The 222,656-nt window shown below is 43.1% G+C and overlaps 4 protein-coding genes, 2 non-coding genes and 2 pseudogenes across 9 annotated transcripts; 4 read left to right on the top strand and 4 right to left on the bottom strand.

The window, feature by feature from the left end:
- The first annotated feature begins 570 nt into the window (after window positions 1-570).
- On the top strand, window positions 571-27,829 carry MPP1 (MAGUK p55 scaffold protein 1). The gene is made up of 12 exons (XM_019716089.3): window positions 571-812; window positions 14,662-14,805; window positions 15,065-15,143; window positions 16,054-16,139; window positions 18,590-18,658; window positions 20,064-20,260; window positions 21,648-21,754; window positions 22,323-22,403; window positions 23,373-23,453; window positions 24,909-25,111; window positions 25,358-25,432; window positions 27,166-27,829. The coding sequence occupies exons 1-12, from the start codon at window positions 711-713 to the stop codon at window positions 27,340-27,342; spliced, it is 1,401 nt and encodes a 466-aa protein (XP_019571648.1). The 5' UTR covers window positions 571-710; the 3' UTR covers window positions 27,343-27,829.
- A 1,085-nt stretch (window positions 27,830-28,914) lies between these two features.
- On the bottom strand, window positions 28,915-41,044 carry DKC1 (dyskerin pseudouridine synthase 1). Its single transcript, XM_019716088.2, has 15 exons — window positions 40,822-41,044; window positions 39,964-40,031; window positions 39,444-39,530; window positions 37,123-37,214; window positions 36,724-36,908; window positions 36,089-36,153; window positions 35,590-35,716; window positions 35,233-35,363; window positions 34,658-34,801; window positions 33,045-33,165; window positions 32,471-32,589; window positions 31,705-31,808; window positions 31,128-31,173; window positions 30,136-30,264; window positions 28,915-29,731 (listed from the first exon to the last, which is right to left on the bottom strand). Exons 1-15 carry the CDS (start codon window positions 40,835-40,837, stop codon window positions 29,666-29,668), a joined length of 1,500 nt encoding a protein of 499 aa, XP_019571647.1. The 5' UTR covers window positions 40,838-41,044; the 3' UTR covers window positions 28,915-29,665.
- On the bottom strand, window positions 31,250-31,378 carry LOC141569788 (small nucleolar RNA SNORA56). Its single transcript, XR_012493583.1, has one exon. It is a non-coding gene; the product is annotated as a small nucleolar RNA SNORA56 (small nucleolar RNA).
- On the bottom strand, window positions 35,002-35,134 carry LOC141569784 (small nucleolar RNA SNORA36 family). Its single transcript, XR_012493580.1, has one exon. It is a non-coding gene; the product is annotated as a small nucleolar RNA SNORA36 family (small nucleolar RNA).
- LOC141569552 (small ribosomal subunit protein eS27-like pseudogene) lies at window positions 37,480-37,785 on the top strand (annotated as a pseudogene).
- A 7,256-nt stretch (window positions 41,045-48,300) lies between the features above and the next one.
- Window positions 48,301-48,535, bottom strand: LOC109437110 (translation machinery-associated protein 7 pseudogene; annotated as a pseudogene).
- Window positions 48,536-54,391: 5,856 nt separating this feature from the next.
- Window positions 54,392-126,939, top strand: GAB3 (GRB2 associated binding protein 3). 4 transcript variants are annotated; one of them, XM_074323754.2, is made up of 11 exons: window positions 54,392-54,715; window positions 99,497-99,800; window positions 102,274-102,493; window positions 103,076-103,554; window positions 107,152-107,207; window positions 107,683-107,902; window positions 110,387-110,468; window positions 111,637-111,739; window positions 120,819-120,935; window positions 122,520-122,632; window positions 123,529-126,938. In XM_074323754.2, exons 1-11 carry the CDS (start codon window positions 54,644-54,646, stop codon window positions 123,653-123,655), a joined length of 1,893 nt encoding a protein of 630 aa, XP_074179855.1. In that variant the 5' UTR covers window positions 54,392-54,643; the 3' UTR covers window positions 123,656-126,938. The 4 variants fall into 4 exon arrangements, with proteins under 4 accessions (XP_074179855.1, XP_074179859.1, XP_074179857.1 ...); XM_074323758.2 differs by having other exon boundaries at window positions 54,393-54,715; window positions 122,726-126,939; XM_074323756.2 differs by having other exon boundaries at window positions 54,394-54,715; window positions 102,277-102,493.
- An 8,453-nt stretch (window positions 126,940-135,392) lies between these two features.
- LOC148754699 (uncharacterized) lies at window positions 135,393-137,122 on the top strand. Its single transcript, XM_088794806.1, has 3 exons — window positions 135,393-135,840; window positions 136,247-136,375; window positions 136,563-137,122. The coding sequence occupies exons 1-3, from the start codon at window positions 135,488-135,490 to the stop codon at window positions 136,687-136,689; spliced, it is 609 nt and encodes a 202-aa protein (XP_088650932.1). The 5' UTR covers window positions 135,393-135,487; the 3' UTR covers window positions 136,690-137,122.
- Window positions 137,123-222,656: the final 85,534 nt, after the last annotated feature.

The following is a 222,656-nucleotide window of genomic DNA, read 5'->3' as shown; positions in this document are numbered from 1 at the left end:
TGCTGTTTTAACGCCACCAAGGTGTTAGGATGGTAAGGAATCCTGCTCTGGGATTCCTAAGGAATCTCGGCTCCCTTTTCTCCCACTGATCCCTCAAAAATGTTGTGGCATTAACAGCAGGAGGTGTGGACTAAGACAAGGAGAAACAGTTTGCTGTTGGAGGCAGTCAGGTCTTCCATCACTGAACAGCAATATAAATGACGAGAGTACCAACAGCACAGGAGCCTTAAAGGCATTTTCGCAATGTCCTGTACCCGCATGCATTTACAGGTAGAGCCTGGAGTTGAAAGGGCGGCCTTCGCAGCCCCTGGAGACTTCCCTGCCATCCCCAGGAATTCGGCTAGGGTGTGGGCCGTGCACTCAACCGGCCGGAGGCTGGGGGCTGCTCCGCTGTTTTGGCGCGGTTTTCTTTATTCCTCGGAGCCCCTCTGGGATTCAGCCGCAGGGGCCGAGACAAGAGCTGCGCCTCCTAGTGGTCCTCAGGAGCCGGGCGCCGGGAGACTCGGGGGTCGGGCGTTGGCGGGTCCAGGGGCGGGGCGAGGGCGGCAGTGGGCGGGGCGAGGGCGGCAGTGGGCGGGGCGCCTGCGGGGTGGAGACGGGCCCTGCCGCACCGCCTCCGCCGCCCCGCAGGCCCCGAGCCCTTGCACTCCAGCCACTGTCCGACCCCTAGTCTCTGCGTCCCGGCGTCTCTGCGTCCCGGCACCGACAAGATGACGCTCAAGGCGAGCGAGAGCGAGAGTGGGGGCAGTATGCGTACGGCGCTCTCCGACCTCTACCTGGAGCACTTGCTGCAGAAGCGCAGCCGGCCGGAGGTGAGCGGGCCCCGTGGGTCCCCAGATCGCGGGGTGCGTGGCCAGGACTCGGGTCCAGGTGGCGCCGCCCGCTGCAGGACCTCCCCTGGCTGCGGCCTTGTCTCCGGGGGTCCTGTCCCCTGGAGTCCTTTCCCCGGGGTGAAGGCCGAGGCGGCCAGCAGGGTGTGTGGACTTTGAGGGGCGGTGGGTGGTTGCCCCCAGCAGCCCTTTTAGGTGGGAATCCGGAGAGGCCGAGGCCTGGTCAGAGTGCTTATTAAGGTTAAGGAAACTTCTTCGTGGACGGAAATCAGGGTAGCAGAAAGACTTGAAGGAGCAGATCCAAGAGTAGGTCTGCTTCGTGGGTGTAGAAATGCTTGTGTTTGGTCAGCAGAAAAGGTTGTAAAAGCCAACTGTCCCTCTGAAGTGCTCACTCACTGTCCCTCTGCATATAGGTAGGCAGAACCCCTTGTGCTAGTGTGCAAATGCAGTAGCCCTTGTGTATTTGTGGGTAGACAAGGAATGCAGGGATTTCAGAGGTAATTCTGCCCTCCTGATTCCTGTGATGGGCTGGAAAGACCTGTTAACCTCTGTCCTCAAAGATGCCACAGAGAAGGTTGGGTGTTTTCTTCTTATCTCTCATAGTTCTGGGTGTGGGTTGGACCCAGCAAGGTAAGGCTGTTGCTCAGGGTCTCAGGCAGGGGCACAGCCACCAGAAGGCTCACTTAGTACCTCACTGTCTGGAGGCTGAGACTGGCTCTGAGTTGGAGCTGTCAGCCACAGACCAGCAGCCCCTCCATGTGGCCTAGCCTTCCTCACAGCATGGTGGCCAGGTACCAATGACTGTCCACAGAGAGAAGGATGTGGGGAGAGAGAGCTAGGCAGATGACCCAGCCTCAGAAGTCACAGCGTCACTCTCTTTCCTAGACTGCAAGATCTTCCAGGGCACGCCTATTTCACATTCACTGTTTTTATTTTAAATGCCTTATGAATGACTCCTCAGAAAGGTTTGCTGAATTAATAAATGACTGAGAGGAGGACATTAAAGATTTAGCATAACCTTCTGCCTTCACAGGTGAGGAAACTTAAGATCCCCGAGGCAAAGCAAACTGTAGAGCTGCAGACTCTGGGCTGGGTGGCATTATCTCAAGGAAAACACATAAACATGAGAACTGAGGCTGGATTTTGTATCTGCAGACTCCAAACTCAGTGTACTCTCTGCTTTGCCACATCACCACTCCTTTACACCGCCCTCAGTGCCGTGTTCACACCTGTCTATCGTTTCAAATCGGGATTGCAATAGTCTAGGATTAAACGATCTGTGGCATGAACAGGTGGGGAATTTTTTTCTGCCCTATGACCAGCTCACTTGGCTGAGCCTTAGTTTTTTTCAAAATAATCTCTATTAAATTTACTTTTGGCAGATTTATTGAGGTATCATTAACATACATGTAATTCACGAATTAAATTGTGCAGTTCGATGAGATTTGACAAATGCATCCAGTCATGATATAGAATATTTACATCACTCCAGAAAGTTCCCTCTTGGTACTTTACAGTCAGTCCCCCAGCCCTGGAAATCTGGAAACCACACTGCAAATGGATCTTCTTTCTGATACTATCCTTTTGCCTTTTCGAGACTGTCTTGTAAATGGAATCCTATTATGTGCCGTGTTTTTTCTAGCTGGCTTCTTCCAGTTGGCATAGGCTCAGTCCCACCTATAACTCCATGACCAGACCTTGTGTAAACCTTACGGGCAGGTTAAGACATTGTCTGCCTTTTTGAAAGAGGCCCTATCACTCCAGGAGTTAGGTTGTGGGTGCACCGTCTAAATAAATAGCAGTTTCTGTGAGGCTGTGAGTTTATCCTAAAATACTGGGTGCAGTGTACGGGTTAGCCCGTTTGTTTTGGTGTTATTAAAGGACTTGAAGAAGCTGAAATAAGAAAACTTACTAAATTCCTGAATGAAATAGTATCCAGACCAGCCAAGGTGTGGACATCGGAGGGAGAATCTCCACCTGGTGACTGGTGTCTTGACCCCACGAACCTGCTGATTTTTATTTCCTCAGATTCACCTTCCCTTTGGGGCTCTTACCGTCTTTGCTGCCAACACTAGGCTCTGCCTCTCACTCGCTGTGTGGCCTTGGGCAAGTTGCTGAAGCTCTCTGTGCCTTAGGTGTCTCTTTGTAAAATGGACCTGCTAGGAGGGTTGTGGTGATGTTTACCCAAAGTAACGCTTGTCAAGCACCTCAGATCTCACTGGGACATTGAACCACATGGGGACATCCAACATCTCTCTAAGAGCTGCCTGTCCAGTAACAGTCAACATGTCTCCCTATCCTGGCAAGAAGCAAGAAAACCTGTGAGGAAGTTGTTGGCTGTAATGGAATTCATAAAATTATGTTGCTGCAGGCTTCATTTAAAGGGATTGCTTTCTGTAAAAGTTCTAAAGACTCAAAACCCAAAGTTTCTCTTTTGACTGTACTCCACATGTGATATTAAAATAGTATGTCAGTCAATCATTTTGCAATAGGTTTGAGCTGTAGCCTGTTTCCTGTGTTTAAGTACAGTTCCTTCCTTGGAGAAACTGATTTCCTAAGCTCTCTCTGGCCTTATTCTGTACAGTAGTAGCCATTAGTGCACATAAAATTGGTTCTAAAATTCTTAATGCTACTTTTCAGTCTTATTTTGAAGCAGTACTTTTCCACAACCTGAAGCAGCAGGTCGAGAATCCCTGAAAATTCACTCGGCCCTATCTCACATCAAAAAATGACCTAACAAATAAGTCAGGCCCCAGGCGAGTTTCCACTAAGACCGGTCTGTTGATTCCTAGGCCCTGGGATGCAGCATTACTCCACACTGGTCATCATTCGTTCTGGGCTACTGTGCACAGGTCTGGTGCCGAGGCTAAGACATAACTAAGTGAGGACTCAGGCCAGCGTAGGGTACTGGGAAGCTGTTGGAACCTGTGTCTTTTCACAAAAAGGATAATGGAAAATAAAGTGTGATTTTTCAAATTATTTAGTCCTCCCCCCACTTTCCCAGTACAGGGTATGGTCTCGGCCAGTGTGGCTCGATCAGTGCTCTTCCCTTCCAGGAACTTTGTGACCCCCTTTTTAAATTAAAGGACTTGGTATACCTTGCAGATAAGAATCTGGTGTCTTTGTGACCACTTGTAGGCTAAGTAGATTAGAATTTTATCATGTAAATACTAGTCAATATTTTCAATTAGAGAAGATAACCTTTTCTAACGCATTTGTTCTCTAACACTGAATTAGCTATTCCAGGTCCAGATCAATTCCCCTTAAATCAGGGTTTTTCTGACCTTGGCAGTTTGAATCTGGTAATTCCTGGTTGGGAAAAGTAATACCCACAGCCATCCCCAGTTGTGACCATCAAAAATGTCTTGAGACATTGCTAAATGTACCCTGGGGCAAGGGAGACAAGTCAGTTGACATTTCATTGATTCAGAGATTGTCCCCAGGCAGTGAATGGCTCAAACCTTTCAATGTTGCTTTAAAAAAGGAGGACTCTAAGTGTGGAGTGTAGAAAAGCAAGAGCTGGGGGCGTGGGGAAGTGACTGAGGGGTGGGGAACAGGAAGGTAAGCTGGGAGTTAGGGAACCAGAATACAACTTTCGCAGTGTGGAATTTTCTTTTCCATTCTTCACTTTTTTTCTTTTTTCTTCATATAAAGATATACGTGAGCAAACTACATATATATGTTTTTGCTCAAAAGCCACCTTTCCTTTCCTGCGAGGCCTTTTCTGGACACTGTTTAAAATTGCAGCCTCCCCCCCCACCCCATGTCTGCCTCATTTTCCTCCATAGCACACATCATCATCTCTGAATATTCCGTCTATAACACACGGATTGAGTGCTCACTGGGACGCCCACTTAGGGAGGACAGTGTGTGTCTCTTAGTCGCTGCTGTACCCCCAAGCACCTGCATACATCTTCCTGAGATGAGGACCAGTCCTCTCAGGGGTTCCAGCTCCTGTGGGGCTCAACTTGCCCAAGCCATGTGGAGGAACAACCCTCCTGACACTTGGCCTCCAGTGACAGATGATGGTAGCAGAGAGTGCCCTGCGATTCCTGTAGGGATGAACTTCCATTAATACCCTGTGTGCTGTGCCTGCGTTCTCTCCTTGAACCCTCACAAACTCTGAAATCCATGCCCTTGATTTAAGTCCTGGAGTTGGAGACTTGCTAGCTTTTTAACTTTGGACAACTTGCTAAACCGCTTCACACAAAATGGAAATGAGGATTTCACGAATGGTGTTCTGTACACAGTCCGGGTGCTGGTTTAATGGCGGTCTCTGGCTTTGCAGGCCTGTGCTTCTTTTTGTGTGGAGCTACTTGGGTTTCCTGTTTTCCTTCAGTGGAAGGAGAAGCCTTTGCCTGTGTACATAGTACACTGTCTAGATAACGTGCATTGGAAAAGGATCTTTAGAGACCTGGCCTTTGGATCGATGTATGTTCTCCAACGGATTTACTGCCTGCGAAACAATGCGCCTAGTTAATGTATAATTTTAAGACAGAACTTGCCAGAAAGTCCTGGCTCTCAGGCCTTCCTCTCCCCTCAACTCTTTTCCCCAGCTCTTGTCGTTTGGGGTTAAATGGCGCTCATCCCTTTCATCTCTTTCTAAGACTGCCTTGGAGGACTCTTGGTTTTCTCATAGTGTCTCTTGTTTTTTCCCCCCAAAAGTGGAACAAAATCCAGGGGGGCAAAGAGTGGGGTATTTGCATGCTCCTCGGCCCGGGCTGTAGCAGGCTGGCAGCAGTTGCAGGGCAGTTCCTGGGCTCTGCTATCTTTGGTGATCACTCACTTTCTTGGTGTGGGCCTTCTCCTACGTCTCTTTGCCACCGTGCAGCTGGCAAAGAGCCTAACAGTAGGCTGAGCTATGTTTCTTCTTTCCTATGTTCTGTCACTCATTTGTAATCCGATTGTTTGGATGAGAAAACCAGCTTTAACTGCCCCTGCTTTATTCACCCCCACCCCCACCCCCACCCCTCAAGCTTGTTTTTCATCTCTTTTTTAATCCCAACTTCCTCTGAGCAACTACCTCTGCCCTTTGAACCCCTTGCAGATGTTTCCTCCAGAGGGGGTTTCAGAGTCTCAGGCTTGCCACTCCAGCAGTTTGTAGGAATAAAAGCCTAGAAGTTGCAGAGCAAAGGCCTGCCCTGGACTTGTGGGTGGGTGTTTCCTCCCCAGTGTCTCCTGAATCTGGGCAGTCACCTTTAGTCAGAGCCACCCCCGCTTGCCTTGTCACTGGTGGGGGGTAGGCCTACCATAGCCCTGGGGCTTCCCATGTCCACTGGAGATGAGGATAGGGGTTTTAAAGTTGTGAAGTGAACACTGCAAAATGGAACCTAGTACCTTTGACCTTTAGTGTTTGTTCAACATTGCTCATGTCACTTCCCAGTCACATGACTGAAGAATGAGCAGCATATGCATCGGTAGTCATCCATGTCATCAGTGAACGCTGAGCGAGCTCCTGGTAGAGTCAGGCACTGTTCTAGGTCCCTGGGTCCGTGAGTGAAGACAGCAGACGAAGAGCTCCACCTGTGTGGGACTGACATTCCAGAATAAGAAAATAAACAAGTAACACATGCAGAGCACATTGGGACACATTACCAGCTATGTACAGACGACACATTAGAGGAGATCAGGGAGTCAGGACAGGGGCTTGGTATGTAGCCCCAGGAATGGTTGAACAGGTGGGACAGACTGCGGTTGAAATTGTCAACCTGGACTAGTTAGTTATCCTGAGTCAAAGGTAAATCCCTTTCTCCCCAGCTCAGCCTGTGCCAGTTGCACAGCGGGCCCACTAGGGTGCGAGTTCATCCGGCAGAACTTGTGTCTGAATCCCGATTCTTCTGTCTGTGTCTGCACCTCCCCCTGAAGGAAGAGCAGACGTCCCTTTGGTCTGTCCCCAGGACTTCCTGTCTTCTTCTCGTCATTCCCCTGCAGTTGCCGTCCTCCTCACCATTCAGAAAGCTTCTGTGACGCTCCATTTGCTAGTTCTGAAGAAAACTGACCACCTTGGTCTGTGTCCCTTGAGCACTTACAGTCTAAGGCAGTCTTAAACTTGATGGAGTATATCTTTCCTATTTATCATTTCTGTTGGATACATGAATGAATGAAGGATTTCTCCTCATAGTAATGAGCCGCTGAAGGGCAGAGACCGTGACTGAACTATGTCAAGCTCTCTTGCACTTAATGTACTCTCGGACCCACAGATTGAGTTAAATGATCGCCTTTCCTCTGTGTGTGTGGGGACATATATACACACAGACATCAAGTGTAGACGTACGTCTGCGTAGCTCTGCTCCTAAATTTCTGTAGTGAGGAGATACAAGGGGCCAGCTGAAGGAGCATGCTGTAAGGTGAGGTCAAGGAGAAGCTGGCCCTTCCTTGCCGAGGGAAGTGTCACTGAAGACAACCCGGGGGTGAGGGCTAAGTAAGCTGGGTAGAGGATGTCTCAGGCAGACAGGGTGGCTCCGGGACAAATTCACGATGGAGAAGATTGTGTTTTGCTTTTGGAAGCCTTACTTTTGTGAGTTGGTTCTTTAGTGTCCACACTGGAGGCTTCCGTTTACCTTAGTCATCACTTGTAACTTCTGGGTGAGGATGATAGTGAGTCTTAGTCATTGCAGGGGCAAGGACTTGATGAATAAGCACTTTTGAAAAACCAACCTTTGGGATAGCAACTCTTGAACTTTTCTGACTGGAATGTGTTCTGCCTTGGGTAAGCTTTGCTGAGTCCTTACTTTAAAGGCTGATGTGTTAAAATCAATCTTTGTGATAAAGCTGAATCAGAAGTTTATCTGCCTCTTCCAGGTACACTATCATGTAGGCTTCTCCCCCTTTCAAAGGTCATTTTGTATTCTGTGGACTAAGACTTTCTAATCTGTCATTATTTACAACATTATACGGGGATCCATCAAGTCTGAAAACACATGCCAATCATCGCAAATGGCTTACTGGTGGTGGTACATTACAGCACACGATAAAGTAATATGATCCATTTTCCAGACCTTATGGGCCACCTGTATACTGCTATAGTTACCAACACACACCTTGGTCTATGTCCCTTGAGCACTTACAATCTGATAACAGACTGTAATACAGACTGTATACAGCAGTTGCTGATAAACCCAGAAAATGAATTTCCGAGTTTGGTTTTCAGCTTTCTCAGCCCTGCAGTTACTGTTGATAAGAGATTCATAAGCCAGGGTCAAGGAAAGTCCTGAGTTTTATTGCATGCTTTGCATTAGAAATGTGAGATTTGAGCTCATCATATTTTTGCAGCAATTATTCAATCAGTGCTCCTTGAATTCCTCATTCTGTATACTTGATCTGTCATATATGTACATGGCAAAAACATGCAAACAGTACCAATGATTAATTTAAGAAAAGGAATTCTAAAAAAAAAAGAAAAGAAAAAAAGAAAAGGAATTCTTCCTTCCCACTCGATGCTGCTTTTACTCTGTTTTTAATTGATGATAAAATATATTATATTATTATATTATTAGTTTCAGGTACCTCTGTTGTTGTTGTTTTTTATTGCACTTAGAGAGATATTTGGTCCCCTGCCCTTTAGATGAATCTGTGGCTGTAGCAACCTAGCTTTGAAGAGTTTTAACCCCATGGTCCCAGGTCACCATGGGCAGTGCTTTGAGGATCTGTTTGGTCACTGTGTATCATGGCTTCTTACTTCTCCATTCCAGAATAGGAATGGGAAACTCAATGGATCATATTATTTCAATCTCATAGTCTGAAAACTGATCCTGTATACTGCATATTTCTCAAGTATCTGCTGCCTGTACTCATTCTTTGACACCAAGCTCTTTTAGTTATAGTTCTATGGTTGCAAACAAGTGTTTGCCAGCCATTCTTCTAGTTATTTCATGCAATAAGTTCAACTCTGTCTACTAGGAGCTCAGTAGCAGTACAGTCTCAAATCATGGAACTGACATTTATATGCTGTGTCAGTGTATTTCTATGTCATTTTATCATATGTAGATATACGTAACCACCACCACAATCAAAGAACTATTTCATTACCACAAAGACCTCCCTGGTGCTACCCCTCTATTGTCACATCTCTCCTCATTCCCACCATCCCTAACCCTTGGCAACCACTAACCTGTTCTCCATCTCTATAATTTTGTCATCACAAGAATGTTATAGAAATGGAATGATATATAGTATGCAACCTTTTGAGATTGGCTTTTGTCACTCATCAGAATGCCTTTTAGATCCATCCCAGCTTGTTGTGTGTATTAATAGTTTGTTCCATTTTATCGCTGAGAAGTGTTCCAGGGTATGGATGGACCATAGTCTGTTGAACTGCTCACCTATGTTGTAGGTCATTCTGGTTGTTTCCAGGCTTTGGTATTATGAATAAAGCTGTTATGAACTTTCATGTACAGGTTTTGTGTGAACATTTCTTAAGAGTGCCCAGCTCCCTTCCCAAATGGCTGGACCATTTTACATTCCCACCAGCACTGGATGAGATTCAGTTTCTTTGCATCCTTACCAGCATTTAGTGTTGTCACTGTTTTTTAACCTTAGCCATTCTGATAGGTGTATCATGGTATCTCATTATGGCTTTAATTTGCATTTCTCTCTGATGGGTAATGATATTGGACATCTTTTCATATCCTCATTTGCCATCTTTCCTTGCATATCCCTTTAGTGAAATATCTGTTCATGTCTTTTGCTCATTTTCTGATTAGATTGTTTTTATTATTGACTATTCAACATTCTTTATATATTCTAGATACTAGTCTTTTGTTGGATGTGGATTTGTTCATGTTTTTTGTTGGTCCATAGCTTGTCTCTTGATAACCTTCATACATGCTTTCACAGAGCAAACGTTTTTAGTTTTTAAGAGTTCTAAGTTATCAATTTTTCCCTTTATGGATCCTGCTTTTGGTGTTAGGCATAAGAATCCTTTGTCTAGCCCTAAATCTTGACAGTTGTCTCCTTTTTTTTTTCTTTTTTTTTTTCCTTTTTTTTTTGGTAAAAAGTTTTAAAGTTTTCCATTTTACGTTTAAGCCCATGATCCATTTTATAAAGTGTGCGGTTTAGGTTAGTGTTTCTCTTTTTGCCTGTGGATTTCTGATTGCTCCAGCACCATTTGTTGCAAAGCCTACCCTTCCTCCATTGAATTGCTTCTTCTCCACCTTTGTCAAAATCAACTGGGCATGTCTGTGTGGCTCTATTTCTGGGTTCTTCATTGTGTTCCACTAATCTGTGTGTCTATGCCATGCAGTCTTGATTACTTGTAACTTTTTAAATCTTGAAACTGTGTACACTGAATCCTTCTATTGTTTTAGCTATTCAAGAGCCTGTGCCTTTCCAACCCATACATGATTTTTTAGGTCATTCAGAGGTGCTTTTAGTGTAACCTATATGGATCAGGTGAGGGAAGCTGCTTGTGTATGAGGAAAAGAACATCTCAGGTGTGATACAATCAGGAGTCAACACTTGGCTCCTGCACCAGGAAGCACTAGGGGATGACCTGGACAATGGCGCGCCCTTCTGCAGCGGCAGCCATTCCTCAACCCCACCCAGCAGCTTTTTCCTACTTGTTGCTTAGCCCAGTTCTCCCGGATCTTGTTTGGGATGGCAAGATACCCAACTCAGTTCTTTTGTCAGCCCCTTTTGCAGCCTGGGAGCATCACGTTCTGCAGTTCTGTCCGATAGGACATGAACAGGTGTCCACTGGAGAAGTTCTGGGACAGATGCCACTGTCCTGGCCCCTTTTCCTTCTTCCTGCCCGGAAAGTGGAGCTGAAGGCTGGGTCGGCAGCTTTTCAGGAGATGTTCTCATCCCAAGCCCCATTTCTTTCTTTGTCTGTACGGGGACTTCGGAGCCCCAGACTATTGAGAACTGTGACACAGTTCTCCCCGCCCGTTCCTCCTCTGTGCACATTCCAGGCTCTGCTCCCTGAACTCTGCTTGATCGATGACCATTCCCCCATCTGCTTTCCATCTTTGAGAAAGTTACTGAAATCTCTCATCCCTGATGACTTCCTCATGTGTTCTTTTTGTGTGTGTTTCTATAATATTTCCTTCTCCCCTTTGCTCTCATTTAAACAGGGTCTGGGGTGCACACAGGCACTTCGGCTGCCAACTTGAACCCGAATCACAATCACTTACGAACAGTTTATCTTTCCAGACTAGAGAACATTGTACTTTGTAGAGCTTTTAGGAATAATAGATTTTCATTCGCCTGTATCGAAATTAGTTGAAACCGAAAGGATGCATGAAATTTTGAATGCTGAACTTTTTCTTTAGCAGTGTTTTTCCAAATTCTCAATGTATGTCAGTACCCCCCTACAGATAGATTTGTAAGTGAAGTACCGAGAGGTGAAGGAGTTTGCCCAGAGTTACCCAGCTGTTAGTTTAAACAGTCAGGACTCAAACCTGAACAGATTGTATGTATTGCTGCTAAAAGGTATGCCTACGATTTATAACCTGTGCTGTCTTTTTTCATTGACTGATTTCTTTTATTAAAGCAATACATGCACACAGTAAATAATTTGAAAGATTTAAGTGGCTACACGGTGAGTACAACTCCCTTCTCACCCCATCCGATAGTCACCCAATTCTCCTTCCTAGAAGCAACCACTGTTGTCTGTCTCCTTCCAGAGATAGCTTATGCATTTACAAGCAAATATGAATATATTCATTTCTCACTGTTTATGCTGATGATAGCATACCTTTCCTCACTGTGGTTTTTTTTCCTCTTAACAATATATTTTCTTGGTTAACCTCAGAACCTCCTTTTCATTGCTACATAGTGTCTGTGTGTCGGGACCCATAAGATGCAGTATGAAATATATTATTGGGTCATCCCCTGCGGAGAACCTTGAAGTTATGTGGAGTTGTGTGTTTCCAGGTATCACAAGTCAGATTGCTAAACACAACCCTATGTTAGACATTTCTGTTTTAATAGCAATGCCATATGACTCGGTGTCATGTGAGTCTAGTTGCTACACAAAGCAGTTTCTCTTTCCTGGTACTTCCCCCATTTGAGGCCACTCAATAGCTAACACGACTTCAGATGTCACCATCTTATCAGAGTTTCTGCTGACCTCTTAGAAAGGATGAAGCAAATTAAAATATCTTAAGAGACATATGTCTTTCCACAAGCCTCTACCGTCCTTGTCTCTGATCTTCCAGTTCCTTTTCTAGGCCCTAGGGTAGGTCATTGGGCACTTTTCAGGAATGAATGAATGAGTAGATCTAGATAGATAGATGATACATAGAGAGATAGATAGATAGACAGACAGATAAATACCCATTTCTCCTTCCCCACAAAGTGGATGCCAAGGTGCACCACCCACAGCCCCACCATCTTTGAGAGACACCCCTGGGTATGGCTGGCATGCAGCTGCCATCCATGTTCAGCTTGTACTCCAATACCGAATTGACCCTTCCATCAACCAAGTTCCTCCTCCTCCATATTGTTTTTTATTTTATATTTTATCTGGGGTGGGGGACACTTTTAGAGGTTTCCACTTGGCCTTCCCACTGTGATAGCGCTTACCCTAAGACCTGGGCTACTTCAACATTGACAGATTAGAAAGACAAGGAAGAACCAGCTAAGGAGACTGAGAAGGAGCATTTCAAGGAGAAAAGAGTGACCACCTGCGAGATGCATAACCTCAGTCCAATCATGAGAAAACACTGGACAAACACAAATTGAGAGACAGTCTACAAAACAGTATCCCTGTCCTCTTCAAAAATGTCAGGGTCATGAAAGACTGAGGAACTTTTCCAAATTCAGGGAGACCAAAGAGATGTACAAACTGAGTGCAGTGCGTGATCCTGGATTGGATCCTGGTGTGAGAAAAGAAAATATGAGGGTAAGGGGGGTGGGGGGTGAGAGATGAGGGTAAGAGGGATCAAATATATGGTGATGGAAATAGAACTGACTCTGGGTGGTGAACAAACAATGGGATTTATAGATGATGTAATACAGAATTGTACACCTGAAATCTGTGTAATTTTACTAACAATTGTCACCCCAATAAATTTAAAAAATAAAATAAATAAATAAAGGGAAAACAAAGTGTGGAGATTTTTTAAAAAATAAAAAAGTATAAACATTTAAAAGAGAGAGAGAAAAAAAAGAAATTGCCAAACTCTTTTCCACAGTGGCTGCACCATTTAGCATTCCCACTGGTAGTGTATGAGAGATCCAACACTTGGTATCACCTATCTTTTTCATTTTAGCCTTCCTAGTGAGGGTGTAGTGGTCTCCTGTTGTGGTTTTAATTTGTATTTCCCTGATTACAGCGATATTGAGACTTTTTACAAGTGCCTATCTGCTATTCAAGTGTCGTCTTTGGTGAAGAGTCTGTTCACATCTTTTGCCCATCTTTTCATTGTTTGTCATCTTGTTACCGAGTTTGTAAGAGTTCCTTTTATGTTCTGGACACAAGTCTTTTGTCAGATGGGAATACTCCAAGTTTGTACTGTCAGCCTCTGCCACGCCTTTCTCATTTCTTAAGTGTCTTTTGGTGAGACATTTTTAGTTTTGCTGAAGTCAATTGTTTGTTTTTATGATTATTGTTCTCTGTATCTACTAAACCTTTGCCTACCTCAGTGAAGTTTTTAAATGAACAGATATTCTTAATTTTAAAATATTTGTCTCTTTAGTTTTCATTTTATAGTTAGGCTCTTGTTGTATGTAAGACGTGTTTTCCCACTCCAATGTTATGAAGGTATGCTGTTTTCTTCTCAAAGCTTGGTTGTTTTACCTTTCACGTTTGGAGCTATAATCCCTCTGGAATTGGGACTTGTATATAAAATGACGTGGGATTCACACTTATTTTTCCCACATGCTTATCTGATTGATCCAGCACCATTCATTACAAAGACTACGCTTTCGCCGCTGCACTGCAGTGTCACCTTTTTCATCAGCCAGCTGACCACGTATGTGTGCGTCTGCTTTTGCACTTTGTAGTCTGCTACACTGGCCTTTTAAGAAAGAGGTCTTGCTATCTAGTAGTGTAAGTTGTCCAGCTTTGCTGTCATCAAGATTGGGGGGAAGGGATCACAGTGGAGACGTCCTCTTGCATTGGTGGGAGGGGTGTGATGATCTCACCTAGATGTAGCCATTTGGTTTGGGTTGGTATTATGGTTATCACAGGCCAAGGGCTGGCCTGACGTGCCTAATCCTCCAGATAGAACTCCTTTATGGTCTAAGAGCTGATTTGTGAGAGTCTGATGCTAACCTGAATCACATTTACTGCTGTGTGACCCGGAGCATCCAGAAAGAAAGAGGGAAGAGAGCCACTGAGTCGCATGCTCCCCAGTGCTCCTGTCCCTGCACAAGCACTCATTGTTTGGAATGGGAAAGGCCGTTGTCATCTGCACTCACTTTTCCCCTTTATTGATGCATTCCTAGTGCAGTTGTCCCCTCTGCCTCCTCCCATTATGAATGACTTCCACTCTGGATCTTTGCTGTGGAGTGTGTGCATGTGTGTGTGTGTGGGCACCATATACGTACCCAGCCCCTTACCAGAAACCCCTGGGGCCCAATGTGCATTAGAAATCAGACTTTTTTGAATTGTATTATATTTTCTGTGATTCCCCCAGCAGGGTCCAGGCCAGCACCCTGTAAACCAAACACATTAATATTTCTGCAGCAAACTGTATAAACATGTCTAATAAGTTGGCTAAATAAAGCTTCCAAACAGCTTCACATCAATTCAAATGAGATTGGATGCCAAACCTATGAAAAAAACTTGTGTTTCAAAACCTTTGGATTTTACCATTGTAGTTACAGACTGTGATGGTGGGACTTTGCTGTTCATTTCATACATTGCTCTTTTGTTTTGACCTGATAGGCCATGTCGCACCAGTTGAATGCCATGACCGAGGACATGTATACCAATGGGTCTGCTGCCCCAGGTAGCCCTACCCAGGCTAAGGGGCAGGAGGTGCGGAAGGTGCGACTCATACAGTTCGAGAAGGTCACAGAGGAGCCCATGGTAATTCTTTGTCATATTTTCACCCACTGCCTACTCTCAACCCCATAAGTCACTGGGCTACAAGAGGAAACTCAGAAGGCAACTTTCCTATGGTCTCTCTGTCTCCATCTCTAGCTCCTCCTTCATGCCCATTCTAGTTGAGGACCACCCCAGGTATAGATGGAAAATATTTCACCTGAGAAACTGCCTTCAATTGTCTTAAAGATAACCTCAGAAAGAACCTAAAATAAAGCTGACTGAACCATTGTCTTCATTTCAGGGAATCACTCTGAAGCTGAATGAGAAGCAGTCCTGTACGGTGGCAAGAATTCTTCATGGTGGCATGATTCATAGACAAGGTACTCTGTGGGGCCCTAGTTTGTGTTTCATTCACCTCAGTGGTGTGGGACGTGAAGCTTATAATCTTCAAAACTAGCAGCATTTGGGCGTGTGTGCCGAGAGATTGTTTGTGGCTTAATAACTGTGTCTTTAGAATAATCATGTGATAAGATCTTCATAGGAATTGCCCAGGGTCACCATCTCTCCCTCTGAGCATTTCTTATACACCTGTTTATATATACTGGTATTTTTCCAGTTAGTTAATATTTGAGCAATTACTGTATGCAACCCATTGCATTAGAGTTTGAATACATATTGGTGAAGAAAACAGACTGTCTCTACCTCCTGGAGCTAACAGTTAATTTGAGAAATTAGACATTAAACATTTCCTACCCCATTCGTTCTTACCGTTTTATGTTGAGTTTTGTATTTAGGGTGGCACAAATATTGGTGAGCACTCTTCACATAGAATCTAAATGTTGATTAACTTTACTATTAGGTTAGCATTTTGGGGTCTTAGCTAAACAACAAAGAAACATCAAACTTGCTGGTGAATGAGGAGTACTGCGTTCTTTGCATTGCTCTGTTATTCTTTTTAGTATGTTCAGGTGTATCATAGCCTCCTGGGATCTGTAGCTACTCCAATTCCAGGGAACTTTGAGGACGAGGTGCTTTTATTCTGCTATTGGAATACTGAGGTCAGGAAGGATGAGATAGTCTTAAAGTGTCAAGCGCTTACCTCGATACATCCCTCAAAGAAATCAAAAGAACATGCATGGTTGAATGTATTCAGTCCTGAGCATTTTACACGCAGTCATTTGTATAATATTCTCTAGATCGTGGTTTCTTTTCTGTGGTATCTTGAGTTACATTGGCAGCTCTTGTTTGAATGTTTATTCTTCTGTGGACTGATTTTTCATCTCATGGTAGGCTCCCTTCACGTCGGGGATGAGATCCTAGAAATCAATGGCACAAACGTGACTAACCACTCAGTAGATCAGCTGCAGAAGGCGATGGTGGGTATTTGCTATGCCACTGTCTTCCTGAAGTGTGGATCCACATTGGCGTCAGCGTACCTCATTTTTCTGTCAAAGTATTTGTATCTCGTGGGGGAGACTATCACCATTACTATTCTTTATTCTGTGCAAGAAATGAGTGTTCTCTGCTTTTGTTCAGTAAACTTCTAAAACAAGGCAAATAACCCACAGCATCTGTCTAGAAGGAACATTGGACTGGGCGTCAGAAGGCCTTGGTTTTTAATGGCAGCTCTGAATCCCCGCCTTACTTTATTCTAGCCCTGGGATTTTGAGCAAGACAATGAACTTCTCTAAGTCATCCGTGAAGTGAAGATAACAATCCCTATCCTATGTCACAGATTTGTCATCAAGAGCACATAAGATATTAGAATGAGAAGTTGAGTGTGCTGTTTAGATTCAATTGGTATTTGTTGAGCACCTACTATGTGCCAGGCATTGTGCTTGGTGTTTGTGTTGGCTCTCATATTTGCCCCTCCAGATTCTTCACCATCCTTCTCCACCCCTACACACACTAGAGCTTGTTCCTGTAACCAAAGCATTAAAAACCCCATCTGGTGGTTAGGTGTCATTGGCCACCGCCAGCAGGAGCCACACATTAGGCACTGGGGAGTGAGGTGCTAGGGTACCTGCCAGGGAATGAACCAGATAACAGCAACTTGCGGGGGGAAGTGTCATTTGAACCAAAGTGTCGTTTTTCACTTGAGACAGAGATGAGGAAACTGAACCTTGGATAGTTTTGAAACTTGCTCATGGTCACATGACTGGAATTAGCTTTAATCAAAACTCCTTGCTTACACTTCTGCTTGTGACCAAGTTGAAGAAAGGGGACCATATTTCCCCTGTCTCTTGAAATGACAGAAATCCTAAATGTCCATTCACCTAACGACAGTTTCAAAAATAATAATTCAAGCAAAAACTGGTAGAACTACAAGAAGAAAACTACAAATCCATGATTATAGTCCAATATTTCAATAACTTTCTTTTAATAGTCGACCGACCAAAGAGCCAGCAAATTAGTGAGAATACAGAAGATGCAAACAACACTGTAAACCTACTTGACCTAATATACAGAGCACTCAGAACACACATTGTTCTCAAGTGCACAAGGAGCATTCTCCAGGATTGATCATAAAACACACCTCAGCAGATTTAAAGGATTCAAATCGTACAAAGTGTGTTGTCCAACCACAATGAAATTAAATTAGAAATCCAAAACAGAAAGATATTTGGAAATCCCTAAATATTGTAAATTAAATAACACACGTCTAAAGCCCACAGGCCACAGAAGAGAAATCACAAGGGAAATTAGAAAATACCTTGAAGTGAATAAAGATGAGAACACAGTGTATCAGAGTTTGTGGAATGCCACTAAAGCAGTGCCGAAGTTGAAGTTTAGAGCACAAAATGCCTATATTAGAAAACAAGAAAGGTCTCAATTGATGGCCTCAGCTTCCACCTTAAGAAACTAGAAAAAGGGCACATTAACACAATAAGGGATAAAAACTATATGCTCATCTCAATAGATGCAGAAAAGGCATTTGACAAAATTCAACATCCTTTTATGATAAAAACTCAACACAATAGGTATAGAAGGAACATATCTAAACATAATAAAGGCCACATATGAGAAACACACAGCTACTCAATGGTGAAAAGCTGGAAGCTAAGATCAGGAACAAGACAGTAGAATTGCTATCTTTTGGAAAAGTGATTTGAGGCTAGCTATTAAAATGTGCTTACCCTTTGATTCTGCATTTCCACCATGGTATTCTATAAAAACCAAAATGCAAATATGTAAGCACATATGTTCAAGCATGTCTATTGCAGCAGATTGTAGTGAGAAAAAAAATAACTGGCACCAATCATAATGCCCAGTGATCAGGAAGATGGCTGAATAAAGTCTGATACAGCCATAGTGTGGAATGCTGCATAGCCATTAAAAAGAATGAATGACATCTTCATGCATGGATCCAGAAGCACATCCATGAAGTAAAGCAAGTTATAGTGTAATATATATGTAAAATCCCATTTTTGTTTAAAACAACAAAAATGCATACATATGAATATGTATATATGTGTAAATGTTTTATTGGTGTAGAGAAAGATGTGGATATATGTGGGCTAGGGTTCATTTTAGGTACTTCTAGGTAGTTTTCGTGGTCGAGTGTGGGGAGGAGGGGAAATCCTTAGATTTTTCTTCATTATTCTTTGTAAGACCTCCGTGTTGTTACACTGGTTTATGGGTCACATGACACTTGTATTGATGGAGGGAATTGTCCTACAGATTTTCAAAGTGTACAGTAAAGATGGCTCCTGGGGAAGAAAAACACATGGGACTTTTGAGGGGGGAAAATTCGTTTATGAAATTCCAAATCATCCAAGTTATTTTTCCTTAAAATTTTATTTCCCCTGTGTTTTTTTTTCAACAGAAAGAAACCAAAGGAATTATCTCATTAAAAGTAATTCCCAACCAGCAAAATCGCCTCCCTGCACTACAGGTAGGTAGCGCCATTTTCTCTGCGGTGATAATAGCAGAATTCAGGCCCAGTGTTGAGATTTGATTGAAGTGATGTGATTCAGACTTTTAAGTTCTAAATATCTCACAGATGTAACCGCTGGCTGCTCTCTAAACTAAGCTAACATCCATTACAAACAGGCAGGCCTTCTTTCTGACGACTAGCATGGTTGGCACCTTGCTGACTATTTGTAATGCATGTGAAAGGAAAAGGTAATCTCCTTATTCTGTAATGCCAGAGGAAAATGGGCAAAGAGAACAAGAGAGCATTCACAGGAGGAAAAAAGCAAATGGCTTTGAACATGTGAAAAAACATCCAATTTTACCAGTCATCAAAGAGAGAAATAGCTTGGATAGGGCCTTCGCAGATGAATGTAGAAGGAGTTGTTTTTGTTTTTAAATAACTGAAGCTTCTATTGCAGATTACTAAAATAACAAGTTCAGGGTCTTTAATAGATATATGAGTGTTCATATTTTCAATTTCTTGTTCTGTCACTTTTGGTACATTGTGTTTTTCAAGGGATTTGTCAAATGATGTGAAATTATTCATGACATCTTCTTATAACCTTTTAAACATCTCTTGGATCTCTGATCTCTACTGGGAAATTGTATCTTTTCTATTTTCTTAATCAGCCTTGCTAGGGTGTTCTTAATATCATGAATCTTCAAAGAAGCAATTTTGCCTTTGTGGATCCTGTCAATTCTATTTTCTGTTTCACTTGTTTCTGCTCTTTGTTCTTTCTTTCTTTGGGTTGGATTTGCACCCCTAATCTTCCTACCTGAGGTAACCAGTATGGAATTCTGATAGTTTCTTCTAGTGTTTTTTCTATGTATAGGTAAATAGTTTTTTTAAATGTCAAGTATACTAAATACTGTTTTTTTGTTTAATTATATTCTCATTTAATGTTATATCAGCAGCATTTTGCAAGAGCATTAAATATTATTCTACAAACTGATTTTTATGGGTACATTGTCATGTATTCAATAGATGACCATAACTTAACTAAATTCCCCATTCTTGGAAAATTAGGTCATTTCCATAGTTCACTCTTAAATAACGCTGTGGTGAACATACTTATCCATACATTGTAACTGACAACTTTGCATAGAAGTGGACTGTGGGATCAAGGGGTATCAGCTCAGACCAGTAAACAAACATGTTGACCCAGAAAGGCATTTCATACCTTGTTGGAGGGTTCAGCTCTGACCCCTCCACAGACACAACAGTAACTAGTTCCTGTCACTCCAGCTCCCCCTCCATTCTTGCCTCCGTGTCATTCATTCAATCCTGACCCTACTTATTTACAGCAGAACTTTCTACTTCAGTGTGTCGATGCTGGTGTTTCTCTTGAAGCTGCCACTGCAGGTCCCCTTGCCTTCTTTTCCAGATGTTCATGAGAGCACAATTTGACTATGATCCCAAAAAGGACAATCTGATTCCCTGCAAGGAGGCGGGACTGAAGTTTGTCACTGGGGATGTTATCCAGATCATCAACAAGGATGACAGTAACTGGTGGCAAGGGCGGGTGGAAGGCTCCTCCAAGGAGTCAGCAGGACTGATCCCTTCTCCTGAGCTGCAGGAATGGTGAGCCAATTTTGTACAGGTGGGGTTTGCAGATGGAATGCACCTATGCCGCCACAAATAATGCTTTAACTTCAAAACTCTGTCATCTTGTGTGTGGTGTCTGTTTCTTGACCAGGCCAGCTTCCTTGGCATAATGGATGTGGTGAGGGGGTCGGGGGTGGACAACAGTGAGTTGATAAGCCTCGCTGGCAGGCCTTTACAGGAAAGGAGACCTGAATAGCTCTTCATTCATCTGTGAGCCTCTGTTTCCTCAAATGCTTTCCCTATGGTTACTTGTTTTGAGTGGCAGTGCTGAGAAGGTATCTTCTGAGTCCCGCAGAAAATAGTCAGATTTTTAATATGTGTCCTTTATGCAAATTCCCAGTAGATATAAAATGAGGTGAGAATCCACATTTATTGTTCCCATCTGCTTATCTGATTGATCCAGCACCATTTATTATGAAGACCATGCTTTTCCCATTGCACTGCAGCATCACCTTTTTCATAAACAAGCTCAGACAGGTGGGTGCCAGGCCCAAAGCCCTCTGCCAGCTGCCATCCAGACTAATGCAGGGATGGCTTCCCAGGGCTCACCCACCTCCCTCATGTTCTTATGTGGGTGTTCAAACACCTGGCAGTGGAAATGTGTCCAGGAAGCGAACCCCACTGCATCCTCCCATAGAAGCAGCCTGACCATTCCAGCTGGGCTTTTTCTACCTCTCTCTTTGCAGAGCCCTCAGCTCTAGGCACCCCAAATCCAAGCGCAATACCAAGAATACTATGTACACATTGGCTCACATGATTTGTCTTCCATTCTGGTCTATAAACCCTGCTCATCACAGACCCAGAGCTGTCTACACACGAGAGAAGCTGAGAGAAGGGGAGTGGGAGATGGAGGAGTGCAGGGTAAAGACAGAGAAGAAGAGAGAGAGAGACAGAGAGACAGAGAGGTTGAATGGGTGCTGACACAAACAGAGAGTGAGAGGCTTAGAAAGAGCGGGGTGTGAGAGAGATTGAAGAGGAGCAAGGATAGGTTATGAGAAAGAGACACACACAGGGCGAGTAAGGGGGAGGGAGACAGAGACACATACAGACACTGAAAAGAAAGAGAGGCTGAGAGACACACAGAAAGTGAGGGGCTGAAGGAGAGTGGGGGAGAAGATAAGAGTGAATGGGGACAGTGTTAGAGACACACAGAATGAGTGGCTGGCAGAGGGTGAGAGAGAGGAGAGGCGTGAAGGACAACACGAGGATTTTTGGTAATTACAAAGGGACGGAGGCAGAGCAGTCTGGAAGTTTAGTGTAGAAGGGAAAGAGGGTCACCGAGCCCTGTCACAGCACAGATGAACGTCCCTGGAGTTTTTACACCGAGGGTCCGCTGACATTCTTGGTCGTCTTTTCTTACCAGGCGAGTGGCAAGTGTGGCTCAGTCTGCTCCGAGCGCAGCCCCGAGCTGCAGTCCCTTCGGAAAGAAGAAGAAATACAAAGACAAGTACCTTGCCAAGCACAGCGCAAGTAAGCTTCCTGGGCCTCCTGTCTGCGGGCTCCTGGCAGCGAAGGGGAGATGGCGTGGGGCACAGTGGGACGTACGTTATGCAGAAAGCATGCTGTTCAGGTTTTCTTTTATTGCATCCATCCTCCCAAGCTCACTGCGATGAGTGAGACAATGCCAGTACATGGAAAGGAAGGCTAGTGGTCTGCTCACACCTGCTCATCATCCTCACCCCTCGGGTAACCAACTGAACAGCCTTCCAGAACTTTCAGTGTATCACTGCCAACGGCATTACCAGCTGGAAGGTCTGAGCAACCCCAGAGAGTGGCATGTTTTCCTGAGAACTAATTCCAGCTTTGTTTTTTACCTACTGTAGTTGCAAATACAAGACACTAAAATTATGAACGGGTTTTCAAGCATGTTGTGGATAACAAGTGAATAATAATCTACCATTTATTAAATGCCTCTGTCCTGCTAGGAGCATTCTAGATAAAGATAGGAGCAGGAGAAAATCACAGAACCCGAAATCACCCCCGCGTGATTTCTCCCCAGCTCTGGAAATGAACATTGCTTGCTTTTCTGTGTCTCTAGTTTTTGACCAACTGGATGTCGTTTCCTATGAGGAAGTTGTTCGGCTCCCTGCGTTCAAGAGGAAGACCCTGGTGCTGATCGGTATCTTCTCATTGCCCCGTGTTGCTTTGCTAGTTCGAGTACATTGGTGTCCTTATTCTCCTGCCTGTTGTATATCGCTGTTCTTCCAAAAAAGAAAAGACTGGCAAACAAGAAGTAAAGTCTCAGATACTCCATGTAGAGCAGATATGAGGAATTTTCTGAGTTCTCACAAACACACCATCTGGGTTCACCTTAAAAGGGAAACTGAACCTAGCCAGTTTTTCAGCAACTAGTTCTTTTAGGTTGGGTTTGGTGTTGGCCCGTCCTCAAGTGGGTTTGGTTCTTTGTTCATCTGGTTGGCAGGAAGTGCGTTCCAGTCCTATGCTTGTTTTGTTTGTTTGTTTCTTTGTTTGTTTAAGTGCCTGTGTTAGAGTGCTTTGTTAGCAACCTGCGGGGCCCTGAGAAGTCTTCTGTGCCCATTAGTCATGCACACGAGCCCTGGCCTTGAAATGAAATAAGTCCTTGGCTCCGGTGGGTGGCTCACATCCCTGTCTTTAAAGTCAAAATATTAATTGATTAGAAGGTCTGTATTAGGGTTCTGGTCAAATTTCCAGTTAAAACACTGGCTTGAGTTCAGTTCTATTCATTTTGGAGAGCTCAGTCAAGCAAATATCCTTAGAACATGGGCAAAACCCCTTGTGTGCTAGCTGGCTCCTCTGTGGCATTAACACTTATGTTCTGAGTCCTGACCTTTTGCCCTTAGAAAGAGCCTCCTCCCCCAATGGGACGCAGGCCCGAAGCCCCAAATCCTCCTGCGTTTAAAGGAATGCTTGCACCTGTCCCCAGTCCAGAAGCTGTGCCAACTCACTTTGACCTGTTGGTGATTTGGGGCTCTGAGAGATGAAAACCCATATCCTATCCCTACTCCCATCCCTTTGTCTTTGAGGAAAGAAATGGAAGCCTTCATTAAAATCATAGCAACATGGATTCTCTCTTCTCTAACTAAGCCTTTCTTCTCTCCTTCTGCAGGAGCCAGTGGGGTGGGTCGCAGCCACATTAAAAATACCCTGCTCAGCCAGGATCCGGAGAAGTTCGCGTACCCTGCCCCGTGTGAGTAGCTCTGGGGGCCTGGGAGGGCAGGTGGGACCACCAGTCTCCATCCGAGATACCATAGTGGCCTTTTAGGGGTGGTTATTTGATTTTAAATGTTTGATTATAAAAACAAAACACAATTTAGAAAAGATACACATTTGTACCCATAATCGCTCCAGCTAACAATGTAATTGTGTTGTTTTCCTATTCTTTTCTGTGCTGTTTATGTACATAACAGAGGCAGTAGTAAACATTTTTATCCTGCTTTCAAAATTAGTGAGTAATATGTTATTAAAAACATTACTTTTTAAACTTTATATTATAAATATTTGCTCAGGTGCCTCAATCACTCTGAGAACTCTTCTAGTCCACTGAGTGGCTACGCTGTAATTTCCTCAGTTATCCACTATTGTTCGACGTCTAGGCTACCTCTGATTTCTCATGAAATGTGTTCTCATGAAAATGTGTTCATGAAATCAGAGCAGCACTCAGGAGAGGCACAAACAATCTCAGCAGCAGTCCCAGGTAGGGGGAGAATCGGGTCAGTGGTCAGGTGGGGCATTTCCATTCCCATATCACTTCTGGCGTCTATTCCCAGGAAGAGATTCTACAAATCAAAGCAGGAAAGCAGATTCAAAACCTGATATTAGTATTTTTTTATTCCTTCTCCATTTTGCCTTTAGGGACATTGTGACACACTGAGGACAGAAAGCAAATGACCCTGGGTTGAGGAGTGAATGGGGAAATCTAGAAGTAGAAATACCAGTACAGACTTGTCATTCAATAAGTTTGAACGAGAAGGGAGTTAGAGAAAGGGTGGCGGGTGACAATAACATCACAACGAGGAGATGTTTTATAAGATGGAAAGTGAGATGCACGTGTGGCTGTGGATTGACAATGCGGATGGATATTGGGCGGTCCACTGCGGACGGGCGGGGAGGATTGGGTTTCAAGCTACAATATCTGGGGCATATTTTACTTAGAGGCCAGTTTATATGAGTAATAGTAAGTGTTGTGACGTAAGGACATTCCAACATTTAACAATATGAGTTTAAATGAAACCAAAGTACTCTTCTTTCCAAACTATAAAAAGAAAACCTTAGCTATACTTCCAAGAAATCCTGACCACTGCCTATAGATGTGTTTTAAAAGTATGTCCAGCTGTCATTTCTCCATTTTTCAGCTTCAGTATTCCTGGGGTTGGTGGTTTTTCCTAACATGTGACTTCATGTTAGGGAAGATGATGATAGGACTTTTCTGTGTTGGGCTTTGCCTCTTGAAGGGTAAACATGTTCTGGGAGGATGGGGAGTTTCCTGATGGGCATCGTCGCCTATCATCAGCCCTTAGGGATCCCGTGGGAGAAAACCCTCTGTCAAATTCTCAGTGCCAAAGACAGGTCGGGTTTCAGTTCAGACACCACAGTCCATGGCGAGGACCCTGACTTGGTCAGCAGTTTGGGTTCTTGTGCACAGATACAACACGGCAGCCCAAGAAGAATGAGGAAGACGGGAAGGAGTACCACTTCATCTCCACGGAGGAGATGACCAGGGGCATCTCTGCCAACGAGTTCCTGGAGTTTGGCAGCTACCAGGGCAACATGTTTGGCACCAAATTTGAAACAGTGCACCAGATTCATCAGCAGGACAAGATTGCCATCCTTGACATCGAGCCCCAGGTGGGTGGGCACAGAAAGGCGGGAGTGGATGGGGAAGGGGGAGCTGAAGAGTGAAGCTCATAGGAATCTTTGCAGAGCTCAAATTTGCTTCATATACTTTCAATGGGGTCTTCTGCAAGAACAGTAGTACTGGAAGCCACGGAAATAGTACTGGGCTCGGTGAAGCCCAGAGATGCTTATAGAGGAATGCATCATGACAGCTGTTTTTTAATCTTTTCTTCCTCCCTCCCCTTCCTCTTTTCCTAGACCCTGAAGATTGTTCGGACAGCAGAACTTTCACCTTTCATTGTGTTCATCGCACCTACTGACCAGGGCACTCAGGTGGGAAGGAGGCAGATGTGCAGGGTGGGGGGCGTTCTCTCTCTGGGCTTGCCCAGCGTGGGACATCAGTCCAGATCACTAGCCAGAGTGTTTCAGCTTGGGACCAAATCACCCGTGATTCTCCTAGCTACAACTTTCCTTCCTGCAAGGCCAAGAAGCCAAAGGGCATATGCACGTTCTATTCACTCAGCAGTTATTAAACCACTAGCTAGGCCAATAACCATGCTAGGCAATGGGGACGCAGCCATTGTTCCAGAAGTGCTCAGGGTCCAGTGGCAGAGATGGACACTTGGGTAAATCTTGACAATGGTGCAACATGGGCTCAAGTGGGGCAAGCAGGGACAACTGTGAAGGAGATGGCACTAAAACCATCCTGGGGTGTGGTGTGGCTGTGGGGAGATAGGGAGAGGAGAGGAAGGAGGCCAGAAATATACTGAAAAGCCTCTCCTGCTGCCCACTCCCCAGTTTCTACCCTGCACACACTTTGCTGCACCCTCCTTTTTTACTGAACACAATAGAGATCTTTCCGTATCCGTATTGAGCTTCTTCTTTTTCAGTAGCTGCGTGCTCTCCCATTGCGTGCACCATGTTTCCCCAAAAATAAGACCTAGCTGGACAATTAGCTATGATGCATCTTTTGAAGCAAAAAATAATATAAGACCCGGTCTTATTTTACTATAGTATTTTTTTAAAAAATATATATATATAATTTTTTGCTCCAAAAAGATGCATTAGAGCTAATTGTCCAGCTAGGTCATACTTTTGGGGAAACATGGTATGTAGCTTCATTATTTAGTATCACTATTCCCTTCTTTATGGCTATTTGGGTAGTTTTAAACCTTGAACTATTATAAATAATACTGCAACCAATGCCCCTGTACATATGGCATTTCACATGTGCAAATATGTCAGAAAAACTGCAGGCAGGATGGCCAGGTCCAAGTATGCATGCTTTGGGAATTGGGAATTGTGACAGAGATTACCTGGGAGAGTGCTTGCTTCCCTGTGCCAGCATGTTATCCAAACTTCCATTTCTGGCCAATGGAATAGAGGGGAAAATGAAATCTCATTGTACTTTCATCTTACACTATAAGTGGTTGAGTATCTTGTTAGACTCTTAAGGGCCACTTGTATCGCCTTTTCTGTTAACACCTGGTCATATCCTTAGCTTATTGTTTTATTGGGTTATTGGCATTTTTCTTGTTGATTTCTAGGAACTCTTGTTAGGGTAATTAGCCCTTTATGATATCAGTTCCAAATATTTGTTTTCCAGTTTGGCATATCTTTTGGTGTTTATTGCTACGGAAACATTTTGACTTGTATGGAGTAAAATAATCAGTCTTTTCATGGCCACTTGGTTTGGGTCCTAGAAAGAGGCCTGGGGTTGTACATTGCCGTTATCGTTGTCCTGGGATTGCAGCTCTGATAGTTGCTGAAATTGCTTTCCATGTTCAAAGGCAAGAACTGGGAGATGCTGGTGAAGTCCATGCCATCTCAACATAGCTACTGGTCTTCCAGAGAGCTCTGATTATTTATAATCAAGGTTAGTTTGAGATCCTCTGGGAATTGGTGTTCTTCCATGTCCGACTCTTAACATTTTCCAGCAAGGTCTTCAGGGTATGAGTGTTTAAGCAGGTGACTGGGAGCCAGGCAATGGTCACAATAGTCAACACCCACTTAAAAGCTGTCACTGGCCTCTCCAGCTTCATCAGTGGCTATTTCTCTCTTTGCAGACGGAAGCCCTTCAGCAGCTGCAGAAGGACTCAGAGGCCATCCGCAGCCAGTATGCACATTACTTCGACCTCTCACTGGTCAATAATGGCGTTGATGAAACCCTTCAGAAATTGCAAGACGCCTTTGACCAAGCATGCAGTTCTCCACAGTGGGTGCCTGTCTCCTGGGTTTACTAAGCTTGCAGAATACGGGGAACTACTGTACGCCCCTCTTGTGTCTGGAACTCCATTCCCCTTGCTTTGAGACAAACAGGGTCACTCCAGCTAGTTTTGTCAGCTTTCAGCTCTATGCAACTATCCTAATTAGGCCAGTGGGTGTCAGTCTTGTTCAAGTTTCTGAAGGGCTGGTCTCTGGTTTTCCTGATACCCAGGGCCTCGCTGATAAGGATTTCAAAAGGATATGTGGAAATTGAGGGCCAGAAGTACTATCCAAATACTAATAATCAACGATGGCACACATGGGGAGGAAAAGCAATGGACCCTGTCCTTCGAAAGCCTCAGCTCCTTCTTTAATCACACTGGGCATTTCATTTATCTTTACTTTGAAAAAAGCACTTTGAACTGGAACTTTCTAAAATGCCAAAATGAAACAGCTGTGCTATAGGATGTGCTCTAGGAAAACGTTCAAAAGCAATAAACAATGTTGCTGTTAAAATGCCAATAACCTTGTAAATCTCTGGATTTCCACCTGTTCCACAAGCCTCTGGAAAGGGAAATATCACCCGCTTTATTTCAGCTCCTGGAGGACGGCATCCACACCAGATGGTTCCCTCAAACCAGTGACAATCTTAAGGGTCTAGAATAACCCAACCTCTCTTGTACGGGGCGGGGGGGGGATCCGTGTGCTAGGTGGGGCACAATTTGGTGTCAGTCACTTCTTTTAGCTTTCTTTATTCTCAAGACAGTTTTCAGAGCACCCATGACTGGCTGTTCAGGCTGTTCAGATTAAACGAGTCTTTCACATTAGCCCCCAAGAGCTAAAATGCAGCTGCTAGGATTACAAACACCTGTACCCTCAGGGGGAAAAAACCCAACCCACCCCCCAACCCCAGGTCCCAAGCCTGGTGTCTACATACAATTCTTATCCTGGACAGGAACCATTAGGCAGGCATCTAGGTTCCTGCTAAATCTTGCCGGAGGCTTACATTCTGGCCACATTTAGGGTGTAGGGGAATCCCAGCCTCTGGGCCAAGAGGGTCCTGGGGTACAATCTGCACACCTGCAAAGGCCTCTCCTCACGGCACCCAGACTCCCCAAGCTGCTGCTCATATTCTTGGTTTTGGGTAATCCTAGACCTTACCACAGCCTTTGGATTCCCAGACGTCCACCACCACCCTGTTTCTGGCCACTCACCTGGCCATCAACAGGGCTTCAGTGGGCCCCCGCCACTGAGCGTGAGCCCAGATGTGTCTACAGACACTTGAAGCCCGTCAAGATCTAGCTCTCACATGCTTCCCCCTTCCTGACAGTGTCACCTCCTGCCAGGCCGGCTACATAAGTTACACCTTTCTCCTGTCACTCAATTTGTGATGAATACTCGTTACCTAGTCAGCATCTTCAATGAAGATTCCAGAGTCTTTGATCCCATGTCAGATGACATGCCCTAAGGTGTATGTTACAAGACACAGAACCAGAAAGGAAACCAAACATAAACCATCAAATTTCATGACATAAAGGTCCCTAGATTGCTAATCAAATTATTTTTTTTTCTACTAGTTTGAGATCAACAATTAGAAGACCCAACAGGAATACTTTAAAAACATAAGTAAACTTTAATAAAGTAAAAATTACAACCACTTCTTCCTAGCAATGAGTGATCGTATCCTTTGAAAGTAAATGAGGGTTGAAACAAGAGAACACAAGCTTGTCACAAGTAGCCAGATGGATTTAGGTGCGGAGGCTATACCCAAGCTCTGAGTAAGTGCACCAGCGACTGCTAGGTCAAAGGGCCTGGAAATGGCCGAGACGGAAGACCTTGAGTCCTTGGCAGGCCTTTACCTGGAAGGGAGATGGACACCAGAATAGACCACTGCCCTCAGAACTGCAGATTTATCCACCCAGTGAACAATATGGTTCAGTTATATTCTTTTACTCTACACCATTTCACTATGCAAGTTTTGCAAACTTTTAAATGGGGGGGAAGGGGTGGCAGAAGCAAATGAGTAAAGGACGATGATGTTAAAACAGCCATCAGGAAACAGCTGCACATGGTTACTGGGCGGTGCTGCGTCTGAAGGCAGGGCTTCCGGACTCCCAAGCAGGAAAGTGGGCGTTGTCAAATGTGCCTCCTGCACCCATATCCTTAAAACAGGACAGGATGGGATGAGCACAGCAGTTAACATCACTGAGGTCTCGGCTAGCAGCTGTGCCACAGTGTGCCATAACTCTCCACCCTTTCTGGCCCTCTGTTCCATTCCCTCAACAACAAAAGAAACTATGTTTTTTCAACAAGGCCGTCATTTCTCCTCCCAGCTGCACACAGTGCTTAAAGTGCTCTCCACTACCCAGAAAGCACTTCCACTTTTATTTTCTTCTTCTTCTTTTTCTTCTTGGTGGTGTCACTGTCCTGGGAGAAAGAGAACGAAAGCTCACAGAGTATGTTAACAGAACCACCACCACTCTCCCAAAAGGAAATCAGGGAAGTTCTGCACGGCCAAGTAAGCCTTTTCAGGACCCGTAAGGCTATTCTGGCCTAAATCAGTTTTGCACATAACGAAGTGCTGAGCTTGCCCGTGGTCCCCCAGGGGTCCGCTTTCACAAACAGGAGCATCCGGAGTCCCAAGCTACATGTCGTCCCCACCCACCATCATCAGAGTCCTATGAGCTGTTACCATCAAAGCCCCGGGCCTGCCTCTGTCCATCCCGCAGGGGCAGTGGGGCAAAGGCACTCCAGGAAGCCAGTGCCATCTGGGCAATCCCTGCCCCTCCGAGGACTAGGTGGGCCCAAGGACTCTGAATGCATCTACATACCCCGTCTCCTGGCTCGTCTGCACTCTCCTCAGCAGCTTTGGCCTTCTTGTCCTTCTTCTTCTTCTTTCCCTTCTTGATCAACTGTGGAGACGCTGGAGAGGTCTCGTCACTTTCACTCTGTCGCCGCCGCTAAGGTGGAGACAAGTGATCAATGTTAGATCTTGAGCAAGAACGGAGGAGAAAGGTTCAGTAAGTCAAAAGGTGGGGTGTGGTGGGTACCAGAGAAGATGCTGAGTCCAGCAGGAAGGTTTCTAATTATGAACCCCGCAGGTCCTAAGATTCACCAAGGATTTGAAGGCAGTCTTGTCCACAAAGACCAGGAAGCCATGGGCATGGCAGGAGCACCGAAGCTGCAGCGTGGAACTCGGGGACAGAATGGCCCCAGGCAAGCTATTTCTGTGGAGGCCAACCTCACTAGTGTACAAAGTTGGATGCCATGCTCCCCCTCGGGGCACTGCCACAAGTTCTCAGAGGTGGCGGGGAAAGCAGGGAAAGCTCTTCCCAGACAGCTCAATGTAGGTCGCTCAGTGCCGCACACGTCATTCTCAGACTTTGGAAACACTGACCTCGTGCAACCTAGAGGCGGCTGCCGGCCTCTGGGGATTTTGCTCTCTGCTGAGTCTCATACAGCTCCAAGTGTCACAGCCTCCAATTTCAATACACCTGTGCCACCACTTGGGGGCCAGCTAACACGCACCCCCACTGTTTCAGTGGTGTTGCCTCAGCTGAGGTGGAACATGAGGCCAGTTTGATTCCAGAGCCCACCCCATCCCTGCAGCAGACCCAATAGGGCACGTGACCTGGTACCTGTGGAACCCCAATGAGCAGCCTGGGAACACAGCTCCGTGGGCACCGTGCGCCCACGGGGACGGGAAGCTCTGGCGGACTGAGCCAAGATCCATGGCCAGACCGCCGTCACCAAGTCAGCAAGAGAAGCCAAACAGAAGCATCTCCCGACACACATTCCAAACGGATCCCAGCATGCCACTCACCTTTTCGGCTTTTACAGTTTCGGGCAGCACCTCTTTCTTCACATCACTGAAAGGAGAAGAAGCCATTGGTCAGATTCACTGAGCAGCTTTTCCTGGAGAACTGCTGCACTGCCATCAACCAGTGATATCTGGCAAGTCTGAAGCCACCATCAAAATAGTGACGCTGGACAGAAGAACTCACCACTTACTGTAGCAGACTGACTCCCTCTAGAGTCCCACAAGCCAGACTAGAAAGGGATAACTGTCTGCTGGGCAGGCCCACGCCCCTACCTGACCAGGGCAGTCAAGGTAAAGCAACCTGCTGCTACCCTACAGCCCTCTGGCCTCACGGAGTGCCACATGGGTTCCCTTGGACCCCATTTGGCCAGTTCCCCCAAACTAATGCTGCCCCCCCACAACCTCCTATCCTCGTTTGTATTTGATGGACTTGTCCAGGTGGCCAGCGTGCTCCATCTACCCGTGAGCTCCACACCCTCCTATCCGCACTGCAGCCGGCATCCTCACCTGTAGTGACTGCCTCCAAAGGCAAGTGTGCTGCCTCTGCCTGCCCTGGGTCACTAAAACACCCTGCCCTCACCTGTAGTCGACATACTCCTGCGTCCAGGTGGCAGGTGTACTGTCCGTGGGCTTGCCGTGCTTATCCAGAAGGCCCTGCTTGATCATCAACCTCTTCTGACTTGCCTGGTGGACCATCAGGGTTTCAACATCAGGACGGTGTTAACACATAAAGCAGGCGTTATGACTGCATGCAGCTGGCTCCAATGATGTTCCTCCCGTGTGTATTGTTAGCTGGGCCTCACTCCTCTACAGAGCAGTCCAAACTCACCCACTCTCTCCAATAGGAGCAAACATGGACTTGTTCAAGTTCAAGGTCACGAAGCTTACGTCCTAGTGAAAGCCTGTGCAGTGCCACGTGTGGCACAGGGCCTTTGCACATGCTAGTCCACTGCCCTGGGCCTCCCCTCCCCTCTTCACCTCATCAGTATCTAATGTTACGTCCTTCACACTGGCATGGCTCAAGTGAAAGCCCCTTACCCAGAACCCCCAACCAGGAAGAACCCCTCACTGCGGGCTCTCAATGTGCCAGGGACCTCTGCACTCCTTCATAAGCCCTCAACTGAGTTAAAAGCCACCAGCCTGTTGTCAATGTGTGATGCCTGTCAGCTTCCTCCCAAGAGAATGACACCTCGAGAGTCTGACACAGGCACGCTTCTACTTACCGTCCCCTCCCCCAGAGCCCAGCACAAGGCAAGGCTGTGGCGGTGGGGACACACCAAGTGCTGCCCAAGTATTTGAAAACACTAAACAGAACAACCTGACAGCACAGCCCCAGTCCCGCTTACCTTGGGACCTAAGCCCCACTTCCGAGGGTAAGTGTCTCTCTCCATGATCACTCTCTTAATCTTGGCTACTATGCCATGGTCGCAGGTAGAGATCACTGCTGTGGTCATTAATGCAATTGCTGCAGGTGTTGGAGAGATAAAATAATGATTTTAGGGGAAAGACTTGATAACCGGTAAGCCCAAATTCTACCATTTCTGCAACTTCTTCAAATCCACAGGTCTGCCACCTCAACTGAGGTGCCCTCTTCTGAGGGTGTGCATGTGGCTATACAGACGGGGTGGGCTAAGGCCCTTCATCGATTACCAGACATACATTCCCACGCATTGATTCCCTCTCTTCACTGGACAGCCAAGCTGCTGAGACATGGCCTCTAACAGCAGCCTGTGGCACAAGGGGAAGCCCCACTTACTGCTGCCTCGCCTGGCCCTTCTGACATGGCCCTTCACTGTGACCACCCCTTCAGGTGCTTGGCAATAGAGCGAGATGAGAGCGAGGGGGCAGGACACAGGGACCTGCTCTTCATGAGCCTAGCTCTGAGGGTACAGAAGGGCCAGGGGCGCCTTCCCCTCTTACCTATGCAGATTGCTTCCCCTTTGGTGGTGATGACCACAATCTCCTGATTAACTTCAATGCCGTCCTCGTATCGAAGAACACCCGGAAGCATGATCTTCGCCCCATAGCAGATTGCATTCACCTACAGGGATGGCACCACCCATGAGAGCCCGAAGCACTGCCCTCCACCCCACACCCACATCAGAGCAAAGGCGGACAAGGAGGAAGGGACCTGCGAGCACATCCCCACCTGTGAAATGGTGCCAACAGCACTGACAGCCATTGGCTGCAATCGGCACATGAAGGGACTTCGAGTGACAGCAGCCATGCACCGTGCACTAGGCACTTTACACACACTGGCGTAGAAATGTTAGAGGCCTTAACATAGCTACTCCTTGTACATCTGTGTGACTGAAAGGTGGTTTTATCTTCAACCCAAACCCAGACTTAGTTTTCCTTAACTGTTCTTCTCTATGCCTTATGTTAGGGAAAAACTTGGACAGAACTAGAGACCGATTAGATTTATTGGGAGATCTGGGTAATAGCAGGTTCCCAAAGTAACTCACAAGCCAGATTACAAGGCCTGCTGAGCCAATGCAAATACGTTTTGGCATAACCTATAGGCCACCAGGTACGAGTGAAGGCCACCTCTCCCAGAGTTCAATGACACTCAATGCATCCACCTGCCTTGTCCCATCTTGTCTTCACTCACCTAGATTTCTTCTGCTGACAGTATTCCAACCCCCCCCCCCCTTAAATTCACCCATAAGTTCCAACATATGGTGATAGAAAGAGAACTGACTCTGGGTGGTGAACACACAATGTGATATATAAATGATGTAATACAGAACTGTACACTTGAAATCTGTGTAACTTTACTAACAATTGTCACCCCAATAAACTTTAATAAAAAATAATTTTAAATTAAAAAAAAATCACCCAGAAGCTACCACTTTGACCCCAGCATAAGGAAGGTATGTGACAATTATGTTTCTGTTTTATGTGGCTATTGTCATAGTGGCATGCTTCAGTATACCTCTTTATTCTTTGTCTTTTATTATGAACTATGTATAACATATAAAAGACACATCAAACATATAAAAACGTACAAACATAAAAGAGGCTATTTACAAAATTCTGTACTACTTGGAAAGAAACTCATCCTTAAATCACTACTGAAGAGGAAACCCAAATTGACATAATTAATTGCATATTTACTTGCATCATTAAGAGGACTACTCCCAATGTTATTTAGTAAATATGCTAATAAAAAAGGTTTGAAAGGCCCAGTGATGTTTAGGTTTTATAGACTCTAGGAAAATATTTAACTAATTTGCCTTATTTTGAAATGCAATTAGACCTAGCATTAAACTTTTACTTGCATTTAGTGTTTGGTATTGATTTAATTTAAAAAGTTAATCATAAATGCTTTCACTATTAACAAAAAAATAAGGAAAAACGAGTCCAGAATCCAATCTACGAAACCAAAAAAGAAAGGAAAAGAAACCCTAAGGAAAATAAGTTCACAAAATCATGTTTCATCTCCTCGAGTAGAAAAGTTTTCAGAATATGGATCACATGTCATCTTTGGAGTCACATTTTGTCCAAACATGGACTTAAAGCCCAGAACTTACTGCACTGTCTTTCATAACCAGCCGTTTATGAGATGTCAACAGCTTTTCCAAAGGGTACACAACTCGCCGCAGGTAACTCTCGTCCTTGTGGTTGTCATACAGCCACTGGGCATCAAGCACGTCATGCATTGTCACCATGTGGTCCTGAAGAGCAGCGATGTATGAACACAGTGCCATTGTTCAAATAGCCCAATGGACCCCAAATTCCGAACACTGAATGAATTTAGTCTTGTCTGCCAAGTCTAAGCTCATTGGTCTTCAGTCACTTTAGAATCCCTCCTCTCTGGACGTCTTTAACTGCTGATTATCATGAACTGATCATATATTTAAATCTGAGCAAGCATTTCTGTAGGCTGGGAAGTAAATGAATAGAGTAAGGCTTTCTATCCAATCATCTTCCCTAGCCTGTTTCAATGTCCCAAAGTTTAATTAACAGAACAGGGGGAGCTGCCCTGAACTGAACTCAACACTTTGGAAACTGCCTTTCCTAGGACGTGAAGCAGACGGAGTTACACCCAGGGATAGACTATATTAAGTACCAGCTCTAAAACTTCTTGTCCCACCATGGTGTGTACCTTTTCGCTCATGACTCCAGAACGAATTCTCCGAAGTTCCTGCATCTGACCGCCAACTCCCAATAATAAACCAAGGTGCACACACAGCGTCCGAATGTAGGTGCCGGCCTCACAACTCACCCAAAAGATTCCTAAGACACACATACACACAAAAGTAGTAAACATTTTCCAAAGTAAACACATCACCAATTGAGAAACCCAGACCTGAGCCAGTGAGACTAGAGACGACAGACACAGGCCAGGACTGCACCATATACTAAGGGCATTGACTTTTACCAACAGAGCAGTTTTCAAGGAAGCATTCCTACCCCCCTGTGGTCTATGTTAATTCAATTCCTCATAGGCCTAATGACCCACCTAATCTTCTTTCAGGATCATACTCAATCATTTTGCTCTCGTAGATGGTCCGCACTCGGAGTTGCCTCTTTACTGCAGCAATAAGTGGGGGTCGTTGGAATAAGGCACCTGTCAGAGTTTCTAGGGCCTGAGAAGAAGCACAAACCAAAATAAAGACTCTCATTGCATGGACTCTCAAATAAGATCAAAGGGCACATTTTGGGAGTTTAAAGACACAACTGAAATGCACAGGTTTCTTTCAATCATTTAAGATCTAAAATGCTTTTTGCTTTTCTTCAACCACACAAGGATGGCTCAGTGCTGATCAGAACCCTCTCCTCAGAAGGGACATGGCTGGAAGTGCCCCTGCCATTTGTAGTCACCTGTCCAGGCTGGCTAAGGCAGCCCACTGAAGGGAGCACAAGAGACGCCAGCCAGGAAAGCTGACCAGTCTCCAGATGTCTAGGGGCTCAGAGATCCACGTTGCCAAAGGATGCCCTCCCTACAATTACAGACTTACCCTAAAAAGTTGAGTCCCCCCTTCAATAGCATTGTGTAGCCGGACAATTCCCACATACTCTTTGCCTGAAAAAATGACAAAAGAGTAGTCAGGTGCGGCCACTGAGTTTTCTGTATTTTTATATACTCGTATCACTCCCATTTTGTGCAGCAGGAAAAGCAGGCAATTTGACCTCCTTAAGATTGCATGGTACAGACATGGGAAAGGAATAAAGACACTTTCTCTCATCAGGGTTCAAGTTTCAATGTGTTCACAGGGACAGTTGGAGTACCCAGTGTAGAGCCTGCCTGGAAAAAACTTCGCAAGGTCAAGTAGGAGAATGTTCCCTGATGAAAATGAGGGAAAGGCACTTCAAGCCAAAGCAGCAGCACAGAGTTCAGGAGCCTGGAGTGATAAACTAAGAGCTGGTCGGATGCAGGTCTGCCTCAGTGTGCACACAGCACACAGTACCTGGAACTCCAAGAAAGGCAAACCAGGGTCCGGCAGAGGACAGAAGGTGCATAGAAAGCAAAAGTAGCCCTGCTTAGGGTCTTTTTACTATGGAAGAAATAATTTCCAAGAGCCAACACGTAAGTAGAAGGGAAAGGAAATGCACAAAGCCTTCCAGTCTCAAGTTAGCCACCTCTTCCACGTACCTGCACTTTGCTGTGATTTTACCAAGCGAGTGGCTCGTTCTATGCACACGATTAAACAGCCAGTCACCTTGGGGTCTAGAGTACCACTGTGTCCTGTCTTCTCCACCCGAAGTATCCGTCGGATCCAGGCTACCACCTCATGGGAAGAGGGGTTGGAGGGCTTGTCAAGATTAATGAAACCTGTCCTAGAATGGAAAAGAAATTACTGGGCCATCAGTTCCGATCCTCTAATAAAAACTAAATTTGAAGAGTAAAAATGAAGAGTTGACCATGGGTACAGGTTCTATGAGGTTTAGGGCAATGCAATTCTACGATACCACTACCTCCTTGAATAACTCATGTGAACGGGTTATTGTGAACAGAACTCAAGTTTGAACAGTGCTTGCTCCCAACACTTACCTGATATAATCTCCAATCTCCCTCTTCAGAGGACTTGAACCACAAGGAAGAGGTGTATAGTGTGTCGTCCTTACATTTAGCTTATCAAAGTTCTAGAAAGCAATGATACAACACAAAATAAACTTAATAAGCCATTAATATATGTAAAACCAGAGTTAGCACTACCACCAACCGTGCCATGGTTACTGTTACTGTACACAAACTTGGATGTTGCTCCTATATGTTCATTATCTGCTGTGACAGACTAAACCTGCTTACATACTGGAAAATTCACCCGAGTAAGAAAAAGACAAATTTCTTCCTGACCACCTCCCCATGAGAACATCCCTCTCCAGAAGAGAAGAGGATCGCAAGAAAAAGCGCCCGGGACAGAACCCCAACTCCCCTTCATGGCTGTGAAATGCCCAGGAGGCTATAAAATCACTGTCCTTAGCCATGCATAAACGCTAGTCTTGTGTGCTGGCTGCTCCACTGTCTTCTGTGAGCCTACAGGAGGAAAAGCAAGGCTTACAGAAGGATGCTGCTTCAGAAGGCAGCAGCACTAAAAGCACCCTGAATCAGGATGAGGAACCATCCCAATAAACACATTCTGGATGGATGGATGGATAAATAAATAAGGCAAATCTGATCACTCTTCTATTAGGCTGGTACAGAAGTAACTGCAGTTTAAAAGGTTAAAAACTGCAAAAACCGCAATTACTTTTGCACCAACCTAATAGAGACTTCTTGGGGTACCACAGAGCAGACTGGGCTTCACTGTGAAGTTTTATGAATAAAATATGGACTGGCTTTGATTTTCTCAGGGACAAAAGATAGCCTAATTGAGGACTGGCAACAATGTCTCTCAAACATAATTAGCTTGTTCCTGTTCCAGAAGCTCCTAGCTCTGCTTTTCTCATGCCTGCTCCTTTTCACTCTCCTCCTTTCTGAGGCTTAACCACTGGTCTGAAGGAGCTCCCCTCAACTGAAGCTCATTTTTCATATCACCCAGTTTCATTTTGTCATGGTACTTACCACAAATAGCAATCATTTTTTACACAAAGAGCAGTTATTTTTTAAACTACTTCCTACCCACCCCTACATTCTAAGTTCCATGACAATAGGGACTTTGCCTACCAGGTTCATTGACATATTCCCAGGGTGTCGTGCGGGGAGTCCAGCGGAAAGACCCCGCTCGCTGCGCCATGTGTCATGCAGGGCGGCAGGCGGGGTCTCTGCTCCCGCTCCCCACATAAGAACGCAGGATATGGTGAGGCCAAAAAGGAACACCCACGGAGCCATAAGTAGGGGAGTCATATCACTATATTCTCACTGGCGGCATCCGTCTCTCTGCAATCCGCTCTTGTTAGCTCAGCCACCATCTTCTTGCTAGCCCCCATTTTCTGCTAGCCTAGCCACAGCAGTTATATTAGTGACCAATGGCTCACTGGTTACAGCTGACGGCCAACTAGCCACAGCTGATGGCCATGCAATCACAGTTGATGGCCATTTACTACCTGAGCCAGCAGCTTTCTATGTGAGGCCGAGAGCCTGGAAACTGCTTTCTGGGTCTCTGTCCCCACACAGGGCCTACAACAGAAAAGATGCTATCTAAATGGAAGATACATCTGGTCAAGCAGAAACTCAACTGTGCTCAATTATATAAGCAAATCTTATTCTTTTGCCATTACATACACATTTTATCAAAATACTTGATCAAAGGGTGTTCTCAGTAACTTTTTCTCCCTTAACCTTTTCTCCTAATCTCAGAGCTGGTGCCCATTACATTATTTGTGAAGCCTGTAATTCAAATCATTACTACTCTATTTACACCCCAACACAACAGTCAATAATTTCTAGAGGACATGTTACACACCAGACACTGGCTAAACACATTTCATGAATTACCTCCCACAGCCCTCAGCTTGTCTTACTAAGAGAGAATATTATGAACAAACAGCCTCAAAGAGGTTAAATGATTGGCCCAAGTTCACACACTGCCTGACCCAAATTGGTCTGGCTTCAAAGCCCATATGCTTCTCAAGCACTAAAGCAGTTCTACTTCAAGTGTGGCCCACAAATTGGCACAAGTCTGTAAGGTGGCGTTAAGTACAGGAACTGAAGAAGTAATTGTTTATAAACTCTGAGAGCAGTTCGATGTCGTTTCAACATTTTAAATGTATTCGGTGACAGTGTTGGGTGCATTGGAAATAAAAATACTCACTTGGTCCTTCATCTCGGACACCTTGAGGAACACTGCTTTAGACCGTATCCCCGGGCATTTCCTTAGCAAAGAATGCCAGTATTAAGCACTCATGTGATGTACAATCTTAACCACATACCTTTAGCAACAGAGGCCACTGAGATGTGTCCAACTGAGCCACTTTGGATTCAGGTTTGATGAGAAATTCTTCAACGTGTTGTATTTCCTTCCATGGGACAGAAACATACCCTATTAGACTTCCCACCTGATTTTGAACAATTCCATTACTACCACAGAAGCCTATGCCCTTTCAATAGAAAACAAGGTAGTCTACGCTCTTCACTGAGACCTCCCGGGAAAGAGCAGAAATGAGCCAGGATGTCAGAAGGTTAAATTAAGTGCCCCCAAGATGGATACAGCTATTTAAAGAAAAAGAGGGACAGCGGGTCTGCAGGTGGGATAAGAGAGAAAATTGCAGGGAAAGGGGTTGGTGAGGCCAAGACCACTTAGGAAACTACCCGACAGGAGACGCTTAGGTTGGCTGGGGTTGTGAAACCACCAACCACCAAATTTCTTCAAAACCTTTAAAAAGTTTTCTGTAATTGGTTATCTAAGCGGTCTTTTTTAGTCAAAACAAAGTAAAACATATTCCTACTCACTGCTACATCTTCTTCTGGTAATGACTTCAGCCCTTTTTTCTTCTTATGCTTCTTCGGCAAAATAAGTACTAAAAACAAACAAACAAATCCCAATTTGGGAGTTATCCCCGCAAATAAATGCAACAAAGTTTAAAATAGAGACTGAAACCAGGGCAGGTATTAAATGGATGTTTGGCCCAGAATTACTGGGGAAAACAAACTGTGTAAGGCCAAATACGTGGGTTGCACGGCTCAGTAACTGACTGCAAGCAGTCGCACATGTCAGCTTCCGATCGGTTCACCACGTGGCCGTGGCGGGGCTTAAACACGCCGCAGAAGCGCTCGGCCCGCGAGGCCGGAAAGTTCCATAAGTGATCGCTTGACTGTCCACGCGAGTTTGTGACCTCCTGAACTTTCTTGCCTGTTGGACCTATGCCCACGCTGGAGCCCCTCGGCCCCTTTTCTTCCACGCCCGTTCCAACCACCCTTTCCTCTCCTCATCGTGTGGCGCAGACCGTGGCATCTGAGCTGCCGGCGGCACAGGTACTGCTAGGTCTCCTGCCATCGCAGGGTCACCCGCACGGCCAACGCCTTTCCATGGCGACCCGGGCCCTAAAGGGGCTGTGCCGTCAGCAGAAAGCCCGGGCCTCGCGGCGCCACCTCATCACGAGAGCCTCCCGCTTTTTTGCCCTCACCCGCAGAGCCAAAGCCAAGGAGCAAGGCCGGCAGGAAGCCCGGCGGCGACCGGGCCAATCCAGCGGCTGGAACCAGCAGAGCTCGGGCCCCGACGCCGTCCACCTCCCCCGGCCCTCCGAGCAAGCAGAGCTGGCCCCGGCCGGAGATACCCAGCCCTACCAAACGCGAGGGAACGTCCCCTACCTTCCATGTCCGCCATGTTGCCCCACACAGCGTGCGAGCCGCGTGGGCCACCGCCAAGAGAGGGATTATAGACTCCCGCCGCCTTCAGGCCGCGCCGCTAGAACCCGCCCACCTCTGCACCGCCCCGTGCGTGCCGCGACGTGCGGCGGGGTCAGGAGAAAGGGGCCGGACCTGAGGCGCGCGCGGGACGCCGCCACAGTCTGCCGGGCTCGGCCCCAGTGATGACGCGCCTGCGCATGCGCGTGCGGTAGTGCTTGGGCCTGGATCCCTCCCTTAGCAGCCCCGGCTGGGATCCCAAGCTTAGCCCGCCCTGGCGGCACATGCCTCTGTTCACTTACGTTTACTGGGTTTAACCCGGTTGTGGGCACCTGGCTGAGTACGCTGTTACTGTAGCTCGTTGCTTCCTCTCACCATCCCTTTAAGGTTGTTGTCTGATCAGGCCCGATTGAAATATAAAGACGTTAAGCCACTGTGAGGTTGAAAGCCCTTTGCTGCTTGCAATTGCCATCCAGCTAGAGCAGCGCTGGCCAATAGGAATAGAGTGCGAGCCACTCGTGAACTTTTAAATTTTCCAGCAGCCGCACGGGGAAAAGAAATTTATTTTAATAACAAATTTTATTTAACCCTGTGATCCGAAATATCATTTCAACATTACGAATGGGATATTTTACTTTTTCGTTTTGTACCAAGTCTTTCAGGTGTGTTTTACATTTACAGCACATTTCTGTTTGAACTCCACGAACGGGTGTCCCTGTCAAGTGCTCTATAGTCACAGGCCACTAATGTCTGCGGAATTGGACAGCCAGGAAGCAGCAGCTTCTGGTTCAAGCCCTCTTCCCTTCTGTCTTTGCTCTTCTCTCTTCTTGCTCTTCTGTCTCAAGTGGGGGGTTCTTAACCTAGCCTCTGTGGACTTGATTGATCCCTAGTTATTCGATTCTTTATTGCGATTGTAAATGGAATCTTTTGTCAATATGTTTTCTAGTGAGTTGCTGCTAAACAAAGAGGACAGGTATTGCTTTTCTTCCATTCCTCCACCATCCAAAGAATAGAAATTTTTCACTTTCATTTTACTGTGGCAAAAAAAAAAAAAAAAAAAAAAGATTGATGACTAGTTTTTCTTCATGTAACTTTTCATCTATCGGGAATTTATTTTGGTGTATGCCAAGGTAATAATAATAATGATATAAATTGACTTTTTATAGATAACCAAAGTCCCCAGTATCAACCAACCCATGAGTAGTTCATTACTTGCCCCATTATTTTATAATACTTCACTGATACATGTTTGGCTGAATAAGTTTGAGGTATTCACTGATGGTTCTATGGGCTTCACCTTTTTCCAACACTCAACGGATCTGTTAGCTAAGCCTGTCAGCTTTGCTTTCAAAAGAGATGCAGAACCTGATTTTTTTTCACCACCCTCACTGCTGTCAACTGTAGTCCATGCCATCATTCTGGTTCTCCTAGATTTTTTTCAGTGGCTTCCTGCAGTTCCCGCTGCTTCTACTCTTTCCAACTATAGTGTCTTCTCAACACAGCAGCTGGAAAGAGCCATTAAACTGTAAGTCAGGCCATGTCTCTCCTCTGGTCAAAGCCCTTCAGGCCATGTCTCTCCTCTGCTTCCCTTGTTTAGTGGGGTGAAAAATGGTCCCCCCAAAAGATATGTCCTAACTCCTGGACCCTATGAATGTGACCTTATTTAGAGAAAGGGTTTTTGTAGATGTAATTAAGTATCTCAAGATGAAATTGTCCTGGATTACCCAGGTGGACCTCAAATCCAATGACAAGTGTTCTTAGAAAAGAAGGAAAAGAACACACAGAAGAGACAAAGAGCATGTGAAGATGGAGGAAGAGATTGGAGTGGTTTCAGACTTCCAGCCTTCAGAATTGTGAGAAAACAAATTTCTGTTGTTTAAAGCCACCCAGTTTGGGGTAATTTGTTATGGTAGCCCTAGGAAACTAATACACCACACTGCCTCTTGGCTATTCAGGACTACTCCAGGCACATTCTTCTCTCTTCCTTAAGTGTACCTGGCTTATTATTTATCTCTTCACTAGAATATTAGCCTTCTGAAGCCAGGAAAGTTTTGTCTATTCTGTTCACCACTATAGATCCAGCTCCTAGAAAATGCTCAGTAAGAATTTGTTGAATGAATCTATGTCTTCTGAACCCAGAAACCCCATGGACCTTCCCTTACCAGCAGAAGCAGCTCCTCCCCCACTGTCTGATGAGGCTGATCCTGCCTTTCTTGGAGATCTTGTAATGAAATCAGCTGGTCAGTTACTGAGCAATGGAATGCCAATTCTCCTTGTGCCCCACACCTTCCATCCCTCGTTGTCTCCAATCTCAATTCTCAGGGAGGTTGGAATGTTGGAATGGAATTGTTATGTGCATCCCACTGGCACACCCCTTAATTACATCCCCTGAGAGCGCTCAAGGGACATTCCTTTCACCAAAACACTTGGACAAAATTTGGTAAAGGTTCTTCAAAACTAGTCGGGGAAAGGAGGCGGGAAGCACTGCCATGGAAACAGGCTTGAGCTCTCAGTGGGAATGATTTGGATCATGGAGTAGTAGAGGCCAAGTGGTGGCACTAATTCTCGGTAATAGGATGGGAATCATGATAGGCAGCAGGACTGGCAACTGGAACCAGAATGGTTACTTCCCTTTTGGAGTGGTTAACTGATCATGGTGTCCTGTTAGTAGGCTACCTATAGTAGCCCATGATCTGTATAACCCATACAACCAACAACAGAATCTCTAGGTCTGGTGAATGGCAGCCTGCCTTGAATCACCACAATGGAAGATCATGGCCCCTCATCTAATTCCGAGACCCAATCAGTCCACAGGCTCAGAGCCTTCAAGTAAAGAGGAAGCCAGATCCCCGTAACACTACAAGTGTATACTGTATTTTAAACCTTCCTCCCACTTTCTCCTGGGGACATAGAATGCCACTGTAGTCCACTAGTCAGAAATGAAGTCTTAATCTATGTCTGTGTTGCTGTGGGCACCCCTGTGGCTCTTTCCCCAGTTCCTGATTGCAGAATTGGAATAAACACAATAGGCAGATAGAAGAATTCCCACAGGGGCTTCCTGACTCAAGGACTGAAGACAAGTATACAAAGAAAGGTCAAAAGGAGGCCCTCCCCAGCACTGTCCCTTCAATTCTCTGGTACATTATCATAATTAAGTCCCCAGGGACTGACTTTATCATCTCACTGTGTCCCAAGACATTATGCTGGTCTGCTTCATTAATGACTTGTTGATTGGGCCTGATGCTAAGAAGCAGCAAATATTTCACCACAGGATGAGAGATAGGTCCCAGGAAAATTTAAGAACCCAACACATCTAGGTATCCAGTAGGCTGAGGCACATTGAGATGGTCCCTCTGAAGAAGAAGCAGTTTGCTGTACCTCAAACCTACTGTCACTAAAAAAGAAACACAATGCTTGGTGGGCCTCTTTCTGGACGTGGCATTCCCTGTTAGGATGCTACACAGAGCCTTTCCCATGACTTGATTAGAAAATCACAGCTCGGGCCTCTGGAATTGGGATAAAAATAAAGCTAAGACCTACACACACACACACACACACACACACACACACACACCAATTTGCTGGGAAGAAAAGTTCCTGACTTCTTTAGTTCCTGATTGACCATGTAATACAAGTGGTCTTATGACCTGAGCTGCACATCATAAATGGCATTGTTTGACCAACCAAGTCTTAAAGTCAGGCATGAGTAGCAGCATCCCACCATCAGCAGCGCAGCTGCTGGGGAAAACAGTCTGGCAGTTCCTCAGAATGTTAAACAGAGTTTCCATATGGCTCAGCGATTCCACTCCTAGGTGTATATACCCCAAAAGATTTGAAAACAGGGACTCAAATATGATGTCGGGGATTTGTACAGGAATGTTCCTAGCAGCATGAGTCACAGTAATCAAAAGGTAGAAACAACCCAAATCTTCATCTACAGTTGAATGGAGAAACAAAATGTGGTCTATCAATGCAGTGGAATATTACTCAGCCATAAAAAGGAAAAAAGTATTGATACATGCTACAGCATGGAGGAACCTCGAAAACATCATGCTAAATTAAATAAGCCAGAAACACAGGGACAAATATTGTATGATTCCACTCATATGAAATTGCCAGAATAGGCATCCTAGCACAGGCAACAAGCATGTGAGTGAGGAAGCTTCCAGACTATTATAGCCTCCAGCCCTCCAGTCACCCTCAGCCCTTGAGTCATCTCAGCCGAGCCATCAGACATTATGGAACAGAGAGAAGACATTCCCACTGTATCCTCTTTGAATTCCTCAGCATCATCTATCAATGGAATAACAAACCATCCCAAAACTTGGTATCATTAAACAAATATTTTGTTATGCTGACAGATTGCAGTTGTGCTGAGAATTCAGCAGGCAGACCAGGTTTCACTGGATTGGGGCACCTTCTACACGTGGCCTCTCCATGTGGCTTGGACTTTCTTACAGCCCGGCAGCCTCAGAGTTGTCAGACTCTGTACTCGGTGTCTCAGGGTTCCAAAAGCAAGTGTTAGGGCAGAGAAAGCATAAAACTGCATAACCTTTTGTGACTTGGCCTTGGAAGTCTCATAGCATCATTTCTGCTGTATTGTATGGTTGAAGCAGTCACAAGCCTACCCAGGTTCAAGTGGAAGGGGCATCAATCTCACCTCTCCACGAGGAGTGTCAAAGACCTTTGGAGCCCTGGTTCAAAACTGCCACATTCACCAAGACCTAACTAACTGCTGTGCAGGCCAAACTGGTGAATTAAATGGGGATGTGATAGGAATTTCCTTCCCTGCATTTTTCAAGTCTTTGATAATGAAACTAATTTTTGACATTCTCCCCTAAGTATGTGATATTTCTTTTGACTTACACTTTGGTAGGAAGGTGGAGCTCCAAGGGTTTCCACTTGGACCTTTCTGCCATGATTCCTTCCTTCCATGGGGCATGAAATCGATGTGAGGATTCTGCTTTTTTTGTTTTTAATTTTAGCCATTCTGATAAGTATGTACTGGTATCTCATTGTGGTTTTAATATACATTGTCCTAATGGCTAATGATATTGAACATTTTTCCATATGCTTATTTGCTGTCTCTATATCCTCTTCAGCAAAATGACTCCCCATATAGTTTATCTATTTTCTAATTAGATTAATAGTGTTTGGTTTTTTACTAATGAGTTTTGAGAGTTCTTTATATATTTTTGATATGAGTCCTTTGGCAGATATGTGGCTTGCAAACATTTTCTCCCAGCCTGTAGCTTGTCTTTCTATACTTCTAACAAAATATTTTGTAGAGCAAAAGTTTTAATTTTGATGAAGTCCAATTTATCAATTTTTTTCTTTTATGGCTTGTGCTTTTGGTGTCATGTCTAAGAACTCATCACCAGGTCCTAGGTATCAAATATTTTCTCCTATGTTGTCTTCTAAAATTTTTAGAGTTTTACATTTTACACATATATATGATCTATTGAGAATTAATTTTTGTAAAAGATGTGAGGTTTTGGTTAAACGTTTTTTGTTTTTTGTTTTGCCTATGAAAGTCCAATTGCTCTAACACCGTTTATTGAAAAGACTGTCCTTCCTACACTGAAGTGCTTTTGTATCTTTTTCAAAAACCAATTTGGCAAATTTATGTGAGTCTATTTCTGCGTTCTCTGTTCCATTTCATTCATCTATGTTCCTATTCCTCTACCAATACCACACAGTCTTGATTACTGTAGCTATATAATAAGTCTTGAAATTGTGTAGAGATTTGTATGTTGATCTTATATCCTGCAGCTTTGTAAAAATCATTTATTAGTTATGGGATTTTTTTTTCTGTAGATTCCTTGGGATTTTCTATGAAGGCAATTATATCATCTGCAAATTGAGACAGTTTTATTTCTTCCTCCCCAATCTGTGTGACTTTTGTTTCTTTTCTTTCCTTTTTTTTTTTTTAATAGTGCACTGGCTAGAAATTCCAATACTATGTTGAATAACAGTAGAAACAGTGGATATCCTTTCCTTGTTCCCAATCTTAGGGGGAAAGTGTCCAGTTTTTCACCATTAAGTATGATGTTAGTCATATGTCTTCTATAGATGTTCCCCCTCTATTCCTAGTTTTTTGAGAGTTTTTGTCATGAATTGGTGTTGGGTTTTGTCAAATGCTTGTTCTGCATCAATTGATATAATTATATGACTTTTCTTCTTTTGCTTGTTAATGTGGTGGATTGCATTGATCGATTTTCATACATTGAATGAGCTTTGGCGCTCTGGGATAAACCTCAACTGGTCATGGTGTATAATTTTTTTTAATGTATCTATGAATTCTACTCACTAGTATTTTGCTGAGGATTTTTATGTCTGCATTCATGAGGCATATTGGTCTGTAGTTTTCCTTCTTTCTTTTTACTGTCTTTTTCTGATTTTGGTATCAGAGTAATATTGTCCTCATAGAATGAGTTGAGAAGTGTTTGATTTGGACTTGTGAAAACATTTCATGCTATTTTTTCTCATTAAATTTTCTTTCAATGGGTCTCAAAATGCTGTGACAGATTTTTGGTCAAGTTGTTTCCATTAAAAACTAATAACTTAAAAACTGAAGCACAAAAAGAAAAAAACCCAAATGGTCTACAAAACATTCTCCTTTCCTTCTGAAGGTTTTACAATGTATTGTAATCATTAACTTGTTTTTTACCATTAAATCTAAGTGGCCAATTGAGACAAACTGTTCTGAGACCATTCTTCCACTACCAATTAAGACTGGAGTGGCAGGTATTAGGGATAAAAGCTACTCATTTAGCCTTCTGAGCTTTCTGGGCAGACTTGGTGACCTTGCCAGCTCCAGCTGCTTTGATGACACCCACAGCAACTGTCTGTCTCATGCCACAAACAGCAAAACGGCCCAGAGGAGGACGGTCAGAGAAGCTCTCAACACACACGGGCTTGCCAGAAATCATATCAACGATGGAAGAATCACCAGATTTCAAAAACTTCGGGCCATCTTCCAGCTTTTTCCCAGAACGGCAATCAATCTTTTCCTTCAGCTCAGCAAGTTTGCAAGCAATGTGAGCTGTGTGACAATCAAGCACAGGTGCGTATCCAGCACTGATTTGGTCTGGATGCTTCAGGATAATCACCTGAGCTGTGAATCCAGCTGCTGCCATTGGTGAGTCATTTTTTTTTTCCAAATGACTTGGTTTAATTCCAGGAAGTACAGAATTTGGGATAGAACAAAGACTGAAGAAAACACTTAGGATTCTGGGTTGGGTTTCCTCTGACCTCACAGCTAAGGTTGAAACAGCTGAGTGAGAAGAACTAAAGAGTTGAGCCAATGCATGATTATTATTCCTTTTTTTTTTTTTTTTTACAAAAGTTTATTCTTAAATGTACAACAGGCTCCAAGACAACACTGCATTCTAGCTACAAGTGGCAACAGGTGTTATGGCAGGGAATCCAGATGTTAAAACAGGAATGGAATTAAGGATCACCATTGCCCCAGGCACAAGGAACAGCTCACTTTTTGCCAGATTTCTTAATTCCACCTGTGGCCGGGGGGCCCTTCCCTGTGGCCTGCTTTTAGCTCCTCGAGTTTCTTCTCCTCTTTCTGCTTCTGCTTGAATGCCTTATCTTCGTAGTCCATCTCCTTGGCCTGCTTCTTGGGCTGCTTCAGGAGCTTCTTCTTGCCACGTTTGTGGCCGGACATGGTACGTGCTGCCCCTTGCCCTAGTGGGTAATTTTTGCTGTCACCAGCCACATTGCCACAACGAACACCTTTGACAGACACATTCTTGACATTGAAGCCCACATTGTCCCCAGAAAGAGCTTCACTCATAGCTTCATGGTGCATTTCAACAGACTTTACTTCAGTTGTAACACTGACTGGAGCAAATGTGACCACCATGCCGGGTCTGAGAACACCAGTCTCCACTGGGTCCACAGGGATAGGACCAGTACCACCAATTTTGTGTACATCCTGGAGGGGCAGGTGCAAAGGCTTGTTAGCTGGATAAGTTGGTGACAAGATGCAATCCAGAGCTTCAAGCAGCGTGGCTCCACTGGCATTGCCATCTTTATCGGTGACTTCCCACCCCTTGAACCAAGGCATGTAAGCACTTGGCTCCAGCACGTTGTCACCATTCCAACCAGAAATTGGCACAAATGCTGCTGTGTCAGGACTGTAGCCAATTTACTTAATGTAGGTGCTGACTGCCTTAATGATTTCCTCGCATCTCTTCTGGCTGAAAGGCGGCTCAGTGGAATCCATTTTGTTAACACCAACAGTTAGTTGTTTCACACCCAGTGTGTAAGCCAGAGGGCATGCTCACAGGTCTCCCCATTCTGGGAGATTCCTGCTTCACATTCACCAACACCAGCAGCAACAGTTGGGACAGCACAGTCAGCCTGAGATGTGACTGTAATTGTCTTTTGAAAAAGTCTCTGTGTCCTGGGGCATCCATGATGGTCACATAATACTTGCTGTTCTCGAATTTCCACAGAGATATCAGTAGTGATGCCATCTGTGGGGGCAGAGCCCCAGAAAGTAGTTTCCAGGCTCTCAGCCTCACATAGACAGGTGCTGGCTCAGGTAGTAAATGGCCAACTGTGATTGCATGGCCATCAGCTGTGGCTAGTTGGCCGTCAGCTGTAACCAGTGAGCCATTGGCCACTAATATAACTGCTGTGGCTACGCTAGCAGAGAGAGAGAAAGAATGGGAACTAGCAAGAAGATGGCGGCTAGGCTGGCAAGCGTGGATGGCGGTTTGCGGACAGTGTGGATCCAGCCTCCAGTGAGAGTATAGTGCTGCCAGAGAGAATATAGTAGTATGACTCCCCTACCTATGGCTCCGTGGGTGTTCCTTTTTGACCTCACCATATCCTGCGTTCTTATGTGGGGAGCGGGAGCAGAGACCCCACAGGCCGCCCCGCACGACAAATGGCGCAGCGAGCAGGGTCCCCCGCACGACACCATCCATGCTCGTGTCCAGCTTTTGGTTGATCCAAGGCCCAGGCACACTTAGAGACCCTTTCCCATCTCAGCAGCCTCCTTCTCCAATTTTCCATGGTTCTTTCGTCAACCCCACCACACTTGTAGATCAGATGGCCAGAAGTGGTGGATTTGCCCAAACCTACATGTCCAATGACGACAAAGTTGATTCGAGTCTTTTCTTTCCCATTTTGGCTTGGATTTAGTGGTGGTTTTCACGACACCTGTGTTCTGGTGGCAAATCCACCCTGAAAAAGCCATAGTTTTAAATATAATAATAATGGATATGACGTCAGAATTTTTCGTAAGACACGTAGAAGACTATTGATAACACACTCAAATTGGCAATAAGAAAGTCAAATTTCATATTTCAGGTGGAAATTAGGTTGCTTTCATTCTCAGAGAAGTACTTTATAGATGTCCATATAGGAAAAAAAGAGTTTCTTTATCCGAAATTGTACTGTGGCAGTTGAGGCTTTTAATTAATGTGCTTCATAGATTATTAGAACAAGAGACACGTGGGAGGTGGGGAATATAGGAAGACACAGCCCTCTTCCCTCATTATTGGCCTTTCACATACATGTATAGTTATCTCCCCATGTCTGTCCCTTATTCAGAAATTGAGAGGCATTTTCTTTTCAAATTGTCTCTCTTTTCACAGAGAATAATTTAGATGTACGGCCACTTTGCCCATCATAACATAACTAAAATAGAGTCTCATCTATAATAGTGGACATTTACTTTCACAAATCCTCCTAGTTAAAAGATTTTCAGTACTTAATGAACTGCCAAACCAAATCTATTTTAAATAAAGAATAAATGGCGAAGCCACAAAAGGAATCCAGGTGCTGAAAAACCACTTGCTATTTCATGTATCTCCTCTCTCCAGGCTGGAGTGCAAAGAAGCTGGGAAGGGGCTGGATGAAAGGAAAATGAACATTGTAATATAAAGAGGTCATCTCTCCCTAGAAACTTAGAAGGAATGACCATGCAGAAGCAATTTGGGTTCGTCTGGAAGGGAGAAGAGTACACTCCAAAGGATGCAGGAGTGATTACTCATATCACATCCATATTTAACTACCTGGTTGGCCTGGAGATGAATAATGAGTAAATGTAAAATTAATCAGATTGTGACTCAAATTGAAGCCGCCATTCTGGATAATGTTTTCCTAGAGCAAATCAACACAGTGCCTGGCACCTGGTAAGTGGCAATTTGTATGACAGATGCTCTTTTCTCTATCCCAATCAGCAGAGACTATCAGAAGCAGTTTGCTTTCATCTGGCAGGAACAGAAGCTTGACTTTAGTGCCTTATCTCAGGGCTATGTCTATCCTCTGGCTTGTTGTCATAATCTGGGGGTGAATGGAACTTGATTATTGTGACAATCAGGGTGCACATCATGCTGGTCCACTACAATGAAGACATTATGCTTACTGGAGCTGGTGATCAAGAGGTAGCATAGATGCCTTATTAAGACACATGTATGACAGAGGGTTGGAGATAAAACCCACAAAAAGTCAAGAGCCTGACCCTCAATGATGTTTTCAGATGGTCTGGATCATATCGGGTATTGAACAAGTTGCTGCACCTCATACCACTCAGAAAGAGGCACAGCACTTGGTGGGGCTCCTCAGATTCTGTAGGCAATATATATTACATGTAATTGTGTCACAGCAATGAATTCAGCAAGTAATCTGTAAAGTTGCATGTTTTCAGTGGGACCCAGGGCAAGGAAAGGTTCTGCGGCAGGTCCAGGACACTTGACCTTCATCACACAGATCCAACATGCATATAGCCTTTGCCACACCGGGAGGCTACATGGCATCTCTGGCAAGTCTCAATAGGACAAACATACAGTGGACCCCTAGAGTTTTGGAGCAAATCATGCCTTGTACCACAAAAGAAGTATTTTCCTTTGGATCAACATTTCTGGCTTGCTCCTGGGTTGTGGTAAGGTCTGAATGTCTGACCATGGGGCACCAAGGAACCATGTAACTTCAGCTGTCCCTGATAAATTGGGTGCTAACTAGTCATCCTCTGCCAGTGGAATATTTGAGACCAGACTCAAGCAGGTCTGGAAGGTACAGCAAAGTTGCTCAAGCAGGTAGCTCACATTGTCGTGGCGCACACTGCTGCAGGACACCATGTCCTTGAACTCACACCTGGAAGCTCATAGAGAGTTCTCCATGGCTACGCATATTGGTCAAGGTCTCAGAATGAAGCCAACAGTAGACTCAATGGGTTGAACTGAGGTGAGTATAATGAAGGGATTTTTTTTTTTTTTTTACAGTGTGAGAGCAAGATTAAGGGAATTAATCATGAGTGGTGAAGCTCCCAGAGACTGGCATCAGTTGATATGGTCACAGCCACTGCCACTGCCACTGCTATGTACTCAACCTGCCCAAAGCAGAGACCAACACTGAGCCCCCAATGAGGTAGCATTCCCTAGGGGGACCAACCAGCCACCTGGTGGCAGATTGATAGAATCAGAGCACATTTATCTGGAAGGGGCAGCAATTTGTCCTTGTTGAATAGACACTTATTGTAAGCCACGTTTCTGCCAGCATTCCCACCCACAGAACTACTGCCCCTGCTTCACTTTCACAGTATCTCACAGAGCACTGCTTCCAACCAAGGAAATCGATATAAAACAAAAGACAAGCCCCAGTGTGCTCCTGCTGAGAGACTGCACTAGTCTTACCACATTTCTCATTGCCCTGAAGCACCTGGCCTGATAGGATGGTGGTATTACTGTAGGGAGAAAGAACAGGGTCCCGGGGAGATAGGGGGGAGGAAAGGAAGGAAGATGTCAGGGGAAACAAAGAAAAGAGGCGATGAGATCATTCCTAAGGAAAGGTGCAGCTACAGCTAATTGTAATGGATTACAACACTATTAGCATTGCAGGCAGGGAAAAATCTCCACCCCCTGTGTCGCCAGGACAATCCCTACCTGGGAATCCCACCTCCTGATGGGAAGGAGCGATCATCGACTGCAAGAAACTGCCCTGGGAATTTCTGCAAAGCCACCCGAGTATTTCACACCCTCATTCAAATATAATCCTAAATTTCTTTGTTCTTTGGGGAAGTTGCCCTTTTTTTCATGGGGCCTCCCACTCTTGCACTGTCTTGAGAGAGTACTGGGCTATTTCCTTTCTTTAATAAATCTTTGGCTTGCTTGGTTTTGTTTGCGTGTATTAATATTTTGGTATGTCCTGGAATTTCTTCCCGTGATGTTTACCAAGGTCCCTCTCGTTCTATGGTAACAGTGGAATGGCCAGTCTAATGAGGTGTCAGTTACTGCATTAGTCAGGTGACAATACACTGAAAGGTGGAGGTTCTGTCTTGCAGGATGAGGTAAATACTTTGAACTGGTGACCATTGTATAGTGCTGTTTCTCCATAGCCAGAATTCATGGGTCCGGGAATTAAAAGGTGGAAGCAGAAGTGACTTTTCTCACTATCACACCTAATAATCCACTCTCAAGGTGTTTCGTCCCATCCCCACAGCTCTGAACTCTGCTGGTTCCCAAGGTAGGACTGCTTCCACCAGAGCCACAACATTGGTCCCGTCACATTGCAAGTTGAAATTGCCATCTGGCCACTTAGGGCTCTTTATGCCATTGAAACAACAGACATACCACGGGTCTACTGAGCTGGCTTGGATGGTTGATGTTAACTATCGAATGGAAATGGGGTTGCTGTTAAGCAACAGGATTGGAAGGAACATGTCTTGAATCCAAAGGATCTTCTGGGGCACGTCCTACTGTTATGCCCAGGCAGGACCACTGAGGATTCAGACTCGGTGGGAATCAAGCTTTGGGTCCTTCACCAGGTGGAGAATTCTGACCAGCTGAGGTCCTAGCTGGAGAGCAAAGGGAGGACAGGGAGGGTAGTAGAAGGAAGTTGTAAAGACCAATTATGTTTTCCAGACCTGTTATTGAAACTGTAGTGTCTCTCTCTGTCTCTCTCTGTCTCTGTCTCTGTCTCTCTCTCTCTCTCCCCATATAAACTTTCCCAATCTTCCTACTCTATCTTATACATGTCAAATAAAGGCGATAGAGGTTATAGGATATTGAGGGAGATAGTGTCTGAAGTAGAAGAGGAACAACTATTCCCTGGAGATGAATATAAAGATTGACCACACTTTTCGCTTCGGGTTTTAATGAATACTTTTTAAAGTAGGTTTTTCCATCTGAATCCCTTAGGCAGGAAAGGGGGGGGTGTCAAAAGGTTCTTTCTGAGTCCCTTGTTTCTCAGTAATCAGCTTAAAATCACCATCCCAAAAGGCCTATTTTGAGGTTGCAAATTTTTCGGAGGCCTGAGAACCATTACTCTGCAAACAATCAAGTGGAACAGGGAAGTCAAGGAGGAGTCAATGGTTTTCTTCCTGCCTAACTATATACAGGGCAGGTTGGAGTAATAGGTTTCAGCTCGGGGGTGCCCTGAGGCTCTGGGACCAGCCCTTTTGACGTGACCAGTCACGGATGGGGGTGAGGGCAAAGGAGGACAAGTCCCTACTGCGCTCTCCTTAGAGCTCGGGGCTCTTTCCGTGCGCTCTCTCGTGGCCCGGGCTACTGGCCACTCGGCTCTGCGCTTGCTCGAAGGGGCTTCCCCGGACTTTGCTGCCTGCTTCCCCCAGTGTCTCGCGCCGCGGGAGGTGGCGCCCGACCCCTCCCGGGGGGCCGCGGCGGCCGGAGGCGGGGGTCGCGGCGGCCGCTCGGGGCGTCGCTGGGCGGGCGAGCGCTAGGCCCGCCCCGTCGATATCCCTGGCCAGACTTCCTCCTGCCGCGGGCTGTCGACCCAGCTGGAGGAAGCGGCAGCGGCCACGATGAGCGCGGGCGACGCTGTGTGCACCGGCTGGCTCGTCAAGTCGCCCCCAGAGAGGAAACTGCAGCGCTACGTGAGTAGGGGCGCCGCCCGCCCGCCCTCTGGTCCTCGGGTCCCTGCCCACGGGGTGGCCGCAGGGAGCCCAGGGGCTCTGGGCGCTCCAAACGCAGCCGCTCCCAGCGCTCAGGGCTGCAGGCAAGGCCGATCGAACGAAAGCGAAATCGCACGTCGAGCCAGTGTCTCTAAGGAGCCCAGCTCCAGGCAGGGGCCGGGTGGCTCCGGACCGCCGCTGACCCTAGAGGAGGAAGGCAGTTTGGGGCTAAGCCCCAGGCTCCAGTCTCGGTGCAGGAGCGGTCAGGGAGATAGCTCGAAAGAGTGCCCTGTCTCTGGCCAGGAGTGGCTCTGAGTCCCATTGCCCAGCGAGGAAGAGTGGGCAAGGGGGTAGGGAGAAGTACAGCGGGACGGGGCCTGCATTCCCTTTGGACTGTAAGGAGTGTTCTCTCCTGTAGCTGTCGTCGGACACTTATCTGGAACCTTCCACAGAGTGTAACTCGTTTCTCTTGCTGTCCTTTTCAGTTTTTTCTTTTGCTGACACCTCACTTTTTTTCCTACTACCAGCAGGAACCACGGGCTTTTGCTGGTATGAAATGAGGGACACTCGGAAGAGCACATCTTCCTACACATTCCATTACCATTTTAAATGCACTGCCCACAGCTCAAACGTTCATTATCTCCATCAGCGCCTCAGTGTAAGGTCTTAAAAACATTCCGCTTCAAGACTTGATTGCTGCTGAGTGTTCTTCATCCATTACAAAGAACCACTTCAGCCCTCAGGGAGTTGCATATAAATAGATATTAGGGCTTCTGGCTTTTTTTAGGCTGGGAGCAGCTTGATGGATCCATCTTGTTCATAATTCCCAATTTCTCTGCAGCTCCAGCGCAGAGTGCTAGCAGTAAACACTCCTGTCTGCTCTGCTCCACAGCAGCCCACCCACAAACCTCTTCTGTATGGCATGCTCCCAAACTGATGTCCGCGTTGCAGCCAAATTTCACCACTGTTTTTGTTCCCATATTTATGAGGCACATACTGTGTGGAAGTGGAAGAGGTGGGATTAGAAGAAAACTTGAAGCATGTATGTATACTTGCAGAGCGTGCGACAGCAGCCTTTCCTGAACATATAGGTGCTCAGGGGCCCTTTCCCCAGGCTCACTCTCTTAAGAGTCTTTGGGAAGTTTTCTGTTGTTTGTTTTGCTGAGCAACATTTTACAGGAATGTTGTTCTACTTAGCATGTAAATACATAGGGAGATTTTTTTTTAGGTTAACTACCACTGTGTCCCTTCATCATTCTTTTTGAGTCCCCAAGTCCATAACCACAAGGTCCGATATATCTCAGCCTCTGAATCACGCAGCTGCTTCCCTAACAAACACTGAAGCTGCTTTGAAGACTCATTAGTACTCAAAGGAGGCAAGAGAAGAAAACCTGCTCCCGGTGACCGTCGTGGGCAGGTGAGGGTTTGTCACAGTGGTACTTAAAAGGCCAGCTCAAGGTGGGTTTCCTTGTTGCCCTTTGGAATGTGAGACATTTTAAAAGTTCACGAGATGTTTTCAGAGTGGCACTCACTTCCCAGTAGATGATTCAAAAAGATGGGCAACCTGGAGAGCAAAGTTGATGGAAGATTTTTTTCCCCCCAGTCCTGTGTTGTATTGTCCCGACCAGGCTGGCTTAGGAAAGTTTATTAGTATTTCATCAGCTTTGGGAAGGCATAAGTGTGTATCTCTGTTATGTGTGCTTCATTCTTTTTGGGTGCAATGGGTGTGTGGCACGTGTGGACTTTGCACAGCTTATAGGTGTTTGGAGCATTGTGATGGTGGAGTGGTTTGGTGATGGAGGAGACTTAAGACACTAGAGTACCTAGATGTCACCTTATTAACACTCCAAGCCATAAACTCTGACCTTTTAGCCCACGATTGGGAACTTTTTCTCATTAGGGTCATAGTCTTTGTCAATGTTGTTTGTTGAAAGGTGGGTCCTTGGAAGCCTCAAAAAGTCGGGTTTCTCTTCTCCAACTTCTGCAGAATCCCTTGTTGCCACTAGATGGCGATCCTGTGCCGGTTCAACGGGACATGGACCTCACTATTATTCACAGCCACCTTTAATTCAGAGCTTGTTTTGTTGTCCCTTTAATTGAGCGCCAACTCTGAACCAGGCCCTGTGTCACGGACTAGACAGACAGAAAAAAAGACTTGATCCCTGTCCTCAAGAACCCCACAGTCTAAAATTCGTAACAATATAACAAAGCTAGTTTGTCGCACAACCAGGGCAATAACTGAGTTCTTTGCGCTGCCAGGCCAACAAGCAGGAGGACTCTGTTAATGTTTGTTAAATTACAAATGGGAGCGGAGTCTCTTTTTAGGTAAATCTTTCAGTCCAAAGTAAGCTTGTGCTTCATCCTCTTGACTCCATGAGCCAAGGCAATCACAAAGTTATTTTTATCATGCTCTTTTAAAAGATAGTTGATTCTTTTCCTTTATATTTTTTGTTTCACAAATAATGTAGGAATATATTCTTGTAAAAATTCAAGCAATCTAGGAATAGAATAAAAATGGTAAGATCCTCTTTAATTTCCCCCCATGTCCTACCCTTCCTGTATACCCCTCCTTAATCCCCTCCCCTCCCTAGGGATAACTGTTAGCAGTTTGGTGAGTATCATCCTAGAAAAATTTCTACAAAAAATATAATTTTATTTTTGCACAAGTGAGATCATACTATACAAATTGTCTGGCAATTTTCTTTTTCACAACAATCCTGGACATCTTTCCAGGTTAGTGCATGTAGGTATACTTCCTTCTTTTAAACCATTGGCTAATATTACTTGCAATAGATGTAACATAATTTAACAATTTATCTATTGGTGAACATATGTCTTGTTTTATTTTCTCAATTTTAAAGAATGATGTAACAACAATGATACTAAAATTATAATCAAAATTTATTGAATGGTTGTATGTGCCAAGCACCATGCTACAGACTTTATTATCCTATTTAGTCTTCAAAGCAAGACTGAGAGCCAGGTACTGTTTTTATCTTTGCATACAAGTTCTTTGTTAGATATATAATTTGCAAATATTTTCTATTAGTCTATAGTTTGCTTTTTCATTCCCTTTACAGTATCTTTTGTAGAACAAATATTTAATTTTTTGATTAAGTCATATTTATCAAATTTTCTTTTATGGATCATGCTTTTAGTGTCAAATCTAAGAACTCTTAAGCTTAGTCCTAGATCCTGAAGATTTTTTTCCTATGTTATTTTCCCTAAAAGTTATAATTTTACATTTTATATTTAGGTCAATGATCATTTGAGTTAAATTTTGTAAAAGGTGTGACGTTTATGTTGTGGTTGATTTTCTTGCAAACCGATTCCATTTGTTCTAGTACCATTTATTGAATAGACTGTTTACTCCATTGAGTTACTTTTGCAACTTTGTTTAAAAAATCAGTTGATCATAGTAATAATGTAGGTCTATGTCTGTGTTCTCTAGTCTGTTCCATCCATCTCTTCATTCATCTTTAGGCAAACACCACGCTGTCTGATGACAATAGCTTTATAACAAATCTTGAAATCAGGCAGTTTTAGCCCTCCAACTTTGTTTTACTTTACAGTTTTGACTATTCTAAGTCATTTGCCTTTTCATATCAGTTTTAGAATTAGTTTCTCAATTGAGTTTTGTATATTTACCTTGTATTCTGCAACCTTGCTAAGCTCATTCATTAATTCTGGTAGCCTTGTGTATAGTTAAAACCAGTGGTACTGTCTATGTTACATACAAATGATGAGAGCAGACATCCTTGACTTTATCCCGATTTTAGGGGGAAAGCTTCCAGTCGTTTCACCTTTTAAATATGTTTGCTGTAGGATTTTTGTAGTTGCCTTTTATCAAGTTGACCAAGTTCCCTTGTATTGCTAGTTTGCTGAGATTTTTAATCATGGATTGAATTTTGTTAAATATCTTTCCTACACCTATAAAAATAATAATATGGTTATTCTTTTTTTTTGTCTGTTACTATGGTGAATTATTCTGATTGATTTTTGCATGTTGAATTAGCCTTGAACTGCTAGGATAATCTTCACTTGGTTGTGATATATTATCCTTTGCATATATTGCTGGATTTAATTTGCAAATATTTAGCTGAGGATATTTGTATCTTTGTTCATGAAGTATATTGGTCTGTAGTCCTTTTTTGTGTTTTGTCTGGTTTTGATATTAGCATAATGCTGGCCTCATAAAATTAATAAGGAAGTGTTCCCATCTCTTCTATTTTCTGAAAGATATTGTGCAGAATTGGTATTTCTTCTTCCTTAAATGTTTGGTAAAATTCACCACTGAAATCATCTGGACCTGGACGTTTCTCTGTGGGACAGTTATCAACTACAAATTCTATTTCTTTAACAGACAGAAGGCTGTTCAGGTTATTCATAGCTTTTTTTTCTTTTCTTTTTTTAAAAATTTATTTTTTAAATTTATTGGGGTGACAATTTTTAGTAAAATTACATAGATTTCAGATGTACAATTCTGTATTACATCATCTATAAATCCCATTGTGTGTTCACCACCCAGAGTCAGTTCTCCTTCCATCACCATATATTTGATCCTATTCATAGCTTTTTGAATGAGCTTTGGTAGTTTATGTTTTTCAAGGATTTTCTCTATTTTATCTAAGTTCTTGAATTTATTGGCATACAATTTTTTACCGTGTTTCCCTGAAAAGATGACCAGGACTTCTATTAATTTTTGCTCCGAAAGACACATTAGGGCTTATGTTCAGGGGATGTCATCCTGAAAAATCATGCTAGGGCTTATTTTCCGGTTACGTCTTATTTTCGGGGAAACATGGTATTATATTCCCTTATTATCCTTTTAATGTCTGTAGTATCTGTAGTGATGCCTCTTCTTTCATTTATTATATCGTAGTTTATTTCTTCTCTATTTTTTTCCTGATTAATGTGGCTAGAGTTTTATCAATTTTACAGATATTTTCTAAGAACCAGACTTTGTTTTCAATGATCTTCTCTTTTTCTGCTTTCAATTTTATTTATGTATCCTCTTATCTTTACTATTTACTTTCTTCTGATGGCTTTGGGATACATTTTATCTATTCAATTCTGTTTCTTAAAGTAGAAGCTTAAATTACTGATTTGAGATCTTTCTTATTTTCCCACGTAAGCATTTAATACTACAAACTTCCCTCTAAGAACTGCTTTGGGTGTTCCCACAAAATTTGATATATTGTGTTTTCATTTTCATTCATTTCAAAACATTTTTCATAATGCCATCTTCTTTTATTTATTTACTTTTGGGAAAGAAAAATATTTTTTAGTTATTTTTTATTAGTTTCAGGTGTACAAAACAACATAGTGATTAGACATTTACACCTTTCACAAAGCGATAACCCTAACAAGTCTACTACCCATCTGACTCCATACATAGCTATTCCAATACCATTGACTATATTCCATATGCTGTACTTTACAACCCGTGAATGAATATATATATATAAATGTAATGTATGTGTGTGTACATATATGTATGTGTATATATACATATATAATAGTTGACATTCAATATTATTGTGTATTAGTTTCAGGTGTACAGCTTAGCAGTTAGGCATTTAAATAATTTATGAAGTGATGCCTTCAGTAAGTCTAGTACCCATCTGACACCATACATAGTTTTTACAACATTATTGACTATATTCTCCATTCTGTATTTCATATCCCCATGACCATTTTGTACTTTCTAATCCCTTCACCTTTCTAACCCATTCCCCCAACCCCCAGCACCCATCCCATCTAGCAACCATCAATTCGTTCTCTGTATCTATGAGTATATTTCTGTTTTGTTTGTTTATCTATTTTGTTCTTTAGAGTCCACATATAAGTGAGATCATGTGGTATTTGTCCTTCTCAGTCTGACTTATTTCACTTAGCATAATGTCCTCTAGGTCCATCCATGTTGTTGCAAATGGTAAGATTTCATTTTTTATGGCAGAGTAGTACTCCATTGTATAAATTTACCACAATTTCTTTATCCAGTTGTCTATTGATGGGTATTTTGGTTGTTTCCGTATCTTGGTTATTATGAAAAGCACTGCAGTAAACATAGGAGTGTGTGTGTGTGTATATATATATATATATATATATATATATTTTTTTTTTTTTTTTTTTTGAATTAGTGTTTTGCATTTCTCTGGATAAATACCCAGGGGAGGAATTACTGGGTCATAAGGTAGTTCTATTTTTAATTTTTTGAAGAATCTCCAAACTGTTTTCCAAGAGGCTGGACCAATTTGCAATCCCACTAGCAGTGCACAAGGGTTCCCTTTTCTCCACATCCTCACCAACACTTGTTTGTTCATTGATTGATGATAGCCATTCTGACAGGAGTGAGGTGGTATCTCGTTGTGGCTTTTATTTGTATTTCTTTGATGATTAGTGACATTGAGCATCTTTTCATGTCTATAGGCCATCTGTATGTCCTCTTTGGAGAAATGTCTGTTCAGATCCTCTGCCCATTTTTAAATTGGATTGTTTGTTTTTTGATGTTGAATTGTATGAGATTTTTAAAATAGATTTTGGATATTAAGCCCTTATCAGATGTATCATTGACAAATATCTTCTCTTATTCAGTAGGATGTCTTTTTGTTTAGTTGATGGTTTCCATTGCTTTGCAGAAACTTTTTAGTTTGATGTAGTCCCATTTGTTTATTTTTTTCTTTTGCTTCCCTTGCCTGAGGAGACATCCAAAAAAATATTACTAAGAGCGTTGTCAAAGAATTTATTGCTCATGTTTCCTTCTAGGAGTTTTATGGTTTCGGGTCTTACATCTAAGTCTTTAATCCATTTTGAGTTTATTCTTGTATGTGACATAAGAAGGTGGTTCAGTTTCATTTTTTGCATGTATCTGTCCAGTTTTCCCAGCACCATTTGTTGAAAGACGGTCTTTACCCCAATTGGGTAAATTCTTGCTTCCTTTATCATAGATTAAATGATCATATAGGCATGGATTTATTACTGGGCTCTCTATTCTGTTCCATTGATCTATGTGTCTGTTTTTATGCCAATACCACACTGTTTTGATTACTATGGCTTTGTAGTATAGTTTGATATTAGCTAGCGTGATACCTCCAGCTTTGTTCTTTCTCAGGACGCCATGGCTATTCAGGGTCTTTTATGGTTCCATATAAATTTAAGATTATTTCTTCTAGTTCTGTGAAAAATGCCATTGATAATTTGATAGGGATTGCATTGAATCTATAGATTGCTTTGAATAGTGTAGACATTTTAACTATATTAATTCTTCTTATTCATGAGCACGGTATTTGTTTCCATTTATTTGTATCTTTAATATCTCTCTTCTATGTCATAATTTTCTGAGTACAGCTCTTTTACTTCCTTGGTTAAATGTATTCCTAAATATTTTAAATATTTTTTCTGATGCAATTGTAAGTGGGATTGTTTTCTTAAATTCTCTTTCTGGTAGTTCATTTTTGGTGTATAAAAATGCACAAAAATGCACTGCTACTTTATTAAATTCATTTATCAGTTCTAATAATTTTTTTGTGGAATCTTTCATGTTCTCTAAGTATAGTATCATGTCTTCTGCAAATAATGGCAGTTTTACTTCTTTTCCATTTGGATGTCTCTTATTTATTTTTCTTGTCTAATTGCTGTGCCCTCAGCCCTGCAATGCCCCATGAGCTGCCTAAGAGAGGCCGCATGCGGTGCAGGTCAAAATATTCTTTAATGTCTCTCTGAGATTTCCTTTTTAATTCAAGGGTTGTTTAGAAGTTTTTTTGTTTGATTTCCAAATATTGCGGGATTTTCTAGATATCTTTATGTGAGTAATTTCTAGTTAAATTCTATTATGGTCTAAGAACAAATTCTGTATGAGTTCTGTTCTTTAAAATTTGTTTACTTTATATTATGGCCCACAGTGTAGTTTCATTTGGCCAATATTACATGTGCTCTTGAAAGAAAATGTGTATTGTCTTGTTGGGTGGAGTGTTCTATAAATGCTAATTACATCAGGTGTGTTGATAGTGTTAATTCAGTTCTATATCCTTACTGTTTTTCTGCTTCTTTTTACTATTAATTACTGAGAGGAGTATGAAAGATTCCATCTATAGCTATGGGTTTGTCCATTTCTCCTTTCAGTTCTATTTGTTTTTGCTCCATGTAGTTTGATGCTCTGTTGTTAGTTGAACACGTTTATAATTATTATGTTTTCTTGGAGAATGGACCCCTTTTTCATTATTGAATGCTTGTATTTAACTGATGCTGTTCCTTGTTCTGAAGTCTATTTTTTCTTATATAAATGTAACTTCCCCAGCTTTCTTTTGATGTGTGTTTGTATAGTATATCTTTTTCCATTCTTTTACTCCTAACCTATCTATGTCTTTATATTTAATGTGAGATTCTTATACATAGCATATAGTTGGGTCTTGCTTTTTGATGCATTCCTACCGTCTTTGTTTTAATTGGTGTATTTATTTAGTTCATTCACATACAATATGGTTACTGAAATGTTTGCACTAAAATCTACCATCTTGCTAGCTGTTTTCCATTTCTTCTATCTGTTCATTGTTTCTTTTGTTCTGTTTCTGCTTTCTCAGGTTAATTGAGCCTTTTTTATTCCATTTTATCTCCACTGTTAACAATGATAATTTTTTAAAATTTTTAGCAGTTGCCCTGTAGTGTAAAATATACATCTTTAGTTAATTTGAGTCTTCCTTTAAATAATATTATACCACTTCATGAGTAACATGAGGACCTTGTAATGCTATATTCCCAATTGTGTTCTTATATTTTTTGTGCTATTGTTGTCATGTATTTTACTTTTACATATGCTACATTGCTACTAATTTTGCTTTAGATAATCAGTTATCTTTACAAGCAATTAAAAATAGGGAGAAAAAAATCAAATTTGTTACCTTTTATTCTATTTCTAGCATTCTTTATTTCTTTGTGTAGGTTCAAGTTTCTGTCTGGTGTCAAATTCCCTCTGCCTAAAGAACTGCCTTTAACATTGTAAGTGGTTTATATCTGCTGGCAATGAATTCTCTTAGTTGTTTGAGAATATCTATTATCCTTCATTTTAATTTTTTTCCCTCCACTGGGCATGGAATTCTGGGTTGACTTTTTTTTTCAGTCAGCATCTTGAAGATGTTGCTCTTTTGTCTTTTGTTTTCTATTTGGGATGGGGCCTGCTTACCAGAGCTTCTTTCGCAATGTCTGAATGACCTTCAACTTTAGGTCTTCTTTTTGCATTTTCAGTATACTGTCTTGCTGGTTGTCTCACTTATTATTTCTTTCATATTTCCTCTTTTTTTTTTTTTTTAAGGAGGGCGCAGCTCACAGTGGCCCATGCGGGGATCGAACCAGCAACCTTGGTGTTATTAGCACCACGCTCTAACTAACTGAACTAACTGATCACCCCTTATATTTCCTCTTTTATGGTTTGTTTTAGTTTAATTTTTATGATTTCATTTTATCTTCTTTATTGACTATAGCTTTTTGTGTTCTTTTATAGTGGTTGCTTTAGAGGTTTAGTGTATATCTTTAACTGATTATAGTCTACCTTAAAGTAATATATCACTTCACATGTAGTGTAAGACTTACATGAGTATGCTTCCATTTACCCTTGCTCAGATTTTGTGCTACTGTTTCATACATTTTACTTCTACATGTTATAAACCTTACACTGCCGTGTTATTTTTTGCTTTAAGCACTCAATTATCTTTTAAAAAGACTTTAGAAGTAGGAAAAATGTGTTTTATATTTATCCATGTATTGACCATATCTACTACTCATTTCTTTTTTTTAAATTAAATTAAAATTTTTTACATTAGTTTCAGGTGTACAAAACAACATAATGATTGGACATTTACACCCCTCACAAAGTGGTCACTCCCCCAGTCTACTACCCCTCTGACATCATACATAGCTGTTATAATACCATTGACTATATTATATTCCCTATGCTGTACTTTACATCCCGTGAATATACACACACACACACACACACACACACACACACACACACACACACACGAGGCCTGATGATTAAGTTTGCGAACTTGTTGCAATGATGTTGCTAGCCTTTTTTGATATCAGAGGGATTATTCATTATGAATTTGTACCAACTGGATAGTTAACCAAGTTTACTATTTGGAAGTGCTGAAAAGGCTGCATGAAAAAGTTAGATAATCTGAACCTTTCACCAATAGCCCATGAATCTTTTTTTTTTTTTTTTTAATTATTTTCAGTGATGATTTTTTTTTGGGGGGGGAAGGGTAACAGGACTTTTTTTTTAAATTGGGGAATAGTGTGTACTTCCAGGACTTTTTTCCAAGTCAAGTTGTCCTTTCAGTCTTAGTTGTGGAGGGCACAGCTCAGCTCCAGGTCCAGTTGCCATTGCTAGTTGCAGGGGGCACAGCCCACCATCCCTTGCGGGAGTCGAACTGGCAACCTTGTGGTTGACAGCCCCCACTCCAACTAACTGAGCCATCCGGGAGCTCAGCGGCAGCTCAGCTCAAGGTGCCGTGTTCAATCTTAGTTGCAGGGGGCGCTGCCCACCATCCTTTGTGGGACTCGAGGAATTGAACTGGCAACCTTGTGGTTGAGAGCACACTGGCCCATGTGGGAATCAAACCAGCAGCCTTTGGAGTCAGGAGCACAGAGCTCTAACCGCCTGAGCCACCAGGCCGGCCCCAGCCCATGACTCTTGCATCACGACAATGTACCAGCTCACATGGCACTGTCTGTGAGGGAGGTTTTAGCCAGGAAACAAATAACTGTATTGGAACACCCTCCCCACTCACCTGATATGGCCCCCAATGATGTCTTTCTTTACCTGAAGATAAAGGAAATATCGAAAGGAAGACATTTTGATGACATTCAGGACATCAAGGGTAATATGAAGACAGCTCTGATGGCCATTCCAGAAAAAGAGTTCCAAAATTGGTTTGAAGGGTGGACTAGGCACTGGCGTCGGTGCATAGCTTCCCAAGGGGAGTACTTTGAACGTGACCGAGGTGATATTCAGCAATGAGGTATGTAGCACTTTTTCTAGGATGAGATTGTGAACTTAATTGTCAGACCTCTGTGTGTGTGTGTGTGTGTGTGTGTGTGTGTGTGTGTGTGTGTGTGGTGTGTCTGTGCAATTATAGTTGACATTCAATATTATTCTACATCAGCTTCAGGTGTACAGTGCAGTGGTCAGGCATCTACACAATCTATGAAGTGATCACTCCAGTAAGTCCAGTGCCCATCTGGCACCCTACATAATTTTTACAATATTATTGATTATACTCCCTATACTGTATTTCACATTCCTGTGACTATTTTGTGACTACTAGTTTGTAGTACTGTTGATTTCTTTCTGTGTATCCATGCTCCCATCTGGAATCATTTTCCTGTTTTGTAGGTTTGCTGGTGATGAATTCTTTCAGCTTTTTTTATGTCTGGAAAAAAATATTTTCCTGCCTTTTTTTTTTTTTTAGTTTTTATTGGGGAACAGTGTGTTTCTCCAGGGCCCATCAGCTCTAAGTTGTCCTTCAATCTAGTTGTGGAGGGCGCAGCTCACTCGCCCATGTGGAAATCGAACTGGCAACCCTGTTCAGAGCTTGCGCTCTAACTAACTGAGCCATCCAGCCACCTTTGCCTCCATTTTTGAAAGATGTTTTCACTGGGTAAAGAATTTTTGCTTGATTTTTTTTTTTTTTTTTTTTGGTCCTTTAAGCATTTTAAAGATGTTGCTTCACTGTTTTCTCACGTGCATCGTTCCTTTATACATACTGTTTTTTTCTAGCTGCTGTTATTATTGGTTTTAAGTAATTTGATTATGATGCGCCTTGGTGTCATTTTCTTCATGTTTCTTGTACTTGAGGTTCATTGAACTTCTTGGATCTGTGGGTCTGTAGTTATTTCTTGGTTATAGTTATATCTTAATATTTTTCTCTTCCCTATCCCTCACTTTAATTTGGAGGCACCAATTACACCTATAATTACACTATTTCCCCAAAAATAAGACCTAGCCAGACAATCAGCTCTAATGCATCTTTTGGAGCAAAAATTAATATAAGACCCGGTATTATATTATATCATATTGTATTATATTATACCCGGTATTATATTATAGTAAAATAAGACGGGGTCTTATATTGATTTTTGCTCCAAAAGACGCATTAGAGCTCATTGTCCACCTGGGTCTTGTTCTCGGGGAAACACGGTAGGTTGCTTAAAGTTGTTCCACAGCTCACTGATGCTGTGCTCTTTTTTTTTTCGGTATTTTTTTCTCAGAGTATCATTGTGGATGCTCTATTGCTTGGTTTTTCAAGTTCACTGGTATTTTTTCTGCAGTGTCTAATCTGTTGTTAATTCCATGTGGTGTATTTTTTTTTTTATCTCAGACCTTATAATTTTCATTACTAGAAGTTCAGTTTGTGTCTTTTTATCTTTCATGTCTCTCCTTATTATGCCCATGCTTTCCTCTACCTTCTTGAACATGTGGGACACAGTTATAGTAACTGTCTTAATGACCTTGTCTACTAATGAAAAGTACAGCAACTTCTGTTCTACATTGGAGGGGAAAGCATGCTCCAAATCACTGTGGCCCTAGAAACTTCACTTAGGGACCGGGTCCCTGAGACTTAAAGAGTTAACTTCATATTTGCTCAAATGCATTGCCTCACTAAGCAAACTTTATGCTCAACAGGTCTAATAAGCATTATGTAGTAGACCAGTATGATGTTCCATGAGTTGACAAGGCAATCACTGTCTCTGCAGACTAGATTATGGCAGAGAGCAGCAGACTTTTCATAGTCCTGAGGCAAGATCATAAAAATGTACTATTGGGACTGCCAGTTGAAAGTAAACTGTTTCTGCTGATTCTTACAAGTTGCTGTAGACATAAAAGCATTTGCCAAATCAATAGCTGCATACTAGATGCCAGGGCTATGTTGATTTGATCTCGTGAAGGGACTGTGTCTAGAAGAGCAACTGCAGTTAGCATCAACACTGGATTAAATTTATGATAATGTATTCTCCAAGATCCATCCAGCTTCTTCACAGGCCAAACAGGCATGTCCAATGGGGATGTGATAGGAATCACGTTCAAGTCTTTGATGGTGGCTAATCTCTGCAATTCCCCCAAGCGTGCTTTTGAATTACTCTTCTGGTAGTGAGTGTGGGGAGTTCCAGTGACTTTTGCCCTTCCTACTGTCACAGCTATCACTCCACAGGCCAGAAGGCTGATGTGGGGATTTGATCAGTTGCCAGGGATGTCTGTTCTAGTTACACATTTAAGAACCAAAGAAATGGCCATAGACCCTTGGGGCCCTCTCTGAGATGGAATTAGCCTAAAACTTCATTTATCACCTGACCTCCCTAAAATACTCTTTCAGGAGATATAGTGGTATAGTGGAGATGGGTAAGTCAAGGGGTCACACATGGGAAATCTGCTACATCTTTCTATCTCCCTATGCCGTTGTATTTCTCCTTTTCTTTTCTTTCTTTTTTTTTTTTTTTTTTAAAGATTTTATTGGGGAAGGGGAACAGGACTTTATTGGGGAACAGTGTGTATTTCCAGGACTTTTTTTCCAAGTCAAGTTGTTGTCCTTTCAATCTTAGTTGTGGAGGATGCCGTTCAGCTTCAAGTTGTTGTCCTTTCAGTCTTAGTTGTGGAGGGCGCAGCTCAGCTCAAGGTGCCGTGTTCAACCTTAGTTGTAGGGGGCGGAGCCCACCATCCCTTGCGGGACTCGAGGAGTTGAACTGGTAACCTTGTGTTGAGAGCCCACTGGCCCATGTGGGAATCGAACCGGCAGCCTTCGGAGTTAGGAGCATGGAGCTCTAACTGCCTGAGCCACCAGGCCGGCCCTATTTCTCCTTTTCCATAATGACCAGGGAGTTCTGGTATCTCAACCTCATTGAAAATACAGCCATGACTTTGTCTATGTTTCAGTCAGGCAAACTGTAAGAACACTAAGTGCTTCAGCTAACACATTAAATCTAGAATCTCTGGTAAGCTCACCCTTGTCAATATGTTTAGCTTGATCCAATGTTATATTCTGTCTTTCTTGGCCAAACATTCTTAGAATGCATTCCCACATATTCCAGTGTTTTTTAAAGACAACTTTATTGAGGTATATATTTGTATGTATATAATAGAATTCATCAATTGTAAGTGTACAGTTCAGTGATTTTTTAGTAAAGCTGCAGCTGTGCAACCATTACTACAGTCCGTTTTTAGACCATTTCTATTCCCTCAAAAAAATTCCCTTGGTTTGTTTGCAGTCAATCCCCACTCCCTTCTCTAGACTCAGGAAAGAACTTATCTGTTTTCTACCTCTAAAGATTTGTCTTTTCTGATAATTTCATATAAGTCAAATAATAGAATACGTGGTCTTTTGTGTCTTTTTTCCCTTAGCATTGACCACACAGCAGCCAGTGCTGTTTCTGAAATTCACTTAAGGTACAATCTGAGGCCATTGATTTGAGAACTTTCTTATTGTCTGATTTAGACATTAGTGCTATAAATTTCTCCTTTAGCACTGCTTTAGTGGCATCCCACAAATTATGGTATGTTGTGTTTTCATTTCTATTCACTTCAAGATATTTTCTAATTTCCCTTATTTCTTCTGTGACCTATGTGTTATATTTGTTTTTTTTATTTCTAATTTCATTTTATTGTGGTTAGAGAACATGCTTTGTTTGATTTGAATCTTTGTAAATTTGTTGAGACTTGACCTAGTATATGGTTTATCTTGATAAATGTTCTGTGTGCACTTGTAAAGAATGTGCACTTTGTTGTTGGGTGGAGTGTTCTATAAATATCAATTAGGTCAAGTTGGTTAATAGTGTTGTTCAGTTCTCTATCCTTGTTGATTTTTTTTATCTTCTTGGTTTACCAGTTACTGAGAGGGGTATTGAAACCTCAGATTATAATTGTGGGTTTGTCTATTTCTCCTTGAAGTTTTACCAGTTTTTGCTTCATATGTTTTGATGCTCTGTTATGAGTTGCATACACATTTAGGATTGTTATTTTATCTTGATGAATTAACCATTCTATCATTATGAAATTACCTTATTTATTTCTGGTACTATTCTTTGTTCTGAATTCTACTTTGTTATTCAAGGCCATTGTAAAGTTTTATTTCTTAGGACTACTTTTGTCATTAAACGTTGTATCAGTCAGGCTCCAGACAGGAAAACAGAAGCCACACTAGGTATTCGACAGAGATAATTCAATATAGGGTGTGGTTTACACAAGTGTTAGAAGGCAGAAAGAGCTAAATTGGGGCATCCAGTTATTAGTAACTACAGAAAGCAGCTACTATTGCAATAAGTCAGGCATAAAGGTGAAGGTTAGCATGAACAGAACCTAGAAGCTTGGAGGAGGGGTATTTGTAGCCATGCATCTATTGCTCTGACCTCTGATGAGGAGGGTGCTATGCAGTTAGTGCTGGTGCCTCAGAGGGGCCCTGATGAAGCTGGCAGGTGGAGCTGGTGCTCTCTTTTGCCACTGGAGGGATGCTGATGGATGCTGAGAGTCCCTTCTTTTTTCCTGCCTTGCAGTCTTCTGCTAGTGTTTCCCCTTAGCAGAACCCAGCAGGAAGCCAGCCAGCAAGGGAGGCCGAGAAATGTGGTTGGTAGAATCCGAGTCCCAGAATTAGAGGAGACTAAAGGGTTGAGAAACAATAGATAAACAACTGGCATAGTCTGGATGCACTCTCCAGATGTGTCCCAACTTTTCTATCATACTTATTATCATTGTGTCCTTTTGTGCAATGTTCTGATAGAATTTCTCAGGTCAAGCTTTTAGCTCACTGATTTACTCTTAAGTTGTAAACATTCTGCTGTTCAGTCCGTTGATTGGTAATCATGGCATGTTTTTAATTTCTAAGAATGGTTCCCTTTTCACATCAGCCTGCCCATGTTTTCTGGATATCTCACCATCTTGTGAGAATATCCCCCAGAATATTTATTATATCCTGGCTTCCTCCCTCAGATTCATACAGATATTTAGGAGAACAGGTTTCTAGAAAGAGGGAACAGAAAGTATAAAGGCCCTGAGGCAGAAGGAATATATTTGCCATATTTGAGGAAGAGCTTTTCGGTTGTTTTTTTTTTTTTTTTTTTTTTTTGAGGAAGAGCTTTTTGAATTTGGTTTCATATTCTTCAAATGCTTGATGATTCTTGGTTGTCTGCTCATGTTCATGTTTGAGGGTCTTGATCAGTAGTTTTCAATAGGCTGAGAATTTGCCCTTCTGGTAGGGCTGCGAAATTTATCCAAAAAAAGGAGTTAAATTTCCACTTCAGATAAGAAAAAACAATTTTTTAGTATACATATATCAAACTTATCCCTGGGAGACATTTGGCAATGTCTGGAGACATATTTTTTTATTGTTATAACAGTGGGGAGGATGCTCCTGGCATCTAGTGAGTACAGTACCCGGGATGCTGCTAAACATCCTGCAATGTACAGGACGGCCCCACCCACAAAGAATTTTCCCGGAAATGTCAATAGTGCCAAGAGTGAGAAATTCTGTCCTATATTGAACAGTGAATTTCTTCAGCTGAAATGAGAATCCTGTTGACAAATGTCTGTTTTAATTATAGGAGCCTGTTTCTTGTTTTGGTGAAGAGGAAGGCCAGAGACCTGGGTTGGCTAGTTTGTCTTCTGGGGAGTGGGCTCTGATAGTAACTGGAAGTCTCTATACTTAAGATCACCACCAATGAGGCTTGCCACTATGAGTCCTATCTACCCTGGTCCCTTGTGACCTCAGCTTTCTGATGGGATCAAGAAAATGAAGATTCTGTGTTTTGTCCAGCTTTTCTTGCCAGGGTGCAAAGGATATTTTTTGCAAATTTCTACATCCTAGGCAGATATGGAAACTCCTATTTTTTTAGTTTAATAAACTCTTATTTTATTATTTTATATCTTCTTGGTATTTATTTATTTCTGTTCTTGGTTTTGACATCTGGATGATCTCAGCCTCTGAGTTATATTTAGAGGATATGTTGGGAGTTTCAGATTTATACAGTCACCATTACCTCAGCTGTTTTTTGAAAAAAATTTTATTTCTCTAGTTCAATTGGTATTTATGAGTGTAAGGTGGGGGTATAACTTTATTTTATAAATAATTAATCAACTTATCCAACATTATTTGTTGAGTAGTCCTTCCTCCATACATATTTCTTTTATGTTGCCAGAGATAGTGTGCTTTTGAGGAATATATACACATAATTCAAAATCAAAGCATATTAAAGTGTATACAGTGAAAAGTAAGTTTCCCTCTTTCCCTTTTCTCCCAACCACTCAGTTTCTCTCTCCATCTGTAGGCACTGGGACCAGCTTTTTCATTTTCATGTTTATTGCAACATTCTTCACAGTAGCCAAGATAGGGAAACAACCTAAGTGCTCATCAATGGATGAGTGGTATATGGCATAATGGAATATTACTCAGCCCTAAAAAGAGTGAAATCCTACCATTTGCGACAACGTGGATGGACCTTGAGGGTATTATACTAAGTGACATAAGTCAGAGAAAGACAAATACCATATGATCTCACTTACCTGTGGAATCTAAACTAAGAAACAAAGAAACAAACAAATCACACTCCTAGATACAGAGAACAGATTGGTGGTTGCCAGAGGCAGGGAATGTGGAGGTAGGGTAAGAAATGAGTGAAGGGGTCAAAAGCTACAAACTTCCATTTATTTAAAAATAAATAGGATTTAATATACAACATAGTGACTATGGTTAATAACATTGTATTGTGTATTTGAAAGTTGCTGAGAGAGTAGCTCTTAAAAGTTCTCAAAAAATTTATTTTAGAATTCTCTCCATGTCAGTGACCAGAGATCTTCATCGTTTTCCACAACTCATATTATTCTGTTGTGTGGCCATACCACATTTATTCAACCAGTTCCCTATTTTTGACACCTGGGTTGTTTCCACTCTTTGGATATTTGCAGCTATTGTCACAGCTAATAACATTGTATGTGACATTTTGCACTTGTGCAGGTATATCTGTATGATTTCAAGAGCTGGGATTGCTGGGTCCGAGAATGTATGAATTTAGTAGATTTTACAAAATGTCCCATTTGCATTCCTACCAGCAACCTGAATAGTGCCTTGCCCACAGAATGTGCTGTCATACTTTGGGGTTTTGGCCATCCAATTGTGAGAAACGATATTTCTGTGTAGTTTTCATTTGCAGTTCTTTTAGTCAGAAGGAGGTTGATTTCTTGATATGTTTGTTTACTTTTCTGTGACTTCTGTGCTCTTCCTCCACTGTTGGTCTTTTTAGTCTCAATTTCTGGGAGGTGATTAGACCTTTATGAGAAGAGTTGTGCATAATTTTTCCCAGTTTGTCATTTGTATTTTGACCTTGCTTATGTTAAATGTGTGTGTGTATGCAAAAAAATTGTATCTAGTAAAATGTGTCAATATTTTCTTTTACAGCTTCTGGATTCTCAGTCACATTAAGAAGGCCTTTTCAATCCCTGGTTTGTTTGTTTGTTTGTTTTTAAACTTTTATTTACTTAAGTGTGTTTTTCCGGGACCCATCAGCTCCAAGGCAAGTAGTTGTTTCAATCTAGTTGTGGAGGGCGCAGCTCACAGTGGTCCATGCGGGGACTGAACCGGCACCCTTGTTAAGAGTACCGCGCTCTAACCAACTGAGCTAACCGGCTGCCCCCTTCAATCCTGGTTTTAAAGGAATTCACATATGCTTTCTTCTTGTGCTTGTATGTTTTATTTTTTACATTTAGATTTGTGATCCATTTGGAGTTTATCCTGGTGCAGATGTTATTGTAAATGCAGCTTTCTCTCCATTATATCTACTAACCAGTTGTTGTTAGTATACATAAAGCTATTGATTTTTGTCTTTGCTTGAGTTCCTGAGAAAACAGAACTCAAGCCAAAATTTATTTGCCATTGCTTTGTTGGGATTGTAATCTCAGTGCAGTGAGAGTGATAGAAAAATGGAAAGAAGGAAAGAAAATACAAAGTGGTGTGTTACTGAGTTGGCCACAGCTTCATGAGAAAACATAGCCAGTTATTGGGTCATTTGGATGTATTTGGAAAGGATCTATAGAGAACTACTGCACCTTGAAACAGTCTTTTGTGGTAAGGAATGGAGATAAATTTATCTGCTAGTTCCCTTGTGGTTCCTGTCTCTCACTGTCCTTCTGGGCAGCCACTGGGAAAGCCAGATCCCATATTCTGTGGCTTGGCAGTCTCGTGTATCCAGAAGTGGTGGAAGGAACTAAGGTGTTTAAGGGTTCATTTGGATTGGGCCTGGGCGTAGGAGCTGCAGTGGCTTCTGCTATGGCAGCTGTGATAGAAGCTATGGCAGGGCCCAGCTTTTTATTTTTTATTTTTTTAAGTTTCATATGTACAAAACACTGTAATAGACATTTATCATTTATATCCCTCACAAAGTGATAACCCCCCTCCTCCAATCTATTATCCCTCTGACATCGCATACAGCTGTTACATTTCCACTGTCTCTGCTCCTAATGCTGTACTCCGCTTCTTGTAAGTATATACATACATATATATATATATATATATATATATATATATATATATATATATATATATAAAATTATAGTTGGCATTCATTATTATCCAGCTTCAGGTGTATAGTGCAGTGATCAGGCATCTACACCATCCCTGAAGTGGTCTCCCTAATAAGACAGGTGTCCATCGGATACCCTACAAATATTTACAACATTATTGATTACATTCCCCAAATTGACTTTCATATCCCCGTGGCAATCTTGTGTACACCGATTGTGCTTTCTAATCCCCTTACGTTCCCCTTTATCCCCACCCCCCTCCCATCTATCAACCCTCAGTGTTTCCTCTGTCTCTGAGACTGTTTCTGATTAGTTCGTTCATTTATTCTACTCTTTAGATTTCACATATAAGTGAGAGCATATGGTATTTGTCTTTCTCCATCTGAGTTCTGTCACTTAGCATAATGTTCTCTAGGTCCATCCATATTGTTGCAAATGGTAAGATTTCGTTCTTCTTTATGGCTGCATAATACTCCGTTGTATAAATGTGCCACAGTTTCTTAATCCAGTCATTACCGATGGGCATTTGGGTTGTTTCCATGTCTTGGCTATTGTGAATAGAGCTGCAATAAACATAGGGGTGCATAGATTTTTTTCAAATTAGCATTTTGGAATTTTCTGGATAGATACCTAAGAATGGAATTGCTGGGTCATAAGGTAGTTCCATTTTCAATTCTTTGAGATACCTCCATACTGTTTTCCATAGTGGCTGCACCAATCTACAGTCCCACCAGAGCCCAGCTTTTATCCAGGGAGGCCAAAGTAGGAAGTATAGCAGGGACTCTTAGGAGAGGCCATGGCTCTCTACTGAGTGAGCAACCAAGGCCTAGAAGACAGGCAGGGCCAAACTCATCTGGGGATACACAAAATTGGGTCCAGTATAATTTCTACATATTAACATTCTATCCTCTTACCTTTGAATTCTCTTCACTTTTTTCCAGTTGATTTTTGGGTATCCGGGTTATATAATCATGTCACCTGAAATAGAAAGAGTTTTACCACTTTCCCCCCCAATTCTTATATATGATTTTTTTCTCTTGTCCAAATGTGTTGGTTAACACCCCAATGTGAAACAGTAGTATTGATAATGGGCATATTGTGATCTTGACTTTTATAGGTATACCTTCAATGTTTTCTTAGATATTAGAAGTTTATACCAATTGAATAGCACCTCCCCATTTCCTCCCCCTCCCCGTTCCCTGGCAACCACCATTCTGTTTTCTGCTTCTATGAGTTTGACTATTTTAGATACCTGATATAAGTGGAATCATGCAGTATTTATTTGTCCTTCTCTGTCCTTATTTCACTTAAGATAATGTCCTCCAGGTTTATTGATGCTATCACAACTGGCAAGATTTCCTTCTTTTTTTTCTAAGGCTGAATAATATCCCAGTGTATGGATATATCACATTTTCTTCATTCATTCATCCATTGATGAACACTTAGATTGTTTCCATGTCTTGGCTACTGTGAAGAATGCTGCAATGAATGTGGCAGTGTAGCTGTCTCTTTGAGATACCGATTTCATTTCTTTTGAGTATATACCCAGAAGTGGGATTGCTTGGTCATATTGGTATAAAGTTTCAGTTATAAAAGATAAAGTAGTTCTAGAGATGTGCTGTACAATATATAGTGCCTGTAGTTAAGAATGCTGTATTAGGCACTTAAAATTTTGTTAGGAGGGTAAATCTCCTGTAGATCTACCACCGGAACACAAGGGAATTTTTGGAGGTGATGGATATGTCTGTTACGCTAAATGTGGCGATGGTTTCACAAGTGTTTGCATATGTCCAAATTCATCAAATTGTACACATAATGTGTAGTTCTTTGTATGTCAGTAAAGCTGTTCTTTAAAAAAGAAACAGATTGGCTTTGGGGCTAGGAGAATATATATTTTTTCATGTTAGTGAAATATTCCACTGAATACTGTATTACTGTTTTTTTCATCAAAAGTCATTGTTGAATTTTATTTAAGTTTTTCAGCATTTCTAGTGATAATCATAAGACTTTTTCAGTGAATCTAGCAAAGCAATAAATTCTATCAATAGATTTTCTAACATTGAACCACCTTTACATTTCTGAAATAAACTCCAGCTGGACAGGTTATATATTTTTCATGGTGTTGGATTATGCATGCTAATATTTTATATTGGGTTTTTGCATTAGTATTCATAAGTGATATTGGCCTTTGGCTTTAAATTTGGCTTTCTCTATTTCTGTACAATCTAGCAGATTTTGGCATAAATGTTATACTTGGTTCATATAAAACTTTGGAAGTTTGCTATATTGTAGAATATTTTAAGTAGAGTTGGAATTAACAGCACTTTAAAATTTTGGCAGAATTCCCCCTCTAAACTATATCTGGTGCTTTTTTGTGTGTTTAGATCTTTTTCAACTCTATTTCTTTTATGGAAATTGATATGTTTAGTCTATCTCATCCTGAGTCAGTTTTGTAAATTATACTTTTCCTGGAAAAGTATCTGTTTCATCCTGGCTATCAAATTTATCTACATATAATTTTACAAAATGGTTATGATTTTTAAATTTATTTTACTCTTCCTGGAGTTATTTCTTCCTTGTCATTGTGAATTTGTGTCGTCCCCTTTTCCCCTGTTTGTTAGGTTAGCTGGTGGGTTTTGTTTTATTTTTATTTTTGCAGTGAACTAGCCTTTGAATTATTAATTAGTTCTACTTTTAAATTTCTCTAGCTCTTTAATGTCTCCTTTTCTATTTATTCCTTCCGTCCTTTAACTTCGGTGTATTTTAGGAAACTTGGACTGACCACATACTCCGTAGAGATGTTGTAGCAGGGTTTTAATTTACAAGCGACAGAAGCTGACCCTGACTGATTTAAGCAGAAAAGGAGCTTATCAAGATGATATTGCATAACTCAGAGAAATGTTGAAAAGGCTGGAGTACAAGTTTGAGGTTAAACAGCCAGGAAAATACACCCAAACCACAACTCAGAACTAGTTCTGGTGAGAAACCCGCTGCCGCTACTACTGCCTACCTGTTCCTCCTCTCTTGCGCCAAAGGGAGTATGTGCCCGACAGTCTGCATGATGCCACGTATGTCTAGTATTGTCACGAGCCTACCTAAGAGTCTAAACTATGAATCAAACTGTAAAGTTCCCTACTATCATCACGTCCTAGATAAAATAGTAGGGAAAAGAAAGAGGAAAGAAAAAGAAAATTACTGAAATGTCATGAATGTTTACTAGAGTCCTTGATTCCTTTTCCCCTTTTGCTCACACGATACCTCAGCTGCTCAGGGTTCTTTACCTGGTGAGGTGACCTGAGCCTTCATTGCTGAGGAGTCTGACTCCTTGGTGGTCCTAGCAGTGGGTTTGGAGGGTCAGGAGGTTAGGGTACGCACAGACATCCACATGCCCTCAAAAGTCTCCATTCCACTTCTCAGAGTCCCAGTCTTTCCTAAGCTTGCTCTTGATTTCACATTTAAGACCTGATGGAATAATTTGGCAACTTGTGGTATGAAACTCTGAGGTTTGTTTTGGGCTGTCTCAGCCTGTGGTTGTAAACTACGAGATTCTTTTAGCACTGTCATAGAAAGTCTAGTTTTTCAACTAAGTTTGAGCCAAGAATTTAGGTGTTTGAGTTTGTTGTCATTTTTTCTTTAAGATCTCTGGCGCATTTAGAAGCAGATGCCTACCTTGGATGAGCTTATCCGAGAGAGTGTGATGAGTAAGTCCTAGAATGAATGCCTCATGCCCTGCATTGTTACCTGTGGTCGTGAATACTGGTCTGCCCCCCCCCCCAAAGGCCTTATCTGCAATGCTCACATCATTTCAGGTAACTAGATGATTTTTTAATTAGGTGACTAAAAAAGTGTTGTGTGGTCTGCAGAAGCAATCTAGAGGCTAAACTGTCAGGAAAGGCTATCATCAGAGTCTGCTCTAGGTGTAAGGGAGACTGGAAAAGGATATTAATAATGGGAGTGCAGCAGAAGGGAAAAATGTGAGAATGGTTTTAGAGAAATAATCAAAGGGACTTGTGATTACTTAATTAAAAGGTATGTGAGAGAAGGGGGATGTTGAGAAGGGTCATTGGCTAACCTGTTGCAATGCGGCACCGTAAATTTTAGTGATTTCAAGGGATATATTAACGGTAATCTAATTAAATTCTGGCCACATTTTTGACCAGTCATTTGTTATTTGGACACTTCCAGTGACAGGAAACCGGTTACGTAACATGCTTCCCAAATAATTGTGTGATAGCACTTACTGTGAGAATCCGGTCCTGGCGTTACCTCTTTAGAATACACAAAACACATCTCATCTTTTTCACCTTGAGAGCTCTGCAAATATGCAGTCTAAATGTTGCCAGTTTATTCAGCCATTCCTTCTGAGTTCCCATACCATCCTGACAGATCTCCTGTGAACTGGCATCAGAACGGAATAAACTCCTCCATATTTAGAGTGGCCAGGGCAGGGCAGAGCAGAGCAAAGACGATCACTCCTCATCTGGACGCTGTGCTTCTGAGAAGGCAGCTGGAGATTCCATTAACTTTGTTCTGGCAGCCACACCACATGGTTGACTCACACTGAGCTTCCTGTCAAGTGAACTTAGTTTTCCTCTGTGCTTTTGCTAAGCTTTCTTTTCTCCAGTCTGTTCTTGTGCTGTTGGTGCTTTGTTCTGAATAAGCCCAGGACCTGGACCTTACATTTATTACTGTTAAATTTCATATTTCAGTTTGGTCTTTCATGTCAGTCTGTCAAGACCTTGTTGGACCCTGATTAGGTTATATATGACATATATGTGAGAGGGAGTAAGGAAGAAAAAAACCTTAGTCTGGGGGAAGTCCTTATGGTGGGCACATTTAAGCTGGAACATACTAAGTTTGAAGTAAATGTGGGACAGGACACAATCATTTAGGTAAATTTATCCTGAACTCAGGGATGGGACCTGGGGCCGAGATGGAGTTTTGGTGGTCACTGGAGTATAGTTAGTTGAAATCATGGTGGTGGATGAGATTGTCCAAAGAGAGTGTGATGAGTGAGTAGGAAAAGGACCTGGACAAAGCTTTGGGAGATACTCAGTTAGTTAAAGGAAAGGTGTCAGTGAAGCTGAGAGAGATAAGAAAGCACTTTTGCAGGTGGGGGGGGGGTGCCAGCCAGCCCTGTCTCCTCCCAGGGCTCTGAAGTGGAGAAAGCCACTTGGGCCTGAGGCCAAAGTGGGACTTCCCGCTCTTTCTGATGAAGCTGATTCCCAATATTAGTGGTTTCGGAAGAAATGGGTAGGAAGGACAGCAGACGTGTGGCAGTGAAAGAAAAGAGAGATGAGGTGGTAGTTGAAAGCAAAGAGGGAAGCATTTTATCCATTTACATTGTAAAGTCACCAGAAATCAAGCGACATAGGCTATCAGACCCAGGCCTGACAGAAAAAGAAATACAGGCAAGTGACTAAGAGGTACCAAAGTAAGCAACTTTCCAGATGACTGCTGCATCTTCAGAACCTGATGTGTGTGTTTTAGATGAGTTTTGTCCACAGGTATTTGTGAGATTGAGAATAGAGTGCACTGGTTAGGAGTCTTAACAGGAAAACCCCCTCAACAGTTCTTTCTCACAATACAAGTACCCACTTGTTCAGAACCTGGAGTGAGAGTGGAGAAATAAGGCAGTGGACTGGTTCTTCCATGGGCAAAATGCCTCCTCTCCCTGCCCTTGCACTTGATCAGGAGCCTGTCAGTCCAGCTTAGACCTCTAGATTATAACACTCAACATTCAAATATGTTGTTTTTTTCCTGAGAGATTCATAGAATGAATCCATCACCTATCTCAATATGAGGTGACACAATTAAGTTTGCGAACTTATCCTAGAAAAAGTGCTACACACCTCATTGCTGAATATCACTATGGTCACCTTTGAAGTACTCCCCTTGGGAAGCTATGCACTGATGCCAGTGCCTAGTCCACCCTTCAAAGCAGTTTTGGAACTCTTTTTCTGGAATGGCCATCAGAGCTGTCGTCATATTACCCTTGAGGTCCTGAATGTCATCAAAATGTCTTTCAATATTTCCTTTATTTTCGGGTAAAGAAAGAAGTCCTTGGGGGCCAGATCAGGTGAGTAGGGAGGGTGTTCCAATACAGTTATGTGTTTACTGGCTAAAAGCTCCCTCACAGACAGTGCCGTGTGAGCTGGTGCACTGTCGTGATGCAAGAGCCACGAATTGTTGGTGAAAAGTTCAGGTCGTCTAACTTTTTCATGCAGCCTTTTCAGCACTTCCAAATAGTAAACTTGGTTAACTGTTTGTCCACTTGGTACAAATTCATAATGAATGATCCCTCTAATATCAAAAAAAGTTAGCAACATTGTTGCAACAAGTTCATGAACTTAATTGCCATACTTCGTACAACTCACGGCATTATGGTGGTCTTCTCTTACTTCCATTGCGGGAGAAGTCTTGTCTGGTATCTTTGTGATTTTAGCAGTCACTGATGCTTCCTATGTAAAGCGATGACTTCATTAAGGATTGCACATGGTGATATGCCATTTCTCATTCACTCAATCAAGCTTTTGTCGATGTTGACCAATGTCCTGCCTCATAGAGTTGTCATGAGGATTCGATGAGTTATTATGTGGCAAGCACTAGTAGATATTTCATAAATGGTCAGTTCAGGTTACTACTTGTACTAGTAATAGAGAAAGATGTCAGAGGATGCTCCTCTCTCACCACCTTGGGTAGGCTTTCACTTCCGAAAGCCATCACTTGGAACTCCTGTTTGAGGAATTACTCGTGGCCTACTAGAGATCTTTCTGCTTGTGTTTTACAGAGCTAGAAGTGGCTGGGAGTTTGTTTACCCCACCCCTTACACAGGTGGGGGAATAGCCAATGTAGAGCCCCTCAGGCAAGAATACACCTAGAATTTTCCAGGAGCAGTGAGCTCGACTGGAGCCCAGGGAGTGAAGATAGAGTAGACGAATTCAGAGAAGTGATGGGAGGGAGCAGGGGGCTCCTATAGGCCCTTGGAGGCTGTAGTAAGGCCTTCGGCTTTTCTCCCGCATGAGGGAGAAAGACATTGGATGGTTCTGAGCACAGAAATAACGTGATTTGACATGAATTATGACAGGCTCACTCTGTCTGTTGGATTAAGAATAGACTGTAGGGACAAGGGCAGAAGCAGGGAGAACAGGTGAGAGGCTACTGCATGATCCAGGTGACAGATAATGATGGCTCCCTCCATGGAGGCAGCAGTGGAAGGGGGTATATTCTGAAGGTAGAGCCAGCAGGATTTCTAATGGATTGTTTTCTCTGCAAGAGGGAAAAAGGAGTCAAGAATTCCAGGGTGTTTTGGCCTGTGCACCTGGAGAATAAAGTTGCAAGCCTGTGGAAGAAACAGGTTTAGGGAGACCCGAACTGCCCTGAGGACTACATTTTAGAAAGATGTCTTATGAACAGCCTCTGCTCAGTTTGGTTTTTGAAAATTTGCTTTTACTTTGGAATTATAATCTTCACTCTTCACGTCACTCAGACTTGTAAATGAAATAAGGGAAATAAAACTCAAAGAATCACAACACAGGAGAGCACTAAGATTTCCGAGGTATGAGAGTAGACTGAGGAGGAGGGGGTATGTGTGTGGCTTGCATATTCATACTATAATTATTCAGCCTTTGATGGATATTTACCTTCTTTCTGATTTTCCGCCACTATAAATAATGACATTAATATCCACGAATGTACATCATTGTGCACATGTTTGAAAAATGTGTGCCAGTCTGATGGGCAAAGATATCACATTTTTTGTTAGCAATTTCTGGATGTATGATTGGGGCCATTTGTTCTGTAAAATGCTTATTCGTATCTTCTGCCCATTTTTCCTATTAGGTCATTTATATTTATATTAAGGTTTCATAGAAGCACTTCATGTGTCATGTTTATTAAATTGTAGCTCCCTACATATTAATTATCTCAACTTTGTTCAAGAGGTCTCTCACCATGTAGATATTTTTGATTTTTTGTAAGCAAATCTATAAATCTGTTCCTTTATAGTTTCTGTAACTTGTTCAGCATCTCACAATTATATTCATGTAATAATTAAAAATAAAAATTAAAAGAAAATATAGAAGAATATTTTTATAATCTTGCAGTGAGGAAGGCCTCCAAACTTGTGTCAGGGTAAATGTACCCAGAGGCCCTGTATAACCCGGCCCTGAAGCATGCTGGGAAGCCCTGGCTGGAGTGGCTCTACATCTGCTGTCTCAGTAACTAAGGGTGGGGTGTTAGAGTGGAAACAGGGATCAAAGTCAGTTTCCTTCCCTTGCGGAGCACCCCGTCTGTTTAGTTGTCTGTCTCCCTCCCTGCACTGTGAGCCTGTGAGCACAGGGGCCGCAGAGGACTATGCTCAGTGTCATCTCCCCACGGCTTGGAGTGAGGGACATCAAAGTCTGGGTTCCTTCCCTTTCGGGTTGGTGCCCAGTGCCTGAAAATGCACTGTCTTTCCGTCCAAGTAGAGCCTCATGTGTCCGTCCCACTGACCTGCCAAGTGGGTAGGTGAGGACCTTCCCATCCTCTTTCTCAGGCCCTGGCCTTGCCTCTCTTACATCTACCATACCATGGTGTGATTAGTTGTTTGACTTACTTATAGCTGTATCCCCACTACTTAGCAAAGCCTTTTGCTAGAGACTTTCTATTCAGCTAACTCAGCTTATTTTGCCTTCTTTACAGATAAGAATTTTCCTTGCTTTTACATCCAGATGAATGCCTTGCTGTTACTTGCTAAAAAGGTGGCAGCAGCAACGTGCCAGTTAGGTCACCTAATGGGCTGCTTTGTAGTCCCTCCCAGCCTCCTTTTCGGTAGTTGCTTCAGCTCATCACCACTAGTTCCTATTTCACAAGAAGCAAGTCTGTTGCATTGTGGCTTTCAGTGCTAAGAAGAAACCCGTGGTTTGGGGTCTTTGGCCAAGAAAACGGTATAATTAGAAATTAAACTGAAGTTTGGTAATTTGACCCCACCCAAATTTTGACACCAAATGAGAATTCTAATATTACCTTGCCAAGAAGTATACTCTTCAAAGTCTTACACCCTAAAATGTTATCCTGATCAATATCATAAAGTAAATATGAAAGAAATGAAACATATTGTCAGATAATTACCTCCAAGACAGATGCTTGACTTAGAAAGTTTTTATATTTGAGATCTTATAAACTTCAAAGAGCAGATAACTCTCATACTTTAAACTATTTAGGCAAACTTTTTCAATAACCCTGATACCAAGTCAGGCAAGGAGATTACAATACAAAAAATAAAACTACAGATCAATCTCACTTAATATAGACATGAGAAACTAACTCCAGATGTGTTGTATTTAAATGTAAAGAAATGAAATATAATTTCTAGAAGAGAATGTTGTAGAATCTCGATCTGATCTTGGGGTGGGGAAAACCTTTCTAAACAGGATAGCAGAGGGAAAAACTAAAGAAAAAGACTGAGCTTTTTTGCCATATGAAAATAAAACACTTGCTCATTCATTCATTCATTCATTCAGTCCTTCAACAAATATTTAGTGAGGATTTCCCATATGTGAAGCACTATTTTAGGCATTAGGTACTTCAAAAACAATATCAACTTATAAGGCAAATGACAAATGTGAATTATTTTGCATCAATCACAAATATGTGGCAAGCAAAGAGTTCATATCCTTCACTTCTGTGAATACTTCTTATCAAGCATAAAAAAAAGGTCAGCACCCAATTGAAAAATGGCCAAAGCGTAGGAACAGCAGTTTACAGAATAACGTCTACAAAGGGACAAAACACATAAGAAATAATACCCAACCTCATTAGACATCAGACAAATACAAATTTAAACAAGATACTCTTTTACTTTGGCCTACGTAACTACCCGAGCTTTAAAAGAAGTTTCTGAGAAATATGGCAGAAAAGAAAGTAACACAGTTCTCAGTACTTGTTTGCATAATTCCCTCTGTGAAACTCATCAAAAAGAATGGAAAAAAAATACAAAATGGAGAAGGAAAATCCAACCAAGTCATGGAAAGATCCTAGATCAGTTATACATCTCATTTTCTCATGCACAGTTTTAACAAAATAGGAGAAAGATGTCTGAAGGCTGCCAGGGAAAAATGCTTAGCTTGGAAAGGAGAGGACGGTGGCCTGGGCTAATCCTGCCTTCTGGACTCTCAGGAGTCATGAGTGGAAAGGCACGGTGAGGGGAAGAGGATGGAGGTTTCAGGCGAGAAGAGGTGTGCAGTAGTGCTTAGGAAAGGGAGAGAGTGTGCACTGAGGGCCCACCTGAGCTGAGTGCTCACGTGTTGAATTGAAAGTGAGCCTGGTTAGTGTCATTGCATCTGAGTGTTCCTGGGGGAAAGGAGTGGTCGGCATTGGGATCAGCAGTGAGGAGGCCAAGGGAGTTTGCCTTGAACTGTAAACAATAAAGGGTTCTACCCTCTAGCAGATGTGTATGCTTTGAACCAAGCAAGTAAGGGAACCAAGTGGAAACCGAGAACATTCTTTTCCTCTGCAGGTATCTGAGGATAAGTCTGCAGGCAGGCGCCCTCTAGAATCTTAGCTTCATCTATGCTGAGACAGGAGCTTAAATAAACACTGGTGCCCTGTGGTCTTCTGGGTGGAGTAGCTTCTCTTGATTGACAGTTATGTGCTGGCCAGAGGCTGGGAGGTGGTTTTGGCAGCCTCCTCCAGCCAGAAGAGTATTTAGAGCTGCTGAACCACCTCGTAAAAAATCCCTTTGGGTCGGTAACTGACTGCTTAATGTTTCACCAACCCTGAGGTGCTGCCACCATCCAAGGGGACCCCTTTGAGGTGTCCCTTTGAGGACAGCTCACTCCTCCTGCTCACTTTCCTTTCTTTTCTTCCCTCCCATCCTCCGACATCTCAGGCTCATGTGTAGCACAGGTGTTTCAAGCATAGACACCTCTGCTTTTTAGGAATTAATATATGGCACTGTTTCTATTTATAGTTTCTGGCTGTAGTGTCGTGGTTTTTAGAAAGCCTTTCCAGGTGCCAATTTAGGTAAATGCCCACCTCCATTTTTTCAGCACTGTTATGATTTCTTTATTTAAATGTGACTCTTTGATCCAGTCAGAATTTAATTTGATTATATGTGGAGTGATATTGAGATTCATTAATTCATTCAACAAGATTTACTGAGCTCCCTCTAGGCACCAGACACTGTTGGGACATTTTAGAAAGATTTTCTTTAGTATTAAACCTCAGATATCTTATATCTGATAACTAACATAAGAGACCAGGTTTTCCAAACGCTTTCCAAATTCATGTATTTTTAAGAAAAAGTACAGGAAGACCTCTTTGTAGACTGAGCTCATTTTTATAAAATGGTGCCGTATTTTCTCCTTTCCTAGACTTTGTAACCCAAATACACACTCTCCAAGTTGATTTGCTTCATTCCTTTCTTCCTGCCTGACTCTTCAGATGCTCTAAGTTCTTTGACCTACATAGTTGTCATCAGTGGCTAGCAGCTTCTAGTCTCACTATATCACTTGGTTAAGACGCAGGCTCCTGAAGTAGCTGATCTGAGCTCACAGCCCACTTCTGCCACGTATCAGTTCATGTACTTAATGAAAGTTGTTTAACCGCTCTGCACCCATTTTCTCATATGCATCAAATGGCATAAGGAGCGTACATCTCATAAGGTCCGTGTGCAGGTTAAATGATTTAATTTAATCCATTCAAAGCATTTAGAACAGTTCCTGGGACATGCGTATTAACTATTATTGTTGCTGTTGTCTATTTTAAGGGATCTGTGTTATTTCAGGTCTGTTACTTCTCATTGTTAATGGACTCCTTTGGAGACAGTCCTAGGAGCCCTCACACCTGTGTAACTTACTCAACTTGAGCATTGGGGGATGTCCCCTAGAGGACATCCATGGTGTGAGGGTAATATGTTGTTTATTATTATTATTAGTTTCAGGTGTACAAAACAATGTAATAGTTAGACATTTCACCCTTCACCAAAGTGATAACCCCCTCCCCCAATCTACTACCCCTCTGACATTGTATATAGCTGTTACAATTCCATTGACTCTATTCCCTATGCTGCACTCCCTATCCCGTGACCATATGTGTATGTATGTGTGTATCTATCTATCTATCTATCTATCTATCTATCTATCTATCTATCTATCTAAAGTTACATAATCCAATATTATTCAGCTTCAGGTGTACAGTGCAGTGGTCAAGCATCTAAATATTTTTTCATTATAGTAAAATACACGTAATATAATGTTAACCATTTTAACCATTTGTAAATGTACAGTTCAGGGGCATTAAATACATTGACGATGCTGTGTAACCATCACCACTATTTGTACCCAACACTTTGGTGTGAGGGTAATTTTAAAAAGCTTATTCTCCTGTGTTCATGCCTTTGCAAGTACCCTGCTTACAAGAGCCTCCCCTCAACCATTTTGGTCTCCTGAGCTCAGCTCAGTTTTCACTTCCTCCATATTGTACCTTCCCTGAACCTTCCTCCAAACTTGATTACCTCCTTTGTGTTTCCATCCAACCCCCAACTCTTTATCACAGAGCTTACTGGAGTTTAAAATAACTGTTTATTCCTGAGTTGGTTTTAGCCCATTGTTCCAACCCACCATTTTGCATCCTGCGCCTGGTACCTAATATATCGGTGACCCTCCCAGGTTTGTAGTACCTGTAAATTTCATTAGAGGGTCTTAACGACCTCTAAGATGCTGCCTCACAAGGAATAATGAGAAACTAGTCAGGACATTCAGTGGCACTTAAGTTGACAATACATGGGGAAGGTCAAGTCCATGTCATGTAGTGTGGCACACTTATCTCTGCTGAACCTTCCTCCTCAGGATTCCTCCTTTCAAGGCCCACCACATCGCTTAGATTTTTCTGTTTCTGTTGACAAGCCATGGAAGCAGATCCTGTGGGCCAGGCCATCTCTAGGACAATCACAGGAAGTTATTCCATGCCTGGGACAAGTCCCAGCTCTATCTGGCAGCGAGCAGAAGGTTACAGGCCATCAGGCTGAAGGGTCACCAGCAATCCCAGGGCTAGTGGCACTGAGCCAAGACAGAGAGGAGCCGTATAACCTGCTCCTGGAAATTCCCGACCCGCTGCCCTTGGGTCCCATAGCTTTTGTGGTCCCCCTTGGCAAGGAAATAGAAGGTGGAGAGAAAGGACCCTCTTGAGTAAAGCACAACAGAAAATAGAACATTAACCAGAATTCTGTTTCTTCGATGATATTCACCTTTTGCAACACATAAACACACCCCCAACTTCCTGAGAGTTTTCAAGGTGAAACCACTGGGAAGAGAATGAGAGCGAGGCTTAGAGGAGCAGGTCTTGGGAAGTTACCCCAAACCTCTCCCCAGTTGTTACCAAATGCTTTCTTTCATCTCATGTTCTGGGACCACATCCAAGATTCCTAGGGGCCTTACAAATGCAGTCAGTGGTTGAGTTGTTAGGTTCTCTAAACACTAACTAGCATTTACTAAATATATGTCAATAGCAACACAACAGCAAGAAAAACACAGAGGGGGAAACCTGTTCATGGAGGAACAGGGATGAGGAAGGATGTCAAAGGAAATGAAAAGTCAGTAAATCACACAAGAGCAAGTCTTATTCCTCTTTCGTTTTTTTCCCTCTGTGTCTTCTGGACTCCAGAGAAGAATATTTGTATGTGAAGGGACAGAAATATTCCACTTTGGAATACAGAACTAAATCAAGAGAAACAGCTTTGTCAGTTCCTTGTGCTAGAACAGTCTTTGCTGAAAGTGCTCTAACCTGGATGTGACTTTGAGGGTAATATGCTCTGTCAATCTGTTTCCTCCCAAATACCTCCCAGTAAACTACAGGAGTGGCAGGGGCAACCAGCTTGAAAACCTTCCTGATAAAGTTTTAAGGTATCTTACTGGGTCACCAACCAACTTGAACAGGCGTATACCCTCTTCCTACTGCGACTCTGTTTTCTCTCCTTTAATTTCAACTAACGTTAATTCAATTTCTTAATTACAATTAAATTCAATTTCTTAATCTAAATTAAACAGTGTTCTTGAACACCGCAAGGGGAATCATGAGACTTGGAACAATGAACAAGGCACTTCATCTCTCTGAGGACCAGCTTCTTTTTCTGGAAAATTAGCTGCCTTGACTATTTCACAAGATTATTAATATATGTTGATAAACTTGTAAGAAAAAGAAATGGCATCAGTGAAAGCTCATTTGCCCTTGTTGCTTGCAGGGGACTGCTAGCACTTGATAACACCTACACAATGATAGTATCTATCCAGTTGCAAACCAGAGCCTCTGATTCAGCGTGGACCCCTCCTCCTCCCTCACAGCCCACATGCAATTGGTGAGCCACTACTATCAATTCTACCCCCACCATGTCTTCCACCATCTGGCTGCTGCCACCTCTCTAGCTTTGCCCTCTGCCATTCCAGCCTTCCTGGCAGTTACAAATCCATACATGTGGCACATTCCGTCATAGTACGTGGTCCATGAGATGTCATATTCATCTCTGTATCCACTGCACACATCCCATTCAATAAATATGTTTTGACTACCATGTTTCCCTGAAAATAAGACCTAACGGGAAAATAAGCCCTAGCATGATTTTTCAGGATGACATCCCCTGAACAGAAGCCCTAATGCATCTTTTGGAGCAAAAATTAATATAAGACCCGGTCTTATTTTTGGGGAAACACGGTAGAACATTGAGTCAATTTCCATTTAATATAGTTATTGATGCATTTGGATTAAAAACAAGCACCTTATTTTGTGCTTTTTATTTGTTCCACCTCTTGTAGATTTCCTTTTTCTGTACTTTTTTTTTTTTTTTTTTTTTTTACTTATTTTGGACTCTCTTTTTGTAATCTTATTTAGAAACTGAATTAGATCCCCAGGTGGTTGTAAATAAACGTACAGGAAGCTTCTGGTCCTTTCCTCAGGTCCCCCAAGTGTCAGTATCTTGTACAACTCCAGTCTAGTCTTACAAGCAGCAAATGACATTGGTACCATCCAAGAACTGTGGCAGGTTTCATCTGTCACACACACTTGTGCATGCGTGTGTGTGAATGGTCAGTGTCATTTCATCACACGTATAGACTCATGTGACCACCCTGCAATCAATACACAGATCTCTTCCGACCCAAGGATTCCTCCTGTTAAACTGTTACAGCCACACCAGTTCAGTCTGTTATTTGGTCCACAACAGTACATTGAGTATGTATTGCACACCAAGGCTGTTAAAGATGCTGTAAGACCCAGGACCAAGACAGGTGACGTGCCTGCCATTACAGAGCATGCAGGCTAGGTCAACAAAGGCTAAAGGCCCAGGGAAAGTTGGAGACCATTTGATGTTCTTTGGCCGTGTCTTGGTTTATCAAGTTCCTTTATTCTGACTGTAACTTCAGATGCTCCCCAAACTACTTCCACTTCCAACTTTGTACCTCTCTTCATAGGTAATAGTGAGAAATTCTCTATCGAGTCATTCACATACAATTTGAAAGCTTTTCACAATCGATCCAGGCCTTGCTGACCATAGGTTCTTAGAAATATTTTTTTTTCTCCTTGTTGTCCTCTAATCTGAGGCATCTCCTACAGCCTGATCAATTAGGCCACTGAAAGAGCAGTGCTGAAGAACACCAACACCTGTAAGCAATCAGAACAGTCAGAATCTCAGCACCAAATCCTGCAGCTCTGGACACTCTTGGCCAGGAGAGTATGGAGCACATCCATACGTCAGGAGAGGAGGAGGCCCACACAGTTCCTTTTGGCAGGTTAAGTCAAAACCTGCCATTGCTGAAATGACAGCAGTATTGAAGGATCAAAATCAAGAGCTCCAAATGCAGCTAGGTGTAGGTTTTGTTCCCTCAGCCTGAGTTGGGAAGCCTGGCTATGAAGGCAGGTTGCTGACCCATCCTGTGCACATGCGAAGGAAATGATTTCATAGCTTTGGGATTTCACCACTGCAGAGGGGGCAGGGGGCCAATTCCGCTGAAACAAAGGGACAGTAATCACTCTTGCCAGAAAAGCAGTTTAAATCAGAGGTGTCTCTTTACAGCCTCAGAGACTTTCAGGATGTTTCTCAGTTCATTTCAGTGTCTTTAGACAATGGATACAATCCAGACAGGCCACTTCAATTTTATTGGAGTGAATTCTGGAGCCCAAGAATTAAAAAAAAAAAAAAAGCCATTGCTATAACTCAGCCAGGTTTATTTTACTGTGCAAGTAGAATTGAGTGCAGGAATAAAGTGCTCAAATTTCTAAGTTTTGTCCATTGTAAACTGCTTTGATAGCCTGTCTTGTTAACTGATAAAATTCAACTTAGGTGTGCTTAGCTGATCACACTCACACCCCAGTTTAATCCTGAACAACATGCTACAGTGTCTGAGTAGAACATTTGCTGTGTTTGAGGTAAAAGTCTGGTACCAAGCCTTGCCTGACCGCCTGAGGTCTAGCTTAGAGGCTGTGTCTGTCTGGTTCACCATCACACCTCCAGCTCCTAGAGCATAAAAAAGTGATGAGTAAATCCTGGTGATTAGGTTTGTTATGAACCTGCGAAACTGGTTATGTTTCTCAAGAATAGTGTTTTAAACCTAGGTCTATGATGCTATGGAATCATGCGTGGAATTCATTCATTGAACAAGTATTTACTGAGCAACTATTTTGTGCCAGGAACCACGAGGCTCAGAGAATGAAGCAGTGATCAAGAAAGACAAGGCCTCTGTTCCCCAGGAGCTCACATTTTGGTAGGGAGCGGGATGGGGTGGGAGGGAGGAAACAGACACTAAACCTCAAATAAACAAACAAGAAAGGAAAACACTAGGTATTGAAAGTGCTATGTAGAGAATTAAGATAGGGTAATGTGGTACAGAATAACTGGCTGGTCACTTCAATTTGGATGATCAGAGAAGGTCTCTCTGAGGAGGTTACAATTAACTTGAGGTCTGAGTGACAGAAAGCTGAGAGCCAAAGGACAGTCATGCAAAAATCTGGTGAAAGAATACACCAAGAAGAAGGAACAAGTAGGTCAAAGGCCCCAAAATGGAAATGCGATGTTACATGTTCAGGAACAGCAGAACACCAGTGTGAAAGAGCAAGAGAAGGGTCTCGATGAAGTGGGAGAGATGGCCAAGGCCAGTTCATGTGGCCCTTTCTAGGCCAGATTAACGAGGTTGGATTTTATATCATTAAGGCATTAGGAAGCCTTTGGAAGGGGCTAATCAAGGGAGCAACATGATGTGACGTACACTTTTCAAAGGTCATTGACTTCTCTGTTGAGAATGAATTTATGGATGTGGGAAGATGGGAAGCTGTTTCAGTCACCCAAGGGAGAGACAGTGGTGACTTGGACTAGCGTTGTTGTGGAGGGTGCATGGAGAGAAGTCTCTTGATTTGGAATGCTTTGAAAGTAGACTCAACAGTACTTGCTAATGGTTTGGATGTGGAGAGTGGAAGCAAGGATCACTCCAAGTTTTGGATTTAGGAAATGGATGGATGGTGGTACCATTTACTGAGGTACCGTTGGAAGGCTTGAAGAGGAGTAGGTTTGAGGGGCATGAAATCAAGAGTTTAGTTTTGGGCATCTTAAGTTTGAGAGACCACTTAGATTTAGGTGGAGATGTGAGATGGTTGGTTATGTGTATGGAGTTCCTGGGAAAGATCTGGGTTGGAAACATGATTTTGTAAATCATCATCATAGTAGATGGTAGTTAAGGGAAATGCACTGGATGAGTGTGTATTAAGGGAGAGTGTGTGTAGTTTAATAAGGGAGGGCAGTCTGGAACTCTGTGTGTGTGTGGGGTGTGTGTGTGTGTGTGTGTGTGTGGTCCATGTATGAAGGTGCATGTATTTCATCATGTTCTCTGAGGGATTCACAACCCATCAAAGGTTAGGAATTCATTGCTGAAATGGTGCACCTTGAGACTGTGGTTCAAACATAGATGTATTCCCCTTCCTTTCCTCACATCCTTGGCCAGTTACCGTTGGAAATGGGGCTTCCACTATGTATGACAGTCTGCAGAGATGCATGTAAAATTCACATTCCAGGGCCCCAAACAAGGCCTGGTGAATTAGGCTCTCTGGAGGTGAGGTCCAGGAATGTGCATTTTTAGCAGCTCCCTGGGTAATTTGTTCATTTCTCCCCTCGCCGTTTCTTTCTATGCTTCAGGTTCCCTGATCCCTTTCTCAGTGTCTAATAGGTTGTTATACCCATCCAGTTTGTTTTTTCATTTCAGATATTGTATTTTTATTCCCACAAGTTCCATTTTGTTCTTGTCTAGATCTTCCATTTATTTCTTCATTGCGTACATGTTTCCCTTTAAATCTCAAACATTGTAATAGCTGTTTTAAAATTCTTGTCTGCTTATTCCATTATCGCTGTCATTTTTAGGTCTCTATTGACTGGCTTTTTTTCTCCTGATTGTGAGCCACGTTTTTCCTGCCTCTTTACATTTTAGTAATATTTTTGGATGCTTTACATTGTAAATATTATGTTGTATGTCGGGATTTTGTTGTCTTCCCTTAAAAGGGTTGAACTTTAGTGACTTTAAGATCATCAGCTTGATCTTTCCTGGGCTTCTTTTTAAGCTTTCTTAGGGTAAGTCTAGAGTAGCCCAAACTCTAGGGCTGGTTTGGCCTACTCCTAATTCTAAAGTATGGCCTTTCTAGAGTCTCTACCAAATGTCCCAGTTTCCTCCGTGCTAGCTGGTCAGAACTCGGATATCTCCCCACCCTGTGTGAGCTCCAGCAGTTATTCAGTTTGTGAGTCTCCCCAGTAGTTGTTTTTGGATCCCCTGCATGGGGTTTCACCCTACACAAGTGCACCTTAGTTTTCAGCCAAAGCCTCGGGGGATTCCTATGCAGATTTCTGGAGCTCTTTCTTTACATAGCTCCGTCCTCTCTGGTGCTTTGCTCTACAAATTTCAGCCACCTCAACTATCCAGAATTCTGATCTCCATCTTCTCAACTCTGCAAGATTGCAGTGCTCTATTTGGGACCCTCTCCCTTCACTGTAGTCTTGAAATGTGGCTATAGACTGAAAGCCAGGATGATCATAGGGCTTGCCTCTTTTGTTTCTCTTCTCATGCCGACCACAGCCCTGGCACTGACTGTTGTCCAATATCTGAAAGCAGTTGTTTCATATATATTGGTCTAGTTTTCTAGATGGTTTTATGGGTAGGGCACAAGCTTGGTGATAGGTATAGCAATGTGGCCAGAAGTGGAAGTTCTCCCAGGTGATTTAGATGCATAATAAAGGTTGGAGAATGTATTAGATTGCTGGGGCTGCTGTAACAAAGTATCACAAACTAGGTGGCCTAAACAACAGAAGTTTATTGTCTCAGGTTTCTAGAGGCTGGAAGTTCAGGATCAATGTGTCCTCAGGGTTGGTTCCTTCTAAGGGCTGTGGGGGAGAATCTGTTCTGGGATACTCTCCTTGGCTTGTTGTTGGCCATCTTCTTCCTCCGACTCTTCACAATGTCTTCCTCTATGCATGTCTATGTCCAAAGTTTTCCTTTTTACAAGGCCACCAGTCATATTGGATTAGGGCCCATTGTAATGATCTCATTTTAACTTGATAATGACCCTATCTCAAAATACAGTCACATTCTGAGGTACTGGGGGTTTGAATTTCAGTATATAGGTTTAGGAAGGGACACATTTCAACCCATCACAGGGAAGTTCAGGTCCAAGTCTCAGTCTCTCTTCTCTAGATACTACAGTGGTAGCAATTTTCCATACCTGCACAGCACTTACACCTTTGTTTAAACTGGTGCGTCACTCTCGATCAAGAAAAAACTAGGAGGTATTTGTAAACTGAAATCTGCAAGTTGGATTGGTTTAAGAAGTGACCAACACAGCTCTTCCTCTCAGAAGGAGTAGATTCAATTATTCCCCTAACAATTCCATGAAAATGAATAGGCCTATGATCTAGACACACCTTCCTTGGAGGAGTTCAGATTCTAGAAATGAGCACAAACACTTTTCCACAAGGCTACAGGATATTGCAGGTTTTTGTTGTTGGAGATGCTACTGGTAGGGTGGTAATGACTCACCTTGGTGGCTGCAGCAGGAAAGTCTGATGGGAAATGGATCTTTTGATGATCAGAGCTGGAAAAGCCCTCAGAACCCACCAGTGTACAGTGGGGGTGTGGGCTGCAGAAGGGGAGAAGCAATTTTCCCAGGGCAAGTGGTGCCTTGTGCCCTAGGGATCAACAATCCCTTTGTCATTTTATAAGTTACTATCAACTTGATAATGTTTTGCTATCCCTTTCTCATTGATTCACTGCAGTTACACCATAAGTGAGGCAGGACAAGGTTTATTATGTTCATTTACAGATGGCGGGACTGAGGTTCACAGCAGTTAACTGCTCATGGTCACTCAGAAAGTCTAAAGTAGAATAAGAGTTCAAATGCAGGTCTCCTGACTTTCAATTCGGTCCCCCTTTTTTGTACTCTATTTCTGTGAGTCATAATTATGGCTACTTCTTTGCACAGTGATTCTGCTTTCTAGATCTTCTTGGCCCAGGACATAATCATGTTCACGGTCTTTCCTGAACTGTTGACCTCGCCCTTTCCCATTTTGGTTTCCCAAGGCTGCGCAGTAGACGAGGTCCGAGAAGAGAAGGTGGAGTCCAGTGGGGCCATGGCAGCCAGCAAGCTTGCACTTGTAAAATGTGACCATCTCCCCAGACAGAGGAGACGGCAGCCGTCAGGTCCTCACATCCTCTGTGACCTTTCCAATGCCCTGACAGACCAGCAAGCCCCCTTCTTCCTTTTTATGAACAGCGCCTGGCACCTAGTAGGCACTCAGTAACTGTTTATTGAGTTAATTCATGAATATGTCCTATCTGCAGGAATTATCATAAAAGAAAACACAAATACAGCAAACCATATTTTAAAAATATGACTCAATGAATTACTGTTAGGTGAGCCCCCTGGTTACCACCAACCAGTTGAAAAATCACTTTGCCGCCTACTCCTGAAGCCTCTCCACGTGCCCTATCTCCATCACAATTTCCTCCTCGTCTCCATAGGTAACTACTATCTTGATGTGTATAGAAATCTCTTCTTTGCATTTTTTATGTTTTGATCACTCACATGAGCATCCCCTGGTCATTAGAATTTAGTCTAGCACACTGAGAAATTTTTGATACATCTTTTAAATGTCATTTAATCCATAGATCCCCCCTCTGTCCTTTCCTTTTCTTATCATTTGTCCATTGAAGAACCTGGGCCTTTGACCTGTAGAATTTCCCACAATCTGGCTTTTGCCTCATGCCAGGCTATTGAAGGTAGAGTGTCTGCTTGTTTCCCTTCCTGAGTTGGCAACTGTTGATACTTAATACTTATATCTACTAATTCACTGGGGTAGCAACATGGTGGTACTCTGATTCTATCACTTGTTTTCCTTTATTAGTCAGAATACATTTATAAAAAGGAGTTTCCCTTCATCTTCCTAGCTAGGAAAGGCAGGATAATGCTCAATTCTTTCCCCTTACTTACCAGCTGCAAGACAATGAAGTGTTTCCCTCATACCCTCTGAAGATGACAAATTCTTTTTTCTTTTTTAACATCATAAGAACTCATGGATTTAAACACATTTGATGGATTTCAAGCCACTGAAATTATTATATTTATTAAAGCTTAAATTGTTCTGTCTTTGGCCAGTGGGAACTTCTTCGGGTTGGCTCCTGTGTTCTTTTGATGTGACCCTTCATATTTGATAATTTCCTTGTGGCACTGTTTCCTTGTAAAGAACTGCACCTTAGTGCTGGCTGACTTCTTTGCAGGGGTCTTTGTCACATGTTTCCCACTTCTAGAAGCCTCTAAGCCTGATGGGACAGGACTGGACATGGCCTCCAGTTCCACCTGCTTAGCAAACAGCTCTAAGAACACATCATTTCTGCTTTTGCATACTTACAACCGTTAGGTAGAGATTTTAAAACCTGAGGGAGGGCATGCTGGTGAGTTTGCCCAATTTAGCATGAAGATTATGCTATATCTTATTCAAGCTATGGGGTGACTGTTCTTTTTCCTTTCTGCTCCATGCCTGCCTTCAAGTTCTGCTGAAGTAGCTGCACTTACACATGCTGCTTCCTCAACCCCTCTTCAGTCTCAGCTTAGCCATCATTTCCTTCTGGAAGCTTCTCTAGACCCCCCAATCTGATAGTAATGTCTCTCGTGTGTTACCATGGCATTTTGGCTTTCCCTTATCATAGCACTTATCTCACTTAGTGCAATTGTCTGTTTATCCATCTGCCCACTTCCCCTGCTGCCCACAAGACTGTGAGTGACAAGGCCTGTTGCTTGTCCATTTCCAATTTCCCGCCCATCAACAGATAATTGTTAAATGAGTGAATGAAACCCAAACTTGTCCACATCAATCTCCCCTTTGCACTCCCACCATTCCTGGTTGACACCTCTACTAGCAAACTCATTACTCTGCATTAAATCTACCCATTTCATATTTCTAACCCCCTCCTTTTCACATTTCCCTACCAAAGTGGCCTTTGGAAAGTCTGGAGTACCCCTAGGCTCCCCATGAAAGCTTTCCTTAGCAGGCATATATGGCATTCTCTCACCCCTTTCCCTGGACCTACATCATCGCAGGGAACACCGGAACTAGGCCTTACTTTCCTGTTTGCCTCAGTCGCTGCCAGAAGCCCAAGTTTCACACCTCCCTTGCTCCAAACCCCACAGGGACCCTTGAGTTCCTTTCCTCCTGTTTAGTGGCTCCACTCCGTTCAATATCATGTTTGTGCAACAGGAATTTATCGAATCATTAATTTTTCTCTCCCTCCTAGATGACTCCCATGGACATACAAACGTGCTGTTATTTCTCCTGTCTTAATAACAAGAACTTAATCACACTGCTTTGTCCCCCTTCTGAGTGGTCAAACATCTCCACAGAGCTTTACACTGTAAAGGCAATACGAAGCCAGCGATCACCCTCCCAGGCACCATTTCCCCCCCTCCCTGTCCCAACCCAACACGGAGCAAGTGCCCCCTGCCACAGGCTCAGAAGGACTTTTTATGCCGAGGCATCCTTGCAGGTCCTTTGTGAAGACTGGCCTTCCTCTCTTTGGTGCTTCATCAGATTCTCTGCTGCCTTAGATCTCATGTTCAGATCTCTGGTTCCCTGAGCAGGGAGGGAGCTAAGAACACTCCAAACGGTGGCTTTTCCTCTTCCCCTGGCCTCTTGGTCAAAGCCGGTGGGCTTATAAATGTGTCAGGCATAAATGAAGCTAGAGATACAAAAGACTTCCTGTCGCAGTGGTCACCATACCTCGTGGCAGAACCCCACACTTCCTGCTGTCACATATACCACTGCACAGGAGAGCAACCACAGCTATAAATCTCTCCACTTGCATTTGCCAACTGCAACATCAAGCATCTCTGATGGAAGAAGCCCTGCTGTCAGCCTGTTACTTGTCTGTGCTCAGTTCTCTCCAGCAGAAAGCAAGGATGTGCCAGCCAAGCGGGCTGGCCTGGTGGCGTGCACTGAGCAAAAGGCACCTAAACATAAGAAGATAGGGAACTTGAGGACAGCCTTCACTTCTTTCTCCCTGGCTCCAGGAGACAGGAAGTTTAGAGATACTGAGGCCTCCTGTGGTCAATGGCAAATACCTCTTTCTCCAGGCCTCATACCCTGAAAGGTAGCTATCCGTGTACCCATTGCTATTTGCATGTCTTCTTGGTACTGTGTGCAGAAAACATTCTAGGTCAAGAGTGAGTGGGGAAGCCAAGGAGGCGTAAGTCCTCAGTAGCTCCAGTGACATGCAAAGTGGCTTGCCATTATCTCAGCGCCGGTTTCTTTGGAGCATCATTCTCTACTTTTTTTGAGCATCAACTAAGTTTTGCCCGATTACCTTACCTCAGGACTTGGCTCTTTCTAAGATTCCTATTGTACTAAGGAAAGTTCCTTTCAGTTGTTGTAGTGTTTCTCAACAGGGCACTGATAGCTTTGACAGACAACTCCTGCTCCACCTCTAGCCTTTTTTGACAAGCAAAACACACCAATTTTCAGATACCCTGTAGCACATCTCAATCCGTGGTTGAGAAACTCTGTGATTTCAGGGGTGAATGCATGTGTCTTCCATCTTTAAAAAGTAATCCCTTGACCCCAGAGCTCTCCCCTTACAGTCAGACATCACTAAAGAATTGGCTACACTCCCCCTCTCTCTTCACATTCATTATTGATCCTTTCACCCTCACTTGAGTTCAAATCCATTCCTACTATAGCAGCTTAGTTGTGTGACCTTGGGCACATTAGTTAATTTCTCAATTTTTTCATACATAACATGGACATAAAAATATTACCTCTCTAAAAGACCTCTACTTGGAAAACTATAAGATGTTGAGGAAAGAAATTGAAGAAGATACAAATAAATGGAAGCATGTACCCTGCTCACAGGTAGGAAGAATTAACATGGTTAAAATGTCCATACTACCCAAAGCAATCTATAGATTCAATGCAATCCTTGTAATTGGGGGTGGGGGGTGGGGGGAAGAAGTTACATCTCCTTTGAGATAGTTTGGAGATTACATGTGTTATGGAAAAACACTTAGAAAATGGTTTTCTCACAGAAGAAATGTCACCAGCCACGTGTTACTTAGTTCTCTTAGAATTCTACTTGTATTTTAATCATCCTTGGGAGTGTTACATATAGAAAGACAGTCATATCCAGCACACATAATGGTAATTGTCTCTCCTCTTCAATGTGTATGATTTTTTTCTTGTTGAGCAATTCTCTAAGAGTTAAATGACAATGTTGGATGATACTGGTGGGTACTCATGATTTGCATGTGATTTTAATGTAGGATTTTGGCTTTGGGATTCAAATAGTGGTTAATTAAGACGCCTTCCTTTTCGAGCTTCATTACTAAGATTTCTTTTTTTTTAACCTGAATATAAATACCTTAGTATCATATGCCTTTGTAGCATTGATTGTGATGATTGTATAATTCTGATCCTTTGACGTGTGGGTGTGAATCCCATTACTACATTTCCCAATAATGACCCATCCTATAATCATTGAATAAAGCAGACTTGAAGATGGTGCACTATTTCTTTAATCCAAAGCTGGGTGGACTTTGCATTTCATTATTAAAATGGCTGATTTACTTCATTTTGCTGTCTTTGTCATGAAATACGTTCTTGGAAGACTCTGAGAAGAGCAATTGGTCCAGTGACTCCTTGTTGAATTGCATCTCTGCAGGCTTGGCGGAAGCGCTGGTTTGTCCTCCGGCGGGGCCGCCTGAGTGGCAACCCTGACGTCTTGGAGTACTACAGGAACAAACACTCGAGCAAGCCCATCCGCGTGATAGACCTCAGCGAGTGTGCAGTGTGGAAACATGCAGGCCCTGGATTTGTTCGAAAGGAATTTCAGAATAATTTTGTGTTTATTGTTAAGACGACTTCTCGTACATTCTATCTGGTGGCCAAGACCGAGGAAGAAATGCACGTGTGGGTACACAGCATCAGTCAGGTCTGCAACCTCGGCAACCTGGAGGATGGTGCAGGTGAGAGCAGAGTCGGGTTCCTGTGTGCTAAAGGGGTGGCCCTTGACACACCGCACATGCACTGGAGAGCTACTATGGGAAAACCGTTCAAGATGCCAAGCCCACTTCCTTTGACGGTGCTTTGGCAGGCATGTCAGAACTATTCCCACCCGCCACGTACAGTAGCAGAAATGGCTCCCTTTCACCTGGTTTTAGGCTTCAAGTCCAAATGTACTACACACTGAGCATTGCAGGCCACTTCAATGGCTTTGAAGCCACTCCATGCCTTTGCTCTCATCAGCCACAGAGAACACATTCAGTGAAACGTCAAATGTGGGTGAGGATGTCCTGTAGGGCTCTGTTATTCCCCATGCTGCTGTCAATGATGGTGATGTTCTAGAAATATTAAATATCACCATCTTTCAAAAATTCGTGGGACTCCAGCTTTTCTGTTACCTATTGTGTTGCTTAGGACTAGATGGTAGAAAGACAGAACTTGGCTATTTATCGTAGGCAGGGAAGAATTCCTCATATCTCCAATTGGCTCAAGGTCTCTGCAAGGGAAGTTAGCTCCAAGTTTGCTCTGGGCTATTTCTGGGCAGTGGGAGCAAATGACCCATGAGGCTCTTTGTTTTTCTCTCTCTGTGTCTCTCTGTCTCTTTCTCTTTCTGTCTGTCTGTCTGTCTCTCTCTCTCTCTCTCACACACACTCACACACACACACACACACACACTCACACACTCACACTCACACTGCCCTTTCTGTGTAATATTCCAGGTGTAATGCACCTAGGGTTACAATTCACTCCTCTTCATCTTGTTTTTGTTTTTGTTTTTGTTGTTGAGCACCATGTCCTGATCCCCAAACCATGGAACTTTCCACCTGATTTCTTTTAGCCTCTTAGCCTAGTAGACAAAACTTACTCGTAAATCCTGTGGCCAATAGTTGCTTCAACATTCCCACTATTACTGTATGCTTATCATCGACCACTGCAATACCCACATTAAACACTAGGTGGTGACAGACAGTCAGAGTTGCATCTCTCCAGGAAAAGCACGGGGGACTCTTTGCTACAACAGATGAAGCTTATTATTAGCAAAGCCGTAGTGAATGCACACTGGCTGGATCTGACGCTGCAAACAAGCAGAGAGGCTCCCTGGCCAACTCCTCCAGCCTTGCTGTTCACTCTTCACCACCTTAGTCCCTAACTTCAGCCCAGACTAGATGTGTGTCATATGTTTCCTCTGTTTATTTCCTCATCCAGGAGTTACCCTAAAACGTGGCTACATAGCACGTTTGCCAGTTTTCAAAGAGGAGCAGGAGTGAGTAAGGCACCAGGCAGAAGACAGAAAGCTCGGGCATGAAGTTGGAGGAAGCCAGAAACCCCCTATGACCTCTTTAATTCCATGTATCTCCCCTTAGTGTTTAGGAGGATGTAAGGGTAGAGTCTTCTTCATCTGAGAACCACACCCAAAGAGCTTTCTTGTGGCTTATCACATATAGTGTTTGGTTCTGTCTCCAGCAGCCATAGGTAGTCAACACATTGTATATACTCTGGCCAGGAGCTCTGTTAATTCCCCCACCCCTGCCCCATATTATCTGCAGACCAGTTCTGTGGCATATGTACTATTAGCATCTCCACTTGACAGAGAAGGAAACTTGGAGCAGGAAGGTAACTTGCCCAAGGTCACAAGAGCTAGATAGTAGAGCTTGGACTTGAATCCAGGCAGTTCTGGGCCACTCTGACTCCAGAATTCTGAACTCCTGCCAACTTGGTTCAAGGGGAAATTAAAGCAGGTTTTTCATTGGGAGTTTCTGAATGTTGAGCTCTTCGAGAAATGTGGGCTTTACCAGCCATCACAACACCCCCCATTTTTCCTTCCTCTTCCTAATAAGTCATTAGCAGTCAATCATTAACAGTATTCTTTATTTATGTGTTACTTGTCTGTCTCCTCTGATAGACTGTAAACTCCAGTAAGGTCAGTGTTTGTCTCGGCTGTATGGACAGAGTCAGAACAGTTCCAGGCACATAATACGTGCAAAATAGGTATTCTATATGGAGCTATATATCTGTATATGCAGAAATGCATATGTAAGTATGTACATATGTATTGGATATGCATAAATATATGTATATATGTGTATATTTGTTGAGTGAATAAACAGTGATGATGGGCTGCGGCTGAGGGCCATAAATAAGGGAGCTGTGTATAGACTTATAGACTATCTAATAGGAGATTTTTATGCCAAGAATGCTTGGGTTTTTTTTTTTTGTTTTTTTTTTTTACTCTTAATTGATTCAACACTTCACTCTTGGAACATTTGCCTTTTTTCCCAGACATTGTTTATAGCTTGGGGAAATGGTCTCCTCCATCAGTACAAACACCGGCTGTGATTTGCATCTTCTATTTGGCTTCTTTAGATGCCGTTTGAGAAATTGTGAGTGAGTGTTATAGCCATTCTTAAACGCTAACCTGGGAAATGATTTGTCCAGCAGATTCCGTGGAGAGCCTCTCTCACACGCCCTCCTCCCTCCAGCCATCCCCTGCCAGCTCCCTTCACACCGCCCATGCTGTCAGCTCCTCCTTGCCAAAAGATGACCCAAGTACTAATACCGTAGCCACTGAGGAAACCAGAAGTGAGTCAGAGTTTCTCTTCCTTCCTGATTATCTGATTCTGTCCAACTGTGAGAGTGGAAGACTGCACCATGCCAGGTATGCTTATGCTCCGGACTCTCTGAGCCAGGCCTTTTAGCACAGTCTCTTCTGCAGAGCCCACACTGCCTCCTCGTTCAGGGTCTGCCACTGAGATGTGCTGTGTACCCGGCCAAATTAGTCTGTTTAGCTGTAGCATCTTCTAGTGGGTGTGTCTGCTTTCACCTTCTCTTCCTGCTGTTGACAGGCGGGATGGATCACTCACTGTCAACCACTATGAAGGATGAAGCATGCACTAAACAAAATGACTCACGTATTTCAGCATTGTGGTTTTCATTTCTAACTTTGTATTTTCATATGCAGCTTACACATAGAGGGCGAAAAAATCGACAAACCACTTTTTCCTGCATCCAGGGGTTGGTGTGATGGAGGGTAGTAGAGGGAATGTGGTGGCTATACAAGTAAAATAAAAGGTGATATTTGAGGAATGGGAATGAGACCAGTGTGGGTTCTGTGGTGGATGGATGGCTTTTTTCTTCAGACTTCTGCCAAGGGTGTATCAGTAGTGTCGCTGTGGTACCTACTACAGCTGCCAGGGACCTGCTACATTTCAGTCAAATTTACATGCTTTTCTTCCCTCAGTCTACCCACCAGATGTGATAGCTGGTCAAACTCAGAGCGTTCATTGGAACAGACTTCATCTGATGACGTTTTTGTTGACTGCCTGCAGCAGCTGCCCTCCAGTAACTTGGTCCACCCGTCCCCCCATGGGAATGGATCTCAGGAGGTACCTTCCACAAGGCCTCAGGCTGCCCTGATCTGGAATAGAGATATCAATGGGCCATCCAGGAACCACTTTTCTTCACCACTGCTGGAAACTTCCTTAAATTCCACCATTCAGGTAGATAAAAACCAAGGTTCCCTGCCCTATAGGGCAAAAGAACTAGACATTATATCCATCACGCCACCTCCCCGCCCCCCTAAGCCAATCCATCTCTCTGAACGGCGCCAAGAGGAACAGTTTCCGTGGAGCGGGCACAGCAGCATCAAGAAGCCAGAATGCACTGTGGCACCAAGAAGAATCTCTCTCTCTGGTTTAGATACCATGAGAACCTGGAAAGGTAAGTGTTGGATGCTGATGTTCAGGTACAGAGAAAAGCCTGACTCCTCTTAACTCCTTGGGTCCCAGTAGATGCTGAAAGAAGTCAGAGCCCTGGTCCCTTAGCCATGCCCCTGCCCATGTGATGGGCTCCCCACTGAGACTAAGCTCCTGGTGTTTGTCTGGAGTCAGCAGGGGACCCACTTGGTGCAGAAAGTGATATATTTTGTGTCAGCTCTACTCTATTCTATTCTTTACCTCTCACATGCACAATGAGCCCAGAGACAGTATATTGACCATAACTCTTTTCTTCTACTTTCAGTAATCCCATCAGCCTCATTCATCATCCCACCTGACATGCGTTTTCCAAATTCTAACTGGCTACACACTAGTGACGTGGCTTTTACAGAGCTGTCACCATCAACATAATGTTAACCCAGCCCTATCAGCTTGGATACCCTCCTGGAGCCCCCCCCCTTCCTTTTATTTTTGCCTTTTTCTGTAAAGCCCTTCATTCTCATGGAATTCTTTCCCTCCCTCCATCCTTCCCTCCCTCCCTCTCTTTTCATCCAAATACAATCACTCCTACACTGTTACATATAATGCCACATTTTAAAGGAATTTTAGAAGTTTAAAGAATGCAAACTCATTTCAAATTGTCTAAATTTCTGATTCTGACTGAGGAACTGAGTCACTGGCAGAGACCTCCCCCAGTGTCCCTAGTGATGTGACCATTACACGTTACTTCCTTCTGAAAACTTCAATGAAATGAGTATATGCCGATTACACAAAGGGTCATAATGTGCTAACATGTGAACAGTGGACAAAAAGGGAAAACTGAAAGCATAGGCAAGCAGATACAGGAGAGTGAAATGACTAAACCAGTGGAATAATAGAATATGAACATGAGTCTTAATGCAAAAATGGATCTGATAAAGCAGAGGGAACACGTCAAAGTGGTCGTTCTGCCTTCCCCATTGAGGTCCACCTGCAATTGATGCTTGTGCAAGGAGGCAGTGGGGTCAAAGTTCATTATTGAGGAGGATTGCCCCATATCTATAGATCAGTTTGTGAAGATTTGATACCCTTACAGTGTTGAGTTTTCCAATTTATGAACAGGAAATATCCTTCCATTTATATAGGTCTTGATTTCTGTGACAGGGTCACTGCTGTGTTAAGAATAGACTGAAGGGAAGCAAGTGTAGAAGCAGGAAAACCAGTTAGAAGATGAGTATAGTAATCCAGGCAAACTGTCATGGTAACCGGGACTAGGATAGTAGCTTTGGACTTGTGAAATGTGGTTGGATGCTCAATATATCTTGAAGATACAACCTCATTCATGGGATATGCAGTAGAGAAAGAATGGAGTCAATGTTGACTTCCTGGTGTTTGGCCTGAGAAACAGATGGGTAACAAGTTGGACAGTGGGTGGAGGTCAGGAAGTTGTTTTTGGATATGTTGAGTTTGGATATGTTGAGGTGCCTGCTAGATGTGCTAGTGGAAACATCAAGTAAATGAATAGAAATGTGAGTCTGAAGGTCAGTGAGAGAGACCTGGGACTATGAATTTGGGAGTTGTCAGTGTATAGGTAGTAAATTCAAGGGATTAGATGAGATCACCAAAAGAGTGAATACAGACAATAGAAAAGAACCAAGGACTGACTGAGCCTGGAGCCCTATAACATGTAGAAATTGTGGACAAGAGGAGGAAACAGCAAAAGAAACTCTAAACAAGTGATCCATGAGGTAGCAGGAAATCCAGCAGAGTGAGAGTCTAGCAGAGACTCATTTTCCAGGTGTGTGCTTTATAGGAGTGTGGATGTGAATCCATTCTTGGTCCCTTCCTTTAGTCTGTTCCCATCTTCACTCTGTCCTCAAGTCCTTAAACTATCTGATGTTGATGCAGGTTTTTCTCTGTCTTGGTGTTATTTGGTGACATCAGTGGGGATCTGGTAATGGAAAGGCACTTAGGGGCCTGTGTTCACATATGCATTTCCTACATTCTTCATTAACAACATCAAATACTTGCTAGGATTTAGTAAGTACTTTGTGTTCCAGGCACTTGACTGTCCTTCACATGCACTAACACTTCTAATCTTTGCAGCACTCCTATGGAATAGATCCTGTTATTGGTCTCATTTTACAGATTAGGGAACTGAGACCCAGAGAGTGTAAGTAACTTGTCCAGTGTCACACAGCTAGTAAGTGGTGGAGCAGGGATTTTAAACTAGACATTATGACTCCAGAGCAGCTTTTAACCAGTACTTCTACAGCCTTGAAGACATAGAAACATATATTTCTGAGCTGAGAGTTATTCTCTCACTTTAAGATGATGTAGCCAAAAAAAGTTGAGAACCATAAGACTTCACCCATATGTGGGACATAAAACTGAAAGCAGCTAAGGAACAAGACAAACAAACAAAAACTCCTAGACACGGACAATAGTTTAGTGGTTACCAGAGGGTAAGGGGGGTGGGGGGTGGTAGAAGAGGGTAAAGGGGGCTCAAATATATGGTGATGGAAGGAGAACTGACTCTGGGTGGTGAGCACATAATGCAATATATGGTGATGTATTACGGAACTGTACACTTGCAACCTATATAATTTTACTAACCATTGTCACCCCAATAAATTTAATAAAAAATAAATTTAAAAAGATGATGTTGACTCTTCAGTTTATTTCTCAGAGGCAACCTGACCTTTCACACCTCCAAGTTCTTGGGGGACACTTTTGTCTGGTCCCCATGTGCTAAGAGCACTTGCTGGACTTCTTAGCAGCGCTCACTATCGTTGGCCATTCTCTCCTTCCTAAGGCTTGATGGCATCATGCCCCTCAACTGCTCTTTGAATATTGGGATTCTCTAGGGTTTTAGACTTCAAATTCTCTCAACACTTGCAACCTAGATAATCTCATCTTCTCTTATGGTTTTGACTGTCATCTCTAAGCTGCTAATTCCCAAAAATGACATCTCATTCAAGTCCAGGCCCATATATCTTGCTGCCTTCTGGACATCTCTTTCAACTCAACAATTATTCTAAATGTTTATGTCACATTGTTTTATTTTTCACATCCATCTTACAAGTTTCTAATCCTGTATTAATTCACCTTTCCTCTCCATGCCTGTACCTGAGTAGCTAACTATTGCTGCAGAAAATCAGGGTCACCAGTTCATGGTCACAGATCTCAAACGAGCCCTCAGTGCTGCTCAGCAATACTATCACTTCTCTGTTCCCACCACTCTCCTGCTTATCACAAGGAATATCACACCTCTCCTATCATCAAACCTCCAGCTCTGTCTCCGCCATCTCTAAGCTCATGAAATTCATGTAATAAATGCAACAAGCATTTGTTCATTACTTGCTCTAGCTCTTCCTATTTCACAGAGAGAACTAAAGCTATTATACAGAAACTTCTTCAAACTCTGGTCTGATTTCCATCTGTTGGGGAATGTGTTCTGACTGCCCAACTAGACTTAATAGCAAGCCTTGCGTATAGAAACTGTTAGGCTTCTCTGCCTCTCTGGAGCTGAGCACAGGGCCCTGACGTGCATAGGGATTTGGACCCTACTTTAAATTGATGTTGTCCTGCACTTCTCACCACCCCACCTTGTTTCTTGCAGCTGATGTAGAAGGCCAATCCTTAAGACACCAAGACAAGCGGCTTAGTTTAAATTTGGTGAGTTTGGCACTTGAGCTTCTAAGCCTCAATTTTACCAAAAATAGTCTGACCTACATATGTTCCCTTTAAGTCTTTAGAGACTCGGCACTCTGACTCTCTCAGGACTCTTCAGTCTCCCCTTAAAGGTTGAACTTGTCTGGGAACTACTGGAATTAAGTGTTCTGCCAATTCTAATGGTACAGACACTTGCCCGACAGGGTAGCTACTTAAGGCATCACTTTGTATATAAAGCATTTGCATCAGTTCATAACCTTCTGTCTTCCAGCATCAGATCGAGGAGATTCATCACCTATCTCACACAATAAGTCCAGAGGCAAAGCTTGAGTAAGAGGCTTATCTGACTTTCCTAAGGAAGTTCAGAGTTACTCTTGGATAATTTGCAACGGAAATCTTATGTGTAGCTCAGGCTGTCCACTGGGAACAGTTTCCATGACTGTTCTGTGGTTCCCAACCTGTACCTGTTCTCTTGCAGCCATGCAGGTTCTCCCCAATGTACTCTACAGCCTCATCCAGTGCCGAAGACAGCTACGTGCCCATGAGCCCCTGGACCGGCGCCTCTGGTCTCAGACCCCAATGCAACTGTGATGACTACATCCCAATGAACTCAGGAAGCATCGCCAGCCCCCTGCCCAAGCTACCTGCCAACCTGGAGCCTCCCCCAGTGAATAGAGATCTCAAGCCTCAGAGGAAATGTAAGCCATTTGAGTAGGCCCACTGCAGGAGAGGGGAGCAAGGTCCTGACAGCCATGTGGAGAAGTTGCCTTCCTGACCCTGTCTGGGAAGGAAGCACTAGAGAAAATATTCTAGATGGCTGGGAAACAGAAGGGTGAAGACAAATGGCTTCAGTTGAAGGGGAAGTGCTGCGGAACCCTGCTGCGCCAGATAGCCATGATAAAAGGCATCAGGGGACTTACAGGCACTATGGCCTTGCAAATATGGCCTAGAAAGCCAAGTTCATTCCAGAGGGCTCATCTTTGGCTGCTTCCCTAACAAAGGCTCAGAAATAAGCAATGGTAGATGGGAATGGAACCTACCTGGCATCTCTTCATTTAAACAGCACTGGAAGTAATCACAGTGCCCTCCTGTGAAACAGCCAAGAATGACTTGCCACTAATGCCAGACCTAGTCATATGCAACTCATCATTTACTGCCCTGTGTATGCCTATCAGCAGAGGTGTCTGGGGTGGGAGAGGTCTTCACAATGTGTCATCTGGCTCTTGCACAGAGCTCCTTGAAGCTTCTGCTTTACTCCCAGGCAGCTTCTCTGGTCTGCTAAGCAGCATGGACAGGCAGGGAGAAAGGAGAAGAGGGAAAGAAGAAAAGCAGGTCAAAGTAACTCTATAACTTCATTCTTGGCCACTGTCACTTACTTAGTAGGGGTGTGTGATTCCAGGGAAATACTTGGTACAATGATTGTGACCTGACATTCCCTTCAGGTGGCCGTGCCCAAAGCTGGTAACCAAGTCCCTGACTCATGCCCGGTCCATTCCAGTTTCACCCCTTCAGTTTGAGTTAAATCACATTTCCAGTGTGTTTGCTGTGTGTGTAGTGCTGTGCTAGGCACTGGTGAGATGCAAAGATGAGGAAGCAAGGAGGGGTCTTCAATGTGAGGGGGAAGAAGATATAGAAAAACCATTTGGAAGAAGAAGAATTATCAAGGCAGTATTAAATAGGAGGACAGACCCTATCTTATGAGGTTCAGAAGAAATAACTATTCATTCTGGCTAGAAACAATTTAACAAGGACCTGTAACTTTAAGGTGTATATTATTATTTTTTTCAATTGTCTACCGCAGTGCTGTCCAACAGAACTTTCTGTGATGATGGAAATGTGGCTACTGAACACTTGAAATGTGGCTAGTGCAACTGAGGAACTGAATTTTACATTTTACTTAATGTTAATCCATTTAAATAGCCCCATGTGGCTAGTGGCTGCCGTATTATATTGGAAAGTGCAGCTCTATAGAACCTGGCAATCGGAGGCAGGAAGATATTGGATGGACTTGCGGTTGGAGGTTCACTTGGTGGGTGTGAAGGTGAACACCTGGGCCAGGAGAGGCTGGTTTTCTGACAGGTGTGGATGCAAGGATGGACCCTGGGGCCCAACCAGGAGAGGGCAGATGTTGAAGATGGGAGGTGGCTGGTTGGTGAATCCAATGTCAGGGTGTCATGCCACCAGGACAGACCTTCTCCCCAGAGACTAGGACTCAGATGACCTTTCTAGCTCACCACCTTTCTCAGGTCTGAGGCTCCTGGGAAACTGAGTGCAGGAAAGTCACTGTACTAGGCTCTGGTGATCTGGGATGGGGCAGTGGGTTTCAACAGTCTCTATTCATGTAGTTGAGTGGGGGAAAGATACAATACAAGTAGTGTGGTCAAGGCAGTGATAGAGGAATACATCCATGACCAACTCAGAAAGGTAGGCCACTGAGGTGGTAAAGGGTTAGATGCCAAGTGCTTTTCTAGATGCCGAGGCTATTGCAGTGAACAAATTCAGAAAAACTGCTGTCCTCCCAGAGCACAGTCTAGACCTGAATCAAATGATCACAGATGAATGTATCATCACTAACTGGGAGGAGTGCTGTGAAGGTTAAGTACAGGAACTCATGAGAGCCCATGATGTGGAGCCTGATCTTTTCTGGAGGTCAAAGGCCTTCCTTATAAGAAGGGGACGTTGAGCTGAGCTCTAAAGGCAGAGATGAAGGAAGAATATTCTAGGTAGAAGTACCATCAAGTAGACAATGGACTGAAGGTGGAAAAGCCTAGAACCTGGGTGATCATCTCTGCCTGTGATAAGAAAGGTAAAATTTCAATTTTGCACATAAGAGTATGAGGTAGGCTTTGGCATTCCATAAAGTCAGAGACTCAGCTGTTTTATTCATACTATGCCTCTAATGCCTAGAACCATGCCTGACATATAATGAGTTCCATATGATTATGTATTGACTAAATGTGTTGCCTCATTACCTCCAGCTGGTGACCGTTTGCTCAGTAATTGTCTTTACTCCCAGTGAGGCAGGGAAGAGTAGGACAGTAAAATTCACTCATCATCAGTGCTGCTTGTTAGTAAATTGGGATTTGATGGGCTAGGTAAGTGGCATGTCATAGTTTTACAGTCTTTTACATTCTGGCCTTGAACTCCTGAGAACTTACCCTACTGGATATTGTGTGTTGTAGCACGGCCACCTCCTCTGGACCTGAGAAGCCTCTCTACTATCCGGGAACACGCATCTCTAACCAGGACCCACACTGTGCCTTGGTAAGTCTCTGATGTTCAAAGGTGCCTCATCCAGCAGAAACTCCCAGTGTTCATAGTTAGGTCTCTGATTAAGTGAAGCTGAAGCCCACTTAACCTAGCTTAAGCAAAAGAACGGATGAGGTTTATTATCACAAGCCAGAGTGTTTTGCAGATCACAAAGGAACGAATATAACAACCTTCCATGATACTGGAATCAGGAAGGAGAGTGCTGTTGGGAACCCAAGGACTCTCTCATGTCTCTCACATCCACATTTGCTCATGCCTCTTTCTGTGGAGAACTCTTTGTTGCACAATCCTCATGGCTAAAGAGAGCTATACCATAGATCCTGAGCTTATTTACATGCTACAATTCCAGTATCAACAGAGATAGGTGCTTTTTCAATCCCAATTTGCACTTCCTGACAGAGGGAATTGTATCACTCCAGTGTGAGTGGAATCAGCTATGGCCCAGAGGAAGGACCAGCAGTACCGACATGGCTTCCAGAAGCTCAGCTTTGTGAAAGTAGTAGGAGAAGGGAATCCTCAGAGAAAGAGGCATGATTCATGGGCTTGGTAAACAAACCCCAAATGTATCTGCACTCTCCATCTCACCTTTAGAAGTTGCATTTTCAGAATCCTGAGTCTTGCCCAGCAGTTCCTTGGTTCATTCTAAATGCCACAGGACACAATCACTTTGTAAAACAGAATTTTGCAGTGAGCTGTATTTTTTTAGCCTAGACTGTAGAGAGACTCAGTCTGTGCTTCTAACACAGGAGAAGGATGAAAGTTGATTTGCACTCTTGCCCTCATCCCATCAGAGGAATGGCCACACTTCCTTACTTTTCCTGGTTACTTTGAATGGAAACAAGAGAGTCCCAAAGGAGTGTTTTTGTTTTTTTGTTTTTGTTTTTTCTCTAAATGATATGCCTTGGTCTGTTTCTAGAAAGCTCATGAGCTGTGTCACATGGATAGCCTGGAAAAAAGTAGCCTTTGAGAATTGGGAGTCATTTGCCCCAGTGTGGGACAGAAGCTGCTGGGCAGTCTACTGCTTTAGGAATTGCTTTGGCCGGAAGGAAGTTGTATCTGGAAGGGGAAGGCTGAAACCCCACGGGGGCCATGTTAGTTCCTGGCTGTCTTACAGAGCAGCTGTAAGACATTGCTTTGACCTCATCTATATTTTTGTTCTTAGCAATCGGACAAGCTTTCTCTCTCCAGAAAGAAATGGTATTAAATCTGCAAGACTTTTTGCCAATTCCGTTTCCAGAGAAGAGGAAGGAAGCTACATCCAAATGGTAATCCTATATTTTTCATACTCTTCTTAATTCTTCACCCTGATCTACAGTCTTATGAGTTCATTATAAAGGAAACATATATTTCAGAAAGGCCCATGTAATCTTAACACAATCACTTAGTAGTAATACCAGGTTACAATGTTTTCTAGACTGCAAACAAATCAATTTGAAGCTGGTTTTCTTTCCTGCAATTATTCAGTTCCTTGTACTATTTTGAGGCCACAGTATTTCAAGAATACCCAGGGATGAGGCATGTGTAATGGGAAAATGGAAATGTCAGCAATTCTTTTCACCAGGACTGTGATATCCTGTTTGACCCCAATAGGTTTGTAGTTCCCTGGATGTCTAGAATTTAAGTTGTGAAAACACACACTGGATGGTTCCTTCCACCAGACTACTTGGTGGCCCTGCCCTGCCTGCCTCAGAACCTTTCCAAAGGATAAATCGCTTAAAGAGTCCCCTTGAGAGGGAGGTACAGTGTCTTTGGCTTTGGATGTGTCTGTTTTCTCTGGCAACTACTGTTAAAGGGACTTTCTGTAGAGCTGAGTGAATAGTGACCTGACATCTCTATCCTTTGATTAGCGATTTACAGTTCAAGTGTCCTAATCTCTTTCTCTTGCCCTCTGATACCCTTCTATTCTCTTTACCTTGGATTCTATTGAAAACATGAGTTTTTGAAGAAAGGGGCTTTTAACACCTCTGGCAATTATCAGGCACTTTAGCCAGAACTCTGCCCATTCTGCAATTTAAAAATGTAGGAACTCTAGAGAGATTTCTCTAAAGAGAATCTCTGTTTGAACTATAAATTTTGAAAAGAGATCTTAGAAGGACAATGTTTGAGGCAACATGACTATATATACTTTTGAGAAGACAGTTCTGCCCTCTTATACATGAGGACAATAGGCAGTTCAAAATCTAAAAGCAGTAATCTCCACTGAAGCAGCAATTAAATGCTTCATTTTGCCTTTCTATTTGATAAAAAATTGTGCTGTAAGTGCACTTAACCATATGCAGATGGAAAGTGACTCATATACAAATCTGCTGTGATCTTCCCAATGTTTTTCACACTTAGTAATGGCCCCTGGGAAACATGTAGAAGAAAACACTCTTATAAAGGATGCTGACCAGCTGTGCTCTGTCTCCAGAGAACAAAAAAGGGAAGTGAATCTAAAGCCTAATAGAAGCAAGTGCATAGTTAGTTATTCCAGACACTAGCAGTTCATTTCTGATCTCTGAGGTTGTGAGAAATACCAGAGTTTCATTAACAACACAGTTAAGGATTGATTTCTTGTCTAAGTTTATAATAATTGCTTAATGACTGTTTCTGTGCATTACCAGGCAATACAAGATTGAGAACCCCAAATACTGGCCAAAGGAGCATAGCTGTGGGCACCACCATATAAGAGTTTCTAGAAGCTATCTGATCTCACTCAGTTGTGTGTGTGTGTGTGTGTGTGTGTATGTGTATGTTTTAACTTCGGTAATAGGGTATTTTCAAAAGACTGATTTACATTCTTTCGCTTGTTCCACATAACAACCCTATATGGTAGACAGAACTAATATAATTTGATTTTGATTTCACACATAATCATATGCATTAATTTTTTTTCTCTTTGAGGACAATTTCTGATCTGAGTGTAAAAATTTAGGGCAGGGGCTGAAATACAAGTTTTGTTTTATTGAAGTTATCTATCATTCAGTTACTTTAAACATTTTGAAATTATTGAAAATTTAGAAGAATGAACATAATTTAACTTATGTGATCTCTTTTCTGTGGGTTTTTCAAACTTTAATTTCAATAATTTTGTAAGGCTTTTAGAGTAAAATTCTGAACTCAATCTCACGTTACATTTTTACACTTTTAGTTTTTAGATTATCTTACAGAGAAGTTGACTTCTTAGTGTGCAGTTCTGAGTTTTAACATGCATGTAGATTCGTGTAACTAGCACCACAGGATACACAACAGTTGCACTACTCCAAGATAATTCCTCATACTACCTTTTTATAGTCACATACTCCCCACAACCCTAGTTCCTGGCAACCATTGATGTGTTTTTCTTCATCACTATAGTTTTTCTTTTCAAGGATGCCAGGTAAATGGACTCATACAGTATTCCATCTTTTGAGACTGGCTTGTTTCACTCAGCATGTCTTTGAGATTCATCCAAATTGTTGCATGTGTCAATAGTTCTTTGTTTCATTGCTGATCAGTATTCAAGTGTATGAATGTACCAGTTTGTTTATCTACTCACCCACTCAAAGACATTTGGATTGTTTTAAGTTTCTCGGCAATTATGAATAGAATTGTTATATACATTCTGTTATAGATTTTTTAAAATATTTTTTTTACTGTAGTGAGATGTATAGCGTAGAATTTAACATCTTAACCATTTAGATGTACAATTCAATGGCACTAAGTACATTCACAATGCTGTGCAACCATAACCACCATCCATTTCCAGAACTTTTTCATCATCCCAGACAGAAACTCTGTCCCCATTAAACAATGACTCCCTAGTCCTTCTCCCCCAGTAATCTCTATTCTATTTTCTGTCTTTGTGAATTTGCCTGGTCTGGGTACCTCATATAAGTGGAATCATACAATATTTGTCCTTTTGTATCTGCCTTCTTTCATTTAGTTTTCAAAATTCATCCATATTGTAGCATATATTAGAATTTCATTCCGTTTTAAGGCTAATACTCCACTGTATGCACAAACTACATTTTATTTATCTATTCATCTATTGATGTACATTTGGGTTGTTTCTACCATTTGGTTATTATGAACAATGCTACAATGAACGTAGATATACAAGTATCTGTTTGAATCTTTGCTTTTAATTTTTTTAGATATACATGGTGTGATAAAAAGATACAGTGAATGTTTAAATAAAAAAAACTATGACAGTGGAATTGATTCCCTCAAAATAGTCCCCCTCAATTTGAACACACTTATCCCATCGTAACGTTGTGAATCGATTCAGCACATCGAGGCAGCCACCAGAGCGCAATTAAAGACACTCACGAAAGAAGACTTCCAGAATGGCTTCAGAAAGTGGCAAGAATGATGGAATAAGTGTGTTCGAAGTGAGGGAGGGTATTTTGAGTGGGATTAATGGCAATGTGTCTTTTACTGTAATAATTTTCTTATTTAAACATTCATTGTATCTTTTGATCACGCCTCACAGACTTAGAAGTGGAATTGCTGGATCACATGGTAATTTTTATGTTTAACTTTTGAAGCACCACCAAACTGTTTTCCACAGTGGTGGAACCATTTTATATTCCCAACAGCAATGCAAAATGGTTCTAATTTCTCTACCTTGTCTGGAGAACTTATTTTCCGTTTGTTTGTTTTGTATAATAGCCATCCTGATGGGGTGAAGTGATATCTCACTGTGGTTTTCATTTGCATTTCCTTGATGACTAGTGATGTTGAGCATCTTTTCATGTGCTTTTGGCCTTGTATATATCTTTGGAGAAAGGTCTAATCAAGTCCTTTACCATTTTTGAATCGGGTTGTTTATTTTGTTGTTGTTGTTGTTGGATTCTGTGGGTTGTCTTTTCACTCTCTTGACTGTGTTCCTATACGCACAAAAGTTTTTAATTTTGATTAAGCCAAAGACTCTGAAACAGTTCTGTGTAGTCAAAAGTGGTAGAATGTAGATGGTGGTTATATAGGTACTCAAAGTATATTTTCTTCAATCTGGCTGATTATTAGAACATTTTCATAAAAATAAGTTGAAAAAAATAAACGCCATGAAAGGAAAACGAATAAAGGCAAGAAAAGGAATTAAAAAAATAAACAACAAAACTAGATAGGATCAACACCAACCTAACTGGCTTTTTTAAAAGACTAAAACTCAACATTACAAACCAAGAAAAGAATGGATGTAAACAATATTAAGAATGTAAAAGTGGTAATAATTGCAAATACATCAGAGATTCATGATGTAAGAGAATATTATGAACAACTTCATACCAATGAATTTGAAAACCAGTGAAGATAGGCAAATTCTCAGAAAAATATTATCAAAAACTGACTCACATAGAAATAGAAAACCTGAATGATTATATAACCATTAGACAAATGGAATCATTAGGGAAATTTTTACTGCAAAGTATCATGAGATGCAAACAATTTTACAGACAATTTCTACCAAAAGGAAGAGATCATTGCATTCTTTTATAAACACTTCCAGGAAATGGAAAAAGAAGAAATATTACCCAACTTATTTTATAAGGCTAAAACAACTTGACACCAAAACAAATAGAGATAACATAAGTAGAAAATTGTAAACCAATATCACTCATCCAAGGAGGTTAAAAAATCCTCAACTAATTAATAGTTTGGGTTTCTTTCACTTTTTGGCTATTATGAAAAATGCTGCTATAAAGATTCACGTACATGATTTGGTTGGACATATTCTTCCTTAAGATTTTTTATGCTAAGTGAAGTAAGACAAAAAGTCGAGAACCATATGATTTCACTCATATGTAGGATATAAAACTGAAAGCAACAAACGAAGAAGACAAACAAAAACTCAGACACAGACCACAGTTTAGTGGTTACCAGAGGGTAAGGGGGGAGGGGTCAAATATATGCTGACGGAAGGAGATTTGACTTTGGGTGGTGAGCACACAATGCAATATATAGATGATGTATTATAGAAATGTACACTTGAAACCAATATAATTTTACCCATGTCACCCCAATAAATTTAATTAAAAATAAAAATAAAATGTGGTATAGCCACATAATGGAATGTTACGCAGCCATGCAGTAAAATCAAGTATTAATACATGAAATAACGTAGTGGATGAACCTTGAAAACCATATACTGAGTGAAAGAAGCCAGTTCCAAAAGACCACTCTTTTGGGTTCCTGGACACAATTCCAACCTGTGTATGTTGGTGAGGGGCTTTCCACACAACACCAAGCAATTCTCGGACACCAACCAGATGTCTGAGAATTCAATTGAATTCTGACACTCTGTCTACCAGAGATAGCATCACATCAGATTCCACAGGTGAAGAGTTCAGTCCTGCAAGACTGTGCCCCCCCCTTCACTCCCCGCCCCGCACCTTCAAACACCAGTTGCAAGCCCAGGCTGTTACCTGTGTTTCTGGCCAACTGGCTATAAATCAGATGCCCACGACCCTCTCCTTGGGTTCAATTAATTTGGTAGAACACTCACAGAACTCAGAGAAATACATTACTAACTAGATCACCAGTTTATTATAAAAATATGTAACTCAGGAATAGCCAGAATGGAAGAGATGGATTATATGGAGCTTCATTACATGGTCATAATTGATTAAATTATTGGCCATTAGAGATTGATTCAACCTCCAGGCCCTCTCCTCTACCTGGAGTTGAAGGGGAAAGGGGTAGGACTGAAAGTTCCAATCCTCTAATCACATGGTTATCCTGGCAACCAGCCCCCATCCTTATATGGGGGTCGAGAAGTCACCTCATTAACATAACCAGAGACACTTTTGTCATACTCAACACTTAGGAAATTACAAGGATTTGAGGAGCGGTGGAACTGGATAAAGACCAAATATATATGACAAATACATTTTGGTCATCTGAATGAGCAAATATGTATTTCTTATGAATCACAATATTGCAACCACATATTGTATGATTCCATTCATATGAAATGTCTAGAATAGCAAGTCTGTAGAGACAGATATTAGATTAGCGGTGGTTGCCTAGAGCTTGGGGAGATGGTGGGACTAGGGGATGATAGCTAAGGGGGTGCAGGATTTTTTTTGGAGTGATGAAAATGTTCTAAAATTGACTGAGGTGATGATTGCACGAATATGTGACTATATTAAGCAGCAACAAATTGTATACTTTAAATGGGAGAATTGTGTGGTATGGAATTGTATCTCAATAAAGTTGATAAAAAGGAAATTGTAAAGAAGATTTTAGCGAAATCCAGCACTATACATAGAAAGTTGAGAATATACACAAACAAGTTGGATTTATCCCGGCTATGCAAAGTAGGTTCAACATTTGAGAATGTTTCATGAACATCTTGGTAAAGATGGCAGACTGACCAAAGCCTTCTATTTTTCCCTCCATCCAAAAAAGTCCTCTAAAACCACAGTAAAGGGATTTGTTAAAGGCATAAACCCACAAGGATGTGAAGAACTGAAGAAAACAATAGCAGTAACATTGGAAAGCAGATGGATGTGTAGTAAATGCCTTATCAGACACAAAGTTACATCCTAAATACACTGTGGGGGAGGCAAGAAGCAACTTATACTGCAGATTAGCCAGAGGGTTCAGGAATTGCCCATGTCCCGTAGTTCTAGAAGTAGGGCTGAAGGGAAAGGAAAAGAAGAGGTAGTGGCCAAAAGTCCACATAAGCAGCAGGTAAATCCCAAGCTTCCCTCCCCCAGTCCATGGCGGTGGACCACTGTGACTTCCTATCACCTACTCCACAGAAAAGTTGAAGTGTACTCTCTGGAGAGAGTAAAACAAAGGGGTCTCTGTACTGGGGGGATGAAAGACACATTGGACCAAAAATAATAAAGAGATGATTAAGTAAATATGCATAATGGATATTAGGACCATTCCTGCACCCTTTCCTCAGCCCCTGTTTTCCAGAATGTTGACAACCAGACCTTTACAATTGAGTCTGGAAATTGGAAGATAGTTCTCTGGGCTATTTGAACAGCCCAAGAGGCAAGACCTAGGTCCTGACATTGGGGGCTCCTTAAGAAAACTGTCCAGCGAGACCACCTTGCAGTAAACTCTACCACTGACAAGCACCAGCCATGTACTCAAAGGTTTGGAGCAGCTTTGTGGTCTTTAACTCTTTTAAAAAGATTTTTATTAAAATATAGCTAACATATAATATGATATTAGTTTCAGGGGTACACCATAGTTATTCAACATTTATATACGTAAAGAAGTGATCACCATGATAAGTGCAGCAACCATCTGATACCGTACAATGCTATCACAATATTATTAACTATATTCCCCATGCTGTACATACATCCCCATGACTTATTTGTTTCATACCTGGGAATTTGAAGCTCTTATTCCCCTTCACCTTTCTCCCCCTTTTAAATTTTCAATTACAATTGACATTCAATATTTTATATTAATTTCAGGTGTACAGCATATGGTTAGACATTTATATAATTAAAGAAGTGATCCCACTGACTAGTCTAGTACCCACCTGGCACTATACATATATACATATATTATTACCTGATGTTTGACTATGCTTTACATCCCTCGTGACTGTTTTGTAACTACCAATTTGTACTTCTTAATCCCTTCACCTTTTCATCCTGCCCCCCAACTCCCATCTATCACCCTGATAAATCTAGCACCCATCTGACACCATACATATTTATTACAATATTATTGACTATATCCCTTATGCTCTACCCGACATCCCCATGACTACTGTGTGACAACCAATGTGTATTTCTTAATCCCGTCCCCTTTTCACCCACCCCCAACCCCCTCCAATCTGGCAATCATCAAAATGTCCTCTGTATCTATGAGTTTGTTGATGTTTTGTTTATTTTGTTCTTTAGATTCCAAATATAAGTGAAATCACTTTGCATCTGTCCTTCTCTGTCTGACACTGCCCTCGGCACAATACCTTCCAGGTCCATCCATGCCACTACAGATGGCAAGAATCCATTCCCTTCCATAGCCAAGCAATATTCCATTATATATATGTACCACTTCTTCTTTGTTCGTTCGTTCATCAATGGACACCTAGGCTGCCTCCACATCTTGGCCATTGTAAACTGCTACAGTGAACATATGATGGATGCACACATCCTCGTGAAGTAGCATTTTGGGTTTCTTCCAATAAATACCCAGAAATGGGATTACTGGATCCTTCTTTGTCTCTTGTTATAGCCTTTGTTTTAAGGTCTGTTTTTTCTGGTATAAGCACTGCTAGCCAACTTTTTTGTTTGTCCATTTTCATGAAATAGCTTTTCCCATCCCTTTACTTTCAGTCTGTGTGTGTCTTTCAATCTGAAGTGCGTGTCTGGTAGGCAGCATATGTAATAGTCTTGTTTTCTTATCCATTCAGCCACCCTATCTCTTGATTGGAGCATTTACTCTATTTACATTTAAAGTAATTGTTGATAGATACATCGTTATTGCCATTTTATTATTCCTATTTTTTATCCCCCCCCCATCTTAAAGAAGTCCCTCTAAGATTCCTTGTAATACTGGTTTGCTGGTGATGAACTCCTGTAGCTTTCTCTTGTCTGGGACACTATCTGTCCTTCGATTTGAAATGATAGCTTTGTTGGGTAGAGTAGTCTCGGTTGTAGGTCCTTGCTTTCCATCGCTTTCTAATATTTCCTGCCAATCCCTTCTGGCCTGCACAGTTTCTGTTGAGAAATCAGCTAATAGTTTTATAGGAGCTCCCTTGTAGGTAACTAACTGCTTTTAAGATCGGTACTATTCCATTTGTGAAGCTGGTAGTACGTCCATAGCTAAGTGCTGCACACATGTTATCACTGTTTGTATTGTATGAAGTATCTTTAAATGCATTTGGTGATAAAAATCTTAATATCCTTCTAATAATACATTTCCATCTTAAATTAGCCAGGGTCAGTTTCAGTGATTTTCAAGCAAGAGCTTGGACTGGTTCTGGGCTGGAAGAGGAAAATAGGAGAATTCTTTACAGTTATTCAAATAGGAAATGAGGAATGGCATTTGAAATAAAAAAAATTAAAAAAATGCATTTGGGGTGACTTTACTAGAAATTTCTTAAGTGTGGTTTATCTTTTCAGGATTTAATCTCTAAGGTATCATGAATTTTTCAGATCCATAAAAAAGATTTTGGCCAACTGTTTCCATGGTGAATAAAGGTAGAGGTTCATGTGAAGGCTGACTTGGCTGTTCTGTATTTCAAGTGCCACCTCTCACTCAGATGTGCAGACTGATCTACGTAGGTCTCATCAGACCAGTCTGTTATGATCTAATGGCAGCTGTTCAAGTGAAGACACACTCACGTACCTTCCCTTGGGCAGCCTGGCCAGACATTGTTAACCTGAGTCCTGTGATGTTTGTTTCTAGAAGCAACACCGAACAACCAGCTCCTTGAACAGTGGTGCTGTGACGTGGACAAAGAAATGCAGCCTTGATTATTTAGCCCTGGACTTCAATTCAACGTCACCAGCCCCTGTACAGCAGGTAGGAAGGACTTTGTGTCTGACAATTGTGAGATCTCATTTCTGTTTAGATTTTTCTGATGATTCAGTCATGCATGTTCTCTTTGAAAAATCTTAAACATACAGACATGTACAGTGAAGAATATTAAAATCAGCCCTAATTCTGCCTCCCAGAAATCCTGCTGTCTTCCATCTGGGATATGTTCTTTGGATGTACAGGCAGACCTCGTTGTATTGTACTTCATTTTTTGTGCTCCATGGATGTTGTGATTTTTACAAACTGAAGGCAAAACCCTTCACCAGCCAAAAGATTATAACTCATTTTATTGTTGTGGTCTGGAACTGAACCTCCAATAACTCCAAGGTCTGCCTGTATATGTATAAATGTATGTGGTATCCATGCCCTTCAAAACTTGGACCATAAGTTATATAGAAAAATTTCTGTGGCAGAGATGAGGGTGAAGTAAAGGGCACTTCAGGTGTAGGAGGGGCCTGGTTAGGGAAGAAATCATAGCCTAGTTTGGCGAGACTCTGGGGATTGGTGACAGGAGCTCTCAGTTGGAATTGGAACCCCTCAGTAAAGGGCCTCAGAGTCCAGGTTGGGTAGTTTTGACTCCTTTGGGTAGTATTCTCATCTGTAAAGTGGGTATCAGAAGGAATAACACATCTATACTTGTTGTGAAGATTAAATGAGTGTCACATGTGAGCAACACTAGCCATTAACTAGTGTCACCCATGGCACAGTGTAAGCCATGGAATGAATCAATGAATGGTAAGCAGTGGACAGCAGCTACACATTTTTGACCAATGAATGGTCATAATCTAAACTGTGCCTAACAATGTATTATTTATTTATTTATTTATTTTTTAACAATGTGTTTTTTGATGAGAAAAGCAACCTGCCGAATAGGATATACAGTATGGTGTGTGTGTGTGTGTGTGTGTGTGTGTGTGTGTGTGTGTGTGTGTGTAAAAATAGTCTGGAAGTCTCCCCTTCCCTTTTGCCAGATGAACTCCCATTTCTTCTTTGCCTTTAATTTCATTCCAAAAACCTGAACTGATACTCCAGAAAAGCTGGTCAGAAAGTTGAGACCAATAAGTACAAGAGGTGTGTTAGTCAGTTTTGATAGGCTGTACAATCAAGACAAACAACTCTCAAATCTCAGTGGCTTGCCAATAGCAAAGACTTTTTCAGTTGTTGCTAATGGGACAATCCACTACAGGCCAGGGCCTTAGTGTTCCAGGTCATCTTCAATCCAGGGCCCAGGCAGGAGGAGACTCTCTATGTGAGGCATGCTGGTCTCCTAGCACGTGAAAAAGATTGCAGAATCACAGGATGTCTCTTTTCGCTATATGATTGGCACGTGGCACTTCCATTCACATTATATTAGGCAAAGCGAGTCATATGGCTAGAGCAAAGCTGAAGGGAGCAGAGGTGAAGAGATATTTATACACATACACACAAATTATAATAACGCTTCTGCAGGGCACAACCCAGGAAGAGGGGCAAGCAAATACTTAACACTGTAATCTACTATATAAGGACTGACATTTTCCTGAAATTTTAATTTAGTGTAATGAAAACCCTTTTGTTCTCCCCCTTCAGAAAGTTCTCCTTTCAGAAGAGCAAAGGGTAGACTATGTCCAAGTGGATGAGCAGAAGACGCAAGCTCTCCAGAGCACAAAGCAGGAGTGGACAGATGAGCGGCAATCCAAAGTGTAAGTATTGTGGGCTTGGGATGTGTATGACACAGGGTAGCTTGGGGCTTGCTTTGAGGTTTTTCACTAGAATCACACCAATGTTTAATGCAGGTCAAGATCCAGAGAGAATGTGTAATTTCCGTGGGCTTGGCAAGAACCTTTAGGAGAGAGGACCTGTTTGTACACATTGAATGGGGAGAAGAAGGAAGCAATGCCCTCCCAGAGGGGGCTCTGAGGGATTCCAGCCCCTGCCCCCACCCTCGCCTGTCAACAATTTCCTTCTCCGGCCACACTTGCCCATACCCAGAGCCTCAGGGATGCTTAGAATTGGCTCCACAGTCACAAGAGGCAGAGATGGGAGGATTCCACAGCCACGGACTGGGATTAGAAAACTCCATTCTTTCAGGCAGGGTAGGAACGATAAAAACAAGACTTGGGAGAATATTTTTCCCACAGTTTGGTTAAAAATCTCTCCAATGGAGAATTTGGAGTGCAGATTGAAGCCAGTATTGCTAACTGACAGGAAGACATCGTTTGACTCCAATACCTGAAATTGACCTCTCTCCTGTGCTTCCATTGAAATTATAAATTTTACTAACAGAGAAGCCCCTGGAGACCATCCTGTTTGTCCCAGCCCCAAAGACATGGTTGAGGAGATCAAGCCCAGCGATGGTAGGAGAATCTGCACTCCTTACTCCAAAGACTCCAGCAGAAAAATAATTTCTATCCCCCAAAGAAAGACAATTCAAGTGACAGGGGCAATGGGTCTCGGGCTGCATGATGAGCGTATCAGATGACACCGGTGGCTCTAAGGACATCATGGTTAAGCAGCTACCTGTGGCTGGGTATTCTGTTGCTGTTGGCTTTTTTCCAGCATGCTTTCACATGCATCATCTCCTCTCTTCCCCTAAAAGACCTCGGAAGCTCGGCTTGGCAGAGATTGTTTCTCCCACTTTGAAGAAAAGAAAACAGAACCAGAGGAGGGTGCACTTTACCCAGGATCACTCATGGAGCCGAGACACAGAGTCAGGCTTAGAATAGACTTGGCCAGACTGCCCACTGAGGGCTCATTCCACTGTCTCACACTGCCTCTGAGGATTTTGATGGAATCAATCAGTTTGGTCAACCTTGGAGACATGTGGGAAACACGTACAGACATGAGATGAGTCATCATCTCCTCTCTCCCTTTCATAGGATTTTGAGCAGGTGCTTTTATACTTGAAAGGTATGTGTGTCAAGCCAGGGTTTCTTTGAGTGGTGTTCAAATGGGGCACTCTAACTTAATCGGTAATTACCATTAGAAATACCTCCTGATGATCAGTGTGAAATCCATTCTTGGATCACGTGGTCCCCTTGCATTGTGTTTCCTGTGAGCTGGCTAATGCTGTCAGAAGAATTTTTGCCACCATTGGAAAGCACAAATTGTCCCTGGCTATTCTATGCTGGACCTAAGCTTGTCATTGATAAGAGTTATGACTAGGAAAAAAACACAAACAAAAAACAATGAGTTGTATTCTCAGGTTTCCTGGCTAATTTTTCCCTTCTGCTTTAGTTGATGACTGGGTCCTGAGAGTGCAAACATTCCCTCTTTGCAGTGAGGGCATCGTGTCACCCCTTCCTTTATGGGGCACTGGGGTTCAGGGGACTCAGATGAAAGTCTCAGTCAGGCATGGGTTTTACTTAATGCCCCTCCCTGATCCTTCTGAACACCTATGTCCAGAAGACAGATCTGCACAACTGGGAGTTAAGCAGATACTGGTCCTCCATTTCTACTGGCACTGTGTCTTATAATAGAATGGATCAAATAGGCAGTTAGGTCTATGATAGTCAGGGTTACTCAGGGCAGTTGTAGGCTTTGCTGCATGGTTTTGGGGCTTCAGACTGCCCCAAAGGTAAGTAAATGCCAAAGTCTTGGTTTTTTACATCATAGAAGAATTTTGATGTCCAAAGCAGCAGGATCTGGTGACATCATTTTCTTCCTGAAACAAGATGGGGGGAAATTGCTGAGTTCTATAATTGAGTTGAGTCCTTAGTGAGCCCGGACAGGGCAATGAGAGGGCTCCCTGCACTCTGTGGCCAGCTCCGTGTCACCACACAGACTGGAGCCTGTAAGGAACTGCCTTCTTCCCTATGTGACTTGCAAAGAGTCACGGAGCCTGAGGCAAGAATGCAGGGCTGCAAACGGCCAGTTCCCACAGGTGGTCGCTTCCTCATGTATGGGGCACCTGTGTTTAGACCACTGAGTACCTGAGAGACCAGTGCAGAAAAATTGTATGCCCAAGTGTTAAGAACTACACAAGATTGAAGATAGGATGGGAAAGAAAATATAGCTGAAATTATGTCAATAGTGAAAAGTCATCCATTTGACAAAAAGAGAAAATCTGTTTCTAGCAAACATTTCCAGGGACACAATTACTGCATGAAGCAATGCATACTTCAGTGGTGTGACTTGTTTGGAAGTGATTAATTAGGTATTTAAAAAAAAAGACTTCACCCTCATTTTCAGGGTGTATGCAATAATGTCCTGCTTTGATAAAACTGCTAATGGATGGCTACTCAAAAGCATAATGATTCAGGAATACAAAGTACAGGTAGTTTTTGAGCTGACAGCAGTATATGCTCCTGAGAAAGGCACCATAAGTCAAAATGATGCCAGCCAAATCTTGTTTCCCCAGAGCATTATAATCCACATGTAACAGGGCTATGATTTTGACCAGCTTCTGAGATTTTTTTTCAACAGAAACCATCCCAGGTTCCATCCCAAGTTAAGTGCATATGGCATGTCTACACTGCAGGGCACTCCTTTCTAGAAGATTTGAGAATCAACGTAACAGGACAGTGCAGCAATTAATTGCACATTGTTTTCTGTAGTTCCTTTCTGCTTTGTTTCCTTCCATCTTGTTTTGTTAGGAAATTCCTCCAGCCGAAGAGTTGTGTGGTACAGAAGGGAGTACAGAAGGCCACAAGCCCACAGGAACTTTGGGAGTTAAGCTTTCCTTGGGGAGGGAGGAACCCTGAGGGCCAGCACAGCCTGGCTACAAGGGCGTAGAGTGAACCTGTGGGAGTCAGTGTCCAGCCCACTACACCATGGAGCAAGGATCAACTGAATTGTGGCCTTTAGGTCCAAGTTGAGACTGAAGGCTCCCCTCATGCCTACCTTTCTCCTTTCAAGGCCTCCTTAGTGCCCCTGTTCATACCATCTTTGTACCCACAATCGCGCTGGTTTAAAAAAATTTTCATTGTGTTTTTACTCTTTCGTTTCTGGCATTAATAAAAGTCTTACACGGAGGAACCATGACTTAACTTCCTTCTTATTTGTTTTAAGTGATGACATTCAATATAAATATAGAACATGTTTTGAAAGCTGAGTATCTGAAAATAGACTTCATTGCCATTTTCAAGTACAACCAACTTAACTTGACTCACGTGACATGAACTACATCCATGATATTTTGCTGCAAACAGTTGAGCAGGTGACTATAATGAGTACTGCTTCTGCTCAGCCGAACCATGTTGACCTCATTTTTCTTCGTCAGAGATTAGCCTCAATAATTGGCAGTAAAATCAACAGCCTTCCCTGATACCAGGTGTAACATGACCTTGTCATCACTGACATTAAAAATCAGCACCCCCTAGCCTTCCTCTCCCCAACAGGGGTCTCTTGTGCCATCACATCCCTTTTATCCATGGCCGAAGCTCCCAGCTTCCCGGGGTTCTGAGTCAGTGGCATCTCTAGGCCATGAAGCGGTACGGACAATCAGTAGCAGGGGCTCGGGTTTGGGGGGAAACAAGCCAAAGGCAGAGCACCGGCCCAGGAAACCCTGAAACTGAAAGGAGGAGAAGCTAAACGAAATTCCCCACCTTGGTGAAGTATGAGGCCAGCCACCATGATTTTACCTGACACACACTCCAGACCAAGCCCCTGACCCAAAGAAGAACATGTTGACATTCCTGAGAAGAAATGATGAAAAGATGCATTAAAAATATAAATGAGTAGGGGCCGGCCCGGTGGCTCAGTCGGTTGGAGCTCCGTGCTCCTAACTCCGAAGGCTGCCGGTTCGATTCCCACATGGGCCAGTGGGCTGTCAACCACAAGATTGCCAGTTCAATTCCTCGAGTCCCGCAAGGGATGGTGGGCTGTGCCCCTGCAACTAGCAATGGCAACTGGATCTGAAGCTAAGCTGCGCCCTCCACAACTAAGACTGAAAGGACAACAACTTGAAGCTGAACAGCACCCTCCACAACTGATTGAAAGAAAAACGACTTGGAAAAAACTCCTGGAAGTACACACTGTTCCCCAATAAAGTCCTGTTCCCCTTCCCCAATAAAATCTTTGATATATATATATATATATATATATATATATATATATATATATATATATATAAAGTATATGACACCTGGGTACAGAGGCGAAATGAAAAGTGTGTGGATTCTTATTCCATCACTGCCCTTGACATTAATGGTATGATATTGTGTTTCTGCATTTCCATTATGGGAGCAGGTCATTTTCATCATCAATTTCAGCTCTTCAGTGCTGTGTCTAAATTTCTACCTATTGCTTTCTGAATGATTAGGACACTGTGGGCTCTGTGCCTAAGTACAGTTCCTGTCAAATATTTTGAATGACAAAGCTTACAGAATTCTTCAACTTGCATCCCTGACTGATAAATAGCACCAGCTTCCACTGATAAACATACTCTAGTGTCTGAAGCCAGAAGATCCAACCCCTTGCAGGCAGACGCTGACCTGTCTGTGTGTTTGTGATCTGATGGTTATGTGCAACAGGGCAATTACCTCAAAAAATCACGAAGCTCAGTTTTAACCCCAGTTTGACCATTAATTTATTGGCGAATCTAAGCCAGCTACTTAACCTCTTTCCAAATCACAGGTTCTAACAAAGATCAAATAATTAATACTATGTGAAAATGTCCAGAAAAATATAAAGCACAATGTAATATTCTGTCATTATTTTAAAAAACACACAAAACATGTTGGCCCACAAGGCTGACCTGAAACTCGGGGGCTGTGAAACGTAAACTAAAAGGTCTTTGAACTCCAGGCCTCTTAATATCCTGGTCCCTTTACTAGACACCAAATAGGAAGTTTCCAGCTTCCTATTTCTCCTTTATTTCCCTTGATCTTAAATTTCATTTCCTGTTATTCCTTATTTTCATTGTGCCATTTGTTTTATAAATTTAGTTTTTGTTTTCTGCAACCGAGTGTGGCATTGGTGCAGGCTGGACCAGGGGCCCAGTGGGAAAGCAGACCTGGGACACAGATGCCCACATATATGGGCACTTCATTTATGACGTAGGGGGCACTGAAGAGCCCCCATCAAGTGACAGCCTTTCCAGTCAAGGGTGTCGGGTCATTGGATGGATATCCATGTGGACAGTAATAAACTTGACCCCTCTCCATTCACAAACATTAATTGCAGAAGGACCTCAATGCGAAGGCAGAACAATCACTTTGACGTGTTCCCTCTGCCTTATCAGATCCATTTTGCTTCTATCCACCACTATTGTTTTGGTCTATGTTTCATGGTCAACGCTTCTATTTTAATGAGTTTTAGTGTTTGTTTACCTTCGTATAAAAGAACACAACCTAACTGATTTACATCTGTCTTGAAATTGTAAATTATTTCAATTTTGTTCTTCAGTTTGAGACTTTGAATTCATTTTCATAGTCTATGGTGACAAAAGTCAGAATAGTGGTTACCTCTATTGGGGAAATTGTTGATTGGAAAGGGTCACAAGAGAACTTTATGGAATGACGGAAATATTTGTATCTTAATCTGTGCTGGTTATATGGGTGTTTACATATGTCAAATTTTACCAATCTATAAATTTAATATTTGTGCACTTTACTGCATGCAAATTATACCTCAACAAACCAGTTAGCATGAAGGAAAAACAAAAGACCCTAGAGGAACTAAAAAGTTAATGTAAGAAACACAACCATAAAACATTAGAAAAAACTACAGGAAAAAATTTTATTACCTTGTGTGTGGAAGACCTTTAAAAATTAGGCACAAAAAACAAGCAATAAAGGAAATAATTATTTCCTTCGATAATTCCATTTAATTCAACACATATTTAGTAACCACCTGCTATGGAACAGGTAGTCTTGTAGGTACTGTGGATACATGAGTAAGAGATCCCTTTTCCTAAGGAGGTTATGTTCTGGTAGGCTGTGAGGGCACTGTTGGTGCTCCACCCAAATCCTCTAGGACCTTTTACTTTTGGGGGGAGGGGAGCAACTGCTAATAAAACCTTTATTTGAAAAAAAAAAACTTTGATAGGCCCAGGTAACACAGTTCCCCCCCCCCCAAGCATCCCTCAGCCCCAAACCCCCAGGATCTGGATCTGTCTTCATTTCCTGTTGGTTCCTCGATCCTTGGGGTTAGTTGAACAGACTCATGGCATCATTAAGACACACCTGGTTAAAGTTGTGGAGCGATCCTCCAGATAACCTTGGACAAAAGCACTGCTGTTGTTGCTTCTAAATTTCAGATCAATCCCATTTTGAGTTTATGGAATTCATAAACTCTCACCCTCTGAGATAGTCACAGGATGCCCAATGCACCTGGCTCCTGCCTATTGATCCACAGCTGATTAAAGGAGACACACATTATAGGGACAGCCCCAGAGAGCAGTTTCCAGGCTCTCGATCTCACGTGGAAAGGTGCTGGCTCAGGTAGTAGATGCCATCATCTGTGATCAGCTGTAAACAGCCATTAGCCACTAATTGCCACGGCTACACTAGCAAGCGTGGATTGTGGCTAGCAAGTGTGGTTAGCAAGTGGATTGTGGATTGTCATGCAGGGCGGCCTGCAGGGTCTCTGGTCCCGCTCCCCTAATAAGAATGCAGAACATGGTGAGGCCAAAAAGGAACACCCACGGAGCCTTAGGTAGGGGAGTCATATCACTATAGTCTCGCTGGAGGCTGAATTCACACGATGTGCGACCTGCTGTCCGCTTTTCTGCCAACCGACCGACTTCCACTTGCTAGCTGTAATCCGCCCTGCTAACTGCAATCTGCTCTTGCTAGTTCAGCCACTATCTTCTTGCTAGCCCCCATTCTCTGCTAGCGTAGCCACGGCAGTTATATTAGTGGCCAATGGCTCACTGGTTACAGCTGACGGCCATCCAATCACAGTTGATGGCCATTTACTACCTGAGCCAGCACCTTTCCACGTGAGGCCAAGAGCCTGGAAACTCCACTCCTGGCTCTTTCCCCACACAGATCATGTGGCTCCTACTTCCTGTGTCTCACCTGGCTGCCAGTGAGACAGGTGCAGGAAGACCCCTCGTTGAGGTACTGGCGGATGTTTGCTTTTGTGTCTCGACCAGCCGCCATCGAAAATATAGTGGTATGACTCCCTTATCTATGGTTCCATTGTTCCTTTTTGGCTTCACCATGTCCTGCGTTCTTGTGCGGGGAGCAGGAGCTGAGTCCCTGCATTACATGCATATACTTAAATATTGTAAAAGCCTAATTGCTTCTATTGAAAATAACTATACTTTAGTAGAACAATCTTTTTGCAGTGTGCTCCCAGGAGACAAAGACCCCAAACACCACATTTTGCAACCTTGGTACTCTGTTTAACAAAAAACAAAAAAAAACACACAAAAAAAAACACCTCCGAAAAGATTCTCTTCAACCTCACTGAAAAGGCTCCTATCGAGTACTGTTAACCAACCCTTGTTCTGGTAAGCTCCAGGGAATAGACTGTTGGATTCATGTGTCACATCTAAAGAAAGCACCAAACTCTTACTGGACCTGCACATTATCTGGTGATATGAAACTAAAGATCTCCAGAATTGAAGCAGATGACAACTGAAGGAGACAGCTTTCCCAAGATGACCAGACCAGGCCTATATACCTTGTTCTTGCTGTTGCTTCTGACCTTGTTTTCTCCCTCTCTGTCTTGGAAAGACAATGCTCTTATCTGCATTCCCCAGTCTATTACAAAAGGGGGAAACCTTTTGGACTGTTGGTCTGTCACCAGAAACTGATCTGTCCACAATGTCAGAGACCCTTGGTCGTACCTGCAACTAATTTCTCTTTAATCCCATGTCCCACTGTCAATTACACCCACAAACACATGGATGTTACCTATCGGGTTAGACGACTGCAACCAGGTGTCCCATTCCTATGCCTTGTTTCATCCTTTCCCCAGTCATAACTGTACGGGTTTGTCATGCAGGGTGTTATGCGGGGTCTCAGCTCCCGCTCCCCACATAAGGACGCAGGATACGGTGAGGCCAAAAAGGAACACCCACGGAGGCATAGATAGGGGAGTCATGCCACTATAGTCTCGCTGGCGGCTGGATTGGAGACACAGGAAGCAGGAGCCACACTATCCGCAACCTGCCTTCCACTTCTCTCTGCCAGCCAACCTCACTTGCTAGCTGCAACCTGCCATGCTAACTGCAATCCGCGCTTGCTAGCTCAGCTACCATCTTCTTGCTAGCCCCCATTAGCTGCAAGCGTAGCCACGGCAGTTATATTAGTGGCCAATGGCTCACTGGTTACAGCTGACGGCCAAATAGCTACAGCTGATGGCCATTTGATCACGGTTGATGGCCATTTACTACGTGAGCCAGCACCTTTCCACGTGAGGGCGAGAGCCTGGAAACCACTCCTGGCTCTGTCCCCACACTTACTTTACGTGCCCCATCAGGAGGAAGAAAGATTTTCTCCTTGCCCAGCAACAACCCAGCTAATGAAAAGTCACAGCAACTCAGCCAACAAGAAGCTGCCACAACCCTGAATTCTTGCTCTCCTCCCATGAACTTGCAGTCAAAGCAACCACTCCCAACTCTCCTTTTTCCTCTATGAAAGAAAGTTTCTCTCCTTTGTTCTCCAGACTTGCCTATGGTTTGCCATAGTTGGTATGCCACGAATTGCAATTCCTCTTCTATTCCTGAATTAACTCATTTTTTTGCTGATGAAACACCTGGCTATTTTATTTTTAAGGCTGACACTCCTTAGGAAATTAGAAAAAAATAAGAGCAAATGAAAACCAAAATAAGGAAAAGAAAAAATTATAAGTACTAGAGCAGAAACCAATAAAATTAAAAAGAGGAAATCAATAGAGAAGATTTAACAAAACCAAAATCTGGTCCTTTGAAAAGATTGATAAAATCTATAAGCCTCTAGCCAGGCTACCTAGAAAAAAACAAAGAAGACACAAATTATTAACGTCAGAAATGAAAGAGGACATCACTACAGATCCCATGGACATTAAGAAAATAATATGGAATACTACAAACAATTCTATGCCTAAAATTTGATAACCTAGGTGAAATGGACAAATTTCTTGAAAGATACAATCTGCCAAAACTCACACAGAAGACGTGAACAATCTGCATAGGCCTCTATTAAATAGAATAAATCAATAAAAATTATCCAATATAGAAAACACCAAGCCAAGATGGGTTTACTGGTAAATTATACCAAATGTAAGGAAGAAATTATACTAGTTTTTGAGATCTTCTAGGCATGTCAATAAAATTTTGGCTCAAACTTTTATGAAAATTTTCTATAAAATAAATTATACCAGATCTCTACAATCTCTTCCAGAATATAGGATCACAGAGAATACTTCCTAACTCATCCTGTAAGTCCAGCATTACTCGAATGCCAAAACCAGACAAATACAGTATAAAATAAAAACAGACCAATATCTCTCATGAACATAGATGCAAAAATCCCTAACAAAATATTATGAAGTCAAATCAAACAATGTATAAAAAGAATCATATACCACTACAAAGTGAGATTTATCCCAGGCATGTAAAGATGGCTCAACATTTGAAAATTAATGAATGTAACCATCACATCAAAAGGAGAAAGAAGAAAAATCATGTTATTATATCAAGAGGCAGAAAAAGTATTTCATAAATCAAAACCCCATGTTAAAAAAACAAACCAATAACAACAACAACAAAAAACCCCTGCAAACTAGGAGGAGAAGGTAACTTCCAAAACTTTATAAAGAACATCTGGAAAAACCCTAACATCATATTTAACGGTGAGAAACTAGATTCTTCCCTGCTAAGATCAAGAACTTGAAAGGATTTTCACTCTCACTTCTTTTCAACATTGTGGTGGAAGTCCTATCTAATGCAGTAAGACAAGGAAAGGAGATAAAAGGAAGACATTGAAATATTGTTGCAGATTACATGATAGTCTATGTAAAAAATCCAAAAGAATTGACGAAGAAAGAAAAAATAATCCTGTAACTAAGTGATTAGAGCAAGGTTGCAAGATACAGGTTATACTAAAAAAAAAAAAAAAAAAAATCAATTGCTTTCCTACATAGCGGCAATTAACAAATGGAAGTTGAAATTGACAACACCTTAAAAACCATTTACAGTAAATTATGTTAGGTTGAAAACCATTTACATTAGCTCCCCAATAATGAAATGCCTAGGTATAAAACTAACAAAGTATGTATAAAATCTACATGAGGAAAACTACAAAATTCTGATGAAGAAAAATAAAAAGTAAATAAATGTAGAGATATTCCATGTTCATAGATATGAAGACTCAATAGTGACAAGATGTCAATTCTTCCCAAGTTGATCTATAGTTTCAATGCAATCCCAATCAAAATCCCAGGAAGTTGTTTTGTGGATGTCAGCAAAACAATTCTAAAGTTTAGGTGAAGAGGCTAAAGACCCAGAACAGGCAAAATCCAAAACACTGACAATACCAGATGCTGATGAGAATGTGGAGCAACAGGAACTCTAATTCTTTGCTGATGGGGATGTAAAATGGTACAGCCACTTTGAAAGACAGTTTGGCTAAACATACTCTTATCATCCAGCATCCCACTCCTTGGTATTTATCCAAAGGATTTGAAAGCTTATGTCTACATAAAAACCTACACACCGATGTTTATAGCAGCTTTATTCATAATTACCAAAACTTGGAAGAATCCAAGATGTCCTTCAGTAGGTGAATGGATACATAAACTTACATACAGTTTGAATAAACATGGCAGCGACTGGAATGCATATTATTAAGTGAAAGAAGCCAATCTGAAAATGCTACATACTGTATGATTCCAACAATATGACATTCTGGAAAAGGCAAAACTATGGAGACAAGAAAAAGATCAATGGTTGCCAGGGGCTGTGGGGAGGGAGGGATGAATAGATAGGTGGAGAACAGAGGATTTTTCATGCAATGAAAATACTCTATATGATGATACAATGATGGATACATATCATTATACATTTGTCCAAACACAGAATGCACGACACCAAGAGAGAACCCTAATGTAACCTATAGACTTTGAATGACAAAGATGTATCAATGCAGGCTCATCAACTGCAACAAATGTACCACTGTGGGGCAGGATATTGATAGTGGGTAAGGCTGTGTATGTATGTGTGTGGACAGCGGGTATATGGCAAATCTAGGTAACTTCTGCTCAGTTTTGCTGTTAACCTAAAACTGCTTTAAAAATAAAATCTATTTTTTAAAAAATTGAGCTGTAAAGGCTGAAAAAGCAGAAAATGAAGAAAGAGAAGACAAAGATGATAATGAAAACAAAGACGAGGCTGGAGATAAGGATGAAAACAATTAGGTTTGTTGAAGTTGGTATTAACAAAGATGTTTTTTGTCTATTAAAGCATTTAACTCTCATTACAAAATCACTATTTCTGTTTTTTTTATAAAAGGAACTTCAGTAAGCTAGATTTGTTTTTCAGTTTAGACTGTTCTTGTGTACTCAATAGCGTATTGTATGTGTCTTTAGACAGTCTAGCCTTTTTGTGTAGTTTTCATTAGTCACTGACTGTTCATGGAGGTTAAATCTGGCCTGGAAAGGTACAGAGGTACTTGGTCTTTGAGGATGGCAGATTGTTCTGGTTCACATGCATTTGATGCAGCCTCAATAAAGTAATCATTGTTCTGTTAACTAAATATCACCCTGTATTCTCAAAATCCTACATTTGTATTGAAAAGAAAATCTGGGTGCCGGCATCTATCCATACCTGGACATGGGCCAGGGAAGAGTACATGTGAAGTGTCCTGTTGGGCTGGTTCCCAGTATACACCCCACCGCCTCCACCTCACCTGAGGTGACCCCAGCTTGGACCAGTCAGGCTTGAGATAGTAGACGATGCCATCCAGGGCGCCAGGCAGCAGCACTCCACGCACGAGCAGCACAACGAGGACCACGTAGGGGAACGTAGCAGTGAAGTACACGATCTGGAGGGCGAGGGTGCTCAGAGGGGCCTACAGCACCCACCTCTCCTTAGAAGCCCCCAGCATGGGCAGCCTGAGAAAGGCAGGCCATGTCCCCCACCACTGGACAGTGTGGTCAGAGGTCAGAAGGGAGGCCAGGGGCAGAGCCCCCTCATACTCCTCAGAGCCATGGCTCCCCCAAAGGAAGCCAGGTGCTCCTCTGGGGCACCAGCACCCCATGGGAAGCACATGTAATCATAGAGGGATAGCACAGGCAGGGCCCTCCCCAGGCACGGGGCAGGTCGTATACCTCCTATCCCCCAATCTCGAGGTCATCCTATGAAGAGAGGTGGGGACCTTGGTAGGTGGGATTAAAAGTAGATCAGCAAGAGACACAAGCAAGAGTGAGAATGACCACAAGAAAAAATCGAGTAGGGGCTCTCTGCAAAGGAGCACAGGGGTTACATAGCACTCTGTGAGGCAGAGCTCCATGAGGGAGTACTCATCAGTTAAACACTCTACGGTATATCTGCGGGTTGGCAGGAATCATTCCTCCTTTGTGCAGGCGCCCTGGAGATCCCGACTTGCATTGCGCGTGAGAGGGTGGAACATCCTGAGAGGGCCTCAGTCACTCCGCGGCGGGCTGAGAGAGCCGCAATAATCAAGATGGACTCTGAGGGGAACAGGGCAGTCGGAGCCGAAGATGCTGGCGGTGTGGCTGATGCAGGGTGTAGCCCCGGCGGCCCTGAAGACCTGGGTCTCGCCAGCGATCTGGAAGGCCAAGGTAGTCCTGGCAGCCCTTGTGGCCCTAATGGCACTGGTGACCTTGACAACGAGAGTGGCCCTGACAGTCCTAATGGCTCGGGTGGCCCTGGTGTCCTGGGCGGCCCGGGAGTCGAGGAAACAGCGGGATCAGCAGCCGTAGATGCTCCCAGTGTCGCACAGGCAGCACATGCTTCAGGGCCAGGTGGAGATGCAGCAGCATCGGCTGTAGGACCAGGAAACCGACAGATCGTCTTGTATCCTTTCCAACGAGCCCCTCAGGCCTGATGGCCAAGTGATGGGTCAGGGACGTCCCACAAGGCCAGGGTCATTTGGGGACAGGGTACACGTTAGCCTGGGGGAGACAAAAAGTGGGAGCAGGGACGGGAACCTGGGGCAGCCTAGTGGGAGGGGTGTAGACATCTGAGGAGACTGGAGGTGGGGAAGCAGGCCTGAAGGACCTGGGAGGCGGTGGGACAGGATGACCTGAGTGAGGAGGGATGCAGGCCAGGTGGCCTCAGCTGGCAGGACTGCGTATGTGTGTGAGAAGGTAGGCGGTGGATGATCCCCCACCTGAGGGGAAGCCCCAGGTGAAGTTGAGCCTCTGAGACATAAGGAAGCCTGAGGCACTGGCACATTCAGCCTTAACCACGTGTCCCTCAGCACGCTCACTCTGCCTTTCCAGTCCTACCTGGAGGCAGAGATGGCCCGCCTGACCATGGCCACAGATGCCCAACGCCACTGGCAGGGGATTCGAAAGGAGGTCACAGTGAATGGCAACATCCTGGCTGTGTCAGTTCTAGAATGAGCCGAGATGGGGGGGGTGGCAAGTGCCCAGGGCCTAAGTTGCAATCTCAGCCCCAGAGGGGCTCCGTAAGAGATACAAGGAGACACTCAAGTGTTAGGTGTCAGGAGGGGGTGTGGAGTGCTCGTTGCAAGACAGAGTTCACCTTTAACTTGATCTTTGTGCCTCATTTAGCAGATGGATTGCTGAAGACCCTGATCTCCTCCAAGTTTCCATCAACTCCTTCTTCAAACGGCTTTGCCTGGTGATCCAGAATTTTCAGCGTATTCAGTCACTATTTCCACCAAGTCTCGACCTCTAAAAGGGGGCTGGGACCTAACCCTGTGACCCCCACCAGGCAGTGCACAGGGAATGGATTCCTGGAGTAGTGCCCCTCTTACTGGGGCCTCAAGGTTTGCCCGTATTTGCGTTTGGCTCTCTGGGCCCACGTGTTCTGTGTCCCTTTTGCTTGAGAAATGGGATGATTAAATGTCTGTTACTGCAGAAATCAACATTGAGCTTGTGTTCCGTGTCTGACTTTCTCTTCAGCTACTGAGCCTGCACAATTTCTTTTTTTTCCTTCATGTTGGAGGGGTGGGGACGTTCCGGAATTCAGATAGTAGTACAAAGTAATTGAAGACAACTAAGAAATGCAAGAAAATTAAAATCAATTATGTCCTGATACTCATAATTCATTACTGTCAACATTTTGTGATATCTTTGTACTTTGGCACTTGTATTGCTGCATTAAATGTATAAGACTATTAGTTATAAGTTACGTTCTTACAACCTTAATATTAATTTCTCTTGAAGTTATTTAATTAAACGTGTGAACATTACCTCTTTGAAAGTCCTTCAAAAATGTTAGAGAATGAATGAATAAAAGATGCATTATAGTGTAATTATTGTATATTTAAATTTGCTTCATTATTGTGGTAATGATTCAACAGAATTCTTGTATTTAAGTCTTTCCATGAACGGTTATTTCCTGAAGATAGATTCCAACAGGTTAAGATAGGGACCTCAGTGTTTACTTTCTGTTTCTTTTCTAGTGCTCTGAATCACACTTCCTCTTCAGAAAACATGCCTCCCACCAGATTTCTGGTTTCCCAACATCTTGTCCCTGTTGCGTTTGTTTCCTACTATAAGAAAAGCTTAGTTTGCAAGAGATGACTGAAAACCCAAGCCCACTAAAATAGGAATTTTGTGGCTGACTAGACTTGTTTCAGGTCAGTGGGGAAACATGCTGGGACAGCTGGGGCTCAGGGCTGAGCCCAGGATTGGGTGGCACAGGTGAGGTCACCGGGCCAATATGCTCGCCTGGCACACTTGGACCCCTTCATTAGGGCCTTGCTTTGGGCCTCCAGGTTGGGAGGGGTTGACAGGACAAGCTCCCCGCCCCAACAAAAGCAACACCCATAGCCTGCTGCCTTGTGCCCAGGGTTGTGACAGCCCCTGCTCTTCTTGAGATTTGTACCCCCAACCACCTGTGTACTAAATTTATCTCCACTTCACCATCTCCATGTGTAAATATATACCCCCTGGGATGTTACCAGCCTATCACTGGCCTTCTGCCCTGGCATCCCTCATACTGTGCACAAGCTAGAGGAGAAAACCTCCTTAAATGGAAGGCAGATCACGGCATGACTGTGTTCAAACCACCCCCCAACACACACACACACACACACACACACACACACACACACACACACACAAATGGCTCCAGTGCACCCATCCTGCTTGAACTCTGGCACCTCCTTCCTGTCCCGGTTGTATGTCCATCATGGTTAGCATACCAGCCTCTTCTCTCCTCCCTGAACCATGAATTCAGGGCGAAAACGGGGAGCAGGGGCAGGTTGGGAGGGTCTGAGCCAAGAGAATGGCCTTTGGTGACACTCAGCTGACAGAGACCACAGTCTGATTAAAAAGTACGTGTGTCTTGGCCCCTGTTGCTAGGTATGCCATGTTCTACACAGAGGATCATCTTGTCTGCACAGAAAGTTTTTCTTCCTTCTCGATTGGTATGGCTTCTTTTAATTGATTTATTTCCTCATGGTGGGTTGGATTTTTCTGATTCTTGGCATTCCTGGTAATTTTTTTCTTTTGTATTAAACACATTGTGTATTTTCCCTTGGGGGCTGAGTATTTTTTCTGTTCCTAAATAATTTCCTGAACTTTTTAAATGGGATGTTGTTAACTTAGAAACCCTTTGATCCTTCTGAGTCTTGCTTTTAAGATTTGCTCCGTGGGCCCAGAGCAGCTTTTGGTGTAGGATGAATTGTTTTCCACACTAGTGACACAGGATCCCTCTGATGGCATGCCTCTGTCGGTCGGTATTCTCCTGGTTGCTCAGGGCACCCTCAGCAAACCTCCAGGACCCTTGGTCTACAGTACACTGACTGGGCTTTAGGGCCCCGACTTCAGTCTGGTCCTTCCTCCCTCACCGGGCAAACCTAAGTCAGTCGACTGCCTTGGCCCCGTGGAAGGACTGTGGAAGCTGCTGGTGGCTTTAACACCTCAGTCAGGCCATGGAACTCCTCTGTTTCCAACCCGCCCTGGGCTCCCATCTCACTCAGAGACACAGCCAAAGCCTTCACAGTGGCCTACGGAGCCCTATGCGATCAGGGCCGGTTCCTCTGCAGCCTCCTCCCCTCCCTTCCCTTCCTTGCTCACTCTGATGCAGCCACTTTGGCCTCATCCCCTTTCTGAGACCCATCAGGACCACTCCTGCCTCAGTGCCTTTGCATTGGCTGTTTCCTGTCTGGATGTCTCTTTCCCTGGGGATCCTCCTGGCTGACTCCCTGACCTCCTTCAGGTCCTTCTCAGATGTTACCCCCTACTTCAGGCTTTTCTGGCCACTGCATTAAAATGGCACCCCACTTCTCCCACCTTGTGCATTCCTTATTACCCCATGCAGTATCCCCAGCTCCATCAACAGCAGGGGGTCCAGGACTGAGGAGCCCCCTCCTCACCAGTTCTGCTGCCCTTATCTCTGGCTGGTCATGAGGCTCATGATCTGTTGCAACTTCTGAGCAAGTTAGAAGAAGTAGACAAAATCTCTGAAAGACACAAACTACGAAAACAAAATCAGGAAGAAAAAAGAACATCTGAGCAATTTTACATCAAGTAAAGAAAAGACATTCATGACTCAAAACCTATCCCCAAATAAAACTCCAGGCCAGGTACTATGTTTATTGCTTCTGTGAAACAGTTAAGGAAGAAATTGTGCTTGTCTCACACATTGTTTCCAAAAATAGAGGAATGTGAACAATATTACCACGAAACAAAACACAGACAAATACAACAGCAAGAAAACAACTGCAGATCAATACCCCCTTTGAGCATTGATGTGAGAGAATTATCAAAAAATTCATAAACCAAATTCCACGATACAGTAAAAGAGTAATGTGCCACGATCATGTGCATCTTATCCTAGAAATGCAAGGTTAAGGGACTAACATAGCTTTATTTCAGAATCTACTCTAAATGTACAGAAATCAAGATGGTGTGGAATTGGTTCCAGAGTGGACACGTAGATCCATGGGACAGGATTCAAAGTCCAAAAGCAGACCCATACATATAGGGTCACTTCATTTTCGACAAAGATGCCGAGATAATTCAATAAAGGAAGGATAGGTAGCCTTTTTTAAAAAAAACTGTTTATTTTATTTATTTATTTAAGTGTATTTTTCCAGGACCCATCAACTCCAAGTCAAGTAGTTATTCCAATCTAGTTGTGGAGGGCACAGCTCACAGTGGCCCTTGCAGGGGTCGACCCAGCAACATTGTAGTTAAGAGCACCGCACTCTAACCAAGTGAGCTAACCGGCTGCCCCCTAGTTAGCCTTTTGAAGAAATGGTTCTGGAATATCCATATTGGTAGAGTAAGCTTCAAGCTTTTTGGCTACTTGCCTGCTGTGGACAAAGATTAACTTACAGCAGTCATACCAGGTGAGACAAGTAAAGAGTTAACAGGAGTGGGCTTGTAAGTTGGCAGGATGGGACAGGCAGGGTTAACAGGTGCCTGTCACTAACTGCTCAGCACTGAATCCCCTGGTTAGCACTGCACCTGCAAGCTGACAAGCACCTTACATTCATCATAGGTGAGAAAAGAACAGTTCCCAATCACAAGGGCAACCCTCTGCCAACTAACAAACACCCATTGTAGACAGGAACAAACGGTTCCCAATTGCAACAGCAACCCCTTGCAAGCTGACATCCATCATAGATGGGAAAAGGACAGTCCCCAGGAGAAGACAATTGTAATAGCAGCCCGCCACCCCCCACAAGTTGACAAGCACCCTACATCCTGCATGGGAAAATATAAACCCCAGCACTCCTTCTCGTTGGTGCAGCTGTCCCTATTGGGCTCCGCCCTGGCAAACTTCTGCCAGTATCTCTCTTACCCCTCTGTCTCGGCAGCTTTCTATCATACTGCCCTGGCAAGAACTCTCTATCTATTTTTGACTTTCAATAAGTCTTTTCTTACTCTTGTAGAATCTTGTGAATGGTTGCACGTTCTGCAAATGACCAGGGGTTAATTCTATGCCAATACAATAACTCCATGTGTAAAAGCTAAACTCCATGTAAAAGCTCACCTATGATGAAACTTTAAGGAACCATAGGAGAAATGTCTTTGTGACCTTTGGGTAGGCAAATATTTCCTAGATGAAGGCAATATCAACAGACATGTAGTTAGATTATACGACTACTCTGTTCATAACTGTATGTGCTTCCCAGGGCTTCCATAAGAACATACAGTCATGCACAGCATAACGATGTTTAAGTCAGCAGACAACATACATGACGGTGGTGCCATAAAATTACAGTGGAGCTGAAAAATTCCTAACTTGTCGTGACATCATAGCTGTCCTGACGTGAGCACACAATGAATTCCTCACGTGTTGGTGGTGATGCTGGTGTAAACGAACTTACTGCCTTGCCAGTCATGTAACAGTATAGCACATACGACTATGTACATAACACGTGATAATGATAATAAATGCCCATGTCACTGGTTTATGTATTTACTATACTATACTTGAATCGTTAATGTGAAGTGTACCCTTTCTATTTATATAAAAACTGCTCTAAAACAGCATGCCCTGTTATGCCAGCAACAGCCTCATACATCTGTTTACTGTGTCTCTTGCTGGCATCGTTTTCTTGTGTGCTGGACAAGCAGGTGAGGGAGACAGCCCTCGAGCAGGTCCATACAGACCTTCCAAACAGGTGAGTGGGGACTAGAAAAGAACTGGGATAGAGGGGATGAGGATCCCTGACACAGGGAAGGGGCAGCTGCTGCCTGGGTCTCTCCCCCTCAGGAGGGAAGGCGGCTGGGCCTTGGATGCTGGGATTTGGATGCTGGGGAGGATTATGCAGCCATGGGGTGGGGATCAAGTGGCCTGGATTGAAGTACCCGCCCCCTCCTCGGGCACAGACCCTGGTCCGGTCACCACCCGTTGCAACACTGGTTCCTGGCAGAGACCTTTCACCCTCAGGCAATGCTGCTCCAGGTGAGTCGTCGCCCCCAGCTCTCCGTGTCTCCAGCTGTACCTTCCCTGTTGACATGACCTCTTCCAGACAAAGAAGTAGACCAGCCCCCAGCAGGCCAGCAAACACAGGGTCACCTCCCAGTTGAGGGCCCCTGGCACCTCCAGTCTCCTGAACAACCATAAGACATTGGTCCTGGGGGAAGGAGATCGCATGAGGGCTGTGCCAGCAGAGGGTAAAGCGACTAGGAGCTGTCCCAGGGGTGGTGCTCCCCCTCCTGCAGCCCTTGTAACCAATGGGTCCCTCCTCAGCAACTGGGTGGGGTCCTGGTCCTAACCTGCCATTTGGAATCATCACAATATGTGTGCCTGGCGCCCAGGAGTCCCTGGGCAGAGGCAGTGGGGCTGGCAGCCATCCCGCTACCCAGGCTGGCTGGCACCACAGAGTGACAGTGCCCAGAGTGAGAAATGGTGCTGAAGTAGCAAGGCCCAAATATCCCAGTTCCCACAAGAACTTGGCTGGTGGGGGGTCCCCCGAGGGCAGGCAGGGCCTAGTACTGACTCTTCCTGGAAATACACCCAGGGCTGGGCCACGTCTGCAGCCCAGAGAAAGAGGCAGGCCGGGCCAGGCCCAGAGGCTCCTGACTCACTCCCGTAACTAAACGACAGAGGAAAGGTGGTCAGTTAACTTCCCACACTTGAAGCTCGCCTGGCTGGCACCAGCACAGGCTTAGAGGCTCATGGTCAAGCACGAGGCGGGGCAGGTTTGGCGGGAAACAGTCACGTGCCTAGAAACCTCACAAGACAGGTCTCTGTGAAGGCAGGATCTTTTTGCGCAGGCGCACCGAGTGACGTCACCAGCTATGGGCGGAACTTCCTGAAGCAGCCCCAATACCTCAGCGGTTGAGCGTGGGCACGCAGTTTCGAGGTAGAGGCTGAGGTGCCATGCAGGCCGCAGGTGAAAGTCCAGACAGTTCAGCTTGCAGTGATGAAGACCAGAGCAGTTCCAGTGACTCTGGTAGCTCAGATGGCCCTGCAGGCCACGAGGGCGCCAGTAGAGGCGACGAGGGAGAGGCTGGTGCCGCGGCCTGTGGAGCTCCACAGGTCGCGCAGGCACTCCAGGCCCCAATACCGGGCGGAAACACCGTGCCAGGCCCCGGGGAACAGGCCGCATCGGAGCGGAGCGGGCAGGCTGGGCCCGCAGCCGGAGGGCCAGGACGCCAACCAGTCGAGTAGTATCCTATTTGAGGAGTGGCCGGGTGGCCAAGGGGACGGACCCAGGGCAGGCAGTGGGCCGGGGAAGAGGGGAAGAGGGCCTCAGCCTGGGGGTACTGGCTGGGGGGATGGGCCAGTGGTGGCCAGGGGTGATGGTGGGGCAGATGGCCTGAGGGAGCAGGAAGGAGGGGAGCAGATGTGAGGGGATTGAGTCGGGTGAGAGTGGCCCGGGGCGAAGCAGGCAAAGTCGCTATCGGATGTGCCTTAACCGAACGTCCACCAGCTCCTTTGCAGTGCCTTTCCCGTCATCCGTGGAGGCAGAGACGGCCCGCCGGTCCTTGGCTTCACGTGTCCAATTTCAAGATGGGGCGGTTCGGAAGGAGCTCATAGTGTCTGGCAATATGCTGAAAATGTTAGTTCCAAAAAGAGCTAAGGTTGGGGGTGGTGGCAGGTGGCTAGGGTTAGTCTCCTAAAGGTCAGTTGCTTCATTTTTTTGGCTGTTTTATATATTTAATTTTTTTACAGTTGACATTTAATATTTTATTTTTATAATATTAGTTTCAGGTGTCCTGCACAGTGCTCAGACATTCACACAATTTATGAAGCGATACCCCTGATAATCTAGTATCCATCTGGCACCATATATATTTGTTAAAATATCATTCTTTGTATTTCGTATGGTGTACTTTGCACCTATGTAACTGTTTTGTAACTACCAATTTGTACTTCTTAATCCCTTCACCTTTTTCAGCCAGCCCCCTAGGCCCCTCCCATCTGGAAATCATCAGTTTGTTCTCTATTTATGAGTTTCTTTTTTGTTGTTGTTCATTTATTTTGTTCTTTAGATTCCACATATAAATGAGATTATATGGTATTTATCTTCCTATTTGACTTACTTCACATAGCATAATATCCTCTAGGCCCATCCATGTTGTTGCAAATGATTGGATTTCAATTTCTTTGTGGCTCAGTAATATTTCATTGTATATATGTACCACCTTTTCTCTACCCCATCATCTATTGATGGGCCCTTAGGTTGCTTCTATATTTTGGCTATTGTAAATAGCACTGCAGTGAACATAGGGGTGAATACGTCTTTTCAAATTAGTGCTTTGGATTTCTTCAGATAAATACCCAGAAGTGGAATTGCTGGGTCATAAGGTAGTTTTACTTTTAATTTTTTGAGGAAACTTCATACTGTTTTCCACAGTGGCTGCAACATTTGCAATCCCACCAACAGTGTACGAGCGTTCCCTTTTCTCTGTATCCTCCCCAACACTTGTTGTTTGTCGATTTATTGATGAAACCGTATTTCCCCGAAAGTAAGACCTAGCCGGACAATCAGGTCTTATATGTCTTTTGGAGCAAAAATTAATAGAAGACCCAGTCTTATATAATATAACATAATATAATGTAATGTAATGTAATAATGTAATATAATGTAATAAATGACATACAATATAATAATATAATATAAAATATAATATAATACCAGGTCTTATATTAATTTTTGCTCCAAAAGACGCATTAAAGCTGATTGTCTGGTTAGGTCTTATTTTTGGGGAAACAGCAGCCATTCTAACAGGTGTGAGGTGATATCTTATTGTGGTTTTAATTTGCATTTCTCTGATGATTTGTGATGTTGAGCATCTTTTCATATGTCTATTGACTATCTGTATATGCTCCTTGTAGAAATGTTTATTCAGGTCCTCTGCCCATTTTTAACTGGATCATTTATTTTTATTTTGGTATAGAGTTGTATGAGTCTTTATAATTTTTTTTCTAAATTAAAGTTTATTGGGGTGACAATTGTTAATAAAGTTACATAGATTTCGGGTATACAATTCTGTAATACATGTATCTATATCTCACATTGTGTGTTCACCACCCAGAGTCAGTTCTCTTTCCATCACCATATATTAGACTCCATTTACCATTTCCTAGAGCCCCCCTCCCACTTACCCTCTGGTAACCCCTAAACTATTGTCTATGTCTATGATTTTTTGTTCCTTCATTTGTTTGTCTTGTTCTTTTGCTGTTTTTAGTTTTATATACCACATATCAGTGAAATCATATAGTTCTCTACTTTTCCTGCCTGACTTATTTCGCTTAACATTATAATCTCAAGATCTATCCATGTTGTCACAAATGGTACTATTGGATCTTTTCTTACCGCTGAATAGTATTCCATTGTGTATATATACCACAACTTCTTTATCCATTCATCTATAGAAGGACATTTTGGTTGTTTCCATGTCTTGGCCACCATAAATAAAGTTGCAACGAACATTGGAGCACATATATCTTTATGGATAAATGTTTTCAGATTTTTTGGGTAGACACCCAGGAAAGGAATTGCTGGGTCATATGGTAATTCTATTCGTAATTTTTTGAGGAACCTCCACACTGCCTTCCATAGTGGCTGCACCAATCTGCATTCCCACCAACAGTGTATGAAGGTTCCTTTTTCTCCACAGCCTCTCCAACACTTGTTACTATTTGTCTTGATGATGTGTGAGGTAATATCTCATTGTGATTTTTATTTGCATTTCTCTGATGATTAGTGATGTATATATATATTTATACATCATGATGTATATATATATGTGTATATATATATATATATTTTTTTTTGATGCAATTGTTTTCTTAATTTCTCTTTCTCATAGTTTGTTATTGGTATATAAAAAATTAACCAATTTCTTAATATTAATTTTATATCTTGCTACTATACTGAATTCGTTTATCTGCTGGGAGTTTTTTTATTACGGTTTCAATTTCATTAGTAGGAATCAGTCTGTTGAGATTTTGTGTTTGTTCTTGATGCAGTCTCAGGAGATTATATGTTTCCAAGAACTTTTCCATTTCTTCCAGATAGTCAATTTGGTGACATGTAATTTCTTATAATCCTTTGTAGTAATTTCTTATAATCCTTTGTATTTCTGTGGTGTCAGTTGTCATGTCTCTGTTTTCATTTCTGATTTTGTTTATTTGGGTCCTGTCTCTTTTTTCCCCCCTTGATGAGTCTGACTAAAGGTTTACCAATTTTTTTAAATTTCTTTTTTTATTGGGGAATATAGGGGAACAGTGTGTTTTTCCAGGGCACATCAGCTCCAAGTGAAGTCATTTTACAATCTAGTTGTGGAGGGCGCAGCTCGGCTCTAAGTCCAGTCATCGTTTTCAATCTTAGTTGCAGGGGGCACAGCCCACCATCCCATGCAGGAATTGAACCGGCAACCTTATTGTTGAGAGCTTGTGCTGTAACTAACTGAGCCATCCGGGCACCCCTCTGGCAGCTCAGCGGCAGCTCATTGTCTTCAATCTAGTTGTGGAGGGCACAGCTCACTGGCCCATGTGGGAATCAAACCGGGAAGCCTGTTGTTCAGAGCTTACGCTCTAACCAACTGAGCCATCCAGCCACCCCACAATTTTTTTCCCAATCTTTTCAAACAACCAGCTCTTGGTTTCATAGATCTTTTGCATTTTTTTAAGATTGCATTTCATTTATTTCTTCTCTGATCTTTATATTTTTCCTTCCCTCTATTCAGTTTTGGGCTTTGTTTGTTTTTCTTTTTCTAGTTTGTTTGGGTGTAAGGTTACATTTTTTATTTAAGACTTCTGTTGTTCTTTTCTGAAGTAGGTCTGTATTGCTATGACATTCCTTGTATATCTTTTCTCTGTGTCCCATAGATTTGGGGTTTTTGTATTTTCACTGTCATTTGTCTCAAGATATCTTTTGATTTCTTTATTGATCTCATTGTTAACTCATTCATTATATTGCAGCAAGTTATTTGCCCTCCATACATTTGTGTGTTCAGTTTTTTTTTCCTTGCAATTGATTTCTAGTTTCATACCATTATGATCTGAAAAGATGCTTGATCTGATTTCAGTCTTCTCAAATTTATTGAGATTTGTTTTGCAGCCTAACATGTGGTCTATTTTGGGAAATGATCCGTGGGCACTTGAAAAGAATGTATATTCTGCTGCTTTGGTGTGAAATGCTTTAAAAATATCAATTAAATCCATCAGGTCTAGTGTGTCCTTTAAGGCCACTGTTTCCTTGTTGACTTTCTTTCTGGAAGATCAGTCCATTGGTATCAATTGGGGTGTTAAAGTCCCCTACTACGACTGTCGATCTCTCCCTTTATGTCTGTCAATATTCACTTTATATTTTTAGGTGCTCCTATGTCAGGTTTATAAATGTTTTTCAGAGTTATATTGTCTTCTTCATTGATCCCTTTATGATTATGAAATGTCCTCTGTCTATTACAGCCTTTGTTTTAAAGTCTATTTTGTTTGATATAAATATTGCTACCCCAGCTTTCTTTGTTTCATTCCAGTTGCATGAAATACCTTTTCCCATCCCTTTCCTTTCAGTCTGTGTGTTTCTTTCCATCTGAAGTAGGTCTCTTTTAGACAGTATATATATGGGTCTTGTCTTTTTATCCATTGAGCTACCCTGTGTCTTTTGATTGGAGTATTTAATCCACTTACATTTAAAGTGACTATTGATAGGTACGTAGTTATTGCCATATTATCATTCATGTTTATGTTCTTTGTTTCCTCTACTTCTTCTTAAAGAAGATTATTTAACAGTTACTGTAATACTGGTTTGGCGGTGGTAAACCCCTTTAGCTTTTTCTCGTCTGAGACTGAGGGTCATTGTAATAATGAACTGGAGACACCCAAGGTCACGTCTAAAAAGGTACACATAGTGCACTGGGCCTGTAAACACCTGAGGGGGCAGAGAGAGATAGGTGCAGAGTTATCACATGTAACTTGATTTTCTTTTTCCCTCATTTAGCCGACTGACTGCAGAAGATCCTGCCCAACTCCAAATTTCTGTCAGCTCCTGTCTCGAGCAGCTTTCCTTGTTGGTTCGGACCGTGCAGCGCTTTGTGCCCCCATTTTTTGCTAAGCCTAAGTAGTAAAAAGGGGGGCTAAGATTAACATACAGCCCCTTCTTAGGCAGTGCATCCTTCCTTGAGCATTGATTTCTATAGTAGTTGCAACTTTATTCTGGGTTCCTAATTGTTTGCTTGTAAAGGCCTCGGGCACTCTCAACTCTACTGTTTCCCCTTTGTTGGAAGAGAAGTTCCTAATTGTTTGTTACAGAAGAAAATAAAACAACTATTACTGTGCACCTGAGTTTTTTTTCAGCGGCTGCACCTCGTCATTTTCTTGCCTTTGCCTCTGGTTTGAAGGGGCGGTCTGGGATTCAGCTATTCTAGTGGTACAAGGCAATTGAAGACAATTTAGGAAAAGGAAGAAAATGGACTGTGTGCTGTCATCCTATATTAACAGCCATGTGCATTTTGGAATACTGTTTTCATTTTATAGTTGCATTTATTTAATAAATGCATAACAATATTATATAAGGTATACTTTTTGCAGGTTCAGAATGAATTTTATTCAGTTATTTTTATTTAACGTGAGCTTTTCCTCTTTCTAAAAATTTTTGTAAATACATGTAGTTGGATGTATAAAAGTACTATAATGTAATTGTTCACCATTTTCCCCTATTATAAGTCATGATTCAATGGAATTCTCCTATATGATTTTGCCTGAATGGTTATTTCCTCAAGAAAGATTCCAAAAGGTGGAATTCTGAGTTAAAATTTTCCCTTTCTGTTTATTTTTTTGGCTGTTATTCTACTGTACACAATAGCTATTCAGAAAGTGTGCCCTCCCACCAGAATTCTAGTTTGCCCATCTCCTTATACCAGTAGGTCTGATTCCTGCCAGAATAAAAGGCTTAGTTTGCCTGCGAAGATAAAACAATGCAGAAACACTAGAATTGGAACTTTGTGACTTACTAACCTTGTTTCAGATCAATGAAGAAAAGTGTTGAGACTACTGGTTCAGCATTTGTCAGGAGGAGTCAACTCCCTCTAATATGTCTTCTTTCCTTGGAAAACTTGTTTATAGTTTTAGTAGCTCTTCTGAGGATGACGTCAGATTTTGTATATACGTGATCAGGTTGTCTGCACATGCAGCCATTTCACTTTTTCCTTTCCAATTTGGAGGCCTATTTGCAATCAATTTATCTCCTCTGTCGGAGCCTGCTGACGAGACGAACGGTTCCTGAAGTGGGGAGTGAGGATTGAGAAAAAAAATAGACAAGAGACAAAGATGGGATCGGGAGGGCGAGCAGTTCTAATTAGACTGCTGCGCCTGCTTGATTTTTCAGCATTCTTTTATACAGACAGAAACAAGAAGGTTACATAAAGCGGCTGAGGCAGCAAGTACAGATTAGTTAATGTTTTCTCAAAGTTTGGCCCTGACTGTTCTTAGACTTTTTGATATTTTCTCATTCCCAGAACAGCAGGTGTCTGTTTGTTCTTTATGCTTATCGGAGTTCTCCTCAGTGATCCTCCCAACCTCTGCTTGAAGTTACATTTTCTTAACCCTAATGCTCCAGCTCCCGACACCCCTCATATTGGGGTTGAATTTTCTCGCTTCTTTGCATACCTGGTAATTTTAGATTGGGTGCCAGACATTGTGAAATTTCACCTTGGGTGATACTTGGATTCCCAAACATAATCTTGAGCTTTATTCTGGGATTCTGGCAAATTACATGGAAACAGTTTGGCTCTATTAGATTTAGGAATAATCTTTTCTCCCGTGTCCTTTTCGATACTGGAATTAGATTTTAAATTCGATGAAATGTCCGCACCACAGTGGGAGACATCTGTTGGTTTCGTCACCCAGCATCCATTCCCCTTCCCCTGGTACCAGTATCCTTATTTCCCCCTAGACAGGCCCTTTTTCCCTCCCCTCAGCAGTTATGCTTCTGATGGGGTTGACTGCACCTCTGATTCCCTGGGTTAGCATGTGGCTCAGGCCTGACCAATCATAACACTGCTTTCCTCCAGCCATGGTGATCCCATCCATCCAGCGACACGTTTAGCTTTCAGGGGTGCAGGTAGGCACTGAATAGAGGGGGCAAGCTGGAGCAAGAAAGGCAAATCTCAGAGAACCAATTCTTGGATCCAGACATGCCTGATGCCAGGAGCTACCCCAGGACCTTACAGTTACACTGACCCAGAAATTCTCCCTTTGGCTTAAGCCAAAGGGGATACTTGTTCTTGTTTAGTCTCATTTGTTTTTGTACTAGCAGATGAAGTGTCTTGACTATTGTACTTAGGAACCATAGTTTTGTTACTGGAGAACAGACCCTTCTTGGAACAGTGTCTAGGTTCTTGGTGTCTTGAGCAAAGAATTGAATGGGATACCAAAAGACAGTGGTGAAAGCAGTTTATTAGAAGCACAAATACACTCCAAAGGGATAGGAGTGGACCCGAATAAAAGAGGGGCTCAAGGGCTTTGGTGAGCGATAGCTTGGTGGTTTTATTTTCTTTACACTGAATGGGTTACTCCTCTCTAGGTGTGGGGACACTTGATTGGCACCTGTGATTGACAAGAGGTTATTACCTCATCATTTTAGACTGCACATGTTCCTTCCTAGAATTCAGTCTGTTATAATGATATTAATGAACTTCCAGACATATGCATGATATTAACTGATGATATAATGAGGCTAAGGTGAGATGAAGGTCATTGTAGCCTTTACTGCGCAGGTGAGTGACCGGTCTAATCTAGTTAGGTAGTTTGTATCTTCTAGTGTCTTTATAATTGTTAATGATTATGGCAGATAAGGGAAAAATTTTGGCATAGAGGGGAGGTCTCTGGGCGGTGACATTCCGTAAGTCATGTTGAATGTGCAGGAATGTTTGGAGACTCCATTCCTATATCCAACTGCCTGCCTCCTTTTCCCCTGACAGCCATGATCCCCATAAATCTCTATGGGAAGTTGAGGGACAAGAGGTATCTTCTTCTGTATCTGCTTCCTGCTGAATGTGGTCATTGTCCCTGCCTAGCGGGGATTCACGGAACTCTCGCCCTATCTGATCTTAGATGAGGGGAAGGGGTCTCGGCATCACCTGGAAGACCGCCTTGGCCTCCTTGGTTGGAGTGCACTGGAAGCCTTGTTGGAGCATCATTCATATCCCAAAGTCCCTTACATGAGGAGAGATAGATTTTGGTTAATAGATTGAAAAGTGCTGGCCCAAGGAGGAGGACTCAAAGCTACTGACACAGCGTGAAAGACCGTTTAGCTTCATGGGGCCAGTAGCTTTTTCCTCTGGTCTTAACTGGTTATTTAGGTGGCATTGTTTACCCAGGAGTTGGGCCCAGAATGGCCTGGAAAGAATGCTGAGCCACAATGATTATAATCAACAAGCATAAATCACAAGCCTCTGCATAATTATCTGAAGCAAGGGTAAAAGACGTTCTATGATACAGGCTGGGAACAATCTTTAGTTTAAGATTAAGAAACTGATTTAAAAAGTGATTAAGACCAGGGACTAGGGAGCTAAGAAACTAGTGAAAAGGAGACTTAAAATTCCTATAGTGAGCGGGCTCTCCCTTATCAGTTTTATTTATTATTTAACCTAGTACTTTGATTTTAGAACCTGACTCTCCTGTACTTCAAAGAGAAATGGGCTTACTTTCTTGCTAAAGGGTTGGCTCCTTGCTGATCAAGCTATATTGTGTTAGAAAAAGGCACAAAAGTGTCTTTTGTGGGTAAGACTCCAAAGAAGGAGGGGAGTGACTGCTAGAGGTAGATGGAGGAAAGGAACACAAGGAGAAAGACAATTTCTTTCCAAAAGGGGCTCCCAATATTGGCTCAGAAGTGGACCATAACAGTGGAGGAGCCTATGCCTTCCGCATTATTTCTAATGGCTGTGTAATATTTCACAGAATACATACACCATGGTCATTTTAACTCGTCTCATATATAGGCCTTTAGGTTGTTTCTAATATTTTGATATTACAAATAATGCTGAAATGGCTATCTATTTGTTTTTGTGTAACACATTGTGTGCAATAGGCTTTTAGAAGGGAAAGTGATCGTTCAAAAGTTTTCTAAAGTGTTTGACACATATCACCAAATTGCCTTTCAAAAGGTTTCACCAACTTAAGTCCAAGCAACTATGTATGAAAGTGTCCGTTTCCTTACTTCCCACGCTGTGTAGGCATGCCTTGTTTTACTGTACATTATCGACATGAGGCACGACCCTCCACCAGTAATAAGATATGACTCACTGAAGGCTCACATGATGCTTAGCATTTTTTATCAATAGAGTCTTTTTAATTAAGGTGTGTACATTGTTTTGTAGGCATAATGCTATTGCCCACTTAACAGACTACAGTATAGTGTAAACATAACCTTCATTTGCACTGGGAAAACAAAAAGGTTGTGTGACTCAGTTTATTGCAGTACTTGCTTCATCTGTGGTGGTCTGTAACTGAATCCGCAATATGTCTGAGGTATGCCTGTATTGGTGAGCTCAGGCTGCCATATAGAAACACCACACACTAGATGGCTTAAACAACCGGAATTCATTTTCTCACAGTTCTGGAGACTCAAAGTCCAACATCAAGGTACCAGCAGGGTTGGTTTCCGGTGAGGCCTCCTCCTCGAGTTACAGACAGCCACCTTCTCACTGTGTCCTCACGTCCTTACCTCTGTGTGTGTGAAGACACAGAGAAAGAGGGAGGGTTCTGGTGTCTGTTCCTCTTAGGACACCAGTCCTATTGGATTAGGGGCTCACCATTATGACTTCATTTAACCTTAATCACCTCCTTAAAGTCCCTATCTCCAAATACAGTTCCACTAGGGATTATAATTTCAATATATGAATTTGGTGGGAGGAAAACGCAGCTCATAAAATACCCCAAAGTAAACATGTTCAGCCTTTTCAATCTTTGCCTACATAGTAACCAAATCATATGTCAATATTGTTTCACTCTCTTTTGATTTCTAATGTGGCTTAACAACACTTCATATGACATTTGGCCAGTGGTGCCTCTCCTGAGAATTGTCCATTCAAATCCTTTGTTTTCAGTTGGATTAATCATATTTTACTTATTGATTGGTGAGTGCTCTTTATATGTGAAAGATTCCAACTCTTTTCATAATTTGAAAATACTTTCCTTCTTCATTGCTTCACTTATTTCTGTTCATAGTTCTTTCGTATACAAAAAGTTTTAAAAAAGTTAAATGTATTAATGTTTTATTATGATTTCTGCAGGTTATGTCCGTGGAAAGCCTTGCCCACTGTAAAAATCATAAAATTCGTCACTCATGACATCCAGTAGTTTAAAATTTTAATCCATAAAGAATTTATTTTTGTGTGAAAAATGACATTGATCTAATTTTGTCCTCCTACCCAAGGTTACTCAGTTGTCTCAACAGCATTTGTTGAATAATCCATATTTCTCTCCTGAGTTAAAATGTTGTCTTCACCAAATTCTAAACCCGCATTTCATGTATTCTTGCTCATTTGTCCTTTCACCTAATTTGGGTTGAGGGATGTGGGATGGCGTCTGATAATATGACCTGAAGAACATGGTAGAGAAAGCTGGGAGTGGGGTGGGAGAAGACAGAGAAAGAAAGACAAACAGATACTAGGTTGGCTCCCCTTGGGTGGCGTTCCCAAAGGAGAGACATGAGGACAAGAGAAAAGGAGAGAGAGAAGGTCAGGGCATGAATGGCTTAGCGGACTGCTGCAGTGGGCGTACTTGAGCATTTGCATTTTCTCTATTTTCTTACTATTACAAACAATGCTGTAATGAATATGTTGTTTTACAAAGTTGTACACACACACACATATATATATATATATATATATATATATATATATATATATATATATATATATATATATATACAGAGTCATAGTTTCAGTGGTGAGAGAGTGGGAGAATTTTCAGGTTACTGAGTTCACAATTTTGCAGGACCTGCAAATTCCCCCATGACATATTTATCCAGGTCTCTGTAATTACAGTACATTACCCAGTTACAAAATGAGGGAACATGACTCTACCATGTAGTAGAGTGAAGGATGGGACAAAACGTCAAGTTATGTGGCTGTAAAGTTGATGTCCAAAATCAAACGTGAGCAATTTCCTCAAGGGAAGATAGGGTTTATCAGCCAGGACACCAGCAGTTGTGTCCTAGGGAACTAAACGAGAGGTTACTGGGAAAAATAAACAACCAAACCAACAAACAAAAACATAAAATTAAGAGTTGGAAGCTAGAGTGAAACCAGAGTACCTAAAGTGCAAGGGTGAAATTACTTCGATAACTCAAGTGAGAAGAACAGAAAGTGGGTTATGACCTTGCGTTTTACAGAAAAATAAATTTCCTAAGAATCAAAGTTTAAATGGAAAAACATAAAAGCACACAGTTAAGTAGAAATTAGCAAGCCATAAAAATAAAATTAGTGTCGTGCAGGGAGGCCTGCGGGGTCTCTGGTCCCGCTCCCCGCAAGAGAACGCAGGATATGGTGAGGCCAAAAAGGAACACCCACGGAGCCATAGGTAGGGGAGTCATACCACTATATTCTCGCTGGTGGCTGGGTTGGAGAAAGAGGAAACAGGAGCCACACAATTCTCAATCCTCACTGCACCGCTTGCAGGCTCAGCCACCATCTTCTTGCCGGCCCCCATTTTTCTCTCCTGCTAGCATAGCCACAGCAGTTATATTAGTGGCCAATGGCTCACTGGTTACAGCTGACGGCCAACTAGCCACAGGTGATGGCCATCTAATCACAGTTGATGGCCATTTACTACCTGAGCCAGCACCTGTCTATGTGAAGCCGAGAGCCTGGAAACTACTTTTTGGGGTTCTGTCCCCACAATTAGAAAGAATTGATGAAGGAGATCCGGTACAAAATGGTGGAGTGAGGTGAGCCTCTGTAAAGCTCCCCTGCAGTTTACAACTAATGGAACAACAATAACTCCACAGGGGACTCCCTGCACAGCAGACAGGCAAGACGAAAAGGCTGAATTCACCTAAAGGTGGGGGACTCCCACGAGTGGGGGAGGAGTAAACGGAGAAGTGCAGAGACGGAGCCGTGCGGGTGCAGGATTCAGACCTCGCTCAGTGCTCTGAGCTCCCTGCTTCCCGGAACTACCGCAGCTGTGGGAGAGGGAAGGACTCGGACTGCTAGGGCTCCGCTTATGGCCCATAGGGCTGAGGGGGCAGCATATAACACAGCTGAACCCAGCGCTCACAGCAGAGACCTCGGAGAAAAGACTGAGGGAAGAAGGCTGAAAACAGTGGTTTGAGCACTCACTGCCCAGCAGAGAACAGAAGCCTTAGGCACTGAGACTAGCCGCCCCCTCCCTACCCTCCCAGAGCTCACCCCACCCCCACCTGCCCGGTGCTAGAAGCGCAACAGTAGCAGTGTCAGATCAAAAGAACAGAATATTTGCTGTTCTGAGAGCTGTGGACCGCAGACACAGATTCGCAGCCCAAATGGTTCTGGCAAAGGGGAGGGAGCTGTGGAAGCAGGACTGGCTGTGGTGGTGGTCGCTGCCATTGCTCTGGGCCACCTCTCACAACTCAACCCGCCCCTGTCCCCACCTATCTGGGCGGATCCCTGCAGGAGTAAACAGAACTGCAGAAACATACGGGCTCTGAATCTGGTGCAGGAAGAGCTTTGGAACTTCAAAAGCTCTCCGCATACCCACACGGACACTGCACCCTGTGACCCAGGCGAACTATTAACAGAGGAGAAACCCGTCTCCCAGGGAATCCCCCCATTGTGTGAGAAGCTGGAATAGTGCAGAGAAAACATAGCACTACCGTGTGAGGGAGAAAAAACAGGCTGCAGTCGGAGAGAAAATAAAACATTCTACCAACAAGTACTGGAAAACAAAAGAAAGACCTCTTCCTATCAACCTGTTGCAGAAGCAACTTCTGTAGATTTCTAGGAACAGAAATAATAAATCAGTAATTGCCATGAATAACCAAGGCAACAAGACAGCTCAGAAAGAAAGTGAAAAGTCTCCAGAAAAGGAACTTAAAGATATGGAAATATGTGACTTAAATGACAGAGAATTCAAGATTGCAGTTCTGAAAAAACTCAACGAGATGCAAGAAAACACAGAAAAGCAGTTTAATGAACTCAGAAACACAACCAAAGAACAACATGAACATTTTACGAAAAAGATTGAAATTTTTAAAAAGAACCAAATAGAATTTCTGGAGATTAAGAACTCAATAGAATTAAAAATGAAATAATCACCTTAGGTAGTAGAGTTGACCAGATGGAGGAAAGAATCAGTGACATCGAAGATAGAAACCTGGAAATTACACAGATGGAAGAAGAAAGATATTTGAGACTTAAAAGAAATGAAAGAACTCTACAAGAACTTTCTGACTACATCAGAAAGAGCAGTATAAGAATAATGGGCATACCAGAAGGAGAAGAAAGAGAGAAGGGAACAGAGAATATATTCAAACAAATTGTTGATGAGAACTTCCCAAACTTGTGGACAGAACTGGATCCTCGAATCCAAGAAGCAAATAGAACACCTAATTATCTCAATCCCAACAGGCCTTCTCCAAGGCACATTGTATTGAAGCTGTCTAAAATCAACGGCAAAGAAAGGATCCTCAAGGCAGCCAGGGAAAAGAAGACGGTAACCTGCAAAGGAAAGCCCATTAGGTTATGATCAGAATTTTCAGCAGAAACTCTACAAGTCAGGAGGGAGTGGAACCAAATATTCAAACTATTGAAAGAGAGAAATTATGAGCCAAGAATAATATATCCAGCAAAGATATCCTTTAGATATGAAGGAGGAATAAAGACCTTCCCAGACATACAGAAGCTGAGGGAATTTTCTAATACATGACCTGCACTACAAGAAATACTAAAGGAAGCTATTCGACCACCATCAACAGGGACAATTTGTGGCAACCAAAACATAAAAAGGGGGAGAGTAAAGGCCTGAGCCGGAATATGGGAATGGAGAAAGTAAGCGTGCTGAAGAAAATGGAATACTCTAAATATCAAACTTTCTTTTACATAAACTTAAGGGTAACCACTCAAAAAAAATCCAGAACTGAAATATATACTGTAATGAAGAAACAGAGGGAAACATCCTAGAATACCACCACACAGAAATAATAGACAACAAAAAGGCAAAGAAACAATGGAGACACAGCCTTACCAGAAAACTAAAGATACAATGACAGGAAATCCTCACATATCAATAATCACCCTAAATGTAAATGGACTGAACTCACCAATAAAAAGGCACAGAGTAGCAGATTGGATCAAAAAACTAAACCAAACCATATGCTGTCTCTAAGAGACACATCTCAGCTACAAGGACAAGCATAGAGTCAAAGTGAAAGGGTGGAAATTGACACTCCAAGCAAATGGTACCCAGGGAAAATCAGGTGTAGCCATAATGATATCAGATGAAACAGACTTCAGGGTGAAAAAGATAACAAGAGACAATGATGGACATTTCATAATGGTGAAGGGGACTGTACAACAAGAAGACATAACAGTCCTCAATATTTATGCCCCCAATCAGGGAGCACCGAAATATACCAAGCAACTACTAACAGAACTAAAGGGAGAAATTGACCAAAACACAATTATACTAGGGGACTTAAATACATCATTGACAGCTATGGATAGATCATCCAAACAGAAAATAAATAACGAAATAGCAGCCCTAAATGACACATTAGATGAAATGGACATAATTGACATATATAGAGCACTTCATCCTAAAACATCAGACTATACATTCTTTTCTAGTGTACATGGAACATTCTCAAGGATAGACCATATATTGGGACATAAAATCAGCCTCAGCAAATTTAAGAAGATTGAAATCGTACCAAGCATATTCTCTGATCACAAGGCTTTGAAACTGGATATCAACTGCAAAAAGAAATCAGGAAAAAACAGAAATAAATGGAGATTAAACAACATACTTTTAAAGAACGACTGGGTCAAAGAAGAAATTAGAGGAGAGATCAAAAGATACATAGAAACAAATGACAATGAAAATACATCCTACCAAAATTTTTGGGATGCAGCCAAAGCAGTTTTAGGAGGGAAATTTATATCATTACAGGCCTATCTCAAGAAACAAGAAAAATCCCAAATAAATAACCTCATGTTACACCTTAAAGAACTAGAAAAAGAAGAACAAGTGAAACCCAAGTTCAGCAGAAGAAAGGAAATAACAAAAATCAGAGCAGAACTAAATGAAATAGAGAACAAAAAGACAATAGAAAAAATTAATGTGACAAAGAGCTGGTTCTTTGAAAAGATTAACAAAATTGACAAACCCTTAGCTAGACTCACTAAGATAAAAAGAGAGAAGACACTAATTCACAAAATGAGAAATGAAAAAGGGGAAGTTATCACAGACAACACAAAATACAAAGGATCATCCAAGAATACTATGAAGGACTGTATGCCACCAAATTCAATAACCTAGAAGAAATGGACAAGTTCTTAGAAACATATAGCCTTCCAAGGCTGAACCATGAAGAACTGGAAAATCTAAACAGACCCATCACCAGTAACGAAATTGAATCAGTCATCCAAAACCTTCCCAAAAGCAAAAGTCTGGGACCAGATGGCTTCACTAGTGAATTCTACCAAACCTTCAAAGAGGGTCTAATACTAATCCAGCTCAAACTCTTCCAAAAAATTGAAAAAGAGACAGTACTCCCTAACTCATTTTATGAGGCCAACGTTACCCTGATACCAAAACCTGGTAAGGACAACACAAAAAAGAAAACTACAGACCAATATCTCTGATGAATACAGATGCAAAAATCCTAAACAGAATTCTAGCAAATCGAATACAACAATACATTAAAAAGATTATTCATCACGGCCAAGTGGGGTTCATCCCGGGGGCACAAGGATGGTTCAACATCCACAAATCCATCAATGTGATACATCACATAAACAAAATAAAGGACAAAAATCATATGATTATATCAATTGATGCAGAAAAAGCATTTGACTAGATACAACATCCATTTATGATTAAAACACTGAATAAAATAGGTATAGAAGGAAAATACCTTAACATGATAAAGGCCATATATGACAAACCCTCAGCTAATTTCATAATTAATGGTGAAAAACTGAAGCCCTTTGTTCTACGTTCAGGAACATGACAGGGCTGTCCCCTATCACCTCTGCTTTTCAATATAGTGTCGGAAGTCCTTGCTAAAGCAAACAGGCAAGAGAAAGAAATAAAAGGCATCCAAATTGGGAATGAAGAAGTTAAATTATCACTCTTTGCAGACAACAAGATGCTATATATGGAAAACCCTAAAGACTCCACCAAAAAGCTATTAGAAACAATCAACGAATACAGTAAAGTTGCTGGCTACAAAATCAACGTACAAAAGTCCATTGCATTCCTATATACTAACAATGAAGTCTCAGAAAAAGAAATACAGAAAACAATTCCTGTTGCAATTGCAGCAAAAAGAATAAAATACCTAGGAATAAACTTAACCAAGGATGTGAAGGACCTATATGCTGAAAACTATAAGACATTTTTGAAAGAAACTGAAGAAAACACAAAGAAATGGAAAGACATTCCACGCTCATGGATTGGAAGAATCAACATAGTTAAAATGGCCATATTACCCAAAGCAATATACAGATTTAATGCAATCCCCATCAAAATCCCAATGGCATTTTTTAAAGAAATAGAACAAAAAATCATCAGATTTGTTTGGAACCACAAAAGACCCCGAATACCCAAAGCAATCTTAAGAAAAAAGAACAATACTGGAGGTATCACACTCCCTGACTTTAGCTTGTACTACAGGGCTACATAATCAAAACAGCATGGTATTGGCAGAAAAACAGACACATAGACCAATGGAATAGAATTGAGAACCCAGAAATAAAACCACATAAATATGGACAGATAATTTTTGACAAAGAAGCTAAAAACGTACAATGGAGGAAAGACAGCCTCTTCAATAAACGGTGCTGGGAGAATTGGATAGCCACGTGCAAAAGAATAAAACTGGACTGCTATCTGTCACCATGTACCAAAATTAATTCAAAATGGATCAAAGACTTAAGCATAAGATTTGACACAATAAACTGCATAGGAAAAAACATAGGTACTAAACTTATGGCCCTGGGTTCAAAGAGCATTTTATTAATTTGACTCCAAAGGCAGTGAAAGTAAAAGCTAAAATAAACGAATGGGACTATATGAAACTTAAAAGCTTCTGCACAGCAAAAGAAACCATCGACAAAATAAAGAGGCAACCAACAGAATGGGAGAAGATTTTTGCAAACAGTGCCTCTGATAAGGGGCTAATATCCAAAATGTACAAGGGACTCATGAAACTCAACAACAAAAAAAACAAACAACCCAATTGAAAAATGGGCAGAGGACCTGAAGAGACATTTCTCCAAAGAGGACATACAAATGGCAAATAGACATATGAAAAAATGCTCAACATCACTAATCATCAGAGAAATGCAAATCAAAACCACAATGAAATATCACCTCACCCCAGTTAGAATGGCTGTCGTCAACAAGACAAATAGTAACAAGGGTTGGAGAGGCTGTGGAGAAAAAGGAACCCTCATACACTGTTGGTGGGAATACAGACTGGTGCAGCCGCTATGGAAGGCAGTGTGGAGGTTCCTCAAAAAATTACGAATAGAATTACCATATGACCCAGCAATCCCTCTCCTCGGTATCTACCCAAAAAATCGGAAATCTTTATTATAAGTCAAATAGTAAATATAACAGGATTCAAAATCCAGAAACCGAAAAAAATTAAAATCAATGCATAATTACACAAAAATGTTAAATGCCATTATAGAAGAAAACACCATAAGTAAAATGAAAAGACAAACAAATTAGGAAAAAGTTAACCCAAATAGTAAACTAAAGCTAGTATTTTTAAAATGAAAATAATTTTTAGAAACCAATACATAAAAGGCAAACAACCCAGTGGAAATGTGTACAAATGAAAGGCGCATGGAATTCATGGAATAAGAATTCTAAGCAGCCAATTTGGATGTGTTATGATCCTGTTTATTTAAAAAAATATAAGTGCAGGTTAATACATCCTAGGAAAAAAAATCTTGTAGAAAATGCATAAAAGTGTTCATCATGGTTATGAGAAATTTTTACTTTTTAATAGCACATGTTTGTATAAAGCATGAATGATTTTATAATAAGCATATATTACAGTTGAAAAAATAAAAAATATTTAAGCATTTAGAATTGTAAATTCTGATTCCAATTGTGTTTTTCTGCTTTAAATATGTATGCACACACATTTGGAATTAAAAAAGAAACCTGAAGGAAGTCATCAAAATGTTCACAGTGGTTCTCTCTGGATGGTCAAATTGTGGAGGATATTTTTTCATCATTCTATAAGTTTCTGTAGCTGCCCAACTTATCCAATGACCATGTTTTACTTTCATAAATGGAAAACAATGTTTTAGAATTAAAAATTGCCACAGAAATATTTGATATTTGCTGGAATGGGGGAAAACTTGGCACACAAAATACGATTCACCCAATGGACCATCTACATTAAATTCCAAATTCCTGTGTGATTGGGTTCCATGTGGTGGGCACATGTCAGACTTCTGACCAGGTCTGCTCAGGCCTCCCCTTTTCGCCATGAGTCAAATTTTTTTTTAAATTTTATTTTATTAAATTTATTGGGGTGACAATTGTTAGTAAAATTACATAGATTTCAGGTGTACAATTCTGTATTACATCATCTATAAATCCCATTGTGTGTTCATCACCCAGAGTCAGTTCTCCTTCCATCACCATATATTCGATCCCCCTTACCCTCATCTCCCGCCATGAGTCAAATTTGTCTAACCCTGGATGACAATCATTTCACTCATTCTTCAAGACAGAAGTCAAGTTGACGCTTAAGGACTTGACTTAGAATTATAAAATACTGGGGCTGGAAGGAGCCATTAAGAACACCTCATCTGAGGCTTGAATTTCTTCTACCACAAGCCTTGCTAAATGTTCCCACCGTCTGTGACCGAAAGGACGTCATGACATTGGTCTTTCTCTCCCTTTTCCTTTCTGCACCTTGGAATGAAACAGACTAAGTTCACTTAGTCTCAACCATGCCTTTGCATCACCAACAGGCTCCCCCACAGCTCAGCGTCTTTTCTCAGCCTTCATGTACCTCTGGCTTTGACTGAAACCCAGCCATCTCCTGAGGACATCACTGGCCCACTGGAGAAAGATGCTGCTCACGTCCTTCAGGGTGGGGAGGGGAGGTTGGCATTCTCCTCGCTTCCCATTGGTACTTCCACATATGGCTCCCATCTCTCCTGTGAAAACTACTGCTCCTCTGAGATGGGAGTGGTTTGAGAGCCCCATAGCTCTCTCTCTCTCTCTCTCTCTCTCTCTCTCTCTCTCTCTCTCTCTCTCTCTCTCTCTCTCTCTCTCCCCCCTCCCTTTCTCTTTCTCTGTTCCCTCATCAAGCTCTTTCAAATATAAGAAATAGCTGCCACAATATCTATATGGCTCAGCCTGTCTTATAAACCTGTACAGCATGTTATTGTTTTGACTGTTGTAAGCAGCTGTAACACAGTGGTAAGTATTTCTATGTGTAGATTCATAGAAAAGACTGTAGAAATACAGTATGAAAGATGAAAATGGTCCACCTGCACAGGGCACTTACTGTGAGTGGAGCTTGCAGGAATGGAAGTTGCTCTGAGTGAGTGAGTGAGTGAGTGAGTGAGTGAGTGAGTGACTCAGTGAGTGAGTGAGTGAGTGGTGTGTGGTGGCACCAGCTCCACACCACCTTGATTTCTGTACATTTAGAGTAAGTCCTAAAATTAGCTGTGTTAGTCCCTTAACCTTGTCTTTCTAGGTTAAGCTGCACTTGACGGTGCTGCATTAGTCTTTTAGTATGTTGTGCAATTTGGTTTATGAGTTTTTGTTGGTTTTCTCGCATCAGTGCTCATAGGAGATACTGGTCTGCAGTCATCTTCCTGCTGTTTTATTTGTCTATTTTTGTTTCACTATATATTGTTCTCACTCCTCTGTTTTTAGAAAACAATGTGTGAGACCAGCACAATTTCTTCTTCCTTAAATGTTTGATAGAAGCAATAAACGTAGAACCTGGCCTGGAGTTTCATTTGTGCAGAGGTTTTCAGTCATGAATGCCTTTTCCTTACTTGATACAAAGCTGCTCAGATATTGGTTTATCTTCCTGTCTTCGTCTTAGTCTGTGTCTTTCAGAGACTTTGTCTACTTCATCTAAGTTGCCCAGTAGCTGGAACAGATCATGAGGCACAGGACCAGTAACAGCTAAGGGCGGCAGAACCGGTGAGGAGGGGGCTTCTCAGTCCTGGGCCCTCCTCCCATCGATGGGGGCAGACTCTCGCCTGGGGCTCAGGGCTGAGCCCGGGATTGGGTGGCATGGGTGTGGTCACAGGGCCAATATGCCCCTGAAACACCTGGGCCCCTTTCATTAGGGCTTTGCTTTCGCCCCCAGGTGGGGAGATGGTTACAGGACCAAGCCGCCCACCCCAGCAGCAGCAATACCTCCAGCCTTCTGTCCTTGTGCCCAGGGCTGTGACAGCCCCTGCCCTTGTTACCTCTACCCTGGCCTCCCTTAAGCTGTGCGCAACCTGGAAGAGAGAACCTGCTAAGATGGAAGGCAGATCATGTCATTGTTGTGTTCAAACCATGTCACACCCCCAGTGGCTTCAATTCCTCCACCTCCTTGAACTCTGGCACCTTCTTCCTGTCCCAGTTGTATGTCCATCATGGTTAGCATACCAGCCTCTTCCCCCCTTCCTCAAACATGAATGCAGGATGAAGGAAGGGAGCAGGGGCTGGTAGGGAGGGTTTTGGGCCAAGAGAATGGCCTTTGGTGACACTCAGCTGACAGAGACCACAGCCTGATTAAAGAGCACATGTGTCTTGGCCTCCTGTGTGCCAGGCATGCCTTGTTCTCAGGTGGGGATACTGCATGGGGTAATAAGGAATGCAGGGGGTGGGAGAAGTGGGGTGCCATTTTAATGCAGTGGTAAGAAAAGCCTCCAAGGAGGGGGTAACATCTGAGAAGGACCTGAAGGAGGTCAGGGAGTCAGCCAGGTAGGTCCCTGGGAAAAAAGACTTCCAGACAGGTAACAGCCAGTGCAAAGGCCCTGAGGCAGGAGTCGGCCTGATGTGTCTCAGAAAAGGGACGAGATCAATGTGGCTGAATCAGTGAGCACACTGCAAACAGGAGTGGAGGAGGCCGCAGAGGACGAGACTGAGATCGCATAGGGCTCCGTAGGCCACTGTGAAGGCTTTGGCTGTGTCTCTCAGTGAGAGCGGAGCCCAGGGCGGGTTTGGAATAGAGGAGTTCCATGAACTGACTGAGGTGTTATAGCCACCAGCAGCTTCCGCAGTCCTTCCATGGGGACAAGGCAGTCGACTGACTCGGGTTTGTCTGGCGAGGGAGGAAGGCCCAGACTGAAGTCGGGGTCCTAAAGCCCACTCAGTGTTGTAGACCAATGGCTGCATGTATAGGGTCCTGGAGGTCTGCTGAGGGTCCCCTGAGCACCAAGGAGAATACTGACCGACAGAGGCATGCCATCAGAGGGATCCTGTGTCACTAGTGTGGACAATTCATCCTACACCAAAAGCTGCTCTGGGCCCACCGAGCAAATCTTAAAAGCAAGATACAGAAGGATCAAAGGGTTTCTAAGTTAACGACATCCCATTTAAAAAGTTCAGGAAATTATTTAGAAATAGAAAAAATACTCAGCCTACAAGCGAAAACACACTGTGTTTAACAACAACAATAACAAAAAAACCAGGAATGCCAAGAATCAGACAAATCCAACCCCTCATGAGATAAATCAATCAAAAGAAGGCATATCAATCAAGAAAGAAGAAAACTTTCTGTGCAGATAACATGATCGTCTGGTCTGTGTAGAAAATCCAACAGAATCTACAAAGGAGTGACTAGAACTAAGTAGTGAGTTTAGCAAGATTGCAGGATAAATGGTGTGTTCGACGGAGCTAACAGCCCCTTTCCAAATTCTGAACCAGCTGTCCCAGCACATTTCCCCACTGACCTGAAACAAGTCCAGTCAGTCATAAAATTCCTATTTTAGTTGACCTGGATTTTACTCCTCTCATGCAAACTGAGCTTTTCTTGTAGGAAACCAACCCAAAGGGGACAAGATGTTGAGAAACCAGAAATCTGGTGGGAGGCATGTTTTCTGAAGAGCAAGTGTGATCCAGAGCATTGGAAAAGAAATAGAAAGTAAACATTGAGGTCACCATCTCTACCTTTTGGAATCTGTCTTCAGGAAATAACCGTTCATGCAAAGACTTAATTACAAGAATTCCATTGAATCATTAGCCACAATCATGAAATAAATGGTAAAAATTTAAATGTTCAATCACTACATTATAATGCATCTTTTATTTATCCATTCACTAACTCAGTTTTGAAGGACTTTCATAGAGGTATGTTAATATGTGCAATGAAATAACTTCAGGAGAAATTAAGGCTAAATTTGCAAGGACATTCATAACTAATGATCTTATACATTTAAGTACAACTACAGTATAAAAGTACAAAGATATACCAAATGTTGACAGTACTGAATGCCGAATGTCAGGACACAATAGATTTTAATGTTCTGGCATTTCCTAGTTGTCTTCAATTACTTTGTACGACTATCTGAATTCCAAAATGTCCCCACCCCTCCAACGTGAAGACAAAGGCAAAAAACTGTGCAGGCGCAGTAGCTGAAGAGAAAGTCAGACACGGAACACAAGCTCAGTGTTGATTTCTGCAGTAACAGACATTTAATCATCCCATTTCTCAAGCAAAAGGGACACAGAACACATGGGCCCAGAGAGCCAAATGCAAATACGGGCAAACCATGAGGCCCCAGTAAGGGGGGCACTACTCCAGGAATCTATTCCCTGTGCATTGCCTGGTGGGAGTCACAGGATTAGATCTCAGCCCCCTCTTAGCGGCCACGACTTGGTGGAAACAGGTGCCGAATGCGCTGAATGTTCCGGATCACCACGGAGAGCTGTTCCAAGAAGGAGTTGATGGAATATTGGACGACACCAGGGTCTTCAGCAATCCATTTGCTAAACGAGGCATAAAAATCAAGTTTAAGCTGAAGACTCTCTCTTGCACCCAGCACACCACACCCCCTCCTGAGACATAACCCTTGAGTGTCTCCTTGTATCTCTTACGGAGCCCCTCTGGGGCTAAGATTGCAACCTAGGCCCTGGGCACTTGCCGCCACCCCCATCTCGGTTCATTCTAGAACTCACACAGCCAGGACGTTGTCAGTCACTGTGACCTCCTTTTCAAACCCCTGCCAGTGGCGCTGGTCATCTGTGTCCATGGCCAGGCGGGCTATCTCTGCCTCCAGGTAGGACTGGAACGGCAGAGTGAGCGTGCTGAGGGACACGTGGTTAAGGTACCATCCGCTGCTGAATGTGCCAGTGCCTCAGGCTTCCTTATGTCTCAGAAGCTCACCTTCACCCGGGGGCTTCCCCTCAGGTAGTCCCCCCTACCTTCTCTCACACATACGCAGTCCTGCCAGCTGAGGTCACCTGGCCTGCGTCCCTCCTCACTCAGGTCATCCTGTCCCACCCCCTCCCAGTTCCTTCAGGCCTGCTTCCCCACCTCCAGTCTCCTCAGATGTCTACACCCCTCCCACTGGGCTGCCCCAGGTTCCCGTCCGCGCTCCCATTTTTTGTCTCCCCCAGGCTAACGTGCACCCTGTCCCCAAACGACCCTGGCCTTGTGGGATGTCCCTGACCCATCACTTGGCCACCAGGCCTCAGGGGCTCGTTGGAAAGGATACAAGACGATCTGTCGGTTTCCTGGTTCTCCGGCCACTGCTGCTGCATCTCCACCTGGCCCTGAAGCATGTGCAGCCTGTGCGACACTGGGAGCATCTACGGCTGCTGATCCCGCTGTTTCCTCGACTCCCGGGCCGCCCAGGACACCAGGGCCACCCGGGCCATTAGGAATGCCAGGGCCACTCTCGTTGTCAAGGCCACCAGCGCCATTAGGGCCACAAGGGCTGCCAGGACTACCTTGGCCTTCCAGATCGCTGGCGAGACCCAGGTCTTCTGGGCCGCCGGGGCTACACCCTGCATCAGCCACACCGCCAGCATCTTCATCTGCGGTCTGCACTGCTGCGTCTGCAACTGCCCTGTTCCCCTCTGAGTCCATCTTGAATATGTCGGCACTCTCAGCTTGCTGCTGAAGGGCTGAGGCCTTCTCAGGATGTTGCACCCTCTCACGTGCAACTGAAGATGTCCAGGGCGCCTGCGCAAATGACTCCGCTTCAGTGCGACAGAGTGCAACCAGTTCCCCACAACCGCGCGCAGCTCCTGTAGACTGCTTAGCCAATGAGAACTCCCTCACGAAGCCCCGCCCACTGAAACCTATGTATCTCAGTGCGCCTGTGCAAACAGACCTCTCCCCCTCATTCCCCCAACTCGCCTGATTTCAGCCAAGAGAGCGATGCTCTGGGAGGGGTGCTGAGGCAGCTGGGCACGTGACTGTTTCCCGCCAAGTCTGCCCCACCCCACGCTTTCTGTGCCAGTGCCAGCCTGGCCAGCCTCACATGTGACGAGCTTATTTACCTCTGGGCCCCTGTGATCAGGTTCTGGGAGTAAGTCGGTCGCCTCTGAGCCAGGCCGATCCTGCCCCTCTCTCTGGGCTCCAGAGGTGATCTGATTGTGAGTGGGTTGGGCAGGGCCCAGCCAGGGTTTGGGGGAGCGATTCCCAGCAGGAGTCAGTCCTAGGCCCTGCATGTACTAGGGGGCACTCCTAACCCAGTCTCAGTGGGAGCCAGGATGTCTGGGCCTTGGTCCTTCAGCACCATTTCTCACACTGGGCACCGTCACTCCGTGGTGCCAGCCAGCTTGGGGGAGGGGGGTGGCTGCCAGCCCCACCACCTCTGCCCAGGGACTCTCGAGCTCCAGGCACACACACTGCCATGCATCCAGTGGGCAGGCAAGGACTGGGGTGCCACCTAGGTGCTGAAGAGGGATCAGCTGGTCACAAGGGCTGCCGGAGGGGGAGCACCACCTCTGAGGCAGCTCCCAGTCGCTTTACCATCTGCTGGCACGGCCCTCATGCGATCTCGTTTTCCCAGGAGCAAAGTTATGTGGTTGTCCCAGGGGCTGGAGGTGGCAGGGGCCTTCAAGTGGGACACGACCCTGTGTCTGCTGTCTACTGGGGGCTCATCTACTTCTGTGTCTGGGAGGGGGTCGTATCAACAGGAAAGGTACAGCTGGAGACACAGAGATCTGGGGTTGATGGCAGGGGTGGGGGCAGCATTGCCTGAGGGTGTAGGGTCTCTCTTAGGAACCAATGTTGCAACAGGTGGTGACCAGACCAGGGTCTGTGCCCGAGGAGGGGGAAGGTACTTCAGTCCAGGCAACTTGATCCCCACCCCATTGCTGCACAGTACTCCCAGCCTCCAAATCCAGGCCCAGCCGCCCTCCCGTCCCGAAGGGGAGAGACCCAGGCAGCAGCTGCCCCTTCCCTGTGTCAGGGATCCTCATCTCCACCCTCTATTCCAGTTCTTTTCTAGTCCCCACTCACCTGTTTGGAAGGTCTAGATGGACCTGCTCCAGGGCTGTCTCCCTCACCTGTTTGTCCGGCACACGAGAAAACGATGCCAGCAAGAGACACAGTAAACAGGTGTATGAGGCTGTTGCCGGCATAACAGGGCATGCTGTTTTAGAGCAGTTTTTGTATAAATAGAAAGGATACACTTCACATTAACGATTCAAGTATAGTATAGTAAATACATAAACCAGTGACATGGGCATTTATTATCATTATCACGTGTTATGTACATAGTCGTATGTGCTATACTGTTGCATGACTGGCAGGGCAGTAAGTTCGTTTACACCAGCATCACCACCAACACGTGAGGAATTCATTGTGTGCTCACGTCAGGACGGCTATGATGTCACGACAAGTTAGGAATTTTTCAGCTCCACTGTAATTTTATGGCACCACCGTCATGTATGTTGTCTGCTGACTTAAACATCGTTATGCTGTGCATGACTGTATGTTCTTATGGAAGCCCTGGGAAACACATACAGTTATGAACAGAGTAGTCGTATAATCTAACTACATGTCTGTTGATATTGCCTTCATCTAGGAAATATTTGCCTACCCAAAGGTCACAAAGACATTTCTCCTATGGTTCCTCAGTTTTGTAGTTTTACCTTTTACATGTACAGCAATGACCATTTTATTTATTTTTATTGTTCTTTAAAAAAAAGCTTCTTGTTCTTTTGTTGTTTTTGGTTTATATACCACATATCAGTGAAATCACATGGTGAGGGTAAGGGGGGCGGGGGGTGGGGGGTGGGAGATGAGGGTAAGGGGGATCGAATATATGGTGATGGAAGGAGAACTGACTCTGGGTGATGAACACACAATGGGATTTATAGATGATGTAATACAGAATTGTACACCTGAAATCTATGTAATTTTACTAACAATTGTCACCCCAATAAATTTAATAAAAAAAACCAAAAAACTTCTATTTATTTAAGTGTGTTTTTCCAGGACCCATCAGCTTCAAGCCAAGTAGTTGTTTCAGTCTAGTTGTGGAGGACGCAGCTCACAGTGGCCCATGTGGGGATGGAACCAGCAACCTAGTTGTTAAGAGCACCGCGCTCTAACCAACTGAGCTCACCGGCCGCCCCTGCTATGACTGTTTTAACTGAATATTTGTGCACAGTAGCCAAGGTGGTTGAAGCTTATTTTTCCAATATGGATATTCCAGAAACATCTGTTCAAAAGGTTATCTATCCTTCCCACATTGAATTATCTTGACATCTTAGTCGAAAATCCAGTGATCCTGTATGTGTGGGGCTGCTTCTGGACTTCGAATCCTGTCCCATGGATCTACGTGCCCACCCTGGCACCAGTTCCACACCGTTTTCAATTCTGTACATTTAGAGTAAGTCCTGAAATTTGGCTGTGTTAGTCCCTTAACCTTGTCTTTCTAGGGTAAGCTGCACTTGACCGTGCTGCATTAGTCTTTTAGTATGTTGTGCAATTTGGTTTATGAGCTTTTGTTGATTTTCTCGCATCAGCGCTCATAGGAGATATTGGTCTGCAGTTGTCTTCCTGCTGTTTTATTTGTCTATTTTTCGATTCACTATAATGTCCTCGTTCCTCTGTTTTTGGAAAACAATGTGTGAGACCAGCACAATTGCGTCATCCTTAAATGTTTGATAGAAGCAATAAATGTAGAACCTGGCCTGGAGTTTCATTTGTGCGGAGGTTTTCAGTCATGAATGCCTTTTCTTTACTTGATACAAAGCTGCTCAGATATTGGTTTATCTTCCTGTCTTCGTCTTAGTCTGTGTCTTTCAGAGACTTTGTCTACTTCATCTAAGTTGCCCAGAAGCTGGAACAGATCATGAGCCACAGGACCAGTAACAGCTAAGGGTGGCAGAACCGGTGAGGAGGGGGCTTCTCAGTCCTGGGCCCTCCTCCCATCTAAGGGGTCAGACTCTCGCCTGGGGCTCAGGGCTGAGCCCGGGATTGGGTGGCACGGGTGTGGTCACAGGGCCAATATGCCCCTGACACACCTGGGCCCCCTTCATTAGGGCCTTGCTCTGGACCCCCTGCAGGTGGGGAGAGGGTAACAGGGCTAAGGCCCCAACCCCAGCAACAGCAATACCCATAGCCTCCTGCCTTTGTGCCCAGGGTTGTGACAGCTCCAGCCCTTGTTGGTATTTGTTTCCCTGACAACCTATGTACTTATCTCCACATCCCCATGTGCATTTGTAAATATGTGCCCCCCAGGATGTTACCAACCTATCACTATCTCTAACCCTGGCCTCCCTTAGGCTGTGCGCAACCTGGAGGAAAGAACCTGCTAAGATGGAAGGCAGATCATGTCATCGCTGTGTTCAAGGCACATCCTACCCCCAGTGGCTCCAATGCACCCATCCTCCTTGAACTCGCATCTCCTTCCTGTCCTGGTTGTATGTCCATCATTGTTAACATACGGTCTCTTCTCCCTTCCCCCACCCATGAATGCAGGGTGAAGGTGGGGAGCAGGGGCAGGTCAGGAGGGTTCTGGGCCGAGAATGGCCTTTGGTGACACTCGGCTGAGAGAGACCACAGTCTGATTAAAGAGTATGTGTGACTTGGACTCCTGTATGCCAGGCATGCCTTGTTCTCAGGTGGGGATACTGCATGGGGTAATAAGGAATGCAGGGGGTGGGAGAGGTGGGGTGCCATCTTAACGTGATGGCCAGAAAAGACTCGAGGATGGGGTAACATGTGAGGACCTGAAGGACATCAAGGAGTAAGCCAGGTGGGTTGCCAGGGAAAGAGACTTCCAGACAAGAAACAGCCAGTGCAAAGGCCCTGAGGCAGGTGTGGGCCTGATGTGTCTCAGAAAGGAGACGAGGCCAAAATGGCTGGATCAGTGAGCAAGGAAGAGACGGGAAGGGAGGAAGCCACAGATGAACTGGCCTTGATCCCATAGGGCCTAGGCCACTGTGAAGGCTTTGGCTGTGTCTCTGAGTGAGAGCAGAGCCGAGGGAGGGTTTGGAACAGAGGAGTTCCATGAACTAACTGAGGTGTTAAAGCCACCAGAAGTTTCCACAGTCCTTCCATGGGGCCAAGGCAGTCCACTGACTCGGGTTTGCCCGGCGATGGAGGAAGGCCCAGACTGAAGCCGGGGCCCTAAAGCCCAGTCAGTGTTCTAGAGCAAGGGCTGCAGGCAGAGGGTCCTGGAGGTCTGCTGAGGGTCCCCCGAGCACCCAGGAGAATACTGACCGACAGAGGCATGCCATCAGATGGATCCTGTGTCACTAGTGTGGAAAACAACTCATCCTACACCAAAGCTGCTCTGGGCCCACGGAGCAAATCTTAGGAGCAAGACTCCGAAGGATCAAACCATTTCCGAGTAAGTTAATGATGTCCCATTTAAAAAGTTCAGGAAATTATTTAGGAACAGAAAACATACTCAGCCCCCAAGGGAAAATATACACTGCGTTTAGTACAAAAAAAAATTTACCAAGAATGCCAAGAATCAGAGAAATCCAACCCATCAGGAGGAGATAAGTCAATTAAAGGAAGGCATACCAATCGAAAAGGAAAAAGTAAAACTTTCTGTGAAGTCAACATCATTGTCTGTGTAGAAAATCCAATGGAATTTACTAAAGAGTAACTAGAACTAAGTAGTGAGCTTAGCAAATTGCAGGATAAATGGTGTGTTTGACAGAGCTTACTGCCCCTTCCCAAAGTCTGAACCAGCTGTCCCAGCACGTTTCCCCACCGACCTGAAACAAGTCCAGTCAGTCACAAAATTCCTATTCAGTGGGCTTGGGTTTTTAAACTTCTCTTGCAAACTAAGCTTTTCTTAGCATAGGAAACAAACCCAACAGGGACAACATGTTGGGAAACCAGAAATCTGGTGGGAGGCATGTTTTCTGAAGAGCAAGTGTGATCTAGAGCATTGAAAAAGAAATAGAAAGTAAACATTGAGGTCACCATCTCTGCCTTTTGGAATCTGTCTTCAGGAAATAACCGTTCACGGAAAGATTTAAATACAAGAATTCCACTGAATAATTAGTCACTATAATGGAAAAAAAAGGCAATAATTTAAATGTTCAATCACTACAGTACAATGCTTCTTTAAAAAAAAACACACTTTTATTTTAAGTGTGTTTTTGCAGGACCCATCAGCTGAGAGGCAACTAGCCGTTTCAATCTAGTTGTGGAGGGCGTAGCTCACAGTGGCTCATGTGGGCATCGAACCGGCAACCTTGTTGTTAAGAACAGGGCACTCTAACCAATTGAACTAATTGACCGCCCCTACAATGCATCTTTTAATCATCCATTCACGAACATAGTTTTGAAGGATTTTCAAAGAGGTAATGTTCATACATTCAACAAAATAACATCAGCAACCTTAATGCTAAGCTTGCAAGAATATACTTATAACTGTCTTATACATTTAGTGCATCAATACAAGTATAAAAGTACAAACATATTCCAAAATGTTGACAGTACTGAATGTTGAATGTCAGCAAACACTTGATTTTCATTTTCTTGCATTTAATTCCTAGTTGTCTTAAATTACTTTGTACAACTATCTAAATTACAGAACATCCCCACTCCTCAAAGGCAAGAAATTGTGCAGGCACAGTAGCTGAAGAGAAAGTCAGACACGGAACACAAGCTCAGTGTTGATTTCTGCAGTAACAGACATTTAATCATCCCATTTCTCAAGCAAAAGGGACACAGAACACATGGGCCCAGAGAGCCAAATGCAAATACGGGCAAACCATGAGGCCCCAGTAAGGGGGGCACTACTCCAGGAATCTCTTCCTTGTGCTTTGCCTGGTGGGGGTCACAGGGTTAGGTCGCAACCCCCTTATAGCGGCCATGACTTGGTGGAAAGAGGGACCGAATGCGCTGAATGTTCCAGACCACGTGGGAAAGCCTTTCCAAGAAGGAGTTGATGGAAACTCGGAGCAGATCAGGGTCTTCAGCAATCCATCTGCTAAACGAGGCATAAAAATTAGTTAACGCTGAAGACTCTCTCTTGCACCCAGCACTCCACACCCCCTCCTGAGACATAACACTTGAGTGTCTCCTTGTATCTCTTACGGAGCCCCTCTGGGGCTAAGATTGCAACCTAGGTCCTGGGCACTTGCCGCCACCCCCATCTTGGCTCATTCTAGAACTCACACAGCCAGGACGTTGTCAGTCACTGTGACCTCCTTTTCAACCCCCTGCCAGTGGCGCTGGGCATCTGCGGCCATGGCCAGGCGGGCCATCTCTGCCTCCAGGTAGGACTGGAAAGGCAGAGTGAGCGTGCTGAGGGACACGTGGTTAAGGTACCATCCGCTGCTGAATGTGCTAGTGCCTCAGGCTTCCTTATGTCTCAGAAGCTCACCTTCACCCGGGGGCTTCCCCTCAGGTAGTCCCCCCTACCTTCTCACACACATACGCAGTCCTGCCAGCTGAGGCCACCTGGCCTGCGTCCCTCCTCACTCAGGTCATCCTGTCCCACCCCCTCCCAGTTCCTTCAGGCCTGCTTCCCCACCTCCAGTCTCCTCAGATGTCTACACCCCTCCCACTAGGCTGCCCCAGGTTCCCGTCCCTGCTCCCACTTTTTGTCTCCCCCAGGCTAACGTGTACCCTGTCCCCAAATGACCCTGGCCTTGTGGGATGTCCCTGACCCATCACTTGGCCACCAGGCCTCAGGGGCTCGTTGGAAAGGATACAAGACGATCTGTCGGTTTCCTGGTTCTCCGGCCACTGCTGCTGCATCTCCACCTGGCCCTGAAGCATGTGCAGCCTGTGCGACACTGGGAGCATCTACGGCTGCTGATCCCGCTGTTTCCTCGACTCCCGGGCCGCCCAGGACACCAGGGCCACCCGGGCCATTAGGAATGCCAGGGCCACTCTCGTTGTCAAGGCCACCAGCGCCATTAGGGCCACAAGGGCTGCCAGGACTACCTTGGCCTTCCAGATCGCTGGCGAGACCCAGGTCTTCTGGGCCGCCGGGGCTACACCCTGCATCAGCCACACCGCCAGCATCTTCATCTGCGGTCTGCACTGCAGCGTCTGCAACTGCCCTGTTCCCCTCTGAGTCCATCTTGAATATGTCGGCACTCTCAGCTTGCTGCTGAAGGGCTGAGGCCTTCTCAGGATGTTGCACCCTCTCACGTGCAACTGAAGATGTCCAGGGCGCCTGCGCAAATGACTCCGCTTCAGTGCGACAGAGTGCAACCAGTTCCCCACAACCGCGCGCAGCTCCTGTAGACTGCTTAGCCAATGAGAACTCCCTCACGAAGCCCCGCCCACTGAAACCTATGTATCTCAGTGCGCCTGTGCAAACAGACCTCTCCCCCTCATTCCCCCAACTCGCCTGATTTCAGCCAAGAGAGCGATGCTCTGGGAGGGGTGCTGAGGCAGCTGGGCACGTGACTGTTTCCCGCCAAGTCTGCCCCACCCCACGCTTTCTGTGCCAGTGCCAGCCTGGCCAGCCTCACATGTGACGAGCTTATTTACCTCTGGGCCCCTGTGATCAGGTTCTGGGAGTAAGTCGGTCGCCTCTGAGCCAGGCCGATCCTGCCCCTCTCTCTGGGCTCCAGAGGTGATCTGATTGTGAGTGGGTTGGGCAGGGCCCAGCCAGGGTTTGGGGGAGCGATTCCCAGCAGGAGTCAGTCCTAGGCCCTGCATGTACTAGGGGGCACTCCTAACCCAGTCTCAGTGGGAGCCAGGATGTCTGGGCCTTGGTCCTTCAGCACCATTTCTCACACTGGGCACCGTCACTCCGTGGTGCCAGCCAGCTTGGGGGAGGGGGGTGGCTGCCAGCCCCACCACCTCTGCCCAGGGACTCTCGAGCTCCAGGCACACACACTGCCATGCATCCAGTGGGCAGGCAAGGACTGGGGTGCCACCTAGGTGCTGAAGAGGGATCAGCTGGTCACAAGGGCTGCCGGAGGGGGAGCACCACCTCTGAGGCAGCTCCCAGTCGCTTTACCATCTGCTGGCACAGCCCTCAGTGGCTCTGCCTCCTCAGGAGCAAAGTCTTGTGGTTGTCCCGGGGGCTGGAGGTGCCAGGGGCCCTCAATCGTGATGTGCCCCTTGTGTCTGCTGTCCTGCTGAGTGCTGGTCTATTTCTGTGTATGGAAGGGGATCGTATCAACAGGAAAGATACAGCTGGAGGCGGTGGGGGGGTGTCTGCCGGGAACCAGTGTTGCACCGGGTGGTGACCGGAGCAGGGTCTGTGCCCGACGAGGGGGCGGATACTTTAATCCAGGCCACTTGATCCCCACCCCATGGATGCACAGTCCTCTCAGCCTCCAAATCCAGGCCCAACATCCTTCCCTCCCCAGGGTGAGGGACCCAGGCAGCAGCTGCTCTTTCCCTGTGTCAGGGGTCCCCGTCTCCACCCTCCATCCCCGTTCCTTCCTATTCCTCACTCACTATCTGAGTGTGTTTGGACGGTCTGGGTGGACCTCTCCTATGGCCCTCTCTGTCCCCCAACTGGCCCAGGCGGGAGTGTAGACAAATGCCTTCCCCAGAAGCTGCCTGTCAGGTTCGGGAGAAGAATGTGTAAACAGATGCATAAGAAGACAGTGTGCCGAGGGCCGTGTGCCATGGCCAGGTCCCAGGAAGGCTGGCACATTCCCAGCAGGGTCCACAGAGTAGCCGCTTCCTGAGCTGGCAGGCCCCATGGGGCGCGAGGCAGAGGCCTTTGGTCCGTGTCACTCTTGTCTCTGTCTGGCTGGCCCACTTCTAATCCCAGCTACCAACGACCCCACCTCTCTGCATAGGATAATCTCGAGTCAGACACAGGAGGTGTAGGGCCTGCCCCCAGGCTGATGTCCCACTCCTGGCCTGGGGAACGGCCCTGCCTGTGCTATCCCTCTATGATTACATGTGCTTCCCATGGGGTGCTGTTGCCCCAGAGGAGCACCTGGCTTCCTTTGGGGGAGCCATAGCTCTGAGGAGTATGAGGGGGCTCTTCCCCTGGCCTCCCTTCTGACCTCTGACCACACTGTCCAGTGGGGGGGACGTGGCCTGCCCTTCTCAGCTGCCCAGGCTGGGGGCTTCTAAGGAGAGGTGGGTGCTGCAGGATGTTACACAACTGTTGCTGTCGTGGCTGATAAACCCTACCTTCCCATGAGGAAATTGCTCTTCTGTTTGATTTTGGATATCAACTTTGCAGCCACATATCTTTTTTTTTTTTTTTTAAAGATTTTATTGGGGAAGGGGAACAGGACTTTATTGGGGAACAGTGTGTACTTCCAGGCCTTTTTTCCAAGTCAAGTTGTTGTCCTTTCAATCTTAGTTGTGGAGGGTGCCCTTCAGCTTCAAGTTGTTGTCCTTTCAGTCTTAGTTGTGGAGGGTGCAACTCAGCTCCAGGTCCAGTTGCCGTTACTAGTTGCAGGGGGTGCAGCCCACCATCCGTTGCGGGAGTCGAACTGGCAACCTTGTGGTTGAGAGGACGCGCTCCAACCAACTGAGCCATCCGGGAGATCAGTGGCAGCTCAGCTCAAGGTGCCATGTTGAATGTTAGTTGCAGGGGGCGCTGCCCACCATCCCTTGTGGGACTTGAGGAATTAAACTGACAACCTTGTGGTTGAGAGCCCACTGGCCCATGTGGGAATCGAACCGGCAGCCTTCGGAGTTAGGAGCATGGAGCTCTAACGTCCTGAGCCACTGGGCCGGCCCGCAGCCACATATCTTGGCCTATTGCCCCATCCTTCACTGTACTACATGGTAATGTTCCCTCATTTTGTAACCAGGTAGTGTACTATAATTACAGAGACCTGGATAAGTATGTCGTGAGAGAATTTGCAGTTCCTGCAAAATTGTAAACTCAATAACCTGGAAATTCTCCCACTCTCTCACCACTGAAGCTACATGGTGAGAGAGTTATATGTATATAGACTCTGTATTTACATATATATATATATATATATATATATATATATATATATATATATGTATATGTATATACACACACACATATATGTGCATATATATATATATATATATATAAATGTGGTGAGTTTTTATATATACATATAAATAAGGACTGTCTCTCTCTCTCTCTGTATATATATATATACATATACAACCTTGTTAAATGACATATTCATTACAGCATTGTTTGTAATAGTAAGAAAATAGAGAAGACGCAAATGCTCAAGTACCCCCACTGCAGCAGTCCGCTAAGCCATTCATGCCCTGACCTTCTCTCTCTCCTTTCCTCTTGTCCTCATGTCTCTCCCTTGGGAACGCCACCCAAGGGGAGCCAACCTACTATCTGTCTGTCTTTCTTTCTCTGTCTTCTCCCACCCCAACCCCAGCTTTCTCTACCATGTTCTTCAGGTCATATTATCAGACGCCATCCCACATCCCTCAACCCAAATTAGGTGAAAGGACAAATGAGCAAGAATACACGAAATGAGGGTTTAGAATTTGGTGAAGACAACATTTTAACTCAGGAGAGAAATATGGATTATTCAATAAATGCTGTTGAGACAACTGAGTAACCTTGGGCGGGGGGACAAAATAAGATCAATGTCATATTTCACACCCAAATAAATTCTTTGTGGATTAAAATTTTAAAGTACTGGATGTTATGAGTGACAAATTTTATGATTTTACAGTGTGTAAGGCTTCCCATGGACATAAACTGTAGAAATCATAATAAAAGATTGATAAATACATTTAAATTTAAAAAAAAAAACTTTATATGTACAAAAGAACTATGAACAGAAATAAAATGAAGCAATGGAGAAGGAAAGTATTTTCAAATTATGAAAAGAGTTGGAATCTTTCACATATAAAGAGCATCACCACTCAATAAGTAAAATATGATTAATCCAATTGAAAACAAAGGATTTGAATGGATAATTCTCAGAAGGAGAGGCACCACTGGCCAAATGTCATATGAAGTGTTGTTAAGCCACATTAGAAATCAAAAGAGAGTGAAACAATATTGACATATGATTTGGTTTCTATGTAGGCAAAGATTGAAAAGGCTGAACATGTTTACTTTGGGGTATTTTATGAGCTGCGTTTTCCTCCCACCAAATTCATATATTGAAATTGTAATCCCTAGTGGAACTGTATTTGGAGATAGGGACTTTAAGGAGGTGATTAAGGTTAAATGAAGTCATAATGGTGAGCCCCTAATCCAATAGGACTGGTGTCCTAAGAGGAACAGACACCAGAACCCTCCCTCTTTCTCTGTGTCTTCACACACACAGAGGTAAGGACGTGAGGACACAGTGAGAAGGTGGCTGTCTGTAACTCAAGGAGGAGGCCTCACCGGAAACCAACCCTGCTGGTACCTTGATGTTGGACTTTGAGTCTCCAGAACTGTGAGAAAATGAATTCCGGTTGTTTAAGCCATCTAGTGTGTGGTGTTTCTATATGGCAGCCTGAGCTCACCAATACAGGCATACCTCACACATATTGCGGATTCAGTTACAGACCACCACAGATGAAGCAAGTACTGCAATAAACTGAGTCACACAACCTTTTTGTTTTCCCAGTGCAAATGAAGGTTATGTTTACACTATACTGTAGTCTGTTAAGTGGGCAATAGCATTATGCCTACAAAACAATGTACACACCTTAATTAAAAAGACTCTATTGATAAAAAATGCTAAGCATCATGTGAGCCTTCAGTGAGTCATATCTTATTACTGGTGGAGGGTCGTGCCTCATGTCGATAATGTACAGTAAAACAAGGCATGCCTACACAGCGTGGGAAGTAAGGAAACGGACACTTTCATACATAGTTGCTTGGACTTAAGTTGGTGAAACCTTTTGAAAGGCAATTTGGTGATATGTGTCAAACACTTTAGAAAAGTTTTGAACGATCATTTCCCTTCTAAAAGCCTATTGCACACAATGTGTTACACACACAAAAAAAATGTACCAGGATGTCCATTTTCCCTTCTGAAAACCTATTCCCTTCTAAAAACACAATGTGTTACACACAAAAGAAATGTACCAGGATATCCATTATTTATATCAAAATACTGGAAACATCCTAAAGGCCTATATATGAGCCTGGTTAAAATAACTATGGTGTATATATTCTGTGGAATATTACACAGCCATTACAAATAATGTGGAAGGCATAGGCTTCTCCATCTCCACTGCTATGGTCCACTTCTAAGCCAATTTTGGGAGCCCCTTCTGGAGAGGAATGGTCCTTCTCTTTGTTTCCTTTTGCTTCATCTGCCCCTGGCAGTCACTCCCCTCCTTCTTTGGAGTCTTACCCACAGAAGACACATTTGTGCCTTTTTAATACAATATGGCTTGATCAGCAAGGAGTCAACTCCTTAGTAAGAAAGTAAGCCCATTTCTCCCTTGGAGAACAGGAGAGCCAGCTTCTAAACTCACGATATTGGTTAAATAATAAATAAAACTGTGGTTCCTAAGTACAATAGTCAAGACACTTCTATTTCTAGTAAAAAAAACAAATGAGACAAAACAAGAACAAGTATCCCCAATGGCTTAAGCCAAAGGGAAAATTTCTGGGTCAGTGTAACTGTAAGTTCCTTAGGTAGATCCTGGTGTCAGGCATGTCTGGATCCAAGATTTGGTTCTCTGAGATTTGCCTTTCTTGCTCCAGCTTGCCCCCTCTATTCAGTGCCTGCCTGCACCCCTGAAACCTAAACGTTTCGCTGGTTGGATGGAATCAGCATGGCTGGAGGAAAGCAGTGTTCTGATTGGTCAGGCCTGAGCCACACGCTCACCCCTGGAATCAGAGGTGCAGTCAACCCCATGAGAAACAGAACTACTGAGGGGAATGAAAAAGGGCCTGTCTAGGGGGAAATAAGGATACTGGTACCAGGGGAAGGGCAATGGATGCTGGGTGACAAAACCAATAGATGTCTGCCACTGTGGTGCCGACATTTCATCTAATTTAAAATCCAATTCCAATCTTGAAAAGAATAAGAGGAGAAAAGATTATTCCTTAATCTAATAAAGCAAAACTGTTTCCTTGTGATTTGCCAGAATCCCATAATAAAGCTCAAGAATATGTTTGGGAATCCAAGTATCACCCAAGGTGAAATTTCAGAATGTCTGGCACCCAATCTAAAATTACCAGGTATGCAAAGAAGCGAGAAAATTTAACCCCAATATGAGGAGATAAATTGATCACAAATAGGCCTCCAAATTGGAAAGGAAAAAGTGAAATGGCTGCATGTGTAGACTAGGTGATCATATTTGTGGAAAATCTGACGTCATGCTCAGAAGAGCTACTAAAACTATAAACAAGTTTTCCAAGGAACACAAGACATATTAGAGGGAGTTGACTCCTACCAACAAATGCTGAACCGGTAGTCTCAACACTTTTCTTCACTGATCTGAAAGAAGGTTAATAAGCCAAAAAGTTGCAAATCTAGTGTTTCTGGGTTTTTTTATCTTCGCAGGCAGACTAAGCCTTTTATTCTGGCAAGAATCAGACCTACAGGTATAACGAGGTGGGCAAACTAGAATTCTGGTGGGAGTGCACACTTTCTGAACAGCAATTGTGTACAGCAGACTAACAGCCTTAAAAAATAAACAGAAATGGAAATTTTTAACTCAGAATTCCACCTTTTGGAATCTCGTTAAGGAAATAAACATTCAGGCAAATTCAAATAGGAGAATTCCATTGAATCATGATTTATACTAGGAAAAAATGACCAACAATTAAATTATAGTACTTTTCTTATGCATCTAATTACAAACATTTTTAGAAAGAGAAAAGCTCATTGTTAAATAAAAATAACTCGGTAAATATTCATTCTGAACTAGTAAAATATATAACTTATGTATTACTGTTATGCATTTATTATATAAATGCAACTGTAAAATGAAAACAGTATTTCAAAATGCAGGTAGCTGTTAATGCTGGACAACAGCACACAGTCCATTTTCTACCTTTTCCTAAATTGTCCTCAATTGCCTGTACCACTAGAATAGCTGAATCCCAGACCGCCCCTCCAAACCAGAGGCGAAGGGAAGAAAATGAGGAGGTGCCGCCACAGAAAAAAAACTCAGGTGCACAGTAACAGTTCAGTTTTATTTTCTGCTGTAACAAACAATTAGGACCCCTCTCTTCCAACAAAGGGGAAACAGCAGAGTTGAGAATGCCTGAGGCCTCACTAGCAAACAATTAGACCCCAGTATAAAGTAACAACTATGGCAGGAAGCAGTGCCCTAGGGAAGGATGCACTGCCTGGGAAGGTACTCTAGGTTAGTCCTAGGCCCCTTGCCCCGGCTTAGATGTTGCGTAAAATGGGGGCACATAGTGCTGCACGGTCCGAATCAGTTGGGAAAGCTGTCGGACACAGGAGTGGACAGAAATTTGGAGTAGGTCAGGGTCTTCAGCAGTCAGTCGGCTACATGAGGGAAAAGGAAAATCAAGTTACATATGATAGATAACTCTATCTATAACATCTATCTCTCTCTGCCCCCTCAGGTGTTTACAGGCCCAGTGCACTACATGTACCTCTTTAGACCTGACCTTTGGGTGCCTCCAATTCACTATTACAATGACCCTCAGTCCCAGACAAGAAAAACCAAAGGGGTTTATCACCGCCAAACCATTATTACAGTAACTGTTAAAGAGTCTTCTTTAAGAAGTAGAGGAAACAAAGAACATAAACATGAACGATAAAATGACAATAACTACCTACCTATCAATAGTCACTTTAAATGTAAATGGATTAAATGCTCTAATCAAAAGACATAGGGTAGAGGGTAAGAGGGGTGGGGAGTGGGAGATGAGCGTAAGGGGGATCAAATATATGGTGATGGAAGGAGAACTGACTCTGGGTGGTGAACACACAATGGGATTTATAGATGATGTAATACAGAATTGTACACCTGAAATCTATGTAATTTTACTAACAATTGTCACCCCAATAAATTTAGAAAAAACAAAAACAACATTCATTGTTTCTCATTAAAAAAAAAAGACATAGGGTAGCTCAATGGATAAAAGGACAAAACCCATACATATACTGTCTAAAAGAGACCTACTTCAGATGGAAAGAAACACACAGACTGAAAGGAAAGGGATGGGAAAAGATATTTCATGGAAATGGAATGAAATAAAGTGTAGTAATATTTATGCCAGACAAAATAGACTTTAAAACAAAGGCTATACGAGACAAACGACATTTCATAATCATAAAGGGATCAATCCAAGAAGACAATATAACCCCAGAAAACATTTATGCACCCAACATAGGAGCACCTAAAAATGTAAAGTGAATATTGACAGACATAAAGGGAGAGATACATTCGTAGTAGGGTATTTTAATACACCATTGACACCAGTGGATATATCTTCCAGAAAGAAAATCAACAAGGAAACAGTGGCCTTAAAGGACACACTAGATCTGATGGATTTAATTGATATCTTTAAAGCATTTCACACCAAAGAAGCAGAATATACTTTTTTTCCCCCAAGTGCCCACGGGTCATTTCCCAAGACAGACCACATGTTAGGCCACAAAACAAGTCTGAATAAATTTAAGAAGACTGAAATCAGATCAAGCGTCTTTTTGGATCACAATGGTATGAAACTAGAAATCAATTGCAAGAATCAAAAGCTGAACAACACACAAATGCATGGAGTCTAAGTAACTTGTTACAAAACAATGAATGGGTTAACAATGAGATCAAGAATGAAATCAAAACATACCTTGAGACAAATGACAGTGAAAACACAAAAACCCAAATCTATGGGACACAGAGAAAGGATATACAAGGAATGTCATAGCAATACAAGCCAACTTCAGAAACAACAACAAAAAAGTCTCAAATAAACACTCTGACCTTACACCTAAACCAGTTAGAAAAAGAACGACAGACAAAGCCCAAAGTGAATAAAAGGAAGGAAAAAATAAAGATCAGAGCAGAAATAAGCAAAATACAGTCTGAAAAAATAGAAAAGAGCAATGAAACCAAGAGCTGGTTTTTTGAAAGTTTAAAAAAAAACAAAAAACATTTACGACACTTTAGTCAGACTCATCAAGAAAAAAAAAAGAGACAGGACCCAAATAAACAAAAATCAGAAATGAAAATGGAAAAGTGACAACTGACACAACAGATATACAAAGGATTGTAAGAAAATACTACAAATAGTGATATGCCACCAAATTGAACGGACAGTCTGGAAGAAATGGATTAAGTTCCTAGAAACATAACAATCTTCCGAGACTGAATCAAAAACAAAAGATCTCAACAGACTGATTACTACTAATGAAGTCAAATCCATAATAAAAAAAACTCGCAACAACAAAAACAAAAGCCACATACTAGAGAACATGATAAATGTCACTATTTACATAAAGTGCAAAAACAGAGAAATCTAGTCTATGCAGTCAGATATCAGGATAGTGGTTTCCTGGGGTGGTGAAGGCAGAAATGACCTGGCATGTGGGTGCTGGTTACCTGGGTTTTTCCAATTTGTGACAATTCATCCAGCTGTATAATTATGCAGCTGCACATGTTTCCGTGTATTGGTTACATTTTTTTTTGGTTCCTTTTTTATTGAAGTACAATTTACTTATGATAAAATGAAGAGTTCCTCTAAAAAGAAAATTCCTGACAGATAAATTAATTCAGTAAAGTAGCAGGACACAGAATTAATGCTCACAAATCGGTTGCATTGTATACACCAATAACAAGCTATCAGAAAGAGAAATTAAGAAAGCAATACCATTTACAATTGCATCAAAATAAATAAATAAAATACCTAGGAGGTAATTTAACCAAAGAGCTAAAACCTGTACTCAGAAAAATGATAAGACACTGAAGAGAGAAACTGAAGAAGATACAAATAAATGGAAGCATAAACTGTGCTCACAGACAGGAAGAATTAACATCATTTAAAATATCCATACTACCCAAAGCAATCTACAGATTCAAAGCAATCCCTATTAAAATACCAATGTCATTTTTCACAGAACTAGAACAAATAATCCTAAAATATATAAGGAACCACAAAAGACACCGAATAGCCACAGCAACCTTGAGAAAGAAGAACAAAGTTGGTGTTATCACACTACCCAATATCAAACTATACTACCAGACTATAACTATCAAAACAGCATGGTACTGGCATAAAAATAGACACACGGATCAATAGAACAGAACAGAGAGCCCAAAAATGAACCCCCGCCTATATAGTCATTTAATGTATGACAACAGAGGTGATGGGGTAAGGACAGACTCTTCAATAAATAGTGTTGGGGAAACTGGACAGATACATGTAAAAAAATGAAACTAGACCACTTTCTTACACCATATATATGAATAAATGCAAAATGGATTAAAGGTTTAAAGGTAAGACCCCAAACCATAAAAGTCCTAGAAGAAAAACTAGGCAATAAATTCTCTGACACTGCTCTTAGTAAGACTTTTACTGATCTATCTCCTTTGGCAAGGGAAACAAAAGGAAAAATAAAGAAATGGGACTACATAAATCTAAAAAATATTTGCACAGCAAAGGAAACCATCAACAAAACGAAAAGGCAACCTACTGAATGGGAGAAGATATTTGCCAGTGATACACCTGATGAGGGGTAGGTGTAGAAAATTTATGAAGAACTCATACAACTCAACACCCAAAAAAACAAACAATCCAATTGAAAATGGGCAAAGGACCTGAATAGACACTTCTCCAAAGAGGACATACAGATAGATGGCCAATATGAAAAGATGCTCAAAGTCACTAGTCATCAGAGAAATGCAAATCAAAACCACAGTGTGATATCACCTCACACCTGTCAGAATGGCTATCATCAATAAATCAATGAACAACACGTGTTGGGAAGGATGTGGAGAAAAGGGAACCCTCGTGCACTGTTGGTGGGATTGCAAATTGGTGCAGCCACTATGGAAAAAGTTTGGAGGTTCCTCAAAAACTTAAGAATAGAACTACCTTATGACCCAGCAATTCCAATTCTGGGCATTTATCCAAAGAACTCCAAAACACAAATTCAAAAAGATATATGCATCCCTGTGTTCACTGCAGTGTTATTTCCAATAGCCAAGATATGGAAGCAACATAAGTGCCCATCAATAGATGATTGGATAAAGAAGAGGTGATATATATATATATATATACACACAATGGAATATTACTTGGCCATAAAGAAAAATGAAATCCAACCATTTACAACAATGTGGATGGACCTAGAGGGTATTACGTTAAGTGAAATAAGTCAGATTGAGAAAAACAAATACCATATGATCTCACTTATTTGTAGACTCTAAAGAACAAAATAAATGGACAAACAACAGAAACAGACTCATAGATGCAGGGAACAAACTGATGGTTGTCAGAGGGAAGGGGATTTAGGGGGCTGGGTGACAAAAGTGAAGGAATTAAGAAGTCCAAATTGGTAGTTACCAAATATCCATGGGGATGTAAAGTACAGCATAGGGAATACAGTCAATAATATTGTAGTATGTATGGTGTCAGTTGGGTACTAAACTTATCAGGGGGATCACTTGGTAAATTTTTTGAATGTTTGACCACTATGCTGTACACTTGAAACTATTATAAAATAATATTGATTACATCATAAAAATGGCAGCATGAGGTAGCCTCTTGAAATCTCCCCTGGAATTTACAACAAATTGAACAACTATAATTCCACAAAGGACTCCCTGCATAGAGAAATTATGAGCCAAGAATAGTATATCCAGTAAAGATATCCTTTAGATATAAAGGAGGAATAAAGACCTTTCGAGACATACAGAAGCTGAGGGACTTTTCTAACACATGACTTGCACTACAAGAAATACTGAAAGAAAAAAAAAAAAGAAATACTGAAGGAGGAAATTTGACCAGCATAAATAGGGATAATTTGTGACAACAAAAACATAAAAGGGGGGAGAGTAAAGGTCTGAACTGGCATAAGGGGATGGAGAAAGTAAGCATGCTGAAGAAAATGGAATACTCTGAATATGAAACTTTCTTTTACATAAACTAAATAGTAACTCATAAATTCAAAAAAATCCAGAACTGAAATATATAACATAATAAAAAAAGAAACACAGGGAAAAATCATAGAATACCACCACACTGAAATAACAGACAGCAACAAAAAGGCAAAGAAACAATGGAGACACAGTCTTACAAGAAAAGCAAAGATAGAATGATAGGAAATCCTCATATATCAATAATCACCCTAAATGTAAATGGACTCAACTCACTAATAAAAAGGCACAGAGTAGCAGATTGGATCAAAAAACTAAACCCAACCATACGCTGCCTCCAAGAGATGCACTGTAGCTACAAGGACAAAAATAGACTCAAAGTGAAAGGGTGGAAATTGACACCCCAATCAAATGGTATTCAGAGAAAATTAGGTGTAGTCATAATGATATCAGATGAAACAAAAGAGATCAAAAGACTTCAGGGTGAAAAACATAACAAGAGACAAAGATGGACATTTCATAATGGTAAAGGGGACTATACAACAAGAAGACATAACAGTCATCAATATTTATGCCCCCAGTCAGGGAGCACCGAAATATACCAAGCAACTACTAACAGAGCTAAAGGGAGAAATTGACCAAAACGCAATTATACTAGGGGACTTAAATACATCATTGACAGCTATGGATAGATCATCCAAACAGAAAATAAATAACGAAATAGCAGCCCTAAATGACACATTAGATGAAGTGGACATAATTGACATATAGAGCACTTCATCCTAAAACATCAGACTAAACATTATTTTCTAGTGTACATGGAACATTCTCAAGGATAGACCGTATATTGGGACATAAAAATCAGCCTCAGCAAATTTAAGAAGATTGAAATCGTACCAAGCATATTCTCTGATCACAAGGCTTTGAAACTGGATATCAACTGCAAAAAGAAATCAGGAAAAAACAGAAATACATGGAGATTAAACAACATACTTTTAAAGAACGACTGGGTCAAAGAAGAAATTAGAGGAGAGATCAAAAGATACATAGAAACAAATGACAATGATAATACATCCTTCCAAAATTTTGGGGATGCAGCCAAAGCAGTTTTTTATTTTACTTTATTATATTTATTGAGTTTTTTTTAAATTTTATTAGTTTCAGGTGCAGTTTTAAGAGCGAAATTTATATCATTACAGGCCTATCTCAAGAAACAAGAAAAATCCCAAATAAATAACCTCATGTTACACCTTAAAACACTAGAAAAAGAAAAAGAAGTGAAACCCAAGGTCAGCAGAAGAAAAGAAATAACAAAAATCAGAGCAGAACTAAATGAAATAGAGAACAAAAAGACAATACAAAAAATTAGTGTGACAAAGAACTGGTTCTTTGAAAAGATTAACAAAATTGACAAACCCGTGGCTAGACTCACTAAGATAAAAAGAGAGAAGACACTAATTAACAAAATCAGAAATGAAAAAGGGGATGTTATCACAGACAACACAAAATACAAAGGATCATCCAAGAATACTATGAAGGACTATATGCCACCAAATTCAATAACCTAGAAGAAATGGACAAGTTCTTAGACACATATAGCCTTCCAAGGCTGAGCCATGAAGACCTGGAAAATCTAAACAGACCGATCACCAGTAATGAAATTGAATCATTCAACCAATACCTTCCCAAAAGCAAAAGTCCGGGACCAGATGGCTTCACTAGTGAATTCTACCAAACCTTCAAAGAGGATCTAATACTAATCCTGCTCAAACTCTTCCAAAAAGTTGAAGAAGACACAGTACTCCCTAACTCATTTTATGAGGCCAACATTACCCTGATACCAAAACCTGGTAAGGACAACACAAAAAAAGAAAACTACAGACCAATATCTCTGATGAATACAGATGCAAAAATCCTAAACAAAATTCTAGCAAATCGAATGCAACAATGCACTAAAAAGAGTATACATCACGACCAAGTGGGGTTCATCCCAGGAGCACAAGGATGGCTCAACATATGCAAATCCATCAATATGATACACCACATAAACAATATAAAGAACAAAAATCATATGATTATATAAATAGATGCAGAAAAAGTGTTTGAAAAGATACAACATCCATTTATGATTAAAACACTTAATAAAGTAGGTATAGAAGAAAAATACTTTAACATAATAAAGGCCATATATGACAAACCCTCAGCTAATATCATAATTAAAGTGAAAAACTGAAGTCCTTTGCTCTATGCTCAGGAACACGACAGGGCTGTGCCCTATCACCTCTGCTTTTCAACATATTATTGGAAGTCCTAGCCAGAGCAATCAGGCAAGAGAAAGAAATAAAAGGCATCCAAATTAGTAATGAAGAAGTTAAATTGTCACTCTTTGCAGATGACATGATGCTATATATAGAAAACCCTAAAGAATCCTCCAAGAAGTTATTAGAAACAATAAGTGAATACAGTCAGGTTCCGGCTAGAAAATCAACGTACAAAAGTCCATTGCATTCCTATATACTAACAATCAAATCTCAGAAAAAGAAATAAAAAAAAATCCTTTTGCAATTGCAGCAAAATGAATAAAATACCTAGGAATAAATTTAACCAAGGATGTGAAAGACCTATATATTGAAAACTGTAAGACGTTTTTAAAAGAAATTGAAGAAGACACAAAGAACTGGAAAGACATTCCATATTCATGGATTGGAAGAATAAACATAGTTAAAATGGCCATATTAGCTAGAGCAATACACATACTTAATACAATCCCCATCAAAATCCCAATGGCGTTTTTTAAAGAAATAGAGCAAAAAAAATCATCAGATTTGTATAGAACTACAAAAGACCCCGAATAGCCAAAGCAATCCTAAAAAAAAAACAATGCTGGAGGTATCACACTCCCTGACTTTAGCTTGTACAACAGGGCAACCATAATCAAAGCAGCATGGTATTGGCAGAAAAACAGACACACAGACCAATGGAATAGAATTGAGAACCCAGAAATAAAACCACATAAATATGGACAGATAATTTTTGACAAAGAAGCTAAAAACATACAATGGAGCAAAGACAGCCTCTTCAATAAATGGTGCTGGGAGAATTGGATAGCCACGTGCAAAAGAATGAAATTGGACTGCTATCTGTCACCATGTACCAAAATTAATTCAAAATGGATCAAAGACTTAAGCATAAGACCTGACACAATAAACTGCATAGAAGAAAACATAGGTACTAAACTTGCGGACCTTGGGTTCAAAGAGCATTTTATGAGTTTGACTCCAAAGGCAATGGAAGTAAAAGCTAAAATAAATGAATGGGACTATATCAAACTTAAAAGCTTCTGCACAGCAAAGAAACCATAGACAAAAGAAGGAGACAGCCAACCAAATGGGAGATTTTTGCAAACAACGCCTCCAACAGGGGCTAATATCCAAAATAAATAAGGAACTCATACAACAACAACAAAAACAAACAATCCAATTTAAAAATGGGCAGAGGACCTGAAGAGACATTTCTCCAAAGAGGACATAGAAATGGCCAATGGACATATGAAAAAATGCTCAACATCACTAATCATCATAGAAATGCAAATCAAAACCACAATGAGATATCACCTCATTCAGTTAGAATGGCTATCAGGATGGATGGTAACAAATGTTGGAGAGGCTGTGGAAAGGAAGGAACCCTCACACACTGTTGGTGGGAATGCAGATTGGTGCGGCTGCTGTGATGTGGTGGGTAGTGTGGATGTTCCTCAAAAAATTACGAATAGAATTACCATATGACCCAGCGATCCCTCTCCTGGGTATCTACCCAAAACATCTGAAAACATTCATCCATAAAGACATATGTGCTCCAACGTTCATTGCAGCTTAATTTACGGTGGCCAAGACATGAAAAGAACCAAAGTTTCCTTCGACAGATGAATAGATAAAGAAGTTGTTGTACGTTACTAACGATTGTCACCCCAATAAACTTTAATAAAACAATAGTAATATTGAATGTCAACTGTAAAACAAAATTTAAAATTAAATAAGTAACACAGCTAAAAAAAAAATGACCCTCCCAAGATTGACCAGAGCTACCCGCCACCCCCCAAAACCCCGTGGCCCTCTTTCTAACTAACATTGCCAGGATACTGCCGGACACTATGAACTCCTTCTGAACTGCCCCTTGTTGTGGTTGGCCATATGGAGCCATGGACTGACGGGCCATCTCTGCATCCATGGGTGATGGGAAAGGCACCCTGAGACAGCTGTTGGACATTCGGTTAAGGCACATCCGATAGCGACTTTGCCTGCTTTGCCCCAGGCCACTCTCACCCGACTCAATCCCCTCACATCTGCTCCCCTCCTTCCTGCTCCCTCAGGCCATCTGCCCCACCATCACCCCTGGCCACCACTGGCCCATCCCCCCAGCCAGTACCCCCAGGCTGAGGCCCTCTTCCCCTCTTCCCCGGCCCACTGCCTGCCCTGGGTCCGTCCCCCTGGCCACCCGGCCACTCCTCAAATAGGATACTATTGTAGCAGTTGGCGTCTCGGCCCTCTGGCTGCGGGCCCAGCCTGCCCGCTCCGCTCCGATGCGGCCTGTCCACCAAACATTGGCAAGGCATATCTGCGAGGCCTGGGAGCGTGGAGTGCCCACGCGACCTGTGGAGCTCTACTGGCCCCGGCACCAGCCTCTCCCTCGTGGCCTCTACCGGGGCCCTCGTGGCCTGCAGGGCCACCTGGGCCGCCAGGGTCACCCGGAGTGCGGTGGCCTCCACTGCCGCCGGCCACACGGCCTAAGGTCCGCATGTTACCTCAGCCTCTACTTCCAAACTCCAAGCCCAGGATTAACAGTTGACCTTCTGGCCTCGCTCAGGAAGTTCCGCCCCATAGCGGGTGACGTCACTTGGTTTCCCAACGTGCGTGCGCAAACAGGTCCTGCCCTCAGTCTACGGGGACGCCTCTTATGAGGCCTCTGGGGGCTCGTGACTGTTTCCCCCCAAGCCTGCCCCACCCCACGCTTGCTGATGAGCCTTAAAAAGCCTGTGCAGATGTCAGACCAGCCAACCTTATGTGTGAGAAGTTTGCTGACTACTGGTCCCCTGTAATTGAGTGCTTGGAGTGAGTCAGGCGTCTCTGGGCCAGGCACAGCCTGCTCCTCTCTCTGGGCTCCACAGTTCGCCCTAGTCTGCGGGGGGTGGGGTGGGGGGGTGGGGTAGTTGTGGTTGGGCGGAGTGCAGCCCTGGGGGGGGGGATTCCCAGTAGTAGTAAATCCTGGGTCCTGTCTGCCCTCTGGAGGAACCCCCCAGCATGGCCCATGGCGGAGCCAGGAGCATGTCCCTTGTGCCTTCAGCACCATTTCTCATCCGGGCAGTGTTACTCCTTGGTGCCAGCTTCCAACGAGACAGGGAAAGCTGCTGAGCGTGCTGGGGTGGCCGACAGCGCCACCGCTTCTGTCTAGGGCCTTCCGGGATCCAGGTGCACACACAAGGCGGCAGGCTTGGACCTGGGCCGCCCCAGGTGCTCTGGAGTGACCAGCTGGACACAAGGGCTGTAGGAGGGGGAGCACCACCCCTGGAACAGCTCCTAGTCACTTTGCTCTCCGCTGGCACAGCCCTCATGGGCTCTTCCTCCCCCAGGAGGAAAGTCTTACGGCTCTCCAGGGGGCTGGAGGTGCCAGGGGCCCTCAACTGGGAGGTGTCCCTATGTCTGCTGGCCTGCTGGGTGCTGGTCTACTTCTGTGTCTGGAAGGGGGTCAAGTCAACAGGAAAGGTACAGCTGGAGGCGGTGTGGGGGGGTGTCTGCCGGGAACCAGTGTTGCACCGGGTGGTGATGGAGCAGGGTCTGTGCCCGAGGAGGGGGCGGGTACTTTAATCCAGGCCACTTGATCCCCACCCCATGGCTGCACAGTCCTCCCAGCCTCCAAATCCAGGCCCAACAACCTTCCCTCCCCAGGGTGAGGGACCCAGGCAGCAGCTGCTCTTTCCCTGTGTCAGGGGTCCCTGTCTCCACCCTCCATCCCCGTTCCTTCCTATTCCTCACTCACTATCTGAGTGTGTTTGGACGGTCTGGGTGGACCTCTCCTGTAGCCCTCTCTGTCCCCCAACTGGCCCAGGCGGGAGTGTAGACACATGCCTTCCCCAGAAGCTGCCTGTAAGGTTCGGGAGAAGAATGTGTAAACAGATGCATAAGAAGACAGTGTGCCGAGGGCCATGTGCCATGGCCAGGTCCCAGGAAGGCTGGCACATTCCCAGCAGGGTCCACAGAGTAGCCGCTTCCTGAGCTGGTGGCCCCATTGGGCGCGAGGCAGAGGCCTTTGCCGTCCGTGGCACTCTTGTCTCTGTCTCTGGCTGGCCCACTTCTAATCCCAGCTACCAACGACCCCACCTCTCTGCACAGGACAATCTGAGTCAGACACAGGACGTGTAGGGCCTGCCCCCAGGCTGATGTCCCACTCCTGGCCTGGGGAACGGCCCTGCCTGTGCTATCCCTCTATGATTACATGTGCTTCCCATGGGGTGCTGTTGCCCCAGAGGAGCACCTGGCTTCCTTTGGGGGAGCCATAGCTCTGAGGAGTATGAGGGGGCTCTTCCCCTGGCCTCCCTCCTGACCTCTGACCACACTGTCCAGTGGGGGGGACGTGGCCTGCCCTTCTCAGCTGCCCAGGCTGGGGGCTTCTAAGGAGAGGTGGGTGCTGCAGGATGTTACACAACTGTTGCTGTCGTGGCTGATAAACCCTACCTTCCCATGAGGAAATTGCTCTTCTGTTTGATTTTGGACATCAACTTTGCAGCCACATATCTTTTTTTTTTTTTTTTAAAGATTTTATTGGGGAAGGGGAACAGGACTTTATTGGGGAACAGTGTGTACTTCCAGGCCTTTTTTCCAAGTCAATTTGTTGTCCTTTCAATCTTAGTTGTGGAGGGTGCCCTTCAGCTTCAAGTTGTTGTCCTTTCAGTCTTAGTTGTGGAGGGTGCAGCTCAGCTCCAGGTCCAGTTGCCGTTACTAGTTGCAGGGGGTGCAGCCCACCATCCCTTGCGGGAGTCGAACTGGCAACCTTGTGGTTGAGAGGACGCGCTCCAACCAACTGAGCCATCCGGGAGCTCAGTGGCAGCTCAGCTCAAGGTGCCATGTTGAATGTTAGTTGCAGGGGGCGCTGCCCACTATCCCTTGTGGGACTTGAGGAATTAAACTGACAACCTTGTGGTTGAGAGCCCACTGGCCCATGTGGGAATCGAACCAGCAGCCTTCAGAGTTAGGAGCACGGAGCTCTAACGTCCTGAGCCACTGGGCCGGCCCGCAGCCACATATCTTGGCCTATTGCCCCATCCTTCACTGTACTACATGGTAATGTTCCCTCATTTTGTAACCAGGTAGTGTACTATAATTACAGAGACCTGGATAAGTATGTCGTGAGAGAATTTGCAGTTCCTGCAAAATTGTAAACTCAATAACCTGGAAATTCTCCCACTCTCTCACCACTGAAGCTACATGGTGAGAAAGTTTATATGTATATAGACTCTGTATTTACATATATATATATATATATATATATATATATATATACATATACACACACACACACATATGTGTGTGTATATATATAGATAGATAGATAGATAGATAGATAGATAGATATATGGTGAGAGAGTTTTTATATATACATATAAATAAGGACTGTCTCTCTCTCTGTATATATATATATACATATACAACCTTGTTAAATGACATATTCATTACAGCATTGTTTGTAACAGTAAGAAAATAGAGAAGACGCAAATGCTCAAGTACCCCCACTGCAGCAGTCCGCTAAGCCATTCATGCCCTGACCTTCTCTCTCTCCTTTCCTCTTGTCCTCATGTCTCTCCCTTGGGAACGCCACCCAAGGGGAGCCAACCTACTATCTGTCTGTCTTTCTTTCTCTGTCTTCTCCCACCCCAACCCCAGCTTTCTCTACCATGTTCTTCAGGTCATATTATCAGACGCCATCCCACATCCCTCAACCCAAATTAGGTGAAAGGACAAATGAGCAAGAATACACGAAATGGGGGTTTAGAATTTGGTGAAGACAACATTTTAACTCAGGAGAGAAATATGGATTATTCAATAAATGCTGTTGAGACAACTGAGTAACCTTGGGCGGGGGTACAAAATAAGATCAATGTCATATTTCACACCAAAATAAATTCTTTGTGGATTAAAATTTTAAAGTACTGGATGTTATGAGTGACAAATTTTATGATTTTACAGTGTGTAAGGCTTCCCATGGACATAAACTGCAGAAATCATAATAAAAGATTGATAAATACATTTAAATTAAAAAAAAACTTTATATGTACAAAAGAACTATGAACAGAAATAAAATGAAGCAATGGAGAAGGAAAGTATTTTCAAATTATGAAAAGAGTTGGAATCTTTCACATATAAAGAGCATCACCACTCAATAAGTAAAATATGATTAATCCAATTGAAAACAAAGGATTTGAATGGATAATTCTCAGAAGGAGAGGCACCACTGGCCAAATGTCATATGAAGTGTTGTTAAGTCACATTAGAAATCAAAAGAGAGTGAAACAATATTGACATATGATTTGGTTACTATGTAGGCAAAGATTGAAAAGGCTGAACATGTTTACTTTGGGGTATTTTATGAGCTGCGTTTTCCTCCCACCAAATTCATATATTGAAATTGTAATCCCTAGTGGAACTGTATTTGGAGATAGGGACTTTAAGGAGGTGATTAAGGTTAAATGAAGTCATAATGATGAGCCCCTAATCCAATAGGACTGGTGTCCTAAGAGGAACAGACACCAGAACCCTCCCTCTTTCTCTGTGTCTTCACACACACAGAGGTAAGGACGTGAGGACACAGTGAGAAGGTGGCTGTCTGTAACTCGAGGAGGAGGCCTCACCGGAAACCAACCCTGCTGGTACCTTGATGTTGGACTTTGAGTCTCCAGAACTGTGAGAAAATGAATTCCGGTTGTTTAAGCCATCTAGTGTGTGGTGTTTCTATATGGCAGCCTGAGCTCACCAATACAGGCATACCTCACACATATTGCGGATTCAGTTACAGACCACCACAGATGAAGCAAGTACTGCAATAAACTGAGTCACACAAACTTTTTGTTTTCCCAGTGCAAATGAAGGTTATGTTTACACTATACTGTAGTCTGTTAAGTGGGCAATAGCATTATGCCTACAAAACAATGTACACACCTTAATTAAAAAGACTCTATTGATAAAAAATGCTAAGCATCATGTGAGCCTTCAGTGAGTCATATCTTATTACTGGTGGAGGGTCGTGCCTCATGTCGATAATGTACAGTAAAACAAGGCATGTCTACACAGCGTGGGAAGTAAGGAAACGGACACTTTCATACACAGTTGCTTGGACTTAAGTTGGTGAAACCTTTTGAAAGGCAATTTGGTGATATGTGTCAAACACTTTAGAAAACTTTTGAACGATCATTTCTCTTCTAAAAGCCTATTGCACACAATGTGTTACACACACAAAAAAAATGTACCAGGATGTCCATTTTCCCTTCTGAAAACCTATTTCCTTCTAAAAACACAATGTGTTACACAAAAAAGAAATGTACCAGGATATCCATTATTTATATCAAAATATTGGAAACATCCTAAAGGCCTATATATGAGCCTGGTTAAAATAACTATGGTGTATATATTCTGTGGAATATTACACAGCCATTACAAATAATGTGGAAGGCATAGGCTTCTCCATCTCCACTGCTATGGTCCACTTCTAAGCCAATTTTGGGATCCCCTTCTGGAGAGGAATGGTCCTTCTCTTTGTTTCCTTTTGCTTCATCTGCCCCTGGCAGTCACTCCCCTCCTTCTTTGGAGTCTTACCCACAGAAGACACATTTGTGCCTTTTTAATACAATATGGCTTGATCAGCAAGGAGTCAACTCCTTAGTAAGAAAGTAAGCCCATTTCTCCCTTGGAGAACAGGAGAGCCAGCTTCTAAAATCACGATATTGGTTAAATAATAAATAAAACTGTGGTTCCTAAGTACAATAGTCAAGACACTTCATCTGCTAGTACAAAAACAAATGAGACAAAACAAGAACAAGTATCCCCAATGGCTTAAGCCAAAGGGAGAATTTCTGGGTCAGTGTAACTGTAAGGTCCTGGGGTAGCTCCTGGCGTCAGGCATGTCTGGATCCAAGATTTGGTTCTCTGAGATTTGCCTTTCTTGCTCCAGCTTGCCCCCTCTATTCAGTGCCTGCCTGCACCCCTGAAAGCTAAACGTGTCGCTGGATGGATGGGATCACCATGGCTGGAGGAAAGCAGTGTTCTGATTGGTCAGGCCTGAGCCACATGCTAACCCCAGGAATCAGAGGTGCAGTCAACCCCATCAGAAGCATAACTGCTGAGGGGAGGGAAAAAGGGCCTGTCTAGGGGGAAATAAGGATACTGGTACCAGGGGAAGGGGAATGTATTTTGGGTGACGAAACCAACAGATGTCTCCCACTGTGGTGCAGACATTTCATCAAATTTAAAATCTAATTCCAGTGTCGAAAAGAACACGGGAGAAAAGATTATTCCTTAATCTAATAGAGCCAAACTGTAATTTGCTAGAATCCCAGAACAAAGCTCAAGAATAGAATATCTGGCACCCAATTTAAAATTACCGGGTATGCAATGAAGCAAAGAAAATTCAATCCTAGTATGAGGAGATTAATTGATCACAAATAGTTCTCCAAATTGGAAAGGAAAAAGTAAAATGGCTGCATGTACAGACAACCTGATCATGTATGTAGAAATCCTGACGTCATTCTCAGAAGAGCTACTAAAACTATAAACAAGTTTTCCAAGGAAACAAGACATATTAGAGGGAGTTGACTCTTCCTGACAAATGCTGAACCGGTAGTCTCAACACTTTTCTTCATTGATCTGAAACAAGGTTAGTAAGTCACAAAGTTCCAAATCTAGTGTTTTTGTGTTGTAGTATCTTCGTAGGCAAACTAAGTCTTTTATTCTGGCAGGAATCAGACCTACTGGTATAAGGAGATGGGCAAACTAGAATTCTGGTGGGAGGGCACACTTTCTGAGTAGGACTTGTGTACTGTAGACTAACAGCCTTAAAAAAATAAACAGAAATGGAAATTTTTAACTCAGAATTCCACATTTTGGAATCTGTCTAGAGGAAGTAACCATTCAGGCAAACTCATATAGGAGAATTCCACGATTCATGACTTATAAAAGGGAAAAGCGGTCAACAATTACATTGTAGTACTTTTTTTTTTTTTTTTTTTACATTGTAGTACTTTTATACATCCAATTACATGCATTTACAAAAAATTTTTAGAAAGAGGAAAAGCTCACGTTAAAGAAAAATATTGAGTAAAATTCATTCTGAACTTGCAAAAAGTATACCTTATGTACTATTGTTATGCATTTAGTATATAAATGCAACGATAAAACGAAAAAAGTATTCCAAAATGCAGATAGCTGTTAATGCTGGATGACAGCACAGAGTCCATTTTCTTCCTTTTCCTAAATTGTCTTCAATTGCCTGCACTACTGAAATATCTGAATCCCAGACCGCCACTCCAAACCAGAGGTGAAGGCAAGAAAATTAGGAGGCACTGCCACAGAAAAAAAACTCAGGTGCACAGTAACAGTTCAGTTTTATTTTCTGCTGTAACAATTAGGACATCCCCTACTCAACCCAAGGGGAAACAGTAGAGTCAAGAGTGCCTGAGGCCACACAAGCAAACAATTAGGCCTCCAAAATAAAGTCGCAACTACTGTAGAAATCAATGCCCAAGGAAGGATGCACAGCCCAGGAAGGGACTGTAGGTTAGCCCTAGCCCCCCTTTTCACTACTTAGGCTTAGCGAAAAATGGGGTCACAAAGTACTGTACATTCTGAATCAACAGGGAAAGCTAGTCCAGAAAGGAGGTGATAGAAATTTGGAGGTGGCCAGTGTCTTCAGCAGTCAGTCGGCTACATAAGGGAAAAAGAAAATCAAGTTACATGTGATAGATAACTCTATCTATAGCACCTATCTCTCTCTGCCCCCTCAGGGGGTGACAGGCCCAGTGCACTACATGTATCTCTTTAGACCTGACGTTTGGGTGTATCCAACTCACTATTACAATGACCCTCAGTCCCAGATTAGAAAAAGCTAAAGGAGTCCATCACCACCAAAGCAGTATTACAAGAAATGTTAAAGGGACTTCTTTAGGAAGAATGAGGGGGAGAACAGACAAACCAACAAAAGAGGATCAAAAACATGAATAATTAAATTGCAATAGCTATGTACCTATCAATAATCACTTTAAATGTAAATGGATTTAATGTGCCAATCAGAAGACATAGGTTAACTGAAGGGATAAGAAAACTGGACCCACATATGCTGCCTACAAGAGACCCACTTTAGAGTGAAAGTGACACACAGACTGAAAGTAAAGGGATGGAAAAAGACATTTCATGCAAATGGAATAAAAAAGGCTGGGGTAGTAATACTTATATCAGACAAAATAGACTTCAAAACAAAGGCTATGATACGAGACAAAGAAGGACACTTCATAATCATAAAGGGATGAATTCAACAAGCGAATATAACCCTTGTAAACATTTATCCACCCAACATTGAAGCACCGAAATATGTAAAGTGAATATTGAGAGACATAGAGGTAGAGATTGACAGCAATGCTGTCATAATAGGGGACTTTAACACCCATCGACACCAGTGGATAGATCTTCCAGACAGAAAGTCAGCAAATGTAGGGAATATAGTCAATGGTATTGTAATTGTAATGGTTGTGTAAGGTATCAGATGGGTAGTAGATATGTTTGGTTATCAATTTGTCAGGTGTGTAAATGTCTAATCATTATATTGTTTTGTACACCTGAAACTAACAGTAATAAAAATAACAAAATTATAACACACGCATACACACACAAAAAGAAAATCAACAAGGACGCAGTGGCGTTAAATGACACTTTAGACAAGATGGATTTAATTGATAATTTTACAGCATTTCACACCACAGAGCAGAATATACATTCTTTTCAATTGCCCACGGGACATTTTCCAGGACAGAACACACGTTAGGCCACAAATAAGTCTCAATAAATTTAAGAAGGTTGAAATCAGATCAAGCATCTTCTCTGCCCACAATGGCATGAAACTGGAAATTAATTATAAGAAATCACTTGAAAACCCACAAACACATGGAGGCTAAATGACATGCTACTAATTGAATAGGTTAACAATGAGCTCAAGGAAGAAGTCGAAGCTACCTTGAGACAAATGACAGTGAAAACACAACAACCCCAAATCTATGGGACACAGTGAAAGGGTGTAGAGGGAAATTCATAGCAATAGAGGCCTACCTCAAAAAAACAACAACAAAAAACTTATGTAAACAATTTAACCTTACACTAAATGAACTAGAAAAAGAACACCAAACAAAGCCCATAGGGAGTAGAAGGAAAAGAAAAAAAAGATAAAGTTCTGAACTGAAATAAACAAAATAAAGTCTAAAAGAAATACAAAAGATCAATGAAATCAAGAGTTGGTTTTCAGAAAAGATAAGGTTGATAAACCTTTAGCCACTCATCAAGAAAAAGGGAGACATGGCCCAAAGAAATAAAATCAGAAATGAAAGAGAAGTGACAACTGACACCACAGAAATACAAAGGATTATAAGAAAATACTGCAAACAGTTATATGCCATCAAATTGAACAATCAGGATAAGACATGGATAAGTTCCTAGAAACGTACAATCTTCCGAGACTGAATCAAGATGAAATGCAATAGAAAATTTCAAGAGATTGAATACTACTAAGGAAATCGAATCCATAATAAAAAAACTCCCAACAAGAAAAACAAACGCTACATACTAGAGAACACGATAAATGACACAATTTACATAAAGTGCAAAAACAGAGAAATCTAGTCTGTGAAGTCAGATGTCAGGATAGTGTTTACCTGGAGTGGTCAAGGCAGAAATGACCTGGCATATGGGTGCTGGTTACCTGGGTTTTTCCAATTTGTGACAATTCATCCAGCTCTATAATCATGCAGCTGCACATGTCTCCCGGTATAGGATACATTGTTTTGTTTTGGTTCCTTTTTTATTGAAGTACAATTTACTTACAAGAAACTTGCAGAGTTCCTCTAAAAAGAAAACTCCCAACAGTTAAATGTTCAGTAAAGTAGCAGGATAAAAAATTAATGTTCACGAATTGGTTGCATTCTATACACCAATAGTAAACTATCAGAAAGAGAAATTAAGAAAGCAATCACATTTACAATAGCATCAAAATAAATAAATAAAATCCCTAGGAGTAAAGTTAACCAAAGAGGTAAAGATGTACTTGGGAAATTATAAGAAACTGAAGAAGAAACAAATAAATGGAAGCATCTATCATGCTCACGGATAGGAACATTTAACATCATTAAAATGTCCATAATTCCCAAAACAATCTATAGATTCAATGCAATCCTTATCAAAATGCCAATGGCGTTTTTCATAGAACTAGAAGAAATAATCCTAAAATTCATAAAGAACCACACAAAACACCGAATAATCACAGCAATATTGAGACAGAAGAATAAAGTTGGCATTATCACACTACATGATATCAAACTATACTATCAGGCTATAGTAATCAAAACAGCATGTTACTGGCATAAAAAGAGACACATACGTCAGTGGAACAGAATAGATGGCCCAGAAATAAACCCAGGCTTAAAGGGTCATTTAATCTATGACAAAGAAGGCAAGAATATACAATTGAAGACATTCTCTTCAATAAATAGTGTTGAAAAAACGGGACAGATTGACGCAAAACAATGAAAATACACCACCTTCTTACACCTTATACAAGAAAGAAAAACATCAAAATGGATTCAAGACTTAAATTTAAGACCTGAAACCATAAAACTCCATTAAGAAAACATAGGCAGTAAACTCCATGACACTGCTCTTAGTAAGATTTTCTTTTTTGGGGTCTATCTCCTCAGGCAAGGGAAAAGAAAAGGAAAAATAAAGAAATAGGACTACATCAAACCTAAAATTTTTGCACAGCAAAGGAAACCATCAACAAAATAAAAAGACAACGTACCAAATGGGAGAAGATATTTGCCAATGATACTCCTGATGAGGGGTTAATATCCAAAATTTATAAAGAACTCATACAAATCAACACCCCCACAATAAACAATCCAATTAAAAAATGGGCAGAGGACCTGAACAGACATTTCTCCAAAGAGGACATACAGCTAGATGGCCAATATGAAAAGATTCTCAACATCATTAATCATCAGAGAAACGCAAATTAAAACCACAATAAGATATCACCTCAGACCTGTCAGACCGGCTATCATTGATACATCTAAACGCACGTGTTGACAAGGATGTGGAGAAAAGGGAATCCTCGTGCAGTGCTGGTGGGATTGCAGATTGGTGCAGTCACTATGGAAATCAGCATGGAGGTATCCCAAAATGCTGGCAATGGAACTACCTTATGACCCAGCAATTCCACTTCTGGGTATTTATCCGACGAAATCCAAAACACTAATTTGAAAAGACATATGCACCTCTATGTTCACTGCAGTGCTATTCACAATAGCCAAGATATGGAGGCAACTTAAGCGCCCATCAACAGAAAATTAAATAAAGAAGAGGTGGTACACGTAAACAAAGGAATATTACTCGGCCATAAAAAATGAAATCCAACCATTTGCAACAAAATGGATGGACCTAGAAGGTATTATGCTAAGTGAAAAAAGTCAAACTGAGAAAGACAAATAGCATGTAATATCACTTATTCGTGGAATCTAAAGAATAAAATAAAGGAACATTCAAACAGAAACAGACTCATAGATACAGAGAACAAATTGATGGTTACTAGACGGGATGGGGGTTGGGAGGCTGGGTGAGAAAGGTGAAGAGATTAAGAAGTACAAATTGATAGGCACAAAGGAGTCGGGGATGTAAAGTACAGTATGGGGAATATAGTCACTAATATTGTAAAAACTACGTATAGTGTCAGATGGGTACTAGACTTATGGGGGGATTATTTCATAAATTATATAAATGCCTTACTGCTATGCTGTACACTTGAAACTAATATAAAATAATATTGAATGTCAACTATAATTTAAATAATAGTCATGGGAATATTAAATGCTGCACAAGGACTTTAGTCAATAATACTGTAGTAAGTCTGTAGAGTGACTAGCCAAAAATAAAAATGACCATTGGGAGATTCACCCTATAGCCACCTACCCCCCCCCACCTTGGCCCTTTTTGGAACTAACATCAATACGATACTGCCAGGCACTATGAAATCCATCCGAAGCACCCCGTGCTGTTGTTGGCCATGTGGAGGCATGGACTGACCCGCCATCTCTGCGGCTGCGGGTGTCGGGAAAGGAACCCTGAGGAAGCTGGTGGACATTCGTTTAAGGCACATCCGATAGCGACTTTGCCTGCTTCGCCCCGGGCCACTCTCACCCGACTCAATCCCCTCACATCTGCTCCCCTCCATCCTGCTCCCTCAGGCCATCTGCCCCCACCATCACCCCTGGCCACCACCGGCCCATTCCCCCAGCCACTGCTGGCGTCTCCCGCCTTCACTCCGTACCCCCAGGCTGAGGCCCTCTTCCCCGGCCCACTGCCTGCCCTGGGTCCGTCCCCCTGGCCACCCGGCCACTCCTCAAATAGGATACTATTGTAGCTGTTGGCGTCCTGGCCCTATGGCTGCGGGCCCAGCCTGCCCGCTCCGCTCCGATGCGGCCTGTGCTCCGGGGCCTGGCACGGTGTTTCCGCCCGGTATTGGGGCCTGGAGTGTCTGTGCGACCTGTGGAGCTCCACAGGCCGCGGCACCAGCCTCTCCCTCATCGCCTCTACTGGCGCCCTCGTGGCCTGCAGGGCCATCTGGGCCACCAGAGTCACCAGGAATGCCATGGCCTTCATCACCGCCAGCTGCACCGCCTGGGCCTTGGTCTGCGGCCTGCATGGTACCTCAGCCTCTACCTCGAAACTGCGAGCCCAGGCTCAACCGCTGAGGTACTGGGCCTCCCTCAGGAAGCTCCGCCCATATATGGTGACGTCACTCGGTGCGCCTGCGCACATATGTCTTGCTGCCACGCCACAAAGCCCGCTCTTGTGAGGCTGCTGGGCACATGACAGTTCCCCGCCGAGCCTGCCCGCCCCACGCTTGCTGCTGAACCATAACCCCTGTACCAATGCCACCCTGGCCAGCCTCACATGTGACATGCTTGCTTAGTGCTGTTCCCCATCATAGCGTTCTGGAAATGAGTCAGGAGCGTCTAGCCAAGGCCAGGCCTGCCCCTCTTTCTGTACTCCATAGATGGCCTGAATCTGCGTGGACTGGGCATGACCCAGCCCTGGGGCTGGGGTGAGGGGTTCCACCAGGAGGCAGTGCCTGTGCTCGGAGCCCCCCTACCCAGTCCCTGTGGGAGCCGGGATGGATGGGCCTTGCTCCTTCAGCACCATTTCTCACTCCCGGCACTATTACTCTTTGGTGCCAGCCAACCTGGGACAGAAGGGATGCTGCTGCCAGTGCTGGGGTGGCCGCCAGCCCTACCACCTCTGTCTAGGGCTTTCTCAGCTCCAGGTACACACACTGCCATGCCTCCACTCAGCATGCTTGGACCTGGGCCGCCCCAGGTGTCTGGAGTGACCCGCTGGTCACAAGGGCTGCAGGAGTGTGAGCACCACCCCCGGGACAGCTCCTAGTCGCTTTGCCCTCTGCTAGCACATCCCTCATGGGCTTTCCCTCCCCCAGAGCAGTCTTGTAGTTGTCACAGGGGCTGGAGGTGCCAGGGCCCTCAACTGGGACGGGACCCTGTGTCTGCTGGCCTGCTGAGTGCTGGTCTGCTTCTTTGTCGGCAAGAGGGTCAAGTCAACAGGAACGGTACAACTGGAGACACGGAGAGCTGGGGGTGATGGCAGGGCTGGTGGGCAGCATTGCCTGGGGGTGGGGTCTCTTTATCCATGCTGCCTTTCTGCGCCCAAGTCAGGGGTGAGTAGATGCGGTGTTGTGTCCCAGGGATCTGGGGCTGCTCACCTGGCATACTCAAGCTTGCCCATACCCTGCCCCATGCACTAGCACAATGGCAGGGGTCTGAGGTGGACACCAGCCAGGAAAGGGATCGCGGCTTGCCTCCCACCTGCCAGCTTAAGGCTGATGCACTTGCCACATCTCAAGTCTTCCGTGTAGCGGCTTCACTTGCCCACTTCAGTGTCACTCCAATCCCGAGACAGCCGGGTGGACCCTAGAAAGTCAACTCCCACACCTGACATCAGCTGGAGGGATGAGGCTGGGACAGGTCATACTGCAAACATAGCAGTAAGTATGTCATTTTCCAAAGCTGACTCCTGCTCCACCTTACTTGTCTAGATGGGGGTGGGAGGGAGATGGCACTGGAAGTTTTCGGGGAGTCCTCCCAACCTCAAGCTTCTTCCTAGGACAAGTATTTGTTCTGAGGGTCTCCTCACCCTGCACTGTTCTTGGAACTGGGAAAAATAGAGCACGGGAGGCAGCTGGTTCTCTGGGGAGGGGAGGCACGGGGTGCTGGAAATTATGCATATATATGTATATAAGTTTATTATAATTCTAACTCTGTTACTATTCTGACTCACATAAAGAATGCGTAGCATCAAATATATGGTGATGGAAGGAGAACTGACTCTGTGTGGTGAACACACAATGGGACTTATAGATCATGTAATACAGAATTTTACACCTGAAATCTATGTAACTTTACTATCAATTGTCACCCCAATAAACTTTAATTAAAAAAAAGAAAAAGAATGCGTAGCACACAATTTACAGATAATAATAAAATGCTCGTTGCTGTCAATTCCATAGACTTCATGGATTCTCACAGATTGTTTTAGTTGACTTTTGCCAAACTCATATCTATAGCCAATTTGTGTTTGCAAGTGATGAACCAGTGGTGTGACACAAATGTCGCTTGATATTTTCATTCATGTTAATGAGTAAGGAAAAAACAAAACAACGCAGACACACATCCATCAGTGACGTGCAATTTCTTCTCTGAGTCCAATAATAGTGTTGGGATTCGGGAAAAGCATGTCCTCAGATGTTGATGCTATTCACAATAGAACAGCTACAGACATTACACAGTTTTAAGTGTATTTAATCTGCGTTATTGACATTTCCTCCTTCACTTCCTTAACATGTAGGCAATCAACAAAACAGTAAGCCAAGGCGTGATATCAGGCAGCGCACCTGGTTGTTGACTTTGCTTGGAAGGAGACATGGCCACACGTGTGATTATATACCGATCCATGGGCTTTGGCCAATGCTTTGTCTGGGTGGTCAGCAACTTCTGATTGGAAACTTGCTGACAAAGACTATTTTGGAAGAGGCATGTGGAAAGATCTGTCTGAATGAAGGAAAAAAATTGAAGATATCGGTGTCCCATGTGAATGCTCACTACAGCAGAGGGGCATTTTCATAATCCAGTGGATAGCAACTGTTTTGTGGTTTCTAGTACGTGTCTTTCCCCAGACACTCTTGTCATCACCCAATGTGCTCGTGAACAAAGTGTGCATGGTGGAAAGGTTGGAGGTGATGCACGGATGCAGCATCATGGATTTCCACTCACCAAGGCCAGCCTGGTTACGGCCAACACTGAGTGCCCAATCTGCTGGCAACAGAGACCAACATTGAACCCCTAAAATGTCGCCAATCTCCAGAGTGATCCGCCGACTCTCTGATGGCAGCTTGATTGCATTGGACCATTTCTGTTGTCAGAGGGCAGCAATCTGTTCTTACTGGAATTGACACTTATTTGAGATATGCATTTTCCTTTCCTGCGTGCAACACTTCTGCCAAAACTGCTGTCCGTGGACTTACAGAATACCTTATCCACCGTCATGGTATTCCACACAGCATTGCTTGTTATGAAATAACTCACTTCACAGGAAAAAGAAGAGAGGCAGTGGGCCCGTGGTCATAGAATTCACTGGTCTTACCATGCCCCCCTCCATCCTGAAGCAGCTGGCTTGATAGAATGGTGGGATGGCCTGTTGAAGATTCGGTGACAGGGCCGCTAGGTGGCAATTCCTTCTAAGGCTGGAACAAGGTGCTCTAGAAGGTTGTATATGTGAATCAGTATCCAAGATATGGTCCTGATGTTCCACAGGCAGGATTCACGGGTCCAGGAATTAAGGGGTAGAAATGGGAGTGGAGCATTCATATTACCCCTAGTGACCTACTTGCAAAATTGCTCCTTTCTTTTCCTGTAACTTTATGCTCTGCTGCATAAAGTGACAGGAGAAGAAAGGAAAACACACACATACACACACGCGCACACATGCACACACACACGCACTTCTTTCCTTGTTTATTCCGTTATCATGTAGCATAAGGTGTATTGATTTCATATCATAGTATTTATGGATTGTTAATTTTACAGCATAGTATTTACGTTATGGGATATCAAAGATCCTGCCTGTCCTTGTCTGGCACAAGGCCCCTCCTCAGCCCACACCCCTGTATAGATCCCCCCTTCCCATGCATCTTCCGTCCACTGCCTCCAAACTGATGTCCTGATGGGCTCATTCTCTTTCCCTACCAGTCAAGGAAGACAGTGGAGAACATCAAAGTAGCTCTTCCACCGAGTTCAACAAAACCAAAGAAAACAGAAAGCCCCAGGCATCACTCTGATACCGCAGAGGGTATATAAAGACGAATCCCAATAAGGCAGCCCAAAACCAGAGAGCACAGACAACGTGGCTTCTGCCAGCAATGGCCTATGCGTAGTAGAGCCCAGAGAGCTGCAACCACCCTCTGTGTCTCCTGGGCAGGCTGCGCAGAATCAGCCAGTCCAGAGAGACTGGATCTCACCCCGAAAGGTACACTGATGGTGACAATAAAATCAACCAGTTTTGAAAGCGATATGTGTACATGGGTCCTTGAGGGTTGTCTGATGGTAGGGAGGGAGGAAGAAAGGGAGGAGGCAGGTGTGAGAAGAGAGGGAGGTGGAGTCCAGCAGAGCTGGGGATCAGACTGGCAGGTCGCAGTTCCACAGACATTGGGTCCAAGGCCTGGCTCATGACTGAGCACTGACGACAGATTTCCCTCCTTGACAATTTAACCCACAGGCAGGGACAAACAAAACTTTGGTGTTTCTGTGGAAGGGGGATTGGGAAGAGAAAGGAAGGGGTGGCATCGTGGATCAGATTACCAGAACCCAGATGGGGAGACATGTGACGTCATGGAGAGTGGGGTAATGTGTAATAACATGTCTGACTCCATTTTTCGTTGTTTGACTGCTGACAACTCTCAAGTCCTAGTCCTCCCCCATCTTGTGCCCCACTCTGGGCAAGCTGATGAAGAGCTCTGACAGAAAGTTGAACCACACGAGCCCCAGCCCACATTGGGGAACCCTCACCGCAGCCCCAGGCCCTAACCACCATGAAACCCCAAGCCAGTCTCCTTTCCCAGCTCTCTCAAACCAGCCTTGGTCCTGCTTGGGAGCCAGCCTAGCTCTCCGCAGAAAGCCTCATTATGTGAGTTATAAACAATTCCTTCCCTAGCGGTGCCCATATAGCAGCATCCAAACGAAATTTAGGCCTGGGGCGTGGAGGTGGGTGCATCTGCACGTTGACTGCAACAAACTCACATAGTTCACAGAAGCTTAATTAATGGTGTGTGTGTGTGTGTGTGTTTGTGTAATGGCCCTTTAACAACGATACCTGTAGTTCAAAAAATAAGTAGTATGTGTCAGACATGTTGTAATCCCTGTGCTTACAGTGAAGAACAAGAAGTCAAAAGTTCCTGCCATGAGGAGCTTACCTTTTCCTGGATGAGTACGTGGTTGAGCGCCTGTGGGTGTGTGTGTGTTTGGGGTGGTGGTGATGGGCAGCTGCTCTCGCTGGAGGTTGTGGAGAAATCTTTGAGGAGTTGACATTTGAGTTGAGACCTGCACGATGAGATGGAGTGGGCAGTGTGCGGATTTCGAGGAAGAGTATTTCTGGTGGAAGGAACAGCAGCTGCAATGTCATGAAGTAAGACCGGGGCAGTGTGATGATGAAGAGCAAAAAGCCCAGTGTGACTAGAGCCCAGTGAGACAGGGCAGAGTGGAGAGGAACGAGTGAAACTGGAGAGGCTGGCAAAGATGAGGTCTCCAGGGCTTCGCTATTAAATGCACGCCTTCTTATTAAGGAGAAAGGGCTAAATAGAGCTACCAGACAGATGAAGGAACGCTGGGCTGGACTCCAACCCAGCTCGGAAGCTTCCTGTCTACCTGTTGCCTTAAGAATGTCACTCAATATATGTGAGCCTGTGTTCTACATTGATAGAAAGCAGATGATGTGAGCATCACAGAACTTTTAGGAGAACTAAATTAGGCACAATGACTGGCCTACAGTCAACAAATGATAGCTATGGTGGTTTTTATGTGCCACTGTCTGGAATGCTTTCACCTTGAACATGTGGGAATGCTCAGAGCCAAATCGCCGTGCGCATCATGACTCCCGTTAGTCTTAGGTCTTTGAAAGTGATTTCATCTCCCACCCCCCACCCCCCACAAACTGACTCTGGGTGATGAACACACAATGGGATTTATAGACGATGTAATACAGAATTGTACACCTGAAATCTATGTAATTTTACTAACAATTGTCACCCCAATAAATTTAATAAAATAAAATTTAAAAAAAAAAAAAGAAAGTGATTTCATAGCACAGTGCTCCTGAAGTTAAAAACGACCTTTCCGGGAAGTGGGCCTCAAAGATATTACCAACCAGAGAGAGTTATTCTGACGTGAGCATCAGAGGACAGGCTAAGGTGGCTTAGATACAGCTTACTCAGAAACCCTTCCTTTTGCAGGGCAAACAAGGACGTCTGCTAGAAGCTCCTGCTTCTAGAAAACATGAAAAAGATGTTAGTTAATGAGTATGATGATTTAAGGGCAAACACGATCGACACCCTGAATCTCCAGGAAGTACTTGGGACAAACACTTTGCTCTTTATCAGTCAGGGAAAATAATCCGAAGCCCCAACTTGGGTCCCTGACATGCCCCAGATCCTTTCAGGGGCAGCATTGGTAATCTCCAACTGAAACCTTCCAGTCAGTGCCAAGTGCCCTCACTTATCATTTCTCATTTGATAGGAAGGGTAGTAAGATGCCCCAGTGGTTATTTTGTTTGACTGAGACTTAGCATTGCTCTTACTCTGTGCCAGTAATTCCTCAAGGGATTTCCACACATCAATACATTTCACTTACACTATAGCCTGAGACAAGTGTACTATTAGAAACACTTTTCTAGATGAGAAATCCTAGTCTCTACTGTTTTTACACTGTTTTAGAGTCTAGGGAAATGACGGAAACTTCTCCAGCTCACTCTTTGAAGACCTTCATTCATCCTGCTGGACCTTAGCCGGCTGTTTTCTCAAGGCTCATGTCTTTATTCAATTCTGTGACTGTTTCGTTTGTCCTCCCTTTTCTCTCCTTTGACCTTTAAAGGATGGATGCCGACACTTCTGGGTCTATCTTTTATTTTATTTTATTAAATTTATTGGGGTGACAATTGTTAGTAAAATTACATAGATGGGTCTATCTTCAATGTTTCCACTTTTCTCGCATCCTTTCTGTTGGTTCACCCTTTTGTATGGCATGCTGGGAAAATCCCATAATTTGATCCCTCGGCTCATTAAATTATGTGTCAGATGCATCCAGTTTGCTCTCTATCCTATTTTTTATTTTATTTCTGTTCACATTTTTGTTGACATATAATTCATACGTAGTATTGTGTAAGTTTAGGATTTACAGTGTGATGAGTTGATACACTCGCACGCTGGAAAATGATTATCAGCACAGTGTTAGCTAACACCTCTATCATGTCACATAATTATCCTTTTTTGTAGTGAGAATATTTAATACCCTCTTAGCAACTTTCAAGTACGTAATACTGTATTATTATCATAATCACCATAAGTCCCTAGAACTTATTCATCTTATAACTGAAAGTTTGCACCCTTTGACAGAAATCTCTTTCTCTCTCTCACCCCTCACCCCAACTCCTGGAAATAACATTCCACTCTCTGAATGAGTTTGGCTTGTTTCTATTCCCCATATGATGTCAAACAGTATTTGTCTCTCTCTGACTTATATCAGTTAGTATAATGGCCTCAGGGCCCATCCATGTTGTCACAAATGGCAGGATTTCCTTCTTATGTCCGGATAATATTCCATTGTGTGTCTTCTTTATCCATATACCCGTAGACAAACACTAAGGTTGTTTCAATATCTTGGCTGTTGTAAATAATTCTGCAATTGTTACCAAACAGAAAGAGTCCATACACATAGCACTAGCAGAGCCAAACATTAAGTGATGGTAATTGCAGTGGAGAAATTGGAGTTGCTTTATTTTCAGAGTGATAAGCACGGAGAAGGGGAAAGCTACAGCTCAAAATCTCAAATTCCCCGACGCAGGTTTTTTTCTATTCCTCACTCACCTGTTTGGAAGGTCTGGATGGACCTGCTCCAGGGCTGTCTCCCTCACCTGTTTGTCCGGCACACGAGAAAACAATGCCAGCAAGAGACATAGTAAACAGGTGTATGAGGCTGTTGCCGGCATGACAGGGCATGCTGTTTTAGAGCAGTTTTTATATAAATAGAAAGGGTACACTTCACATTAACCATTCAAGTATAGTATAGTAAATACATAACCAGTGACATGGGCATTTATTATCATTATCACGTGTTATGTACATAGTCGTATGTGCTATACTGTTACATGACTGGCAAGGTAGTAAGTTTGTTTACACCAGCATCACCACCAACACATGAGGAATTCATTGTGTGCTCACGTCAGGACGGCTATGATGTCACGACAAGTTAGGAATTTTTCAGCTCCACTGTAATTTTATGGCACCACCGTCATGTATGTTGTCTGCTGTTGACTTAAACATCGTTATGCTGTGCATGACTGTATGTTCTTATGGAAGCCCTGGGAAGCACATACAGTTATGAACAGAGTAGTGATATAATCTGACTTCATGCTTCCTGTTACTGCTTTCATCTAGGAAATATTTGCCTACCCAAAGGCCACAAAGACATTTCTCCTATGGTTCCTCAAAGTTTTGTAGGTGTAGCTTTTACACATAGAGCTAGGAAGGCAGTGTGGAGGTTCCTCAAAAAATTACGAATAGAATTGCCATATGACCCAGCAATCCCTCTCCTGGGTATCTACCCAAAAAATCTGAAAACATTTAGAGATAAAGACACGTGTGCTCCAATGTTCATTGCAGCTTTGTTTACAGTGGCCAAGACATGGAAACAACCAAAATGTCCTTCGATAGATGAATATTTTAACTTTATCTTTGTGCACAGAAGGCCAGTAGCCAAGGAGGTTGGAGGTTGTTCTTCCAATATCAATATTCCTGAAACATCTTTTCAAAAGGCTATTTTCCCCCATTGAATTATGTTAACATTTTAGTCAAAAACCAATTGGCCATATATGTGTGGGGCTGCTTCTGCACTTCAAATCCTGCCCCATGGATCTACGTGCCCACCCTGGCACCAGTTACACACCATCTTGATTTCTGTACATTTAGAGTAAGTCCTGAAATTAAGCTGTGTTAGTCCTTTAACCTTGCATTTCTAGGATAAGCTGCACTTGATCATGGTGAATTAGTCTTTTGGCATATTGTGGAATTTGGTTTATGGATTTTTTGTTGATTTTCTCGCATCTGTACTCATAGCAAATATGGGTTGGTAGTTGTCTTCTAGCTGTTGTGTTTGTCTGTCTTGTGCTTCACAGTAGTATTGTTCCTGTTCCTCTATTTTTGGAAAACAATGTGTGAGACCAGCACAATTTCTTGCTTAAATGTTTGATACAAGCAATAAATATAGTACCTGATCTGGAGTTTTATTTGTGGGGAGGGTTTATAAATGCCTTTTCCTTACTTGATACAAAGCTGCTCAGATATTGGTTTATCTTCCTGTCTTCGTCTTAGTAGTTTGTGTCTTTCAGAGACTTTGTCTACTTCATCTAAGTTGCCCAGAAGCTGGAATAGATCATGAGCCACAGGACCAGTAACAGCTAAGGGTGGCAGAACCGGTGAGGAGGACGCTTCTCTTTCCTGGGTCCTCCTCACATCGATGGGGGCAGACTCTCGCCTGGGGCTCAGGGCTGAGCCCAGGATTGGGAGGCACAGGTGAGGTCTCCAAACCAATATACCCCTGACACACTTGGGCCCCCTTCATGAGGGCCTTGCTTTGGGTCCTGCAGGTGGGGAGAGGGTGACAGGACTAAGACCCCCACCCCAACAGCAGCAATCCCCATAGCCTACTGCCCTTGTGCCCAGGGCTGTGACAGCCTCGGCCCTCCTTGCTATTTGTACCCCTGACTACCTATGTACTTAATTTATCTCCACTTAGCCATCTGCATCTGTAAATATGTGCCCTCCCCAGGATGTTGCCAACCTATCACTGGCCTCCCTCAGGATACATGCAACCTGGAAGAGTGAACCTGCTAAGACAGTAGGCAGATCATGTCATCGCTGTGTTCATACCATGCTGCCACCACACACATACACACACACACACACACACACACACACACACACACACACACAAAATGGCTCCAGTGCACCCATCCTCCTTGAATTCTGGCACCTCCTTCCTGTCCCGGTTGTATGTCCATCACGGTTAACACATGGGTCTCTTCTCCCCTCCCCTACCCATGAATACAGGGGGAAGGAAGTGAGCAGGGGCAGGTCAGGAGGGTTCTGGGCCAAGAGAATGGCCTTTGGTGACACTTGGCTGAGAGAGACCACAGTCTGATTAAAGAGTATGTGTGTCTTGGCTTCCTGTGTACTAGGCATGCCTTGTTCTCAGGTGGGGATATTGCATGGGGTAATAAGGAATGCAGGGGGTGGGAGAAGTGGGGTGCCATTTTAATGCAGTATCCACAACAGCCTCTCAGAGCAGGTAACATCTGAGAAAGACTTAAAGGAGGTCAGGGAGACATCCAGGTAGATCCCAGGGAAAGAGATTTCCAGACAGAAAACAGCCAGTGCAAAGGCCCTGAGGCAGGAGTGGGCCTGATGTGTCTCAGAAAAGGGACGAGATCAATGTGGCTGAATCAGTGAGCATGCTGGAAACCGGAGTGGAGGAGGCCACAGAGGACGAGACCCAGATCACATAGGGCTCCGTAGGCCACTGTGAAGGCTTTGGCTGTGTCTCTGAGTGAGAGTGGAACCCAGGGCGGGTTTGGAATAGAGGAGTTCCGTGAAATGACTGAGGTGTTAAAGCCACCAGCAGCTTCCGTAGTCCTTCCATGGGGACAAGGCAGTCCACTGACTTGGGTTTGCCGGGTGAGGGAGAAAGGACCAGACTGAAGTCGGGGCCCTAAAGCCCAGTCAGTGTTGTAGACCAAGGGCTGTAGGCAGAGGGTCCTGGAGGTCTGCCGAGGGTCCCCTGAGCACCAAGGAGAATACTGACTGACAGAGGCATGCCATCAGAAGTATTCTGTGTCACTAGTGTGGAAAACAATTCATCCTACACCAAAAGCTGCTCTGGGCCCACGGAGCAAATCTTTTAAAACTGTTTTTTTTTTAAATTGGGGAACAGTGTATTTTTCCAGGTCCCATCAGTTCTAAGTCAAGCCATTGTCTTCAATCTAGTTGTGGAGGGCGCAGCTCACCGGCCCATGTCGGAATCGAACCGGCATACTTGGTGTTATGAGCACTGCACTCTTACCAACTGAGCCAACCAGCTGCCCCCATGGAGCAAATCTTAAAAGCAAGACTCCGAAGGATCAAACCATTTCTAAGTTAATGACATCCCATTTAAAAAGTTTAGGAATATATTTAGGAATAGAAAAATACACAGCCCCCAAGGAAAAATATACACTGTGTTTAATAAAAAAAAAATTACCAGGAATGCCAAGAATCAGAAAAATCCATCCCATCATAAGGTAATAAATTAATCAAAAGAAGGCATGCCAATAAAAAAGGAAGAAGTAAAACTTTCTGTGCAGATAACATGATCGCTTGTGTAGAAAATCCAATGGAATCTACAAAAGTGTGACTAGAACAAAGTAGTGAGTTTAGCAAGATTGCAGGATAAATGGTGTGTTAGATGGAGCTAACTGTCCCTACCCAAATTCTGAACCAGCTGTCCAAGCATGTTTCCCCACTGACCTTAAACAAGTCCAGTCAGCCACAAAATTCTTATTTTAGTGGGCCTGGGTTTTTACTCTTCTCTGCAAACCAAGCTTTGCTTGTAGTAGTAAACCAACCCAATGCGGACAGGGATGCTGAGAGGCATACTTTCTGAAGAGCAATTGTGACCCAGAGTATTGAAAAAGAAATAGGGAATAAACATTGAGTTCAACATATCTACCCTTTTGTAATCTATCTTCTCCCCTCCCCTCCCCTCCCCTCCCCTCCCCTCCCCTCCCCTCCCCTCCCCTCCCCTCCCCTCCCCTCCCCTCCCCTCCCCTCCCCTCCCCTCCCCTCCCCTCCCCTCCCCTCCCCTCCCCTCCCCTCCCCTCCCCTCTTTAGGAGGGCACAGCTCAGAGTGGCCCATGCAGGGATCGAACCAGCAACTTTGGTGTTATTAGCACCGCGCACCGCGCTCTAACCAACTGAGTTAACCGGCTGCCCTGCAATTTATCTTAAGGAAATAACCATTCACGGAAACACTTAAATACAAGAATTCTAATCAATCATTATACTATAATGGATCTTTTATTCATCCATTCATTAACATATTTTTGAAGAAATTTCGAAAAGGTATGTTCAAGTGGTCAATGAAATAATTTCAGGGGAAGTTAATGCTAAACTTGCAAGGACATTCTTATAACTAATGATCTTATACATTTAATGTACAACTACAAGCCTAAACGTACAAAGATATTCCAAAATGTTGACAGTACTGAATGCTGAATGTCAGGACACAATTGATTTTAATTTTCTTGCATTTCCTAGTTGTCTTCAATTAATTTGTACGACTATCTGAATCTCAGAAAATCCCCTCCCCTCCATCATGAGGACAAAGGTAATAAATTGTACAGGCCCAGTAGCTGAAGAGAAAGTCGGACACGGAACACAAGGTCAGTGTTGATTTCTACAGTAACATGCATTGAATCATCCCATTTCTCAAGTAACAGGGACACAGAACACGTGGGCCCAGAGAGCCAAATACAAATACAAGCCAACCATGAGCGACTAAGGCCGCCAATAAGAGAGGGGCGCTACTTCAGCAATTAATTTCCTGTGTTTTGCTTAGTGAAGATCACAGGGTTAAGTCCCAGTCCCCTTTCAGCTGCCAAGACTCAGTGTCAAGAGGGGCCTAAAGCGCTGAAAGTTCTGGATCACCAGGGAAAGCCGTTCCAAGGAGTTGATGGAAACTCGTAGGAGATCAGGGTCTTTGGCAATCCATCTGCCACAAGTGAGTGATAAAAATCAAGTCAAAGGTGAAGACTCTGTCTTGCACCCAGCACACCACACCCCCTCCTGAGACCTAACACTTGAGTGTCTCTTTGTATCTCTTACGGAGCCCCTCTGGGGCTGAGATTGCAACTTAGGCCCCGGACACTTGCCACCAACCCCATCTTGGCTCATTCTAGAATTCACACAGCCAGGGTGGGACGATTCACTGTTACCTCCTTTTCAACCCCCTGCCAGTGGCATTCATCATCTGTGTCCATGGCCAGGCGGGCCATCCCTGCCTCCAGGTAGGACTGGAAAGGCAGAGTGAGCGTGCTGAGGGGCGTGTGGTTAAGGCTGAATGTGCCAGTGCCTCAGGCTTCCTTATACCTTAGAGGCTCACCTTCACCCGTGGCTTCCCCTCAGGTCGTCCACCATGACCTTCTCTCACACACACCCAGTCCTGCCAGCTCAGGCCACCTTGGACTGCATCCCCATTACGACTGCCAGGGCCACTCTCGCTGTCAAGGTCACCATGCCACTAGGTACAATGGCTGGCAGGAACACCTTGACCTTCCAGAACACTGGGGTGACCCAGGACTTCAGGGCCGCCGGGGCTACCCCCTGCATCAGCTGCACCACTGGAACCTTCATCTGCAGCCTGCATGGCGGCTACGACTGCCCTGTTTCCCTCAGAGTCCATCTTGAATATGACAGAGCTCTTAGTCTGCAGCTGAGCGACTAAGGCCATCTCAGGATGTTTGGCCGTTATACTGCAATGCAACATGGGATCTCCTGGATGCCCATGCAAATTACCCCTATTTAGTGTGACGGAGTACATCCAGCATCCCCCCAACCAGGCACAGAGACCCTGTAGAATGCTTAGCCAATGGGGACTCCCTCATGACCCTCCGCCCCACAGAATGCTATGTAAATCTAATGCAGCTGAGCAAACAAAACCTCATTTGCCTGTACTATTGGAATAAGTGAATCTCAGATCACCCCTCCAATCCAGAAGACAAAAGAAAGAAAATGAGGAGTCGCAACAGGTGACAATAAACTCAGGTGCACATAACAGTTCAGTTTTATTTTCTGCTATAACAAACAATTAGGACACCCCCTACTCGACCAAATGGGAGTAGAGTCAAGAGTGCCTGAGACCACTACAAGCAAACAATAAGGCTTCCAGAATAAAGTTACAACTACTGTAAAAATTAATGCCCAAAGAAGAATGCACTGCCCAAGAAGGGACTGTAGGTTAGCCCTAGCCCCCCTTTTCACTACTTAGGCTTAGCGAAAAATGGGGTCATAAAATACTGTGCATTCTGAGTCAACAGGGAAAGCTGGTCCTGACAGGTGGCGATAGAATTTTGGAGGAGGCCAGGGTCTTCAGCAGTCAGTCGGCTACATGAGGGAAAAAGAAAATCAAGTTACATGTGATAGATAACTCTATCTATAGCACCTATCTCTCTCTGCCCCCTCAGGGGGTGACATGTACCTCTTTAGACCTGACCTTTGGGTGTCTCCAATTCACTATTACAATGACCCTCAGTCCCAGATTAGAAAAAGCTAAAGGAGTCCATCACCACCAAAGCAGTATTACAAGAAATGTTAAAGGGACTTCTTTAGGAAGAATGAGGGGGAGAACAGACAAACCAACAAAAGAGGATCAAAAACATGAATAATTAAATTGCAATAGCTATGTACCTATCAATAATCACTTTAAATGTAAATGGATTTAATTTGCCAATCAAATGACATAGGTTAACTGAAGGGATAAGAAAACTGGACCCATACATATGCTGCCTACAAGAGACCCACTTTAGAGTGAAAGTGACACACAGACTGAAAGTAAAGGGATGGAAAAAGACATTTCATGCAAATGGAATAAAAAAGGCTGGGGTAGTAATACTTATATCAGACAAAATAGACTTCAAAACAAAGGCTATGATACGAGACAAAGAAGGACACTTCATAATCATAAAGGGATGAATTCAACAAGCGAATATAACCCTTGTAAACATTTATCCACCCAACATTGAAGCACCGAAATATGTAAAGTGAAAATTGAGAGACATAGAGGTAGAGATTGACAGCAATGCTGTCATAATAGGGGACTTTAACACCCATCGACACCAGTGGATAGATCTCCAGACAGAAAGTCAACAAATATAGGGAATATAGTCAATGGTATTGTAATGGTTGTGTAAGGTATCAGATGGGTAGTAGATATTTTGGTTATCAATTTGTGAGGTGTGTAAATGTCTAATCATTATATTGTTTTGTACACTGAAACTAATAGTAATACAAAATAATAAAGTTATAACATACACACACACACACACACACAAAGAAAATCAACAAGGAAACAGTGGACTTAGGTGACACATTAGACCAGATGGATTTAATTGGTATTTTTAGAGCATTTCACACCAAAACAGCAGAATATACATTCTTTTCAAGTGCCCACGGGACATTTTCCAGGACAGAACACATGTTAGGCCACAAAACAAGTCTCAATAAATTTAAGAAGATTGAAATCAGATCAAGCATCTTCTCTGCCCACAATGGCATGAAACTGGAAATTAATTATAAGAAAAACACTGAGAAACCCCAAAACACATGGAGGCTAAATGACATGCTACTAATTGAATAGGTTAACAATGAGCTCAAGGAAGAAGTCGAAGCTACCTTGAGACAAATGACAGTGAAAACACAACAACCCCAAATCTATGGGACACAGTGAAAGGATGTAGAGGGAAATTCATAGCAATAGAGGCCTACCTTAAAACAATAACAACAACAAAAATTTTATATAAACAATCTAACCTTACACCTAAATGAACTAGAAAAAGAACAACAAATAAAGCCTATAGGGAGTAGAAGGAAAAAAAAACCTCATGAAGATCAGATCTGAAATAAACAAAATAAAGTCTAAAAAAAAACACACAAAAGATCAATGAAACCAAGAGTTGGTTCTTAGAAAAGATTTTTTTAAAAAATTGATAAACCTTTAGCCACTCATCAAGAAAAAGAGAGACATGGCCCAAAGAAATAAAATCAGAAATGAAAGAGGAGAAGTGACAACTGACACCACAGAAATACAAAGGATTATAAGAAAATATTACAAATAGTTATATGCCATCAAACTGAACAAACAGCTTAAGAAACGGGTAAGTTCCTAGAAACACACAATCTTCTGAGAGTGAATCAAGATGAAACAGAAAATTTCAAGATACCGAGTACTACTATGGAAATCGAATCCATAATCAGAAAACACCCAACAAGAAATAAACAAAAGCCACATACTAGAGAACACGATAAATGACACTATTTACATAAAGTGCAAAAACAGAGAAATCTAGTCTATTAATTCAGATGTCAAGACAGTGGTTACATGGGGTGGTCAAGGCAGAAATGACCTGGCATGTGGGTGCTGGTTACCTGGGTTTTTCCAATTTGTGACAATTCATCCAGCTGTATAATTATGCAGCTGCATATGTCTCAGTGTATTGGTTACATTTTTTCTTTTTTGGTTCCTTTTTTATTGAAGTACAATTTACTTATGACAAAATGAAGAGTTCCTCTAAAAAGAAAACTCCCAACAGATAAATAAATTCAGTAAAGAGTAGCAGAATACAAAATTAATGTTCACAAATTGTTTGCATTCCATATACCAATAACGAACTATCAGAAAGAGAAATTAAGAAAACTATCCCATTTACAATTGCATCAAAATAAATAAATAAAATCCCTAGGAGTAAAGTTAACTAACCAAAGAGGTAAAGATGTACTTGGAAAATTGTAACAAACTGAAGATACAAATAAATGGAAGCATATATCGTGCTCACAAATAGGAACAATTAACATCGTTAATATGTCCATAATACCCAAAGCATTCTATAGATTCAATGCAATCCATATAAAATACCAATGGCATTTTTCATAGAACTAGAAGAACTAATCCTAAAATTCATGAAGAACCACAAAAGACACCAAATAATCACAGCAATATTGAGAAAGAAGAACAAAGTTGGTGTTATCACACTACCAGATATCAAACTATACTATAAGGCTATAGTAATCAGAACAGCATGGTACTGGCCTGAAAAAAAAACACATAGATCAGTGGAATAGAATAGATGGCCCATAAATAAACCCAGGCTTAAAGGGTCATTTAGTCTATGACAAAGACATTCCTTCAATAAATAGTGTTGGAAAAACTGGACAGATCCATGCAAAAAAATGAAACTAGAACTCCTGCTTAGACCATATACAAGAAAAAAAACCTCAGAATGGATTAAAGACTTAAATCTAAGACCTGAAACCATAAAACTCCTTTAAGAAAACATAGGCAGTAAACTCTGTGACACTGTTCTTAGTAAGATTTTTTTTTCTGATCTCTCTCCTTGGGCAAGGGAAACAAAAGAAAAAATAAAGAAATAGGACTACATCAAACTAAAAACTTTTTGCACAGCAAAGGAAACCATCAACAAAATGAAAATACAACGTACCAAATGGGAGAAGATATTTGTCAGTGATACTCCTGACGAGGGATTAATATCCAAAATTTATAAAGAACTCATACAAATCAACACCCCCATAATAAACAATCCAATTAAAAATGAGCAGAGGACCTGAACAGACATTTCTCCAAAGAGGATATACAAATAGATGGCCAATATGAAAAGATTCTCAACATCACTAATCATCAGAGAAATGCAAAAAAAACCACAATAAGATATCACCTCAGACCTGTCAGACTGGCTATCATTGATACATCTAAACGCACGTGTTGACAAGGATGTGGAGAAAAGGGAATCCTCGTGCAGTGCTGGTGGGATTGCAGATTGGTGCAGTCACTATGGAAATCAGCATGGAGGTATCCCAAAATGCTGGCAATGGAACTACCTTATGACCCAGCAATTCCACTTCTGGGTATTTATCCGACGAAATCCAAAACACTAATTTGAAAAGACATATGCACCTCTATGTTCACTGCAGTGCTATTCACAATAGCCAAGATATAGAAGCAACTTAAGCGCCCATCAACAGAAAATTAAATAAAGAAGAGGTGGTACATGTATACAAAGAAATATTACTCGACGACAAAAAATGAAATCCAAATGGTTGCGACAAAATGGATGGAACTAGAGGGTGTTACACTAAGTGAAATAAGTCAAACTGAGAAAGACAAATAGCATGTAATATCACTTATTCGTGGAATCTAAAGAATAAAATAAAGGAACAACCAAAACAGAAACAGACTCATAGATACAGAGAACAAACTGATGGTTACTAGGTGGGCGGGGGTTAGGGAGGCTGGGTGAGAAAGGTGAAGAGATTAAGAAGTACAAATTGATAGTTACAAGGGAGTCGGGGATGTAAAGTACAGTATGGGGAATATAGTCACTAATATTGTAAAAACTATGTATAGTGTCAGATGGGTACTAGACTTATGGGGGGATCACTTCATAAATTATATAAATGCCTTACTGCTATGCTGTACACTTGAAACTAATATAATGTTGAATGTCAACTATAATTTAAATAATAGTCATGGGAATATAAAGTACAGGACAGGGACTACTGTGTTTCCCCGAAAATAAGATCTACCCAATTAGCTCTAATGCATCTTTTCGGTCAAAAATTAATATATTTATTATATTATATTACATTATAACCCGGTCTTATAGTAAAATAAGACTGGGTCTTATATTAATTTTTGCTCCAAAACATGCATTAAAGCTGATTGTCCAGCTAAATCTTATTTTTGGGGAAACACGGTATAGTCAACAATATTGTAATAACTACATACAGTGCTAGATGGGTAACAGACTTACTGGGATTATCATTTTGTTAAGCATATAAAGCTCTAATCACTATCTTGTTTTGCACACTTGAAACTAATTAAAATATTGAATGTCAAGTGTAAAAAACAAACAAACAATAAATAAATAGCTAAAAATAAAAATGACCCTTGGGAGATTGACCATATAGCCACCTGCCACCACCCCCACCCTGGCCCTTTTTGAAACTAACATCACTAGGATATTGCCAGACACTATGAATTCCTTCTGAACCGCCCCTTGCTGTTCGCCATGTGAGGCCAGGGACTGGCGGGCCATCTCTGCATCCATGGGTGATGGGAAAGGCACCCTGAGGAAGCTGGAGGACATTCGTTTAAGGCACATCCGATAGCGACTTTGCCTGCTTCGCCCCAGGCCACTCTCACCCGACTCAATCCCCTCACATCTGCTCCCCTCCATCCTGCTCCCTCAGGCCATCTGCCCCCACCATCACCCCTGGCCACCACCGACCCATCCCCCCAGCCACTGCTGGCGTCTCCCGCCTTCACTCCGTACCCCCAGGCTGAGGCCCTCTTCCCCGGCCCACTGCCTGCCCTGGGTCCGTCCCCCTGGCCACCCGGCCACTCCTCAAATAGGATACTACTCGACTGGTTGGCGTCCTGGCCCTCCGGCTGCGGGCCCAGCCTCCCCGCTCTGCTCCGATGCGGCCTGTGCCCCGGGGCCTGGCACGGTGCTTCCGCCCGGTATTGGGGCCTGGAGTGTCTGTGCGACCTGTGGAGCTCCACAGGCCGCGGCACCAGCCTCTCCCTCATCGCCTCTACCGGTGCCCTCGTGGCCTGCAGGGCCATCTGGGCCACCAGAGTCACCAGGAGTGCCATGGCCTTCATCACCGCCAGCTGCACCGCCTGGGCCTTGGTCTGCGGCCTGCATGGTACCTCAGCCTCTACCTCGAAACTGCGAGCCCAGGCTCAACCGCTGAGGTACTGGGCCTCCCTCAGGAAGCTCCGCCCATA

This window comes from Rhinolophus sinicus, chromosome 18 (assembly GCF_057876585.1).
Source record: "Rhinolophus sinicus isolate RSI-liver-muscle chromosome 18, RSI-T2T, whole genome shotgun sequence".
NCBI classification, from domain to species: domain Eukaryota; kingdom Metazoa; phylum Chordata; class Mammalia; order Chiroptera; family Rhinolophidae; genus Rhinolophus; species Rhinolophus sinicus.
This window is presented reverse-complemented; position numbering and strand designations above follow the sequence as displayed.

What these genes read in the sequence shown, in the direction of transcription:
- LOC148754699 (XM_088794806.1), top strand. Translation starts at nt 135,488, where the DNA reads ATGGACTCTGAGGGGAACAGGGCAGTCGGAGCCGAAGATGCTGGCGGT. An exon ending in GGAAACCGACAGATCGTCTT is followed by an intron (nt 135,841 to 136,246) that starts GTATCCTTTCCA and finishes CGTGTCCCTCAG; the next exon opens with CACGCTCACTCTGCCTTTCC. An exon ending in AATGGCAACATCCTGGCTGT is followed by an intron (nt 136,376 to 136,562) that starts GTCAGTTCTAGA and finishes TGCCTCATTTAG; the next exon opens with CAGATGGATTGCTGAAGACC.
- GAB3 (XM_074323754.2), top strand. Translation starts at nt 54,644, where the DNA reads ATGAGCGCGGGCGACGCTGTGTGCACCGGCTGGCTCGTCAAGTCGCCC. An exon ending in AGAGGAAACTGCAGCGCTAC is followed by an intron (nt 54,716 to 99,496) that starts GTGAGTAGGGGC and finishes GCATCTCTGCAG; the next exon opens with GCTTGGCGGAAGCGCTGGTT. An exon ending in TCTCAAGCCTCAGAGGAAAT is followed by an intron (nt 107,903 to 110,386) that starts GTAAGCCATTTG and finishes TGTGTGTTGTAG; the next exon opens with CACGGCCACCTCCTCTGGAC.
- DKC1 (XM_019716088.2), bottom strand. An exon ending in AGTGGCCTCTGTTGCTAAAG is followed by an intron (nt 37,215 to 39,443) that starts GTATGTGGTTAA and finishes ATTGCTTTCTAG; the next exon opens with AACTTTGATAAGCTAAATGT. An exon ending in AGTGGGGCTTAGGTCCCAAG is followed by an intron (nt 31,809 to 32,470) that starts GTAAGCGGGACT and finishes ATGGTCCACCAG; the next exon opens with GCAAGTCAGAAGAGGTTGAT.
- MPP1 (XM_019716089.3), top strand. Translation starts at nt 711, where the DNA reads ATGACGCTCAAGGCGAGCGAGAGCGAGAGTGGGGGCAGTATGCGTACG. An exon ending in AGAAGCGCAGCCGGCCGGAG is followed by an intron (nt 813 to 14,661) that starts GTGAGCGGGCCC and finishes TTGACCTGATAG; the next exon opens with GCCATGTCGCACCAGTTGAA. An exon ending in AGGTCACAGAGGAGCCCATG is followed by an intron (nt 14,806 to 15,064) that starts GTAATTCTTTGT and finishes TCTTCATTTCAG; the next exon opens with GGAATCACTCTGAAGCTGAA.